At 39.1% G+C, this 288,358-nt stretch overlaps 5 protein-coding genes and 1 long non-coding RNA gene across 10 annotated transcripts; 3 read left to right on the top strand and 3 right to left on the bottom strand.

Moving 5' to 3' along the window:
* Positions 1-1,103: 1,103 nt before the first annotated feature.
* SMIM14 (small integral membrane protein 14) lies at positions 1,104-40,513 on the bottom strand. Its single transcript, XM_036382561.2, has 5 exons — positions 40,408-40,513; positions 24,408-24,518; positions 12,210-12,258; positions 4,901-5,049; positions 1,104-4,242 (listed from the first exon to the last, which is right to left on the bottom strand). Exons 2-5 carry the CDS (start codon positions 24,480-24,482, stop codon positions 4,210-4,212), a joined length of 306 nt encoding a protein of 101 aa, XP_036238454.1. The 5' UTR covers positions 24,483-24,518; positions 40,408-40,513; the 3' UTR covers positions 1,104-4,209.
* Positions 40,514-55,232: 14,719 nt separating this feature from the next.
* Positions 55,233-99,792, top strand: UBE2K (ubiquitin conjugating enzyme E2 K). 2 transcript variants are annotated; one of them, XM_036381662.2, is made up of 8 exons: positions 55,233-55,724; positions 56,346-56,428; positions 72,895-72,988; positions 78,173-78,231; positions 80,656-80,738; positions 89,567-89,666; positions 93,006-93,134; positions 93,498-99,792. In XM_036381662.2, the coding sequence occupies exons 2-8, from the start codon at positions 56,366-56,368 to the stop codon at positions 93,570-93,572; spliced, it is 603 nt and encodes a 200-aa protein (XP_036237555.1). In that variant the 5' UTR covers positions 55,233-55,724; positions 56,346-56,365; the 3' UTR covers positions 93,573-99,792. The 2 variants fall into 2 exon arrangements, with proteins under 2 accessions (XP_036237555.1, XP_036237554.1); XM_036381661.2 differs by lacking the exon at positions 56,346-56,428 and having other exon boundaries at positions 55,507-55,724.
* Positions 99,793-106,578: 6,786 nt separating this feature from the next.
* Positions 106,579-184,542, bottom strand: PDS5A (PDS5 cohesin associated factor A). Of its 2 annotated transcripts, none has more exons than XM_036382070.2 (33): positions 184,359-184,540; positions 183,407-183,577; positions 153,830-154,033; positions 153,321-153,407; positions 152,439-152,536; positions 151,824-151,950; positions 148,409-148,489; positions 146,818-146,958; positions 145,632-145,747; positions 144,743-144,837; positions 143,723-143,868; positions 137,504-137,655; positions 134,193-134,306; positions 133,512-133,593; positions 132,721-132,769; positions 132,452-132,591; positions 131,408-131,523; positions 130,602-130,707; positions 129,513-129,673; positions 126,747-126,870; positions 125,437-125,595; positions 125,102-125,170; positions 124,310-124,446; positions 123,519-123,642; positions 123,053-123,257; positions 122,429-122,543; positions 119,323-119,455; positions 118,617-118,736; positions 117,448-117,510; positions 113,412-113,551; positions 112,304-112,409; positions 109,529-109,881; positions 106,579-107,781 (listed from the first exon to the last, which is right to left on the bottom strand). In XM_036382070.2, the coding sequence occupies exons 1-33, from the start codon at positions 184,383-184,385 to the stop codon at positions 107,778-107,780; spliced, it is 4,065 nt and encodes a 1,354-aa protein (XP_036237963.1). In that variant the 5' UTR covers positions 184,386-184,540; the 3' UTR covers positions 106,579-107,777. The 2 variants fall into 2 exon arrangements, with proteins under 2 accessions (XP_036237963.1, XP_036237964.1); XM_036382071.2 differs by lacking the exon at positions 106,579-107,781 and adding an exon at positions 107,791-108,488 and having other exon boundaries at positions 184,359-184,542.
* Positions 184,543-201,839: 17,297 nt separating this feature from the next.
* Positions 201,840-203,376, bottom strand: LOC118685842 (uncharacterized). The gene is made up of 2 exons (XR_004980053.2): positions 203,289-203,376; positions 201,840-203,109 (listed from the first exon to the last, which is right to left on the bottom strand). It is a non-coding gene; the product is annotated as an uncharacterized LOC118685842 (long non-coding RNA).
* Positions 203,377-203,523: 147 nt separating this feature from the next.
* On the top strand, positions 203,524-239,183 carry N4BP2 (NEDD4 binding protein 2). Its single transcript, XM_036382101.1, has 19 exons — positions 203,524-203,581; positions 207,745-207,859; positions 208,150-208,322; positions 210,636-210,975; positions 212,789-214,016; positions 214,862-214,986; positions 216,149-216,237; positions 217,776-217,852; positions 219,581-219,736; positions 221,046-223,378; positions 224,763-224,848; positions 225,552-225,594; positions 226,576-226,811; positions 228,222-228,340; positions 229,652-229,790; positions 229,893-230,078; positions 232,255-232,423; positions 234,231-234,354; positions 235,124-239,183. Exons 4-19 carry the CDS (start codon positions 210,759-210,761, stop codon positions 235,167-235,169), a joined length of 5,373 nt encoding a protein of 1,790 aa, XP_036237994.1. The 5' UTR covers positions 203,524-203,581; positions 207,745-207,859; positions 208,150-208,322; positions 210,636-210,758; the 3' UTR covers positions 235,170-239,183.
* A 5,842-nt stretch (positions 239,184-245,025) lies between these two features.
* RHOH (ras homolog family member H) lies at positions 245,026-262,996 on the top strand. 3 transcript variants are annotated; one of them, XM_036381450.1, is made up of 4 exons: positions 245,026-245,256; positions 247,732-247,754; positions 248,802-248,906; positions 261,750-262,996. In XM_036381450.1, the coding sequence occupies exon 4, from the start codon at positions 261,969-261,971 to the stop codon at positions 262,542-262,544; it is 576 nt and encodes a 191-aa protein (XP_036237343.1). In that variant the 5' UTR covers positions 245,026-245,256; positions 247,732-247,754; positions 248,802-248,906; positions 261,750-261,968; the 3' UTR covers positions 262,545-262,996. The 3 variants fall into 3 exon arrangements, with proteins under 3 accessions (XP_036237343.1, XP_036237342.1, XP_036237345.1); XM_036381449.1 differs by lacking the exon at positions 245,026-245,256 and having other exon boundaries at positions 247,568-247,754; XM_036381452.1 differs by lacking the exons at positions 245,026-245,256; positions 247,732-247,754; positions 248,802-248,906 and adding an exon at positions 260,260-260,446.
* The last annotated feature ends 25,362 nt before the right edge of the window (positions 262,997-288,358 follow it).

Raw genomic sequence — 288,358 nt, 5'->3', positions numbered from 1 at the left:
AAGGAATTCACTTAATGGGATATTTTGCTGCAATGATTCGGTGTATTTTTCCTAAACATCCTAAATAGGGTAATTTTTTTTCAGGCTTTGGGGCAGAGTAATTTCAAATTACTGGTGATCTTGAACAGCTAGGCTTTGTACAGATCTATTCAACAATGTAAATTTAGATTTGTGGCAATTTTCTTTCTGCAGTCACTTTTCTCAATAGGCATCTGCATCCTTGTCAAACATTTTAACAAGTGTACTTAGAAGTTTAGCTTTAGTTTCAGGGGTTATTTATACTATCATGTTTGAGTAAAAGGGTAAATTTTGATGAGCAGACATTATTGGTATTTGAGTAAGATCTCGTACTGTTTAGATTGACTCAAATACTAAAACATTTGCTATTTGTTGTTGTTATTATTATATTATTCTGATTTTGTTTCTGATTCTCTGGTATTTATTGCCACTATCTGTGGATAGCTATACATTATTTTAAACCCTAATGCTCCCCTGGTTCTCATTTTCTTCCTCAGATTAGCACAGGAATCTTTAATGAGGGATCTGAGTTGCTGTTGAGGCAGTGCTCAGAATTTTGTGCTCTGCTTCCAGAGAAGAGAGCTGCACTTCATGGGAACAGTGAGGAAGCAGCAGGACTCTACTGCTCCTACACACTGCCTTGGAGCTATTGCAGCATCTTCCTTCCTCGAAGTCCAACACTGCCAAGATCTAGAGCTGGAAAACAGATTGCAGTCCCAAAGTAGTAGGATTTGATCTAAAACAAAGTAACACAATCAGCATATTTATCATTACTTTTCTTCCTGTATTATTTCTAACTTCCCAGATTGCATAACTACTTAGAAGAGCAAAAGGCAGAGGTATCCATGTTGGTCATCAAAGTATCTTAAACCTTGCAAACTGCTTTTTATTTGTTCTGACTTGCTTGAGATACATACAGTAGACAAGTGTCCATGAGAAAAGGTAGAATTTACATTTTAAAAGTTACACAGGTGACACACTATTTTTACTGACTCTTATTTTTAGATGATTTCAAATTACCTTAGAAATTGATAGGTTGGTGCAGCCCTATGTCTTATGTAAAAACTAAAAGACAAAGACAAAAGTTTACTAATGATTGCTATTTATTTTGTTAAGTCAATAAAAAGTGCATAGTACAAGCCCTTTATCCCAATCCAAGTACTCAGTAAAAGATTACTAGGAAACTGCAAATGGCACAGACGATTTTTTGTTTGGCATAATTCAGATATTTTAAACCACCGATTTACATTAAGTACATGACATCTTCACTCTTCCTTTTTCAATCATTAACATTACAAGGCTAAGTGATCTGCAGACAGTGCATGGATACATATGATTTCTCATTTCAGAGTATAGTAATTGTGTTAAGCAGACTCTAAAATACTATTGTTTTAACAAAGTTAAGGTATAATTGTAAATTTTCCTTCCATATTTTCCAAGTTGCTACAACTTGCATCTCTGACTAACCAAGGTTAAAACCATCATTACAGAACTGATCATACCCTAGAGCTTTGCATACCACTAATCTCTTCCCAAAATTTACCATAAACATCTGTAACCATGATACAATTATTTAATCACAAATTACAACACTAAAGACCAGATTTCTGCCACCCTTACTAAAGCTGCTACTAGTACATTATCTCAGAGTAGTTCCACAAACTTCAGTGCAACTACTTGATGAGTAAGGCACTATTTAACACAAATAAGAGTGGCAAAATACAGTCCCATGGTTACTTACTTTTATTTTAATTAAGAGTGCTGATCTGAACTTTGTATCTTGGAGAGAGTATCTGAATTTAAAAGGCATACATTTTGATGTGGGATAGTGGCCTGGCTCTTTAGTAAAACATTTTACAATAAAATATTTCCAATGTTCATTTTCTTTTACATAAAAAAATTTAAAATAGCCATTTACATGAGAAAGCATACATGTATAAAATCACTGGGACAATTAGAGGAATTTCAAGCAAAGACATCTCTTTAAAGGTAAACCACAACATTCCTCTGAACAAAAAGTTCATTTGCCAAGACTTTTAGAGCTGGGTGCATGGGGTAAGTTTTACAAATACATAAACAGACATTTAAGTGAGACTGATCCTCACAAGTGAGGAGCATCTCCTGTCAATCTCACCAACTCCCAAGAGGATGAGGAGTAGTGCTCTGAATAGAAGCCTGTTTCAGCTGGCTTTTTAATCAATTGGAAGCTTGTTTTATGCCTCCAATAGTGAAGGATTCTGGCCAAAAATCCTTGGAGGAAAAAGGTCAGTGTGGGAGATTATATAGGTTTTCTTGTGGGTTCAACAAAATGATGCTGTATTACTTGTTCTGAACAGCATCCCAAACATAAATGTACATGGAAGGCAAAAAGTAAGCACTGGCAAGAGTGCTTGTCCCAGTGACATCTTTACACAGTGTTTGTGGCCTGTACATTATTAGACACAATGGGACAAATTCTCTCAGCTTCTCTCCTGCAGTTTCATTGCTTTACATGGCACTGCACTGATGTCACTGAGAGCACCTGGCCCAATCTTCTTCTTCTTCTTTTTTTCTTTTTTTTTTTTTTTTTAACTTGCTCCTATGCTTGGGAGCACAGTATTCCATAGAGGTCAATTACATCAAATTACAGAAGCCCTTCTTCAGCTCTACACTGTACCCTTACAAGGGGGCTTAGCTGGCTCACCCTTTGCCCTGAAGAGCAAAACCCTGCAGCTGTCAACCATGGGATCTGATGTGAGATTTTTGTTAGAGCCTGTTAATACAAACCTTTTTGAAATTTAACAGTTAGTTCCTTCAGCTCCATAACTAAAGTCCTCATGAAATAAAGGTTTGTAGACTAAGGCTTAGAATTCCCATATGTCTGTTCTACTGACCTTTAAGGAAAGAAGTTTCATGTTGGGAACATAAAAATGTTCTTTACATTATTCTGATCACTTTTTCAAATTGAACAAGAAAAATATACAGTGTTGCTTTTCTGTACATCTTTAAAATGTTCTTAAATTAATGTACATAAAAAAAGTCCTTCCCATTTTCCATAATGGGAGATGTGCACAGGTGTGTGCACAGCCACACATACACACACTGAAACATACCACACATACACACATTTATTAGAGGGAAGAGACATGCCATATGTAGTCACCTGCAAGTTTGTTATTCTACAATTACAACTAGTAGATAAGGATGAAATGTTAAGAATTGCTGATGACATACAGGTGAAAAACCTGAATAATCCAGTACATGTTGTATACCAAAAGTTGGTAACCATGGTAACTTCTTGGTATGATTTCATCCTGTCCAATATCTATTACATCATGGCTAAAAACTTGTTAAGGTACCAATTATGAAAAGACTATGCCAGGACAGAAAATTCTACCAAGTTCGTCTTACTAAATTTCTCTTTTGATAAAGTCTGTAAGTAAACACACCTGGGTTTAGAGTATGTTTTTTCACAACATATTGAATAAGACATACAATTTATTAATGAAAATGGCTGAATTAACTTTTTTGGTGGTCTAATCTTTTGTGTAAAGTTTCCAATATATAGATCAAAGCTTCGACAGTGGCAATCCTCACGTTCACTTACGTGTGCCCACACACACGGTATCATTCTAGTGGACAATCCATCCTTTTGCCAGCAACCCTGAAAACTGTGTTAGTGGTCCAAAGACCAGAATAAAAGCTGCTCTGAAACCAGGGCAAATATAAAACAATTTCTATTTTTCAGCACATAACTAAGTACTTCCGACCATAATATAACTCTCAAAAGCATACTGGAGAAGAAATATGAATTAATCTGATGAAAGGTCAGTAACCTTCCATTCTTATAGGTGGACTGGGATTTTCTTTTTCTTTCAATGCATATCAGAAATCACATCAAAGAAATTAGGATCACTGTAACAGAAAGAGATTAAGTGGAATGTCCACAGTAACAACCAAAAAAACCCCTGCAATGCCTTACCTTTATTCAAATTACAATCTTATAGGAATTGTAATAACATACAAAGCAAAAATTAACTTAAAATTGAAGTTGCTAAAAGCAGTTCATGAAGATTACTGCTGAGTGATAACTCTGCTCTATATAAATGAGAAAAGAAAACAGTATTGAGTGCAGGTTAGGAGCAATCTGGTCACTTCGTTCATTTGGTCGTGCAAGGTTTTAGCTGCTGAGCTTTTCCAATACTGAATGCTCTAGTCCACTGGTGGGGCTGGTGGTTCTTGTCCCTTGGGAGAAGAAAGGAAAAAAACCAAAAACCAAAAAAAAACCAAAAACAAAAAACCAAACCAAACAAAACAAAAAACCAAAACAAAACAAAAACACAAACAAAACAACAAAACCCAACAACAAAAACAAAAACACAAACAAAAACAAACAGGTACAGAATTAGACACAGTGTTTCATGAGGATATAGCAACAGAAGAACTCAGAAGCGTTACATTGTGTTTTCTTTCATGGTTTTTCAATAGCTCTTATAATAATTAGAGAAAATGAGCATCAAAAAACTATACTGTTTCCTGTATTAACTGAGATTTTTTCATGATCCCACATCTAGGACAAGGATCACCCTTGTCAAAGTATCATGCTGTAATTTTGTTTACTGGTTTCTCTTAAAGCTGAGCTTGTCCCCTTTCCCCTAAGAAGGCAGGAGGCAGTTTCATCCAGAGACAGACAGTATCCAGAGGACACTGCACCTGCTCCATCCCACACTCAGCCTTCATGATTCCTTTCACTTTGGACTAACTCATTTTAATTTTTAATGGAGTTCCAAGAAAATACAGTGAAAAAAAAGGGGAAAAAATACTTTGAGACAGTGTGTATTAAACCAAAATAGATTTAAGCTATTACAGAATCTCCCTGCAGGACACTTGAAGATGCACTTACATTGTGTTGGCTGGTTGGCTTTCCGACTGTGTTTGACCCTCTTAGATTACTGGGTCTCAGTAAGAACAAGACAAGTGCAATCACCACCCAGGCCATCATTATCATGGCAAAGCTGATGCCATTGTCACTGGAGGAATTTGGTCCTGGCACTACAGACAAAGAAAGGTCAAGTTATAACAGAGTAACAGCAGAGTTCTTTTCCCCAAGTGAAACCAAAAATGCAATCTCAGGAAAAAAATCCCTGAAATATTTTTTAATGGAGTGTTCTGATTAGTCGCTTATTTTGGCTTTGAGACTGTATTTTATCACATTTCTTACCCATCTGAAAAGAGAATAATCTATTTCATAATATTTCACTGGTATTCTTAGAATTATCATGAATATTTCTTAATTCATATTAACTCCTAGTAACTGGGAGATGATAAACATGCTCTTGACATTTAAGAAATCAAACTTGATTTTTAAGAAATCAAACTTGATACAGAATATGTTCATGTAGGAAAAGCCCCATATGTATGTTGGTCTTTGTTTTTTTGCCTCAAACAAATAAAATAATATGACTGAACTGATGAAAGCTTAGGCTCCATTGTTAGGCCTCACACAGAGAACATGCTAATTTTTAGCAGGAAGGGAGCAAATTAATGGTAATAAATTTCTTGAATCTACTCTTAATTTATTTCTTGAGAGTTTGTTTGAAGATGTTTCAGTGTCAATATGCCAGATCTCCATGACTGATCATCCAGGTCATGTCATATTTCTGCTAGCAATGTATCTGGCAGGAGGTGAAAAAATGACGCAGAGATACATTCCAAAATAAAGCCCAGGAACACAATTTAAAAATTTTACACCAAATTTCCATAGAGAATACCTGAAACATCAACACGTGGAAATAAATTTAAGAAAATACCTTCAGGCTGGAAATGGCTGGTTGCAAATACCTGCACATTTTAAAACAACTTTTCTCATCTGAAACATAACTTCAAGTAATCAAGCAGTAACTAGTCTTGTCAGCTAAAGTGTAAACCCATGTACAGATAATTACCTATGGTACTCACATTAATCCATTTATTATAGTATCTGAAGGCCTAACATCTTCATTAATGATCTAGATGATCAACTGATACAGGACAATTAATTCAAAGCTATAATGAATAATAATGATTATGGAGTAAAGTCTGGATTCAGTATTGGTTGGATTGTTCTTATTTAACATTTACTTGATAACTCATACCCTGCTGGAATAATTTCCTTGAAGGTTAATGCTGATACCACAGAACCACCCCCATCACTGCCATCGTAGTAGCATTGCTAACAGAGGCTCTTCCTTGGAAGGGTTTGTTCATAACACAGCAGAGGGGAAGCTTACAGCTATGCCAATCTCCACACTGTTGCTCTGGGAATAAGGCTTCATTGAGTTGGTGCTGTTGGACTTTACTCACATCACATGCACTCAAAAATGTCAAAGAAGAAAAAAACCCATGCACTATAGAAGTTCATGCTTCTCACAGCACAAACAGCACCATTAACATGCATGAGTAAATGAAACCGCTTTTGCCTTTTAAATGTACAAAATATAGACATTTCAAAAGTCAAGATGTTGCTAATGTAGAGGAATTTTATTATTAGAATTATATGCAATTACACGTGAGAGTTCTTTTGAAAATGTGAGTGAATAAAGGGCTTTGTATATGGAGGAGATGGCATAGTGCAAAATATAAATAAGAAAGCTACAGCCTGTAATTCACTAAACTCTTACACAATTGATTTTGAAAGCATATGGAATTGTGAAGGTAAGAGTTTAGACCTTTAGTTTTGTTGACCAAAATATTATTATTATCAGCAGCATATATCAATATTTTAAATCTTGGAAAATCTTATATGCAGTCCAGGAGACGAGCATATAGTTTGGCATGAAAAGAACAACTGCTCTGCTTTATTATGGGGCTTCCAGACAATATTAATAGCCACTCTGAGACTACCTGCAGCAACAAGTAGAAGGCCTTAGGTACTTGCTTTGGCAAATATTTCTCATAGAAGACTGAAAATTCAGATGACTTGTTAGGATTCCCCATACAATGCAGAGAAATGGACTGGTCCAACTGCCTTCTGGAATTTGGCTGAACATTGGTGCACTTAGGGTCTGTGGTGGTTAACCAAAAGTTGGGGTAAGCTAATGATGCCAGATCAGGTCATGCTACAGGTCAGGGAAGGGAGCAGAGGGGACCACAGAGGGAACCCACAGGTGTCCATTGCAAGACACAGTTTCCTCCAACCTGTGCTGTAACGCAGTTAAGGCAGAACCAAATGTGCTGAAACATGTTCTGAACTAAGTTAAGCAAAACAATAGCTGATCTAACTGGCCCTGTACTACCTACTCAAGGCATGCCAGACACAACAATGTTTACATTTTCCAAGGAACTGATAAACCCACATCTCTCACCAATGACCGTGTGCTTTAATAAGGATGTGAGATATTTCAGAATCTGTTACTTTAATCTCTTCCAGGGAAGAGGATAAGCAAAATTTCACATAGTTGGGGTTGAATCCAACTTTTCAAAGCTTTGCATCACAAATCAAGAGAAGAGACAGGAAGCTATTTCAGCTACTGGAAGCAGTTATATGTAGGAGACAACAATCTTGCTACAAAGACCTCCATCCCTGAGATCACAAAATAATCAGATAAAACCAGCTCATGGATAAAAGAACAGTTGAGTGAAGGTGAAACCAAGCAGGACAGAATTTATGGTGATGGGCAGAAAAAAAAAAATCTTCTTTTTAAGAGTTCACAGTCACACTTCCTTTATCTGTAACTGGTATTTTTTTCAAGTAATTTAGAAGTGATGTTTTAATTCCTTGAAGAATAAAGGTTATCCTCTAAGAACACCTGTGAATGGTATTTTCTAATATCTTCAGATGGATAGAAGATTGTCCTGGTCTCAGATGAATGTTCCTGCCACCACCCATTTTGATGGATGGATCTGGTTATTAATCTCCAGTGCTCCAGACACACCAACTAGTACAGAATTTAACAGCACATATTCCCATGTCACTGAGAGACATGACACACAGTCTCTAACCTACCTTTCCATGCAACACTGAATCCAGCCCAAGGTCTTTATTTTCACAGTATCTGGTCCCCTGGGATTGGCATACATGTATATCCACACACTCCTGAATGATGCCTGTGAGCAGTTCTGGCCCTGTGGTTACCTGGAATTTATTTATTTCTTTTTTTTATAGCATGGCTGAATTATCTCTCTGCAGCAGAAAGCTTTATGAGGAGCTGGTGTGAGATTGTGGGATTAACTCCCAAGGGAGTTAGTGACTATGTGGCTCCATGTACAAGATGCAGTTTTTGGACTTGCTTTTTCCTACAGAAGGGGAGACCAGGCCACACAAACTAGTCTTCACCCAGAAAGAAATGGGAAGTAGAAAAAAAATCCTCTGTGACAGATGTTTGCAGATTCATTTGAGGTTCTAGAAGGCAGTAAAAGCTATTAAAATTATGAGTTTGGTAAAAAGAGTTTTTAAAGATTAAAGGTCAACCAATTCCTGATTGTGCAACTGAAATCTCAAGAATACAGTATTAAAACTACTAAGTGCCCAGGTTAAATACCCTTACATGAACTTAGTGCTTTTAAAATGCAGTTTTTCCTTCAGAGTGAGGCTGCACTCTCAAGAAATGAGAAATTTCATTTGTTTTACTGTAAAAGTGTATTCCATGTGGTGCTTTTTGTCTGCCCTCTCATAGTAGAAATATCTTCTTTTGGAGTATAAACAGATTGACCCTGGTAAAAACTGTTAAACTTCTGCATGCAGGAAGGCAAAAGCATGGTCTCTGACTTATGTCTTCTTTTCATGGTGCTTTAAGCCTTGCTTCTTCTGTGAAGGAAAGGTATAAAACTGAATGAAGAGAGGTATTTTAGAAATTAATAATCAGGGAAGACAGAGAGCCCATGGGACCTTCAGGAGATAATTCCTGCAAGCTGACACTTCCAAAGGCAGGGATAAGGAACCCAAAGAAAGCCAAGACGGACTTAAGCAGCAGAGGAAGGGAGAAGGGAATTCCCAGAAAAGGGAGGGAAGAGTTGGCAGACATTTCAAGCTGCTAGGTTAGGCTGCTGTGACTGCCCTAGATGAATACAAATCAAGATGAATCACATGTACGTATTCACTTTAAATTGCATAAAAGTTTGGAAGTAGAGTAGACAACGTTTGAGACAGTCACCTCTGACCACATTACAATGTAGCAGAGCACTGAGAATAGTGCTGAAAATATGAGGTGTCAACGTCTGGGAATTGCTAGAACACAGAAAAAACTCTGGCAGTAGCCCCTCATTTCCTTTGACAGGGAAAGGGAAGGCTGACTGTGAAGGGCCATGAGCCATCAGAGCAGATCAGTACCAGCTGGGACCCTCCCTAGGCTGGATGAGTCGCTGATGTTGCAACTGCCACACGTCAGAGAAGCGCTGTGCTCCACTTGCATTAGACAGAATTCAGAAAGGAATTACCGCTCTTATTGCTCATTTCAAGGGAAACTCTAAGATCTTCTGATCTGCTGAGCATTAACAATCCCAACAGAATATTAAATGTGCTGCCTATTCAAAACTTACAGCCTTTTCTTTTCTGCAAGGCACCCACTGAAATTGAGGGAACAGTCATCAGACTCTGACACATGCTTTAATGCACAGCAGATACTCTGATAGAGAACCAGCCCATGAACAGCCATCAGGCAGAGGGCCCAAATGCTTGTTGAAGTGGTGCTCATATCTTCCTATACCTAAATCCAAAAGCACTGGTCCTGACCCTGGCAGGAAACTCTGCAGGGGAGTCACTATGACATAATGGTGCCAACAACTGCAAGAATTTATAGATAATACAAAAAAGTGAAGGAGGGAAACCTGGTACTACTGCCTTATGGCTCTAAAAAACAACAAAAAAAGAACCTAAATCAAGGGTTGGAAAAACAAAGCATGCTCAGAAGAATCAACAGAGGGTGTTTCTGAGAATTTCCAGTTGGTAGCAGCAGCACAACACACGATGCTGCTGTTACATTGGCTGAACCCCAACCCTGACGTCTCCCAAAACAAAACCACATACATATCATCAGTTATTCCACAACCTTGCAACTTAAGAATCTGTGTATGACAACATTCCCAGCTGTGCTTCCAGAAGGGAGACCAAATTCTGGGAATGAGTGAATTGGTGAGAGTGAAACAAACTTGTTCATAGTGAGATTCTGAAAAGAGAAATCAAAGTCAACAAGTACCAGGAAGTGGAGCTGTGGGACCTAGGGAAGAGGAGACCCACCTCAAATGTAAGCTCATCACTTTACAGCTCATAAAAACAGCATGAAGCAATGGACAGAAGACTGGCCCAGAATTACTTTAATATGTTTCTGAAAACCTCTCTTGAAGCTTCTCCAGGCTCAATCTGTTTATTTTTGCCTTTGACTCTTGGGGTCTTACAGACTGCCACAAGCACAACATCACAGAAGCACCACAAAATAATATGACACATATGCAGACTGTGTCATTGCATCAGCAGAAAAATACCTTTGCTAGAACTAAATTTAAGCATTATAATAACATAGGAAAATTTACTCTGTAATTTTTGCTTTGGTTTTTGAAACAAACCACTGGTTTGGAACAATTGCTGCCAAATTGCTTGCATCTGCACAGACAGTTATTGCAAGAATCTCAGAATGGAAAGCTATTTGTTGCAAACCATTCAAATCCCCACTGTACTATATAGCTTGGTAACATTAAAGCTATAGCACAGGCTTTGTGGCCACACATATCAGAACTTACTCATTTATACAGTCCTTAGCCTAAAAGTTTCATAAATACTAATGATCCAAGACTCCCAAGGCATGAGAACGACCTACCATTGCTTGGTTTTGACCGTGAACAAAAGCTCAGAAAGCTCCATGCCCTGCCTCCTTCTAATATAGAAAATATTCTGTCTCCCATCATCTGCCTCTTTCCTACATGCCTGTGATTAAAAAAAACTACATAGAAGTCTAAGGTGTGGGAGACTAAAAAGTCTGCCCAGGTGCATTTGGAAGAGGAATAGTGATGAAAGCCCAAAAAGAAAGAGTAAGCCAGCAGCACTGTACAGCACATGTGCTCCACACCATCTTTTCTTCAGGGGTTATGTGGGACAGCTCAGTTTCCCCTTCAGCCCAGCATGGCACTGAATCTGGGATTGTTCCACGCTGGCAGAGCCCAGTGCGAGTCTGAGCTGCATGCCCATCTCTAAACAGGTTTTACAGGAGAGTGAAGAGGGAGGAACATGAGGGTCAATGAAGCCATGCACTCTCTCCAAGATGCTGGAAACCTTGCCTGCACTGCTCCTAGACCTATAAAAGATACAGGCACCAGCAGCTCTTGCTTACAAGAGCACTGCTCAGGTGCTTGCTGCTCCCTCAAGGCTTCACAGCAGTCCTGATGCAAGCTGGATGAGTTCACACGCTCAATTGGTAAAGGGATGTAGGAAACACAGACCCACTTCACTTTTATTTACAAACAATTAACAACAATTAACAACAGCATTCACTCTAGCTCATGGAAAGTGTCTCAGGGAGTGTCTCAACGCCTCAGGGCATGCTTACATTACTGCATAACCTCCACACAGCTATGCTTCACTGTCCATTCTGGTAATGTCTGACTGATCTAGGACTGTTCACTGTTTGGGAGAGGTTTTTTGATGCATTTCATAGCAAATTCCAAGGAAGTGTACACATCAGTCCTCTGCTTCATTAACTACACAGGCACCAAATCAACAGAGATGCAGTCATGGTGGATGTCAGCTTATGAGTCAGAGCCTCCTCTTCCTCACAGTGGAGTAGAGGGGTCACAGCACAGACAGTTCATCACCCAGCCCCAGCTGTGAACACGTGTGTGTGTGTGTCTGTGCTCAGGATCTACTCTTTATTGGTTAGGCTGCTCTGAATCTGAGGAGGACAAATAAAGCACTTTACAAATTTTCCCCTCTCATTCCTCAAATTATCCTATTTGGAGGCTAACAATAAGATTCAGTAATGCTTGGGGCCTGATTGATGGTTATGCTTGTTTATTGATACCTCCAGGATTCTCATCAATGCTGCTTCTAATGTACAAATGTTCATCACAGGTTCTCAGAAATTACCACTCCCCAGCATATCAATTTTATTACTGTAGTATTTGATTTACTGTAATATGTTCCCATAACATTAAATCAACTGCTGCATTTTAAAGAACAGTCAGACTGTGTTTTAATTACTGCTGTTCATTTTACTTCCATGAACCTGATATGAACAGTTACTCACATTCCTGAAGGCATTCTGTGTCTGTGCAGTACGACTGGGATTGTCTCAGCTGAAACAGAGAAAAAGAAAAGCATGACACTTAACAATAAGTCTTGGTCAGCTTTTACTGAAATCAGGATTACATATATTGTCAGACTAAAATTCAAGAATAAATGATACTTTACTGGATCACACTTGGCTTATGGTTTGTGAAGAATCCCAGGTATGTAGATAGTTTCTGAACACTATTTACATAAAACCTTTAAATCACCTGACTACAGTGTGATTGCTTCCAATGCAGCCATTTAATACCTTTCAAAAGTCAAAGAAAAGAAATCTGTGGTGATATAGGAGCTATATGTATATATACAGATATACTCTCTACACCTGTCCATTATAAATCCCAGAATACCTGTTCTTACTATTATCTAAATCAAGTAACATTCAAATACTCTGTGATTACATCACAATACATGATCAGACTGTGATAATGGTTATGCACAGAGAAGCTGCATTAATATTTCACATTTAAACTTAGTACTTACTATTTTTTCCCCCGAGACCTTTTTTTTAAAGCAGGTTTTAATATGTGTTTTACTGGTTTTTCTCTTTACTGATGGATAAAATTTAAAACATTTTTAGTGACTGTAATAACTATTTGATTTACAGACTAGGTAAGCTTGCCTACTGCAAGAAAAGTCAACACTGGCTAACCTGCAAATCAGTGCAGCTATTTTACAGATGACAGAGCCAAAAAAGAAAGACAAATATCACATTCTTTATTCAGATCAGAGATGTCAAATGGATGGGATTTAATGTGCAGCACTATAGAATTACATTCTATACTCTGCTTAGGTAAACTACATGGATTATTAGTAAAAGTTTTTAAAAGTACAGAATTGTTACTTGGTTAGAAATAACATTTGCTTTTTCACAGGTTTTATGATACAGTTGTGTCACAAATCCCAACACTTTTTGTCACAACAGGCTAATCTGTTTATTACAAGTGTAAATATACAACTGCTAAATAGATGAAAAGATGGTGCTCTTTATGTAAGAAATAATGAATCATTTCCACAAAACCCATTTCCTCTTGTATTGGCATAATTGACTTAATGTATGTAGTCATATTATGCAAAACACATCAAAGAAACAGATGAAGAACTAAAGAAGGAAGACATCTGGGAAAGTATAAGCTCCTGCTTTTATCATAAAGATTGTCAATGACTGACACATTTGAAAAAGGAAAAAATGCAACTGGAGATTGATCTGTCCAGAACTGGACATTAATTCTTTCATTAATATATTAAGATCTACTAGCAAATTTACTAAGACTACAAAGAAGTCTCTTAGGAAGGAATCTGAAGGCTGGATTTAACCTTCAGCTACTTCTATAGTTAAAAACAGCACTGAGGGAAATTCAGGCAGAATACTTCTCTTTCTTACTAAAGGAAAAGATCTATCAAACTACGCATATTTCCTGCCCTTCTTATATAAAAACTCATTTTTTTTAAAGCTTTGGAAGTAATTTACAAAGGGGAGGTTTTATTTTAGCAATAGTATCCATTTGAAATATTTTAAAGATTTCCGAACTGGGAAAGCTGGATATTTCTATACCCATATTTTAAAGAGCTCAGCAACATAATTATCTTCTGTTTGTATAAGAGTTTAATTCTGAGAGGGGCTTAATTTATAATCTCTACTTAAAACACTGTTTACAGATATTCAACACAGAAGGATGACCAGAATTAAAATGGGCAACAGATACATGGTCAGAAACATTGTATAAGCATCTCATTTATCCCCCTCTGTCCCCAGGATGGCAAGTCCTCATACAGTTTATCTAGTTTTCCTAGATATAGAACACTGCTTGGGAGTGTTCTAGCCACAGTATCAGTTATCTCCCATTCTAAGTGTCACACTCTGTCCAAGTACAACTTTTTTAAAGCTCTAGGATGTCTCCCAGAGCCAGGTAACAAATCTGTTTTTAACAGCTCAGCAAGAGGCTGCACATTGTCACTGTGGGATGAAACACAGCAGATCATGAAAAACAGGCAGCAGTAAAAAGAGGTTTTTCTTAATTCACTCAGGTCAACAAGTACCTTACTGTGTAACCCAATATGAATCTGATTCCTTGTGGTCACTCATTTAGTCAAAGGACAAGAAACTCTTCTGGCACACGTATGAAACGCTTACGTAAATTGAATGGCTGGGAAAGGTAATGCCTTTCCCTGAAAGAAGAATGTTCCTTCTCTCAATTAGCTCTCTTTTGACAAAAAACACCCTTTAAGGAACACAGCAACTGTTGGGAAAAACTCAATGTGCAACATTTCAGTAGCAAGGCAATTGAAAACAGAGCAATTATCAGGCACTGGAAATAAATAGTCCTTTGTATTAAGATTTTAATAGTCCAATGTGGAGGGGAAGTTTGGATGAAAGTTTGTGGAATAATGGTATAAAGCTGAACCAGACTTCACCTGTTCTCAACAAAACCCTCAAAAAGACTTCAAATACACTCAAAGTTTTCAGACTGGGAACACTACAGAGCTGATGAGAAAAATTTGAACAGAGAAGTGATTCTTCAAATACATTAACTCCTAGATACTTAAAAACAATATTATTAACAATGATTTTGATTTTATTAATACTTCTGAGATCCTTGTGTGGCTGAAAGTGTGAATTCAGTGAAAGATTAATAGCTGACTGTCTGATCTAACATCTACTAAAGTCAGCAACAGCCTTTTCATCTTTTTCCAAATATTCTAAAACAGTCCCTTAAGAAGAACACAAAAATTAGGCAAGTGAAACATAAGGGCATATTCAACAAAAGAAGAGAGTTAAAAATGTTGCGAAACTAAACATTTATTCTATTAATAAAAAGGATCAGATCCAAATTTTAACATTGTCTGTGCAGTTTGTCATTCAAATATAATAAATGGCTTAGTGCACATGAGCCAAACAATGAATTACTTTGTTTTTTATTGTCCACAAAGAAGTAAACACAAGTTGTAAATAGCATGAAAGCTAGAAGAGAGCTAAAAAGAATCAAAAATTTACAGTTTTAGTACAGTACAATATTGAAAAAATAAAAGTAAAAATATTAATTACAAATGTATATTATTTAAAATACAACTGTGAACTTTCATTTCCTCCAAGTACATTTAAAGTCTTGAATTGCTTAAGTTAAAGTAATTTAAATTAATAATCCCCAAACCACAAGAACTCTTGGTCAATAGGAATATTTGGTTTCTATGAAAGCCCTGATAAGTTCCTGGAAGAGGCAGGAACGGCAGAATCACAGCAAATCAGTGCCCCCTTAGTGACATGTTGTGAATCTAAACTCAACAAAATACCAAGAAAAAAGAAGCAACCAAGTTACTTCCAGTGGTAAGAGAAAAGGGCTCTTCTTCACTCCTTCCCCATGACGCTCAAATTTTCCATTGCAAAAAAAAAGGTACATTTCAAACAGCTCCTAGCTCCAATTTGAAACTGTTCTTCCTTTGTTTTCCTTTTCCAAATTAGCTTTTGGAAAAAGAAAACAAAGCTAAAAGCTAAACAGCTTTTAGCCCCAGTTCACACTAACACAACAGTGTTTAGATGCTGCTCCTTTGAGAGAAGGACAGTTTTAACATGCCATCTTGTGGATCAACAGCATCCACCCATCAAGCACACCTGAAACCTGTGTCCTGCTGCTCCTCTTTCAGCAGATGCCATGTTATGGTAGGAGTCTGCACAGCTTTCAGCAATGAGAACCTCCACTTTTTACAGTCCCCAGCTGTGAACAAAATGTGAACAGCCATAGTAAAGGGACACTGCTGGTGGCCTCTGAAAACTCTTTTGGGAAGTCACCGTATTAACCAAAGTTTGTTTTGGTTTTTTTTCATGTGCACACAAACATGCCACTGTGTGGTGAAAACAGGGTGTGAAGTTTCACTGCATTTTAGCTGCTCCACAAAATCACTGCAGTCCAAGTGAAATAGTAAGCCCAGTGAAAATAGCTTCATCTAGCTAAACAGAGACCTTGTTTTTCCACCATGGGGACCTCAGCCACCAGGACAATTTCAGTCTTCCTTGAAAGAAGTTAAGCTGCTTTTCATTGCTCATCACAGATACCTGCTGTGGAGAACGAAGTGCACACTTTGTCTATCTATATAGTAAATAGTTCTTGCTTCAATTCCTCTGCTTCCTCTTCAGAGCAGTTTAGTGAAACTCTTCAGGTGAATTTTCAGAGTTTGCTATGCCAGAGTTCGACAGTCTCAAAATCTCTGTGACTGATCCTGCAATCTCTGCTCAGACAATTTTTTAAAATGAAAGTCAATAGCATATACCTGAAAAAAGATTCAGGGTTTCTATCCAGTGTGAACTCTTTTTCTTGAGAGTTAAATGTATTATTAAGAGTTAGAAAACAAAAAGGACAGAGCATACAAATATGAGGGAGATACCAATGATCAGACAGCTCACCAGTTTTTTTCAGGAGAAACAGCAGCATAATCCCTGTCCAAAAGCACTTTCCAACTCCAGAAATGGTGTACTAAAGAGATAATGGAACAAGAACAACAGGACTCATGGCAGGAACAAAGCAGTCTAGTGTGAATGGCAGATGAGGTGAAAATATATTATTAGTATATTCTTTATGTAGGGATAAAATAACTACATTTTAGAAGAACTTTTGAGTCCACTCAAAGCAGAAATAAGTCCTCGGAAAAGACACAAATGAAAAATTAGTAAGTTCATGAGACAGGTCAGGGAAAGACCTCCACACAAGAAATTTTGATGGATGAAAGCCCAGAGAAATGTGTGAAAGAAATAGATGAAACAGGTACAAATATAAGAGAGCAAAAATACATAATGGTGGGAATGAAAAGAATAGTCAAGTAGGAAAGCAAACAACTAAATTGATATGGTCACTTATTCCATGAATACAAGTAAATTTAAAATGGAATCAGAAAGAGTGTTGATAGAAAATTTTACGTGATAATGAGGGCAAAGTATCATCCCTTGTGAAAATACTTTTTTGTTATTTAGACCAGCGGGAAGCTCTGCTTTTGCTCTCCAACAATGCCAGAAGATGAGAAGCAATGGCATTCTCCTGATTGCAATCTCATGCTTCTGGGTAATGAAATCATTGTTTAAGCTTTGTTGGCAGCCACGTCTGTTCTCTCCAAACTACATAAACGATCTAGTAAACAACATGATAAATAAATTGCTATGGTAGGATATGCCAGCCCTGAATACAAGCCAGGCTGCAAATTGAATTGCAGCATTATCTGTAAGAGTTCAGATTTAAAGATGCAAAAAATGACACCTACATGCATTAGTCTGCTACATGCTGGCAAAGAGAAATAAGAGGAAAAGAATGGCATACTGATGGAATTTAATTGTCTCTTAAACTAGACTAGCTTCTCTTAGAGGAACAAACAAGGAAAAATTGAACACTGCCTTCCCCACTTCTTAATTTTCTATGAGTATATGCAGAATTAGAATAAATTATTGTTCATACAAGGACAGAATAACAGTATGAAATAAAAATAAAGAGCCTGGTCCTATGAGATGGCATGTAATTTTCTCCCCAATTGCAAGTGAGAGAGAAGGATGGTTGCTACATTTCAAAATAATATTCCTAGACCACAAACCAACTTTTAAGACCCAGAATAATCAGCCAGTAATGACAGAAGGAGAACATTAACTTTCATATTGAAAGACATTACATTTTATGGAGGAAGATGCATCAGAAGTCCCAGGGACCACTACAATCTGGAGCCCTGATCTGGACACTAACACATTCTTCTCTTCATTTTTTCATTTGTTCTGGGATTGCTGTTTCACCTTGGTGTCATACAGACCTTCCTTTTTCACACTTCCCTCACTTCTCTACAATTGCCTGACTTACTGGTACTTTTTTTTATAATTTTGCTACCTATGATATCAATGACATCCTCCTTTTACTGAATGCAAAGCAGAATGAATTAGCAGTGAAAAGAAGACGAAACAGTGATGATCAGGACCATTACAAGGAGCTCACAGCATCTCTGGCTATGTGAACTACCAGACAACAAACACACAAGCCAGAATATTAAACAGAGGCATCTGAAAATGTGCACAAACAACATACATATCTCCCCAGAGGACATTTGAAAATTTACGTCTAAAATGTAAAACCAAAATACGTATAGGCTTTTTGACCTAATAGTTGAGTATCCTCTCCAAAATTATGCATATTAGCAAAAGAAAAGTGTACTCCCATATAGACAGCCTTGAGGAAAAGGCTTAGAACTCACAGTTCCAAAAGATACAAACTACAGTTTGCTCTAAGTGTTGATTACATGAGGCCTGAGAGAAAAATCATCATTTTCTCGTTTTTCCTCAAAAGAGATTGCCGTAACACATCTCTGGTCATCGTTGTTCAGCCATTCATAGTACAGGTTAGATCTACTAATTATTTCTGGAATATCAAGCTGAAAGAATTTTCAGTGCATGATTTTTTATACTGCTTGCAATACACTATGCATACCTTGAGATGATCATGAGGAGTAACAGAGATTTTTCCTTTTTTTTCCAAATAATTATTGGTTAAGAAGGAGCACTTTCAAGCATACTACAAAGCTCAGGAATGGGAAATGTAAAGAATGACAGACATGTTCAGAAAGTCCTGATTCCTAACCCCTTAGAGACTCAAGTGGACACCACTTTTCACAGCTTTTTTCTTTTCTAATATGTCTAGAAAATAGTCTCCATTTACACTGTTTGAAGTAGAATTCAATTCTAGGTTATGACATGCACTGGCAGTACATGAATTCTGTAATACAGTTTTTGGCCTTAGCCTGTGCAACACCAGTACCTTGAGCACTCACTGAAAGACAGGAAAATGGAAGTCAGTGGAGCAAGAGCACTCAGGTCCAGTCTTACCCTCTGCCACTCCAACCCTGTGTCTTATTCTTTTGGGCTGGTGTCTAAGCAGGTGCATGAAGGCTTCTCCCCTGCACCTCTGAAGAATGACAGCTTCTTTGTCCTAATGAACAACCGAAAGTTCAGCTGCTGGGAAAGGTCCTCCTTGAATCAGCTTCAATGCAGAGGACAAAACGGGCAAGTGAGAGCAAAATGTAGTTTCCTGCTCTTGGGATGTTTGGCTAAAAACTATAGACTAGAAGAAGTAGAACCTGTTATATAAAAAAACAGAAGGCAAACACCATGGAACATGTGTAAGAAGTCTCCAGCGCAACCTTCACATTTAAAGGACATTTTAAAAGTGTATTTGGTATAGCTCTGGTGTGCTTTCAGTAAAAGTCCCCATCAGTAGGGGAAGCCACTTTTGCTGACTTAAGTTGGGCTTAGCTGTGCTAACATCTTGAGAGCCTTTCAACCATCTGCAGCACATATCTATTTTAGTAATCTGTGTTTATTTTGTGCTGTTTACACGAAGTCTCCTTTAGCCAAGACTTGTGGCTGGATATGATGCTGGATACTATCTCAGACTATGCCAGTTTGAAAATGTAAGACTCTAAAATGGCCTGGTCAAAAGAATTATGCGGAAACTTGATTGACAAAAGAGTTTTTGAACCAATTATGTTCAACTAGTTTGAGAATTTGCAACTCTTGCTATAAAAATCTAGTGACAAATCAAAATACAAGAGAGATTAAAATAAAGAATGATTTGCTCTGTATCCCCTGAAGTTTTGATATAGCAACATAACTAAGCATGGACCATTACTTTGCAATTACCTACTGAAGGACAAAACACAAGGTTGTAATTCCCACAGTGGTTTGTAAGTAGAACTGTTGGCAGTTTATCAAAATGGGTCCTTTTACATTATAGAATTAGGAATATTTTGGGTTAAAAAACATACCACTCATTTTTGTAAAAACCAGTATGAGAGAATTCTGAAGCCAGTTTTTGTAAATCAAATAATACTGTACCAGAAGGAGACAGAAAAAGGATGTTTACTTGACACAAAGTCATAGTGTGTTACTGGCTTGCTTGGACATTTCTGGCCACTCTAAGCAGTCATAAGCAGGTTTCAGTCTTCATGAAAGATGCTCTATGTATGATTATTCCTCACCATATAAAACACATAAACTGTATTTAATGAGACTGAACTCATTAAACTGTGTTTAAGTAGACTGAAAACACATAAACTGTGTTTTCAGTCTAGTTTTCAAACTTGAACTGACCCTTGGGCCAAGATCAGCCACACCTACTGAGAGACCATCGATATCCAGAGGAGTAACATAAGGGAATCAGATTTTTGTATTACAAAGTAAGTGAAAAAAGGGGAAATAAAAAGGTTTAAATACAATATCATTCTTATCTAGGGATCTGCTGTCTTTTGCCAAAACTAAGACAGGAACCATTTCCTCTGGGTACACAAAATGTCCTTCATCGTGATTCTTTCAAAAAAGCATTCCCCTTGTCTGACAGATCCTCCCAATAAAACAACTTGCTGTCATTCGTTGTTCCTCATTCTTGAACTCTGGCTCTTTCTGTCAAAGTAAGTTTTGCAGAGGGAGGAGACTGAACTGGAGATAAAGTCATGCAAGCTAACAAACCTGTCATTGTCTTTTGACAATTCTTGTGCATCTGCAGAGGATGGAAAATCTTGTGATATTTTTCTTCTATGCTTACTTCCTCTTATGGAAGTTCCCAATTAACTGCTATATCCATAGAGTAAATAGTGAACCCAACATACAATAGCCAAATTGTTATTACACAACACCACCAAATCATAACAGATGGTGCCATGGGTATTACATACTAGAAATGATATTTTTGAAGTCACAGCCAAAAATTTTAGATTTTTAGTGTTTTCTAGGAATATTTGGAGATCATAATATCTGCTTATTAATTACAATGACCATACAACAGAAACTTACACATGTGAAATGTTCATATTTTGACACCAAGGAGAACCCTGAAAAATTCACTTCAGTTTACTTCCGGAAAATGATGGAGCATTCAGCATAAAATAATTCAATGCCACTTAAGCATGTATATATACATTGTAAGAACTTTGTGTATGAACAATACACAAAGTTAATCTAATAAGCAGCAAAATATCTTTTAAAATATTATGTATATTAGAGATACACAGTTCACTGACTATAAAATCTTCAGGGTATTATGAATTAAGAAGGAAAAAACCCAACAAAACAAAGCCCTGCTTAGTCAAGGAAAATGAAAGACAGATAAATAACCAAGCCACATAACTAAGCAAGAGGTGGACTTTTTAACAGCTTTCTTGTTTGTCATTTTCTGTGGTGTTACTAACAACAGAGAGCAAGAAGAGTTTAAATGACAATAGCTTTTCTTTTTTCATTGTATTATCATTAATTGTACTATGAGATGAACTGAAGTCTGTATTTCAAATAGAGATTTAAACTATATGCTATATAAAACCTCCAAAGTAATGTATTCAACCACAAATTAAACTTTGAATGCCACATACACTTCATAAGAGTGTCAAAGTAAATATACCAATTAAACTAGAAGTTAAAATTATCATGTTGGAAATTAAAACAAGAACTTCAGGTTCTAGAGGCAGACTTCTTGACCTCCTTCTGATTTTGGAATAGCAGTGTCATTCAACTCTCCTGCACAGTTAACTCTAACAGAAATCCTGTGTATTTGAATAAGCTAACTCTACACATAATAGTCACAACTGAATATACTATAACTTATTTATTAGCAGGAGCCTTAATTCTTATCAGTGTTGGTTTAGATACGTATAAACAAATTATTCTGTAAAAATTAGTTTACTTAAACAGAAGTTTAAAATTCTACAATCAGTCATGGGGGTTTTGCACAATGTCATTACTGGTTGAAAGACCTTAAAAGTAACATTTTCACATTTGGGCATCTCCTATAATTACATTTTAATTTTGTTAAATTAGATTCTGTTAAATCTTATCTCTGAACTTCTGCATTTACAATGCTCAGTCTGGAGACAATTGCAAACCCCTTGTTATACAATTTCCTCCAAAATCCTGTCAAGTATTGCCAGCTTTAATACCATTCAAATGTACTCTGGTGTGTTTTATACCTATCTATATTAAAAAGAATCAACAATTAAATACATATAGGGAACCATTCTGGGTACACAGCATGTTTGGATATATTTTTCTCACCCAGACTCTGAACAGATCACTTAGCTTTGTTTATCAAAATGATTTTGAAGTTAGAGTTTCACGGATCCAACTTTTAGAGGTAGTGTGTACCCAGTCTCCATTGAAACTTGTGGGGTTCAGCAATTTTGAGAACCAACATTCACATGTTCTTTTTAGCACAAATAGTAAAACTTCTGTTTGCTTATGTCGTGTAAGACTGAGTGACAAAACAGCAACTTAGAAGGCAAACTCTTACTGAAGCATAAAAGTTACAGACGCAAAAATGGCTTAGCAAGTCTCCTGCTGGGATCACAGCACAGGTTACTTGAGGATAGTCTGGCTGCTGACTGAGACTTCCGAGACTTTTCTTTTCTAGATTCTGCTAAATTATCCTAGCTAGTGATTTGGTCTTATAAATATTTAGCAGCATCTGCTTTGCTTTTTAGAGAGATGAAATCTGGAATTTCCCTTTGCTCCTCACAGTTCCAAGTGCTAATTGGTATGATCTTTTTGGAGGGTGGATACTGAGCAATAAACTCCATTCTTGCAACTACACAGAACACTGTTAGACTGCTCTTGGTGACTGCCCAAGAGCATGCACCTATCATGTGCTCTGTTCACATTCATAACACTGGAACTAGTGTTCCTCCAAATGATCCATTTTTACACACCTCACACTGCCCGCAGCAGCCCAGGAACAAAACCTCACACACATTTGTGGCATTTCTTCTAACTTTGGACACAACTCATTTACACTGCTCATAACTAGAATCCTCCAGCCACAACAAACAGAACTGGCTGACCAGTGTCATTGCCTGTCAGTATCTTCTAGCAAAAAACCAAAAAGATTAAAAAATGCTGAATTTTTTAATTCAGGGGGTGAAAATTCTGAACCGTGCTAGTTTAGATTTGCATCGGACAAGCCTGAGGAAAAAGGGCAGCAAACATGAACCCTCCTTTCTTCCTCCCAACTTTTGAACTTTGTTCTGGGGTTCCTTTCTCATGACTTCAGCCTGTGTTCAGAAGCCTCAAGGTTCAGAACCAACACAACTGTGGGATATGGCACAAACATCATGTTGAGGACGAAAGAAAATCCTTCTTGGGAAAGAACATAGAAGATTTTGAAATTGTGCCTCTAACTGGGAAGCATTAGGATGGCTAGGCCTGATGTAAAGGCTCCACAGAAAGGACAACTATTCTCTACAGAAGTCTCAATTTTCTGCATCTATATGTCAGCAGCACCTTTCCAAAATACTGTTAAGAAACCTCTTGAAGAAGGGCGTGATCCTAGGGAGAATCTTCTTCACACAACTGCCTTGAACAGTTGATGTACTCAGTAACTTAAAAGGATATTAATTTAGGCCCTAAGAAAGAAAATGTGATAAAAACAAATATATGAAAATCAATAAGGGGAAGTACATCAAATGAAGTTGATGTATACTGTAATCTTAAAAAGAATTTATCAAATTAGAGCTGTAATCAAATTCACCTAATTGCTCACAGCTCATAATTGTTAATGTTACTTTAAAAGTATATATACTCAGAAAAAAAAGAAGCACTTTATAGCTTATTTTTCAATAGACATTGAATTAAGTTCAATACAGAAACAAAGAAACAGCTATTTTACAGGTTACAGTTAGAGCAAGGTACATAACTTGCTCAAAGTTGCTCAATCTATCAATGACATGGCAAGAAACAGAACTCAAAACGCAGACTCACTGGACTCTCAACTTCAGTAGTTTTAAGAGAGCAGTTTTAGAAATTTAGACATCATTATCTTGCCATATGAGTATGTGCAACTTCATATGTGTGGAACTACCTTGACCACAAAGACTTTGCTGGGTAGTTTCCTTGGTTTTATGCAGACTGAAAAAAAGGCATATAAAAGAAACATTTCAAGAGAAACAGTGTCAATGGTGTCAAAATGCAGCCCTGGGAAATAAACAGAAAGCTATCATTTGTATTGACTCTTCAAAAGCTCATCAGAAAGTTGGATACACAAATTCTAACTGTACGTGCTACTGAATAAGCAGCATCAAAAGCACCAGTAATTGCAAATCTGCAAGAGCTGAAGTAATGCCTGAATAACCACCCTTCCAAATATCCTCATGTTATCCTTACCAGATTAATCAGTCTTCTCATTGCATGTTCATGTGAGCAAATGCATTCACAGGGATCAAATCCACCTTCTGCCATGGCTCTCTGGATAAACCTGAACTTGTCTGTGAACACCTAAGAAGAATAAGAATAAAAGGACAATGAACTCTTTCTCAACTGACCTTATTTTCCAGAGACTCACACATCAAGTTTCAGTTCATTTAATGCCAGGGTGAAAAAGCAAAACAAAGCAGGGTAATCCTATTATTCCTTTGGCAGTATGAATGAAGAAGTCTGGTATGTGCAGTTACATTTTGATGTTGCTGAAAACACTGTCTCACACAAATTCTTTTTGCAACACTGTGTTTCTCCCCTGGGTTTTCTCACATTCCAAAATGAAATACATCCTATCAAACAAGAGGCACAAAGATTAAATTCTTGTCTCTCATCTGTACAGTGGGACTCTTAAGTGTACATATACAAACTGAAAGGTCAGGGGAACTTGTACTCCTATACCCTAATGAACTGCTGGCATTTTCCCTCCAGATCAATGTACAGGAAAAGAATTTAAACTCAGTAAGTTTTTTGCTAAAGGAAACAATCATCTTTGTTGTATATTGAAAGCAAACAGCAGGGGTACAAAAGTGAATGTACTTGGAAACACTTTAAAAATGGAGTTATGCACACTAATTTTAGATCAAAGAAGTAGGTTAATCACTTAGCAATAGAGAATGTTCAAAGAAGCTGTAATGGACATGGTAGGAAATCAATTCTAGATTATTCATCTGCTAAAACCACTTATACCAGACATGTCAGGAATGTTCAAATGTATGTTTACTATTTACCAATAACTTTTCAGTGACTTAATTGAGGGTCAAACCATGCAGCAGACTGCAAGGCATTTCTACCCTTGTGGTCGAATCTGGGATTGATTTCTCTCAAATGAGGACTCAGGATATGCAGGTAGTTCTGCAAAACCATACTTAAGAAAAATTTTTCACTTGCCACCCATAAAGCTGTATTCAGAATGTCTTAAGTGTTGCATGCACTCAGGCTCTGATGTGACACAACTGGCAAGCTTGCAAAAAAGACAAACACAGCAGTGCAGAGCAGATACAATCTCTCAATTCCTAAAACAGATACTTTATGAAGGTACCAGCCATTTGATAAGGGTGTGCTGAATCAACAGACGTGTTCTGCAGACATTGACTATAAAAACTAACAGCCTCTATCACAAATGAGCATTTTAATGTTTCAGTCTCACTAGTAGGAAGAGGCATAAGCTATATGTCTGTAAGACATCTTCATTCAACAGAATATAACACTGCTACAGTTCTACCCTCTTGGGGGGAGAAAAATGCAAATGCATTTCAGAAGTCCTTCCTTTGTTAATGCCAACTATTCTTCTGAATAAATCTTTACCATGCTGGAGAGACCAGAGAGTAAAAGAAACTGAGAGATATCTGTCTTAATTATGGAGTTTGAACATCAAGGTCCTTAATCTGTTAGGGTATCCACTTAAAATGAAAACTGAAAAAGGAAAAAAAGTTGAAGTGATGGAGGAAATTCTTTTGGCCTCTAAGAAAGCATACTCTGGCTATGTAGTAAGAAGATAACTTGATTATGTAGCCCACAAGTCCCTTTGAAAAGAAAACCAGGCCCAAGTATTGAATTTTTCAATGAAGAGGTAATCAAGGACCAGTAATTGGAAGCTGTAATTAACCAGATTGAAAAGAAAAGCAAGGCATACATTTTTACCATCATAGAAGCTGATCAGTGCAACAAACTGCCCAAGAAGCAATGGGATTTCCCACCCCTCACTGCATTCAGATATGCTTCAGTAAAATACAGGTTACTGAGTAAAGTACAGAAGCACCCAAGTTCAGATATAATGGCCTCCAATACATAGGAGATCATCTGATCTATTAACTATTTTAAATAATTATGGTAAGGCTACTACACTAACTTACATGAAATTATTTCAGAACCACTAGAACCCCATGATAGCAATAGAAGAAATTCTTTAACTACACAGTCTCCCTGAGTACCACACCAAGCACAGGAGCATTTCTAAAACAATCTTAGGATAAGGAACAGATAAAAGCACTGATTACTAAACAGTGAAAAATAGGATATAATACTGACATCCACAAGAAGGGATTTGAACAAGAGATGAACAAGTTGCAGAAAAGTATTTAATTGTAACTTGAAATAATTTAGGGGTCAGTAACACATAATAATGTCACAGAAATTAACAGACAAGTGTTTATATTAAAGGGGACTGAACAAAAAACAAACACCAAGTAAGAGTCACCACTGATAAGACCAGGATAACATTCTCTCTAGAGCACATAAGAGAAAAAAATTAGACAATAAACGGGAAAAGTTAATCTGTCATACAACATCATAAATTTAAGCGGAGGTGAACTAAAAGGAATTTACCCCAAGGCACCTGTACATGACAAATTACCTCAGTGATATCTAAAGAAAGCACAAGACACATCACCAAGTAAAATGCCATCCAAACTTTGAACAAAAGATCTCTTTAAAGCTTTCCCACCTTCACATGATGCTGAAACGAATCATCCTTTCTTCCCTCCAAGCCTATAACAACAAACTCTTTCATTGGCAAAGAACCAATATATTTTGGGAATAGCACTAGGTTTTCCCCTAAAATAAAGATGCTAAAATTGGGTTAGTTTAATATGCTTAAAATCCAGGCAAATAATTCCCCTTTATGCAATTATTTTTGATAGAACTGAAGGAAACGGAGATCTTATATGTCTGCCCAATTACAAAGAAGAGAGAAACACTCTATACTATAAGATGATTTTCATGGCAAGGAACAGAACTCAAAACTCAGACTCACTGGACTCTCAACTTCAGTAGTTTTAAGAGAGCAGTGTTAAAAATTTAGACATCATTATCTTGCCATATGAGTATGTGCAACTTCATATGTGTGGAACTACCTTGATCACAAAGACTTTGCTGGGTAGTTTCCTAGGTTTTATGCAGATTGAAAAGAAAAGCAAGGCATACAATTACTACATGTGCAAAATGACACTCTCATGTCTTTATTTCTCTTTAAAATATTCTTGAATTAACTGTTATTTGTACCACACCTCAAATGCATAAAGTACCAAGCTCTGTAATCAGATCTTAAGCTTTATTAGCATTTTGTGACCCTGTCTAAGAATAAGAGACTAGTATTTTTATACAGCACAAAGCAGGATTTCTTGGCTCCTTAGGCAGCCTGTTTGCATCAAAGTCCTGTTCCAGAACTGCAGCGTGCTTCCTGCCTGCCTCCCGGTACTTGCAATTGTCAGATCTCACGTCAGCAGCTAACTTGTTCTGCTCAGCTCTGACCTCTTTGCTGTGAGTCACACAGCTCTCCACCTTTAGCAAATACAGTCCTTCTACACACAATCTACCACAGAAAATGGGAGTATGTGCTCTATTCCTTTCCTCCTGACTTGGAGAAAGAAATAAAATGCTTGTAGCTTTCCTTTACTTATTATTTCCAGTATGTTTTTCTGTTTATCATCACCTTGTTTTCCTTGGAGTTGACAGAGCTGGTTTGTATCAGCTGGTAGGATCACAGCAATTGGTCAAGGCTATGATGGAAAATACCTGCAATTCCTCTGACTGGCAGTGTCTTTTACACAACTCAAAATTACCATATTTTGGATTGGCCATATTACTGCTAGCACAACATTTAAATCACAGCATTTACAAACAGCTGGAAGACATGGTCAGTAAATATGCCAAAGCTCTCTATGATAGCAGCTGAGAAGATATCTATTATGGCCTCCAAACTAGCAAAGTGATAGAGAGCATAATAAAGGAGAAAATCAGTAAACACTAGCAAATATGATGTACCATCAGAGAGTCAATATGACCATTCCAGTGTAAAGAGGCCCACAGAGGTAATCATAGACAGAACTGCTGAAATTAAAGCACTGTGGTCAGAATTTGAATTACTACAATTCAGGAGTAAAGTGGAGGATGGTCTCTGATGATTTAAGTCAGAAATAAAAGCCCCCCACTACTTTTTGACTTGAGTATCTATTTGAAATTGCAGCCAGTGAAGCCATATGGAAAATATTTCTAGTCTCTCATGATTTAAAAAATAGCATTCTCAGTTATAGTAACTATTGTAAATTGTTTCTTTTATTATCTTCCCTACTCCCAGCCCTACAGCAGTGTGTTATATTTTATACATCCTACTATCAAACCCACAATCTTTATGGCTACAATCTGGCTTGGGGGAGGGTTGTCCCTAGAAATTGTTCTGTATTTTGAATTATTGCAATGACTATACATTATTTCCCTATTCTCCTGAGTAAATAGCATGCAGCTGGTGAGCTCTGGAAGACACAAATTAGGCTCTGCCTTGCTCCACTGTAATAATTACAAAACTGGATTCCTTTCTACTGTGAAGGCAAACAAGAATGTTTGTGCATTTTCCACGTGCTAGATGCCCTCCAATGTGATTCTAAAATGATGCTAATTAGCAAGATGGTCAAAGTGTACACACTGGTCATCTCTACTCCTTGGTATAAAAGACTGTCTAAAAGTATTTATCACACCAGTATTTGAAGAAACAGTAACTTTATATGATACATAGATCAGAGTAACTACAGATTTATCATGGACTAAACCAGGCATCTTCAGATCAAAACATTAAATTCATCAATTCTTTTCTCTCCTGGATCCAGGCACTTAAAATGTAGACTATCACAAACATGATAAATACAATGACTGAAGATTCCCCTGCTAAGAACTATTTTCACTGTGTTGCTATTTTCCTGAAGACAGAAGGTAAGAAATCCTTGGGAGCAAAAATACCTCATAGCACAACAGGCAAATAATATAATCTTGCCACATTACTTTAAAGAGAAACAAAAATCCTATTCAGATCCTTGCTACTGTTTTTCAGCCAACTGCAATAACTTGGAATACAATTGTCAAATACCTCTAAGAAGCCATCAAGTTAATTTTACTTTTGAGTTCAGTTTGGGAGAAGTGTGGCAGAACAAATGAAAATTGATATCAAATTTAAGATAAAATTACAGAAAAAAAGCAAATTAATTGCTCTGCCTCTTGCAGGCATTCTGAAAAATTATAAAGGGCTACAATAGCAAAAGCCATACACAGAGCATGAATGATTCACTGGCCCAAAGACAAAATGCTCATTTTTATCTTACTGTCTGAGGCAGAAATCCTCTCTCTTGTACTCATCCATTATCTTATAAAGTATACATGTTTCCTTAAAAATTATGTGTTCCCTTGCCTTTCCACCTGCATCTAAGCCATACTAGTATCCATGTCTTCTCACAATACCTGACTCTTTTTGTAATTCTTCTATTCACAGCATGCTCCAAGTTTGGTTCTTTTGTATAATCTTTCCCACCTCCAAATATTTTCTTCTAGAATCTAAAACATCCTGTACATTGGCCTCATATAAGATGACATAACACCCTTGCATTCCTGCACATCAAGTCCTGTCCCAGAGAAACTACCAGGCACTGGGACTGTGTGACCACAGTACCCATTAACTCAGGGAGTGAAAATTTGCTTCAAGCAGGAAGAGACTGGTGTGATAAGTTCCTCCTAAAACTCCTGGTCACTGCTTTTATAGGAATCTCTTCTCCTCCTTGGCCATTCTGCCCCCTTAGGTACTGTGAGCACTCAGGGGGTAACTGGGACCCCAGCTGACTTGTTACTGGGCATTTCAAAATGTCTCTGGGTACAACTGGTTGCTCCAAAATCCGTGTCTAATCCTGACTCTTCTAGGGGGTGGACCCACTGAACCTGCCTAGTCATACAGAGTCCAATTCAACATCTGTTAGTTGTACAGTAAAATAACAGATAAAGGTATATGTAGTAGGGCAACACTGTTTACTAGTGACCAACCAAGGGAAGCCAAAATATTCCAAAACAGTGAATCCCAGACAAACTCAGAATTTTCTGTATATTTTTCTATATATATTTCTTATATAATGCATTTTCCTGTTGATTACCACCTTTTCTAGTATTTGTACTTCATGCACATCCCACCCTCCCACAGAATCAGAGTGTTTTGTTACTCTTCTGATGAACTACCTACATCCAAATCACTAGCCTATTATTTAACTTCCCATTATTTCAGTTGTACAGCTAAACTTCCTGAGTAAGACAGGGCAGGGAATTTTATCCACTGATTTCTGCAGCATGTGTTTCTTCAGACCAGATTGTAGCAGAGAGGGGGGGAAACAATATGCATGGATTTTGGGGTTTTCTCTTTAAAAAGTCACACAATGTATGTGTACATAGGACTGGCTGATTTCACCAGCACATAGCTTTGTAAAATTTCTAGTTCAATTGCTACTACCAGAAATGCAACACATTTCCTATCTATCACCAGAGCAGTATAGAGGAGGAACAAGGCAAAAATGGTAGCCGAGACATTAAAAAAGCAAAGGAAGGCAAACTAAACAAAACTACAGGACAGCACAAGGAAACAAAAGCATTACTAGTTGAATAGGGAAGAAACTTCACAGAAGGAAGTATGAGAATAGGGAAAAAACTAAAGAGAAAAATAAGCAGTACTTTGAAATAAAGAAATGCTATTCTGTTTGAAGTTAACAGGGGCATGACTCTAAGGCAATAGAACCCGCAATAAAGACAAAGACACCACACCAAATCAAAATCAATCCAGAAGCCAAGGGCCTGGTATAAGTAACCAGTGGAGGTGGTCTTCATTTTTTGTAAAAATGTTTTAAATTGTTGGGGTTATAAAATTAGCAAAAATAAGCTTGAAGTTTTCTAGGAAAACTTCCTTTACAAAGCAACTTCCTCTGTTCAAACAAGGCTAAAAATAACTTCTGCAAAGAAAAATCTTGTATACAAATCGATACTAATTAAAACATTCCAAGGATATCTTCTGCTCTATTACTGTAATTTAGATAGTTCAAGTAAATATTCCCTCATAGAACTAAAGTCTGAAACATGGCAACATTATACTTGGCTTTTTCATAATGTTGATTTTTAATCCCTTTTATTAATAACCCAAGAGAAGCTCTCGCTCATCTCTTTCACACTTACAGCTGCACCCTATTTTTACTGGAATAAATACTATGACTCTCATCAGATTTAGTGCACCAGGATCTAGTAGTTCTGCATGACCACAGATCTCTAGAGAGCTACTGATGATCTTTTTCTAACAGGCCTCCTCCTGGGCATAAAACTGAATTTTCAGGACAAAAAAACCCCAAAAAAACAACTGGCTAACTGAGCAGCAAAAGCAAACCAGCCAGATATGGATGTGGGTCCTGCCAGAAGGAGAGCTGCCACAGTAAAACATGGCTCTAATTACAGCTTTCTTCAACTAATTGTACCAGTTCAGATCACCCATTTAACTTTTTTAGGGAAAAGAACTGCAATGATTTTGATGGCTGATTCCAAAGTGGGTTCCTAGGCACAGCAACACTTTCATGGTGTAAAGCAACCATCTCCACTCTCCTTATAATTCCAGGGGGTCGGGGAGAGCAGCTGGGTTTGTACTTGAAAGCATCAGCAGGTCTCCCTGGACTTCCAGCTGTAGCCTAATGAATTGGCAAGTATTTTTTTACAACTTTTCTCAGGATAATTAACAAGATCTAAGATGAACTCTTCAATGCAGATTGAGCTAAGCCAGTTCCATTCCCCATGGAAAAGTCAGTGCTTACCCATACACACAGATGGAGGCCGCCAGGGGAGTTCTTGCTGGATTCATCCAAGTTGACTCACACTGGTCAAGTAGGAGCTCGAGACCCCAGCAGGAGCTCCACAAGAGAAATGCTCACCCAGCCACATCCTGCTCAAGGCATACTAGTTGGGTAACTTTGCTACTGTCCCACAAATCACCTCCTAAGTAAACAATGAATTCATTTTCCAGTGTCATTCATCTGATGTTTCTTAAAGATGCAAACATAATACAAAACAACTTAAAAATAGGACAAAGCCAAAGAAACTAAGAAATGCTGGGCCAGCCACTGAAGGATACTACAGTGACATCTGAAATCAGGGAAGGAGCTTTTGAGCAGGGACAGAATTGAAGCTGACAAGTAACTGGTAAAAGTCTGAGGTATTTTCCTGGTGGTCTTACAGGACTTCTACATACATCCCTTGTCTTCACTGTGTTACCACCACGATATTCTGAGCATTGCTGGGTTGCTAACATTTTCACCCTGAAGTGGACATTTGGAGCTGCTCTGTGTGGGGCAGAATATTCTTCTGAGCCCATCTGCCAACAACAGTGCTAGCACCTAGAGCAATGAAGCAGGAATCAGAGCATAAAAACTTCAACTACTTAAAATTATGGTCAAAGCCCTTTCATAGCCAAGCATCACCACCCTTCTCAAACTGAAGTATGTGAAAAAGTTCACACCCCTTCAAAGAGTGGCAGGTTCTAATAAGAACCTGGCAGGAAGCTTACTATTTTTGGGCTGGGCTAACCAAGGTCACAGGTATGCTGAGGTGCATCCGTTCAACACAGAATGGCATATCAGGGAAATACAGATTATACAGATGCTTCTTTCAGCATAGTTAAGTCTTGTCAGTGTCAAGTACAACTCTCAGAGGACAAGAACCCACTCACTGAAACTCCTCACTGTTCCTGTACTGTTTGCCCCCTTCTCTTTCCTGGTCAGACCCCAGTATGTCAGGACAAAAGATTTCAGGCTTTAAAGGCAATAAGGCTGATGTCAGTGACCAAAACTGAACTCCCTAAGGGAGCTAAATAAGATCTACCAAGATTTAAAAAAGCTATTTACTTATTCCCATGCAGGTGGCTCAACATTTCCTCTGGGCAACACTTGAAAAGGAGCTAATTATGTACATACAATCATGGACCAAAAAAGCAGTCCAGCTATTTTAGAATTCATTTAATGATATTTGATACAGAATGTTATTACCAAACTCCAGCTGTCAGCTTTGGTCATCCTTTTGTTAAAATGATGACATTTTTCTGAAAGAAAGCTCTCAGAATATGAAAACCAATTAAGAGAAGATGTCAGTGACACAGAGTATTGTCCAAAAATAATACCCTCTTTCTGATAAGTAAATGCTTCAGCCTCTTCTAGTGTAGGAGACTGACAGTGGTCTAGGACAACAAAGTTATTCCTACTGTGCTGAGTAACTAATGCCTATTAATAATTTTATTTCACATGTTAATGCAAAAATGTGAGCTATCCTCTGTAAAATTACTAACACATATTTCAACCAGTTTACAGAGCAAACTGGGAGCCCTCTCCTGTGGTTTTCAGTAAGGCAAGAACTCTTATTGACTTTCATCGTCCTTCCACCTCAATACTAAGTAGAAAACCTGGGCATATTAGCTCAGGTTTTGGTTAGTGTCTCCAGCATTACAGACTGCCTCACTGCTTGCTGACATTCCTCCCCCCATTCTCAAACAAGTGCCAATCTCCCAAATTCAGCACTCCTGCAGCTGTATGAGTGATGCACTGCTGCAGGAAGCAACACATATTAATCCTGAAAACCCTGCTGGCAGCACTTCTGCACCAGCCCTGCAAGGACACCCATGCTGTGCCAGGCCAAGCAGGGCCAAAGGCTTGTGCTGCTTTGGGAGGCCAGATTCTGAGCAAGGGAACAGGAGCACAGAGAACAGGAGCACACCTTCCAGGGGAGAGACAGCACTTACACAGGGAACAGGAGCACACCTTCCAGGGGACAGACAGCACTTACACAGGGAACAGGAGCTCACCTTCCAGGGGACAGACAGCACTTACACAGGGAACAGGAGCACACCTTCCAGGGGATAGACAGCACTTACACAGGGAACAGGAGCTCACCTTCCAGGGGACAGACAGCACTTACACAGGGAACAGGAGCACACCTTCCAGATGACAGACAGCACTTACACAGGGAACAGGAGCACACCTTCCAGGAGATAGACAGCACTTACACAGGGAACAGGGGCACACCTTCCAGGAGATAGACAGCACTTACACAGGGAACAGGAGCACACCTTCCAGAGGATGGACAGCACTTACACAGGGAACAGGAGCACACCTTCCAGAGGATGGACAGCACTTACACAGGGAACAGGAGCACACCTTCCAGGGGAGAGACAGCACTTACACAGGGAACAGGAGCACACCTTCCAGGGGATAGGCAGCAGCTGCACAGGGAACAGGAGCACACCTTCCAGAGGATGGACAGCACTTACACAGGGAACAGGAGCACACCTTCCAGGGGATGGACAGCACTTAGACAGGGAACAGGAGCACACCTTCCAGGGGAGAGACAGCACTTACACAGGGAACAGGAGCACACCTTCCAGAGGATGGACAGCACTTACACAGGGAACAGGAGCACACCTTCCAGGGGATGGACAGCACTTAGACAGGGAACAGGAGCACACCTTCCAGGGGAGAGACAGCACTTACACAGGGAACAGGAGCACACCTTCCAGGGGACAGACAGCACTTACACAGGGAACAGGAGCACACCTTCCAGTAGATAGACAGCAATTACACAGGGAACAGGAGCACACCTTCCAGGGGAGAGACAGCACTTACACAGGGAACAGGAGCACACCTTCCAGGGGACAGACCTGGTTTTGCAGGGAAGCAAGAATAAAGAGCACCCTTGCAGATGGAGAACTGCAGAGGTGAGGATCTCATACTAGCCCCCCATGGAAGCAGAACAGGGAATCAGACTTTCCTGTTTATTACCCCATCTGAGAGACGCTTTGGGCTTAACTTTTGGGCTTCATAGTACAAAATTAATAATTTACTTTTAAAAGTATTAGAAGAGTAGGCTTCCATAAGAAACTATATAACCTATTGTGCTGGTTTTGGCCGTTGGAACACCACTTTCCTCAGTCGGTAAAAGGAAAAGGTTATGCTGAAACACACCAGAGCTAACCACGAGTAGCCAGGTAGCTACTGCAGCTCAGGTGGCCTGCAGTAATTCATTATTTCAAATGATTCTTTTATAAGTGTTCATCATTCAGAAATTTTTAGACATTTTGTTTCTTTGCAAAATTAAACATGAAAAAAGTCTCTTATTCAGTCCTCTACAAAAAAACATACCGTTTCAAAATAAATAAAAATGAAACTTTTTCCGCCATATTGAGGCAGCAAATGTAGCCTTACCATGAGCTATGAAGCTTTTTTATACTATCATATTAAGAGTACAATTGCTTGCATTAAAAAATACCTTACTAAATCCTTAAAACTATAAAAATACACTATTCCTTAATGTCACTCTGATCTCATACAAATACAAAATTATACTGAAATTCTCTGGAATACTTTCATTATTTTTTTCTCCAGGGATGACATATGTTTCTAATAACTTGCCACTGAGCAAACAGATTTAACAGGGTAGCAGCATGCTGAGAAAGATAGCAGGATTTTCAATTTTCAGATGAAAGAAGCTCTATTCCCTGGCAGCCCTACTCCTAACCCCTTTAGGCCAGATCAAATTTTATCTGAAGCTAGCTGGTGCCTGTCTTCAACTTCAATGGAAGTTGAATCAGCTGTTTTTTTTTACCTGCAGTAAACAATTTGAATCTTATCAATTAGAGTTTTTCAAATCAGTATTTTTACCAGAGGGAACCCATAGCAATTAACAGGATTTCTAGACTTGGTTATTTACATATGTTTAGCTACCAGATGACCCAGTTTCTACCAGAGAATATCATCCATCTAATTCAGCAGACTCCCAGACTAGTTTAGATTATCAAAAGGAAAGTGTTATGCAAATTACACAACACTCCCCTGCACCTTCTAGCAAAAGATTTTAAAATCCATTATATTAATTTGCACAACAAAAATCTAGAGTTCTGTTTCACAAGATCAGGATCAGTTCACAACACACATCTTACCTTTTGCTCCACCATTTTCATACAGAAAATAATGTATTTTTCATCTTTAGAGACTTTTGTTCTACATACTAATTTGAAGCTAAACCATCTGACAATCTCCATGGCTCAAAAATGTCTCTTTTATATAAGAAATATAATATCATAAGAATATTTCTACATTTCACAGAGCTCTCTGATAAAATGTTTACCTAGTATTTTCAAATAGGGGTTCTTAATTATGGGTCCTATTGGATCAGTCTCATCTAGATACCAGGGTGAGGAACCCCTAACAACACTGTAATCACTTGCACTGGAATCCTTGTTAAAGTAAGGTTGCTCACACCAGGAAGCTTGCTTTCACACTTGATTTAGTTCAACTGCTTGAAGAGCTAACCCCAAGTTTTCTTCACACCTTCATGTAATTTCATTCAGACAGCTGTTTTTTTTTCCTAAATAACTTTTTAATGTGTGAAAAAAAACCATAAATTATTTTATCAAGTTGTCTAAAAATATTTCCCTGCTAAAAATAAAGATTTTATGATTAACTAATGGGAAATATACGAACATACGAAGAAAAAAGACCAAAGCTCTAATACTAGAGGTCTGTATTTGACAAAGATTCAACAAATAAAGCAAATGAGCATTGCAGCTGCTTATATAATGTAAACGGTTGCTGCTACATTTTTGTCCAGCTTTTCTGGGTTTTTTTCTGATAAAAATATTTTCTTTCTGAGGAGCGCTTGGTGGTTTGGATCTGACATTTGTTTAGAAGCTTTATAAAGTAAGAATGAAACTATATTTAGTTCCAGAAAGCCATGCTTTTTAATGCATGCAAAACTGCAGAAGAATCAGAAGCAATCTTAATGAGGAAAACTTTTATCAAATGTAATTCAATCTGTTCCCACCCAAATGGGACTAATTTGTTCAATTATCTATAAAAATACCAGTTAGACACTTAAACAAAAGCTTCTGAAGCATATCTGTTCAATTAACAACAATGCAAATGCACAATCACTCAATCATGCCAAGGGCTGCTCCCCTAAGCATCTTCCAATTTTTCATGAAAAGCCCCATCAATCATCACTAAGGGACCTTTTTCTTGCCCCAGCCTCAGCCAGCAGTGTGGAATAGGTGGTGGGAATAGGGAAGAGGAAAGGACCATATTTCTTCTCTTACTGCCAGCAGAACCACTGTTCTGTCAGCACAGTAAGACTAACACAGCTAACACACACTGATCCTTCTCCTATCCCTGACTGCTCCTTCATAATGAGGAGCTAAGGAGTCTTACTTCAAATGAGGCTCATTGGGAACTAGGGATGCTAGATGCTGATGTGTCAAGGCATACAAGCTGAATGAGCTCTTCTGGGAAAATAATTCCTCTTTCTTTTTACCTGTACAAGGACTGCAAGATTCAGCTCTGTGACAGAGCTTTAGAAAGTTTTCTTCACTTCCACTGTACAGAGGGTTTGGGAGTACTTGGATTTTCCAAGAAGTATTAGCATTTTGCAGAATAAGCTGCCTCATTAACAATTAGATCGACCTGTATGCATTCATAAATTGAATCTCTAACCCAGAGAGTTAAGACAGAAAGTGTTTAACATCAAGTTAATTTCTAGGTATGTAAATGCAAACATGCAGAGTGTGTAACAGCATGTAGGCAAAGTAGGGTCACAGGCTCTCTGTGCTGTGTCCCAAACAGAAAATGGCCAGATGACAACAGGCTGTACATGCATAAATCCATCTGCCAAAACTTTTTCATATTTGTTATGATGAGGAATCTGATAAATGTTCAAAACATAGAGAGTAAGAATTTGATACTTGGTATTGTCAGGGCACTGTGACGTTTGCCATTCATATGCATTTATAAGAAGAGAAGATCTTGCTAACTTTCATTGTACTGGCCTGTGAAGTCTCATGATGTTGTAAGGTCAAATTCTGGTACGACAAACCTCAGCAGAGACAAAACTTGGTCTTTAAGAATGTATGTCAAGTACCCATAATACCTAGGAGGGAAAATTCTAAATGTACAAACATAGTTTTATTACACATTTGTTATGCAAATAACATCCACACACCACTTATTCTGAAGTTTAAATATATGAAAGTAGGAAATGAGAAGTTAATAACAAAACCAGAAGTCAGTTAGAAACTAACTTTCTCCAAAACTAAATACCAACTTCTTGAAAGCAGGTAAAATAGTTTAAAAATTATTGAAACACAATGAATTGTTTTAAATGTAAAATATTTCTTTAATAACAATTGTATTATTCTCATTTTTCCCTTAGAATAAAAGAACATGGACTGCAGAATATTGCTCATGTAACTGGACCATGCAGTTTGGAACTTAATGGACTTGATTGTGGTTTATGTAAGGTGTTGCAAAACTATCACAGTGTGCACAATATGAAGAATATCATAGAACCTTGTCAATTATAGTTATTTCTATAGTCAGCAAAATAGTATCCAACTAGGATAAAAAAAGATCCACCCAGAGCTACAAAACTGCTCCTACCATCATCTCAGTTCTACAGCAGACCAGGGCTTTTGGTCCCCAGTGGGTCAGGGATGTCCCTGCCGGCCCGAGAAGCACGTGCAACAACACAGTGTGGAACTACCACTAACACATCCTGTATAACTTTGCCCTTACTTAGCTCCTTATGCAAAACAATCTTAAATTACTTAAAGTACAGAACTCTGTACCACTCAAGAGTTAGGCAAACATTGTAAATCTTGTCTTTTGCAATGGGCAAAAAGAAACAAAGATGTTGGACTCACCCACCACAGTGGCAGGGGAAAGAACAGTGGTTAGAAGTGAATCAACTAATGACTGCTAACATTACAATTAATTTCATTTTGCTAACTGCCTCTACCATTTCAAGCCTCACTATCAGTGACAGGGTCACTTTTTAAAATCAAAGACTGATTTCTTTCATCTCATTGAGTCACAGGAATTGGATGAAATTATCAAGGATATAGGAGGAGATAAAAAAGTAAAACTGATCTCCCACACTTCTGATTTTTTTGAACTTATGTCTGTTTTTGGAATGTAAAATGAATGAGTAAAGGTGGATAGCACACTAATAGCTAAGCATTTAAAGACTTCTAATATATAATCCATTAACACTCACTAAAGATACACACCTTCCCCAGCAGGCACACTAACAACATTAACGCAAAATGCTGTTAAGACCCAAATGTTAGATGTCCCTGCCTCCAAAAACGGGAATTGGTTTTCAAGACTTATCTGCATAGATCTGGATGTTCAGACATTATTAAAACACAAACAGTCTACAATCTAAAAGGCAAACTTGAAGACACTTGACAAGGCAAACAGGTGTTTGTCAGGAAACCAAAGTTTTTGATGTAGGTCTTGCAGCACATTCACGTAGGTTAGCCAAGGCCTCAGAACTGCCGTGGAAGGCAGCAGTTGAGCTGCAGGGCAAGATAGCTGGGGAACCCAGCACAGTGGCAGCAGCAGAGAAATAACCATATCTTGTGCTCTCCAAGGCCAATATACCCCTTCTTCACTGATTCTCTAGGAATCACATATTCGAGCATACATGAAGAGCTCCTGACAGGAACCCTATCTTTAATAAATTAACAGCAGTGTGATACTGTCCTATTCCCGACATTAGCTTTCATATGACATTGTTTCTTCTCTCCCACTTCAGCTGCACCCTGTTCGTAAAGCAGGGAGCAGCCTGGTAGCACACATCCTGGTGGCCGCACGTCACTGCCAGCTTCTTTAAAGAGAGAAACCTATACCTCTTTGGCTCAAAGTATCAGACTGCGATCCTTTAAGGACAAAAAGAAAACCGACAGAAGAGTGCCACTTCGTATTAAAATCCCCAATAACCAGAAAAAACCACAATCCGACCAGCTGATAAGAAGACAAGCCGACGTTTCTCTGGTTTGGAAAAGAAGGAGAGCTGCCTGACACCGAGTGGAGAGGCTCCGGCTCTCCCGGTGTTTACCTTCCCCGGCACCCGGCGAAGCGCCCGGCGGCGGGGACGTTTCTGCACTTCAACAGGCTTGAAGTTACCCCGCAGCCCCCACCGGGGCTCGGCCGCCACTCCCCGGTCCCGGAGGGTCTGGCGGGGATGTCCGCGCAAGCCCTCGGCCGCCGCCAGCCCGCGCCCTCCCCGGCCCCGCCACGGCGGCCCCGCTCACCGTTCTCCGGCCGCCGTCGCGGAGGGCTGGGGGGCGGGGGCAGGGGCAGGGCGGCCGGGCGGGCAGGGGCGGCCCCGCGGCTCGGCCCCGCGGCTCGGGCCGGCTCACACGTCAGCCCGCGCCACGAGACCCGGATCTGCCGGCTCCCGGCGGCGGGGCCGGGGCGGCGCCGCGCGGTCCCGCCCCCCGCTCCCAGCCCTCCGCCCGGCACGGGAGCCTGAGCCCTGCTGCGGGCAGGGGCGGCCGCGGCCCGGGCCGCGCTGTCCGGCAGGGCCCGGCTTGGGGGCCGCGGCAGCGCGGCGTGCCGGGGGGCCGCAGTGCCCAACAACGCGGCGGCCAAAAAATAAAGCTCGGTAGGTCAGCGCGGAGAGGACGCGGGGACAGGACTGCTATAGGGCCAGGTGTGCCTGGGCTCCGCCACAGCCCCCGCGGCCAGGGCTCCGCGCCCCCGGCACAAACACGGGCACTTCGGCCGCTTGGCCCCAGCCATCCCCGCCGAAGTACGAGGCAATTTACAGGCCAGTTTCTCATATTGAAATTTAAAGCCTGTTCAGGAGCTCGTGACTCACGGGCTTCTAAGCAGTTAAAGCATCCATCAAAATAGGTATTTATGTGTGAATGAAGTTAGAAAGGAAAGTCAGATTGTGGCTTCTCAGTCAGCCAAGGAAAGGGAGTGTCATACTCCCAATACAGAAAGATGGACCGTATCCTGTCTTGGAGACACTGATACCACGCAATAATGCAGTGGGGATTATAAAGGGAAGAAAATCTTGTTCTCCAATATTTCCAAGGCTGGCTTACCTCCTCCAAGCCGGGAAACAAGGACAGTACTGCAATCAGAGTGAGAAAGGAGAGTTGGATAGAAGTTGCAAGTGCTCTCAAGTTGGTACCTCTGACCAGTGTTGCATAGTCTCATATGACCCACACATGGCTGTTCTTATTACTATTTGCAGTTGTCATGGGGTTTTCAAGCCTCCTTTAGTGGCAACAGCTTTTTTTCTGAAAGTTTTTTCTTAAATTTGATTGTCTAGCCTATGCTAGTTTGCCAAGTCTTGGATGCACTGCCAGTTGACATCCTTGCATGTCCAGCCATCACTGGTGCACAGAGCCACCTCTCTCTGAAAGATGCAGGTAGACCAACTCTTCCTGGTTAGAGCTGGCCCTGAACATAACCATTCCACTTCTGAGAGTCAGGAGGTAGGCTGCCTTTGTGTAGCAATGCCACACAGTCCTGACTTGCTGTGGATCTTGCCTCTTCCTTCCCATGTTTTAGTCCTTTCTCTTGTCTTAGCACCCAACTAAGCAGTGGCAATACTGAAAAGGGAGGCAAGGCACTGACACAAAGCCAGGCCATCACACAAAAAAGCTAAACTATGCAGAACTGGTTTACCTTGTTTACCTCAATCCAGGGAACTAAGACTCTGGTAAGGTGCTAGGAATGCTAAAACTTACCTTTAATTTGGAAGTATGAAACTATAGCCCTTCAATATTTCCTGGGAGAACAAGTTTCTTTACAGCCTGTTCAGGAGTTTGAACTGCAACAGGAACTATGAAGATTGACAATATCCAGGTATGCTTGCCTTGAAGTTTACTTTGGCTGTCCTGGCCAAACACTAAGCTAATCTAGACAATGGTGTCAGAGGGTAGTCATAGGAAGAATTATCAACTGTTGGCTGTATCCTTCTTTCCAGCTCTCCCTCAGCCATTCTCCTAACCCTTCACCAGGAACAAGCCACCCTTGAAACAAGCAAAGGCAGCTTCTCAATACCATTAACCAGTCTTGCCTGTCTCCCACACCTCATATACAGGGCAGCAAAATAGCAATTTTTTCCCTATTATTTTTCTTTGTTCAACATACATGTTTCCATTCCCATGTTTGGAAGTACGGGAAGCTGATGAGCCTAATGAAGGATGGATTTGTGAAAGGGTTCTCCTCATGTATGAAACTTCAGAGGATGAAATGTCAAGGAAGAGGGGCAGGCAACAGGAACCACAGAAAGTAGGAACCAGGAGCAAGAGAAACAATGTATAAGCTTATTGCTTTCAAATCAGCAAGAACATACAGGTATGCAGAAAGTAGCTGCGTGTTTTAAATAAAACATTCTGCCCGAGCACCCTCAGAATTTGGCCCTCCTGGTTCCCACGGGCAAATGAACAAGGCATAGCAGGCACTGATTCTATCTCAGCTTCCTACTCCCAGACTTCAGCCATCTGCTCCCCCTTACACTCACAAATTTAGTGCACAATACAGCTGTAAAACAAGATCCTGATATGGAGGCTATTTTCAACTCACTCTATGAAGTTTCCATTCTGGCAGTCAAACTATGATGAAAACAGTGATGTAGACTACTTTAGGAACAAAGCCATGAGATGCATTCAAAATCAGGTAGTAACAGGGGTAGAATTGTGAATCTACTGATTTTGGCACACTAAAAGAATTGTGCTGCCCATTGCCAGGCTAAAACTGTGAAGACAACTCTGATTAAAGAGCAAAGGGTGGTAATTGTCCTTTTAACAAAACCCTTTATAATGGCGGAGGGTGGAAGTTGAGCAAAAGTTACTATACATTCTCTACATCCATAATCTGAAAGTAGTGTGGGTTGGGCATTTTGTAAAGCAACAGGCAGGTGTCACATTCCACATCACAGTGCTAGCTTTCAACTTTTCTACCTCAGTAGGCAATGGTAAATTAGGAGTTGTGTTGGTGATCTAACTTGCCAAATAATGAATGAGCTTGTTTACAGACACCCCAGAACATTGCTTTTCCCATTCTCAAGTTCTTTTTCTGCTGATGTTATTTTCATCTTTGCTGCATAAGTCATGTCACTAGGCATTGTATTGCTGACATCCAGATATTCTGTGGAGTGGAAATTGTTCACCTGCAATTCATGCAGTTTCATCAGATCTGAAAAATTACCTAGAAATGGGACAAATCCTCCTAATGTAACTCCTTTTCTGTCTGCTCCCTCTTTTCTTGTATGCAGTTCATAATAAGGAGATAATGCTATTCTAAGGAAATTCTGCTGCAAATTTTGATACCAAAGAGCCATTTGGAAGAGGTCTGCAAAATGGTCTGAAATTGGCACCTAGGAAGCGGAAAGGAAAAGATTATTAAATACCCTTGTAGAATCAAGGTAAGAGAGGCCTTTTGGCAGCAACACTGGGATTTTTGGAAAAGGAAATCCAATTTTGGAAAAAGAAGCCAAGTCCTTAAAAAAGTTGCCTGCAAGCATTCCTAGAATTCAGCTAGACTGGCATCTCACAAAGCTCTGGAGAATTGAAAAGCCCTTTGGGATGTTAGGCAGCAAGCCTGAGAATTGGCTGGCACAGAGACTACATTGTGTACTTATGTTAATTTTACTGATATTTGCTCATGTAATCACCACTGAACCAAATGTATACTGCCAGGTTTTCTGTCAATGTGCAGATCTAAACTTAACAAACAATCAACTGCAATTGTCAGAACTCACAGAAAAAATATGGCTCAGTGGAAACAAGAAACTCCAGTGAAATTGTCAGAGGATCTATGGAGGATCGTTTGAGCTCCTGAAGCATCAACACACCAACACAGACTTTTGGGATCAATTAGCCACAGTCTAGGGAAAATGACCACAAAGGATTGCTGCAATGCTGCCAGACCACAGCTGCCCAGTGAAGTTTTCCAAACTATGAAATGGATGAAGCAAATCTGAAGTTGAGGGGATGACAAGGATTATTTTACACTTAACTAGAATAATGATTAGTAATTTAGAATAACTATGAAATGCAAGCAGGCCAATTGGGATGCTTATAAGGTCAGTCTTGCAAAAAGCAATTTAAAAATAGAGGATTATGTCCTGAGCCACTAAATTGTTAATGATAACACTCACTGGTAAAGATACACCATCTGAATTAGGCTGAAATGGTTCTGTAGTATTAGAATAGTATGTTCTCAGTAACCACATAAGTTAATAGTCCACTAAATTTCATTGATAATTATCCAATCAGTATTGGGAACATTATTTTGCAAAAGCTTAGGCCAATCCCCTCTAAAAATGTGGTCTAAGTGAACCAACACTGCTATAACCTTAAAAAAATTGTTTTTCCTCTGGAACAGAAATCATAATAGTAGCTGTTCAACTGTGGTGGCTTTCTTGCAAAGAAAAGATGAGAAACAGAGTGAACTGCTTCATAAGCAACTGTAGTTCACATAAGCTATCTGCAGCCATAAATTTACCAGCAGCTAACGTTGCTATATTCATCTGAAAACTGCTGCCACTCGGGAAAAACACATCTCATGTCACCCTCTATGTTCAGAGCCATTTCAGCATTTAGTCTCAAAATGCCTTTGAACATGAGTCAGAGCCCTCAACTGTTACAGTTCTCACAGACTTGAAATAAAAATGAATCCCTCTTCATTTCCAAGTGAATGCCTAGTAGAAGAAGCAGTATCTGATAGACAAACCACAAGCTAAAATGCAAGCAAGCAGATTTGATACTAGGTGCAGAAATGAGAAGAGAACATGAAAACAAGATCCTAAAGGATTTTTAAAAACACTTTACTAGATATAACTAAGAAGCAGCAATGAATTAAAATTTTCTGGTCATGAACTGAAAATTACTCTGATCTGAAATTGATATATGCAGTTTGCAGTTAGTATTAAGCACTTGGTATATGATTGAAATTTAAGAGTACTATCCATTAAAAAGCCAAGGCATTATTTACTAATAAAAAAGATATGGCAAGAAGAGAAGACATTTCATGTGTTACTGAGGAGGTGTATCAAAAGGCATAACTCTGTCAGTCAGCACTTGAAGATCAGTATTCTATCACATAAAATGTGGCAGCATCTCTGTATGGACTACAGAGAACTAAATCACATTGTTGAAAAAAAATCTGATCATGGTAAGTGATACTCTGGTTTCTGTAGCACATTCAAACATGATTTTTACTTTGGATATTAGAACATGAGTATTGACAAGTGTACAATAAATGACTGCTCTCTCAACTGGGCAAGATCCCTATAGACATAACGCGAGGTTTTTAACTTGCGCACATTTGCTTTTGAGCAAATTTTGTTTGATGATGTGGTATGATGCAGCTGGATGTTTGCTGTAGGATGTCACACCTTTTGAAGAGGAGCTGTAAACCCTACAAGTGGTTTAGTGTAAGAAAGAAAATTTGACTTTACAGAACTTGACAACACTGTCTGGTCAGGAAAAAAGAATTCTTCTGTAGCATACCCTCAGCAAGTTTGTTGACAACACCAAGCTGAGTGGTGCAAACAAGACACTGGAGGGAGGTGGGTCTGTGTGAAGTTCAACAAGACCAAGTGCAAGGTCCTGCACCTGGGTTAAGGCAAGCCCAAGGACAAATACAGGCTGGGAGGAGAATGGATTGAGAGCAGCCCTGCTGAGGAGGACCTGGAAGTGCTGGTGGATGAGAGCCTGGACATGATCCAGCAATGTGCACTTGCAGCCCAGAAAGCCAGTTGTATCCTGGGCTGCATCAAAAGCGTGGTCTGTAGGTCAAGGAACACGATTCATCCCCTCTACTGTGCTCCTGTGAGACCCCACCTGGAGTACTGTATCCAGCTTTGGGTCCCACAACATAAGAAGGACATGGACCTCTTGGAATGAGCCCACAGCAAAGCCACAAAGATGATCAGAAGGATGGATCCCCTCTCCCATAAGGAACAGCTGAGAGCTGAGGCTGTGGGAGACTTTATGGTGTCCTTCCAGTACCTAAAAGGGTGCAAGAAGTCTGGAGAGACTTTTAACAATGGGTTTATTAGGATGAAATTTCTTACTGTGAGGGTGGTGAGGCACTGGAACAGGTTGTCCAGAGAAGTTGTGGCTGCCACATCCATGGAAGTACTCAAGGCCAGGTTGAATAGGGCCTTGAGTGACCTGGTCTAGTGGAAGGTGTCACCCATGGCAGGGGGTTGAAAGTAGATGGTCTTTAAGGTACTTTCCAACCCAAACCATTATATAATTCAATTCAACTCATACTTCACTGTTCAGAGATTTTGCAAAAACACCACACAGATTGAGGGAAACCTTTTGGGTGTATGAAAGTATGAATTTACATTTTTGGTGTTTAAATGGGTTCTTGTGGTTACCTTTTGTTAAGCTACTGAGGTAATCATTAGACACAGATTACCTCAGTAATTGGCACCTAGGAAGTGGAAAGGAAAAGATGTCTCTAAAACTGAAGATAATTACTGAAAAAAAAAGGATGGAAAGATTGGAAGCTGAAGCTGTATTATAGCAGAAGCCCAACTCCTTTGTAGAGAAAATACTGAGGTAGCCAGTCCTTTCACAATGGTGCCCAGTGACAGGACAAGAGCTAAACAAGAGCTAACACTTCTTTTTTCTGATGCTAACTGAACATTGGTAGTGGTTGCCCAGAAGGGCTGTGCTATCTCATATCCATAGAGATATTCAAATGGACATGGTCCTGGCAAGGCAACTTGCTCTGGCTGACCTCGCTTTGGCAGAAAGGGTGGTCTAGATGATCTGAAGAGGTCCTTTCCAACCTTGTCCCTGCTGTGATTCTGTGACATTATGCCACTCAAGAGGGAAGCCAGGGGTAGATATACCTGCAAAGCACTTTCACTGCAATTTCTGTGGGATTAAAATTAATTGGAATGAGTGATATTGAGATACAGGGATAGTATGGCACCTATAAATAAGTCTGCTAGGAGAGTTAATACCTTTTATATCTGCTCTGTGTTTGGGGAAGGGACCAACAGTGTAATATTACAATATTCCTAGGACAAATGATGCCTTAAGTTTTAGCTTCTGTATTTTTCAGATTCTGTGCTGCTTTAGTGTGTAACTCTGAACTTCATGTAAAGTGTTAGCAAGTTCTCTTCACAAGGTAGGTAGACAAAACAATCCTTTTCCAGCTTGTCCAAGGTCAACTGTTACCAGTTCCAGGCCCAAAAAGTATAAACAAAGGTGGACTGAAGAGAGAAAATAAGGAGGGATGAACTTCATAACCTAAAGCTATAATTGAACAATTAACTCCAATTTAACAATTAACTCCAACAATTTAACAATTAATATGCAAATGGACCAGAACTTATAAAAGTGAGAGACCCTGTGACCAGTCATCCATTTTTGTGACAATTTTGGGTTCATCTTGGCTGTAGCCCTGCCCAGGCTCTCATACTGCCCAAGGTGTATCCATTGAGGCTTTTAATAAATCCCTACTTGATTCTTTAACTCTATCTAGCCTCTGTTCTAGGTCAGCCTTCTCAAGGCATCACTAAGGGTTAGAATCTGCAAAATCAAGAGGCAATCATACAGCATGACTGAATACTTCCCAGTACGACTAAGCCCTGTTTGGGGAAACAAAGATACAGTCCAGAATACTGCCTTTAAAAGCTTGTTCCAATTCACCATGTGATCTTTTTGCACTGTCAGAAAGATGGGAAATCTGTAACAGGGAATTTTATGAGATGGATTATTCTTCAATGAAACTGCTATAATTGCTACCCTTTGTTTGAGAAAAATGTTCAAGACAAGCAACTCCTTACATCTAAACTAGATCTTCCACCTAAACAAAGGCATATGCTATTACTGAAAAGACAGACACACAGAATAGTAGGGATTTTCTAGATACTGCTTTGTGAAACATTGCATGCCTGGCAGAAATCCACAGACCAGAAAAATGGCTTGTATCTGCTGTGTTCAGGGAAACTGTACATTACTCAGTACAGGACACTATTTGAGCCTTGTTTGTTTAACCTGACTTTATCCTCAGTGTTCTCTAATAAATTGCCAGGTGCAGTGTTCTTGCTAGCCATGTGGACAAACTGAAGACAATCAGGTTAGGAAAACAACAAAGATCAGATTGTCCTGGCTTCTATTCTTGAATTGATCCTTACTGGTTTCTATGATTTGCAATCCTATTCAATTAACTTTTTTACAGAACTGTGGTACAAACACTGACTAGTGATTTAGACTTAAGGCTTTAATTCTAAATTATTATTCTATTGTAGTAAGATTAATAGAAAAACTTGGGGTTTTTTCCTAGTACAAAATTGTTCTAGTCTCCAAAATGCAGCTATTTTAGGATGGTATCTACAACAACAGAGCCTGATAAATTACCCATCTGTCAGAGCTGAGCTTTTTCTAGATGATCTGTGACAAACTTCACTATTTTGTCAATTTTTGTTGTAGACAGTTCCAAAAGGCTTCCATCAGTTGTGGATTTGGTGCACATGATAACATGGTGCCCATGTAGTTTAGCAAAATGGCCATCATAAAAGTAAATTCAAATTCTAGATACAATTTTCAAAAAACCTCAAAATCAAAAATTGCTGGATCAAGCAATAATAACTGAATTCAAGAGCTCCAGATTGCTTTTTTTACTATTAGCCCTACCTTTCAGGATCCCTAAAAAGCCCTGTGCTTTACAAAACAGAGAATTCTTAACAATTTATATGCAAAGTATAGTGGAGTCTGTTGTCTCTGTGGCTTGGCTTGTAGTAGTTTTCTGATTTTACTGCACATATTCTTGTATTATACTGTGGTTATTCACACATCTTTAATGCATATTCTCTTATAGCTGGAAACTTTTTTGAGGTGGGACCACCTCATAAAACCATTCTTAAGACTATTGCCTGCAGGAGCATAATACACTCTGCAGCCTGTGTTGATGGCTCTATGTCTCAAATTATGTACATTAGGAGGAAAGGTGTCCACTCTCACCCTTTTCTCTTGAGAAGACACAGTAGTGATGCAGATCAGTTTGCAACATAAACTCCCTGAACAAGTGTTGCCTATCTGCTCAAAGGAAAATACAGATAGCCAGGTGGAACCATCCCAGAGACACAAATTTTTACATATATATGCTGGCAGTTGAACCTCTTTATACAGTGAGCTTCCCAGCACTCAGCTTATCTACATTGTTAGGAATATGAAAATATTTTAGCAGTAAATACCACTACCAAAGAAAGTAGGTTTATTTTTCATTTATTCTGGATTCCCATATTCATTCAATTACTGCTTCACAATTTTTTGCTGCTCCAGTTCTAATTCCAAACTCAAATCTCCTAATGAGAGACTCTAACTCCACCCCCCAAACAATCGCTTCAAAATATCAATGCCATTTTATCTTCCCCCTTACTTACTTGCTGCATTTAGGCACTTCCCTGGCTACCACTACACTGAACAATAAATTTAAGCTTTTAGCTAAAAGGTCAGATATACTTCAGTCCTGATGACTTTTATAAATGGAGGCTTTACTGAGTATCAGTCTGGATCTGATTTTAGCCCTTATAGTCATTAAAATAGCAGCAAATGTTATTCAGTCACAAATCCTACCATGAGGAGAAGATAATGTCCAGTTGGCCAGGAAAAGCTGTCCAGCTGGCCTTTTAAGGCAGCTCTAACTCCCTTTTGTACCTTTCTGTGAACGAAAGATCACAATATTTAATTAAATAAAGTTACACAGATTTGATAACATACTATAAGTTATTACATTAATAGATGATAACACAAAATACTTAAAATGGTACAAATTCTTCACTCAAGGTAGTAAATGTTTTTTGAGTGGACAACAATATACCAGCAACATACCATGGTCACTAAGTTCTTTATAAGATTGGTGAAATCCTCTCTTCCCTTATAACTCTAATATTCATAAAACTACTAATAAAGCTATGTTAGGTTGTGAAATTTATTTCTGTATTCACAGCTTACTTTAATTTTGAAAGGATCCTCAGAAAGACTGCTATCTTCTTTTTGTAATAGGAAGAAAGGAGCACACTATATAAGAAGTGCTTCTATTTCCCTGTAATCAACTTGTCAGTCTTTGACTGCCAAATTTTCAAGGTAGATGCCTGATCATTAAGAATATTAATCAACTTGGGAGCTCCTGCAAAATTACAAGAACTATTTCACAGCTGAACCTAATTCCTCCCCCCTCTTTTTTTTGTTTCTTCATGAAGCCACGAGAATTGGCCTGTGGACCTCAAGGTGTATGTACTGTCAGTTGAAAATCACTCCTCCACAAAAAAGTGGAAACTTAAAACCCCAGTAATTTTGCTCACAGACTCAAAAACTATGGGTGTTTTTGTATCTAGGTTTTCCTACTAGAAACATCATGTTCAGATATAACATTAATTTAGAAGATATAGGCAGACCAATATCAAATTAATGAAAAGTCCAGGGTGTCCTCCCAATTTCTAATAACAGCCCTTAACAAGTGAAGGACAATAGGGTGTTATTAAACTACAAAAAAATTCTGCCCATTCATTATTTAATGAAATTTTTGCTATGCTATAGATTGATGTCTGAGGCAACTCCACTAATTCAGATGAATTGCATCATATGAATTCAACCTGAGTGACTTCACATCACTCTAATATTTAGTTAGAAACCTTATTGCCTTTTAATGCGTATACATTTCACCTGCTAACAACATGAAAAAACATATTTTGGTAAGCGCAGGCATCTCGAGTGAATACCTCCTCTCTCTTCCTGAACACCGAACAATTTCTGTTCTACTGGTTTTGCCATTTCTGCCTACAGAACTCCTACAAGTTCTTCATAAATACTTTTACAGGTAAGGCCGGACAAAGGAAAGCTTCCCAACAGAGGGATCCGTCTCAGCCGAACAAGGCAAGTTGCCCTGTTCCACCCAGGAGAGGGCACTCTTACACCTGGCCACGCAACCGGACATGGACACCTATGGGAGGAACAGGAAAGTTAAGATGACATCTTCAAACTCGGTCAACTTGCACGACCAGTTCGTTATTTTTATGATAATGCTAATCACAGGTAAGTTGAATCATCCAGACGTTGCCACAACAGGAACGCAATATGACAGACAATAAACGTGCGGGCTAAATTTATTCTTAGTCTCTGAAATGTGCTGAATGATATGCAGATAAAAAAGACAATTTCTGCATTTCTCTGGTAAAAGCTGGGATCGTAGAAAGAGAGCTGTAGGTGTACCTTCCGTAGAAAACGAAGGTTAAATTTAAAAATAACCTGTTTCTATGAATATTAATTGTTGCCTTTTTTAAAAATAAAGCACTATTATAAATGAGCATACAAACATCTAAATGCAAAGTGCATATAATCTAGTACTAACACAGCCAGTAAAGTTAATCCTTATATGGATATCTGAAATAAATAAAATAAGAATTTAAAATGCTACAGGTTCAACCCCTGTTTCTAAAGGGGTTGAAATTAATATACATATCTCTTGAGACAGCTTTCCTCTTCAATAAGTAATCCTCCAGCAACAAAGAGAGAAGATCAAGCCTGACATTTTTGATTTTTCTAAACTAAAGAAGCCAAGATGAAGAGGTGGTAGTTTTGTTATGCAAGACATAAAACAGTAAAAGAGAAATAGAATGCTGCATACTGCAAAGTTAATGTTTCAAAAATCTCATTTTCCTCTAATCACAGGGGACTATCTCAATAATTCCAAATTTTCTCTCAGTAATTCTACTATAAAAATGTCCTATTGATATGAAAAGAATAAAATTAGGAAAATATGGAAATGAGAAAAAATCACCAAGAATCTTAACTTGAAGAACAGAAAGCACTTAGTGCTGTCATAAGCATCTTGGAGTCCCCAGGCAGTGCACTGGGGCTGGGGGCATCCATAGTCAGAGGAAAGAGCCATGGCTGGGGGCATCCATAGCCAGAGAGAAGAGCCATGGCTGGGGGCATCCATAGCCAGAGCAAAGAGCCATGGCTGGGGGCATCCATAGCCAGAGAGAGAAGAGCCATGGCTGGGGGCATCCATAGTCAGAGAGAGAAGAGCCATGGCTGGGGGCATCCATAGCCAGAGAGAAGAGCCATGGCTGGGGGCATCCATAGTCAGAGCAAAGAGCCATGGCTGGGGGCATCCATAGTCAGAGAGAGAAGAGCCATGGCTGGGGGCATCCATAGCCAGAGAGAGAAGAGCCATGGCTGGGGGCATCCATAGTCAGAGAGAGAAGAGCCATGGCTGGGGGCATCCATAGTCAGAGCAAAGAGCCATGGCTGGGGGCATCCATAGTCAGAGAGAGAAGAGCCATGGCTGGGGGCATCCATAGTCAGAGAGAGAAGAGCCATGGCTGGGGGCATCCATAGTCAGAGCAAAGAGCCATGGCTGGGGGCATCCATAGTAAGAGCAAAGAGCCATGGCTGGGGGCATCCATAGCCAGAGAGAGAAGAGCCATGGCTGGGGGCATCCATAGTCAGAGCAAAGAGCCATGGCTGGGGGCATCCATAGCCAGAGAGAGAAGAGCCATGGCTGGGGGCATCCATAGTAAGAGCAAAGAGCCATGGCTGGGGGCATCCATAGTCAGAGAGAGAAGAGCCATGCACATGGGGCTATACTGGATGTACAGCGAGTCCATTGTGCACAAACTTTGCATGAGCCACAGCCACTTTTCCATGAAAATGTGGGGGACTCTTTCCTATATATAGGTTACATGATAGACTGTATATTTCCTATATACAGGTTACATTTCACATTACATGGGAAATGACAGTGTTTAGGATGTTTGGTTATCCCAGCACTGGCTAATGAAGATTGTTAGCCTTTCCATATTGAGAGCTTGGGCTGAGGCCTTGCAACCACTGACCCTACCAACCTTCCTCCTGCAATAAGGGAGTCAGACATGGAAGTCCCTGAAATCACACAAAGAGGCTGTTCTCAATTTTTGTCTAGGCATTATCTTTTTTAACAAAGCAAAAATAAAACAACAAACAAACAAAAACCCAACTCCCCCCAAAAAACCAAACCAAACCCCAAAACATCTATTCAAAGTCTATGGTCCTGTTCTACCCTAAACCCCTGTAGAATCTTCTGTAAAATAGTAAATTATAATAAAGTATAAAACAGTATTGGAGGTATAAAGTGATACTTCCAGCATGCTGATTATGTAAGGTACTGATTTTTACATAGATTTTGATCCTGGCAAAACTCACCACTACTCTGTTCTACCATCCAAAAAGCCTTTCCATATCTGTCTTTCAGCAAAGAGAAAATTAACACAGTATTATGGTGAATATGAAACAGTTGTAAGTGAAAAATGCCTACTTAAGGACAAGGGAAAGGAATGGGATATAACAAAGAAAATAGATACAGTAATTCATATTAATTTCATTTTTGCAGCAGCAGACTCCGACATTTGTAATCCAAATGAGCACATGAAAATGAACCTAGGTACAAACCAGACAAAATCATTGCCCTTTACCATGGCTGTTACTGGATGTTCACTACATGTAACATAAAAGCATATTCACAGGAACACAAAGGATTTTGACACTTAATAAAGGTCATGTTTTCCACTCCATTCAGAGCAAAATCTGAATATTGGAAGCTTAGCTTCTTTCTGTGAGCTGTCTGAAAAGACATGAAGGATTTAACCAGGAGATTTTATGTACTACCTTTATTATTTTTGTCTATAGTAGTCATAGTTGCTCAGCACACTACAAACCTAACTTTCATCTAAGAGGCAAAAAAGAGTTATCATCCTTTCTCTACTGGTGACAGAAAAGCCATGGCCTAGCTCCTCGAAAAGAATTTGAGACATATCAGTGGAACTCAGATGTCTAAATTATTCTGAAAATGAAAGTATAAGATCCCACTATTAAAACATTAAAAAGAAACCAGGCCTACTGCAAAACAGTCCTTTTCATAAAGGTATTGAAAACCTTAGCTGAAAAACTAGATTGTATAAAACACTTTAAAATTTTCATCTGAAAATAAAAATTGATGAACTGTTTTTCTGTTTTTACAGAAAAATGAACCTTTTCTGTATGAACAGAAAAATGAACATTTTCTGTTTTTACAGAAAAATGAACTTTTTCCAGTCAAACGACATAGGAAGAGTAAACACATTAAAGGGACTACATGCATCTGTATATAGTTGACAGATTTAAAAAAAAAAAATTTTTGTTGCTTGTATTTTCTTTATAGTGTATATAGTAGTTAAAATGCTGTGTATACTAATGGAGGTGAATGAATGGCACTTGCAGATAACAGCCCTACCAGAAGTCGACATTTGTTGAGATAAATGTCTGTGTTGTACGTTGTCCTGCACTGCACCATTAAAAGGGGGCCTTATAAAATGTTCCTGTAAACCTTAATGTCTGGAAAGCCTCTAGCTCCTGAATAAACAGTTCAAAATACAATCTCATGTTCTCCTCTGAAAATCTATGCTCTTCGATAACATGTTTTATACACCTCAGGTTAGAAGCTATGGTTGCTGTTTCCCTATTTCAGATTTCAGAACAGAAGCAGCATCGTGGGTGCGCACGTTTGCTTCTGCAATAAAATGTCCATTACACAGGGCTGACCTTTGTCTTTCACTCTACTTTTAAAACATTGTAGCAGAATCTGTGAAAAGCAGCAGTTCCTTTCACTGTCCCCATTAAGTAACCTGTTTCTGGGCCTGCAGGTTCTCCTGGTCCCGTGTGAGGAGGCACCAGCGTCTCCAGGGGGAGCGGGGAAGAGGACGAGGAGCAGGTCTGGGGGAGAGACGTGGAAGGAATAACATTTTTCTCTGCCGAGCATAATGGGAAAAAAATAGATGAGAATTGCTGTTATGGCCCCGGGTGAGCAGATTCTCAAGTTACGTGGGAGCCCCCTAGTTCTTTTTGCTCGAGGGCTTCAGCAGCAGACATACCAGCTGCTCCTTGAGCCAGCTGTTTCCTCAGCGACACCTCAGACACTTCTCCGCTGCCGCGGACCGGGCCCGGCCCTCCCAAGGGCGCTCCTTCACCCGTTCGCCGGCCCGCTGCCTCAGGGCTCACCCCGCTGCCGGTGCAGGGCCGGGCGGGAGCCATGACGACACAACGGCCTCAGCTGCGCCCCGAGGCCCGCCCGCGGCGGGGCTCTGCCTGAGGGTTGCCCCCTCACGCTCTCGCCACGGGCCCGCCCGGCCCGTGACAGGGCGAGCGGCTCGGGCAGGTGTCTCCCGGGACGGGCGGGTGGGCGGCCGGCGGGGCGAACCCCCGCTCCTCCGCAGGTGGGCAGCGCACCCTTCCTTCGGGGTCAGCGGGGAGGTGGCGGCCCAGAGCCCACTCGGCGCAGCCGCCCCACCGGCAGCGTCCAGCCACGGCCCCCCCGGCCCCACCGCCGCCCCGGTGCCGCTCCGGCCGCGCTGCCGCGGCCCCTCCTGAGGAGCGGCAGCGGCCCTTTCGCGCATGCTCGGCGCGGGCGCCATTTTGGTAGGGCCGGGAGTTCTCCAGCGGAGCGGCGGCGGAGCTCGCTGGGCCCGGCGCGGAGGGGGCGAGGGGTGCCCGCTGCGGAGATGGCCAACATCGCGGTGCAGAGGATCAAGCGGGAGTTCAAGGAGGTGCTGAAGAGCGAAGAGGTCAGAGCCTCTCCCCCCACCCCCTGCGCGTCCGCCACCACCACCCTCCCCCGTGTGAGCGTGGGCAGCAGTGGACGGTGCGGGTGCCCCGCCGGCCTTCGTGGGGACCCCGCACCCCCCTCGGCCCCACCTCCCCGTCCTGGAGGTGGGCCCGTCCCACGGCATCTGGGAGGGGAATGGCGATTCCTGGGGACACGGGGCCCGCCAGCCGTTGGGAGGAGGAGGAGGGGGCCGCAGGAAGCGCGGCGGCAGGGCCCGAAGAGGCCGGGCGGGCCGGCCCCCGGCCAGGGCTCCCGGCGGTCGGTGCTCGGGAGCGCCGCCAGGCCGGACGCCACGGAGCGGGGCGGGTGGGGCCGGCCCGGCCTCCGCGGGGACCCCCGGCACGCGCCCTCCCGCGTCCGCCCGCGCGGCACCGGCAGGGATGGATGGATGGATAGATGGAGCGGACTGGGGAGGGTGAGCCGGGGTACGTGATCCCACACATCCCCTTCAGCTGACCCCTTTGGCTCGCCAGGGCCAGAGGCTGCAGGGTAGGGGTTTAATGTTTGGGGTTTTTTAGCGTTTGCTATTAAACCTCCATTTAGCTTCCCTTTATACAGAACTTCCTTTATCCCACTGCAGGCTTACTCACCTTCAGAAGGATGCTTTTAAAGCCTCACTCATTTCAGTCATGTTACCTCGTTTCCCGATCAGTATGTTCAGAGGTATGTGGTGGTCAGTAAGAGAGGCTGACTACTTTCAGGGCAGCAGTAAAGAAGTTCTGATCAGTTTGGGGGAATATATAGCAGTGTTTGCAGGCTTGCATCAATACAGCTTTTGCTGTCTCTGTGTCTGAGTTGGTGGACGTCAGCCAGATATGTTTTAATGGTTGTGTCGTCATTATCGTCCTACTTGGGATGATGTTGCAGGTTAGATCCTTGTGAAATATTAATGTGAATATGTAACTCTTGAAGCTGGTGTTTCAGAAATCTGGACATATTCACAGAGAAGAAAATGAGAGGATAATTTTTGAAAGGTACTAATGGCTTTAGGAAAACACGTTTAGGGTAGCAGTAGTTGATGTACTTTTATATTGTATGCTAAAAACATTGTTGCTATGCATCTTGAACTAGCCCTTAGAAAAATGCATGGGCCTTGTTTTACAGCTGTCTTTAGAGCCCAGGCTGATTTTGCCAAGCTATTGCACAGCAAATACAGAATTGCATGGAGACCAAGAGAAATTTCTAGGTGGATACCTTTATACCAGTGCTAGAGAATGTAGACCTCATACCCTGTATAACCAGCTGATACTGTGGAAACAAAGAAGTCTATTTGGAAGTGCTTTCTAAAGGCTTCAAAACCCTTTCCCTTTGCTTTATGTAGAGAAAATAAAAGAAACCTTACCTTACATAGGTTTTGGGGAGGTGAATGGTAAATTTTCTTACTGTAAAGGTTGGATCTAGTGTGCTCATTTTTTATTATTTCTGTTTGTCTAGTCTTTAGGACACAGTTACAGAATTTTGAAAATGGATATTATTTTAAGATAGCCTTTGAGCTGCCTGAAGCTATCCAGAAAAAAGGTCATAATTCTTATGAAATTCAATTAATGGAATTTCAAAATCATAGTATAGCAGACTCTTGATATTTCTTTTTCTTCTGCCATTAGCAAGCTACATAAGGGTCATGATACATGATAACATGATACATGTATGTATAAAATTGCTGTTTACAGACTATACTGACTCCCATGTCTTGAATGCAAAATTTCAGTGTTACTCAATGGTTACCAAAGTTGCAAGCAAAGTTTTTTTTGTGAATGTTTGTACATTCCAGTGCAGTCAAACTATGGTGTCATTATCACTGGGTGTGAAAACATGTGGAGTGGGATGATGAATGAAGATCCAATTAAATACTACAAATCACAAAACAAAATAAAAAGGAGTTTTCCTACTATTTACTAAAATTATTATTAAACATGGTTTCTTCAAAAAGAAATCTTTTTAATGAATGGCAATGTAAAATTTGTTGTTTAGAAGTTTGTTAGTCCCTCTCTGAAAGCAAAGTGGCTCACATCTGTTCTTAAATTATTCCTGATTTAATGCTTCAAACTACTTGAAGAGCAGCCCCTCCTCCCCTTTTCCTTGTAGATGTAAGATGTAATAGGAGCACAAATGCCTGGGAAGGGGGTAGGCACACAGGGAGAAAAGTACATAAGAAGTTTGTTCTCCGTCGTCTTCCACTACTCACCTTTATGCTGAATAGAGTGGTGGAACTAGAAATGTTTATAAAAGGGAGCAGCTGGATGACAGTTAATTCCTTCTGCATTTGAATAATGTGTTGGAAGTGCTAAACTCACTGTAAAGTATGTTTATCCTTGCTATGGATAAGTATCTAGGAATCCTTGCCGCTCAGGACTAAATAGACTTTTCATATTATTTAGCCCTTCCTTTTTCCTTGAATGAAATTTCTGGGAAATAACTAAAATGTGAAATACTACCTTGCTGTCTGGTTTACAAGTAAGAGATGAAGGATCTTCCGTATTTCTAAGCTGAGTCTGGGACTTCTTGAGTGTTTTGTAAAAGTATTTAAGGTCTTATCACACTTGAGGAAGAGAAAAGTGCTTCTGCTCTGCTTGCTTTATTATTTGTAGTTTTCTTATAAACACACATTACATTAAGAAGTAGGGTATTGTTTATATGAGAGGGATACCTGTAACTTTGCATCTCTTAATATTTGAATTAAATAGATAAAAATAATCAAAGTTTCTTTGTCAGGAGTGCTCTCTAAAGTATGATTTTTAAACTTCTTACTTTTGTGTGTGGAGAAAGCTTTACAGTCCTAAGGTGGGCGAGGTATTGTGCATCTGTAACAAGGATAAAGTTGTTAAGTTCATCTAGGTAGTAACTTTACTGGTTAAATATGTGTAGGCAAGGGATCAGATGTTCTACTTTATCTCTCTCCTTCTTCTGTCATTTCATTAATCTGTTTTCTTGTTGGTTTTATGGGCTGAAATTATAAAGGTACAAAATGTATGTTGAACAAAAGTATGAAGCTGCAGCATGATGGAGAAACCAATGAAGAGGTGGAAGGAGAATACTATCCTGCTTTTACTAAGTAGGAGAAAGTTTTAGTGAAGGTTAGCTGGTGTTATTTTTAGATTAAGTTACTGGAATGCTGCATTGGGTAGCCAAATCCTTACCTGCTCTCTGTTTACAAGTAGCTATCTTATGAGAGGGAGAACTTGCCTGGCATTTAATAATTAATATAAACATGAAAGATCTTGTGGTGACTTAAAGACTGATGCTGAGATGTTTTGTAATTGATCAGGTATGTTAAACATTACGTGTAACTTGTTTTTTGTAATTTAATAAAGCATCAGTGTTTACTTTGAAGAAATTAGACTATGCCAGCAGTGAAGGATTCAATGTTTAATTTGCCATCCAATTTCTTTTATCATGTGGAAATGTAAGGTGTTTTCTACTAATTGATACCTTTTGCAGTGAAAACTCTAATCTGGTATTGAAGGTGACACTTTGGGAAACATAGCTTCCTTCTAGCAAGAAGAGAATTGCTGGTATGTCTACCATGAAGTGTTCTTCTCTTACAAATATGAAGAGACTTTTATGGCAGGTAAATCCAGGTAGAGCTGTGAGTAAATTTAACTCAGCTGCAATTATGGAGTGTATCTTCATGAACAGAGATGAAGTAGCAGTGTAAATTTGCAACTTGCTTGAACCCAAAACAGCATTCAAGCAAAGATAGTGGGTTAACAACAAAAACTTCAAGAACTTGATTTCCAAGAAGGAAATGAGTGTTTGTTTTGGAGTCTGCTATGTGTTTCAGTGATTTGCAGGCAAAAGGGAAGGGAAAAATAGCTGTAGTCTGCCATACCTTTCTTGGACTTGTAAAGACCTGGTGAGTAGGCCTTTAGAGATCTTGTGATTTATTTCAGTATATAGCAAGATACTAAGTAACATCTCTGAAAATGTTTTTGCTGTTTGGAAAAGCCATAGATATTTAATCTTCAAGCTCCTAAAAACTTCATTGCTTTAGTTTGCTTATATTTAGGCAGTCTTAGATACTGAATCCATTAATGTGGAAACTTCTGGTTGTAATTGTACTTTAGCATTAGTAGGATTCTTGCTTTTCTTCCTATTTATCATGTAGAAGCAATGCAGGTATTTATAAGAATGAATTTTCTTCTATTATGGTTCCTGAGCCAGCAGCATACATATTTTAAACAGTATCCATTTTACTGTGATACATGTGCTTAACCTTTGACTTGTAAGAATAGTCCCATTGAAGTCAGTAGAAGTTTAGTGAGTGCAGTGGGATTGTTTTCATTGTTTAATCCCAGGGGGCAGCAAGTACTGTGCAGCTGCTCAATCAGATACCCCACTCCCCACAATGGGCTAGGAAGAATTGGAAAATAGATAAAATCCATGAGTTAAGATAAGAGCAGTTTAATAATTTAAATAAAGTAAAATAGAGTAAAAATAATGGAAAGGGAGATTATGAAAAGAGAGAGAAGAATAAAGCTGGATGAAGACAAGGGATGCCCAGTGCAATTGCTCACTACCTCTTCATCTGTTCCCAGCCCATCCCAGCAGCAATCAGCAGCTCCCAGCCAATCCCCCCAGTTTCTATACTGAGTGTGACATTCTATGGGATGGAACATCCCTTTGGCCAGTTTGGCTCAGCTGTCCTGGCCATGCACCCTCCTGGCTTCCTGTTCCTGTGCTTGTTGGCAGAGCATGGGAAACTATAAAGTCCTTGACTTAGAGTAAGCTGTACGCAACAACATCAGTGTGTTATCAACATTATTCACAGACTGAATCCAAAACCCAGCTCTGTATCAGCTACTAGGAAAAAAATTAACTCTGTTTTGGCCAAAACCAGGACAACTGTGAAAAAAGCTTGAGTGTGCTTAGTTGATTGAGAGGCATAAAGGTAAAAAAAGGTGTAAACATAAGAACGCTGAAAGTGTCATTATTATATTGGTACCAGTCTCTCCGAAGGCCTGCATATGATTAAAAAAATGTGTGTGAAGCTTGGGGCTGCTATGCAAAATGGAATCTTAGTGGGCTGGAGAAATGAATGTCCTGGCAGGAACCTTTTGAAGCTCAGCTAAGGTAGGTGCCAAGTGCTACACCTGGGAGGAAGTAACTCCATGCATCCATATGTACAGTCAGGAGACTGACTGGAAAGGAAGCAGTCTAGCAGGAAAAGAACTTCATGACCTAGTGAAAAGCCAGTTGAACGTGATGATGGTGGCAAAGAAGTCCAACCACATACTGGATTGCGTTAGCAAGAATGTAGCCAGTGAGTTGTGAGAAGTGATTCTTCACCTCTGTTCTCTGCTTGAGAGAACACAGTGTGGTGTTCTGTGTTCAGATTCATACACAAATGAACTGAGCATAAAATTGTCAAGGTGGTTAAGAGCACAAGATGTGTGAGAAGACAGTGAGAGAGTTGATGTTGTTGAGAGAACTACTGAGAGGGACATCTTCCTGTTATCTATAAATACCTAATGAGAGACTCCTGAGAAGAGCCAAAGTTGTCTCAGAAGTGCATGGGAATATGGTAAGAGGTGACAGACACAAACTGGAACATGGGAAATTCTGGTCAGACACTGGGGAAAAAAAATACAATGATAGTAGTCAAACATTTAAGCAGTGTGATCAGCAAGCTTGCAGAATCTCTGTGCTTGGAGTTGTTCAAAACACATTCTTAAACAACCTGCTCATATTGGACCTGCTTTGAGCAGGAGATAGGGACTAGAAGCCACCCAGCTGTCTCCACCTGCATGATTACAGAATCTCTAGTATAAGTTTGGTTTTTAATTACTGCTTCTGTTTGTCAAAGAAAACATAAAAGGGTTCCAACTCTGTTGTGACATCTGGTAAAACCTTTCCCTGTAAACAAATAGAAAAATTTTGAAGTAGAACATTTCTTTTAGTTTAAAAGTTTTCACTATTGTATGACAAATTGGAGGCTGGGTTTTTCTGGTAGATTCAATGCTGTCAGGATTTTTATGTTGAACAAGTTCTAGTTTGGAACCCTGAAAGTAGAACAAATACAAGATTTGTACTACTTCTTAAGCTTCATTTCTCTGAAATGTGAAGATTATCTTAACTTTAAAATAGTTGTTTGTGAGATCTTTGGTACATCACCAAAAATAATTTTGTCTGCTGTGTTTTTAGCCATGCCTACAGTTTTAGGCAAGACAAGGTTTAGACCTGTTTCCTCTAACTGCATAAAAAGAATAGTGAAACACCATTACTGTGCATCTTTGGTTTCCTTAATCCTATCTGGGGTGTGTTGGTTATATCTTCTAGTTTTTACTGGGGAATAATGGAGAATGGTTCTGTACATCTTTGCCATCAAACGAGTTTGTCCATAAGTGGTGAAAAAATTGCATGTTATTCTCACATCTGGGATGGTATTTCAGAATTATTAGGTTTATTTATAGTTAACACCCCTTTACCTGAACCATGTAGCTGTTCCTCAAATTCTGTGAATATGATACCAGTGCACTTTTAGGATCAGTATTATGTAGATACTAATCAGTACTAGCATTAAGTCTGTGATTTAAAATATACAATGTCAGTGATCATTTGACCAGACCTATGAGTTTGCCAAGTACCGGTAGAGGAATATTTGTGCAGAGAAGAATAGATTTATTGCTTTTGCCTGTGTCACTTGGTGACTTTTTTATGTTATTGTGTATCCAGTTGGGTCCAGATTTCTAGTGAGTGGTCTACATATCAGTTGGCAGAATCCTAAAGATTTTGGGAGTAAGTGGAAAACAGAAAAACTTAAGTCTGCATTGGAGTCAGACTCATTTGGTTGTTTTTGGTAATGTCATAAAACCCTGAGGAAGGAGAGCAGTCCCTCGTTACAGGAGTGGATTAATCAGTTTAGGACGAGGGGATAGATTGTAGCTGATGATGGTACCCTCTGATCACAACCCTCTGTGAACCTAAAGCAGTGCTAAAAATTAGCCAATCCTTTACCAATTCCAGTCTTGCATTCATTCTTCTGTGCTTGTTTCCAGGAGTTCTTTTAATAGAAAGGAAGTGTACGAGTCCTAAGGTTAGTTCACTTTATGTAGTATGAGAGTTAAATAAAGTTAACATTTTATCATAATAAATTTGTGTAAGTATAAACTGCAAGAAAGTGCTGGTTAACAGTCCAGTGGTCTTTATTTTTCATTCAGCTAGTGCAAGTACTTAGAGTGTTTCTTAAATTATTTACCTATTAAATGGTTTTTAGATTCCTGGATTCTATAATCGTAATAAGGACTGTTGTCATTATACTTCATCACTTTTACACTAATAATTGCCCCTGGTATTAAATTGAGAAAATGCTTTAGGTTACAGTTTATCATTAACAGGCAGGCTATCTCATTGTCCTTGACAAGCTAAGTAAAATTTCTGCAATTTAGATATAGCAAAGGAATCAATTCAGTTATTTTATGGCAAAGAGTAGGAAGTTTGGCAAATAATATTCTATATGGCACTCTAGGGATGTTTCACAGAATCACTGAATATTCTGAGTTGGATGTAGTCCACTTCTGCAGTCTTGATTTATCCTAAACTTTCCTTTGAGATTATATCAGTGTTAATATTTGTAATATTAGAGTTGGGAGCACTTGAATATGCTTGCCCTGAGTATTTAACGAAATAGTATATGCATCATAAGTATCTCTGTGAGTAGCAAAAGTAACTTTGTGTGAGTACCAGATCTGTGTGTGTTAATCATGTATTTTGCAACAGAATTCTGCTAAAGTAATGGATTGCTCCTGTCTATCCTTCAAAGTGTCTGCACAGGAGGGAGATACTGTGAATGTCAATGGCTACAGAGGAAGCTTCATTCGGTGTTATGCTTTATGGACACTGTAAAAGTCAGGCCTGCAGTATAACTCCAGTTTGGCTCTGCCAACATCTGGGAGAGCTGGGCTCATCCTGAGTGTCATTCTTCTGTTGGATGGCTAATAAGGGCTGTCCTGTCTACTTCGTCACAAAATATGTAGGAAACTAATTGAAGTTCATTATTTCATAATTTTTATTCATTATTAGCCAGTATGATCAACAGTTCAGATTGGGAAAGACTAATGAAAGACTGTAAGTCTAATGACTTTTAAAGAAACAAGTTTAAGGTAACATGCCTTCAGATTCTAAATACATCTATGGAATGTTTCAGGAAGGGAGGAAGAAACTCAAACACACAAATACATTAGTCCATATTTTACTTAAACAGGTATTTTAGCTCAAGCTGAAAATATTTTACTTTTTATTTTTAGCTGAAAAGGAACTGTGAGGAAGTATTTTTGAGTTTTTGCTATGTTAGGATGTGTTAAAAGTACTGGAGGCTGTGATGAAATAAGGTAGCATACATGAATGGAAATCATGGTAGCTGTGTTGTTTTTTCTTTGGAGGCTCTTAGAGCCTTCATGGTGTTTAGGTAAGTTCTTCCACTTTGGAATAAGGGTGTCCATGTGGGAAGCTAGCACAGAAAAACTCTTGAGCTATTTTTGCTAGTCTTCAAGCTCTGAGACTGTGATTGAATTAGCATAATCAATTTAAAATGAACTGAATCCTGTGATTCCTTTATATGTAGAATTGCTAACCTAAATAGCGTATATACATGGAATTTACTGCAGAGTCTGCATCAAATGGTTTTGTATGTTCATAAAATGGCTAATTCAAATAATGGTTCAAAATGATTATTAAAGCATGTTTTATCTGCAGGGTATTTCAGTTCTACATCAAAAACAGAACCACGCATAAAAAGATAGGAAAAATGCATCTTTTCTTTCTGCCCTTACTCTTCTGAAGGGAGCAGGAGTCCTTTGCACTATGCCCACACTGATGTCGGTATCTTAGTAGGCTCAGATCACGTTTGGTAACTCTTGCACGCAGTTGATGCTCTGAGGTACTGTCAGTATCTTGCATAGCTCAGCATGGCCTGTGCAGGGGCCCTTAGAGGAGTACGGGAGAGAACATGTGTGGTTACGTACACACCTTTCATGGCTGGCACAGCTTTACCAGTGTGACCACACTGTCCCTCAGCGAGACAAGCAGTGACTGTGTAACTGCACTTGGGGCTTCTCCCACAAGAGCTGGGGCCGTTACACCTCTGGTCTCCCAGACTGATGTGATGGTTTAGTCAGAAATAGCTTGGACAGACACTAGAGCTGAAGTTTCAGAATTCTTTTAACTAGTCCTAAGGCAGTTCCAGGGAGCAGTGTCACATTCCTCATCCAGACTCATCTCTTCTTCTGCTTTTGTGCTTCTTCTCTTACTTGCAGTGTTCAGTGGTGAATCAAATCAGGGGTTGAGTTAAAATGAAAGAACTGTCTTGCTAATATGTGCTTATTTCAGATGTTTGCTATGCAGTTGTGTGAATGCTATTACAAAATCTTACCCCCTCCTTGACATTAATTCTGTGATAAGAAGGGAAATAGGACCTTGGCCACTGTTAGACGGGTTTAAGGCACTGTGGAAGTACAGTGTCTTAAGTGTTTTGGTAGAGTGATGTTTTAACAGCTGAACATTAGCAGGAGTGGCTATTTACCTACCTTAAATTAAAAAAATTCTGCTAAAACTTTGTGGTGCTCCAGGTCTAACTCTTGAAAAATGAAGATGGTTTTAATATTTGAGATGTTTTGTGTTCTGACAGGAAAAGAATATCCCTCAGTATTGTTCTTGTATTTTGTGATAGATATGAAAATTCTACATTGTCTAAGCAACAGTAATACAAAATTCACACAGCATTCATACTTGTAGCTCTTTAGATACATTAAAATACAAGTTACTTATTAGTAACATAGTATTTTTATCAGTAAATGAAACAAATAGTACGCAAAAACAATGTCACCTAGTTTTACTAGAACAGATTTAACCCTAATATATGTTAATATGGGGGGATAAAATAGAATATGAAATTTGGTAGAACTTCCATGACTGAAATTATTGATAGGTTTAAAAAACATGGGAGCATTTTAAGGAAATGTATTTCTTGGTATTGACCCTTTCTTATCTAGAGAACTGCTCTTTAATGTGCTTTTGACAGAAGTATTTCTTCTCTTTGCCCTGCCCCAGCCCTGGATTGTTTCTCTGTGGCGTTCCTCTGTGCTTTGAAGGTCAGCAGGCGCTTGCTCTAGAATGCAGATGTGATCTGCTGAGCTCAGCTGGTAGTGCAGCGTGTGTACTTCATAGCACTGTGGTAATTCTGTGGCATTTCTGCTTCTCTTAATAATAAAAGGCTCAGGATATGCACTTGATTTTGGCTTTTAAGCTGGAGTGAGTCTGAAGGAATATTTTGGAAGTATTGAACTGTTCCCTCTTGCTTTGGTACCTCTTTGAGGGGGTGGCAGTGGGATTATAAAACTGGTGTGGTTTTTTTTTTTGGTAAGTTGAATTTGCTGTTTTTCTGCATGACAGTGCACTGCACTTTGCTTTGTTGAGTGACACCTCCCTTTTTTATGTTTTCCCATTTCTTGTGAAAGAGGGAACTGAGTGGATGCAGTGTACTTTGGCCTACTCTGGGGTAGCAAGGGGGTTAAGAAAGGAAAGTGTTAGTTTGAAAAGAAGGGAGATGAGAGTCTAGTATTGACTCCTTAGACAGCAGCTGAAGACACAAGCCTTTATTAGGAATCTTCCTTTCTAGCATGTCAGTGAAGGAGGGAGACCTGAACCATTTGGAATAAGTTCAGAATGGTGCCTTAGCAAAAGAACATAAGAAAATAACAAGATACATATTGCAAAGCAAAATTCCTTTGAATATTTATCCACAGATTTGCAAAGAGTTGGTAAATAGGATAAGAAGGATGAAGTTGGTTTTTTTTAATTTATTTAAATGATTGTTTTACAGAGTAAATTGCTGCTGAAACATTGGAGTCTTTTGCTCAAAACGAGTCAACTCAGAGTACTTACGGCCTTGTGCAAAAATTGTGTTATAGATTTCACTGGATAGTCAGGTGATCTTTTTCTGTAAATCTGGTGAAATATGTTCATGAGAGGTTTTGATGTAGAATAAGACTGTTGTGTTGGCATGTAAAATGAGTGGGAGGGTAAAAAGAGTTTATAAGGCACTAGTAACTTTATTGTATAACAATTTATTTTTGCTAGCATGGCTTCAGACTAGCGTGAAGGATTTCTCACTTAATTTGGCTTATTAAATATTGAACTTTGTAATGTCAGTATAAAATGTTTGGATGTTCAAAAGTACCTACTTCACATTTGTAAGTCATGGTTGTCATTAAAGAAGTAACTAAATTTTTATTACATTTTAGTAGGTTCAAAAGTGGTTATTGCCAGTTCACCTCATGGATGAATCAAAAATTTTAAAATCTTGTCACAAAGATAAAGAAGTAATTTTATTTTCTTTCTGTGATTAGGGAAGCAATTAGTGATTGAAAACATTTTGCGTATACAAAACCTCCCAAACTTTGTCCTTGGTTGAGAAAGTTCCAGAGAAAGTTTTCAAGTTTATTTCTTAATTTTTGCTGAAATTTTTGCATGTATGTTTTTTAAGATTTTTGTCACTTCCCTAAAACTCTTTCTTAATGTGTAAGGGACTAGTCTTAAAGCCCTGAATGATTACAGAGTTTTAATACATAGCTGATTTTAGTGCAATGTCTATATGCATCATTTATCACATATATGCATATTTTCAGGCTAGTTTTTTCTGGTTTAGTTTTGTTTATATACATACATGCACCTGTTTCTAGAGTTTTCTGAGTTATCTTCTGTAAAACAAAGTAAATTAACAAAAAATAACAGTACTTGATCCAATATAGAGTATGTATAAATAATTTTATAAGACCAGTAAAATCACAGACTGTAGGTAATTAATTCCTGTATGGAATAGCAGGGTTTTGTGATTTTGTTTGGTTTGGTTTTGTTTGTTCTTTTTGTTGTTGTTGTTGGAGGTTTTTTCCCCCACATACAACATAATTCAGAAGTAGCCACTAGGTTTTAAATTCCAGATCTTATTCTGTTTAAGGTGATTTTGTGTCTTGTTTCCTGTTTTTATAAATCATATTTACCACCTTGTCCCTTATACCCAAAGATACTTGATTGGAATTTGCACATGGTGTCTAAATATGTAAGGAGAGGCAGACCTAGAGCATGCAAATAACAGTTTGACACTACTTTATTGTTTTTAAAATAACATGCTGAAGTTACTAATATTGCTAATAAACATAATTTTCTTTTTTAGTTTTGACACCAATAGTTAAAAACATATTATGTTTGCTAATGGATGCATTTATGTTTCTGTAGAGTAATTTATTACACAGGGATTGAGGGTCTAATGTGAATAAATTGTCCTGGGGGGAGTAAGTAGAGCTGACTGGTTCTAGGAAAACTTCACTCAAAACTTTTTTTGTATGTTGCCATCATCCAGTATTAAGTTTATGATGTTTGGTAGCCATGGCTGACATGGAAATATGAGGGATTTATTTGGAGTTTGGGTTTGTTTGGGTTTTTTTGCTTCTACTCAAGAGAGTTCAACACGTGTCAAGACTGCTGGCCATGTAATTAAAGAAAAAATTATTAGAAACATCTTATTCTTTCATTTTTAGTTCAGCCTACCAGTATCTGTCCATATATCACCAGCTCTGATAATGGGCATTTTTATGCAGATTGCTTGAGATTGACTCTCTGGTAGTCTCCTTATCAAAATAACTGAAGAATTTGGAGGCTTTTTAGAAGGCATAAAAAGTTCTGATGTAATTATAATTCCTATTTCTAAAAAGCTATTTGCTCTACTTCAGTCTTTATGAAGTAGACTTACCCAGGATCAAACTTTGAATGTATAATTTTTCTGCTTTTAGTAAATATAGTAAATAGTATTTTGTTTGTGAGAAATAAAATTTAGAAGAACAATGCAGTTTTTATTATCTTAATATGCTCTTTTGTGTTGATATGTAATGGTTTTGTCTGTTTATTTTATGTCAAGGAAAACACTGGATTTTTAAGAGTAGAGGTACTGGACTAGTGAAGAGGATAATAGGCCGTGAAGAAATAAAAGAGGTTTCTAAAGGCAGGTTGAAGAAGAGAGAAGGAAATGGTATTGAAAGCTCAGGAAAAAGGTTGGATTTCCTGCAGAAAGCAGACAGGCCCTCAGAATGGGCAGGCCCTCCTTATTAAGGCCTGTAGACTATGGTGAGTAAGGAGAACAGAAGAGCTCGTTATCTGCTGAGAGTAATATTATAGAGTCCAGAGCTGCTCTCTAAAATGATTTTAGTAGAAATGAAGATGTGTGTTTATGTCTTTACAATGGCAGAACTTACTCTTCAAATTTTCTGGTAGAGTGGATTGTGTGTTCTTTGCAAGGAAGTGACTAAAACATAAAATTGGACAGTATCATTCAGGAATTTTTTTTTAAGAGGAAGCAGGTGAAGACAAAATATTATCAATCAGTGGTTACTGTGATAAATATGATTAAGTGTCCTGTCTTTGGAAGATGCTCACAGAATGACACTTCATGAAGGATTGATTCATTTGGGTTTCTTTTCAGAGATAAAGCTTTTAGTAGTGAATAAAAGGGCATCATATGAATCTTCCCCAACTTGTCTGCATCATACTTTTAGTTTAGTCTCTAAAACTTGGGTTTAGTTTCCACAAGGTTTCCAATAAAATTGGTTAAGCAGCACTATAGCATTGCAAAAAGAATCTTAGCAGTTGAGTTGGTCTAAAAGACAACAAATCTTTTGACTAGACCCTAGTGTGAATTAAAAAGAAAAATGGCTATGCATAATCCATCTAGACTATCAAGAAAAAAAGAGGGAATGGCATCATGCATTCCCTTGCATGATGCAAGAGAAAATTGTTGCATCAATTTTCCTTTCTCTCTGTCTTGTAGTCTGTTTGTTGTTTGGGGTTTTTTCGATCAGTCTTGATCAAAATAATTTTCAGATGTGATAATGGAAAGTTCTGCTAGTGTTGGACTTGTAGATTTCTAGAAAAGGATTTTACTGATGGATTTCTGGGCACTGCATTGTTACAGAATTCAGCTTTGAAATTATGGAAATAAATGCTGTGAGTAATGGCATGGCTCATATTTCAGGAATTGCTAGCCCAGTGATTTAGTCACTAAATTGTTACTGGATCAACGAGAGGTGATGCTGTTTTAGACTTGGTGTGGAAGTGTATTGAGGTCTTTGTAGGACTGCTTCTGGAAAATCAGCTTGGGGTGTGAGATCACAGGCTGAGTCATAAATTCTGTGCTAAGGTTATTGGTGTTAGAAAATTTTTGAAGACCACTGTTGTTGGTAGAGGCGGAGGCAAGGGATTTATTTTGTTAGAACTGCTAAAATTAAGTAATTTTATCCTACATGATCGTCATTAAAGAGAAATGTTGTAGGAAAACACTCCAGATTTAATTTGTTTAATAATCACTTTGGTGCTGTTTCTCCAGGAATGAAGGATAAAGCAATACTTGTCAAGGTGAAGCTGAGCTGAACCTTGAAAAGTGTCAGAATAACATGGAACAAAGGATCTTCAGCTATTTGAAGAAAAAATTAATTTGGTATATGGAGGAGATGGTAGAATTTAAGCATAAATACAAAATTAAATTAATCCCTGCAATAAAACAGTGCAGTATTGCCTGCTGTTTTTCCTTAAGGTGCTGTGCACAGCAAATAAGGGCATGGAGACAGCTACAGCTGTAGTAATAGAAGCAGTCATCTCAAAGTGGGAACCAGGATCACTGACTCGTGAAAGAAACTGATCTTAGTGACAGACTGGGTGTTTTGATTGCTTTTAAACAAATTTATGGAGTTGGAAAGGATTTGTTGTGAAAAACAGCTAGTGTGGTACTAATTGAAACTGAATGTGAAGGAGAACATCCAGGCTACTACAAGAGTGTGCAAGAGGTCACTGAAGAAAAGCAGAATGCTAAGTAGAAAATGAAGCAAGCTGCAGCATGGATTAACCATAGATTGTATCATTGAAATTCATCCTGTTTGCTCTTAGTACAGTCCTCTAAATGAAAAGTTATTTGCAAAGGACAAGAACTCCTGGTGTCAAGGTGGAGCTTGCCAGGTGATGTTGGCTGAGGGAGAGCAGGAGAAGCTCAGCTGAGGTTTGAGTGACTGCAGTAGCCAGTACCTGCACAGAGAGTTACAGTGACTCACCTGTATTGGTTATTTAAACCACTCTGCTGCTTTGGGAATGAAGAGTCCATGCACAGGGGCAGTACCTCTGACAAAGCACTGTGCAGTCACTGGAGAGGACAAAACCTTCTGCAGGAATCCTTGCTGGGACTCTTGTCACTTGATCTGAGCCTCGTGTCATGCTGCCATGAAAAAGACAGATTTCATCTTTCGTAGGTTATGCTGGTTGTGATGTGTCTTCAGTGAGTGCAGCAGGGTGCTCATGGCACAGATTCTGAGACATCGTCTAAATTTGGTTATGCAGGGCTGGTTAGGTGATCATGGGACATCGTAGAGAACCTTTTATAAAAAAATCAGTATGGTGAGATTAGAATGTCATCTTGTTTAAAGCAAAATTAAGGCTGGAAAATCAGTGTAAATGCCATATATTTTACAAGGGGAATAAATACTAGATGTATGAAAAACTTGTTGAAGCTGGGAAACAGTGCTGTCAGAAGTGGGGATAAATAGATTGTAACTTCTAATTGTACTTGAGAAAGCTTTTAAAAATTGTGAGGTGTTGGAACAAGCTGCCAGTTGGAAGCATGAGAGCAAAAAATTAAAAGTGATGTTGGAAGGCTTGCAAGAAGATAGGTCATATAAGATCAAGTTTAAATTCAGAGAGGGAATTTTTTACAGTGCCTTGCTGTTGTGGAGAGCTGCAGGTGCTGCCTCATTTGTGTGAATTGAAGGGATCTCAAGTTCTAAATACAAATGTATGTAACTACAGTTCACTATTGGATTAATTTAGTGAATTAGGATTTTTTACATGGTGAAACTTTTACCTAATATTTGATTTTTCTTTATATCTATGAACATACCTGGTCAGAAGAGCACTCTTTGTTTGGTGGGACTGATTCAATAGAATATTTGCAGGAAAGAAACAAAAGTAATTTCCCAGCTGTTGTCCAGTGAATGGTGTGTGCTTAATGGTTCATATCATTGGTAGATTCAAGAACCAGCTTGTGGCACCCATCAGCTTTATATGACTTAATCCTTCTCTAGTAGCTGCCAGCAACCACGTTTACTCTGAGGGTGAGAAGAAGCACAGCTGTATAGAACTAGTTGGAAAAATTTTAAAAGATCTGAAAAGGTCCTAACAGTTCTTGCAAAAAATAACACAGGAATTAAGAAATCTGTATTGCAGTCAGTGAGCACAGTATGCAGAAGTAGCAGAATGGAAAAGCCTGTAATTCCTTACCTCTGCAAACTTGATGGTACATCATTCTAAATGGAGATTGTGCTTTGCAACTCCCCAATAAAAGTTACTGGCTGGGAGATTCATTGCTTTTGCTAATACTGCTCTCTGGACCTGGAAAGCAAGTTCACTGGAATGAGTAGTTCTAGCTGAACACTTCTGGAGAATCTGTTTCTGGAAAACATATATTTTCTCCAGTATCAAAGTACAGTATTTTTATTTTATAGAGAAGTTCATATGGGGTGTGAAAATGTTGAGGAGGTGACAATAAAATTCAAGTGCATAAAGTAAATTGTATCTTATGCCTAAATATTAAAGATATACATGATTTAAGACTACAATATTCTGTTTAGATCTTTGCAATGTTAAAAATACTACTCTGTTTGGGGAAGTCTTTTTGTGCTCCATTGCAAGTGACAAATGTCTGTTTTGAAATAAATTGGTCTAAATATGAAAAGAACTGATGTGTAATTTGGTCAATTTAATTTTGTAGTTTAGATATGTAGAATTAATAGGTGATTTGAGAGATCATGGTCATTTTAAAATATAGTCAACTTTGAAGTACAATTTTAGATATGATCCTGGATTGCTTTGCCTATTCTAGTGGTAGTATAAATAGTATTGAAGTTTCTAATGCTTCACAAGTAGTCTGTTTTTAATGAAGTAAAATTTCAATTGGAAGATAGCTATTAACTTTAGGTTACTGTATTTTTAAATGTTTACTTACTTTAAAGTACTGTTCTAAAAATTTAAAGCAGCATATTTTGGGGGAAATTTGTATGTGAAATGCTTACTTATGATTCTTTGTTTCTCTGTTTATTTTTAAGACGAGCAAAAATCAAATTAAAGTAGATCTTGTAGATGAGAATTTTACAGAATTAAGAGGAGAAATAGCAGGACCTCCGGACACACCATATGAAGGCAAGTAAAGTTTTTGTGTATGCAATCATTGTACATTTCAAGTCATGTGTCTTGAGATGCTTTGTTTGTAAAAATAATTACAGCATAAAATGTAGAGGTACATGTTTTAAAACAGTCTGATTTTTTTTTTTTAATACAGCTTAAAAAACTATTTCAGTTCAGCTTCTGTGTTGCCTGAGGAGAGATCTATTTGGCAGTAGGATAGACTATCCCCTATCAAGCTTAATTTGCATATATGAGCTGTGTGGTTTAATTAGTATAATTCTGACTTCTAGTTGTTTGTTTACTGTCTTGAGAGTTTGAGCTCCTTAACCATGAAGCATTAAGAAATTTAGCTTTAGACTGTACATGTATTTCTGTGATCTAGAGTGGTGATCATTCATAAACATTGCATTTCTCCTATCTCAAGCAGAGATGCTGTTGCAAGTTAAATTTGGGATTAATTTTGGGCATCTGTATGTCCCAGTACTTAATTTATACTGATGTGGGGGACTCTGTAGTAGAGCGTCATATCTTTAGCTCTCTTCAAAAATTGTACCTTACTGACTTCCTAGTTTATTGAAACTGGTATCACTAATTATACATCTCTTACAGTCTGGTAAAAGCAAGGTAACTTCTATAAAGAAGCTTTAACAGAGGCTAATGTAACACGCTTCTTCAGAAATTACTCAATAGTGTTGGTACCTGTAAACTTTGTGATAATATATATGGAACTGGCAGACATACCTTCTATTGGAAGTTCTTTCGTGATAAGTAAGGATTTTTAATTTTTTAAAACAAATTTTGGATAGCTTTAAAATATAGTTCTACTTGACTTTTCCATGCCAGGTATCTACTTTGATTTGAATTTGTACTTTCAATAAAAAAAGTATCAAGGAGTGTCTCAGGCAAATAAATTATTTTTTTGGAATATGAAACAATTTTGCATGTTCTTCAGGTGCTCTAGTTGCTCTATGCCTTTGAGCTAACACTGAGACTTTAGTATTCCCTTGAGATTGGACACATGCCATTTGTCATTATTTTGAAAAAATAAATTTTCATCAGGTGGGGAAAATACCTGGGAATTGTTTTATAGCTATAGGAAGTGTATGCACTCAAAAGCATTAGTGACTGCTAATGAAAATCTGGTTGTCACATCTTCCCTAATGGAGGACATCCCTTGTGATTTGCTTTTCTGGGTGAGAAGCTGGTGCAGTAGCATTGGACTGAGAGCAGGGAGAGTCTCCCCTCTAGCTTTGGGACCAAGGACAGGAAAAGAAGGAAGAAATAGCCTAACAGTGGTTGACATGGAAGAATACTGGGCAGGGGTGGATGTCAGAAGCTGACAAGAAGGGAAATTAGTCTGGAGGAAAGAAAGTAGAAAAGTGGAAGCAGCTGTAATGGTGGGGGTGCCCTGTGGAACTTTATTTCCAGAGCTCCTCAACAGTCTAGTAAATAATAGTGCTTGTTCCCTCTCCCTAGTAAATAATGGTGGCTTTCCCCTCTCCCAACCTTGTCCCATATGTCTCCATCTCATCAGCTGCAGATGTATAGTTGACAGATGATAATGTCTGGAAACAATTTATTCTGGTTGTAATATGTGCCTTCAATTTCAAAGGAGTACTATGCTGCTTCCCTAAAATACAGACTCATGCCAGTGATCTGTTGGGAAGTGAATCATTCTGTTTAGAATTTAGTATAGTTGTTGTTTTGGAATAGTATAGTTCATCTTGTAAATCCAAGACTTAGTATTGTAATAACTTAATATACGTATATAGGCAATTGAATACTAGGAAACATCTGAATGGTGGTAGAAGGGTGTTGGTTTTGGTGTTTATTTTCCATTCAGAGAGAATTAAACCTTCTTGCGTGAGTTGGTTTGTCAGAGCTTGCCATTTCCCCCCCTCCAGGTCAGTATTACCTTGCTTTATAAAATGGGCCTGTTTTAGAGAATGTATTGAGAGTTATTTGAAATTAAATATGTAACACTCATGTGTAACACTAATGAGTGTTACGTAAGTTAAAAACTGTATAGCAGCTCATGTAGAGCTGAAAACAGATTGAAATATCTGTCTGCAGGACTGGGTTCTGTGTGATGCTGAATGATTCAGGTAGACAAGAATTTCAAAAGCTGGGTACTGTGCTCAGATATTCAGCCTATCCTGCTAGTGAAAAACAGCAATATGTTTAGTGTAGAATTTGTTGATGTGAAATGCATGCATACTTACATAGCTTTGAGTAGATTTAATTATGAGGATATAGTAAATACCCCTTCGTGGGGGGGGTTGAACTTATTTTTTATTCTGATTATGGCAGGAATCTCATGGAAGAGCAATGTGATTGTATTCTTCCTTTAATCTAGAAGTCATATGCTTCGAGGAACAAAATGAGAGTTACTGCCAGCCCAGTTTCTGGTGTTTCCTGACATTAGAATAATTTGCTTTGGAATGTTAATATTTCTGTAATATAGTTATATGCATTTATTCCCTTACATTATTATGGAGGGCGTGCTAGTGGTTTTTGTCTTCATTTTATGACTATAGCAGTTAATGCATGCTACACAATTACTGACTGATGTTTTGTCATCTATAATCTGAACAGTGACACAGCAAGAAGTGCTTTATGAAGAAGTTTTTTGCAGTAGTTCTGGTCAGACAGTCCCTGTGATACAGGAGGGAATTCTAGACCCATTGTGAAGTGAAAGAACAGTTGTTGACCGTAGTTGGTGAGGTATCTGAAACCAAACTGCTGCTGCAAATTCTTTATAGGTAATGTTGGAACATTAGTTAAGAGTGACTGAGAGGAAGAATGCCATCTATTGACAAAATTTACAGCTTTTATTTATCTGTTAGTAGTGTCAACCCATATTGATCAATTACCAGAATATTGCAAGACACAACTTAATTGAAACACGTTTGCATCCAATGTTAAAATGTGTTTGGAGAGAGGACCTTTGAGAGTCTTGATTAGTGGCTGCTGGGTTTTACTTGAATCAAGAGCTTTTCAGTAGATAGGTTGAGGTTTTGTGGGTTTGGATTTTTTGAGGTTTTTTTTTTAAAGCCTGTGTAATATTGTTATTAATTTCAAGCCAAGCTTGCCTGTGAGCCACAGCAACTGCAAAATTTATAATAGGTTATTTCTTCAAGGGAAATAGCTAAAAATTGCTCTAACTCTTGTGAGACCTGTTCCAGTAGGACTACAGAAGGAATATTATGCCATTACTGTTAAATTCAATTTCAAGCATTAAATAGCCACAAAAAAAGCCATACATAGGCATCCTCTTAAAAAAATGCCGAAATATTAGCATGGAGAAATTAATATATTAGTAATTTATACTTTAAATTTAGTATTAAAAAAATCACAGATTTGTTTAGGTTATGTCTTTAAGCCTGTATTTTTAACCTCAAAGTTTAGTGCAAAACAATACTGTATAAATAACACTACCAGCTCTTCAGTCTCTGGTGAAAGATATTGGTGGCTGAATATCCTATTAGGCAGAAGACTGTAATAGTTTGTGGTAAGCAGGAGAAGTGGTAATACCTAAGGATAGATTTCTTATTACCTTACAAAATGACGTGGCAGCAAAATTGTAGAAGGACTGATGAGCGTAGCTGGTTTTTTTTCTTAGAAACAGTTGCTGCTGAATTATGCTTCAGTTCGAAGAAAAGGAAAACCAAACTTCCTTGAGGTCTCTTATTGCTGTATGTCTTCAAAACTGTTTATCCTCTGCTGTCCTGTGAGCAGACAAGCAAACAACTTAGACATTATTGTTATAATTTTGGATTTATTGGTCTTTCTTATATAGTATTATCTGTTAAAATGTCTCAAGTTACTTTAGAGTTAAGTGAGAAAAAGAACAGCTGTAGGCAATAGTGTAAAATACCAAACTGATGCTAACTAGTTTCAGGTGGAGTGTATTAGACTGAAATACATTTTAAAAATGAGAGCTCTTAGGAGCTGCTAATGTGTTTTTTGGCACAGATGAAAAGGTGCCATATACTGTAACTGCTGAGAGGAGTACTTGGAGGCTTTTTTTCCCCTGTGCATCTTGCTGCCAGTATTGTAACTACTTGAGAGCTGGTTCTGTATAGCTTGATTTGCAGAGTAAATCACTGGAAATCTCAAGGAAAATAGATTGCAAATACTTCATCATTAATTCAAGAAATTGTATAAATTGTGACACATTATACTGACAGAGGGAAAAGGTTTCTGAAAGAAGAGCATCAGGTTGAAGAAAAAAATTACAAATGAGAATAAATGCTTTCAATTTTTGTAAAAAATGAAATGTCTAAAAACAGTGTATGTTTTTTAATACCCTGTTCTTTTTGTCATTGAACTGCTGCCTGGCAAATGGCCTTCACTGTGCAGCCAGAGATAGTTTGAGATTGCTCCAGAAGACATGAGCATTGGTAGTGAACTTGAATGTTAACAGAGCTATAATGGAAATAGGATAGGGAATGATACTGTGACAAAGAAATAAAACTGAGAAATGTTTAAAACTGGGCAGTAGGAGGGGGTTCAGTCTTCAAGCTCCTATTATCCTTTATTGTATGCTCTGGCCCTTCCTGTTGTATTAATGATAGTCGTGTGTCAAAGTGTTTGCAGAATTGAAACAGAAGTAACTACTTCAGGTGGTAATGTAGCACATATTAAAAGTTAAACACTGGTACCTCCTTTATTATTTTTTCCCAAAGTGTGGGAACTTTTCTGAAAGAGTTACTTGAATGTATTTGAATTTCGAAAAGTTTAAAATTAAATACAGGTAATTTCAATTATGTAATTTGAAGAAAATTTGTCATGAGGTATCAGAAAAGAGTCAAAATAATGTAATATCCCATGTTCAGCCTGAATATTCCTGTGTCCTCTTTTTTCATCTATTTAGGAGATATTTGGTTCCTATTTTGGTATATTTTACTAAATTAAAGCATGGAAATGATAAGATTGGAAATGAGAATACACAATAAATATACCTAAGAAATATAGGTAGTGATTTGCACAAGCAAACACAGCTTTTCTAACTGACTTTATTGCATTTATTTGTGAAATAGATGAAATCTAAATGAATCTCCTAACTAATACGGCTGGGTAAATTTGAATTAACTTGAAAATCGGCTCATTTAGAAGTGTAAGCTTATTGTCATGAAAGACTTAACTTTGAGTAATGTTCCTTTGGTATAATTTCCAACTTGTTCTTGTCTTTTGCAGGTGGAAGGTATCAGCTAGAGATAAAAATCCCAGAAACATATCCATTTAATCCTCCTAAGGTACTGCAAACACACATTTTTGGGTAATACAATTTGGCTAACAAGTTTGGTTTGAGTATTCTTATATACTTGTTTGTTTGTTGATTTTTTTGTTGATTTTGTTGTTTTGGTTTTTTTTTTTAATTCAGTTGTAGGCAAGGATTGGAACTGTTACATTTAAGTAGAAACAAAGCAGGATGCAAAACTGTGACTAGTCAGAGGTACACTCTGATTGTTCTTCAAAGTACAAACTGGGAAATTTTGGGGGACGAGCTTGGGCCTTATTATTGACCCTAATGTAATATTTTTCTGACAAGATAAATACAGTTTTCAAGTAGTTTTAAATGACGTGGAGGGTACAGCTGTCTTCCCTCCCCCTCAGCATTGTTGAAGAAATGTTGTAATAGGGAGTTATTGGTTCTTTTAATTTCTTGGGCTCCATAAGTTATACTTAAAAGGTTATTGAATCTAACCTACCAAGTTTCTAGTAATAATTAAATAGAGACTTGTAGTGTTGTGTGTCTTGAAGAGCCAACAGAGAAATATAATAGAAATGGATAATATGCACACGGGTGAGAGATGAGAAATGGCTGTGGCAAAGTCATTCATATTTTTCACAACTTACTGGCCTTTTAACTTTACTGCATCTTTCTAGAACTTCAGTTTTGTCATTCCACTCTGAATAATGTTCTTTCCAGCCATGTGCAGCTGTACATTCATGTGCCCTGCTTTAGTCCATTCTTCAGTGGCTTGAATCTGTAGACACTTGAATTGTCTGACTCCACTTCTTGATTGGTTTTCTGTTTGTCTGAAAGATGTCTTTGAACCAAGAACATGTCCTAGATTCTTATTATTTTCACCCTGATATGTAATACTCAGCAGGAACTGGGAAAGAGGAAGGAGGAGAGAGGTGTCAGTTACTCATAGGTTCTTTGAATTACTTCCTTGGGGCTGGAGCAAAGGACCCAGAAAATCTTAAAGAAATGTCTGTTGGTCTTCAGTTCTTTAATCTGCACGCATTGTGGTGGGAGCTAAAATAAGGAGAGCTGAAACAGGTTGCAGATGCTGAAAGATCAGTCTGTATACCATGATTTAGGTGCTGCTTTAGGGCTTGGTGGTCTCCATTTCCAGAGTTCATAGGCAGCAGTTAGAAACTCAGTGCATTGTAGCATAGTACTGCTTATTCTGGAGTCTTGAATTGGAAGCCTTTTTGCTTGTGTCTGGCCCTGCCTTTCATCTGAAAGAATTCTTTAGCTTGTTCAGTATGTGCTTTGACAGCCATTGTTAGCAGTCATTCACTGTGAGAAATTATCCAGTATTTACATCGCTTTTTACATTTTGCAGGTGATTTCTAGAGTGGAGGTAGTAGTAGTAGTAAGTGCCTCAGCTGACATGATAGCTTATTTTTGTCCTGGAAAACAGAACTGTTCTGGTCTTGCCTATTTAGACACCAGGATTGCACCGATTTTATTATAGCCCTGTATGTACGGTCTTTTGCTGTAGTGCCTGGCAGGTAATCTCTTCACTGATTTGCTTGCAGGTCAGGGGCAAAAGTCAAAAGATCTGTGCTATACATAAAATGTTTTTCAGGAGTTTGGGGTGAGGAGGAGATGAGAAACAGATGGGTCAAAATCACTAGAAGGCAATTACAGTGCAACCTGAAGAAAATGAAGGGGGAATTTCCAAAGGTAAAAGCAGCACTTTCCTTTAAGAGAAAGTGCTGCTTTTACCTTTCTTAGTGTCTTAAAATACCCAGAAAACCCAAACCACCAAAACCTGATTTTACTAATGCTTTGTAAACATGAAAACACTTAAGTGTAAAAATATAGACATGATTAATGAATGAATGCTGGGACTAGATCCTTTCAATAGCAAAGAAAAATATTAGTAATCTAATTAAGTTTTGGGTTGGTGAAGCTTTCTGCATATGAGGTAATGAGACAGGATGGTTATAGACGTAGTAGCATCCACTTTCCAACACACCTGTAACCAACAGTTTAGCTCAACAGTGAGTGATATGCAGTTCCTATGTTAAGAGTTTAGGACTTTACTAAAAGTGGGCTTTCTAGATTTCACAATGTTAGAAGTTTTTAGTCTGTATTTGACTATCTACTTGTCAAAACACTTGTATGCTGGAGGATATTTCTAACCAGCTTTGTGTGATGCAGGGATGTGAACACATGACATGTGAGAAAGCAGGGATGAGTTTGGGGAGCTGGAGCAGGCAGTAGTCTGTTTGGAGTAAAGAAAGGCTCTAACAAACAGCCTTACAAACTTGAAGCCTCCTGAAATAAGCAGTATCACATCTTAGTTCCATTTGTAGTACTATATTTTCCAAATTAGTATTTCTTCATACTGTTATTTAAAATGGTGGATTTAAAATATTTGCTTAGTATACTGCGCTTAATTACTGCTTTTGTTTTTTAAAACTGTCTTGTTTTTTAGGTGCGGTTTATCACCAAAATATGGCATCCTAACATTAGCTCTGTCACTGGGGCCATTTGTTTGGATATTCTGAAAGATCAATGGTAAGATTCCAGGGGGGGTTAAATGTGCAAAATCAAGTATACTGGTGTCCTGGACAGGAGGCATCAGCTCACCTTGCTTTTCACCTTGTGCTTGTAATTTGAGATGTGCTTAAAGCACACGTTATGGTATAGTATAGTGAGGTGCAAATATCCAAATGAAATGATTGGGTGGTAATTTTGGAAAGCACTAAGTATTTATTATAGACACAGAGAGTTCTTCCATAAATTTTTGCACTAGAACGCACATTTCATTGTTGACATTTTGGGTGGTTTTATATGAGTTAATTTTTAATTTTAGTTATTTTCTGTTAACAAATACTACCTATTGCCTTCTTTGATCAGTTAATTTTACTGCAGAAGTTTTAATAACCAAAATCTGTGGCATAGACTTCTGTCCAAACTAACAACTGCACTCATTGTTCATTTGTTTTTCAAAGTAATTGATTTAATGTGGTTTGAAATTGTGTACAACAGTTGTATGATAGACATGATGTCTAATACAGATGGTTGTTTTCCTCCATGTCTGCCCCAAAAGAATAATACTGTAATTCCCCAGCAGATCATACCAGTATCTCATCCATACAAACTTCAAATGCTTGTAAAGTCAGCAACTTTGTCAAGAGTGTTGTTGGCCAAGCAGATATCATTTGGGTTTGAAACAGAAACTTTAGAGGCGAATGCTGAAGTCTTGAGGTCTTGCAGGTGACACATCAGGATATTAATTTTTTACAGATGTACGAGGTTATAGAAGTCATCTGGCACAGTATAGTGTAAATTACTGAAATGAAATTGTAATGGTCATAAACTGTTGTTTTTCTAACTTTTGGAATGGCATATGTTTTCTTACCATCTCAGACCACTTGATGTTCTTTCAGGCAATAGAAACTTTCAGTATACATGCTGTGGTACCTAGCAGAGTTTTTCTTATCAGTAAAGCTAGTGCACTTCTGTACTTGTATCTAATTGTCATACCACCCTACAATTTTACTGGAGATTAATGACTCCTCAGCTGTCCATGTACAGTCTCCTGAGAGATCGTACTCTGAAGCAGATTAATGAATGGGCATGAGGTTGTCTGTAAGTATCAAAAGGCAACAAAGATGTAAAAAAACCATGAGCTTCAACTTAATTTATTTACCTTTGGGGTTGTTAGTCAAAACCTTTGATATTTGAGAAGGACAAACAGGTGAGTTGACCTGTGTTCTTGTAATCTTTGAGTTATGTCTAGCACAGATAATTTGATCTGTGTCTTATTTCTGTTATTTCTGCATGATGAAAAAAACCCAAACATTAATATCTTCCTTCTCCAAGATGTATATGGAATAGGAGTATTGGAACAAGAATTTTACTTCTGTATATTTATCCCAGCTGACACAAGAAGCACTAGTATTATTCCAGTTATATAGTTTTAAACTCTTCCTTTGAAACAGTGTCTTCATTTGGAAGCACTAAGGAGAGAATTGCACAGAGCCTGGTGGTGATGGAGGGAGATTTCCTGTATACTATTAATCCCTCTTCAAATGATTCTTAATGTAGTGTGATCTCTTCATTTTCTAGTGGTGCTATTTGTAAGTTTTGTTTATTTTCGAATCATAGAATGGTATGTGGCAATCACTTGAGCATTGTTGAAATGTTTGTCAAAGCCTCTAATCCTTTGATAAGAACAACCTTATAGCTGTCTCCACTGTTTACTGTTTGAAGCATTTCTGTATCGTGGTAGATAAGACTGGTTTTCTCCTGAGTATTTTCCTAAAACTCAATAAGCAATATGAATGGTTAATATTGTTTAAATAAGTTGTTTATTGTTCTTCAATATATGCAGCTTTAGTTAATTAAGAAATGCCCACAGCGTAGAATCATAGAACCATAGAATGGCTTGGGTTGGAAGAGACCTTAAAGATCATCTAGTTCCAACCCCCCTGCCATGGAGAGGAACACCTTCCACTAGACCAGGTTAAATCTGAAGTGGCAACATCCATAATATATGTGCACACAGACAAAAATAAGTATGTACAAAGGCATACTTGAGAAAAATTACCCTTGGGTTCAGTGAAATACTTGCAGGTGCCTTTGGATCTTTTCAGTGGGCAAAGGATTAAACCTTGAGGAATGGTGAGGGAATTAGCCCAGGCTTCATTGGCTTTCCATGGCAATCCTCAAGAGTCTCACAACTTGAGAGTTAGCTGGCTCTGAGAGTCATCCCACTCTGGGAAATGCTGGTCACAGCCTGCTGTGGTCCATGACAGCTCAAAGGGTTTCAGTACCATTGTTCATAGATAGGGTCACAAGATGATTGACTTAATTCATCAGTAAATTTTCATCCATCAGCAAGGATGAGTTGGTATTTGCTGGAATATTCCTTGAAAAGACCAGTAATAAAAATACTATTCCACTTGATCACTTGTTCAGATGGAAGAAGGAACTTAAGGCTATTTGTTGGAAAACAGGAGCTTGCTAGACAACAGAAATTCTGGGAGTAGACAGGGTTTTTGATAAGCTCAAGGAAACCTAACTGTCCAGGTGCCATTAATCCAGGGTGAGGCCTAACAAGCATTCCTGAGACCATAGCTGGCCTAAGGAGGGAGCCAGGGGGAGGATATACCACCACACACCACCAAAAATAAGTTTTCTGCATGTCTAGGTTGAAAAGTGGTTTGAATACAATAGCTTCATTAGAAAGCAAGCAAACAAAGAAAAAATAAGCAATCCCAACCCCCCAGATTAATATTTTAATATTTAATATTTATTCACATTTTAATATTTTTTTCACCAGGGATTCAAAAGTAAATAGGCCAAATGCAATTCTGAAACATACCTGTGGAAGTATCCTAGAAAATATATTAGTTCCACAATCTCTCTTGTCAAATCTTTTAGCAATAAGATTGGTTTTTGAAGTGCCACTTCATTGCCTTGTAATGCTCTTAACTGAATAATGCTCATTTTGTTGCTGTGTTTAAATATGAGTCTCAAATTTCACTGCATATCTGTTTTTCAGTGAGGTTTGAGAGTTAAAGGACTGGAGAAGTTTGGTCTATGTGCCTTAGCAGGATTTCTGAAAGAGTTAATAAGCTGATAAAATACTCATTCATAGATGGTGAATACAAATACAAAGATTTAAATTTGTTTATATAGTTTCAAAAAGTCTCTTCCCTAATCTCTCATCCTGTGCTAATGATTTGCTGTTCTAATGAGCATAGTTGAGATGATATTCTGCATATTGGCAGGAGATTTTATCAGTTTGCAAAGTAATGTCTTTAAATGATTTTTAGTGAGTTTAATGAAATTCTTTTTGACATTGTGGGCTTGATACTGAAATTCTTTGCAGCTGTAGCTTTTCATCATGTTTAGATTTTTAAATACCTGTTATGCCGGTTTGTTTGCAAAGCAGCTACTGTTTGCCACTAGAATTGAAATAGGGGCTTGATTTTGTAAAAGGAATACTGCTTATGCTTATCTGACATAATTTTCATGATGTGGTTTCACTTCCTATGGCCTATATTTATCTTCTGGGCTAGTACTGTCTCAAAGCTTTAATCTTAAATATACATGTATCTAATGCAGTTCATTGAAACCTGAGAACTAAATTACTGGAAAGCTGTTCTGCATAAATCCCTTGAGCAGAGATTATTAAGTGAATGTGTCCTTGCTGCATATATGGCTACAAAAACTCTTGGCTTTTGTGGGTTTGACAGTCAGTGATGAATAATAAGAATATTTTTGTCATAGTGACTACTGGAGGATTTGTGCTTCAGTTTTAGTTGAGATGCAGAAATCATTATAACAGATAATACAGTTTTAATAGATAAACAAGCAGCAGCCAGCTTGTAATCTTCCTGGATACCCAGTACTGCTGGGTTTTTTTCAGGGTGTTTGAGGAGCACTGATGCTTCTTAAAGCTTTGAGAAGAAAGCAGAGAATGCATGGTTTAATATGGTTTTAGGGAACCCTTCAGCAAGCAGGCTGTCTTTCCCCTCTGTGCTGTGTCAAACCTATCCTATTATTCTTTGTTTTTTAAATTTTCTCTAATGGGTGCCTGGTCTTTTAGCTGTCCTGTAAATAGTGACTATGCAACAAGCTTCTACTCAAAGGCCTTATTAATTTCCATCCAGATTCCATAAGCTGTTGGTACAAGGTCCCAGAGATTTTCTCTTGGATTAACAAGCTTATTTATTTCACAAATGGAACAAATATTGCAGATTATTTAGAAAAAAGTGTTCCCATAGCCATGTTTGGATGACAGAGTGGAGTAGCAATCTGCTGGCTGCAGCTGTTCCTGCCATTCTGCTTCATTACCCTCTTGGAATAATGAGAGAGATTGTTTCTTAGAGTGGAATGTAAAGAACATAAGTAAATACTTCCTAAGTGGAGAATTACTTAGCTTTTAAAAATGAAGAAAAAAAATAAAACCTGGCAGTGTTTTGTAATCCTCTTAGGACTCTCTGTGCTCATCAAAAGGTAAAATAGATTTCTTTCCTTGGGCATGCTGGGCACAGCTGGCTTGCTGTGCCTTTTAATGTTAACACTATAGTCACCCAAAGTAGGGGTGCTCTTTTTTAATGCCCTAAGATATTATAAAAAAAAGGAGGAAGAAAGTGTAAGTGAACAAAGTGTATATCAGCTCTCTTTGTTCTGATTCAATCCAGATTTTCCTTGTGGTTTAGCAAATGTAATGCCAATAGAAAGCTGGGCTTTTGGTTTGGATGTCCAGAGTGGAGGCTTTTAGTTTGAGGCTCTCTGAGGGCCAGTGCATCCCTGTAGGGAGCTCTCTGCAGCTCACTGCTGCATGACAGGGGCCTCCTCTCATTTTGCAGATGGCAAACCTGCATGATAGCTAAGCAACATTTTGGGATGGGAGTGGAAGTCAAGGGTTACTATAAACTTTAGGAGCAAACAGGAGTCAGTAATGTCGTGGGACAAAGGCAATGTAAGGTCATGTGCAAGGCAAATAGGAAGTTTTACCTGCTTCATTATACAAGCTGGCTGCTTGTTGCTAGTGATTGGTCAGGCTTCCATTGAAGTAGTGTACCTGCTTAGAGAGTTGTTGTACAAGAAAGATGGGAACCATAGGAAAAATCTAGAGTGAAGTAACAAGAATGATGGTCTAAGCAAAAACAATGTACAGTAAAAGATTGGAACACCATCTCAGTGTGCAGAGTATTATCAAGCATGGTGAAGAATTGAAGTGGATTTTCCAAGAGCCTTCTGAGGCTTCAGTTAAGAACAGATCAGACAGAAGTCTGTCAGGAGCAATACAAAACCTTTTCTTTGGTAGGGAGGAGAGAACAAACCTAGAACACAGCCATGCAGCTAACTTGAGTTACCAAAGAGAATTGCTTGAACTCCATGACCTGTTGCACATAAGTCCATACCTCTAAGTAAACTTCAAATGTAAGAAGAGTTGGAAATACCTGATTTTTTCAGGGTTCTATTCTGGATCAATAAACCTTTGAGGTGCATTGGAAAATTCAGAAGACCTGTATCTTTGCACTGGAAATTCATTTTAAGGAAAATACAATTTTTTTGCTTTTCATTCTTTCCCTGGACATTCTTCTTTGGCTTGGGAAGATGTTGAGGAAGGGGGTGGGGGTGTGTGTTGGGATTTTTAGCTTTGTGCCACTATCAGTATAGATTTTCTTTCAGAACTGATGATGGAAATTGTTTTTGCTTTTTGCTCATGAGGAACAGGTCCTGCCTTACTGATATCTGTAAATATAATTCTAAGCAGTCATCTCCATCCACTGTATTCTCACAAAAGAAGGTAACAGGAAGAAAGAAGAGCTTTTAAGTGCATGGGAAATCAGAATCTATTTTTAGCTGTTCTTTCAATTTCTTCTGTGAATCTTAATATCTATCTGAAAAATTAAGACTAAGCAATGAAAAAATAACAAGCTGTTTTTACTTTCTTTGATCAGGAAAGCTAATTGGTGTTCTGAAGGTAGAAGATTTTAGATGGTTATACAATAGTTACACAAAATATGTCAGTTTTTCTTTACCAATAATCACAAATTCTAATTTCTTCTTTTGTTTAATGCAACTTTAGCTGTAATGGGTTTTCTTTTATGATTTAAGAATACTTCTTTTATGATTTAAGAATACTTCTTTCATGATTTAAGAATACTTCTTTCAATGTTTCTGTCCAATACAGACTGTTTTACTATGCATGAGATGGGAAAGCTGTTTTGAGGCATGAGACTTGAAACTAAGTTGTAAGCTACATTTTTAAACTTTTTTATAAAGGTTAAACCAATCTTGTTATTTTGAAAATGGAATGTCGGATGTTCAAGTGTCAGTATGCTTTGTATAAAAATCTACAAATATAAGGGATGAACAGGGATTGAAAGAACCTGGCAATCTGGAAAGCCAGAGACAGCTGGAGACAGCTGGTGTCCATGGCACCCTTGGTTCTTAGCAATGCCCCCTGCTCAATAAAGTGTACTTTATTCTCCTCTCCTAGAAGGTACAGTGGAAGTGGAAGTAAATTGCATGTAAAAGTGGCACAAAAGGCTGTGATCCTTTTTATGTCATCTTCTCTACATTTTCAGATGTCTGCAGTGTAGAAGGATTTCTGCTAAGGAAAGGGCAGAACAACTTTTATTTGGAGAAAGTAACTATAGCATTAGTTATGGTTGATAGATATTTCATGTTGAGCCAGTCTTTAAAACTCTACAGTAAATAACATAATAAAGTTACTTATTGAGAAAAAGTTACTTACTGAGAAAAAGACTTCAGGTTTTACAGTGGGTGTGGCAGATGTGGTGGTACCTGAAATTGACTGCGTAAAAATAAAAATTATTGCATCCATTTGAGCATAGTATGGCCTGAAAGGCTTAGTATTTCATGACACTTGAATGCTGGAATAGTAAATATGTTCCTCCTCTAATGCTAGGAGATGAGACTGTGAATTATGTCATCAGTGTGTATATTAAATAGGTTAATTTAAAAATTGTATAAACCAGTAGAGATTACAAGCCCAAGGAAATTATAAGAGCAGAATAGCATTAGGTACATGTAAAGAAAAGAAAATTACTAAGGAATAGGTTTGAAAGAGGAGAATTGTATGTATGAATTTTCAGAATTCAAATTTAAAAGCATAAGGATTTTTTTAAGATTTAAGTATACTACGTTCAGCTTAAGGGACTTCAAGCTGGTGTGGCAGTTGGAATGAGACACTATGTGCTAATTAAAATCTCTGTCATTTGGGATGTTTCTCACTTGCATTTTGATGTAGAACACTGCACTGTGAAGGCTTAGCAATAATTATCAAGCTAAAAAAAACTTAGAGAGAAAAATCTTCCAGAATTACAAACAATTAGGGAAGAATGGCATGTTTGAATGGTTAGTGACAGAGCAAGAAAGCATCTAGGAACAAACATAATATTTGGGTGCCACAAATGTGCCTCTGACATCTTACCAGCACCTATGCTTTGTTCATTGGTATACACTGCTAGAGTACCTTAATACAGTGACTCAGTACTGGAAAATACATAAATTTCTGAAACCTGAGCCTGGAAATGCACCTGCACACTGTCTCCTTTGTAGCTGGACTGTCAGGTCAAACTGTTCCCCACCTATTTAACAAAGCCTTTGCACTTATTTGCAATCTTCTGAAAACAAGAAACTGTTTTCTGTTGACTGAAAATTGAGGTTTATTTGTAAGAAATTGGATGCCTGTGTTTCACAACTTTGCTCTGGTATTCATGTGTCATAATCACTGCTCAAATCTAAAATGTCACATCTTCCCCACTCACCTTGCTCCTAGTTCTTAAGCAGAGGAAACAGATTTGTGTATTCGTTTGAACATCTGTCTGTGCCATTGCCACCATGATTCTAAGAATCTAATTAACTGTTCAAATCAGAAATACTCAACTTTCACAGGGTCTGTGGAGTTCTTACTTGGTTTCCAGTGTGTGCCAACTGAAATGGTAATTCAGAGGTGTCATTTATGATCAAAATCTAATGAAACTGTGTAAATGTTACAACTTTACAGACTTCCAGTGTGTAATAATTCCGTGTGGTTACTTTTGAGTAATTGATGTCTCTGACCATACTGTGTTTTCCCTTACTAAATTATTGAAGTGTCTTATTCTAAATACACTTTGACATCAAGATGAATGATAAGAACCTAAAATCTTAGAAGTTCCAACTCTGGGACTGTGCTACCTTCAACAGGGTTCTTCCACAGGGGCAAAGGGTAACTTTACAGGACCATTGTGACTACAGAATGTTTTCCTCCTGCCAACAGTCAGGCTGTAGTGAACTATTTTGATCGCACATTCCATAATTAGCCTAACCATTTTATTATTGTAGTAGTAATTAACTCTGTAAAGGTTCAATTTAATGAAAAATGTAACGTTAAAAGTGGTGCAAAGAGACGTAGTGTATAGAATTCCTTACCTGTTGGGCACGTTTGCGATGTAGGTCACTGCTCCTGCACGCAGAGTGCCGGCAGAGGGAGCATCCCCGGGCTCCGGCCCCGCCCGCACCGGGAGAGAGGTGCTGGTGCTGCAGTGACGGAGGATGGCACAGCCTCGTCTGGCCTTGGCTTTTCTGGGCTTTTTTCTCCAGATGAAATGAATTGCATTAAATGGGCATGGTGAAATGTGTAGGTCAAGGTACTGTCCAAGAACTTCAGACAGCGTTGTTAATAGGAAAGTCCACATTTAAAACCTTATTTAAATATATATATATAAAAGAGTATTTTAATAACTATAACGTGCAGCAGTTTAAAGTTATGTTTCTTGGACTTAAAATCTGTACATGAACTCATATCTTCTATGATAGTACAGGCACAGGATATGGTTAAGGATATTTTGAATTTTCACTTTTAGGGCAGCAGCAATGACTCTAAGAACAGTGTTGTTATCGCTGCAAGCATTGTTGGCAGCTGCAGAGCCAGATGATCCACAAGATGCAGTAGTGGCAAACCAGGTAAGATACTCAGTTGATTGTGATTTTGTAACACTTCTGTCATCTTTACTGACTCAGATTAGGTCCCAAGGCTTACAGAAGTTTAAAGATTTTAGACAATTTATTGTAAAATGGTACATTCTAAATGTGAGCTACTACAGTGTTTTGTGCTCTTTTTGAATTCCAGAGTTGAGTATTAGTTACTCTACAGTGTCAGGAGGATTTGTCCTTTATTTAGATCACCTTGTGAGAAATATCTGGAGATAACAGCATAGTTGAATGAATTCCAGTGTAACTGGCCTTTCAAAATCTAAAGCTTCCAGTATAAGAAAAGCTATATGCTATCGATTTTAAATGAGTTTTAACTTGGTGGTGTTAATTGGATTTGGCTTGGTATGTAGTTCCTTACCAGATTAATATGAATGTTGTGGAGCATTATATTTGTTTAATGTCAAAATTTTATGAATGATGACTTGGGAATAACTGTTTTCATCACTGATTGAATTGCTATCAGTAGAATTTTATAACCAACAAGGTTTGTTGCCTTTCAGATTAGTGATAACTTTTACTACCAAAAAAGTATCAGTTGGATCTTGGGCCATACAAGGACTGGCATGATTTTGTTTAAAGTGTTGCTGAAGGATAGAAACAGTTATTCCTCTGACAACTCTCAACAAAGTGTCCAGTATGTGTGTGTTTTCCTTTTTACTCTGAGGAGAGAGAAGGGCAGCCTGGCTTCCCCACTGACTGACAGTAAGGGTGTATTTCAGTTACAGAAGAACTATGCAAGCTGATGCTGGAAGAGCATTCTATCTCACCTGTATCTTCTCTAAGTCAGAACCTTCCAGGATAGGGTGACAAGGTGTGCACTATTTCCCTTTAAAAGCCAGTGCAGAATGATAAACTTTTTTTTCAAAGCTGTCAGGATTCAGGGGGAAACATGGAGATTAGAGGTAGCCCATGCTGGGTGTGTGAGAGCTGCTTGCTACCACTGTACTCAGTAAGTACAGAAGGTTTGCTTGTGGGATTCTGCACTATGGCTGCTCTGAATAAATTTATTCAGTCTAGCTGAACAGTTCTGTCAGGCTGAATTGCTCTGCCCAGGGAGAAGTGTTGCAAAGGCCAAAAAGGCCACCAGGCATGTCCCTGCACTGGATTTTCTCCCAGATGTACGCTCTTGTTGTCACACTCCTTCATTAAAAAAAAAAACTATATATCCTTTTTTATAAAGAACAAAAATAGTGTTTCCTGTTCTGGCTCTGATGGTAGAATTTTGTGTGGGAATCATAACAGTAGAAGCCCTTGAGCTGGTAAGAGTTTTTACCTCAGGTAAAGAGCTCCATTAATCTTTGTAGATTCCAAAGAGCAGTTTTCCAGGCTGTCCCTTAGGTGCTTGTGGGGGTGTGTCCATGGGACTGTGGCATGGCTGATGTTGGGAGGATTCAGTTTATCCTGTTCCCTGCAAATACCTCCATGAAAACTATGCTGGGATTTGGCCTTGAGTTACAGGCATGTGAATGTAAGTAGAAAGTGATTATAATGGTTTTAAGAGAGATGTGGGTAAACAACTGGTTTTTTCATGTGTTTATTAGGTGTTGGGGTCTCTTTTACTTTGTTTGGGGTTAATTGCTTTTTCCAAGACAAAAATTCATGAGGAATTAGTTATTCTCCACACTTGTGCTATTTTATTAAATTGTGTGCTGTCCAGGTAAATGGTAAAAGCTCTTGAGAGAATCCCAGGGAGAATTCCTGTTTGAGTAAGAGCAGTATTTTCAGACTCCAGCTGTCTGGTGTATTAATTGCTCTGGTTGCTGGGTTTTTTTCAGTACAGCAACATGAACTGCCTCAGATTCCTGATACTGAAACATCAGTGAAAGTTGCCTTTAGGCTTTTCTAAATTCAGTGAGAAACTGGATTATTTACAGATACCTAAGTAAAGTAATTCTATGAATAGAACACTGAAAGCTAGTTCTGAGTGCAATTATGACTAATTTTTTGCACTTCAGCTAGTTGCTTTCCAGGCTTGGCAGTGTTCTCAAAAATATTTTTTAAAAATTAATTGGAGAAGATCTCTTAAGAGCAGAAGAAAATAGTATTTCAGGATGCTACTAGTGTTTAACTTAATCCTTCTTTTTTTTAATTGTTACACCAAAAGACATTTGTTACAGACCACTGCATTTCTAACAGTGGTTTATTTCCAGCAATAGATTGCCTCCCATGTTTGTTTCAATGCCATTAATGTCACCAGATAGTAAATATACAAATTATGACATGTGGATCACATTTATAGGGAGGTGGGCAAGGCACACAAAGCAGTGTAGTTGGTGTGGGTTCTTGTAGGAGAGGCAAGATGAAATGTACAGCATTTTACTGTGCTTTATAGATCTAATTATTTTTTTCATGTAATGATGGAATGTCTAAGAATGATAATCAGCCATGTTTCTGTCCTTAAAATGTACCTAAATATTTGAAAAATGTATTTCCTAATATCTTGTCTTATTAAAGTGATGATCTAAAGGAAGAGGTTTTTTTTAAGACCAACTTGACATTGCATACAAAAGTTGTTAAAATAGGAAAATCATTTAACTTTTCTGAGTATAGTTTATGACAGATGACCCACTTTCTTGGCAGCTGAGTTCTTGGCACTGGCTAAAAATTCTCTGCAATATGGTCCAGTCTGTTGTTCATTGGAAAACTGGTTAGTGGTGAGATTGGTACAAAATAATATAGTTACATACTGGCATGATTTTTTTTCTTTCTGATAAGTAATAGCTTTCATGAAGAGTTGCATCTCCCTAGCTTTTTGTACTTGCTCACCTATTTTCCAGCCCTTCTGTCACCTGTGTGAGTAAGATCCTCATTCTCAGGAAGAAGCCCAGTAGTAGAGTATTGGCCTGGTCTGAAGAACTGCAGGCCTACTTGCAGTGTGTAAAACCATATCTATTTTTAAGTGGTTAGAGAAGTGCATTAGAGTAGTACCATGTTCAGGAGATGTTAACACAGGAATAATTTGTACTCTGTTGCACTGAATATAAATTTTCAGCAGCTGTGCTAAATATAGCTGCTTTACTTTGATCTGTGCAATTGAGAGCAGTACCTGGCTGCACACATCAAATACCAATAGTGCACAATTTAACCTGAAGGCAAACTCATTATATCAAATGCTTGCATAGATTTGCTCTTAGTGTAATCCTCACCTCTAAATTTACTTCAAGAATATCAGCATGATCAGTATGAAACATTGTGGAAGATATCACAGGAAGAATGATGGGTTGCAGTCTGCCATATTGTCTTGCTGTTTGGTTGGATTGCTGAGTTGATTTAACTTTCTGCTTTTCCCCCCCTCTCTCTTTTGTGTAGTACAAACAAAATCCAGAAATGTTTAAACAGACAGCTCGGCTTTGGGCACATGTGTATGCTGGAGCACCAGTTTCTAGTCCAGAATACACCAAAAAAATAGAAAACCTCTGTGCTATGGGCTTTGATAGGGTAAGTACAAATAACTTAAATATTTTTAGTAAGGGCAGGGCAAATTTATGTGTATAAATACAGGGAGTCATCAGTATCATGAGAATCTACTAAAGTAGATTCTCTACTTTCATGATGTTATGTAGGTCCAATTATTCTATTTTGCTAATTATTTTTAAGAATTGGAGTTTTAAAATACTACATTATGGATAACTCTTGTGAGCTCCCCCTGCCCTTTTGAGACAATTTTTCTATCAATTGTTAGCTGGGATTTAAGAAATGGTAAACTAATGTGTTTTGATTTTCTGTGAACTTTTCATTTCACTTCCTGGAGCTGCAGGTTCACACACTGAAAATATTATTGCTTTTGTTTTCTCATTGCAGAATGCAGTAATAGTGGCCTTGTCTTCAAAATCATGGGATGTAGAGACTGCAACAGAATTACTCCTGAGTAACTGAGCCATATAGAGAGAGCTGCTTCTGTAGTCCAGCTTGCCCCTTCTGGAGGAGCATCACCATCTGTTATTCCTAGGATTCTATATAGATTCTCTTTCAAAACTGGCACTCTTGCCTGATGATGCTATCTAGGCACTATTGGAGACTGAAAAAAAAGCGCTCTGTAAATAAAGCTAATTAAACGTCTGTGTAAATTTAAAAAGGGGAAATACTTTAATTTTTTTTCTTACTAAATATTGTAAAAATTCTTTGAGCTCAGCTAAGATAATGGGGGAAAACAATGCCTACTTTAGTGTTTAGCAGTGTGACAAAGACTAGCAGGAACTTGCTTCAGGATTTTGATTTAGTAATTCAGAAAGCAACATTTTGAGTGTTTGTCATCAAAATTGTTGGTGCCACTCATCACAGTTATCTTACTGTTTTTAACATGGATCCTATGTGCCTGTGGATTGACCTATATTTGCATGCTTGTACTTAATAGACATATTAGGTAGGGTTGCTGAAGAGAGCACCATTGAAAAACTGAATTGCTTTTGTAATTTTTCCTGACAGACTTTCAAGACTTACCCAAAGTTCCAAATGGTGACCTATTCAGAACCATTTTCTTTCTAGCTTATTAATTGGGAAACCTGATTCTCCTTTCCCTTACATCATATTGTTGATTATGTTTCATCATCTGTGGGTATTATGTGTGCCATTGCAGTAGTCTAGGCTCCCCTTTAAAAATATATATTTTGAATTATCAGTAGTGATTTTCATCCATCATATTTTCTATACAATCATGTAAGGAGTATGCCTCAATACAGCACAAAAAGATGGAGCTGGTTTCATTTCCTTTTTATTTTGTCTTAAATAGCTGTAAAGTGTTCTTCAGTACACTCTGGATAATATGATTTCACAGGGTTTGAAGGAGGACACAGCTGATTCTCCAGTGTACTGAGGATGGAAAAAAAAAAAATTTTTTGAGTACTTGATATGATGCAATCAGCTGTTTTTTGCAGCAGTTTTCTAGCTTTATTTTGGGCTTCAGTTTAAGGATTGCTTACCAGGTACTTTAAAATTCATCCTTGCTTGCATTTTTCTCTGGTTAACACATGGAGGCTGTGTTGGTGTTTTTACTGTACATACTTCAAATGCACATAGAAGTAGAAGTGTGTTCTCAATTTAGCTTTTTTTTTTTTTTTGATTGATGTTTCTGATAAATGAGAACTGAAATCTTACCTTGGCTTGTACATACAGTCAGTCTTTTTATTTGTATTAAAATGACATTTCATCCTGAGTGCAAAAGCTTGAAAATTATTAGTCTTGCAACTTCAAACACTAGTACATCTATTTAGAGAGAGCTGTAATGTCTTTGTGAATATGATGCTAACTTTTGAGAGTGTATCTGACAAGGAAGTTCAGAGAAATCCTGAGACAAGAAAGTGGGGATTGTGGATAATGGAGTACTGTATCAGTCATCTTTTCTATGACTCTTTTGTTTTGTCCTGGTTTGGTTTTTTTTTTTCCTAGGCTGTGGATTAATGGGGTGGGGAAATCTATGTCTGCTTGGGGTTTTTGTAGAGCTGTGAAGTACAAATTGAAATGGTTTTGCACTTCATGGTCTGTTTATAACTCATACTAGATGAAATCAGGAACATTATGGTATCTGTTAAATACCTGGAGCATAGTAGTAGGGGAACAGAACCAGACAACAGAGCTGTCAAGACCTGGCTAGTTCTGGAGTGTTCCTTGTACTGCTCTGTCTGATGTGTCCAAACTTAGAACAGGGCACAGACAGTAAATACTTTGAACTCATATCAGTGCAATACTAAATGCATTTGCTTAGTCTTTATACTTAACTGCTTTTTAAGGTGTAGTCAGTGATCAGTTTTCTTGGGTTTTCTTGAGTTAGTGTAAATCATTTGCAATGATGCCAAAGGAAATGAGTTGTTTTGACTTTCCTTATATTTATTTATTTTTTTAACAAGAAGCTGCTACTGTTCAGCTGGTTTGCTAAGTGAAAACCAGGGATGGTAGGAAACTGGCAAAATGCTACTTGTGTTAATCTCAAGTTGCTGTCTTTTCTGTTATACAGGCTAAGAACTTCTTGATTACATCAACATCTTTTTTTTTTTACCCTGGTGGTAAATATGAATTGCTGACTACTTTCCCTTGTTCTTCGCTGCTATTTATCAAAAGAAAGAACGTGGAAATCATTGTCGGGGACATAAAGCTTCTCAGTACTGGGCTTCTGAACGTGTCTTTCCATAGACCAGTCTCCTAAGAACAGCAGGCTTCTCCAACAGTATGTAAAGTGATAAAGGAAGCCAGGGAAAGGGGAGAGGGGGAAAAGAGGTTCTTAGGTGAGCACTGTCACCTCTGAAAGAATGCCCTGTTAAGTTTTACTTCTCTCATGAAGTTACCTCATTTTCTTCTCTACTGCAAAACACTTGTCTTCCCCTTCCCCCTCATATATAAATGTTGGATTCTGGATTTTGCCCTCCATCCATGTGCTCGGTAGCTTAATGCTAGCTCGAGTGCTGGCAGGAAGCTACTCAAGAAGTGAGCTGGGAAGGAAACATGACCCAGCATTAAGGACACACCTTTGGTCTGAAGTCCCTCTGAATTTTGACATGTTACTCCTTTATAAGGAATGTTTTTGTATTCTTGGTAATTATCAGAGTTGAATATAGGGATAATGTTGTACAAGGTTAGTTTAACTGCAGCTGGGGCTGAGCCCTAGGAATTTTGCTGTTAGTGTTCAGCTTATCATTGTGAGCCATTGTACATGCCAATGGCAGTTCTGTTCTGTGTGTCACTGAACATCGCTATATTCAGGGCCCTGTGCATTCACAGACGTGGAGTTGCTGTGCAGCCCACTCCAGCTGTGGACTCGGGCTGCACATTGACCACTCCTTGCAACAAGAACATGAAACACGGCTACAGCGGCTAAGTACAAATAAATCATGCTTTGTCTTCCTCTGTTGTGCCAGAAGATGGCTTGAAACAGTCATTTTGAAGTCCAAATGGCCCCATTTTTCTAAACAAGGTATTGGTAATAACATGGATTACCAGAGCATTCATTGGATTTCACTGCTGAACATTTTAACATGCATCCAGCAGAGTGGTTTATCCTATCTTATCCAATTCCTCCAAGAGCAAAGTACAGCTTTGTTCAGAGGTAGAGAAATGCCCTTTCCTGTTGCCAAAAGCCTCCATTTTCCCATGAGTACCAAAATCCCTGACTGTATTCCACCCCCTTGCCAAATTCACAGCTTCCTCCCATTCCTTCTGTGAACAAACTGTGTTCTCAGTGTGACAAATTGGTGCATTTTGGAGACAAAAAAACCTTAGGAACATATCCTGGAAAGGTGCATCATTTAGTGCATTCTGCATACTCCAAACTTTTTTTTACTATTTTGTTGAAAGCTTGCAACAGAGTACATGGGGCCTTGACTATAATTGGTTCGGTAGTATTTATGACCAATTAGGTACTACTGGTGTATGAATATGTCTTAGTTTTTTTCTAATTATCACTGTATTCAACTGTTTTCCATGTGAATTAGTATTGGAACACTGACCTAAGGAATATAAAAACTTTTTTTGTTGTTGTCTGAAAGGAGGAATTAAATAGCCAGAAAGAATCTTACCTTGTAACACCAAATCTGCGTTAGATGGTGTGGGTAACAGAAACGTTTAAACTATGCAAATTTAAGCCTAACAGCTGTGACTCAGACTAGGCACTTCAGAGCTTATGTCATTTGGGAAGGGAGAAGGGGAGTGGGGGGAAATCAAAACACAGATTCAAGTGAGTTCTTGTTTACTGCATTGGTCATGCACTGTGTCGGGAAGTTCTGTTTTTAGTGCAGGGGAAGTCCACTGTGCATGTCCCTTGTTCCCTTCTGATACATCACCAAAAGCTGGCTTAGACTTGGATGCTTGCCTGAAGTGGGAAACGTGAAGTTATTTAGCAAATAAATTTGTTTTACTTAAATGCTGACGAGCAGAGGCACTGAGAAGATGAGGTGTCATCCCCTGCTCTGTTTTGTTGATGGAGCTGATGAGTGGGACATTGATTTGTGACCAGGTGCTTAGTTTTATATGGTTTTGATGAGCAGCTGGCTCAACAAGAGATAGCAAAAGTGCATTTCCTCAGCATCTATTGCATCATGGAACTGAAGCATGTAAGTCAAGATGCTTAAAAGTCAAGCCTCTTCTGGGAAGACAAAATAGGTATTTTCAGTGTTACCATCCTCGTTTTCCAGGCACAGCTTTCTCCTAGGGCTAGGCAAAGGGGCAATCACTTCTTTCTTGCTAGTTTTCTTATCTGTTCCAAACCTATCTGTGAATGATGTAGGCAGCTCTTCCTGCTTGTGGTGTTTGTGTCATCAGCTGATTCATCATCAGACTCACAAGACCAACTGTCCTCAATGCATTTGGCTTCTGGCTTGGTTATTCCAGCTGCAGTGCTCTGTTGGCAGCAACCTGACTTTGGATTTGTTCTCACTGGACAAACCCTTGTGAATCATTTGCCCTGTACTGTGCTGTGATGTTGGAGCTGTGCTGTTTCCTGCTTTGTAGGCATCAAACTGGCTCTGGGATCGCTCGTGGTGCTGAGCCCTTCATGGATAATGGAAGTTCAGATCACGGCTCGACAGCCGAGGAAATGTCCTGTGACAATGCTGTGCTTGTCTGGTGTGTGCAACTGCTGCTGCTCTGGTGCAGTGTCTGAAGAAGGCTGCCATCATAGGAATGCTGATGTCAACTGCTGAAGAGCCCTGCTTTTCACTTACCTTTTCCATCCTCTATTCTGACTTTTCTAGTAAACAAATATTTACCTATAAGTACTGCAGGAGGTTGGTTCCTGAGCACCAGACTTCCTGTGGAGACGGAACAGGGGTGGGGAGGCTGGAATGCAGCATCAGTGTTTTTTTGTCTTGAAAATAAAAGCTACACAAACACTTTTGTAAACAAATGGTTTTTAAAATAAAAACACATTTTAAAAGATGTTGATTTTTCACTGGGAATGCTTAACAATAAATGCATGTTTCCCTGAAAACAGTTTTCATTTTATTTCTGGCAATTCAGATTGTTCTAAGATTACAGGGTCTACTCCTCCATGTCAGTAACAAGAGAGAAAAGAATGATCATTTTCTTGGTGCACGTTAAAAATTTTTGAAGAAGAAAATGTGTAAATAGAAGTTGTGTAATGGAAGCGTGTGATACTTCAACCAGGACTGCCTCACGTGATGGCCTGACCATCCTGCACCACCTCTTGTCTCCTTTCAAAGGCTGCATCTGAAGAAACAGAGCTGGTAACACAGAGGAAAAGTTCTCTCTGGATTTCCCTGCACCGCTTACATTCATGTCATGGTTGTACATTTTAAACTGTGTACCTCAAACTGCAGTTGGTTCACGCACAGGGAGGTGACAGCCTGGTGGCTAATGGCACTGCCCTGTGGCTCAGCTCTAGAAGAATCTAGGAGGGATGATGACTATGGATTTACTACCAGTACAACTTCACTTTTTTGGCATTTGTCAACGTTTGTTAAATGGAGTAAAGCAATTTAAAGCAGCGGCTGCACAGCTGAAGCAACGAGCAGAGAGGTTGCTGTGGAGCTGGTTGTAATACTGTGTTTCAGATCTGCATCCCAGCTGCAGGTGTGTGTCTGTCCCTGGCCAAGGTTTGCAGGTTTCTGGGCAGGCTCTGCCAGCTGGGATAGTGCTGCACTGTTTTATGGTGTAAGATGTTTGGGTTTTCTGTTTAATTTACTGTCATCAGGAGCTGTGTCGTATTGTGGTACCTCATTCTTTAAGAGGGGTGAGGGAGAGGGAGCACTCCCCAGTCCCTCTCCTGCAGGTCTTAGCCTGACATTAATTCAGAGTAAAAAAAAGTACAATTTCCCCAGTTTGTGTAGTTAGACACTGACATGAGTAACTGAGAGCTGCTTTATACTGAAATATTTGTGAAGTTGTCCAACAGCCTTGTCATTTCTTCCAGTGCCCCAAAACTGGAAGCGAGTTCACAGCTGAAATGGACTGATGGTGCTTGCTAGCTTGACTTGTCCTGTACTTAGTTTTCTGTTTCAGTGGCTGTAATTCTGACACATTTGGCTCTCAGACGGGTAACTGATACCTCCAATACAGCAAATCCAGGATTTTAAATTGTTTTTAAGGTCAAGTCTGGATCTGGAGCACCCGTGTCTGATATAATGTCAAATAAATTACATTGCTTCACTTAGTGGCTGCTTTGTGTTGGAATACATTAATTCTTTAGGTGGGTTATGACAGCCTGGTATAAAATAAAGGGTAATAAGCTGGGCTGGTGAGGGAAAATATGGGGGGGCAGGGGGAGATGGGAGAGAATCTGTTTTGTGATGATGATACCTGAACCACCACAAGTCCCTTTAGCACCCCAAGTCCTGCATGTACAGCTGCCTTTCTTGCAAATGGTGTAGGGCACAGGCTTGTGGCCCTTGCACCTGCAGTGGGTGGGGAGAGGGACAGTGCCACGGTCTCTTCCCTTTGTCTTTCACAAAAGCTCTTCTCACAATTGGCAATTTAAAAACATCGTGATGGTGAATAGTTAAAGCTCCTGCTGACCCTGAGAGGCTTGGGAATTTCCCTGCAGCTGAGCCACATTACTGCATCAGGGCAAAGCTGCCTGTCCCCATTTTTATACTTCTGCCTCCTGCCCAGGTGCAGAGGTGGGGAGGAGGGTGCCTTTCTTGGAGGAACATTTTGCTGGTTATAGCCTCCTAAAAGAGGAGCCACCAGTTATGCACCAAGCCAGATTTTGGTTCAAAAGCAGAACTGGTTGGTGCCATTTCACACTGCAGTCAGTCATAACAAAGAGTGGGCACTGGAAATCCTGTCATTGCCACAGCTTTAAATTTCCATCAACACAAGGCTGGAGAACTAACACCAAAGACAAAGTGGGTCCCAGGTGTTTCTGGAAGTGGTGGCCATCACATCTTCACCTTGCTGCAAGAAACTGTTGGGTGTGAGTGGTTTATGTGTGTAGAAAGTGGCTTAAAGGATCCAAAGCTGTCAGTGCAAATGAATGAAAACACCCGATTTAGTTTTTTTTGAGTTAAAGAGCAAGAAATGAATTCCTGTGTATGAACAACCTGGAAGAATGGGGGCTCTCTCACTCTTTGCTTGGCATATGTGTTGCCCACTATAGCTTATTCCACATTCCAGTCCTTTAATGATCTGAACCACATCAAAAATACTGGGATAAAGTGTCTCCAGGCCATGCTTATCAGGAGAGAGAACTATTAGGAAGAAAACATGTATGAACAAAGTAGTTACCAGAAGTTCACTGGGTCAGACAATGCTGAGGTAGAGGGGAAAAAAACAAAGCACAAACCAAGCCCAAACATTTCTTAAAAAACAAAGAGGGAAAGTAATTCTTTGTAATGTTTGTGTGCCATTCTTTTCACCTGTGAATGGTTCTCATCTATGAGGAATTCAGGAAGGGGAGGTGCAGAGTCCTGAACCTGGGGAGGAAAAACCCCAGCACCAGTACAAGCTGGGACAATGGTAAAGCAGCTTGGCAAGAAAACACCTGGGGGTTTGGGGTCTGGACCAAGCTGAACGTGAGCCACCAACCTGTGCTCGTGGCAAGGGCAGCAAACTGGGCACTATCCTGGGCTGCAGGAGGCAGTGTCAGCAGCAGGCTGAGGGAGGGGATCCTGCCTCTGCACGGCCACATCCAGCAGCAATGCCAGGCCCTGCTCCACTGGGGGCCTGGGTCTGTTAGATGGGGCTGAAAAAGAAGCAGAGACACAAAAGGGGCCACATCCTGCAAGTGTGAAATGACAAAGCCCTCTTAATAGCAAAAAGGTTAAAAATCCCACCATCAACCCAGGAGAAGAAACAACCTGTTTTGGTTTAAAGGTGTGTTTTGGAAAGAAAGCAGCTCAGTGATGCAGAATCAAATGACACTCTGCTTTCATCTTGGCCAACTGCTCTGGGCAGCTTCCAAAACCACCCTCCCGAAAGAATGTGTGCAAGAGAAATGCTTAGAGCAGGAACCCTGCTCTGCTCCCCTGGCAATGAGCACCCCGGCACATGCTGCAGCTCCCATGTGGCAGCAGGAAGGGGCTTGGACACAGCAGGGTATGTGGTCTTCTGGAGGAGAAACTCATTACCATTTCAAGGCTGAAGAGTGACCAAATGAAAAATAGACTTGAGCTCTTGAGCTCTGAGGACGTTGGCAAATCTGTCGTAGTAAATTTAACAGAAGGCCCCTATGCCTCTGATTGTAGCTCTGGGGATAGAGGTGCCCTCAAAAATGGCCAAACAGCCCCACATACCTCATGGTTCCATGGGAAAATGGTGTGCTGGTCAGACACAGCATGGTGGAGGAAGTGTGTGAGGAGATGGAGTGAGGCAGTGGGGAAGAAGTGGTGCCACAGCACTGGCAGGGCCCATCCCGCTCTCCACAGGCACAAAAAAGCTCCAGAGAGCAGAAGCCCATGGCCAGCCTAGGGGGGTGATAAGTCAAGGAGTGGATGCAGTGATGGGTGTCTTGCTGTGACCAGTCACCTACTGGTGATGTGATGTGATGTGATCTCAGGCTGGTATTAATTGGTTGGGAAAAAGTTTGGCCTGGAAATAGGAAAATTTTCCAATTTCCATTCATTTCTCCAGGGATGTACCTCTGGCTCTGTTTCCTGTTTAGGTATTTACACACATTGATACACTCTGAAGGATGATCTCACCAGGGAGGTATCTGTAAGAGAGATACCACCACATCTACCTCATGGTCAAACACACCAGGACTGCTGTGAATGCCACCATGATCTTCTGTGTGCTGTCTGTGAGGGTTTGGGGCTTCCTACATGTGTGGGAACTACAAAGTATTAAAAATACACCCAGAAATATAAAAAAAATTCTGTATGGGTCACCTGTCATGTCTTGTAATAGTCCAGAGGAGACTGATGGCTCAGACCTCTGCCATCAGCATAAACCCAGCTTGTTTCTGGTTTGGGGACAGAAACTAGGGCACGCTGTGACTCCCCACTTCCTTGACAGCCACTGGACCCAACACCAAAGAAACAGCCATAATCACCTTCCATCTATTCCTTCAAGAGCTTTGGTGCATCAGTCAACACATCAATTCCTGCTTCCAGGGCAATGAGAGAATTAAATGCCTGAACAGAGAAGCAGAACATGTATTTCTTGTTCTGGAGCATGCCCAGCTTGCAGCATTATGAACACACACCTGAACTCTTGAGGCTGGCAGGGCTACAGGAGGATGCTCAGTATTCCAGAGCTATTTGGTCAGGCTTTTTGCCTGAGCTGGCACATTGCTGAGACTACACAGCTGCCAGCATCACCTAAGTGAGTTACAAATTGGCTTGGATAACCTCTATGCTCCCAGTGAAAAGCAGATGTCTCCTCATGGCTGTCCCTCCTCACCAAGCAACACAAGACTCAACTGCACCATCCACATGTGCTGCCCATGGAGGTCTTGGTTTTGCTGACCATGGATAGAGCTGCACAGTTGGTGAAGACTCCACCAGGTTCAAAGCTGAATGGCTCCTTAGTCACTTCTTGCCAAAGCTGCAGGGGTCACCATGAGCCTGACTTCCTCCAGCTGGCCCAGCCTCTGCAGGCAGAGTCCTGGTTAAGTGTCAGGACCTTCCCCAGGCGGAGAGAAGATGCTCTGCTGCAAGTTAGAAAGGTCCTTCCAAGAGATGAATGGGAAGGATTTGTTCCAAGGGTAGGACTGCCCTTTGCCTGGTGTGACACCAGGGCTCTGAGGCTCACACATCCTCCAGCACGTGTGGTGCTGACCCAGCTGGGCTGCAGAGCTGCTCCCAGCACGGCCCGTGTGCCTGCGGCTTTCTCAGTGAGGGACCAGGAGCTCTGAACTGCAACAAGCCCTTGGCTGTGCTCCACTCATCTCTTTACAAGCAGGTGCACATGCCAAAAACTTGCTCATCTCCTTTCAGACTGCAAAAAATAGGGCTGGGAAGCTCCCCCAAGTCAGAGATGTTCCATTCTGAACCTGAAGTATACTAGGGAGTGATTTGTGGCACTAGTCATCCTGTGGGTCACCACACTGACTTGGTGCTAAGGAATCTCTGATGGAGTACTGGGTCATTCACCTGCTTTGGTCTCTCATTCAGAAATTAAAGGACATCCTGGATCCACTCTCCTGACTCAGGCTGTGCAGCTAGGAAGGGACAGGCTGTCAGCAACCACTTCCAAGTTCTGCTTCTCAGGAAGTTCTGTCTTGTTTTCTGTCTTTGAGGAACTGAGGCAAATCAATCCACAGAATGTGTGGATTAAGAACTCTTCAGGAATGGAAGCTACTGTTGGTCTTTGAAGTTTAAGAGTATTTTATAGTATTGTTTGAGCTTCCTTCTGGCCATCTGAATACCAGGGTACTCATCAGCAGGATGTTCCCTCTGGTCAGAAATGCAAGCAGGGGAAGCCTTCAAGGGACACAAACTGCTGCTGTACAGGACTTTGCTCTCCCTGCTTTTGAACACCTTGCTGCTCCCTGTGCAAATCTGTTCCTGCACCCAGATACAGTGCCCTGGGCTGAGCCCAGCCACTCTGTGACTAATGCCTGGTTATCAGCTCACTGCACCTACAGCCAGGCTGGCAAGCAGACTGCACAGGCCAGCTTCCTTAGTTTGGGCTATTTCCCTGAGCACCAGTTTGAGATTTGATTTTCAGGCACAAACAGAACTATTGCTGCTGCTAAAGACAATAACCAAGCACACAGGCAAGAGAACTAGATCCACATGGATGATTTCTTAAGAAGCAAGTTTCCTGTGTTTTGCAAATGTTTGGTGGTCCTAAATCCTTCTTTATCTTTAGAGGAAACAGTTCAGCTGTTACAGCCCCATCAGCTAACTCGACATTCAAGAGCCAGTCTGATGCTGAACTTTGTCAAACATTGTGAGCTATGTATCTACCAGCTGGAAGTACATTTTAGATAGTATTTTGTTATTTATGAGTTCTAAAACTTACAGGGCTTGTCAGCATGTGCAAAAAAGGTTTGTAGTGCATGCTGTTTCTCCTGTTTAAGATTGCTCTAGACAACATTATTTTTTTATCCAAAACGACTACTCAGTTTTGTTGAGTGGTAGAGGTTTAATTTAGTACATTACAAAGCATGCTCTCAGAACAGCTTCCCTGTCTTACTGTGGCTAAAGCTGTGCATCAGAAGACAGAAAAAAACAGAAATAAATGTGTATCTGCTAAGAAACACAGCCAAACTTTTATGAAGATAAGAACTTAAAAGATGACATGAACTAAGCTCTAAGTATGTAACTGAATGAGAAACCTCAGCACCTTTAAATCCTGCACTGGTAAAAAGCCATAAAGAATGGGTGTTTTCAGGCTTCCTATTAATTGCACATTAACAAGTGAAAAAGACTGAGCATCAGTTTCCTTGTTATAATGGGAGAATCCCCACTGTTATGTACAATATTTGAAAACTGATAGATGGCCAAGCCACACACATACACCCCCACACCACGCCCCTTTCCTTTGAAATACTTTGCCTTCAATTCCAGAGTTTTATACTCATTACTCTTTAATAGCTCTTCCTTTTAAGGGCTCAGCAGCACTGGCAATGCAACAATTACATCTGTGTGAGAGCGGTGCTGTGCTCTCTGCCCTGGCTCTCCAGGCTGCTCCTGTGTGCAGTCAGTGCCACCCAAGGCTGGGGCAGCTCCTGACAGGCCCAAGGCTGCCCTGAGGGCTTTGGGGGGAACAGGGCAGGCAGGGGCACTCTGGGCACAGCCCTGGCTGGGGCAAGCTCTGAAAGAGTCACTGGGGCCACCCCTCTGGTAGTTCTTGTAAGCTGCATTTTGGCTCAGCCTATTGTGCCTAGCATAATTTGCTACATCAATGTACCAACTGACTCTACTGATAATCAGCATATAAAAATAACTCAAATGTCCACACACACACCAAAAAAAAAAACCAAAAAAAAAAAAAAAACCAACAAAAAACAAACAAAAAAAAATATAATTCCATCTGGAGAAAGACAACTGAAAACCATGCTCTGAGCATGGAGTGCACCTCCAGAAACCTCTCCTAACCTGTATCATTCTATTATGACTCACTGAGTAATGTGACATTGTAACTAATTAAACACTGACTAAAGAAGATAAAAAGGAAAAAATCCAATAATTATCCACTTCATAAAAAACAAAGCTTTTGGAAACAAATCTGAAATATTTGCAAGATTTGTCAAGTCCAGATTTCAGATTGTTAAAAGCACACCATTAAGTACCAGAACTCATTTCTAAGAAAAAGCAAGTTTTTTTTTTTTCTGGTGGCACCAGAAAACTTTGAACTAAAACATTTTAAAATTAGTTTAAACTAAAACACTCGAACTTTCATGAAATTGAAGTATTTGACCAGAGCACTAAAAAGAAACTGCATTACAATCAGTAAATCCACCTTGTGAAATTGTTTCAGTTTTAGAAATCAAACCCCTGACAGATGTATAATTAAGCGATTTTATAATCTTTCTGTCAAAAGCATTCCAAATCCTTCAGGTCAAAGCACTGCAGCTTGCTTTAGAGGGGAGCTGTGCACACTGCTTTATGCACAAAGCCTCATTTTTGTTACAGAAGAAAAATAACACGAGCTGTGCACACTTGCTCAGAGAGACTTAAGTCATGCTGAGGAGCACACAACTGCACCCTACCCATTCCAGCAGCACAAGCAATCCCCAACTCATGCCACCAGTACTCAGCTCTTCTACATGAACCAAGGGATTTCAAAACAATTTGCAGAAGAGAAATGGGGAACAGAGGCAGTGGGAAGCAAAGCAGATTCCTCACTGTCACTCTGCACACAACCCAACCCCCTTCACAAGATAAAGCACTGTAACTTCACCTCAAAAAAGTAACTTTTTAACTACACCACTGTCTGCGTTACAGCTCCTTCGCTCTGTACAGCACTTCTGTCAATGTCCAAGCCCATGTACAGACACAGCAGTTAAGTTTTCTGTGAAAGAAAAAAAAATTAGAAAAAGACTGCCACGTGACACCTAGAAGCGTTTATTTTATGCAACAAACTTAAATATGATCGTGTGTACATAAAAGTGTACACTGTATCTATGCTGAACAATGCCAGGAAACATAATATTGATGCAACAATCTTCTAAAATAAACATTAAAAAATGAGCCTGGACAGGAAGACAAAATGCAAAACAGACTTACTTCCAATCAGCACAATGCTTAAAATTGAGAGCAATCCTAAACATTTCCAACTTTCCTTACAAAGCTGCCAAAGTCCAACTATTTTTAAAAACTGATTTTTTTTTTCTTTACATCAATAATAAAAATCTGGTGACAAACATTATAAAATCAAATGCTGGACTGTCTTTACTCCTTTAAAATTTAGAATATTCCAACAGAACCGCAGGAGTAAAAACACTTAAAAGTGATATATGTTTTTATAAAACAAACATCAATATGTACATTTATTGCAAATTATATTAAACTAAAATGGAGGGAAAATTAAAAAATGAAATGTCTACTTGCGAATTAATAACAATTTTAAGTGATTACTTTCCCACTCTGATAAAAATCAGAAAGCAACATTTATAAAATTGCCACCACATGACTTTTCATAGCAGGGAACTGAAATCTGTACATCTTATTTTTGCAGAAAAGTAGGCAGGCAGAAAGAATTATACATAAAACAGTCTCCAAAAGTAAAGCAAAAAAAATTTTTGTGATTTTTTTTTTTCCTCTAGTCTTGTTTAAAATCCATTCAGTAGACTTCTACCTTTTCTGTGAAACATGGGAATACCTGGCTCTAGGATCATGAATTTTCAATGTCAGTGTAAGGACCTTCTCTGACTTCCTTTAAAAAAAAAATGCAGCATGAAAGTTAATGGTGTAAATACACTTTTAAACTCCAGAATGCAGGAACTGGAACCAAGTGTTAAGCAATTTGCTTAATTATTGACTTTTCATAAAAAAAGTCTCTGGGGAAATAAGTACAGATGCTTTTAGCCTCTTTCTCAAGAGTTTCTGCTTTACATTTCCATTGAGAAGGATTAATTTCATGTGAAAGGGAAGCATAGTTTTCCTTCTGGTTTCAGAGCTGAAAGCTGTGTGTTTTGAAGTAATTTCAGTTCCTGTACAGGAAATTTCTGAATCCTAGTTTTTGCAGAAGCTTGGAGCATGCCTTTATTTGGCCTTCATTTCCTCCCTTTTCGAGCAAGTTTTCTTTTTACCTTTATGAGGGGAGAAAAGGAAATGAGTTAATTGTAAGGACATGGAAATCACAAGTGATTCTGACTCAAAATCCTACCAAATATTGTTTAGATTTTAGCTTTTACACTTCTTATACTGTGATTCTTCCAACTCCATCTTGTACCTTAACAATTACATAATTAATTGAATACAACTGAACTTCCTCATTGTACATTCCCGATAAACTTGAAACTACACAACTTGAATTGTGCATTTTATAATTCCATACCAAGTAATGTTTTTCTCAGCATCAATATAAACAGTTATCCACTGCTTTCACTGGAATCAGAGATTAAGAACAGTAACTTGATCTAATTAACTACAATTACCAAGGTTTTTAAAATAGCCCATTTTACTTCAGAATAGGCACTACTTCAAATGTTTTCCCAGTACTTACAGTAACTTGTACAAGTCTACTTAAAAGCAAAAAACCTATCAGAGCATTATTTACACACAAATTTCTTTGAATTCTCACTGTATAAACTACAATAAAGAAATAAAAACAGAGAATTGTCCTATATAAGATGCCTGCTACACCTTAAGGAAGCCTCCCTCTGCTATCTCTGTATCCTCAGTATCTTCCTGGCTGCTCCCACAGGCCTTAAAAAGATCCATTGCATTTTGAGAGTATTCTGAACTTGAGTCTATCTCCAACAGTGAATCTCCATCACTTCCAAGCACCTGGCTTCTGAAAAACGTTAACAATGTTTTGGTATTTTGTCCAAGAAACACTGAGATATTACACATTTTAAAGATGTTATCTGATACAGTAGCTTATTAAAGGCTATGGATAGTGCAATTTGTTCTGAAGACTTTGAAGGAATTTGACATATTAAACAAGCATTGCAAGGCAGTACACAAATATTACACTCTTGACAGACCATTTTACTGCTGTATAAAGCTTACTCTTAGAAGAAAAGGTAAAACTATTTTTGTTCAAGGTTCTCTGCAAGATCTTCAACTTGCAAATCTCAAGAAAGAAACTATTCCAATGATTCTTTCTTCCTTTAGATCATTTTTGTGATTTCTTAGAGCACACTGGTTTGCAGACCTTTGGACACTTTGGCATTAATTATGTACCAGGTCCAGCAAAACAAACCTCATGTTAATGCTTATTATGAATTGCTTGTATTGCAAACCAAGTCAACATGCTTAAACACTAAAGTAGCCCAGATTATCATCCAAAAGCTGTTTTGTGGTTTACAAAGTTCCAAATGTAATTTTCAGTTACTTAAAATAGACATTACAGTACTGCTAACATTAAAACAAGCACAGACCCAAACTACCAGAAAATAGCTACAGCTGGCATTACAAATTTCCCTGTGCATTAAAGAGAGTCAGTTTCCAAGGATTTGCTATCACTGAAGGGAGGCACAGCAGAGTTACCAAATGCCAGCGTGCCTGGCATTAATGAATGCAATGAAACACCATCAACTCTTGGTTCCTTTAGACAGCAATTCTAGGAAGGGGAACCAGGATGCATTAAAATAGCATTTGGTGAAAACAGGTTAAGTTTATCCTGTTCTGACCAAACAAATTAATTTCTCCAATTCCAGCTGCCCAGGTACTTTGAAAAATAGAACTCAATGCAACATATGGTTGCAACATCTGCTGTGGTTTAGTTGTGCCCTAAACTATGCTAGGTCTGTTGTAATTGTAACCTCAGGGTCTGACTTGAGACAGGAAAGGACCACCTCCCACCCCATGTATTTAATTATGTATTTTTACCTCTGTAGATCAATTTGTCTCTGTGCTGCTGCTGGCTTTTTTGCTGTGTCTTGCTGTTTTGGTGCTTTGGCATTACCTGCCTCTAAACTCCCTGGGCCTTCCTGGTTGGCTGCTGCCCTCTTCCTTCCCCTGACAGGTGCTTTGTTTGTTTCCTCGTTTTTTGCAGTGGTGCCCTGAGGTTCTGGTTTGGTTGGTCGCCCTCTTCTGGTTTTTGCTGCAAGTGATGGGCCTGTTTCTTCTACACTTTTTTCTTCTGTTTTTTGATGAATATTCTCAGTTCCAGATGCTGTTGCTGTTCGCTTTTTCCCACGTTCAGTGCTATTTCCTTGTGTTGTCTGATCAGAATTCATCTCCTAGAAAATAAAAATCATGAATGTGAAGAAAAAAAGATTCTTAAAGGCAGACCCAAACTGTTACCTCCTTCTATCAGAAACATGAGCTTTTAAAACTGTATTGTTATGAAAACACATCACATGGTCTTAGAGTTTGGACCTTATCCTTGCAAAAACATTTTCTACATATTGTGTAATGTTACTAACTGAAGCTAATCTATCTTTTAGTGATGTGAGAGAGATTACAGTAAGAATAATTATCTTTATGAGCTCCTCCCATGATCATTTTTCTGGAAAAATTCCTTTTACTGTCTCTTTGTAAAATGACAAGAGAAAACTGAGGACCAAAGAATTATTTCAATACAGCAGTATTTACTGTTTACTTCCATACATGCAAATTTTGAGACCAACATTCAGTAAAGGTGCAGTTTACTGAAGACCTAAGTGCCAGTAAAGAAAAACCCAAGGAATAAAGAAGTAAGATCACACCAAAAATGCAACTTGCTGTGTTTGTTAATTCTTCATCAAGTCTGAATGGGTATGGCCTACATGCATGTTCTTCTCAACATACTGAACAGGGTAATGAAGTGATTGGATACCATGAAGAGGTGTCTGTATATGTGGAACAGAAAGGGTTAGCAATGTCCTTCTCTACAGAGAGCAGTATTCATATGGAATCAAAGAGGAAGCAACTGGATGCTAAGTCTTCATTTGAACACTGACTTCCAAAGCAGCTGGGAGAAGGGCTGGAGAAAAGGATACTGAAGAAGTATGGCTGGGATGATTCTGCAATTTCCAACAAACCAATGCCACTATTCTAAGTGCTGGATCTGAACCAAGGACTGTTTTTGTTAAATATTCTACTAATGTTTCTTATGTGTTCAAATGAGTCAGGCAATCTCTGTAACCTTCACCACTGTTCCAGCAGCTTCATAGGAGACACTTGCAGTTGCTATTCATATATTCATATGAACTTTAAAGATTCTCTGAAATTTCAACTTCAAGAACCTAGAAAGCATTTTTGAAATTTACTTTATATGTGCTTTGCCTAACTTTTCTATGTGATGATACAAATCCAAAACACCTGCTTATTACTCTGATTTAATCTAACAGAAAGAGATTAAGCAGATATATAACTTCTTAAAAAGCCTAAATCATTTATGTATCCCTACATTATTACAAAAATCTACTTTAAATCACAGAATCATCTAGGTTGGAAGTGATCATCGAAAATCATCTTGTCAAACCTGCTCACAGTGGGGCCTCAGTGGTTATCCAGGGCTTTGACAAGTCAAGCCATGAACACTGATAATCCACCACCTTTCTGGACAGTCTGTTCCAGTGTTTCAATTTCTCCACAGTGTTTTGGGGGTTTTTTTGTATTTTCTTTTCCTGCTTGCATCCAGGCAGAATTTCCCCTGAAGCAACTTCTTCCAGCAGCCTTTTATCCTTCCAGCAAGCAGCCTTGAGAACACTTCCTTCCATCCATCTTTTCCATAAATATCTTGTAGATGTTGAAAGACTGATTGATCCCCTCCAAGGCTTCTCTTCTCTAAGCTGAAGAAACTCAACACTTCAAACCTTTCTTCACATAACTTTTCCATGCCTTAATCATCTTGGTCCCCCCTACAAGGCTCCCTCCAGTTTTTGAGTATCTGCATCAAACTGGGGGGGCAGCACAGTATTCCAGGTATGGCCTAATGAATGCCAAATGGGGTGGAATAACCACATCCCTCTGTTGCTGACTACTCAGGACACAGTTGCTGTCCTCACTGCAGCCAAGGCACACAGCCAGCTCATGCTCTGTTGGTTATCCACTGGGGATGGTCCCCCAGGTCCTTCCCAGCCAACCTGCACTCCAGCCAGGCAGATCCCAGCATGCTGAACAGCTGCTTGAGTTACATCTGTCCCAGGTGCAGGACTCAATTGTGTTAAAATTCATGCTATTGTATGTTTTATAAGTTAAAAAATCTTTATGATTTACACATGGTGTTCTCTCTTTAATGAAAGGGGGTGAACTATACCATATATTTTTAATAGTTTAATTAAGATTTTAGTTGTGACAAAATTTCAAAGTTAGATGTCTATTTCATGCTGTAGGACCACTTGACATTTTCTTGGCAGTAACTTCAGTTGAAGCTACTACAGGTGTGAATTTTCACTCTGAATCCCAGGCTCACTGTTACTTATATTGGAAAATACAGAATAAATGTGGCAATATTTTGGAGTTTTAGAGAAGTCCATTCAAATGAGTGCTCTAAATTACTGTGGATAAAATAAATGGCCGTTCTGAAGACATGGGGTCCTCTGTCAGGCTGGGAAACTGACACAACTGTACGAAATGAAACTGGATGTTACCAGCTCCTCAGAGAACTGGTGCACTTAAAAAGCCCCCAATGTCAAACTTATTACAGACATCAGTCCATAAAATTCCTGGACATACCTTGTTTTTCACAGGTTCTGTCTTTGCTGGTGTGACTGAAATAATCCTCACAGGATTTTCATCATTTTCACTGACTCCGGTTTCTGATATATCTGAACTTTGTTCCCTGGGAACATCATGGAAGACATAATAAACCAAAAATATACAGAAAAGAAGAAAAATGTTTGGAATCATTTGGGGTAAAGAAAAGGGGGTGAGGGGAAGGGGAATCAACACAATAGGCTAAATTAGTTTAAAAACAACTGAATTTGCCAGAGTCCACACATGTATTTTCTTTCCCAGAATTGGGAAAGGTCTGAAAGGAATTGGCTGGTCATTGAGCCAAATCCCTCACCACAGACACACCACTGTATAATGACTTCTGCAAACTTAAGACCAGAGCTCTAAAATAGCCTGTGTTCTTTTCCCAGATAGAAAGAGCCAATATTGGAAAATGTAGTGAAGAATAATAAACACCAATAATGCCCCAACTTCACAGAAAACAAAAGAACAAAAAAGAAAAAAAGTAAGATTATTGCAACTTATATCATGCACACTTTACAGAATGAATTCTGAATGCATTTATACTCCTCTTTGGCCTTATGAAATGTAGCAACAAGACTTGACTTTCTCTGCTTTCTTTAATGCTTTATTTTAGTCAGGTAATCAATTCCAAATTGAACAGTATTAAAATCTGAAATTGCAAACTGTTTCTCCAGATTCACAACAAATTTTTAACTTCACATCCATATAAAAATAATGCTTGTTAGAAGAAACACTGAGTATTGCCATCATATGTTGCACCTTTCCACTGAGACCCTGGCCTGCTTCAACAAGCTCTTTTTATCATCCTTAATCTTACACAGATCAGAATATTCCATCTATCTCAAAATAGTTTCTTGTTTCCAATCAGGATTAATTGTAATTTATACATCAAAACATCATAACACAAACTGAACCAAAAAGCAAGTATGGAGATTTTATCTATTGAGAACTAAATTTTCTAAAACTGGACAAAATAAGGACCCTCTTCCAACATGTAAACACACACAACAAATCATCTCCTCCTACAAGCACAGTGGAGACCATTAAGTAAAGAGGCGATGAAAGAAATGTTGGACTCCCATACCTTGATCTGTTTCCTGCAGAAGAGCTCAGCTCAGAGTTTACACTGCTTCCAGTCTCTGATCCTGTAGTCCTAATATATGGTCTCCTTCCAGTTGCAGATAATGGTTTGTTTACTGTGCCTAATACACCGGTTGGTTTTGGCTAGAAAAAAATGTTTAAATATTAAAAAATGCAAACTTCAGATACATATTTAATTTTACAAATATTTGCTTGAATATTTAAAAATACTTTTCCTGGGATAACAGTCTTGATCACAATGCCATCAGTTTAGAGCTACTAACCTTATCTTTACTTTAAAAACATTGTTTATCCTTTTACTTCTCGTGATTTAAAAGCCCTTCATCAACTGCTCTTCTCCCTTGCATGCTTTGAAGACATAGCAGCTGGAGAAGTCTCAACAAAAGCCAAAATGTTGGGCAATATTAGAGTTGAGAGCCTCTGGGTAAGGATGAATGGGAAAGCAAATAAAGCTGATATTGTTGTGGGAGTCTACTACTGACCACCGAGCCAGGACACTACCAGCAATGCATCAGCCTACAAGGAATTAATCACAGGCTCCTTCTGCATCAACTGCCCTTGGCCTTATGGACAACCTTGGCCCTGGATATAGGGGACAGCAGACTTTGGGTGCTGTAAGACTTTTGGGTGCTCTGGGAATCTGCTGTTGAAGCTACTGCCATCTATGAATGCTGGTCCCTTTCTAGGAACCATCTCTTAAAGCATAGAGGCAGGCAACTGCAAAGTTTAAGATGTCAAGCAAGTGAAGCAGACATTCAGCCTGGCTGAGCTAGCTGAGAAGGCATCTTCTTCTGGAAGTACACAGTATTTGGAAGCAATGACAGACAACATGGCAGGATTACAGAAATGCTGCTCACCCCTGTAGGGAGAAAATTCATGCGGCCAAAGCTTGATTAGAGTTCAAGTTGGCCAGCACCATAAAGGTCACAAAAAGGGTTTATTAAGATATGTCAAAAGCAAAAGGAGGATCAGAGATAACACTGGGCCATTACTTGATGAGGCTGGTCACCTCACAAACAGGAGGTGACAAAGCAGAAACATTTAACCCCATCTTTGCCTGTCTTCAACACGAATGATGGGCCCTGGGACCCCAGAGCCCTGTGTTACAACACTATGTCTGGAGGGAATGACAAACAACCCCAGTTCCCTCAGCTGCTCCTCGTAAGACTTGTGCTCCAGACACTTCACTCATTTTGTTTTCCTTCTTTGGACATGCAGTAAACTCAGCCACTCAGCAAATGGAGTAAATAAATTATTATATTAAAAAACAGTATCTTTAAGTAAATACTGTGCAGAATTAGCACTAGGATGATGCAGCCACTGAACACGTGTCCAGTAACAAGCCTTTTCTACAGAGATTGTTGCTTTTTTTGCTAGTCAGTGTTTTCCAGCATCTGTAATATCCTTCTCCCACCTGCTCCATTATAACTTCCACCCATGGAATTATATTTTCTTCTCAGGAATACCTTAATAAATTAACTTGGCCTCTAAGGAAATGTAAAATTACACGAAGAATGTGACATGCCAGTTATGAAAACCTCCTTAACTGCTCTCCAGGGACAAAATATAGAACTTCCTGTTGCCTACTCAGCCTGAGCACATGGGTCAAGTCATCAGCCACGGCAAGATCTAAAACACTGTAACTGTATCACAGAACTCCAAAGAGATAGTGTTTACTTCTAAATCATATTTATATCATTATATGCAGAAAAGTAATATAAAAATATAACACAAATGTATAAATATAGTACTTCAGTTAAAACTCAAGCTGGCCACTGCAATGGAAGATAACAAAAATTTGATAAATACATTAACAAAAGGAGGGCCAAGGAAAACCTCAATGCTTTACTGGACATGGAGGGAAACATTGTAACCAAGGATAAGGAAAAAGCTGAGGGATTTAATGCCTTCTTTGTTTCTTAACAGAAAGGTCAGTTATTCTCAGGCTACCCAGCCCTGAGCTGGTAGTCAGGGACAGGGAGCAGAACAGATCCCCTGCAATCCAGAAGGAATTAGTGGCCTGCTGAGCCATTCTGACACTCACAAGTCTATGAGGATGGATGGGATCCCCTGAGGGTGCTGAGGGAGCTGATGGAAGAGTTCACCAAGCACCTCCATCACTTTTTATCAGTCCTGGTTAACTGAAGAGGTCCCAGATGACTGGAGGTTGGCCACTGTGATGCCAATCTACAGGAAGGCCAGAGGGAGGATCTGGGAGATTTACAGGGCTGCCAGCCTGATCTTGGTGGTCAGTGAAGTTATGGATGATCTGCTGGTTATCTTGAGTGCAATCACATGGTGTGTACAGGGCATCAGGCCTAGCCAGCACAGATTTAGGAAAGATGGGTCCTGCTTGAGCAACTTGATCTCCTTTTATGATCAAATGACCTACCTAGTGGATGAGGAAAGGCTCTGGATGTAATCTACCTGGACTTCACTGAAGCCTTTAATGTGGTGTCCCACAACACAGTCTTGGAGCTGGCAGTGCATGGTTTGGACAGTGGCACTCCTCACTGGGTTAAGAACTGGCTGGGTGGTCAGGCCCAGAGAGTGCTGGTAAAGGTGCTCCATGCAGCAGTGCCTGGTCACTACTGGCATTCCCGAGGGAGCAGCCAGTCCTGTTTACTACCTCTACTGATGATCTGGACTAAGGGATTGAGTGTCCCCTCAGTCAGTTCACAGATGACACCAAATGAGTGGCAGTACTGTCTGCTGGACGCCAAAGGCTCTGCAGAAGGACCTGCACAGGCTGGATCAATGGGCCAAGGCCAACACTATGAAGATCAACAAGGCCCCTGCCAGGTCCTGCACTTGGGTCACAACAAGCCCAGGCAGCGCTACAGGCTGGGCAGAGTGGCTGGAATGTGGCCCAGTGGAAAAGGAGCTGGGAGTGCTGGCTGAGAGCTGCTGAGCATGAGCCAGTGGTGTGCCCAGGTGGTCAAGGAGGCCAATGGCATCCTGGCCAGTGTCAGAAATAGTGTGCCCAGCAGGACCAGGGCAGTGACTGTCCCTCTCTAGTCAGCACTGGCAATGCCACACCTTGAATCCTGTTCCCAATTCAAGGTCCCTCACTGCAAGGACACTGAGGTGCTGGAGTGGGTCCAGAGGAGTGCAATGCAGCTGGTGAAGGGTCTGGAACAAAAGTCTTTTGAAGAGCAGCTGAGGGAGCTGGGAGTGTTTAAAAACTCTACAACTGGCTGAAAGGAGGTTGTAGCCAGGTAGGGAGTGGCCTCTTCTCCCAGGCAGCAAAAGACAGGAAAGAGGCAATGGCTAAAAGCTATGCCATGGGAGGTTGAGGTTGAACATCAGGAAAAATTTCTTCACTGGAAGGACTGTCAGGCATTGGAACAGACTGGCCAAGGATGTAGCGGGTCACCATCACTGGAAGTATTCAAGAAATACTCAATATGGCATTTAGTGCTGTGGTTAGTTGATATGGTGGTGGTGCTGTGGTGTTGATATGGTCAGTGGCTGGAATCAGTGATTTTAGAGGTCTTTTCCAACCTTAACAATTCTGTGGTATCTCCTACTGTTGTATTGAACCTAACTCTGCATTACGTTTTGGAAAGCCTCTCCCAGAGGTGCTTTGCTTTGCAAATATAGGATGTTAGAATCACAGAATATCTCCAGCTGGGACTCCCTGAAATAGATGTTCAAAAGTGCATAGACATTTGCACCTGAATTTAACAGCAATAAAAGCTATATTAAAAATATTACAACTGAAAATTTAAGATTGCCAATGCTAGTGGTATCACAATTCTCTATATGCATCACAACTTTACACCAAGCTTACTTCAGTAATAGAAAAACCTAATCAAGAACCTGTACCCCAGTGCACAGATAACAATCTTGGTGTTGAGTACTCATCTGGTAGTATGTTCAAGGAATTAATTATATGTCATCAAACAGAGTTACAAAATTACTGTCCATGAACTCTTAATATAATTTAAACACAGTCCAAAACATTTTAAAAACCATAAGTAATATTCTAAGGCTTGCAACTTGCCAAAATACAGTACCTTTCCTGTCAAAAGAAGAACCCTTGTCTCTTCTGAAATGTAATTCCTGTCATTGCAGAAATCCTGCATAAAAAAATAAAAATTAGTTCGTATTCGATGTCTCAATCTCACCTCTTTTTTTTATATACACTCAACTAACTTCTCAGATGCAATTATCAAGTGTTACACATATTTCACACCATGCAACCTGCTGACTAATGAATCAATCTAATAAAGACAGGTCAAACTCATATTTTGGTGGTGATTTACAGTGAGCATTACTGAATGACAGTATGCCATACTTGAAATTGGGATGACCATTTTTCCTTCTAAAATGACATTGATTTTTTGAAATTATACAAAACTGCTCTCCCTATTTGTTCACTTGCATGTTTTTAATGGGAAGTCCTAACAGAGGAAAAGAGGTGCCATTTTCTCTAAACAAGCTGAAAGTTGTTACCTTTGTCACGCTGAGTATCAGAGTTTACACAGACCAAAATCCCATAACTGAATAAAGGCACCAGCTCACTGTTACATAGCATCTGCCATTTCACAATTAAATAGGAAATAAATTTTGCTTAAACAGCCTCTGGAAAGGCAGTTAATTAACAGCCTAGGGCACTGAAAAATGTCAGCCAGTACATTCTCCAGGACAACTAAAACATCAGGTCTGGTCCAGAGAATTACTTGTGCTCCCCTAACACTTTTCAGAAGTAGGTCTCTTGGAGAGCAGTAGTGCCACTGCTGACAGCAGAGCTGTACTTGCCAAAGCTAGTAATAAGAGGACCAACTTGTACAGCAAGCAGAATAGCCCAACAGCTACTGAGAGACAGTAACATATCACAGATAACATAATGTTCCCTTTTTTCTGATTTGCATTCTAATTCAGATATACAGTCAGAAAAATACATATACTCTCATATATTCACTTGTAAAACACACTAATGAAATGATTCAGCAATTCATGCCAACATATCAGCATTAATTCCAGTTAGCTCTCACCTGGTTACAAACATTTCTGTCATGTGTTCATAATACAGACAGCACAGCACAGAGCTGACTTTAAAAAATTAATTGCTGATAATAAAATATGCATTTCCCACTCATTATCTTACAGAGATAACCATCCATCAATCATCAAAAAAACCTATTTCCCCTTATTGCTTTGGAAATAAAATTAACAAATTTACCTTTTCAGGTTGTGTAAAAAATTTGGTTGGCAATACAGGATCCTTCGGTGAATCTGCATTGCACAAAGCACTTTTGCTGTTGATTACACATAGTGCTACATCACATACTGTGTAAAGTTTCTGGAGAAAAAAAAAGAAGAAAAGCATGCTTTAGGAATTACTCACTGTTTTTACAGTGTAGAAAGAATGTGGTAGTTCAAAAAATTTAAAATATGTGTTTAAATAACCACCACTAAGGACATTTTTAATAATTACATCATTAACTATACTGCTGGGTCAGATGATACTATTTATAAACCTAGTAATACTTTACATGACTATGCTGTACAACTGAAACTCTTGCTCAATCAAATCACCTTAAATGGTTTCTCATCTCTGCTAAAAATGAATGGGTTTAACAATAACTGTATAATGCAATATTTCCTCCCCCAACAGCAGAAGATACTTATGTGAAGAAACTAGGCAGCTGTTAAAATAAGGCAGGCAGTAGCAGGAATACTTTCAAAAAATGCAGGTATTATGTACTGGCTGAAGTCAGCAAGGTTTTGCAAGAATGAGATTGGAAACATACAGACAGTGCTTGCAATTAGTAGTGTCTTTAAAAAACCATAAAAATGTCAGAGCTAGTTCTTTCAGACTTCCTGCAAATCCTGCTTTTGAAACCCTCAGCTCATCACCCAGCACTAATCTCAACTGCATTTCTTACTTCATTGGCCTTTGGCTCATCAGGAGACTGAGCATCTCGGGTAAGCTTGATGTTTTCTGACATCTTTTTCATGAAGGCATGGCTATTGTTTTCATTCTTTGTCATTAAAACTTCAAGCATGAACCACAGGCACCTAAAAAGTCATAAAACCACAAGCAATTACACTCCAGCTTTTATACTACAGCTCCTACATACAGCAACGCTTCACAAAATTTTGTTAGCTGTACTAGCTTTTTCTTAAGAAACCAAAATCAGTTTGAAGACATAAACAGATAACTTCATATAATGGTGTAAAGAGAGTCTAGACCTTTACCACACACAGTCTTAATTGTACTCCTTTGAGTAAACCTGCCAAACTAGTGTGCTTATTATTACCTCTGTAAATACTGCCCAGCCAATCAACTTTTTTCTCTTCCACATATGAATAGAAACAGGAATTCTGGAGCTATCCTTACCCAAATGAAATTCTGTAATGACTACCTTGAGCACCATGTCCCTATCAACAGTGGACCATGAGCACACTCAAGGCAGTCTTGAACAAATCATGCTGCTGCTAGACAGTTATCCACATGAGGTGGATTAAATACTGCAGTTCAGAGAGGAGATCCAAAAATCAGATCAGATTCTTCCTAATGTTCCATATGGGAGGAGAATTCTCCCAGGTAAAACTTAATGGAATTAGCCTTCCTAGGTTTCTTTCTTTAAATCTTGCTTACTTATAGTGAGACTACATTAAATTTTGACTGAAAGTTTGTTTTAAATTTTTTTCAATTATGATATAAAGCCCAACTGGTCAATGCATGCTATCACTTGCTATCAAGCTCCACCACTGCATATGGTTAGAGGGTCAATAGTCACTGTAAGGTAAAATAGTGCTTGGTTGGGAAAGCCATACAAATTCCTTGCTCACAAAAGCCCCCCATCTTCTTACCTGATACAAACTGTAATGAAAGAGATGAAGGAACATCTCTCTCAAAAGCTCAGAGGCTAATGCTCCATCAAAATACTTACAGAGCTATCTGATGTTCAAGAAACTAAGATGTCTCCAGTCTGACTTGCATCCAAGAGCTACAAAAGCTATAGTAAATCAATCAATCTGTCTTTACATCCATTGTAAATGTCTTTACAATGGATGTAAAGACAGCTTTACATCCATTACTGTTTTCAAGAACTTGAATAGGATGAATACAGGAGCAGTAACATACCACCCTGACCCAGGTTCTGCAAAATCCAGTGTTACCCCAAGATTACTACTGAGAGCACATTACACTCTGGTAATCCCAGTTAACTCATGTCAAATTCAATAGCTTTGAACAAGACCTTTGCAAAATACCAGTGGGATTTTATGTAAAAAAATATCCACCTAGAGGAACACAGTCACATGAAGTCATTCTTTGTATCCATTTCAGTAATTTCATAATATGAATTAGGAAGAGAAAGACGCTTGAGACAATATAAAGATAAAAAACAACCAACCCCAAACATAACCCTACAGGATAAGCTTAAAAAACAACATCAGTAACAGTAAGTATCACAGATAACGGTTCAGGAACTGCTAAGCAGGCATTTACTGTACATCACTGTATCTAGGCCATCTTAACCAAGACAAACTAGGGAGACACCTACAAAACACACTGCAAACCCTGTTTTTCCAACTTTGCAAGCATCTGTGTTAACACTTTCAAGTGAACACTAAGACATTCAGAGCTGTTAAAAGAAACACTGTATCACATTGAATGGGAAACATTTTTCTCATATCTCAGGAGACTCTTCAGAGAAGTATTCCTGCCAAAATTCCCCTACAGAGTATTTCTTTGTTTGGAGCAGTCCCTTCTGGCTAGTTCAGCCAGTCTGTGACAAACATGAGGGAGGAAATTGGACAACAAAGGAAAGCTATACAAGGACTGTCCAAAAAAGCTCTGCGCACTGGAAAGTGCTTCTCAAAGGAAGTATTAACTCAGTGGCTGCCAATCAGAACTTGTTCCCATGCATTCTGGATAAAGTACATACTGGAGGATGCTTTCAGATGGTGCCAGGAACAGGGAGTGCTGGGACAAAATGTAGACTTGTTGGTAAGGTAAAAAAAAATCTTCACTGACTTCAGGTGTGAATCAAGAAACTCAGAAATCAGAACACACCAAGCTTTTCATTTCGAGAAAGAATCAGACTTGGACTGTGAGAAGTGAAGGTGCAAAAACCATTAAGATCTGAACTAGTCTATTGGTGCCAAAACAGAACTGCTTTTTGGATGATGTATATTGTAGTATGTGGTCATACATGCCTAATACAAAACCAACAAAGCTCAGTTTCATCAAAAATCAGTACAACAAAAAACTACAACATTAAAACCAGAGCTGTGTGGTGAGAGAGACAACATGCTTAAACAATTTTAAAGTGTTAACAATTTTCTAAAATTTTAAAATTCATTGCAAGGCATAAAGAGCAAAAGAAGCTATAATTAAGATGTAAAATATTATTTGAGTCACACAAGAAGGTCTGAATGTGGAAAGAGTACAGAACAAGCTCCTGCCAAGTATGATGGTATTGTATACAGTAATCCATGCTGAATACATTAAGAAGTACTAAGCCTGCACTGCTGATTTATAGTGCAAATGTAAGTCAGCAGCAATTACTTAGAATGAATTTTAGTAGGCTTGTATAGGAAGGGGAAAATAAGGTTCCAGTGAGACAGGACCTACCCAGCCTCACTGTTTTCAAGTCTTGGAGAAGCGCCCTATTTTAAAAGTTCCAAAATATTTGATCTAACATTACTTGACATCCTATAAATATTCCTAGGCACCAAGACAAGACTAAAATCATTGCTTACTTTAAAAGAAGCATACACAAATCACTAATTTGGTATACTACAGTGTGACCTACAGGTTACCATTTGGGCTTTCAGAATATACTGCTAAGCAGTTGTTGATGCCTTCTTCCCATGGTTAAAGTGTTCCATATTTCCATTTTCCATTTACTGGCTTAAAAGATACTGTTGATAAAACAAATATTTCTTCTTCCTAATTAGTATTTTCCACTTCCTAATCAGTTTCTTTCCAAGTGCAGAACAATTCTCAGCATAAGAATTCCAGAATCACTTGACACTTACTCTTTGACATCACGAAGCTGATCAACATCCTGAGGTTTTGTGAAATCTGGATCATGTGCCAGTAAGTGAATCATATACGGTACCACATATTCAGGCAGCAAGGACAGCAATTTTTCTACAGTAACAACAATAAAAAATTGCTTCTATATTACACACATACACATGCATCATAAGAAAAACGTTTTCAAAGTACAACTTCTTCAAACATGAAATATAAAATTTTGACTTGCATTTTCTTCCTACTGACTTTACTTTTAATGAATCATTAAAAATAAATCAACATGTTTTACTACTACAAAACTACTTGGTCTTGCTTCAGAAAGGTGGTCATAAAGCCTAAAAATATCAGGACACAAAATTTTGGTTTTTGAGCAAAAACAACTACAACCATAAGAGCACTGTATTTTACATCCATAATTCTCAGCAATGTACAGAGTAGTATTTTATGATTTATGCTAATACTGAACTAGGTAAATTTAGATTTGAATGTGTCTAATATAAAGATGAGGAAACAGATTAAACTTACCTAATGTTTCTTTAGAAAAACCAATTGCTTAAGGTTTAATAATTATTCCTTCCAGTTTACTATTATTGTATTCTTAACAATTTTAGTGAAATACTAACCATTAGCCATAGGGTTCTGCTTAATATATTCTCTTCGTATACTGATGTTTTTGAGCAAGCACTGTCTGGCATGTGCTCTTCTCTCCTTCACGGGGTCTTTGGCACACAAAGCAAAGATTGCCATATATTCCAAAGGGAGCAGTAACTTCACAAGTGCCTTATGCAGCTTCTGGGCAAATATCTGCCTCACTTGGTAGCACTCATCCTATAGCAACACAAACCATAAAAGTGCAACCATCAAAATCCTGGTCTTAAAAAAAAAAAAAAGGCATTCAAGGTGGAATTATGAGGAGGCTTTCTAAAAATACGAACAGAAGCAGCACTATTAACATGTGAAATTAAAACTTCAATAACTTGTGAAAGCTGCAGTGAGGAACAGAATATACTCTGTAGCAGCAACAAAAGCTCAGACGTAAGGACTCAGAACTCAATTAAGGGTCACTTCAATTCTAATGCAATTACTTACATTAATGACGAGTGCACAGAGCTGGAACTGTTCTGGGGTAATTATTTCATGGTAACAGGGTTCCTGTGCAAGCTTCATTATTGCACTACCAGCAGCTAATCTCAGTCGAGACATATCTGATTTACTAAACATGGCAGAGAAAAAACCCAAACAATTAATCACAGCTCACCACAACTATCTGCATGTCTCTAATTTCTTCTTTTTACAAGATCAATGACATCCCAGTAACACAGCTCTAGATCAAGCTAAATTAACCCTACCAAATTTGTAAAAAATAAAGTGCTTTACTTTCCCCACAAAAAAACCTCTACTTTTGAGTAAAATAATGATATTAGATGAGTCAAGTTTCTTGTTTTCCTATCACTGTCTAAATTAAAGCAATGCTTTTGCCAGTTTTTCTCTTTCCTTCCTTCACGCTCAAGATGAAGTTGAGGTGCAGCTACCTCACAGTTGGAATGAAGAAGCTCCACCCAAGATAAAATCTAACATGCTTGGGAGGTGGTTATCACTCAACTGTTTTCAAAGATAGCTCTGCAGGTGTTCTACTCTCTACAATGTCTTTTACTAGGAAAATCATCTAATTTGGAACTCTGTAGGTATTAGCAAATTGCAAGAAAGGGAGTATCTAACATAATTTCATGCTGCCACTCCACTCCTAATATTAATACTCTGATCAAATCTGTAGCCAACATGGTGCTGACCTTAACATTCCACAAACACTCTAAAAGAACCAACATTCTTTGAAATTCTAATACAAAATTTATGGAAGGCAGCAAGGAACAAACTCTGACCTGATTCGCTTCTGTTCTGTCAAGTCTCCTTCGCTGACGAGCATAGCTGACAACAAGCGGAGTGTGGAATTGGCGGATTTTGACTGGTTGTTCTTCATACCCAACAACCAGCGCACCAAAAGTTTAATTGCCTGCACCTATCACGCACAAACAAATCAACAATCAACTTACTTGCCAGAGCTGGTAAGTTACTAAAACCTACTGTTGTCAAACTGAAATTCCCATAGATTCCTGTGTACTAGAGCGGATACACTTTTAAAGGAACAGAATGAAGCAGTAAACATTTAGAGTGAAAAAGAAGAATCAGTATTTCTGACCTCAGGAGAGTACAACTATGATGCACTGTCTTTGCAAATTTGCATCTGCCAAGGATGCAGGATACTTGATATATGATTAAAAGTAAATGCAACTAGATAAAAATTACTAGAAATGGCCATAATTAGATTCCCATTCATCACGGCCTCAATTTATTTCAAATCTGTTTACAGTCAGTAAAGTCAAAGTCATTTTTCTTATAAGGAAAACTACAACTTTTGAATTTCTTGATCTTCTCAATGCTCTGAGTAATTAATATCAGTAAGTGATATTACAGAATGCAATGTTTCAATGAACAGAATGCATAGTTTCTATCAGTTTCATCAGTTTTGTGTATAATCCACAAATACATTAATATTCTAATAGGACTAATACAAAAACACTTGAAGGGATTTCTTCTAATATTCCCCACAGCTTGAAGAAAAGTAAATTTTTAATTGCAGATATACACATTATTGCAGTCAGCAGATAACTCACCTTAGCTAGTACTTCTGGAGAGACTTCTTCATCTGGAGACCACAATTTTCCATTTTTCTCACCTGTTGACTATAGAAATTCATATAAGTATACAAAACTGGTTCAATCCATACAGAAAATCAAGAAGTAAAAATAGAAGAAAGTAATGGATTAGGCTGTCATTTCCAAAAAGTACGTTTTATAATGCAATTATCACTGTACTAACCACTTACAGAACATTACTTTACAGACTCACTTGACAAAAAAAGCTCTATTCCCCACAGAGCTCATAATAGGCTAACAGCATAATAAGCACTTACAAAAAAAAAAAAAAAAAAAAAAAAAGATATTCTTACCCTGTCATTCATTAGGAGATCTTTCACAATGAAATTTGCAACAACAGATTTCATTGGAGAAGCAAACTGGTCTGGAGCCAACATAGAAATGTGACCCAAAGAGACCAAGGGAGTTATAAGCTGTTCTGGTACATCAGCATTCAAACTTCTACTAAGAGGCTGGAGAAGGAAAAATAAAAAAAAATTCAAAATTCAGCTTCAGTTAATAAATTAACATGTCTTAAAAGAGTTTATTTTACTGCTGTATTGCTGATACATTTCACTGCTTTTCCAAAAGAATTAATAAAATTAGCAATCAGAAGTATAAAGAATACAATTTCCTATTCAACAGAGTAAATAAAAATCCCATATAAGGTAAGGGCAAAACAAATTCTATATTCTCTTCTTATTTTAAAGTGAAACACGTTCAAACCTGAGTGACATGGGAAAAAACTTTGACTTAATTTTGTTCAGAAGTTGTGAAAACCTCAATCCCAACTGCCAAGGGTAGAAAACAGTAGCCAAAACCTTGGAAACCACCAGGGACATTTCTACTAGCCATCAGTGTTTACCTTCCAGGTAACAGTCACCAGGACAATTCCTGTATCAACCCACACCATTGCATCAGATTCTGGTATTAGGGAGGGAACAAGCACTCTCACAGAACTCTAAGCAGAAATCGAACTCTGCAAGCTTAATTCAAAGCTTTTCACCTTATAAATTATGCACAGGCTCAAAGACAGCCAAGATTATGAACCTAAAATATTTTACAAGTGCAGATTAATAATGTTATTATTTAAAAGACTACAGTGAGAAGTAATAAACTGCTCTGTATAGAATATCTTTTTGCTTAATAACTTGTCTAAGGAAGCAGTAAGTGAGCAGTAAGCTGATGCTTGAGCTTACAGCCAAACATAGTTTTCTGCACTAACTGCCCTTGTGAGGCAAGGCTGTATGTGTAAAGACCTTAAAGCTGGGTAATTCAATACAGATTGAAAGCAGGGAATGTTATCTCCCATTTAGTATCTGCTAAATGTGTCCCCATGGGATTTGCTGTGGATCGAGCCAGCATATTTAGCTTACTTCCCCCCAAACTTCTCCCATGCAGATAAAAAGAAAAACCTTTACCTATCAGACATGAGAATATTAGTAAATTGTGACTTTAAGAAACAAATATTAATAACTTGCTATTGTAAAATTAATGACTTAACTACCATACATCTGTAGGCTTCCTGACGTCATAAACTGTTACCTGTTAATAAACAGTAGGAATTAATTTTAATTACTAGTATCAATTAATAACAGAAACAAATCTTAAAGGCAACACATACCTCAAAGATCTGTGCAAGTTGTACTTCTTTATTGGAAAATATGGCATGTATACAGTGAACAGCTTGTTTTGCCTGATGAGGAGTGCCTCTTTTTGCTTTCTGATGCAAAATCGGAATTAGTGTTCTGTGTGAACATTAAATAGAATACTTCAAAATGCAATTTGCAATCTACAAAAAAATAAGTATCTTCACACACACAAATCTATTGTCACTGTCTTATAAATCAAGTATTCCTTTGAAGTCTGTTCAGGAAAGATCACAATCATAAAGTAAAAAGCAGGATGGAACTGTATTTAGCAATACTTGAATATCTGACTGTATGTATACAAGAAGGAAACAACCCACAGGGAAAAAAATCAAACATAATAGAAAATAATGATCAAAATAAAGCTATTTAGGATGTAAGGTTGGGGCAACATGACAGTTTCAGCTAGGATGAATTCCTGGACTTATTATCCAAGCCTGGAATGACAGGGCTGAAGAAAAGCTGTGAAAGCTAATAATAACCACTGAACATCAGTGTGCTTACAGGCTTTTATAACCAGAACTTTTAATCACAATGTATACCCAAGCAAACAACTGCTTTGCTGTGAGATTTTGAATCTCCTGCAATCTATCTGCTGATCAGAAGGCACAGAAGGAAAGTGCAGGGCAAAAGCCACTCCCGATACCAGGTGCAGGCTGGTCAGACTGTGCAGTGTCACTCCCCAGATAGTGCTGGAAGGCAGGCCTGTCCCATCAGAGCTCAGCAGCTGAGACACTAACTCAGGAGGTTCACCCTGCAACTCACCCAGCAACTAACATGAAAAAACAAAACCACCTAGAAAGAGTCGGACACAGAAACATCCCCAAAAATCTCCCTGCTTTCTTGAAAAGCTCTTTGATAGTCTTCAGTACATGGATTATTCAGCACCCTGCTGACACATTCTACATAATCAAAATCAGCAACCGAGGCTAAAGAGCAACTTGCTGGGTTGAAAGAATCAAACCTCAGTTTCCTCAAAACCCCCACAAAAACCAAAACCAAACCAAAGACCCTGAGAAACATGTTAACAGTATGCTGAAGTAGAAAATCTCTTCTCAAACCTGCCAAGATTCCACAAATTGGATTAAGAGCCAAAACAGGACAGAATTCAGTAAAACCTACAGTTAAAATAAGTTTCAATGGCTAACCTACATTTTTCATGGTATTAAGTATATTAAAGTGTCTTTGCCAGGCCTTGGTGCAGCAGTTACAAACCACACCTCAGCACACCCCAACTCACACAAATCTGCAAAAGGTGAAATGTTGACATGCACCTTTACATGTTTACATCTACAAGTTTACACATGGTCCACAGGCTCTGTTTGAGCATGGCCAGTGCTTTCATCAGGGTTCAGAGTCATATGGTAGTCTTTGTCCACGAACGGGTACAAAACCCCTTATCCATTTCCTATACAAGGAAGAAGAACTTGAGCTGTGGCTGGTGAACACTGCTTCAAAGGACAGCAAGTAGCCTGCTCACAGAAGCATTTTAAAAACCCCGAAATACAAACAGGTCCCTTGAAAAAAATTATCTTCTTGATTGTATCAGATCGTTCATTTATGATAAAGATTTCTGAATACATGAAGTCTGGAGTATCTCCTTGTCCTCAGATGTCTTTTTCTTTGTGTCAAGTGTAAACACTGACATGGTTTTTCAGAATGCCAACCTGACTTGCCTGGAAACCATGCCAAGGATGCTACCTCCACTTTAACAGTTACATTTTTAAGCTGAGACCTCCCAGACTAAACTTCACCAATACCTGGCTAAGGCACGAAGTCAAAGAAATGTCAGCAATACCAGATCTTTGAGAGAACATGATATAGCCCAGCAATAGAATACTGATCAAATTCTGGTAGGGAACCAAAGACACTTGGGACTATACTGGGAACTGTACTCACAATGGGGACTGCTGGGCCTTTCTTTCTTTTTACCTCTACAAACGTCTTAAAATGTGTCTTATATACCTGTATTTGTAATATTTTCCTTTTGTCCGAAATCTGATCCCCATTCAGAAGAATCACTGAGGTTACAGCTTTAATTTACAGAAAACTTAAAAGTGTACACTGATATGCATTTTAGCATGGCAATATCCAAAATGATATTTCAATATATGAGAACCTGAAACCTGTGATTTATTATTCGGACAAGTTAGTTACTGACAGGTTGATTTTAAGGTTTCAGATGTTATTCACAAGGTATTTAATAGTCAGTGAATACCTAGTAGATTATGCAGCTTTAATCAGCAGTACAGCATGAATTGAACGACAACTTACAGACAGACAATTATTCTTTGCTAGAAATTCATACCTGCTTTTAGATTTTGCTTCCCATTTTGTTTAATAACAAACAGAGCTGTTAACTATATCAGAGATTGCATATGTGCTCCTTACAAAGACAGAAAAAATAGTGAAGGACAAATGAGTAGAAATTATGCCAAGTAATCATATCTTTGCTGTATTTTTGCTGTTGCTTATTTTATAACCTAAAAGATTTACTACACACTGGTTTTAATGTCTCTGTTGTAAGAAGATTTTGAAGAAGTACCTAACACGTTCAATAAACACATAGAAGTGTGAGAGCACAGAATTAAAAAATGAAGGGATAGGGACAGAAAGGTACTGAAGGAAATCAAAATCACAGAAGTTGTTCATATTAACAAGACTAGATAGGGACAACACATTGAATAAACTATCAAGAGGCAGAATTCCAGATAAGAAAAGCAGAATGTAACAATACTCACGATCGTATTTGTGGCAAGTCTGTTTCTATTTTGTGACCCGTGTTTCTGAAAATCTGTATGGCTGCCTCAGCTACCTTATCATCTTCCATCCTGAGGCACTGCAGTAGAGACTCATAGGTCTCTGCAGAGTGGAACGAGGTAGGATGTGTAAAGGACAGAACCTGCAGACACACATTAAAACAAAGGTATATTTATTCATAGTAAATGAATAATCAGAAAAACAAAATTATGGCTGTTTATGGGCATTACCATCATCATAAATAGCTGTTACATGCCCATACAAAACTTTTACATTCATTAAATGTATTGCAGAGAAGATTATATATAAATTTTCAAATAAATTCATCTAGGTTTTGCTTTTCAAGTCCTCCTGTCCTCCAAATAATTTATAAGATACTACATTATTTGAATATATAAAAACACATTTCTTCAAACAAATGCTTATTCAAGAGTATTTGTTTATACTGCAACCTATTTAAGAACACTTCTTTTCAACCTGATTTAGCTGAACTGTCATTTTAATTTCTCCAGAATCTATAGTCCCTGAGCAGAAAAGAAACCAAGAAGGTTAATACATCTACAAACAAAACATGTGCTACTGAAAGGATATTAAAATCCTTTTTCCCCCCCTTTGACTTCTCAGCACCACTGAACACAAGTTCCCTTTTTCTCACTAAATAACGTGGCTCCTGAGCTAACTGCTTGCTCTCCCTTGCTCTCCTTGCTCTCTGTGTCGTACACACTCCAGAGAAGGTGTCTCTCCCAGTTTCCCCGTTTCTCTTCCTCTCACTTTACCTCTACACCTTTTTCTCTACTACTTCCCTAAGTAGTAGAGCAATTCTGCTTCCCTAAGCAGAAACCAATTTCTGCTTTAACATGTACATTTCAATGCTTGGCACCCTTTTCAAAACATACTTCTCCCAACAAACCATCTCTTCCATTATTCTTCTTTCAAGTGAGTATTAATAAGAAGTTTCATACATTAAAAAAGTAGTTATCTAAGTAATAACTACTAACCCCATGCTAACATGGAATTGTTACTCATTCCCCTTTTGCCCCTTCCATTACAGCTGCATTGATGCAGATTACCTTGAGAAGTTCAAGCCCTGCACGAATAGCAGTATCAGGACTTACACCCTCCTCTTCATCATCAGCTGTCCCCTCTATGGATTTATTCATTAGTTTTACTAGTGCACTGAAATGAGAGATAAAAAAAGGAACAAACAAGTAAGTATAACAATGTTAAAGGCTGGAGATACAAGCAAGATTAGTTAGTTTTCACAACATATAAAGGGAAAGCAACAGTCCTTGGGGGTGGTGTTGGCATTGCTGTTTGGTTTTTGCTATTTTTAATTTATTACATTATTCTTTTTCCTTCTAATTTCACTTTCTGCAAAACCAACTCTTTAGGGGGAAAAAAATCCACCCAAAAAAACCCCCTCCATGCTGGTGGCATTAGATCAACACATACTTGCACAAGTTTCAGAACGTAATTAGGTTGCCAGACAAGTCTCAAAAGAAATCAAAACATTCTCTTACACAATCCCACAACAGCTAATTAATTCAGATGCTCTATGGAAGACTGTGCTGCAGTTAACTATGTGAAAATTATATTCACAGTTTTCACCTGAAGCCCCACAAATAGAATTTTCACCATGAACTGCTACATTTTAAAAATCATTTTATGGAGAGCACAGCAAAGCAGCATCAAAAGAAGTTGCATCCTCTAGGTTGCTGGGAATGAATACATCTACATAATTTTGATTTAAAACTCACCCACACACTTAGTGCTAGGACAGACCAATTTAACCACCAGGAAAATAATTTTTTCTTTTGCTATTTCTAGCATATTTTAATCATTCATGAGTCAATTGTTCATGATCTTTCAAACTTACCTAATGGCTTCTGAGTCAATATGTACAGGGGCGATTCTTTCCAAAAGAAATTTGACCATTTCCAGAAAAGGATTTGTTGGCTGCTTAGGATTTGCAAGTTTCCGGGCTATCTCCCTCTACAAGAACGTTAGATACAAACAAGAATTACACTCCTTTTACTTACTTCTTTAACATGTTGAGTAAGCTAAATATAGTTACTTTTTTTTTACCACAGAGATTGTCTATATAATCAGTGAAATGTTTTTACGAGGGGGGCTGTTGGTATCTCCACACCTCTCTTGATCATGTTATATTCAAAGCAGACATACTTAACAAAACTATTTAAACAGGTTTCTAGTTAAGAGTTCTTCAGGAGGTCTTAAGAATTGCAGCCCAGATTCAAAACAGATCTAAAGAAGAGTGAAGTGCAGTACACAGAATGTATATGTCTGTTGTCAAGTGTAATCCAGAAAATTGTGGGTAACCCTGCAGTACTTGAGATTTCATAACAATGAAAAAATTGTCTTGCTCCCTTCCCTGTAAAATTTCTGAGCCATCAGACAAAACCCAAGAAGGCTATGTCTGTTCATAGATGCTCTTTGTGATTTTTGCAATTCCTGTCAATGAAATTGCTTATTTTGCCTTAGACCATTACAAAATAATCTGTGGTGGTTGGCAGAATCTGGAAAAGTACATTTTAATATTAAGGCATGTATTTTTAACAGAAGACTTGCTGGTACTTGAAAGCTGAATCAGTGTGAGAAGACAGTTTGGGAACCCCACCACAAAAGCACTTGAAACAAAATATTTTGAAGAAATAAACTGGTTTTTTAGACATTATGCTTGCTGCTTATAATCCCAAGAAGGAATAAAGCCAATGTTTTCTTAAAATAATGACTGTAATTATCTTTTCCCTAATCTCTACAGGTTAATCAAAAAGGCATTTTTTGAAAATTGGAAACATGTAAAACCCATGTTTAGGTAACTAAGATGACCATTAATGACAGGCAGCACTTTTAAGCACAAATATTTATGGTATAAAAGTTTGCTTTTCCATTTCCTTACCACACAGACATCTGCCTGTTTACAAGAACATGTAGGGCTAATTAACAGTTCAAGCTGGGACCGAAGTTTCTCATCATCACCCAAAACTTGATTGAATTTCTTCACAAAATCTTGTGCTTTCCCAGGATCTGGAAGGTTTTCTGTATGGTTAAAAACAGTTTAATGTGAGATAAATTTGCAACTTCAGCAGGCCAAGATTCACAGAAATACAGTTTCCAGGAATGCTGTAGTCGTTTACAGAATGTTTATAGAAAACTATTAACACTTACTTGCTATGGTCATCAGCTTTCCAAACATGGCAGCACTGTTTGCTTCTGACTGAGGACAACAGCAAAAACAGACAAACAAATCAGCAGTATCTCCTTTATAAAATACACCTTTAAGCTGATCTGTTAGTTCTTCTGCAGCACTACTTTCTACTTCTGAATCTTATGTTTTATGTTTTGTTTTAAGAATAGATACTAGAATAGTGTAACTATCATTAGCAGCTACTACACAGAACGGCGAATAAAAATCTTCTTGTAACATCAAAGAACTGCAAAAATTCATTAATTCACGTAACAGGCCAAAATAATGAAAAAGTCCCCCATACCCCCCAGAACAGAAAATTCCCACAAGCCCATTCTCTCACCAAAACCTCAAAGCAATGCCCTTCTATTTCAAATTTCTACTAGTAAAATTCCAGAACAAATACTTAAAATCTTGTTTTTTCTAACCAATGAAGAAATCACTGCCTTATGTTTCAACATATTCCATTCCATTTTCAAAATCTCTTAGAAAGTGAGAAAGAAAAAAGGTCTGTCAAAAGTGAACAAAAACCTTTGAAACTTTTAAAACTTGTTTCAAAGCTCTTGAGCAGTACTATGAAAAAATGACCAACAGAAGGAGGTCATATACCTTCAAGCATTACAAAAAGCAACTTTACTTCATGAGAGTGGAATGTTGTCTACGTACAGAAATCAACTGAAGTTACATTGAATCATTAATATAGTATAAAACCCTCCAGTAAATCAGTCCCATAGATCTACTGGATAAAGTATAAATATTTTCAAAACCGTACAGTGGGCTGCTTATGCAAATCCAGCAATTCTCGTACATGACTCCTTAGCATGTTCTGGCACTTCCACATCTCATTCAGTGCTCTGCAAAAATGGGAAACAAGAAAAGAAAAGCTTCTTTATGACAAAAACATGCTGTATGTTTTAATAAACAAGATTGTTAATTTATTTATCTTAGAAGTGCAACATAACACCTATTAGGTACAATCAAAACCTAACAAATATTAAAAATAAGTTTTGAAAAAAAGGTAGAACTGATTTTCTCTTTTTACAGAACATCATCTCTTATTCTTCTAGGAGCAATTTAACATGTGCAGGACACCTGTAGTATTTCTTACAACCACTCAAATAAAAAACAGTCCACCATCAACCAGAATTCAGTCACAGACACCTTCATCATGGTTCCTAATACAGAGCAAACCTAAAAGTCATCACTTGCACACTTTTAAGTCTGCATGAAAATGGATGGATAAACTCACTCTTCTCAAATATGATGGGATCCTTTTGTCTAATGGATGTGTCGGGTTTGTATATAAAAGGGAAATGTTTTCAAATACTATGCTACTTGCAAACAATGCTAAGCGTCCATTAGCTGTATTTTTATTATATAATACAAGCAAGATAACAGAGATGTTAGAAAAGCCTAAGAAAGCAAGTATTTGTTGAATAGAAACTATACTCACTTGACAGCATTTGGATCCAAGCTAGCATACAAATAGTACAAGCACTTCATTCGCTCTTCCGTTTCCAAATTGTGTGGAACAAGATACTGAGCAAAGATTTTCTCTACCAGTAATCTGCAGGAAAAGAAGAAAAAAAAGAAGAGAAATCACTACTGTGCATGTCAAACAATACCTTCCAGATAAGCTGAAGAAAACAAGAAATAGCAGAAGTCATTAAAACCAGATTTTTCAACAAAGAAAGAAGACAAAAAAATAGTCGCATTTTTCTCAGCTGTAAAGACTCCTTCCACTACTGATAGAAAGATTAGCAAGAACTGCTCCTTGAGAGCTTTTCCACGTTCTTTCACTTTCACCTCTAAGAGGGAAAAATCTGTCACCATCCAAATTCTCCTTGTCTTTAAGATCTGAGAATCTCCCTTTGTTTATTCTAATATATTGAAGAACACTGACAGTGAAAAGCTCAAATAAAGGAGAAAGAATACAAGAATATAACTCAAAGAGGACGAAAAGTAAAAATGTGAAGTATCCTTGAAAGAATGGTTAAAATTGAACGGCAGTACTTGAGAATCTACTCATTCTAATACAGAAACTAAAAATCAACACTAAAAAGGTGGAGATGAAGGAACACCAAAACATATACAACTAAAGGGGCAAAAGGCAAACTGAGAACAAACCAAACCAGCAAAAACAATCTCCAATTATCTTTTTTAAATACACATTTGAAGTTTTATATTAAATACCAATTTTGAACTACAAAATACAAGTGAGCAGTTCATCTAATTATAGCCCCCCAATAAAAGAACATTCAAATGTTAATTCAATTCATACTTATGAAAGCTGTACACAATGTTCAGCAATACAATTTGATACTTATTGACAAATACTGTGTGTGTTTGAGTTTTAAAACCTTTTCACTACGTACCAGTCCACTGGTACTAGCAAGAACTCTGTGAGTGCCTTGTACAGAGACCACAGCAGCACAGATCAAACACACCTTATTTCTGCTCACACAGCTTATTTTTGTTGAAAGAAAATTCCAGAGACATGATGGCAAGACAGAGGAATAAAAGGATGACCTTGAGTATGGATACAACTATATCAAAACAGCCTATTAGTATTAAAGAAAACTTGGCTTTGTCTCTTTAAATGTACACTTTCCTACTGATGACTCCAAGAACTATATTGTTTGGGGAACAGGATCTTCAGAGCTCAAGGGACTCCATCTGTTTAACATACTAGGAGTTTGGAGGCATCAGAGTTCTTACCAATTTATGAACATTGCTCTAGTCCATCTCTCTATAGATACATGTTCTAGAAAAGCATTCAATACAAATGGAATGACTGCATCATCCCTTCCCTGGTCCCTGCTGGTAAGGGTCAAGATTTACAAAATGGGAATAACTGCAAGACACACTTCTCCCCTGTGAATAAAGTGACTGGCTAGCATAATTATAGCTGGTAATAGGGCACTGTTTCAAATGTGGTTGTTTCACTCCATTCCCTGTATATTTATTGTAAAACAAAGAAGTTCAGAGAATACATGAGAGGCAGCTCTTATGGTCAGAAGTTCTCAGTCTTGAGCAGATGTGCAAATCAACAGCCAAGCAACAACAAAAACATTATAAAAGTGAGCAAGTTATCAATGTGTGGAAAAAAATCTGTTCTATTCCACTTCATGCCTCAACTCTGCGTGATACTTCACTATTATCTCCAGAAAGAAATAGTGTTATCCCTAAGGAAATACTCCAAGGCTCAGAGCTGCCCACTGCTACTTTTTATCCTCTTTGCTGCATTACTGAAGGAAAATAGGCCAGAGCTGGCTAATTTTGGCCCATGCTTGCTTATGTGTTTAAAGGATTGAACAGATCTTTTATGTCTTAAAAGATCATAGCATTTCTACATCTCTTCAGGTGCTAAATTTCTAAAATCCTGACAAGTGCACAACACATTTATCCCTCCGCTAAGATCAGGAAACCAACCCAATGGTGTCACTGAGCAAGAACTTAATTGTCAGCCTTGAAGACTAGTACCATTTGAATTAAAATTTAGAATATCAAACTGACCTAGAAGAACATTAAAAATCAAGCCACCAATCTTTCTGTGTGGACACAGAAAACAAAAAGGATACAATCCATGCCTCCTCATGAAAAAGCTAGTTTCAATAGTGTAATCAGGCTTTCTGAAATCACGTCAGAGAAAGAAACTCAGTTTTGATGACACACTCTTCCCTTAAAATTCCCTGCCTCATTTCCATCAGTGTTCTGCTTTTGATTGAGCAGAAATACAGAACACATCTGCCCCATTCACTATACAACTGATTCATTCTCTGTCCACTATCAAACCTGTGTACTGAAAATGAGATGCAAACACGGTAAAAAACCCAGAAACCTCTCAATGCAAACTAAAGTATATTTTCACATATATGCTGAATTAGCTTTGTATAAACCATGTGAAGACTTCCTGATTTTCAAAAAAGGTGCCAACTAATCAAATATGCAACTATGGCCCACTTACAACCAGCCAGATGAACAAAGCAAGAGCCTTCACCACTGCAGTGCTTAAAAATTTAGTATCATAACTGGCAACTGAAGGAGGCTATTGGCCCATTCAGACTAGTCACCAAGGTAACAAAACATTCTGAAGTACCAGGCTGCATAAGCAAGGCGCTAAGAAACAGGGTAACGAATTTTCTGAGTCCACCATACTAAAAATCTAAGCTGAAATTCTGCCTTTGTGTGGTAATCACAGCTTCCCCCTTCCTGAAAAACTATTGATAATCTTCCAAAACCTTGGCTAAAATACCTTTTTTCGACACCAAAATAGTATTTCAAAAAATCAAAGGGACTGAGTGACAAAACACAGACAAATCAAATGTTAAAGCACCCCTGATGTTTCTTCAGCTTTTGGTCTACCTAAAGGTCCATATGCCAAAAGGAGAGATCTGTGCATGCACTGTGGTGTGGACACACATAACACTCACAGAGGACAGATTTTAACAGCCTGGCCTCTGGAAAGCAGTAAGGCAAACAAGCAAACAACAGCTGGCATAGTAAATGCCAGATTTAACAATGTTTTTCTTACACAGTAGTTAGTTAATGCAAATCACAGTTCCATCAGTATATAAAAATGAATCCATGAACAGATAATGAAACAATTTTGAATATGTGCATACATATCTTAATGATTAATTAAATACACCATACATCAACCCATAAATGCAGAATATAACAGCTTTCACAGGATAAGAACATATTTTCAGAGTATCTCTTATCACTATACAATTAAAATTAGGAAGACTTAGATTGACTCACTTGTCATCAATGCTATTTTGATAATATATGTGCAAAAGTTTATCCTTTATCCAGCTCACTTTCTCTGCAGCATCTTTTCCAGCCTCAGCATGAAGACAGTACTTCTTGTACAGCTGGGCAAGACCCATCATAGCTTCTTTTCTTACTCGCCACTTGAGAGGGAAGAAATTAAAAGAAGTTGGGGAATTGGTTTTGGTAAATGAATGAATAAATAAATAAATAAATAAACCATAGAAATACAGTAAAGATGTAGAAGGAAGAAAGACAAAATAGCCACTTTCTGATCTCTTGTATTTAGACACTTCAAAAGCTGAAAAATGCTGTTTGAAGCCTCTAGATGAAAATTTGCAAAGCCTACATAAGAGTTTTTTTCCCAGTACTGTGCAGATTAAATACTGTCAGTACCCAGGACTTCAGTACTTCTCTGTGTCGAGTGTAAAAGATCTGGGAGCTAGACAGCAGAAAGAAGTACAGCTTAACATGTATGCCTGAGTAAGTGTCTTACTGAGTCAGGATTTGGAAGGCTTATCTATTCAGAGACAGGCACCAGGTAAGTGGCAGACTTCTTTCTTCCCACTGCCTTGCACCATCTCATAGCACCCTTGCCTCGACACGGGAGATCTGGAGCCTAGGCCAAGCCAAACCTGCCTGGCTTGAGCTCTTAGGCCACCTTCCAGGACAGTGGGAGAGGCCCATTTTGCTGAAGCCTTGAAGCAATTGCTCTAAGACTGGAGGGATTGAGGAAAAAAACCCCAGAGTACAACAGCTACAGGAGGAGTTCATGGGTTCTCCATCTTGCTTTTGGTGGCCATACTTTATCCTCTAAAATAAATAACAAGTATCTCATTATTAAACAATTTCACAGACAAGACCCATAAACTATCCTGTGCTGATTCTGTGAGGAATCATACCAAAACTGACTTCAGGATTAATTTAGGCAGCATAGTGTCTCATGCTGAATGATTTACACAGTAAACCTCAGAAGACACTTGTTTTCCCACATCATTTAGAAGAAATGCATTAAATTTGAACTGAAAGAGATAATTTCTTTCAGAACGCACTAGGTATCACTTTAGTCTTGAACTCCCAAGGACTAACAATGCTCAAATCATTTCAGCCTATGAAGCACAAATGTAGATACTATTATTCATACTGTAACCTCCTCAATCTTGTTAAACTGAAGGCTTGACTCAATACCACTGAGGTACTGCACATTTAACTCCTTAATAGTTTTACTGAATGATTTCCTTTTCTTGAAGGGCAAAGGCAAGGCAAATCTTCAAGATAATATGGCTCATGTCACCACAAGACACCATTAGCTGTTGGAGTAGGTTATAGCAATAAGATGGAAAGAATAAACTTGTGTTTTGTTACTTGTTGTATTCTTAAGTGACAGATGAGTCAAGATAGTAATAACTTTACTAGAACATAATACAGTAATTAGTTTTCAGGAAAGAGAAAAACTTTAGCTGTAAATAGATGTTATTATTTAACTTTTCTGCAGGAATTTGTTCACTCCTGTTACAATCTAAAGCACATTTTAAAGAAAATAAAGGCCTGAAAGGGAAACATTTTCAGAAAAGTAGTAATATTTTTCTGCATTCAGATATACCCTTCCTATGCAGGTGATAGCTTCATCAGATCTCCTATATGAGACAGAAATGATGGATGGAAAAACTCGTCAGAAGAAAACAAAAAATTATTTCTATAAATGATTCCAGAAAATTTAAGGCTAAAATGTGGGAGCAAAAAGGAGTTACAAAATAAAGGAGGTTTGGATTGCAAATAGAATTCTGATTAATAGCTGTAAGAGTAGATCTCAGAGCGTGTAGAAAGCCAGTTGCAGTAACAATAGGAGACATTGGACTAAACCACTTAGAGAATGTTTGGAACACCACTGAAGCAAGTCATTGAATAGGAAATATATGTAGGGAGAAAAAAGAGTTAAACACTTTTGAGAATTAAAGCTGAAACAGCAAATAAACATAAAGAGGAATGTAATAATCAGTTTCAAAGACAGCATACATAAACATAGCTAACAGAATTACTACCCTGATTCAATTAAGAGAAGAATTTTGATAACCTTAGCTTCCTTGGCTGACCAACATAATTAAATTCCTCCACTGATGACTGTTGGGCTGAATTTTGAAAAAAAACTGCTACTGAAAATTCAAAATAATCCCTTACCCATTAGAATAACTTTAATAAACATCTTACAATAGTTCTCCTTTCTCTGGAAAAAAGCCACAATGGTTTTCAGTACAGTTAAAACTAATGCACATGCAGAAAAATGCATAGAGAAGAACCAAAAATGGGTGTATGATTCTATGGCTCCTCACTCTATAGCTTTTGACTTCAAGCTGATGATGTGCAAGTCAGTTCTTATGAAGGGCCTGAGTCTCTTCTCTCTAAGGACTGTTGGGAGAAATGCCAACAAAGTCAGATGTCAAAACTCTCTTAACTTCTCACGTTCTTAAGATTATTCCGGTATTATGGACAAGAGTATTTTTGTTATTGTTTTTAAAATGTCTCCTAATTATTCTGAAAAATGAAGATGCTGGAAAGACCTTTGAAACAGTGTTTCAAAGGAGCTTTCCTAAGAACAATTATTACCAAAGACTAGATTTCAGTTTTTGGGGAGCATGTTACCAGAGTTACTTTTCCATGTGGAGCAATAAAAATGGATTTGAAAACTACTGGTGGAAGTGGGGTTTGTTTGTTTGTTTTTAAAATTGTTGTTGTTTTTTAAATAGTTACAATCATCATGCAAATGTCTATACAGATCAAATCAGCTAAGGACATTCCTTTAAAAATTAAGTAGTGTCTTTTAGCCATAAACTTTCACTCTAGGAAGTGTTTACACTATCTTTACCAATACTGTGTCAATTAGAATATGGTCAGGAGAAAAAAAAAACAGATCACTTAAATGGTGTACCAGTTAGCATGATTTAAATTTTTTCCCTGCTTTATAAATATAAGAGGCAGAACTGAAATGACAGGTTGGCACTTTACTTCAGCCTGTTGGACAAGCATTCTTTTCATAGTAATAGCAATACTCATTTGACAGATGACTGCAGACCTATAAAGATGAAGTCAAACTGATGAACCATCATTTAGGAGTTTGCAGTAGATGTATCCAACAGAAACCCAGCTACAAGGGGTAAATGCAGCCAGCAAAATACAGAGCTCTTTAAAGAAAAGGAGTGATTAAAATAGGTATAGTGCACTCAGCCTGGAATTGAGAAAATCTTACACAGAAAATATAAAGATAGTTACATGGACATTAGCAACGCTCCTCTCCCAAGCTGGAGAGAAATCCTAAAAATAATTTTTAAAAAACAGATGAAAGTTTACAAGTCCTTGATCTTCATTCTACAGTAGTAACTATATTTACTAACACATCCTATATTGCTAAGGTCTACTTCGAATGCTAAGTATTTGTTGTAGTAATTTCTAGTCAGCGCTCAATTTTATTTTCCCCTCAGGATATACTTTTATTAAAGCTCTCTCCAGAGATTTTTGTAAGAGAAACATCATGTACAGACGAAGTTATTTTTCACTGATCACCTGAAAAAGCACCTAACCTTGAAATGCAATATATCAAACCAACAACTGGTATGAAATGACTTAGTCTAACGTATGAGGAACATTACATGCCACCACACTGATTTAAAACCACACAAAAAAAGACCTAGCTCTGTAGAAATCAGTATTACAGCTGTGCAGTAATAGCTGACTGCCTCTTACTGACAGCAGCATGCTAAAGGTAACAGAGACACTGGTGAAGACACAGTAACAATCATCCCCTTCTCACTAGGTCCCAGTGCAAAGCGGTGACTCTACTAAAAGTTTTTAGATCTCATAAATGAACTTTTGGACATGTTTAGAGGCTGAAAAAGAAGAAAGGTGATCTTGATCACTTCTGAGAAACATGCAATGTCAAGCTGCAAGTACAGCTAATTGAAGAGCTGCTTTACAACAGTGAACATACTCAAAATCATTATTTCTCCTTGTAAAGATGACATTCTTTTCAAAATCAATCATAGTAACATTCTCACTTTAAAGAACAAAAAAAAGTAAAATTAGAAAAAACAGCTAGAATGACATAGGGGGTATCCTTTCTATAGCCTATCAAAAAACGACAATAATAAGGAAAAAAAAATCGACATAGCTACATTGCAAAGAGAAGTCTGCTATTAGCCATCACTCTCCAAAGAGCATGGAGCCACATCTGAAAAAATGTAAACAGGAAACAGTATAAACTCTGGCAAATTGAAAGTAAATCCTTGATGAAGCATGGGCAATAGTTTCAAAATGAAGTTATTAAAAGCATACTAACTAAACACCTTCACCAAAGACTGCAGAAGCAGGAAGCCTTCCAGACCCTTTATGTATGGCTGAGAGACAAACAGATTTATTCCAGGAGAGCTCTGAAGAGGTTTCTTAACGTATCATTAAGAGACATTTTAAAAAAATTAATAAAGCAAGCAGGAAGAAAATAATTAAGATTTTGTAATCTTAATTACAAAAGGTGGTAACCGATCTATGACTTTTACAAGAATTTAGACATTATATACCAAATACTAATTATTCTATTTTTGCAATCTGTCCATAAGGAGATTGAAGACAGCAAATGTGAAAGAAACCAAAGGGTGTGAAGAGGAACAATGTGCCTCTCAAAAGAACATCTGATTTGGAATGGGCAAACAGGTTGAAATAGAACAGTAACGACAAGAAGGAGCTGACACTACTGAAAAATAAGTTACAGAAATGTGTCTATGAACTTTACATAATGGGAAGTTTTATCTAAGAAAAAATAACTTTTAGCAGATCCAGAAGTCTATCAGTAAAATGCATTAGGATCCCAAAAGATTTCCAACAAAGCCTCGTACCAGAGGGCCTTAAAATAAAAATTCTGTTGTGAATTAATTATCAACTAAAACATAGGGGGAAATAGCTGGAAATAAATGACTGATTTTCACAATGAAAGGAACAAAATAAACCTGTAGATGAAGTCAGAAAGGAATCTCAGACATTTAACATATGAAAACTATTACAAAATGAACTGAACAGTGTGTGTAAAATTTACTGAGGTAGTCAGATGTAACATAATTAAGAATTGCAGAAAAATGTCATGCTACTGAATTGTTACAGTATGAAATGGAAGAAATTCAGATTAAGGATAGGTATTCCCACCAGCATTAACTCTGCATGTACAGTATCTGGCAGTATACCACCGGAAGTTATTAAAGAAAAACACTGACATTAACATGAATGTTTTCCATATCTGTCAGCTCAGTGCTCAGAAATAGCAGAAGAGACAGACAGAACGTTTCAGAGTAAGAAAAAAAATTATCATCAAGTATGTAACACGGTGCAAACTCTGAATGCCATTCAAAATCAGATGTTCTGGTGAGTAGCATGTTGCTCCTAAGTCTGGTCATCTTAGTTCCAACACGACAGAGAACATGCAGACAAGAATGATCAGCAGTATGTAACAATCAATTTGTGTGGAAGTTAATCAGGTGATTCTTTAGAATAGAAAAGAAAGACTTAGAGAAGATATGGCATTCATATTTATTAAATATAAATGAGTCAAAGAATATCCATTATTTTATGTAATCCAAGATCTATGAGATACCAAATCAAATGATCAGTCAAGTTAAAAGCAAACAAGTGAAGTTATTTTTCCCAAACAGGCATTAAACTTTAATTTACTGATGCATATGCCATGGAGGCTTATAAAGTACAAATAAATTCAAGAAAGAACTTGATAAATACATGGAATAAAGTTCTGTTGAAAGTTATTATGAGCATGGGCCAGCAGACTTAAGAAATCCTTAAATCACAATTGTTGGATTTGTGATTTAAGGATTTAAGCCTTAAATCACAAATCCAAAGCTGATGACTGTGAGAATTATAATGGGTTATAGTGACCTTTGGCTTAAACATGTGTGACCATTCTTATGTTCTTGCAATGTAACTGTGTTTATCACAAGTCAATGACCCTATTTGCTTGACAAGACTTGATTGATGCCACCATAATATGGAATTTTTATTAAGATGTTCTTGTAAGAAAATAATTTTTTTTCTGTGAGTACTCCTGTTAATAGTCAACTCTGAAGATTCTCTGATTCCGTGGCTTCAGGTTTTTATTTTACTTTTAGTGAAGTATATTAGAGCAGGTCATTGCTGAAAACACACTCTTAACACACTTACCCGTTTGTCCAGCGTTCTTTCCCTCACAAAGCCAAGCAGCTGGTCATTGACCAAAGAGAGATCTCTCTTGCCCGCAGTGATAATTGTAACAATAACATCATGTCGAATGGCTTCTTCTGGGTCGTGTGATCTAACCTTCAAATATTCTGTCATGAGCAGAAACAATGAGAAGCTTGGCTTTTTTATGTAGGTGTGATGTATTCTGATTTATTACTAATGTTTAATCAATTAAATGTCTCATATATCACAACTACGTTATCTATTAAATATAGAGCCACTGACAGGAAACATCTGTTCCAATGTTTTCTATGTTAAAGTTTTATCAAACAATTAGGTAACTGTAAATATCAGAAGAAAATAGGAGAGATAGCTTTTATGATAACATCATTTGCAAGAAGCAATAAAGTGAAATAAAGTTGACTAGAATGCACTGTAAGTAAAGGGGGGGTGAGGGAATAAGAAGAAACAAAAAGAAACTCTCATTCCCTAAGAGTAAAAAATATGAATAATAAATCAGAAATACTGACAATTGTTGTAGAATAGCTTGCATCAAAAAACAACACTATTTTCAGTTAAGCCTGAAAATCTTTAATGGGATACTGTAGAGAAAGAAGAAAACTTCATAGTTTACATCAGCAAAAAGGCTTTTTTTGAGGTCAGTGGAAAGAGTAGTGGGGAACTAGTTCTGAAAATAAGCCAGGGTGTCAAACCAATATTTGCTTTGCCTTACCCTAAAGTTTCTTTAGAACTTGAAATTACTTTAAAATTCATTCTGCAATGGATAGCTTCTTCACTACTCACTCTTACAAAGGCCCACACAAAGCCACACACTCCTCCTCTATCTAATTACTAGCACTCATCTTCAACAGAAATCAGTTACTCAGCAAATACCTCTTCCATCCCCCCTTATCAAGCATTGGACTTGGTGCATTTCAGAACCAGACTGCTACGTACAAAAATAGTTACACAGTCCCTTGCTCATTTTGTAGATTATTCTAAACCCCTGTATGAGCATCTCACCAGTGAGGTCTTTTGCTAAGTCTGGATGGTTCATTAAGCAATGACTGGCGAATTTCACACTCTCTAATCTCACAGGGACATGGATATCATTGAACCTAGAGGGATAGAAGATAATGAATGTTAATTTTTAATTAGCTTTGCAAATCAGTATTATTCTCTATGTAGTAACATGTGTTGATAATACGTTCTGTTAACTATTAGAATACTTTTATATGGCAAAATTAGAGAATATAAATGTTTTGAATTTCTCTCAATAATGTACCTCATACAAATATTTGTTATTTCTTGTGAAATTCAGTCAGGACTAAAATTAAAGAATGAATATGGTGTATGTAGATAAATTGTTGACCCAATAGATTTTGCCCACTGACTTCTGAACACAGGTCTCCATACAATGTCAATTGTGTGTGTGCATGTACACACACACACACAGAAAATTACAGAAATGTAAACGGGCATCACCAGGAACCATTTGAAAATGTTCTCTTTTTAAAAGATTATGAACTTCTACATTTATGTAAAATAAAGTATCTCTTCACTCAGAAAGGTAAATGCCAAGCAACACAGTGTTGCAGATGCAGCTGAACAGTATGAAATTTCAGACAATGCTGGCATAGCTATTGTGTAAATTCTGCTATGCATACAATGTGCTGTCTGTCTAACTTATATGGCCATAGCTGACAGCAATATAGCAGCGGTCTTTCAGGCTTCTTCCTTCTAAAATATAACTGTATGCAGTTTTCTGCTTTGATGATTTAATAAGGAACTCGTTCAAATATAAATAGTTACATCTTCTAGAAAGAAAATGAAAAATGCAATACTCTAAAAAAACAGAAAAAAGAACATCAAAAAAGAACAGAAATTCAGAACTCTATCCCATTCCTCTTACCGCCCAAGAAAGCACTGCCAAAGAGGTCGATTTTGTGTGGCCAGATCAGAATCTTTGGAGCCAAAGAGTTTAGCCAGAAGTCGAACAACAGCCAAACGTTCTTCTCCGTCATTGCTCTAAAAATCAAAATATGAAAAAGGAACAGTAAATCATTACCTGTAATATCTTAGTAATAATTTTATTTCTGTTTTTTTAACAGTTGGATTAAAAACTATTGAAAGTATTGAATTTGAAAGTATTTCTGATAATCCTCGCTCTCTTTAATTACCTTATAGGATTCATACGAGACAAAATATACAAATATACATATTAAGCTAATGACTTACAGACACTGAATAGATGGCTGGGCTTTTAAAGAACCTTCATTTCACCAATAAAAACCCATACACAGTACTCTAATATACATCTGACAAAATAAACAATTAATTATTTGTTTTAAAACATTTTTAAGACTATTTTATGTGTGTGGAAAAGACACCAATTAAGATGTTATAAACACATATGCACTAATGAAAGCCACATGTAATTTCACCAAATACCTATTTCTTGGTTACTTTTGTTTGTTGCAACCATAGCCTACATGTACATCCACACATGCAAAATTATTTCTGTTGTCCACTTACAATCTCAAGAAAGACAAATGGCTTTTCAATTAAAACCCCCACAGACTTCCAAATCAGGATAAATTAACTGTTTCCAAGGATTCAAATCAGTCAGCTAACTTATTAGCTGACAATAACAAATCTGATAAAATATTAGGAAATACTTCCCCTATTATTAAAGCATTATTTTATAAAAGAAAATTCTGCAAATCGATACTGAAGCTAACACATTTGCATTTCATAAGATAAGCCAACCACAGCCTAATTACTTTATAAATTTTGGGTGCAATCCAAAGATTAAGTACATAAAGCTTTTGCATTAGACTGCATTAATTTATCATTATAATGATTATATATATATTGTGTGCATAATACATGTTTGCAAGCACAATAAGCACCTAATTGCATACTAATTTCCAATATCCTTTCTTTATTATTTACCTTCAAAATAAAGCAATAAATACAGAATTTTTATTCCCCTAGTAGAACACTTATTACATCTACAGTTCTTAATAAAACAAAAATTTTTAACAAAGCATTTTACAAAAATTTTACTGACTGTTCAAAGCTACATTGTAACCCACCTTCAGCTTGAATTCCAGCTGTGGCATGACAGACAGCAGTAAGTGAGGATCTATGGCAAAAAGCTCTTGTATCAAGTCAAACACATGTTCTGATAAGTCACTTACTGAAGACTTTCCCAGTACCAGAACCTGGTTAAAAAACTAAAATACAAACAATATTATGTAGTATATTTTCCTTCATTAATGCAAACATTATTTTAAAAATTCTTTTAATGTAGTATCATTAATGGTTTTATACTTATGGAAGGCATTCAAAGCACAATTTCTTCACTACATCAAAGCATTTTACCCTTACAATTTTGGCTCAAGCAAATTAAAAACATCCTTCCCAGTTCAGTTTTATTAACTCTATCAAGACGAGTTTAATAGATGACAATTTGATAATTTCAAATCTCAGTAACTATCTCCCAAGCAAAATTAACAAGTAATAGAAGAATTGTTAACTTAAAATGCATATTCACTCAGTAGAACACTGAACAAAAAAAACCCAGTGCTTTAAAAAAAATTTCTTATAATTGAAACCCAATCCAACTGAAGATCATCAAATACTGAAAATAAAGGTTCTCTGCTTCAAATCCATTTTAAAGAATGTCAGATGTCTTTATATTATGTCTTGCAATATTTGATGGCTAATGTATCAAGGTCATTAGTGATCTAACAGAAACAAACCAAAGTAGCCTAAATTATGAATTATTTATTTTTGGATTTATATAAAGTATATTAAAATTTAATACTTCCTATTAGATATTGTGGGTTAATATTATCTAAGCAGTGCAAATGCAATAGCAAAAAAAGCTATTACACACTTGAAAAAGAAAGTAAGGAGAATAATATTGACTCAACTCAAAGGTTACTTTATGTACTATCCTGTTTTCACATATGACTAATTATAAAGCTTAAAAAAACAGGGGAATGTGGTAACTGTTAGTCAGATTCCTTGAGCTTTTAAGTACTTATTGATTAATCTTTTATGAATCTGCCTAATTCCTTTTTAAATTACTCTGAATTTTATTAATTCTATTGGCTTCAGCACCAAGGAAAGGCAACAGAATGGATCAGAACACATTCGTCAAAGACTGCAGTAGCTGTATTAATGTGCAGAACATACAACACTTACATTCAACAAGAAGGAATTGTAATTTGAAGGAAGCCTTGTAAAAAGCATACTTCTTTTACTCTTTATGACTACAAGTCAGAGCACGTGTAGGAGGGGAAAGAAAATCTAGCAAAGAGCCGGTAGGTTGAAATGCTTCATCCTAAAGCTTGGTATGAAATAAGGCTGCCTGGTTGCTGCACATATGAACTATTAATAATTCCTTTTCTTGTAACAGAATTTTTAGTGGCCAGCTATTTTCACAGCCTAGATTTAGGCTTAACATTACAATGAGATGGATAAAAATTAATTTCCTCTTTGCTTATTTGAAATACTCCACACACTTTACAACCAAGCCAACAATATCCTATTTGGAAAACTGTAGTAGCTTCTATAAACAATATTTAAAAGAAAAAAAATGCCCATAAAATCTCCAATAAATGAAGACAGTAACAAGAACACTTATTACTTGCAGGTAACATGGATTAATTTACATACATTGGCAATACATGGTTCAATGGTCTGGACGGTCCTTTTCAACAGGACTTTTGCAAGATCAAACGCTTGTTTGTTAAGGTTCTGAAATAAAGAAAATATAATAAAATTTTACAGAGTTTTCACTCACAAAAACAGATTTTGAAGAAACATTATCATTCCTGAATACTCTGAAAATTAACGTGCACCAAATCTGGCACTGAAAAATGAATGAATTTAAATTAATATTTAAATGTGGTTTTGTCTGCCCCTCGCATACTCATTAAAGATACACTCTGTAGCAAGTTCAGCCTTGTCTAGAGAGTAAAACTGTGCACTGACTTCTCCACAAACTGTATCATATGCTCTGAGACAGCCCACAATGAGACTACACAAAGCACCTACACGGGGCAGAGTTAGCAGTTAACTTTCCAAGTAAGCATTTGATTGTAACATGACAAATCTGAACACTGATATATTGCTCTTGAGCAAGAAAAAGAATGTAACTGCATATCTGAAAAATTTTTCTGTCCAAGTCTGTACAAATCCCATACGCAGTATCTCATATCATCTAAGTTTAATGCAGCTTGGACGGGAAAAATGATATGGATGAGCTGATTGCCCTGAAAACTACAAATCACAGCAGACAAAAGGCAGGTAAAGCCTAGGGATGACTGATTCTTGGAAATATGGTATTTGGCAAATCTACACTGAGAACAACTCCCTCACGTTCTTTTAATTAATGAGATGACAAAGACAGTTCATCAACAGATAGTAAAGAGAAACAAGGTGGCCAAAGGCTCAAACAAATATTTCTTCAGTCACCAAAGCACTAAACTGATGTCTTGTTATAGAAGACAGACATATTTGTATGAATCTTCTCAAAAAATATCCCAATACTTTCTTCCCAAACCCAGCCATGATTAAAACCTTGTTGACTGGTATTAAACTAAATGACTGTGAATCTCAAACTTTAAAATACAATTTCTATGGAACTTCCATATGGATTCTTCCACACAACCAAACCAACAACACAAATACACAAGCAAACACAGAACACCACAATACCGAAGAATCAAACACCAAAACAGCCTAGAAAACAAATATGTAACTTAATAAAACAAATCAACTTCTTCAGCTATTAGAAGAAAAGAAACCCTGTCTGGATAACCCATGCTGTAGAACATGCAGAAGAAAATATAGATTTTTAACACATGAAAATGTTTTTAAGGAATAACTTATGTAAAACTGGGAAGAAAAATATTCACTGAATAGCACTACTTTTAAAGTTAATATAAAGAACTACAGTTTGAGGCCACAGGTCAAAATGTGAGCAAAATGTGACATGCTACTGCTACTGAAAACCTGAATTTACTAGATGAGTCACATTAGCACACACAGAGAACAATCACTTTACACCATCACTTTACTAAGAACAGATGTACAAATTAATATAATCTAGATTCAGAGGTACACTGTATATCATGTCTAATTAAAAAAACACCACCTCAGACTTCATTATCCAAACCACATTATTTCAGCTTCTTTACAAGGACAAACTTCCATCTAGTCTTGCCAGACTGATATTTTTCTTATGTCATAGCAGAGAATGACTGGTAATTTGACTGCTCTGCACAGACCTAGAAGTATTGCTATTGCATGCATTCTACAAGAAAATCAACTGTGCTCTTAAGGCTACAGTGCTTCTGATTTACATATCTAAAGGCAAGCAACATAATCACAGAATTTTCTTGCAGATCTGTTCATGAAAGGAGAACATAGTTACATTAGTCAAACTCCCATAGGCAGATCAGACAGAAGAACTTTCTGGTTGTTTTTTTCTTTTTTTGAACTACCATGGTAAAGCAGTCAGTTAAGTGCTGCTGTTACAGGGAACAAAGAAAGTAACAAAGAAAGACACACTGACCAAATTACAATACTGAGCACTGCCTACAGGACATTTTTTGCTCAGTCATGACCAAGAGCTGGTAAGAATGGCACCAATCCTCTAAGTGACACTAAAGTGACCAAGAGCCGTTAAGAATGGCACCAATCCTCTAAGTGACACTAAATTACAACCCAATATTTAAACCAAGTTTGTCTCCTTCTTTATCAGAGCCTCGCTTGAGAATTTTCTTGATTAGGCAAAACTATAACAACGTTAATGTTAAAGGATCATATTCACTTTTACTTTGCCTAAATCAAGTAGTCACAACACAATGTTAAGTTGCACAAGGTTTTACTGGGCCTTTGTACCCTCAGAGCAATGCCCATCATTGTCAACAGCATCACCTCAGATCACCACCCTCTACTTCCACTCCTTATATCTACTTGCCTCTAATTTATTAGAAGCAACTTACAAAGAACAGCGTATTTTCACAAGGACTCTTGTTACAAGAGGCTCTCTGTATTAGCAGTTTCAGTAAGACACTATCTCATTGCTGTCAATAAAAATTACTTGATAGAATGCCATTCCTGTCTCATGATTATGACAGAAGGAATGCAAACTCATCAGGCAATAGATACTTTTATAAGCTTGATGAGATTTCACAGGTAAATGACAATGGCCATACTAATACTGATTTAATTATCTAGTCATGGATGGACATGCCTTAATTTTTGTAATCATTTTAAATTAACAAATGAGCAAACAGAAACATATACTTGGTAATCATATACTTGGCAGTTCATCTCCTCTTACTAATAACTGAAACTTACAGTACTCTATACTATTTTTGTTAAGTACAAGTGTTTTAGCAAGGGAATTTTCTTGGCCAGTGTAAGGCATCACCATCATCAGCTTGCACCTCATTTTCCTTTATTTTACAGCTAAAGGAGTTGTGTTTATTTACTTTTTAACTTTATTAAGGCATTACAGTGAAGGAACTTGAAAAGCTCAAGTGCAGTCCCAGTGATCCCCTCTTCAAGGAACATACAATTCCTCTAGAAGGGCAGTGTTCTGTGTCACTTTGTTCCTTATAAATGAATTAAATGAAGAAAGACAATGGAAGGGGTGGAAAGCACAACTAGGAAGGTGCAGTGAAGTCTGACTGGCAAGCTGGGGAGAACAGAAAGACACCACAGAAATCTTGGGAATATCTTTCCCCCGCCCTCCTTCTTTTAAATTCAAAAATATTTAATATCTTCTCTATTAAAAAGACCCCAACATATCCAAAAAGTGAAACAACCAACTACCTACAATCCTCAAGATACAATGTTTTCCTATTATATTTGCTTGAAAACACTTTATTTATGTGTCAGTGAGGTGGCACAATCTCTCTGTAACAAATAATCTAGACACAGCTAATCAACAGCACCAGGTAATCCCCAAATGAAAGTGAGAAAATAAACAGTCACAATAGCTGAAGTGTATAAAGAGATAAACAATATGCAGAAGGCAGTAAGTATACTGTTATAATAACAATTTTACTTGGCAGACCTTGTGTGCAGGAATGAGGTTAATCAAAATTGAGTCCAGCAGCTCCTGAGTTACTCCATCGCCTTCCATGATGATAGAACTCATCAAATCCAGCATATGCATTTGTACCTTCTGGTTGTGGCTATTACTAAGATCATAAAGAATATTTTCAATATTAAATTCTCAGACTCGGACAAATACTAACAGTACGATCAAGAAACAGCATCAAATGTTGTCTAGTTTGCTCTCCCTTACACTCTCCACATCTCAAAACTATTTTATGTGCCTTTCTTCTCTTATAGAAAGGTTCAAAAATCTAGAACAATCTAGCTCTGCTTTAAGACAATCAAAATTAAAAACAGGACAATAACAACCAATACAAAAATGTAGATAAACTAATAGGAAAGAAATATACTGCTGTAACATGGACAGCAAATTTTAAAACATCTACTTTCAGACACACACCCCTCCATAATGACAGCAGTTCACACCCATTTGCTTTCCTGGTAGCTCCTCATTTAGGGAAATAAAGACTTCTGTTCAGACCTATTTATCTGTAGACTATGCCATGATTCAGTCTACTCCCAAACCTGATGATATTTTGACAATTAATATAATGGAAATTATTCAACTTACTTGATAACTGAAAAAAGAGTCCTAAAAAGCTGAATAAAAATGTCATTGCAATCTTCCAACTCAAAGCAGATGTTGTAAGATTTGACCCAAGCTAAATTCTAAAACAAAAATGAGGATATTTAGGCTAGTACAACTTCACATTAAGTAACAACATAATCATGTTAGCTATGGGGTTTTTTCTGTTTAAGGAAAAATAATATACAATAGATGTAAGGACTTTGGGAAAAGAGACTGGATATTTGCTTTGCATATAAAGAGCTCCTAACACAGGGTTTTGCAAGATATATCCAGAAAACTCTAAATACAGGATGATCTGATTTCTTAAGTATGAAAGCCAATTGACAGAACTTGTTCATATAATAAGACCTTATTTTTTCTTCATGCTATGAAACAATACAATTTTAAACATCATGTTTTAAACATCAAGTATCTTGTTTACAAATGAGATACTATTTCTAAAAGCACATTGAACCCCACCACTCTGTTCTTGTCAAGAGTATGGTTTTGCAATGTTTTTAAAGCAAAAATCTTACATTCCTCCTCCCATCACCAATATAGGCACATTGGCATTTAATCAGCATTTGAGATTTTCTCTCTTGATAAAAAACCCCCAATGCAAGGAATTGTAGATAAAGGCTAAATTTCAATTCATACCAATTGTTTAGATAACTGGTCCTCAACTACAGATTAACAAACTTATTAAACACAAACAGCACTTTAAGTACTAAAATACGTGATTCACTGAACTTTAATGAGACTGCTATGATTTACAGAGTAGAAGAAATTTGCCAGGCATACTGGCACATGAGGAGAACAACTGGTTACACTTCTTAGGTTTACAGATCTAATACCATCTACTGAAAGTTATAACTATTGTGTTACCTCTAACAAGTAAAAGTATCTGTTAAATTGAGGGCTCTTCGTGTCCTCCAAGCCTTTTAATTGTCTTGTAATAAACAAGAATATGTCCTGTCAAAAAACAAAGTTTACAAGCTTGATTCAGCAGAAGATGAAAATACAATCCTTTAGTAGTGATATCTATCCACATTTTCAAATTCATAATGTGAGAACATCAAATTGTCTTTTTTAGGCATTGACAGAAAGCTATCACCAACACAGATACTGGCCATCTAGCATTCCTTTACACATCTCTGGCCCTTAAGTATTACACTGACTTACAGGATTAAAGCAACTTCTCTTTAATAAAACTAAAAATCAGTATACATGGGAATAAAAACATTTTTCTGTTAATTTTTGGGGTTTTTTGTTGGCGGGGGGAGATTGTTTGGTTTGTTTGGGTTTGGTTTGGTTTTTTTTTAAGGGGGCAGTTTATATTTTCTTCAGTAAGAATAAGGTGGGAGAAAAGCCTTTATCTTATGAGGTATTTTTACCTTAAGTTTGTCATGGGAAGTATATGGAGCTTCAGGAGCATAGATACGAAAGATATCAGCCAAGCAACATGCTACAAGGAGGCGCACATCTTTATTGGGATTCCTGAGGAAGAATTCAGATGCAAGGTGCAAGGCTAATGGGAGATACTGCTGCTTCTCATCTTCTGAGTCCTGGTCCATATCCATGAAGGTTTTCACCACCATCTGAAAAACACCGGAAAAAAAACCTGAGTTCTTTCTGCTTTTATTCCTTATTACTAAACAAAACTTTTTAAAAGGATGCAGTGCTATCAATACATCTTCTGCTGAATAATCAAAATTAGTACTTGAATTTTTTTGTTAGGACAAATATCAGAAAAAGGGAAGCATTAACCTGATACTTAGAGGTTTATTGAACTCAATAATTTAGATTAAAACATGTTTAAATTAACCATGTTGCAGTTCTGCTTATTTTGTCAATCTTGGCCTGAGGTACAGCACAGAAACTGCTGCGCACAGATGAGGTTGGAGATGGCAGCATCCCTTCCTCAAGCAGTTCCATTGCACTTCCAAGTGAGGACTCACCTCAGTATGAATGGTGTGAGGGGCAGTAAGCCATCTGGCCTAACACATGGCTACAGTACAATGCAGCTGCCTTAGAGCTGTGCCAGGACTAGAGCAGCCTAAGAGGCCACTCTTAACACTCTGCCTCTACTGAGGCACAGACCTCACAAAGTACTTTACATATGCACAATCTTTTTATCTAGTTTAAACAAACCAGATACTGGATAATTTAATCCCTCATGTTAAATAAATCTTAACACTGCAGATATCTTTCTGCATATTTAGAGCTGCATCTTTAGCCTTATTAACATAATGTAATAAATTAACCACATGGTTTCCTTGTTTCTTCTAGCACAGCTAAGAACTACTAATTCCTATGAAATGCCACCAAATTCGTTTATTTTTAATTATTATACAACCCTGGTTAATTGAAACTTCTCAATGTAATGATTTGGCAAAACTGAAAGTAATAATTTAGTTTGAAGTAATAAAAAGTTGCAGATTTTAATTTTAGAATAGTGTTTGTTAAAATATGAAAATGACTTCAAGGATGTCAGCACAGAACAGGCAGACGTGCTAGAGACTCTAAGAATGACCTTAGTGAAATCAGTCTTTGTGTTCCGTTCCTCCGTGTCACTTGAGCATCATTAAGAGTTAAAACTGTGAAGGACAGCCACACTGTATGCCAACAGGATTTGGTATACCCACTACAGACACAGTATGCACAGTGCACAAAATGAAGAGATACCAGATTTGACCCAAATCTTGATGGGTGAAATTCACCTCTAAAATGATAATAGTAAAACACAAAAGAAGACTGAGCTCACACAGCTAATAAATACATCCCTTACTCTAACCAGAATTTTTTTGTTATGGTGTCATTCAAATGATTCTAGGGTTGCTTCTCCATTATTAAGCACATCCATGCTTCCAACATGAAAGTGCTGTGTTCCAGCTTTCTTTCCTTCCTGAGTTTTGAAATACAGTTTTAAATTCAGATCTTATAAATTAAAATAAATGTTTGACAGCAATCTCTCCTACACTACATTACTTAAAAATCCTCCTCCCTTTCCAGAAATGTACAAGTATAATTTGCCACAATTTGCCACAAAGACTAAAAAGAGGAGATGGGAGAAGAGAAAAACCCTACACAACAATAAACAGAAAAAAAGAGAACTTTAAATCTACAGCCCAGAAAAGCACAAATTCTACCTTATTGGTCTATTTCCTTACAAATATTCTTAGGCTATGTTTTAAAGCCCTAGTTGAAAGCACAAAACCATTCTTCTACTGATTCTTAGGCTATGTTTTAAAGCCCTAGTTGAAAGCACAAAACCATTCTTCTACTGACAACTCAAGTCTGCCTGTTACAGGGCCTTTTGTTGCTGCATCCTGGGGTGCATCAGGCACAGCATCACCAGCTGGTCAAGGGAGGGCTCTGCTCTGGGGTAGCCTCCACTGGAGTCCTGGATATAGCCAGAAATTGATCTGCTAAAATAATCTGCTAATGAAACTGAAAACCTAAAATAAACTCTATAGATACAAATCTAAAAGGCTAAAGTCCAAATAATGTAATGCTTTGAATGTCCAAACTGGAAACCACTCATTAACATGCTAAGACAAAAAATGTGATCAAATTGTAACAGGAATTCACTACTTTTTCAGACTACAGTAGTACTGTCTGATGTCTGGCTATACAGTTGAAACTATTTTGAACACTAACACTCATTTATATAAAAAGCCTACATACTTAGCAGCTTTCACAACAAAAAAATCTGTTACTGTACTCTGTGCAAAAAGCAAGAGACAGAAAAATATTCTTTAATAATAATAATGTAGCATCATCCATTCCTTTCCAAACAATTAAGCAGTCAATTTAAACATTAATTCTAGCAAATGTAAACAGAATACAGCTATGCACATTTATGATTAAATTCATTCTGCATCACTTTTGATTGAATGCATCTCCATTAATTTGTCACATACTAGAACTTTAGTTAGCTTGAAAAAATAAAGTATTAGAACTATTCTGGAAATTCAATTATTGCCACTTTGACCACAGTACCCTGAAATTCTAATTATCTAATTATTCTAATTATTCTAATTATCAAAATTTTACTCTCCAGGCTCTGCAAACCAGTAAGTGAAATCACAGGATTGTAACACTGAAGCAATGCAAATGTCTTCGTTCAAACTTGCAAGAACAGCTAAATGAAGACTGCCAAAGTCACTCTCAGCATGTTAGGAACATACTCGAAAGTTAAAGCTTTCAGGAAGGTGTTCATCTGATTCTATCAACCATGCAGCACACAAGCCAGTCTAGGTTATCCTTTCACCCACTGGAGAGAAATACACAGACCATGAGTTCAAGCACAGATGTCTGATGACATCTACAGATGCTGGCTCAGTTTTGCCCTGGAACGCTGCAGCAGCCATGAAAGCAGCTCTGTGTGCCTTGAGGCCTGAAACGAGGCGAGATGAACAATACCTGCAGCTTCTTGTGAGACTGTCAGCCTTTCAACTGCACTGAAACACACACGGAGGCTGCCCAAGGGCTGATCACACACTGCCCACATCTCACATGCAGCTTACATGTGGCCTGCTTCCAAAGACCAAATCAGCATGGTAGCTTGCCCTGATGTGACTCAGCTGTGGCTCTTGTGCAAGAGCTATGCCTCAGACAGGAATATTAACTTTTGCTGTTCCATCTGCAGGATTTAGGAAAATGATTTGTTGGATCAGGAAGCCCTTCTACTGCTGAAAGATACTGATGATTCCAGCAATACAGGGGAGAGAGGTATATAAACACCAAGAGAGGACAGGGGAATCAAATCAGTACAGATACTGAAAAGACTCAAACCAGCAGCTGCAGGGAAGAAGCAGGCAGATCCAGAAAAGCCTTGCTGCGGTTGGCAGGACAAGCATAAGCCTCCAAGCCAGTCACAGCAGGGGGAAGGCGTGTACATGTTGCATTTGTTTTACTGCTCTTACACCAGCTTATTCACAGGGCTCCAAAGCACTCACATTTAACAACCCTTGGCTTGTAAAAAGACCAAGGAAAAATACTCAGTATTTAAAAAATCCCTTTGCAATCACTGAAAAAAGAAATTCAACAATTTAGAGAATTTGATCCCATTTGTTGTAACTAGGATGGTACTGTAAATTAACTTTAGTACTAGGATTAAATACAAAAGATATTTGAAAGTAAAACTTATCCAAATGGATGTGAATCCAGATGACACTTCAAGAGCTAGGACAATTCAAGGAGAGATGCCAAGAAAAGGCTGAAATCACAGCAGACTCAAATAATGCAACTGTCATCAGAGTGTTTTTACATCTTTCCTCACACAATTTAACCAGTAGTATAGGTGATTGTTAACTTTTAACAATAAATTATATTTTTATCTCAGATCTCACAGCAAAACATAGCAAAATGTTTCACAGACATGTGTCTCTGAAAAAAAATACTTCTGTGCAGTGCAGATTTAGGATGAGAAGCCTTCATCAGCCCCAGATGCAGCTCTATCTGTCAGCCAGAAGCATCAAACAAATGTGGAAGAGACACTAAAGTGTGAAGAAAAAGAAAAGAAAAACACTCAAATCGGGAGGTCCAGATGATTGTTATTTCAAAATCTTTAAATTCCTGACAAATGAAATCACAAATGTAGTACCACATGTTTTGTTGGCTTTTCTTTAAACAGCAAACAAGCAAAATAATCCCAAACAACAAACTATATACACACACTCCACCATCACCCTAAGATAATGCTGGAATAAGGGAGATACCAACTAAGCAGAAAGCACAATATTGATGTAGTAATCTAGAAAGGACTTCTTGCCAATACATCCAACAGGCTGACATCAACAGAATTTTATAATACAAACCAAACCTGGAACAGGTAAATAAACCCAGAAGTTGAGAAAAACAGGATAACACATAAAAAAAAATTACTTTGATGACCCTCATCTCCAAACAGCTCATGCCTTTAATAAAGATAATCAACACTTTACACAAGACTTAGTCTGAGTGTCAAGAACAGCATCACATTGAGCCACACGGAAATTGAGAAACTTAAAAGAGAAGAAAATTTTGCTACTATTGTCTCCTTAGCCCCTTCCCAAAGTGATAAACTGAAAGAATCTTTTGGAACCAAATGTATTGATTGGTGGAGAGTGGTGTTATAACTGACCCTATTACCATAAAAAACTGTGGTATGACAAGTAGGAATTGATGGTGATGACACAGTTACCGAATGGTTAATAGGACAGGATACTATATGAGAAGAAGAGAAATACCAAAAAATCACCATTGGTAAATTGTCATGTGCTTAGTGCTTAAATTCAAGACCTTATTAAAGCTGCCTTATCTGCTGTAAACATAGAAAAGAAAGATGGATATTCAGTAAGTAGTTATAAAGAATTTATGAGCCAACAGCAGGCCATGTACACAAAAACAATGCAAATGCAATTGCAGGATATGACAAAAGAAGGAAAGGAAAAAAAAAAAGCAAGACAACTCATGAAATGTAAAAATACTAAATGCTGATTTGAAGCACATTACTTAGTCCTGATTATCGTCACTAATTAAAAAAAAAATTTAAAATGACACAGGTACAGAATGTATTTGCCAAAGGAGTCTCAATTGCCTTTTCTTGTAAGGAGACATTTACCAGACTGTGCTAATTAAAAACAACAGCTGAAAACCTCTCTTTGGAGCCAGTACTGTTTAATATCTTTATGAATGATCTGGACTAAGGGATTGAGTGCACTCTCAGGAAATTCACAGATGACACTGAGATGGTTGGGAGTGTTGATCTTCTGGAGGGCACAGAGGCTCTGCAGAAGGATCTGGACAGGACAAACTGGTGGGCCAAGGCCAACGCTATGAGGTTCAACAAGGCCCCTGCCAGGTCCTGCACTTGGGTCACAACAAACCCAGGCAGTGCTACAGGCTGGGGCAGAGTGGCTGGAAAACTTCTCAGTGGAAAAGGAGCTGGGAGTGCTGGTCCACAGGCAGCTGACCATGAGCCAGTGTGTGCCCAGGTGGCCAAGGAACCAATGAGATCCTGGCCTGTGTCAGCAACAGTGTGGCCAGCAGGACCAGGGCAGTGACTGTCCTGCTATATTTGGCACTGGTGAAGCCACACCCTGAATCCTGTTTCCAATTCTGGGCCCCTCAGTTCAGGGAAGATTTTAAAGTGCTGGAGCAAGTCCAGAGAAGGGCAATGTCCCATTTTCACTACAAATTCTTTAATCTATACTCTCTGACAAGACATTTAACTGGCTTGGATAACCTGTGGAAGGGAAAAAAGAAAATGAAAAGTTGGACAAAAGATGATATAAAGCATATACACTCTGAGGAGCAAAGACTATTTGCTTTCTTCTTTATATATCCTGCTCACAACCTGAAGCCAATGAACAGAGTTTCCAGATGTGATAACAAATGTATCATATGAGCTGCAAAGTTGATGCAGGAATAGCTGGTAGCCACAGTGATACCCCCTGATTGGACAAACAGTTTAACTGGCTGTTCTTCCCATGGGGACTGACCTACACTAGGCTTTGCTCTGGAGTTCTGGCCAACTGACCAATCACAAGCAAAGAAGTCACAAATTGCTAATTTACCACTATTTCCTCATTGGTGAAACAGCATCTTCTGTATTATTTTACTTACATCAAGCAAGTCAGACTGTTTTCCAAAAACCTAGCTATTAAATTGATCTGACATGTGAAAAAGCAGAAAGATTGATTACTGCCTGTAATAAAAACAGTATACAGAGCAGACAGTTCATGGATTACTTGAAGTAACTTCCTTGATACATATTTTTAAGTAACTACAAAATGAATTCCAATATCACATAAACAGGACAAGAACTGTAACCAAATTGGGAGAGGGATTGTACCCACATATCTCTGTAATCAACACACAGCAGAATTCCAGTTCTGTTGTAAAGCTGTAAGATTCCTCGTACTAACATGAGTGGAACAGAAGGGGGGAAAACAAGGCAAATAAAATGAGAAAAATCAGATGCCTTAATTCAAAACACTTTTCATGGCACAAATTAGAACATGCTTTTTAAATTGTGCTTCAATATTTTGCTCTGCAAAAATCAGTCCTGTATTGATAATCAATCAGACTGACATCTTGGTTACAGCAATTCATATGGACTGCTGCAAGGAAAAGTTCCAAGAAAGTATGCTTCCCAAGAATGCAGTGGTGCAAAAGCAAGTAAAACTATGTCCTTCCTTCCCAGCAGAAGATAATCCTAATGCTGTTACCATTGCACGTATTAATCCTCTACTCTTTGGCCATGAACAAGCCCATGGGAAAAATCACATTCATGATGTGCAAAGAAAATACTACGTGCCTTTTCTTATCTCCACAGCCTTGTCAAAATACATTTTGCTCAGAACTGAGTATTTTAGAAAATATCACTGATTTAAAATTTTTACTAAAGTAGGATTTGGAAGATTCAAAACCACTTTTTGTAGACCCTCAGTTCCTTCACCACTGTTATAGGTAACTACATGCAACAGTAATGTGCTTTTTCCTCCAAGTAAACGCACTTTAAACCCAAGTCAAGTTTTTTTTGGTGTGTTTAACCAGGTACCACTATGCTTTGTGTAAGAACAACCTTCAAGTTCATTTGCATTCACACTATTGCAACAATATGGAATCTTTATAATCTGTCATTTCTTTTGAAATTATGACTATTCGAGTGATCACATGCAAACAAAATCATAGCTATCTGGAGACAGGTTTGAACTTTGTACTGCTAAGACTTGGCAAACAGGTCTGAATTTCTGTCTGGTTTTGGCTTCATGTGACACAGAGATCCCGTTTAACCACTTGCAGCCACCATCTCCTTCTCCCTTTCCTATTACTCACCCTGCCCTGCTTCTGGCCATGCAGTGGCAGCACACTTGTTGAACAACTCCATGACTGAATTTAATTTACTGATGTGTCCAAAAAGCCTCTTGGGAAAAGGCCCAGATAGTTTTCTGACAGGCAGAGTTAGATTCTAGACACATCTGATACATTCCAGAACCAGTAGAAAGAAGGTAGTTGGACTTCAATGGCCAAGACCAGGAAGGGAAGAACTTGAGCCTTTCCAGTGCATAAACTCTTAACAAACAACCCAAGAGAGGCACAAATTCTTAACCTTACTACTGGCAAGCTCAGGAAGCTTGAAATGGGCAGCTATAGATAGCCAAATTCTACTAGATCCCCTGAAAATTTACCTTTACTTCTACCTAGTAAAAACTGACATAAGATGTGATCACCGATCATTTGAAATCGAAGGCCACAGAAATGTGTTGTTACAGTAATTTTCAGAACTTGGATCCAATGTATCAATAAACCTTTTCATTTTAATTTAATAATCTGTTTCCTGGGGTTTTATCATGACCTGAGACAGCAGAGGTTTCCAATTTACTTTTTCAGGCCATCACTTTCTTTGCCTTCCAGGTTCTTATTATTCTCCTCATATCCTCATCTCACAGCTTTGGAGGCAAAGGTTCACTACAACTCCAGTATTGCACAGAGTACATTCCCACAGTATGCAAACCAGCATAGGCATCTGATTCATAGAAGGGAAGCATAAGACAGTATTCACTGTCTGGCTCCTAACCCAGCACTAAAATCCAAAAGGTTTTTCAACAGAAGCTGTTCAGTCAAAGATTTCATTGAGCAGCCTCAACTGATGCATCAGAATTCCCTTATTTAGTCCTTTACAACTTCATGAAGTCATAGTTTTATTTTCTCTCATTATTCCTTACCATGCTTTAATCAACATTAAACCTAACAGCTCCCACTGGATCAATTCCACTCAAATTATCTAACTTAATACACATTCTCCTTGGCTGTGATGAACAAAACCAACCCACCTCTTCACATTTCCCAAACAGCTAAAAGGTTTTCAAGTGTGCAAAGTACTACCTGACATTAGGTCATGGTATGGTTTGTCACCAACCAAAATTATTTCTTGGTACTTTTTATTTACAAGCAGCTTTGGATGCATGACAATACTTTGCTACTCAATCCAAGACCTTTTAAAATTATCTCAATGCAAGAAACATTAAGAAATATTAGTTTGGCTGTATCATATTGCAATCCCTAAGGTATTTTGTTACCCCAGTTTTAAATTGATACACACAATTTTTCTATGACACAAACTACAGTCACAATCAAATCACATATTTTAACCATGCATGTATGTTCTTCTCAAATAGTGAAAAGAGTGCTCATATTTATCAGCACATTATCTTTTCATACTCACACTACTCCCCATCTCTTACACATCTATGACTTCAGCGTGGTGTCACAGCACCAATTTCAATTTTATTTTTTTAAAGTGATTCAGTCCTCAGCAGTACCTAGTCTTTATTACTGGAAAGATTTGTAATGGTATTCTATGCAATTTTCCTGCCAAAGACTAATAATTGTTTAAATACCCTAAGAAGATTCCCGAAGTCACCTAAATTCTCAGAAACTTTGCTTCCACATACATTGGTACATAACAAAAGGGTTTTGTAGAGGGACTAAAAAGAGCCTATTTTTTAAATGTCCTAATGAGAATTCAAGACATCATCAGTTAGCAGCATTTCCTTAAGAAGTCCTCCTCCCCTAGCTATAATGGCAAGTATACATGGCTGGGGCAAAACCAAAAAAATTCTTCAAACCTTATTCCCCACGGCGAAGGAGTTTCATTTCCATACGAAGTTTCATAAATACTTTGATAATAGCCTCCAGATGTGAGAGAGAGGATTCTTCATAACCAGCCCAATGTTGTGTGCTAATTCATTTCCTCTTCCAAAGAAAAGGTGGTGCTAGACAAAACAGCAGCATTTGCATTTCTACTGTGAATTTACTGTAAGGATTCACTTTGAAGTGATTACTTAAGATCAATTCTTACAACCCAGTCATGTGTTAGGGTTTCACATTAAACACACATAGAGAGCTATGCTGCCAACAATACTGATGTTGTAAAGACTCTATCTATATCTATTTCTACACTATGGTGCAGGTGCATCCCATGGTACATCCTACATTCTCCTGACTGTCAACCAGAAGCAGGACATATATAAAGAGCTTTTTCCTGCTTGTGTTTTGTAGTATGTTGTTCCTGGCTGGGTGCCAGACACCCACCAAAGCCTCTCTATCACTCCCCTCCAGAGCTGGACAGGGGAGAGAAAATATAACAAAGGGTTCATGAGTTGAGATATGGACAGAGAGAGATCACTCACCAAATACTGTCACAGGCAAAACAGGCTCAAATTAGAAATACTGCATTTATTACTAACAAAATCAGTGCAAGATAATGAGAAGTAAAACATTAAAAACATGTTCCTTCCTATCCCTCTCTCCTTCCCACCTCTATCTCCTCCCCCAGCAGCAGAGAGAGACAGGGAATGGGGATTATGGTCAAGTTTGTCACATGTTGCTACCCAGGAGAGGAGGAGTTCCCCTGCTCCAAGGTGGGGTCTCTTCCACAGGAGACAGTTCTCCAAGAACTCCTCCAATAGGAGTCCATCTCACAGGCAACAGTTCTCCACAAACTGCTCCAAAACATCACACTTCCACGGGTTGCAGTCTTTCGAGGACAGGTTGTTCCAGTGTGGGTCCCCAAGGGCTCACAAGTCCTACCAGCAAACCTGATCCAGCATGGGCTCCTCTCTCCATGGGTCTGCAGATCCCTGCCAGGACCCTGCTCCAGACAGGCCTCCCACAGGTCACAGCCTCCTCTCAGGCATCCCCCGCTGCAGTGAGGGTCCCCTCCACAGGCTGGAGGTGGAGCTCAGCATCTCCATGGTCCTCTGCAGGCTGCAGGGCAGAGCTGCTTCACATGGTCCTTAACACAGGAGAATCCCTGCACCTCTATGGTCCTCCATGGGCTGCAGGGTCACAGCTGTTTCACCATGGGCTGCACCACAAGCTGCAGGGGAATCCCAGCTCCAATGCCAGGAGCACCTCCTCTGCCATCTTCCTCACTAACCTGGGTGTCTGCAGAGTTGTTCCTCTCACATATTCTCACCCCTCTCTTTTTCTGGCTTCCATCAATACAAATAACTTTTTCTTAAATCTGTTACCACAGATGCATTACCACCATTTCTATTTGCCCCAGCCTTGGAGAGCAGCACATCCATCTTTGGAGCCACCAGGGACCGGCTCTGCCAGACATGGAGGAAGCTTCTAGCAGCTTCTCACAAAGCCACCCCTACAGCCCATCCCCACTATGAAAGGTTGGCCACACAAACCCAATACATGCTTCAACACAATCAATACCTGCGACAAAAAAAAAGTTTCTTCAAGAAAAGCATTTTTCTTTCAGCAATCTTGTAAAATGCGGTGAGCTGAGTATCTCCCAAAGCAGAAAATTATGTGAACTATTTGTATGCTGAACTTTAACTGATTGCACAGTTTATTTCTTTTAAAAGAAAAAAATCTTTTATCTGTGACAGTAAAAGAAGAAATAAATTAGAATTTCTTTCATGCAACTGGTTGAATGGTCAGCAATTGCACACAATGCCATCATACACAGTATCAGAACAATGGTACCATGGGTCAACAAGAAAATACTCTTTAGTTATGACATGAATTTTCTGGTTTGTTTAGGAGCCAGATTCCATTGTGCCTTAGAACTGAAAATCAGGGGGCAAATCATGTGAGAACCTAGCATGACCCATATCTAGTGACAAAACTTCACTGAAGAATTTTGTCTTGTCACCTACTGGAGTCATAGTACAACACTGTCACATTAATGACAATTATACACAATGCAGAAACTGAGATTCTCCATTCCCAATGCAAAAGGCTGGGCAAAAATCATAATTGCAAAATTGTAAAAATCTTTACTCTTTCACAATCAAAACTTACACTACACAACAGTAGCAAGAAAAACAAACCCCTTACAAACCAGCACATCAAACCAGCTCCACAGAAGGCACTGGCTGCCACGGAGAATCTCTGCCAGCAGCTGGTGATGTGCCAGCTACCACGCCTACCAAGCAAGATGCACTGCTGCAAAGAATTTCTGATCAGACAAATTATCCTTCTGCACTGAAGCACTGTTTTACCAGATAATTTTTTTACCTGTTGAGCATTATTACCTGTATCAGAAACACAACAGCCCCCCACAGCTTTGTCTTTAGGCAGGTACCAAGCTCAAAATTAAGGCATTACAAAATGGAATGAATGCAACATGCAAGAATTTTCTTACTTTGTGTGTGTCTGATGGTTTCATTTTATTTTTAACTAGCCCCATCAAAAAAGTTTCTGAAAATTCTTAAAGCACAGGGAAAAACTGATGCAAACAAACTGGACCAAAAACTTATCCAGAATGGCTTTCCTGGCTCTAAGTCTTAATTTTTCAATAAGGAGGAAGAAAATTATTTCAAATAAATGCATGGAAAGTATTGTATTTGCAGAATTCATTTAGCAAGCCTAAATAATTTTTCTATGCCTAATATCAAGTACCTTTAAGTAACAGACTGACTTCTGATACATGTGAAATGAATAGTATTTTAAAGAAATTTTCCATTTAAAAATTGTCATTAGAATGGAGTTGGAGACCAAAGGAAAAATAAAAGGCACTGATATTGCTGATATAAGGACGGAAAAGTCAAATCCACAGCGCTCAGCAAAAGGATGATTCTAAAGACATAATGGTTATGTGTAGGATCTTCAATTTCTGAGAAATAAGCCTGCAAAACCAATATGATACATCTATGTATGTGAGTCTAACATAGATAGCAAAGAATAATATGAAAAGTCTTCAAGGAATTCATATTACCATCATAATTGCCAATATTAAAAGTGTGGAAATATTTCAAATCAAATAAAATCATATTATTTATAGAAAGCATTTTCCTAGACTTTACAGGACAGTATTTAAAATTTTAGTTTTAATGTTTTTACAAAAACATTATTAAAAACATTACTAAAAACATTTACTATCATTTTATGATACTATATGTAGACTTTTCCATTTTGAGCACAGGAGTAATGTCCACTTGTATGTCCAATGAAAAAGTAAAAAATGAAAAGGCAAGGACAGGAGAGCAACAAAAAAAACCCCAACAAACAAACAAACCACAAAAAAAAAGGTTTTCCCATTTGTGTCTCTGTATCATACCTTGTTTTTTTTCACTTGTTTCTAACTTTTTGTTAGAAAATGTTAAACATTTTAATAGTCTTTTCAAGCAATATAGTAAACTTGAGCTGATTGAAAATTATCCCAAATCCAGAATATGTACTCTGTTTATAAAACCATGACTTTTTCTAACTTAATTGAAGTAAAAAAAATCTAATTCCTGCTTTCAGAGAGCTCTAATATACCTTTCTGGACTAGCAATATTGTTTTAGAGGACATTATGCCACATATCTCAGAGCAGTGGTGGCTTTGCTCTGATTTTCTGCAGTTATTTCAAGGTCAGGCTAATAAAGACTCAACTTGGAATTTTTCTCTAGTATTTTGAGAACTTCACTAACTCCTGGTTTCCATCACAAGAGTTCTGTAACTATTTTGCCTATCAGTTCCATCAAATTCCTTCCTTGTAGATAGCTAGAACATGACCGTAACCGCTGTACCTGTCCCTCAACATTCCTCCTGTGTAATCACAGTTTTATGACTACTGATTTTGTGAAGTTTGTTTCTTGCTGCCTATACTGTAAGAAGCAGGCAGTGTATCGGATACAAAGTGCTAATACAAGACTTTGAAGACTTTTTTTTAAAGAACATTTTCAAAAAGTGACTGACATTTTTAACAAGTTCCAGTAAGAAGTGTCTTGTACTAACACTTAATTTTTGAATAATGGAAAGCTCACTGAGGTCCTGAAAATCAGAGAGCACTGCCATTTCCTTGCTCTTCTAGAAAGAGATTTCAGAAAAAGACATTTTTTATTAAAGAATACACTTTATGTATTTAATGCTTAATTTATGTATTTAAATACATCATTCAAGTTCAGTCTCAAAATTGATAATGCTGAATTTAGCTGAAAACAACATTTCACTAAACTAAATTGCTGGAATCAGCAACCTACAAGTACCAAATACAATTTAAGTAGCTTAAATAGCTTTTGTTTATGAGCAATAGCCTCATAAACACGTCTGAAACGGGAATCACACAAAATTTCTGAAGGTCCAGCATACTTTAAAAAACTTAACGCATAGGAGCTCTGTGTTTGCAAAACACTTTGGCATGGTCATCCAGAAAAATCACTTATCCTCACCATGACAAAATTTGAGAAATTTCCATGCCAAAAGTACAAAACCACACAGGAAGCGAGACTTTGGAGGGGTTCTTGAGTTTATACCGCTTAAATTACTTCAACATCTAGTTCAATACTTCATTAGAAAGGTTGTTACCCACTAAATTTTACAGTTTCTGAGTTTTTTTAACTCATTCAGTAAATTCCAGCACAAACAGACGCAGCGTCTCAAGACAACGCCTGTTCTGCAACAGTGAGTAGTAACTTTTGCCTTCATTTGAAAGAGCTGGAAAATTCACCTGATTCCCTTTCTAAGATCAGACAGCTGAAACTATGTACCCCAACCATGAACATAAATTTGGTACCCAGTGGCACAGGATTCAGTCACTTCACAAATATCTGCATCTGTGACACAGTGTCAAAGAGAAATTTGAGAAGCTTACAAAGAATGCACGAAGCTTCAGCACAAAAAATTATGATTGCCCAGAACACAGAAAGCAGCCACTTCATCAATAGTACTGGACTGAAGTGGCCTGAAACCAAAATAACACCTCATTTAAAAATTATCTTTGTTTCTCTGACTCAAAAATTACAGAGATTTCACTTCACTTGCTCAGCTGCAGTGATCTCAGAACAGTAGCCCACATTTCGCAATTCTCTTCATAGTGAGGAAAGTAAACTTCAAAATGCACTTTGGCCTACAAATTGTAGAGGTATGCAATAGTCTTCTACAGCTGCAAGAATTCACTGGACGTGCTAAAAATGCTGTTGGCTAAGATTTATGGTCAGGAAACAAAATCTGTCAACTACAATCTTTAACGCCTAAAACTCAAACATTAAACTGAAGCCACCAAGCACCTTCAAGAAAATGGCTGAGACCTAGTATTTCACTATGAATTTTATGGGAGAATGGTGGAGGTGGAAACAAGCAGATGCTGACCAAGTAACTGATCTTGAGGAAAATGCTTCAGTATTTTTATTCCATAGTCCCAAAATATTGATACATTCATGATGAGATTAATTAACAGAACTCTGCTCCAGATGTAGAGAGCAGAGCGAGTTAACACTAATCCAGATGGGGCTCAAATTCCTAAGCAAGAGAAGAGGCCAAAAGACATTACTCTCAGATTCCACTATTGGCAGTTTCCCCACTGAAGATAAGTACTGCCTGTACTAAGGACCAAAAAGAAGTATCAAAGGGAAACAATCCACCTCCTAAGAAAATTGAAGGACAGAGCGAAATGTTTTCTGCTGCCCACTTGAAACCATTGCCTTGTTTTACTTTAACTTTAGGCATCTTTCTTTTGCCAGAGCTCTGACTGCTAACATATAGAGTTAAAAAATGGTAAAATCATGGGGTAACACTCAAATCAGGTAGTGGCCACCTGCATACTGTTGACAGTATTTGTTTTGAATTTGCCTAGGAGCAGCCTTCAGCGGTCAGAAGACAGCTGATTCTTGTGTGAGTCAGGTACTGAGAACCCAAGCAGCAGGAAAATCGGTTTTCCATCGCTGCATAAACTTAAGCATTTTGTACCTATTTATCACTTCTCTTGGGTGAGAAAGCATATCTCCTAGTCAGCAGCCTTAGAGAAGCCCAGGAAACCCAGAACATCTTTCCTCCTTGTTTTCAGTATGATGGTTTTACAAGCATTCTGGTCAGGATTAAGACAGCACAAAAAAAGTTTAGAGTAAAAATAGGTATTAGCCTCCATCTAGCTTCCCATAAATGTACCCAAATTTCTTTCAGCTGATCAAACCTCTGAACATTTGATCCACTGGTCATGAATGGTATCAGTTACTCACAGATTTTTTTCATATACTATCAAAGACTTGCCAAGTAATTACAGATTTTTGAATCAAGAGTCACTTAAGGTCTCCGGAATTTATATACAAACAAAAAGACTGAACTCCAGGAATCCCAATTTACAACTCAGATGTGAATATATGTAAAGCATGTCCATGCATTCATTTCTTAAGCATTATATTGAAGTTTTCTGAATTGAAGAGTACCAGTAAGGGCTTACTTCAATAATAATATGAAATGAAACAACTAAACCCAACAAGCCACAAACCAAACAATATAAGATGAAATCAAATTATTCCAAAGTAAGGATTTGTATAATCAAAATTATCTACATAACTTCATCCAAAAGTTTCTGGCAACATTCCCACACTATTTTCACAGAACTTTCCATATACAAATAAATTGCTACTAGAAAAGCAGGCAAAATTCAGCTCCAACATTAGCTCAAGTTTGGCAACTACTGATTTTTGATGCATAAGCCACCAAAAAACTGCAAACTCCTTGCAAACACTGACTCCAAGAAGAATAAACAAAATTAAGTTCAAACATATTTCAACAGCAGCTGGATTTTAGGGACTCCTATCAAGGAGTCTCCTTAATATGTTCTGCACAACTCTCAGGACCTGAAGTGTAAAAAATATTAATTAAATGAATTAAAGAAGAAGAGTTCTTACTTTCTACGAATAATTCAGGAAGTGCTTCATGTGCAAGAGTAAGCTTGGAGTCTATTCCTGCTATAAGCCCTGTGGAGTGTAAATAACTGGCTTTGATATGACACACACACAGAAAAAGAAGATTCTACTACTTGCATTTTATCAGTTCATGCTTGGGGGAGAAAGCTATTTATGGTGCCTATCTGCTGGATAGTACAATATTTTTTTTGCATTATGTGTGATTATGTGGAAATAAAAGATTCATCTCTGTCTATGTGTAGGTATGCATGCAGTTACTCCCCTACAGACCGACACATCCTGGAAGTTAGCACATGTCTTTGTTTAAAGAACAACTACAGCAGGCATTAGGAAGGGAAAATCATTAAGAATCGGAGCCAGCATGAAGACAAATCTGTTTGCAAGCACTGGCCTGTACCGCCTACTCTAGTTCAACTCACAGCACAAGACCCAGTAGTTTGGACTACAGAAGAGAAGATCAGTCTAAACATCACAGACTGCATCTCAAAACCATAATACTGGGACAGAACTGAGCCATCATGCTTAGGGAAGCCTGAAAAAACACTGAAACCTCTAATTCCTTCTTTTGTACAAATAGGACAGACAATAAAAGAGAAAACCAAACAATCCTAGAGAAAGAAGAGGTGTTATTTAAGTATTTCTCTCTACTATTACTACATCAATTCTGAATTCAAATATAAAATCAATTAAATTTGAAAGCAATTATGTATTAGGATGAATGGTATCTATTACTGCAGTTACTCAGCTAAACATTAGAAAATTTGTTGAGGATTTCCCAACATTCATGCTTGCTCAAAACTACTGGTGCCAGCAAACTCCACACATCTGTGTATAAACATGGCACTGATCTCAATTGTTTGTAACCAGAGAACATTCCCCTCTGTTGCTTAGCTTCTTTTTTCAGACATGGAAGGCCAGTACATCATTCACTGCACTGAGATTTGCAGCTCCCTGAAACAAGGGACACACTTCATTTTGTTTACAGATACTGCCTCACAAACAGAGGGGGTGGAGGGGTGTTTGTAGAATTTCTTAGGCTGTAGTTTCATGGCTGTGTGAGTCAGCCCAAATCTGCCAGATCTGTCCCTCCATTATGCCAGCATGTAAGTGGCTGATAAGTGACACTACTGAAAAATCCCATTTTCTGCCCAGGTTACTTTTCAGATATATCTGCTTCTTGAACCAGCTCATTACATGGCTGTAAAAATGACAGGAGAGGGTGAGATTACTTCAGCCCAATCTCAGGGTGCAGCTTAATGACTGAGAAGTTGATTTAGTAAGGTTAAACTCAACAAACACAGTGTCCCAAATTCAGCTGTCATTGCTAGTTCACCCCAGTATTATCACAGAGCTTCTGCAAAAGCAAGGAGGGGGTAGTAGGTGACTGCGCCAGTCACGCTGATCCAAATGAAAACTTACTTGGAAAAACTGCTTTTGAATTGGATCAATTCTACAATCCAGCACCCTGCAAGCCACAGATGCACCTGGATAGGCATGGGGAAAAATACAGCCCACAAGTAGCAAGAGTATTTAACAGGCTCAAAGTGCTGGCTTTGGTGTTTGTGCTCCCATACACCAGGGCTTGATTCAGGGCAATCCTCCACCTACTGGCGTAGCAACTCCACCATTTCCAACATCAGTTTTCCCCTCTTTCCCTACGGAACTAGGCACTATGTGCCTCTATTTTTTACTTTTTCTCCTCTCACTCTTCACAAACTTGATTTGTTTCTATGACTTTAGGAGTGCTGGTGACCCAAAATAAAGGAAAATTACTTTGAACCATTGTTCTTCCTGAACAGCAGTGGCAGCAGCAGTGAAAATGAGCAACTGTTTCTTCAGTAGCAGCATCACACTAAAAGTACTCAAAAGTATTCATATACAACAGTGCCAGAATGACAAGCTTCTATAACACAATTCTGGCAGACTATAAAGAGAACTAGCCTTTTAAAATTATTTATTTATTTTTAAGATAAACTAAATTAATTTAGACTATGTTAGTATACCCTCTATGCAGGTCAGCTCAGATCACTAAACTGACTTGGAATACTCTACAAAACCAACCTGTCATTACTTACTCCTCCACATTGTTACATTCTTGATGAAATTTTTTTCCCACAACTTTGTTTCTGAGCAGAACATTGGTAAAGATGATGAAAAATTGGGGGAGAACTCTCAAATAATCTTCTAAAAACACCAACAACTAATATTGTCCTTATTTCTAAAATTTTGAGGTTACTTTTAAAATTAATTTTCTGGGGATGCTGCATGATGCCAGGCTTTTAACGAAGTGTTGAGAGACATCAATTCAGATTCTGTAGAGAAACAAATGCGTGACAGCCCTCACACATACAGACTGGAGTCAGAGTAACTCAGGAGTCTCAAGACAGTGTGAATTAGGGCACAGCTCCACAGTATGAATTCTCAGGAGGCAGAGCCTGTGAGATAGAGTCCCTCAAGGCGTTTCTCAAACCAGCTCTACTGCTACATAAAAATCTAATGGTGAACTCCATCCTCACAGACATACACACGTATCAGAAACCAGTTTTAGCATAAAACATGGAGTGACACACAGATCTCCAATTCTAGGATGAGTATTCTTTAATCTACACAGCATATCTAACTCAGACCAGAATGCTCCAATTTGCTCAAGAACCTAAACTAAGAACAGTATCTAAAAATGTCAAAGTGAAACAAAATTAAATGGCAGCTTTTTAATCTGTAATCTGTCTGAAGGTGATTTAACCTTTGAAGGGAAACACAGGCTAGGACTGAAAGATCCTAACTTTGGAAAACATTACACACCACCCCTGCTTTCCCAGTTGAGATTTAGAAACAGACACTAACTTGCTTTTTAGTCCTATTTCAAAGTGATTTTTTAATTGCTTATTAAGTTTTCTACTGACCTACTTCCAGGTCTATTAATGTGTATGTATTCTACAAAGATATAGTTTTTGTACTTGGTGAACCCTCCATTTCCTAAAGCAAAATTCTCGTGGTTTTACAGCAGTCTAGACTACCAGTTTCAAAAGGAACAAGGCTGAAATCTTATTTCCAGATTTCCCAATTTCCCTTCAGCTACAGTTATGCCTACTTTCATATTCTACATACATTTTCTAAGAAAAAGATGTTACTAACAGGTCACAAATGCAACTACTAGACCTTCATTTAGTGACTTCACATGAGCAAAAATAGTACTTCTTGCCACTGATATTCTACTGGTAATAGCAGAGGAAGGAGCTTTTGAGATGGAGTAGAATTTTTCAGGAATAATGACACATGCCAACCACATTTATAAAGGATGATTGAATTAGGCATTTAAATAAACATGCATTTTCAAGGAAAAATGCTGTAAAGTTGCCTTGCATTTTTCATTTGCCTTCTAGGTGAATGAATGTTAACTCTGCAGCACCTCATTGATGAGAAAGAAACACCTGTTAAAACCCACACATATAGGGCCACTTTTTCCCCCTCTCACAGATCACTGAGTTGTTTTCAACCATCATAACAAAGTACTGAGTTTACCTACTTTATTTTTATTATTGCAACAGCTTAAGAATTAAAATTCCTTTCACATACTCCACAACACATTCTGCCATTGTGCAAACAAAGCAGGCAAATTTCTGAATGATTTCTCTTCACTACTTCATGTAAACAAAGTTTCTAAAAGAAAATTTTTTTCCTTTATGACTGACAGGAATAAGGCCCAGAGAAAAGCACTGAAGCCAAGAGTTAAGTGAGTATCAGGTTTTACTCTCTTAAATCACAAGAAAAGAACAATTTTTATATTCTGCAGAATTTACTTTCAAATAATTCCCTACTAAATTATGAATAGTTTAATTAAATTTCAGTAATGAGTTATTACAGAGAATCATTACTGCATTTGGATAATTAAGTACATGCATATATTTTCCAATGATACCAGAACAAAAGCACAGTTAAAACACAAAATTATATTAAAATAACAGGATTTACTATACTTTGACTACCCTATGGACCAAAAGACAGAGTAAAAATTTTAAGGTGAAATATGCAACCCCATCCTTCCTTACACTGAACTTGTAACAGAAGTCAATCAGCTTATTTTTCTTTTCAAGGAAATGAATTATTATAACCAATTTCTTTTCATATCCACATCACTACTGGCATAATTTGTAACACTCTTTATATTAAGCACTTCCTAAGTGTAACTACATTTTCATTGCACATATTCTTCTTCAGCACTTGTACCACAACCCTGATTCTAAGTAGCCAGAAAAACCAGAAAAAGGTAATTACATAAAAAACCACTATACAAAGCATCAATTAAAGAACTTACTGTTTGTCTTTTGAGATTTTAAACTACCTCTGAGTGACTTGGGTTTTGTTGGGTTTTTAGACTAGCTTTTTTTATTATTACTTTACCCTTTCAGTAATACCATATCATATAAGCAATTTTCATCAAGCTGATCATGGAATACAAGTCTCAGATTCAGTTGTTAAAAACAACCACTTTTAAGTTTAAAAACTAGTAAGTACTTTTGAATACCATGAACCACCCACTACCAGTTTGTGGGTTAAGAGAGTATTAAAAAGTTTTTGTGCTTTATTTTCCTTGTTTATCTCCTGTACTGCTGCTATTTGAAACTGATTTTATCACAGGCAGCAAAATTGCCACTGCCTGGTTTCCAACAGATCTCTTCCCCACCACTCTCCTCTCAGAGAGCTGCTGCATCCCTTGCCTTGCTCTCATCCTTCCTTCATTACCTGCCCACTTTCCTTTGGGTGCCCTGTCCAGAAAGCTGGAGAGGGGGCAGCAGATCCCCTAAAACATTTGAAACACCAATGGAATAATTACTGAATTTATTCCAACTAGCACATGGGCTGCTGCTTTTTGAAATGTTTAACAGTGCTGGTCCATGTTCCTTTGTGTAAACATAATTTGGATATCTCTATTCTGTTCAGCAGCAACTAGACAAGTGTTCCATCTCTGAAACCTTTGTCCAGCTGCCAGCAAGTTTTGAACTAATGTAACTTCAGGGAAGTTCAGTAACAAAGAAATTAGACTTATTTCATTAGAAAAGTGAGGTAAAAACATTTGCCCAGGCAAAGTTCTATCACATATACAAAGTAAACTGAGACACACAAATGTTTTCCACAGTTTTTGAGAGACTGATTTTTGGGTATTTAAAACAACAGTAATAAAATTTCCATAGTAAGCACAAGTTGAGTCCTGGTCTTTTGATGGGCTTTCACACTAGATGCACAGATAAAAACAGTTTTAAGATCAGTAAGTTACATAATATTTTAAAAATATTGTAAAACTGCAGATGTTAAGCTATTTCTTCATGGTCAATCAGGCTATTTCCACAGAGAGCCATAAGTAAGAGAGAGACAACAATTGCAGAGGAAGGGGAATTCTTTAATGACTGCAAGCAAATTCTAATACTACTAACTACTAATCTAGCTACTTCATTTTTAAGCGTGTGCATTTTTCAGGTCTTGTAGACACCAAAGAATAGTGTGTGAGAAAACTCAAGAAATATAAGACTTCTCCAAAATCCTTTAAAAAAATGTTCTTCCTCCTTCTCTTTCATCTTCAATATCTGTTCAAATATTATTGGTAAATAGAAAAGACATGTGTCTAATGCTTATGAATGTATTTTGCCAGTACAAAACCTTTTCTCTGTTTCAATAGTTTAGAAAATTTTGATAAATCTCATGGAGAGATGTCATAATTTCTAGCATTAAAAACTGAAGACATGAGGCCTAAAATGCTAATGACTACCAAACTGTATTCCAGCAGAACATGACAGGTTGTACTCATGGAAGACAATAGAGTACCATTAAGATTAGGTAATATAACTGAACACCAGGAAGAAACAGGAACTCACCTGAGAGTAAGACATTAAAAAGGCTGATCAGCCTTCACAGTAAATTTGAAAGGATTTTTTCCCTGCTGCAAACCTGGTCCTAACACTGAAGCTCTGACACCTCCATCAGCTAAGTATGTACCTTCAGTCTCGTACAAGTAAAATGTATGTTTAGATTATCCCCATGCTATCCAGGTACCAGAAAGTTTTCCATCTTCATTCCTGAGCAGCAAGTATGCTGTGCCAATTTTATCTTTGTTTCTCCTTAGCAGTATTTCATCATGCTTAAGAGATCTTTACAACAGCCAGATTCTGATGTCAGCACAGCAGCCGGGAATACGGTTCATTAGTTTACTGCAGCTGCAAAGCCAGCAAAACACACATTGCTTTGAGTAACACCAATAATAAGCATGTGTTTTACATTTCTAGGTAACAATGGTGATTAACAAGATATTGCAGTCTGGGAAAAAACCCTCAGATACAAACAATGATTAACATAGACTGGGGACTACAGAAAAGTTTGGTTTCTTTAACTACCAAAGTGGCTAAATGGCTGTAGTATATGCTGTGAACCAAAGATCTGCTAATTATTTTGTCTGTTGTGTTTCTTTATCATAGCAGAAGATGCACATTAACATTAAGCAGACAAAACAGTAAGAACTGATTCAAGTAGCCAAGGTAAAAAAGTAATCACATATATATGCCTGATTTCCCTTTCTATCAATCATCTCCATATTACTGTCTGCAAGCCCAGGGATAGTTCTTCTTTCACTTTGTATCACTGGTAAGAGAATAACACTTCCTTTATGAGTCTTTGACCACTACTAAAGCTCCTGCTGTTTTGCAAACTTAGGCAAACGAAGTCCTCAAAGTCCTCAAGTCTCCCACGTTGTACCATAAAAATACATACTGACTTGCATATCCACCTGAGTGATTTCTATGACTAAATCATGTCACTTACACTGAAGACAACATCAGTAGAGCTCTGGTCTGCCACAGGCTTCCACTATGCCCCTAAGTAATATTTGGCATTCAACAGTTTTGCAATTTTAGAAGAGGGGGACAAACTCAGAAGTTTGTAATTTATTATTATCACAACAACCCTTAATCATCTCTTTTCCAAGGTAAATAATCCTGTACTTCTCAAACTTCTAGTCAGTTTTTGTAATACTAATATTAATATAGTACTTGCTAAGTGATTACACACACACACACACACAAAAGGAAATACCACAATCAAAATCCTGAAGCCATTACTTGGTTCCACTTACATTAAAAAACTTGTTCTGGAGTTACTCAAGGTTATTTAGTAGAGAAGTACTAGTCAAAGATCACCTTTCTTATTTATCATAGATGGAATACTGTAACTGAAGGGAAATACTTGAAGAAAATTAATATTCTATACTGTATTTTCAAATGGTAAAGTCTGAAGATTTGCATGCCAGCCTCCCACCTATTACAAAGTTTCTATATAATGCCTGTAAAACAGCCTGTAACAGTTTTCACAGAAAACTTTAGTCATTTTCTGGATTTTTTAGGAGATAAGGCCTGATTTACAGAAGCCCTGGGCACTCAGAAATGTAGCTGAAATCAAAGAAACTTTCAGTCTGAACATATAAAGTGCCACAGAATGCACTTCACTTGAAAAGTCACAATTTAGAAATACCAAATCAGACATATGAAGCCAGCTTGTCTTTCTGATATTAGGATTTGTTTTTTTCCTTTTCAGTAACTCTTCAGTTCCCCATCTTTTAACTGTGATTAACATCATGCCTCACAAACCTCAAGCATTAGCATAAGAATAAGATTTAAAAAATCTCTGAAGTTTCTAACAGAATAAATAAGGACATGAAGACTTCTGAACTAGTCTGTCCATGTCAGTGATCAGACATCAGAAGTTATCATTTCTAATTCAGCAACCTTTTGGGTTTCCCTCCCCCCCTTTCAAATAGGGGCTTTTTTCTTTTTCACAATACATTTATTTTAGTGTTGCTGGGAAACCATTAGAATAATACTGTACATGTGAAATTGCCATTAATTACTGATGCACTTGTAACAAAAGAAAATTATCAGATACAAAAACAAACGGTGTCATCATCAATCAGTTTGAAATTCAGTAACATCTGGGTGAACTTGGTAGGCCCACATGGTCTGCTCCTCTAAGGACTGACAAAACTGGGACATTTACAAAGCAATTGGTTAATATTCCATTTGGAAAAAAAAAATCAGAACACAATTTCTTCTTCTCTGACTAGTGCCTGTCCTAGTTAATGAAAAACTTGATTGTTACAAGACTCAAACTAATTAAAAAGATTAAACTATGGGCAAAATCAAATTAAAAATTTGGCTTTAGGCTTATGTGGCTAGCAATAGCTCAAGAACATTGCAACTGCAGTCTGCAGTTAAATACAATTCATGAAGTTTAAAACTATTAGAATAATTAACTGTGGATCATTTCTGTAACCTGGCTGTATGACCTCCACAAAATTACTTATAATTCTTAAATACATGCAAGTCACCCATGTCATCCAAGACTTGCCAGCAAAGAGCATTTATTAGTTCATATACTATCCAACCCTCTTACTATGTATATACCTTTTCCTCTCAAACATACCAAATTCTTGTGAGTGACACAACAGATGTTCTTCTATGACAAGATGAAATTTTAATTTGTATTTTTTAGTATTGTTTAATGTAACTATCCAGGTCAGATCAAAGGTCCATCTAACTACACAACCTCAGAGAGCAGCCATTAACTTATGCAGAAATATCAGGTTTAGTTAAAAGAAACTTTTTTCCCCCTCTCCTGTAACTACAGCCTATTTCAAAACATTTAAGTAGCATCAAGCAACCTTTCTCAATTTTAACATGATGTAACAGATGCCTAAAACTACCTGTGCATGATATGACACATTGTTAGCATTACCCATTTCTAGTGGTATGAAAGCACAAGAGGCCAAACTACAAAGGGGCCAATACCTGTTAACCAGAGGAACACACAGAAAGGCAATGGAAAGGAGAGGGAGGGGGTTTGTTTCGTTTTCACACAAATACATATAATCACTAAGAAATGCCAAGGGACAAGACAGGCAAGACTTCAAGGCACACCTGAGTGCTAACTTCCCCAGATGATCACAAGCCAGGCCTTGGGGTGGGCATGGCAGGGGGAGAAAGAGGATGAAAAGGTGTGGGGGGACATTGAAATCAAATGCAACTTTCACAGCAAATGCCTTGCCTAACTGTCACCATGGAAAAAAGAACAAGACTACTAGACTGACTGAAAAACAAAAGGACAATCATTCCCCCAAAAAATCCAAACCCCCACATAACAAAAACCAGAATCCTAACCCAGCCATGATAAAGAGCTGTATCTCCCTCACTAAATTCTAACCTATAAAACTTAGTTTCACAGAAATATATTTAAATGCTGGCTTAAACCTGTGTTTAAATTTTCCATGCTGAAATAAATTTATCGCTTCTTTTCCTTTGAAAAGTTCAGAAACTTTTTTTTTACTTGTGTATATTTAGTGTCTGATTAAATGTGCATTTTTACAAATTTCATGAATTTGTGTTTATACTGATATCTCAAGGTAAAAGCAAATGTTGCACTGTAAGTATTTTTTTTGTCTACAGACTTGTCTTACACTTTACCAAACTGTACAGTTCCTAGTACAAAGCTTTATCTGAACTCACCATCCTGCATGCTTTCTTTTACATTAAAAACTCTAGCAGGCATGATGGTTTTCCAGAAACAACACAAATGCCCCCATCCCTAACTCAAAAGAGAACATTTGCTAACTTTAACATTCAAATTGACTCTGAGGCTCCTTCAACACTCTAAGGCAGGACTGCCACAAAAAGAAGTTGGTTTTGCCCTGTGCCAGGCCAAGTATTTGTGAGTTTTCCTGATAAATTACATGAGAAAAGGGTTCAGGTTAAATTTAACTTAGTTGGAGAGGGGTGGGTGTTCTGTTGTTGGCTGGTTTGAGTTTTTTGCCCTGCTAAGTTTCAATCTGGTCAACCCTTCCATTTTGGCGTGCAACAAAACAAAATGCTTGTAAAGAAGGTACAGAACGGAGGTTGGGACAAGCACGTGAGAGCACCACATATTTTGGTGGCAGTTCTGGCTTTGCCTACAAGGGCTGTTTATGTCAGTCACTGAGAAAATCAGTCTCTGCATTTTGGATTGATGAGGCTACTTGTAATGGATCTGGCAATTAAGTACACTACTATTAATCTTACTCATAATGACTAAAAATGTTTTATATCAATGACATTTTATCATTCTCTTGTGATCAAAGTTATAGCTGAGATTTAATAGTTTAAACTGACAACAACTGACAACAATACACAATTCTGCAGTTTAACATGGCAGTAAAACATAGTCAATTCTGAAAAAAATTAAATAGTCATAAAGAAGTTTTGCAGCAAAGCAGATGCCAAGATTCTAAAACTTCTTTCAATCCTCAACTATCTCATGGAAAGAAATATAATATGGCTAACACAATTGCTCTCAAGTTTGATTTAGGTTCTGTTTTGATCTTGGAACTGAAGGAGGGCTTCTTGGGTGCCTTACAATTGTTTGACATAACCAAGTAAGAGAAGGGGAAAGCAAAGTTACCATCCCCCTTTATAAACCTTAACCCAAATTGTCAAGCATCTGACTTGCAGCTCTAAAATCAATCCCTATATAACTTGAACATCTGCCCTGTAAAGAGAAAGACTGACCTAAAAAAAATGATTTTGTGTCAAAAGTACAGTAAACCTCAACACTCTGCTACATGCTAGCTGCCTAGATTGGTTAAACTTACTTGGATCTATTGAATGGACATCTGAGCCCAGCCACAGCACACCAGTTAAAATCACTTCCTCAACAGCTGAAACTATACATCACATACTGTCCCACTCTAAGAAGGCACCAAACCATCCATGTAATCTAACACTCCAGAAACTACCTCTGACTCCATTAAGCACCTGAACTTGTGTTTCATTTGCCATACATAGGCAATCCTGAGGCATTTCCTTTCTACATCCCTCAAAAGATCCATGTCCATTTTAAAATTCTCAATATTTTCATTTTCAGGACAATAATAATGTTATCATACAGATATATCAAAACACTTGGAAAGTATCTGGCCTACATTTTATTACCCACAACGCCAAGCAGAAGGAGGGAATGGATATAAAAACATTCTTTTTAAAAGTCCTTGGCACAAAAGCTGCTGCTCAGGCACTCTGGGACAGGTGCCCAGAATGTCTCAAGTTCCAATAATAAGAAAAGCTTTCATTAGAAGAAGAGGTCTGGACACAAAAATACAGATACAATACCAGAAAACTTGCTAATAAGGACACAGATTTGTAACCAGTTAAGTTGACCATGACTTCAACAAGCTAAAAGAACAAAAATTTGCAGGAACTGGTCCACATCCTGGTGGCCAAAACTCTGAGTTGCACATTTTCTGTAAGAAACACCTTCTGTAAGAGCATCTTTGGCTGACGCATGGCCAAGAAGACAAAAAACCTACAGTTTCAAGAACTGATTCATGCCTGAGTTGGTACATTCTGTTAAAGCTGGCTTTTATCATTAAGTCACATTTAAAGTTCTGGAAAGTTATCTTTTGAAGAAAACTTGAAGAGATTTAACAAAACTTTTTCAAGCATTTCTATCCCAAGCACAGCAACATCATAATATTCCACATACCAAAATTAATTTGCTTTTGTAAATTAAGTTGATATAAAGAAGCTCTGACTTCTTCATAAAGAACATACACATTATACAAAAGCATAAAGAAAATATACTTGTTGGTTTAGTCCTAGAATGTACAGTACTTCCCATTTTCTTGATGTTTCAGTAAAGCCCATACCTGACAAAAAAATTTCTTCTAACTCAGATTAAACAGTACCAATACAGTAAGAAAAATCTTTCTCTGTCATTTCAGACAGAAAAAAAAATGTCAGTAGGTGCAGTAGCAAAGTATTTGTTTACATTTGAAGTTACTCTCAAATTTTTTGGCTGTCTGAATTTTGTAACAATAATTCATTAAAAAACAACAGAAAAAAAGTCTGCTCTTAGCCTGGAAATTATGTCTAATACACACACACACGTGAATTCAGTAAAACATGTATACATGATTTTGAAGTTCCATTATTCCTATTATATAGGAATGACATAGTTCACCAAGTCCACCAACTGGGACAAAATAAAATACCTGTTTCAGGGATCAGCTCAAAACTGCATTCCTCTACATTCCACAGACTTTAATCTGAGGTATCTGTCTAAACAGTCACAACTCTAGCATCCTCTCCTGTAACTGGCAATATTCCACTGCAGTTCTGAAAATACTAGGCCAAACTTGTCCATTCCATAATTTTCAAAACTGTAAATGGACAACAAGGCTCATTTTCGAAAAAAGAACAGTGATAGGTGCCTTGCTGCTTAAAAAACAAAGCACAAAGCCTATGTTCTCCTCACATTTATAGCTAAGAAAACTTTTCAATGTACTAACTGACCAGCCCAGACCATGATTTCTATTTTTCAGTCTTTGTGAAGCCACTGCTGTCATAGGAAACAGATCATCAGATGATAGAGTATTTCCAATCTCTAAAAATTATTACTCCACCCTGGGCATAGGACCAAATCCTAGGTTACAAAAACCTTTGGTCCAAAGACCATGGTGTTAACAAACGAGCTGTGTCAATATTTGATCAATGCTCAACTTAATTCTCTATTTTCAGCATGGACTTAAGAAATAATCCTACTGTAGCACAGTAGCATTTTTTTTCCAGTGGAAGAAGGGATTAATAAAGTAAAAAAGAGGCAAGACTCGCACTCCCTCAGGATGCTGTCAAACAAGCAGAGAAGATGCTTTTCTAACAATCCCTTTTGCTCAAGAAAATTTAGCAATTTTGTCAATTATACTAAATAGGAAAAAAACAGTGTGCATTACACTAAGTTAAAAAATCTGAGGCAGGTTTTACATTTGAAACTATTTCAAAATTCCATCCATAAACTCCAGAAATTAAGCTTTGTTTTTTGCAAACACTGTGATCTTTTCAATCAAAATTACCCTTACGTAGGCCTACTTGCTTCCTCCACTCAACTATACTTTCTTCAAATGCCGGAACCCAAAACACCACCTGGCTTGCCAAAAAATTTTGCGAGCATATCCTGTAATTATTACTTGTGATTCTACTTCAGACCTCTCCTCTAAACTGTGGATATGTTTCATGTACAAATTAGCAGTTAATGTACCAATTCCAGCATTGAGAGAACTCACAAGACAACAGTAGTGAATTACAAAAAAATGGGGAAAATGGGTCCTCCACTTTTAAGGAAAAACAATGAAGTCATATTCCCTTAAAGGTCTGCAGGCAGGAAGGACAACAAAACTCTGGCAGTTCTCCATTCCAGTGATAAAATGTCTACCTTAACAAGTAAAAGTTTCAGGGAGGGGGGTGGTGGTCAGAATTGCTCACCTTTAACCGTTTAACCACCTCATCGTTGGTAATTTTGTCCGTAATCTCCTTCACTCCAGGAGGATAGTAGATGATTTTACCGTCGGCAGCAGGTTTTGGTTGGGTAGCAGGGAAGTCCATCCTGGCGCTGCTGGTTATAAACTTTCCTTCTCCACAGTCCTCTACCGGCCTCTATCGGTCAGAAAACAAAAGTTCAGCAGAATAGAAACGACTTTCTAACCCTCTTTTTCCATTCCTCACCCTCAATTCGCTGAAGGCCCCGGCTATCGCCCCGCCGGCCGCGCCCCCCAGCGCTGTCCCCGCCGCATCCCGGCGGGAGCGAGGCCCGGCCCGCCGCCGCTCCCCGCGACTCGGGCCTCCCCGCTCCCCTCCGGCGCCTCCTTTCATTGCGGGGCTGCTCCAGCCCAACACTGTTAGTTCGCAGCCGACGGTTTTACAATGAAATTTGGGGCCCAATCGAAGGATACCCCGCGGCCGAGGGCCCCTTACGGCCCGGGGGGTGGGCCGGGGACGCCGTTCCGGCCCCAGGGGGTGGTTCGGAGCCGGCACACCGGTCCCGGAGCCGGGAGACGAGGCCTAAACAGTTAGGCCTCAAAACTATCGGGAGGCAGAGAAGCCAACAGGAGAGGGGGAGGGAGGGAAGGAGGCGGCGGCGAGCGCAAACAAAACCCCCCCGCGACCCCCCCATTCCCTCAGAGCCCCCCACCCGCCCTCCCGCGCCCCCAGGAGCCCCCCCGGGGAGGGGGCCCGGCCACTCGCCACTTTCCATTTGTTCCCGCAACTTCATGTCCCCTCAGCCCTCGCCCCGCACCCCCCCCACCCGCCCCGCCGCCCCGCATTCGGCCGGGCCCACAAAGAGCCCCCCGCAGCCCCGGCTCCGCGCACACACCCCCGCGGCCGTGGGGAGCGGGGAGCGAGCACGGGGGGAAGCGGGACCCGGAGCCGCCTTTACCTCATGCAGCTCCGGAAGGTGCAGCATTGAGCAGCCTCCGTGCCGGGTGGTGCTCGCCGCTCCGCCGCCACCCCGCCGGCCGCTGCCCTGGGCGCTCCCGCCGCCTCCTGCTCCGCGGCGCGGTAGCTCCTGCTCGGGAGCGCTGGCTGGGGGAGGGGGAGCGGCTCGGTGGCGGCAGCAGCGGCGGCGGCGGCGGCCGGGAGAGGGGGAGGCTCGGGCGGAGCGTGCGCCGCGGGGACCCAGCGCCGCTCTCCGCCCGCCCAGGGAAGCGCAGCCCGGGAGGAGCCTCCGCGCCGCCCCCGCCCCTTCCCGCCCGCGGCCGGCGGCGACGCCCCGCCAGGAGCCCCCAGCCCCCGCCCCGGGCAGAGGGCGAGGCCGCACAGTGGGTCTGGCACCGCGCGGAGCCCCGCGCAGGGTGCCGGGCAGTGCCGGGCGCGGGCAGCGCAGCGCTGCCTCAGCTTGGCGCCTAAAGCCCCGGAGCGGCCGGGCCGGGCAGGCTCCGCCGGGGCGGCGAGGGCACGGCTGGCGCCGAGCGGCGATGCCCGGCTGCTGGCAGTGTCAGCGAGCGAGGCTGCGGGGTCCTGGCTGCAGGGCGGGAAGGCGAGAGTTACTTTGCTGCTTCCTTACGGAGCCCGGGCCGCTCATGGCTGCGCGGGCTCGTCTGGCCGGTCCCTCAGGCATCTGGGGCCTGGTCAGCGCGATGGAGAAGACAGTGTGCAGAAACGGCGTGCGGGGTGGCACGGAGAGTGCGGTGGCAGGCGAGAGTGAGCAGTCCTTCTTCAGGCAGATGAGGGGAAAGAGAGTATCCACACTTTGGTTATAAATCTTAAGGAGAAACTTGAATATGCAGACCAAAGGAGCCCTCACCAGCCAACTCAGGAAATCCTTCCGTGCAAAATGTCTTTGTAATTTAATATTCATATTGCCAAGGGATGGGGTATGTCTGGAAAGTCAATAGCAAAGTGGGATCAATCTGTCTGTTTTGAATCTGCAGTATGTACCCTGTCTGAAGTGTAGGTGGCTATGAAATGTTTTCTAGATGCCCATACTGTTCAGAGAAGGTATGTGACAGCTGAAAGATGACTTCTAGCTGATCAAGACTAATTTCAGATCTTCAGCTGCTTATTTTTTTTATTCAAACCAGCTAAAAGTATTTTTTTCTTCATTTTGGAAATCTCTAATGCATTTTCTTCAGAGAAAATTGAATGTAGGAGGTCAGGACCATCTCCACAGAGGGATGTTTCGCTCCAGGGGGGTTGTACAGGTATGACAGGAGCCTATCCAGGCACAGCAGGGTGGGCTAGCACGGCCCAGCAGTGGCAAAGGACAGATGCAGGAGGGTGAGGGGGTGGGAGAGGATGGGAAAGGGGTAAGTAAGTAAGAATATAGTGAAGCATGCCAAACTCCAGCTTTACAAGGTGCTGGTGGAAAATGTACAGACTGAGAAGCTTTTTGGAATGTCAGGTGTAATAGCATGTGGGTAGGAAATTGCTCTTCTATATTTGCATTCCTTGTCTTCCTGCAGTGTTGTCCTAGGGGAATTAAAGCCTTGAATGTCCACAGCCTCTATGAAACCAGCTTAGAAGGATTATAGTAAAAGTGACTGAGTTGCAATGAACACTTGGAGAATCTGACACTGATTTTGAAATTTAGAAGGATGTCATGAGACCAGGCATTTAAATCTGGCTATGAATCCAGACTTAAATGAAATTATTCTCTCCAAGCTTAAGGATCAATGGATTTAGACATTCACAATAGACAGGTGACCCTACGGTTGTACTGATTTTAGTAAATAAATAAAGCCAAAGCATGTCATCCTTTTTCTGAATCTAAACTAAAGGGGCCATTTAGATTTGCCTTAACATGTAATGACTCAGACTAGCTATCAACTTTAATTTGTTGTCAATCAAATAAGAGGTACTGTCAGAACTTATATACATTGAACATATTTGGATCTTCTATCCTTAAATTTGTTACATAAGGTACTTCCTTCTCCAATCAAGTTACTAATATAAACCATTTGGTGTAGGTTCCTTATTTTTAATACACCTCTTTTAGCAGAATAAATTAGAAAGAAATCCTAGAAAAATATTCTGTAACTAAATAAAGTATATATGAAAAACCTATATGAGCTTGTTTCAGTTTATATAGAAAAAGACAGAATCTAAGTCAGTAAAAATAATGGAAGAAATAAATTTAAAGAGTCCATTGCTAGGGTTTTTTTTTCATGAACCCAACATAGAGCTAGAAAGACATTAGGCAGACTTCTCCTTGGGCAGAATTGAAGTACTACAGGTTTTGCATTCCAGAAATTATAGCTAGGTCTCTGAACTTCATGGATTTTAATATTTGTTTTCAAATATTCTTTAGCTGATATTGAAAAGCACTGTTTTATGTATATCATTAGTGTGATCTACAATATCATAACTTCTTGTTGTAATCTTGTGGTCACAAGATTTTTTTTCACAAACTGACACCATCTTTATTTAGAATTGTTTATTCAGTGGGTTGTGAAGTAGGACTAAGAACATAATGGTCAAGGGCTATTCTCCCACAACTTGCTTTTAGTCTAAGTTAAAGACAGACACAGTGCAAAGCCTCTAGTGTGCACTTCTAATCGCTTTTATTTTTCATCAAAGAATAAGATAAAGTCTTGCATTGTAAGGAATATGTACATTGAAGGTTGTTGTCATCTTATTGCAAAGCTCCCATACCTTCTTGGTGATTTCTCATGGGCATCTCCTCACAGCACTGACTCCTTCTTCTTCCCAGCACAGCCAACAAACTCCAACTCTCTCCTCACCTACCTAACTCACTCTTTTGTAGCACTTGTCTTCTTATTGGACACAGCTGTGGCCTGTTAAGGGCAGGGCTGTTCCTAATCTTTGGTGATTAGTACAGCTGCAACTCCTCAGGGGTGAGATTACCTTCTGCACTGTCTTATTTTCTTACATTCTCTCCCTCCACAGAAGGTAGCATGTAGTTAGACAAGGCAATTCAAAGATTTGACTAGAGAGTGCCAAGTAAGGTTTGCTCATTCAATTAAAATTCTGTTTCAATTTATGCAAGTTCTTTGTGAATCCCCACACTGAAGTACTCTTGGTTGTGGACCAAGACCTCTCTGTCTTCTTGCAGATTTCAGATAAATAGTGACATTAGAATAACACAGAAAGTCTTGAAAGGCATCAGTGTAAGGTTGACTATCGAGCAGTTCACACAAGATTCCTGCTTTTATGGGTAATGAGTGATTAGTCAGCAGTATGTTAGCCAGATATGTAGTGTTTTGAGTGAGTCTTGAACAAATCATATCAGCAAAGTGGCTGAGAGGAGTAGGTGCAAATTCTGTAATCGTGGGCTTATTAGGCAATGGTTCTATCTTTTCTCAGAAGAGAAGCAGTGGGATTTGTACTTCTGCACCATTTGAAATTCTAAAGGGCTAAAACAGAGCATGTAGTTCTGGTATCACACCCAATTAAGGGACGTATGAATGAACACTTAACTGCCAATTAGCTTGAATATATGCATGGCATTTTCAGAATGTAAAAGCATAAAAGCTTCAGATAATCTGACCTGTGGTACTCCTTAATTTGAATAGTCCTGAAATCTGCTCTTATCAGATACAATTACAGCTGCTAGTGTCTGGTTTGTTGCTTTTGCTTGTTTGACCTTCACCCTTCTAATTTCAGCAAGCAGTTGAGATCTGACTTGGACTGTGCTTGTACAGCTGTAGCCAGGTTCACATGATCCCTTGGGTTTTACTGGATGGCTCTGTCTAATAATATGACTGAGTTCTTTAGTCTTTACCCAGATTTTACTGTTTGCATCAGAATTTTATTACCTTCACTCACTTTACTTTTATTGGAATGTATTTGCTCCGATCTGCTCTCGTTTGTTTTGATTGTATTTTAGACTACGTTTGCAAGTGTTATTCATAAACAAACTGAAATAAAGGGTGCCAAACACCTGTGGGGCAACCTTGTGAGTTGCTTCTTTCTTTGTATTGTGATAGGACAGGTTCAAGGAAAGGATCAAGAAAGGAAAAATGTGCTTTTACTGGTAGGGAAAATAATGCAGCACAGAGTTTTCAGAACAAAACACTTTTTGGGTGAAACAGAAGAGAGTACGGGGTGATTACTTCAAGCACAGAAAATCCTTTAATTCATGTTGATTAAATTAAACTATGCTCACATGTTTCCAGGAACTGCTTAGTGGTTCTCCTCAGGTCTTTATTAATACAGTAAACATGGATAGTAACAATGACTAAGAAGTAAACAGTGACATTAAGACATGACACTGTGTTGTGAACTGCAATAAGTAATATCTGTCATTGCAGTATAACATATCTTTGATAACACCACCTAATTGTTTTAACTACCTATTTTTATTATTGATGTATTTTACATATGCTGTAAATTGAGGTGGGTCAGAGGTGAGTTTCTTAACAATGTGCATTGCTATAATGAAAAAGCTCCAAAAGGTGTTCCATTCCAGGGCGTATTTACAGTGAAATTAGTCTTAGAATAGCCCAGGAAGTGAGCTTTGTTAGAAAACCAGGGACTTGTGTATCTCCCATTTTCTACATTGACAAGATAAAAATCTCTAGAAGGGGGCAGGAGGACTTATGTGTATTATATTATAAAGACAAATCAAATGGAGACACAAAGTGCTCCTGCGGAAGAGTCCCACAGCTCACTGAGTCTTCATTGAGTAGTACCAGTTCTGAATAAAGGGAAGGACCAAATACTGTATGGATGATAAACTCTTTTAAAACTGATCCCTAGCCATGATTTGTCTAAATGTTATTTTTGCTCTGGTTTTGGTAAGGAAGGCTTCTCCATGTGCTGCCTAAAAATGTCTTTATTATGAATCATGCTTGGAAATAGGGCAGTTATCATAGAATTATAGAATAGCTAGGTTAGAAAGGGACTTTAAAGGTCATCTGGTCAGTCCAGCCCTCCTGCAGTAACCAGGGACATCTCCAACTAGATCAGGTTGCTCCAAGCCCTGTCCAGAGTGACCTTGAATGTTACCACGGATGAGACATTCATAACCTTTCTGAGCAACCTGTTCCAGTGTTTCAGCACCCTCCTGGTAAAAAATATTTTCCTTATATCTAGACTAAATCTACACTCTTTTGGTTTAAAACCATCACCCCTTGTCTTATCACAACAGGTTCTGCTAAAAAGTCTGTCACCATCATTCTTTTAAGTCCCCTTTAGGTACTGGAAGGCTGTTACAAGGTTACCCTGGAGTCTTCTTTCAGGCTGACTAACCCCAGCTCTCTCAGCCTTTCTTCCCATGAAAGATGCTCCAGCCCTCTGATCATCATCATGGCCCTTCTCTGGACCAGTTCCAAGAGATCTGTGTCCTTCCTGTGCTGGGCCCCCAGAGCTGGCTGCAGCCCTGCAGGTGGGGTCTCACCAGAGCAGAGCAGAGCAGAGGGGCAGAATCCCCTCCCTCCCCTGCTGCCCACAGGGGCTCTGGATGCAGCCCAGGACACCTTTGGCTCTCTGGGCTGGGAGTGCCCATGGCTGGGTCATGTCCAGCCTCTCACCTGCCAGCATCACCAAATGGTTTTTGCACAGGGCTGCTCTTGATTAATTCGTTCCCCAGCATATACGTACACACACACACGCATGCACAAATATACATATATATATATGATATATATATATCATACATGATGTATATATATATCAAGACTATATATTCATTCAGAAATGGTGAAGATTGTCACTGTACATAACATTTAAGCCATTGTGAAAAAGTATATATTTATTAATACATTTTTAATTTACTAACCACTCTATTGACAGAATGATTGTGCTTCTTTCATTTGCTTGCAAGTAAAGTAAAATCAATTTATTGGCACCTTCAGATTGGTGATTTCACAGGAGAATTTTTAGAAGCCTCCATGATCTATTGCTAGTTTTGAACATTCAGAAACTGAAGTTACAGCAGCCTACTGCATGTCATCTATCCACCTCCTTTCTAGCTGCTCTCAATTATGATGACTTGTCACCATTCACTCCATAATTACATTCTCAAGGTTATTTCCATCTCTGCTCCTGATGTGTCCAAAGCACATACTTTTACACCTATTAATTTCTGACAACCAAGTCTACTGTTCTCCAATAATATATTTAATATGTGCATTTATCATCCTTTCTGTCCAGAAGATGTCTTTGCTTGCACCATATCACAAAAGCTTCAATTTTCTTTGTCACAGTCAATAATTTCTCAAAAGTCACATTGATAAGTTGCTACAGCAAAAAATTAGGCATTTCACCAGTCAAATGTTTCTACTTCCATGGTAATTTTTTTCCAGGCTTTTATAAGGAAAGCCATGGATGGATCAACTATTCTTCAACATTTTCTAGTTTCTATTGGACAGGTTCTGATTGGGTAAATTTGATCCCAGGTAAACTGAATTTATGAACAGTCTCTGTAGCTAGACCACTTATAATGAAGCTAGCTAATACACAATTTTTATTAAGTAAGGTTATTTTATTTATGGCATACTCAAGAATACCCTGTATTTTTCACTAGCCTTTTATTGTCTTTCTAATACTTGGTGGACAACAGATGTGGTTGTGACAGTGCTATGTCATCAGCTGAAGGTCATTTCAAAGAAGTCCATTCAAACTCAACTTTTCCATTCTATGAAGTATTTCTAAGATATCTTTTTTGTCCCAGCCAGGCTACAAGGAAATTTGCAGTTACCTTCATTTTAATAGTAGCACATGGTTCTTTATATTCACTTTAAAATTTTTCAAATAACAAGGCAGATTTAGGGAAATTCTGGGTGTATGAGACTGCTTGCAGGAAATACTACTGGGAAAATTGGGAAAGTTTGGCAGTATATTTAGCCCATGGCAGCTGTTTTCTGGAGGTAAAACAATGAGTTTCTCCCCCTGCCCCATTAAATAAGAACTGTCCTATGATCTATTAAAAACTGAAAACATGTGTGGTACTAGCAAGTTCTGATTAAGAGGTTCTTTTGTGAAAAGCATTGATTGTATTTATGATGGTGCTGTTGCTAATTCTTCCAACAGATATAGCGTCTGCTGCTCGCAGTAAAGAAAAGAATGATATGAAATTTTACAAATGAATATGAACTTGGAATTTACCATTATGGTAAAAGAAAGACGTTTGATGAATGGATGTGCAGCCTCAGAGCTGTGCTCTAATGACTGGGTCATTTCATGTTGATGGATAGGTTATGTGGTGTATTCAGAGGCTTAAAAAAGGGTTGCATTTATCAAACACAGGGAAGCATCAAAGTGTGTGTGTGTATGACTGTGTGAGTAAGAGAATCATTATAGTTTGCCTTTGAACAAAGTCAGGAAATATATTGATCATATAGGTTTATGCACTAGGGGAGCAACTAATGATGATCCAGTCAATGTGTTCTGTGAATGGCTCAAGGGGATAATCATTAAAACATTACACCACTATGCCATTTTGGAACCTGAATATGAAACCTGGAATTTCAAACCCTCATAAAGAACAATTTGCATTTGCATTTATGAAATAGAATTACTTCTTTGGTTTGTGCTGCTCCAGTCACTTCATCCTTACAATTCTACTTCAGTTAATGCACTGTATATTTGCATCCAGATCATCAGCCAGCATGGCAGTAGCAGCACACTGACATCATAGTGATCCAGCAGCAGGGAATACTGAGTAGCAGTGGAAGAAAATTTTCCTAAATTCAGGATATGTGGCAGCAGAGATGCTAAATAAGGTTATTTGAGCCAGTACTTGTGTGGGTGCTTGACAAAGCAGACATTGAATTGGTGTCTGAAGAGAGCACAGAATTTCAAGTATTGAGTAGACAAAGCCAGAAGTAACCTAGACAAGGCATGAGTAAATAGAGAAATGAGAAAAGTATAGTCTTGACAAAAATGCTTAGTAATATAAAAACTGTGTTAATGACATACAGATTTTTAGCCAAAATTCTTGATGGTGCAATATAAAAAAGTCCATGATGATGGAGTGATCAATGAAGGTGATACTAATGCCAGCAGAGGGATTACTGTTTGTAAAGTAGACTGGTATGTATCCACTAAGAATTTCACCAGCATCTAATACCACTATTTATAGGCTATCTGAATTTGACAAGGCAGCTCATGTGTACTCTGTGTAATACACTATAACTACACTGTATCAAGCACATAAACACTTGCTTTCTTAAGTATATCTCTGTACTGTGCTTTTTATCTTCCAGACACTGCATACTTATACCTAATCATTTATATTTTCAGGGAAGCACTTGCTAAAATTTTTAACTTCCTTTATCTAAATCCTTTAATAAGCCAGAAAAAGACTTTTAGCCACCATGTGAAACATTTAAGTCACTATTTTAGATGTAGTTAGGTTTTGTTTATGAAATGCCATTGACCTATATTTAATCAATTTTTAAACCTTCAAGATCTGCTCAGCAGCCACCTCTAATCCAGAAGAAAACTGGAGGGAACCATATTTTTAATCCATTTTCAGTATCATTCAGCTGCCTGGATGCACTATTAGGCATGAATTTTTCTATTTAAATGAAAAAACATGTTGACAAGTCTATCAGATTCTGAATAGAGCAAGAACAGAATAATGTTACTTCTTAGGGAGGAAAGCAATAGATCCTTAAATCCCCTAAAGGAAGCTCCTTCATAGAGCAGGTACAAAATAACACTAAAAGAAGTGCACAAATGCTGACAAAATCTATGAGCAAAAAAAACCCCCAAAGCCTCTATAGTTTCCCAAATTTAAGCAAACTTGCAGTAATATTTTTTTCTGTCTTACCAACGCCTTATTTTGGTGTTTGTCTCTCTGTTCCTTTCTAAGAGATTTGTCCGTTGACCTGCTGCTGGGTGCAGGAAATGGGAACTCAGGAAAAGGTATGAATGAACAGGAGAAATGGAATGAGCAAAGATGAACACATGTAGTAGAAAATCTGCAGCTGGCTGGGCAGTAGGAGTTTCATGTGAGCAAACAAAAAATGCAGAGATAGAAGGTGAAATAAGTAGCACTGAGTGAATTGTAAGTATCTTTTAAATATCATTTATCTGTAAGTACAATTTTGCCAAATTCAAGATGAACGGGAGAAGCCAAATTCTAAGAACAACATAATTAAATGTTCTGTTATATATCTTAAAACCAGTCACACGTACAGTTCTATTTACTTAATATAAAGGCTCCTTTCAATTTTGATTTTGGCTCTCCATATTTAACAGCCACTATAATAATCTCTTTGGAAACTAGCTGAACAAACTTGTGAGAAGATTTTTAAAATCAGAGGATACTATTAAATTTCAAAGTTAAAATGAAGATTGTTGTGGATTTCTTTTGCCCCCTGTTTACATATGAAGGGGAGTTTCAGGTCAACTAGAGAGCTACATCAAAATATATTGGGAGCTTTTATTTCTGTATACAAATGTCCTGCTTGCTGTTCTGATGCTGCAGGGTTAGTCTTCTTGCTGAGACCTGGGAAGAACATATGTATGATAGTGGCTGCAGTCACTAAAGCAGTGAACCTGACAGTGTAAAGTTTTGAAAAATAGATGAAACAAGCTTAAATTATGGAAATATTTGTTTTCTATTTCATCCCATTCATTAAACATAATTCAGATACATTTACTTGTATGTGCCTTTTATAACTGCTGAATTTGAAAAGTACATGTATAATCAGAAATAACTCAGAAAGTCCAAAAACATGTGTCTTTAAGAGTTGTCAGAGTCACAAACTGCATAATGCTGCTGAGGAAAATAATTACCAGCATGTATATGGATGTTTTGGTTTAACCCCAGCCAGCAACAAGTCTCATGCAGCTGCTCAATCATTCTCTCACAGCGAATAGGAAAGAGAATTGGATGGGTAAAAGTGAGAAAACTCATGGGTTGGGATAAAGACAGTTTACTAGGTAAAGCAAAAGCCTCACACATGAGCAAAGAAAAGGAATCCATTTACCACTTCCCATGGGCACGCAGGTGTTCAGCCATCCCTAGGAAATCAAGGCTTCACCACGTGTATTTGGGAAGTACAAACACCATCACTCAAAATGTGCCCCCCTTTCTTGTTCGTCCCCCTGCTTTAAATACTGAGGATGACACTGTATAGTCTGGAAAATCCCTTTAGCCAGGTGGGGTCAGCTGCTCCCCCTGTGTCTTTTCCCAACACCTTGTGCACCTCCAGCCTACTCACAGAAGGTATCTTGACACTGTGTAAGGGCTGCTCAGCAGTAACAAAATCAGCTCTGCTGTATTATCAACCCTGCTTTCAGCACAAATCCGAAACACAGCCCCATACCAGCCACTGTAGAGAAAATTAACTCTACCCCACCCAAACCCAGCACAATGGATGAGGGGGAAATTGGCAATTTGTTCTGCTGAATGTGTAACATACAGTACACCTTTTCCTTTTCTACTCTTCTACTGTGTAGTATATATATATATATTTTTTTTGTACATAGAAAATATGCAAGTCCATAATAAAAACTGAGACAAAGACAAAACTCTCATTGAAGTTTTAAGGTACACATTTTTGTCTCCTAACCATCACCACCGTACAGAAGAAGAAATGCCTAACTCAGAAATTGAAGAACTACACAGAAAATATGAACTACTCCTCTTTCAATGTTCTTTTAAGTTAGCTTGTTCATTCTTCCAGGTCTTGGGGAATGTAATCAGAGGAATAAAGCAGTTGAAAGAGTTCAGTGTTTGATAATCTCTTTGAAAAAAGCTTAAACATGTTTTCATGCTGGTTGTATCCATTGTTTTTGTTTGGGGTTGGTTTGTTTATTTGACTGGGTTTTTAATAAGTTGTCCATTACAGATGGGCCCAGATCCAAATGACACCACTTCTGCTCCATCCTGAATTGTGTGTATCAGGTTGCAGATACCAATCTGAATGTCATAACCTAGAGCAGGGTGGAGTGGAACTTGTCTTAAGATATGATTCCCTCATTCTTTCAACTTGGAATTTTCATGATTTTGACAGGTACAAGCTAACTAATTTTTGCCTAGTCCTTAAATAAACTGGAAACTGTAGACTGTCCTGTTAGAAGGAGCAACTGTCCTTTTATGTCGCTGAAACTGTAAGATAGCCTGTGGCTTTCTAAATTTGAGTTTCTTTTGTTGCTGGTGTTATTCACTGGGAAAGAATGTGGCCCCGTTTCCAGTGAGAGAGGGTATGAAATGTTAAAAAATAGAAGTGATAGGGGGATTTTAAAGGGACTAAAAAAAACCCAAAGAGGTCAGAATTTACAGGAAAGCAAAAGAAGGCCTTCCCCATTCAGCAACACGCAAACAGCTATCTGTTCATTTCCTAGCTAAATAATTAGATTCTATCATGTGACAGTTACAAAGAGGCACATAATAAACAAAGAATTTTCTTTAAAAATGGTAGTCTACACAGCTGTTTTTAAATGCACATCACTGACTTGCTGCTCCCTTCCCCATCTCCTTGGCTTCTTGTTTCAGCATAAGACATCTGGCATACAAGTTATTCAAATTCAGAAACTAGTTACTGAAATCTAATTAATAAATAAGTGCTAGTGGTTTTAGACCATAACAAGTTCCCTAATTCATTTTTACAAGCAGTTGGAGTAATCCACAGATGTTTGTAACAGATGTCAAGCACAAGGATTGCTGTAACTAGCAGCTTTTGTGTAACAAATGGTGAGGTAAACTGACACTAAGCAGGATACCTGCAAGATATTTATATATTGTAGAATTTTGAAGCCATTGGGTTGTGGCATCAGAAAATTTTGTAAAATATTCATGTCTCAATAGGACATGTATTGTACATATCTGTACTTGAGAATAAGGTCTCTATGAAGCTATTTTGGGAGAGAAATAAAATACATTTTTATACTGTTTTAATTTTACATTAATTGAAGGTCAGTCACTGTGAAGAAAACAGGTCCTTAAATCACATGTGATTGGCAAGCAATTAACTTCTGGTAAATGAATTGCATGGGCAATGGAGGACAGTCTGTCTTGACAGGTAAAAGCATTTTTTCATTAGAGTAACATTAGTAAATGATTGGAACTTGCCTAAGATTCAGACTTGTACTGAGTATTAGATCTACTTAGAAATTCCATCCTGCAACAAGGTCCAATATTTTAACATTTAAAATTTCTGAATCAGAGCAAACAAGACACCTCAAAATTTCCAGTAGAATGAAAGTACTAGTTTTTATTTAGAAGAGTTGTAATGACTTTTTTCCCAAAATTTAGTAAGGTGAAATAGACTGATAACTTGATATCAAAAAACCCATAAAATACAAAAATACATCAACTAAATTTTACTTATAGTATTACATAATTGAAAGAAAATCATAACAGATAGGGGTTTTTTTTCCTTTTCTTTCAAATTGACATTTTAAATTGTTTGTTTCCAAGTGTTTATTTCTGCATCTCAGGATGATGTGTACATTAAGTAAACTTGGGAATTAATATATTTGAGGAAATGCATCTCTTTTGCTCTAAGGAAAATATTTAGTTTAGGAGATATAGAGTACCTTAAAGTGATAAAATCCTAATATGAACAAGGTAGTTTGTAGTTATTACATGCTATCTTGATGAAGGTAAACAGGTAGGAGCATAAGATTATTTTAACCATCTAATACATATAATGAGATATTGTTCTAACTAAATGAAACAAGCTTCTTTTCCTTTCTGCCTCTACCCTAAGTTTTCCTTAGTGAAGACAAAGTCCAACATGGAATTGTTTGGATTCAGTTGCTATCACTTATGCTAGGGATTTGGCTCTTAGCAAGATATCCCAGGAGAAGCTCAGCTGCCCAAGAACATAAAATGCTGAAGTGTCACTGCAAATTCTTGAATTATGTTAGTTCTGTCTTAATATAGAATATTTTAGCCCAGTTCAAAATCGGTGACATTTCTTCTGCAACTGTGCCTGTCCTCTTAACAACTGCCTGAAGGCAGACACTTTGTGGATTGGAAACCTGGAGATTTTCTGTTCTGGGGCAGTTTTGTTCTCACAGCTCTGGCTTTAGGAATGAATGGAGGCTGTTAATGATACTGTTCCGTGAAGTGTCCTTTATCTTAATCAGCAGAAAATAATTGTTTTGTAAAAAACAATAAGTAAACTTTCACATCCTGGTCAAATTCCAGTTTAGATAACAGCACCCTACTGACAAAGCTCCTACCATTTCAGATGGATAGTAACTGCTTATTAACTACTCTGTGTTATTGCATGGCATAGTTAAGCAGCTGTTGCATTTTGTTTGATGAAGATGTATTAAGTGAATCCCTCATGGTTTTGTTATTTTGGTTTTTTAACAAAACATTTTGGGAATGGTAGAGGTTGCAGAAGCATCAATGATTATTCATTTTGTTCCTGTTAAGTCTAATTCCTGCAGTGATATACATGAAATCAGTTTAAAAAAATAACACAGAAATGCAATTTTACTGCTAATCTTGTTCTTAAGCCATTTAAATATGCAGATCTCTAAGATATCTGATATTAAATTTACCATAGGATAGGATCAATGCAGTTTTTAAAAATAAAGTGGTATTCAACAAATAAAAATATGACAGTTACAATCAAAGTCAGCTTATTATTTTTTATCATATGCCATGGTGGCATATTAAGGATTGTTTGTTCTCCATTTCTGCAGTTTAAACAGATTAAGGTGGATTTTTGGTATCTATTGAATTTGACATATCAGATTGATAAAAACAGCAGAGCAGAGAACATCCAATACAGGAATCAGATTCACCACAAATCAAATCTGTAGTGTGAGCTTATTCCAAATTCAGAAGGTCCTTGTAGCAGTGAGGATTTTGTCAGCTATACAAGCATGACCTCATTCTCTATGCCTGCAGAGAAGATACAATTAAGTATAATCCTTCAGTTCTTGGATAATAGCTTTTATTGTCATTATCTCTCTGCACCTCCTTTCCCAAAATCCAAGCATCTTTATGGTTCATATATTCTGGAGATGTTTAGCATAACAGGTATAATGAGCAAATTTTATTTCTGTTCTGCAATATATCTGGAGTACCTCATTAAAGTGCAGGTACTTTAAATGAAGACTAGTAATATGCTGCTTTAGCATGTGTTTAAACAAGAATTTGAAAATTTGCAATTATTAACCTTCACTGGTAATGTTATAAATTCCTTTGATAATTTACTGATGGACAGGTGAACCAAAGTCCTGATTTGCTAAGTGATTTCTTTAGTATTCATTCGTGGTAATACTGGAATAGGCGTGACCTGTTTACTTAAAAATGCAATTCTATTGATATCAGCAGAATTTTTGCTATTGTCTTCAGTAGGGCAAAGCCTGCCTTAATGATCTAGATTTCTGCTGCTTCTAAATACTCTTTTTTCCTGTTTAAAATAAAGCTGAAATAGAATCCTGTATAGAGGGAATTGAGGCATTATTTTAATATAGATATAATAAATCTGTGCTATTTGGAGTTAAAAAATGAATGTGTGAAATAACTAACATTACTGCAGTGATACCTCCCTGTTTCTTCAGTTAACTCTGCAAATCGATTGCTATATAGAACAGAAGATCAATATCCTGCAAGTATAGAAGCCAGATAGGGAATTTCTTAATGGAGATAAAACACCAACATTCACTATGTATTTGACTTAAATCTAGAGATGGGTGGAGAACAAGAGACAGGTATGTGAGGTACTCTGCACACATTTCTTTTTATAAAACTTTTCCCTCTTTTTTTTTTCCTTAAGGAATTAAATTTCTACTTTGGAAATCACATTCTGGCAAAGGGGAAGAGTTATCTCTTGTAGGAACACCAAGTCTAAGATCATGGACAAAGGAATATTAACAGGAGACAGAGACATTCCAAGAAGCCAAGTTAAACATCTTAAATCAGCATTAAGGTAAATCGATTTAAAAAAAAACAGGGAAGGATAGCTTTAATTTTAACACTCTTTAGTTTCTGCAATGGTAAATGAAACCTAAAGCTGGCAATGGAATGTGGAAGATTCCTTAGGAAGAAGATTACAGCATTGTGGGACTGGATCAATTTTTATGAAAATGGTTTCTGCAGGAACTAGATGAAGACTCTTTTCATCTCTCCTTTCTGAAGGAAGGAAAAACCTATGATAGTTCAGGGCTTTGATATATTAATGGTCCAAAGCAAAGTTCTGAATAATGATAAAAACTGTACCTTAAGCTCCTGAAAAGATAACTTATTTCAGATTTACTGTAGCAGGCATTAATTTTTAATGCACACTTATTCCTCAGGCCTTTTCCTACAGTATTTTTAATTGTATATTTAACGTGTTACTGTAAGTAATAACAAGTCTTTAAAACTGGCAAAGTTAAACATGTATTTCTTGCCACACCAGTACATTCTTCAAGCCAAAAGTTTAGCTGCAAATTGTTCTTGCAAATCAAAACCTAATTTTTTTTTTTGAGTATAAAGACATTTTGAATGTAGAAGAAAGGAAATCACAATTTGCTGAGTAGATGTAGACAGTACATAATCAGAAACATTATAAGGGACTGACATTTCCTTGTTCTATGGCTCCACTCTGGTAATATTACTACTTTAATGTGATTTATAACAAAAGCAAAAACATACTAAAGTATTTTTACTTTAAGAAGGCAGCACTAAAGAAACTAAAATGGAAATCTATTGCTAAAGTATTCAGTGAAGACTAGACTAAACACTTTAGCCAAACAGCACAGATTACATGCTGTATGTTCAAGCCGCTCCAAGTAAAAACAAGCCAAGTGCAGACATAAGGAGAGGCAAAGGAATGGAAAAAAAAAACCAACCCAAACCAACAGCATATATAACAGGTGATTATGGTGTTGTTTGAAAAAGTTGTGTGAAAATTTGAAGGACACAAAACTTGAAAGAGCCTCTATTACGTGATTATAATTTTCTAATCAAAAATCCTTCCTATTTAAATCAAATCCCTCCTATTTACAGTGTTAACTGTGACAGTGAGAAATCTGCCAGTGCCCAAATTAGTCTGGTATTTTCATGGTGTCAAATACTGTAATATGTACAACTGGCAAAGAACAGCATAGTTTCACGCATCAAGTGCCAGCAGCAACACCCCTCTAGCAGTGCAGTTTAATGGAGGCTATCAGACTAGAGCATACTGAAAACCTCTCTCCCTCTTTTTTTGGCAACCTTAAAAATATAAAGATGCAGTCATTACACTGGAATTTACATGACCTATTTTTCCAAACGTATGATTAACACATTACCAGCATCACGCCCTTGAAGAAAAACGATTTTGTTTCTGATACTTGTCCAGACACTGAACACATGAAGTAAGGAAACAGCTCCCAGGACATGCATGAAACTGTCACTTGACATCACACACACACAAGTTCCAATCAAGGCAAATTTTCCTCCAGATTTTTTGACACGTACAATGGCAGTGTATTGAATAATTATTTATTTTGCTTTTGTGAGTCATGGCAAGAGACAGCCTTTTTGAGATTTACGAGCACATCCTCTGGATGACATAGGCTTTATGTATTGTATTAGAAGTGTAAATGTTTGTCCTTGTTTATTTAAATATTGCACACTACGTATCTACAAGATAAGTACTGAAATGGCAAAGTCACAGGCAAACTAGCAATGCCTAAATCAATTTATTTCCCAAAATATTAAATATTTTGAATATGAATTTCAAATTTTCTTACATTACTTTTATTGAGAAATACATATATTGAGAAATACCACATAAAAAACCTCTGTTGTTGTGCTACTAAATAGCCAGCACTTTGAGATTGTGATCCCTACAAGCTTTAGACAAATTACCCCAAGCAGCCTTCTGCAGTTTTGTTGAGCTACCCATGTGTACATAGTTCACCCTAAAACCAAATATTATCTTTTGCACTTACTTATTCATTATTTGCATTAAAATTAAAAGTTACATCTATAGTGGAAACAGTTGGGTGCTGGTGGCAGAAGGAGGCTCTCCAGCAGGCCATTAAGGAACCAGAACTGGGAGTACCTGTGATGAGACACAAAGCTGGCTGTGACTTCTTGGTCTTTCTTGTGAAGCATCTAAGATTAGGTGCTAAATAAGCAGATCTTTAGTAGTCCTCTGAAGGCCACATCTTCCATGTTTCCCTGTTTGAAGGGAAATAAAGGACAAATGAGGCTCAGGGATGCCACTTTCTTTGAGTGGGATGAATCACACCATGAAGGATCGATCTGCAGCTTGGGAGACGACCTTACTCCCCTCATGGAGAACCAGTCATAAGCACGTAAGCATGTTCTGACTGCTGTGACAGGAAAGTTGTGACTGCAAGAGGGTCCTGCGGGGCTGGGGCAGTGCTGTATGAAGCCAGCTTTCTCTGCTGCCTTGAGACTCATGCTCAGTGCGCCTGCATCAAGGCAGGGGTTGAGTCCCCCATTGCAAGGCACCTCACTACAAGGGGCTCCAGGATCCCCACAGACCTCATTTCCTGGAGGGCTCTAAAGGGCTTAGTATTGCATGCATGGACAAAAGAGTGCAAAAATCTGTTTTATATAACACATGTGCACCAGATAAACTGTAAAAGAAAGTGGATTGGTCTGTCTCTTCCTCCTCTCTTACCCTTGATCCAGACCACTAGGGAACCTGAAATGTTGTTAGTATTGGGAGCATATTAAATTGTGAGCTTGTTAGCCAACACTTCCAAGACTTGAAGTTTGTTGTGTGAGTTGGAAGCTTGTTGAACTTAGTTGTAAAAGTTAAGGGCTTGTTAATCAACACTTTTGAGACTAAATAGCTGGCTTGCTGGAGTTAAGATGATGATACAATAGGACATAAAAGTTCCCTGACACCTGGATTGGTGTATTTGTTCAGCATGATGAGAAGTTCTAAAGAACATCAAGCACCCTACCAAGTGGGTCGTGACACCCAGTCGGGAGGGAAAATGCTTCTCTCCTTTCACAGGAGTGTCCTGTTTCTGTTCCCTAGGAAGATCACAGTGGGACACCTCCAGCAATGTCCTCCTGAGGCATTGCGCCTGACGGGAGGCGGCTGCATGCAGATGGCAGGGAGGTACTTCAAGACAATGGGCACAGGAATCCATCCCCGGAAAACTGGATGTACAAGCACCAAGTAGTGGAGACCCTGCCTATTACCTTGCTGGGATAGGCAGGGAGACAGAGCCGACGAGGATGCCTACGGCAATGTAATGAAGTCCTATTCTCAGACATCAGTAATGGGTAAACTTCATATGTAATTTTCCAACTATATTTTAAAGCCCATTTGGTGACAGTGAAATTTCTCAAATCAATGAACTTCTATAAAAACTACAGAAAAGTTCTCCCAGTAAAATCTTCTCATCTTGAGAGTTGTTTGGCGGTTCTTTTTCGTTTTGTTTTAAAAATAATTTTATTTTAGGAGCTCTGCCCCTAAAACCCTTTTGCACCTTGCGTATGAACACGTGCTGATAAATTCAAAACTCTTGTTCACTTGGTTCCTTTCATGGTGACTTCACAACAGTTCTAATTTAGGGCTACTTATCATCATTTCAGTCCATCAGAGCACATCTCTTTTCTTTCATCCTTCCATAATCCTCCACTGTCCATCTCCATCAAGTGTCCATTGCTTGCTGTAGACAATGAAGCCCTTTCCTCCTAATCAGCTGTTTCTATTCTGTTGCAGCTCGTAGCTTCCACAGCAATCACTGATGTCAGACCCCACCGACACTCCTCAGCTTCCTTAAAAACTCATTCTCCTCTGCCATTTCCCCTTCAGTATGAGCCTGCAGACCCACGGCGTCATTCTAGACTGTGGGAGATATCCTCAACGTTAAAATTTTTAGTAAAACTGGGCAGCAGCAGCAGAAACTAAACACTCACGCTTTTTGTTACAGGTGTGAAAGCTGTCACTACACGGCTGAGAGATGTCACCGCGCTAGCTGCCGGCGATCCCCCGCCGTTGCTGAACTCACCCCCGTAGCACCGTACCTAGCAGCGCGGCTCTCACCGCGCAGCTCTGCCGTCCCTCCCACGCAGGTTTCCCAGCCGGCTTGTGGCGCGGAGCGGCCCTCAGCCTCAGCCGGCCGGGGCGGCACCGCGGGCCCGGGCGGGCAGGGGAAGGGGCGGGGGCGGCGCGGCGCCTCCTCCCGGGCTGCGCTTCCCCGGGCGGCCGGGGAGCGGCGCTGTGTCCCCGCGGCGCACGCCCCGCCCGAGCCTCCCCTTCCCGCGGCCGCAGCCCCGCGCCCGCCGCCGGCGGCAGCGAGCGAGCTGAGCCGAGCGAGGTAACGACCGGCGGGGTCTGGCAGCGGGACCGGGGAGGAGCTTCGCCCTCCCCCCGCTCCCGATAGGGCGTGGAGCTGTTCGCCGCGGTCTCCCGGGGGCGGGAAGCGGGCGGCCCCCGCGACGCGTCCCGTATGGCGGCGGGCCCGGGGGACCCGTCCCCGGCGTCACGGCAGAGGAGTTGCCTGCGGGTGGGAGGGGAGGCAGCGGGGCGGGGGCGGCGCAGCTTGATCGCCCGCCCGCGGCCGGGCTGTGGGCGCGGGTCGTCGCCGCCGAGAAGCGGCCGCGGTAGTGGCAGTGTGGTCGCGGGCGGCCCTTCCGCCGCCGGGCTGGGGCCGCCGCTCGGGCCTGCTCTCCCCGGGGCCTTCGTGCGGCCTCGGCGCTCCCCGCCGCTGTGGTGAGCGCCGCGGTGCCGGCGGCCTGGCCCCCTCCGCCCGTCACCGAATTGCCCGGCCTTCTGCATAATCCCGACTGCTGCTCTGCCGGCAGCTGTGGCCGCTGAAGGAAGGGTCAGGGCCGGCCAGCCGGTGGGAAGGCTTCGGCCGCCCGCCCCGCAGCAAGCAGTGCGGGGTGCCGGTGAACTTCGTGTCGCCAAGATAAATTCACCCCGTTCAAAATGAAATCAAAGGATTCTGAGTACTCTAAGGGCTTGTTCATTCTTACAGTCGAGAACCGCTGAGACGTCTTTATCGTGAGATTGTTTGTGACCTTTGTAGCATAGTGTCTCTCCGTGCTTTGGACAGGATTTGCAGTTTTGCTGGTCAAGTACCATAAGGTCACTGGGACTTTGGAGGAGCCTGGCTTCAAAAGCGAGGAAAAAAAACCCAAACGTATTTACCAGTACTTCTCTTAACTCATGTACTGGAAGACTGAGGACAGCGTGACTGTTAAGAGAGACTTATAGGCTGTTTTATACAATGCATTGAAAAGTTTAGTCTGCCTCTTAGTCCTGTAGGAGAACCTTACAGTGAAAAGTTGAGAGTAACTTCTTTCACTCTTCCAAAAATAGTGAAAGTTTTAGATAACCCGTCTCTAGTTGAGATTTGAGAGCCAAAGGCTTAAAAACAAATGGAGAAAATTAAAGAAAGACAGAAAAAGTTAAGGATGGTATGCGTTTGTAAGGTTGAAAGTTTTAACCCTCGTTCTTCCCAGCACAGTCACCCTGGCTGGGACAGGGCTTGCTTGTGTCACATGTTGCAGCACGTGTGCGCAGTTTGGGTTCCTGTAGACTGCGAAGGAAACTGGTGAGGAAAATTTAACAGCATCAAAGCACGTGTTAAAATCCTGTATTTTATTTTTCAATAAATACAGGCTTTTTCTTACTGTCTCTTGGTTTTTCTTTTGTTTTAGCTATGGAGTTGCTCTCTATTTCTTGTTGCCTTATTTACACTTTTTTTTTTAATCCTCTTCCTCTTTTGTATTAGTGTTAATGCTTTTCATCTGGGGAAGCCACTGATATAGAGGGAATATAAAAATGTTACATATGGGGCTTTGGGAGATTTTAGGTCTCAGGTGTTGTGCAGTCTCTTGTCTTTTACTCCTGCCTGTGTACTTTGTAATCTATGCTAAGTGGCTGACACAGTCAAATTACTATTTCAGGAATGTTTATAGAGCTAAATTTACATGCAGAACAACTCCATTAAAAAAATAATCCTTGACTTTTAAGATGTTGCTGCCTTAGTTTTTCTCACAGAGGCTCTGCTACTGTAAGAATGCCAGTAGGGTATTAATTAGCTGTCAGTTATATTGCCTGTCAGAACTGAGTAAGGCTGAGTTTTGAATAGTCTCTGGAAGCATGATGTGGGCAAGTTGCAGCTCCAGGACTTCTGGAGTTCTCTTTCCAAATACCTCTCTGACTTGTAGTGGGGAGTTGGAATAAAATCTTAAGCAGTAGTACTGATGTCACGTGTGGAATTGCAGAAGCACCAACATTACCACAAGATTCATCTTTGTTTGAGCCTGCAGCATCACTTCAGAGATTGGGCATAGGTCACATAACACAGCTGGGCTGTGTCGAGTGTGTACTGGGGACAGCCCAGGTAGCCCAAGAGCTCAGCATCCTCGAAGGTCTCCCCTCAAAGCCAAATTTGCCATGGGAAACCCTTTCTTCAGCATGCTTTAGAGGGCTGAGAGCTGTATGGGAGAAGGACATAGAAGGGAAGCTATAAAAGGATCAAATATCTCTAAATGTCCCTAGAAGTGGAAAGGACATTTTGCAGATACTCTTTACTATTTTCCACACGAAAAACTCCACAAACTCAAAACCAAAAAAACCCAAGCAACAGCCTTCTCCTCCTAAACAAGGAGAATAACTGGTTGTTTTTGGTTTTTTTTTAGTTTGTCATGCTGCATATCTACACTCTTTGTAATACCAAGGCCACTTGCATTTTTTTGCCCAAATCCAAGTTTTGTCCTTCAGCACACAGCAATAGGAAGTTCCTTTCAAGCAGGCCTGGTGGTGGAGAACACACTCACTGGTGGCTTTCCTCCTCCTACATCACTGCTTTAATCATGTACGTCCACCAGATTTGACTGTCCCTTTCTGGGAGCTCTATGGAAGGGCTCCAGCAAGAGCAGCTTTGTGTCTTGAAAGGAAACTGCACAATGTGGGGCTCCACAGCTTCTGTCACCTGTGAAATACTTGGTGACTTCCACTGCAGGTTGACTTCTCATGACATGGCATGTGCAGAAGAGTTTTTGAGTCCTTCCTAGGAAACATGGCTCTGTTCTTCCTGCAGGTTGTGTTTGCTTCATAAGCATCTACTTCAGATGAGTTTGTGCTGGTTTTGTACTCTTGAACTTTGTGTGTAGTTGGATGAAGCTTTTGTTTTGTTCTCAAAGGAATACTTATTTTTTTGCAGCAGCTTCAAAAGAATCTGTCTGACCTGGGACAGACTTAAAAATCACAAAAGTGGAAAAAAATCCTAGCAGAACAGATTGCATAAAGCAGGTGTGTGTAAGTTAGTTAGGAATTAGACCTATTTGTTGGTGTATTGCACTCTGACAGAACTTGATATGACAAAGGAGGACCTTTGTTAAAACTGTGGAACAGGACCTTGGAACAACCAGTACGAACAACACAGAGTGGAAGAAGGAGAGAGTAGAAAAGATCCTTGAAGTGTTTCCAGAAGCACTGTCTTTAGCTGGGTATAGATTTTCACATTCAATAATGAAGTGGCCTATTCCCTTGCTGACTGCTGGCAGAAATGGAAGACAGCAAAAGGCTCCCAAACCAACTTTGCTACTCCTACACTCACTGAGAAAAATCTGCTGGAAGGCATTTCCTGGTTTTTTCTTTCCTTTTTACCTTCTGGTTTTTAGAGGGGTGGCTTTTGGCCAAAAAAGAAAATCATCTTATTTTATAAATACTAGAAAGCAAAATGAATTGCTGTCAGTTTGATTTCATTGGCTGCTTTTCCTCTTGTGCTTGTATTTAAATACTTAATAGTTTTTCTCCACTCAGGAAACCTCAAAGTGCAAATGAACAAATGTGGAAATTACCTTTGTTGAAAGGGTGTTCTGTAAAATAATTGAATGGCTTTTCAGCTTTTCCTGGTATGGTTTTTCTGAAGCCACTTTGTTGAAGTGAATAACTTTCTATGTCTGCAACATGTCCTTTGTTTTGTAAATTTGGATTCTCATCAAGTTTGTGCTTAAGTGAAGTGCTTTGTGTGTTTTGATAGCAGTTTTTAATTCTTTGGAGCAGTGGAATGAAGTTAGATGTAAAATGTGAGATGGGTATCTCAATTTCTTGTGAAGAGTATTTAGGCCATCAACTTGTCATGTTAGGAATTGACAGAATAGTTGTTTCTAATTCTTTACCTAATTTAGGTGTACATGTTCAGTTTGGTTTTGGTGTTTTCTTGTGTGTTTGCGTTTTTTTGTTGTTGATGTTTATTCTTTATTATATTTTGTTTGGTGGTTTTATTGCTGATTGGGTTTTTTTTTTAAATTTGTTTGGAAGCACAAGAGTTGTGAGGAGTAAGCTCTAGGCTAATATGTAAACTGGAATTGTCAGACTTTGAGTAGACCTAACATCTTTGGTATGTACACAATGGATTAGGAGTTGGCAGATGCTTTGATGAACCGAAGTGCAGTTCTTTAGCATTAGTAAGACTTTACAAATAAGCTGTGTAAGTAACATAATCTTATTTTGATGTGCCAGATTTTACTTGCCTAATTTCCCACATGGTGGAATGAATCTAGTCTTCATCAGCATGGATATGTAAACCTTTTCAAGATGGTTAAGAACTGTGGCGAAGGACCAAGTGGAATGGCAAGTGAGGAAACTTACATTTATTTCTAGCTAATTCTTCTGCTATGTTATTTCATTACCTGATGTAAGTCAGCTTTTTTAAAATAAGAAGTCATCTAAAAACTGAAATCAGGTAGATGTTCTTATCCTTAGGAAAACTTACAGTTTAGCTCAGCTTGAAATGTTGGGTACTTATTTAAGTTATTAGTTGTGCTTAATCTTCTCAAACCTATTAAGTGTATTGCTCAGTGTTAAAACTGCTTAAAGTGAGAAAAATACAAATTTTAATTTGTATTCTGATTATTCCTTTGTCAGGAGGAAGCAGCCACTTCTGCTGACATCTGATTTATATATTAGAAAGTATGGTTTCCTGACAGAAGAGTGCATTATAGTTTTTAACAGCAGATCTTTATTAAATGTGCCATCAGTGGTGGTTTTGGAAAGATGAGAAAGGATCCACTGTGGGGCAACTCAGTGAAGCTAATGATGTAAGTCCTGTGCCATTGCTATTTTGTATGTATTACAAATAGGAATTTTTTTGCAGCCCCAGCTTGTAAGTATATATGTGCATGTGTTTGTTTTTTTAAAAAGCCAGAAGGTCGCATGGACATTGCATGATAAATATTTTATGTAGTTTGAAATTAAGAAATTGTTCAAAAACCCCAAAAGTAAAGCAGACTAAAAAGCTGTCACCACCACCACCCAACCAAAGCCAAACCAACCTCTTTTATATGTATGGAGTTAACTACCCTAAAGTATTCAGAGAAATTTAAAAATATATACAAATTGGGCAGCTTTGTTCATATTGTTTGACTTCTGTGTTGTGTCAAGGAGACAGACTTCCTCTGTCCTTAAAAAATGAAGAGAAGTAATACTGATAAATTATTTGCCATTTGAACTTGGTCATAGTTAAACCAGAAGTTTCTCATGCTGCTTAATGCTTCTAGTAAACCTTCAGTAGTAGTTAGAATACTTCTCTGCTCTGTTTGCTTAAAAAATAAGGCCTTGTAATGACCTCGAAAAACTTTCTTTACTGCTAATGGTTTCCTAATGCAATCTTTGACTGAGGAACAATTACATTTTTTAGCATGGGCAACATTGTTTAAGTTAGGACAACCTTTTCTACTGGCTAGAGGATGAATCAATTAGATACAGAAGTTTGAAAAACAAGACCTGCTGTAACTTTTTTTGTGATTGTTGAATACTTCATGACAGTGAAGAATGGTGTAAGGATGGCTAATCAGAGAGGTGAACCAAAAAAAGCGTGATGAAAAAACCAGCTGCAGTCGTCCCAGCTCAGTCTGGCCAATTAGTATTTTCTATAGTTTCTTCCTTTATTTTTGGAAGTCTGCTTCTTCCTTTTCCTGTGTATTGTTTTCCTTGTGCTGCATTTCAGACTTCCTTGACCTTGTTATTGTTTCAGACATCCATCTGGTTTGTCTGTCTAAAGTCCATATAGACATAATAGAAACTCCTGGGATCCTAGAGTTGTCTGTTTTGCTTTCATAACTTTCTATGACTTGAGAACATAACAGTCAACATTCTGCTAAATGTTCAATCTCTTGGTTGTTGGAAGAGATTGATAGGGGATAATGGATCAGTGCTGTTTGAATTTGGCACTAATTTGGCATTGTCATTTGTGTGCCAGTGATCCAAGGAGGGAAGGACTAAGTGAAAATGGAAGTGCTGTCATCGATTTATCTGCACATGTTGAATTAATTGGTCATCACTGGCAAAATACGTGTTTTATATAAAAACAGGTATTTTATGGCCTACTCAGTAATTGTTATTGGTAAATAGTAAGTCTTTGCCGTAATTTCAGATTTCTGAGCCTTACTAAGGTTTGCTTCTGAATAATTATTTGTAAAAAATATAAATTAGTTTATTATGATCATCACAAGAACTCAACAGAGCTTTGATACTGATATAAATAAAAAAGGGAGACCATGCTGTACTTTGTGCTTGTATTTCTATTAATAATTGCTTTTCTATACAAGATTAATGCAATAATTGCAGTTATTTCAGATCCTGTCATGTAACTAGATGTGTTCAAAGGCTTCATGGCAGAAGTGTGGGGGGTGGACAGAAGCCTCTTCTTGCTTTATGGTTTATACAGTTGTAAAGTGTTTTTAACAATTAAAAAAAAACTCCATCCAGGCTGAGGCACTTCTGGATATCACTTGGTTCAACCCAGTAATCAGATTAAGCAGGAGTGCCTGAAGCACATTACCCAAGCCCTGAAATAGCCTGGTTCAAGCAGGGCTGTTTGGTCAGGTTTTGAGAATATGATGGGGTGGTTGCAGACTCCACAACCTCTCTGCCAGTGTTTGACACTGAAGAATTCCTGTTTTTTCTTAAAGTATATGGGTGGTGGGTAAGTCAAGAAAGACTTGAAAGATTTAGTAACGTTACATCTTCCAGTGCTTTCATAGGAGGAGTAGTTTCTGAATGTTAACTGAATGTAGATGTTCCATAATGTTAACTGATCCTCAGTAGCAGAGGAATATTTGTGAACTGGCCACCTGGCATTGCAAACTTTACTTTTCTGGATTTCTCTTTTAAGCTACATTCTATTTTTTCTTTCTTCCAGATGCAGATTGTGTGTCTAGTTAACTGGAAAATAAGGCTGCTCTAGCTGTCAGCCATTTGAAAAGAAAAAAGGCAGACATCTAGAAAATGCTTTCCTGTGTGCTTATGTATATTTTTAATCTTTTAGCTACTTAAATAGAAGACATGGAAATGTGATTATGTATTTTATTAAAGTTTTTCTGTTTGGTTTTTTTTTTTTTTTTTAATTCCAGGTCTGCAACTTCTGTTCAGTCTATCCCAGTTAGGAGAGCTTTTTTTGTGATTTTTAAGCTTGGTGCTGTCAGCCCTGTGTGAACAAACCAGAACAAAAAGCACGCTGGGTATTAGAAAACAAAATGCCACGGAAGAGGAAAACTGGTGGGAGTCCTTCTCAGAGGAATGGCAATTCTGACAGAGCTGCTGTTGCTGCATCCCAGGGGTACCCAAGCCACTTAGTGGCACAAGCAATGCGTTATGTCAATAAAGAAGAGCTCCTCAACAGCATGTCAGAGATGTTTTCTGACCTAGATCCTAGTGTGGTTTATATGGTTCTGTCTGAATGTGACTTTAAAGGTAAATAATATACAGCTAACATTACAGTTTTGTTTCATGTGCAGATAGCTCTTAAGTGGTGCAACTCCAGAAAAGTTGGTGTGGATGTTGCAATCATTTTTGTGAGTTTAACTTTTTATAAGTAGGTGAGTAATAATGTTTTGAAATTTTACAACCATGTGAGATTCTCCAATTTTAACAGTGTTTCTGTGAGCCTGATAAATGGAGCAGTGTGCTCCTTAAATGGAGGTACTGTTTGGAGTGGATTGTTCTGTGACACAGAGCAGGCACTGGTGGAATTGTGAGGAGAATCTGGTTTTTTCCAATTAGTTTCTGTGCCATATTCTGCAAAATGCTGTTTCTGTACTTGGGGTATTTTATGTTCTAGATCACAATTTTTTGATGGTGTGCCATATGTGGTCCTGGCAGCATTTGCTTTTCCTTAAATACTTGAACTGAGCTTTTGTTTTACATTTATTTTGCACTGTCATCTTGTCGTGTCCACTGGGGATTAGTTTCTGCAGGTTAAATTCTGTTTGCCATGTTTAGTTCTCTGCAGCCTTGCTGGAACTAAAGCCAGGAACTGGTTTCTTTCCCTACATTCTGCTGACCTACATACCCAACTCTCCTGGCAGACTATTTCCATATTTATGCCCAGTCCCTCCCAATCTTCTGTGGTTTTAAAATTCCTCTATATGCAAGGTTGTTTGTTTATGATAAAAGTACTGCATGAGGTGCAGGGGAATCAGCCACATATGGAGCATTTTAATCAATTTGCATTCATATGATCAGATGTGATTAACTGAGATTATTGTAAGAATATGTGCAAAGAAAGCAGATTTGGACATTTTTTTGGATGTATGAAAGCTAGGTAACCATTAAAAGGACTGTTTTTATTACCTAAATTGTACAGAGTTTAAAACTTAAGAACAAATGGGAGAGTGCTGTTATAATTGTTGTTCATTTAAAAATTGAATTCGATGGAATTACGGATTCATGTTTCGAACTCTTAATAAGATTCAACATTTACCATAATACAGTTTTATCTAAAGCTTATTGGAGAATGCAGTAAACATGTAGAATTCATAGCCTTGTACTGTAAACAGTAGTTTAAAAATGGAAAGGTTAGCATATTTGAGTGCTAATAAGTTGTTTTCATACAGTACAGAAGCTGGAAGGATGACAAAGATTTTGTTTAATGAGTGCAGACAGAGTCATACTTAAATGAGCTGAAAGTTTTTGCTGCACTTTTAGGAAAACAGAAGCTTAGCTTTAGGGCTCAGATGATGTTTGTGCCTGCTTTTCATTTTGTTCATGTTGATCACTGGCACCCTCTACTCAATTTAGTGACTTTACAAAGAATTTATGCAGATACTGGATTTTTCAGGGTATATTATATCAGATAAGGCATTTTTAAGTGGGCCATAATGAATGTACTTTGCATACTGCTAGCTCTTTCATCCTTTGTAGAGTTTTTTGTTCATTTTACACTATTTCAGCTATATGAGATAGATTAGAAATAAGTATCCATTTAAACATCCAGCTCTGATATTTTTTCCAGTTGAAATTTGTAATTTTTAGACATATTTCCATAGTAATTTTTAAGTTTATTAGGTTGTTATTTTTCAATATGTCCGTATTGAATTCTGCCTTTACTTCTAATGAGAAATGGGTCAAGGGAATTTCAGAAGCTATGTTTAAAGGTGAATTGCTGAACTGTCTTTTGTTTGTTTCTTTAGTTGTAATAAATGCTTCCTCAGGTAAAAAACTGCATGTGCATCAGCTTGGGTTTGTTTAGTTGACCATGCTTTATTCTGTTTATCTTACCCAACAGTAGAAGATGCTATGGATCATCTTCTAGAGCTGTCCACCCATGCCAAAGGAGTAGCATCCTCAACCTTGAGTTTTGATTTAGCAGCATCATCATTACCTCTTGTTAATCAGCAAAGATCTACTGCAAATGAAGGAATGGGGGAAGGTACTGCAGCACATAGTTCTTCTGGAGCAGCAATAGAAAAGGTCCTGTCACCTGGTGTGCAGCTGACTGGAGAACTGGATTCCCTACTAGAAAATGCCTTTCAGAGTTACAGCTTGAATGAGGAATTGCCTAATTCTGCAAATGACCAAATAGTACACAAGCACCCTATGGAACAGGGGGGTTTTACCAAATTTCCTGAGTGGGAAAAACCTGATTCAGTTTGCAATGTCCTACTTTTTCCAGAGCAAGCAGAGACAAATAATGAGGTTTTAGAAAACCTCTGCTGTTCCCAGCCACCAGTCAGTCAGCTGAGCATCCAGACAAGCTCACCATCTGCATCAGACAGTTTTGCAGAGATACTGGAAGATTCTGATATGTTGGAAATGCATGTTCAACATGCTGTGGCTTCAGAAGTATATAAACTATCAAATGGAGAAATATTGTGTGAAAATTCTGATCAGACACAACATACTGTTTTGGATCAAAGTAGTGTGAGTGCTGCTTCTTGTGGGTCCTCTCAAAGACTTGTGGAACTTGGAGTAGCTGTTTCTGAAGATCCTAATTCAAGATGCCTGGAACAACATGAAGATGCAGTGACTGCCTTTAGCAGCCACCAGAGTGCTTCTCTTCCAGAGGCGTGTATCTCTCCTGAAACATCCAGTTTCAAAACACAAAAACCTGCAGATGCTCAGCAAACTCAGCAGGGTTATAACTTAAATTTTCCTACACCATCAGATCAATCTCAACAACACTGGAATCTCATGGCTCCTGTGTTTTATCCATCCAGTGGAAGTCACAGTTTTGTAATTCCTGTGGCTGCCAGTCCAGGGCACTGGAGACCTATTTCTGACTGTAGAACTTCAGAAAAAGGACCTTTTCTTTCCTCCCCAGTGGTTTCAAATGCCTGGGATGGCAGCTCTTCTCTGAAGGTATGGGGAAATCAAGATAGAAACTCAAAATTGAACCTCCCGCAAGCACAGCAACCACGTGTTTGTCACATGATGAGAAAAAAGATGCAACTAATAGGTCAAGTACTTGTTCTTCTCAGAGGTGTTCCAGGATCAGGAAAATCATATTTGGCAAGGTAGAACATTTATATTGTGAGCTTCTAAAAAAAATTGCTTTATCATGTACAGGATTTGGCATAGGCAGAGACAGTTTTCTGACACTTGTAAATAGTAATGTGTAAACCCTAATTGCAAGCTACACAGTACATGCAGTATGTTAGGTAATAATAATTGCTGAAAGAAGAGTTGCTTGCAGGTCCTTTCCTACTGGAAATTGAAATAGGAATGATAAGCTTTAACTTCTATCACTGAGCAAAGGAGTTTGTCAGCAGAGCATCATTGCTGTAGTGGTAGGTCTGCTGTATTCTTTCAGTCCCATTTTATTTTGAGTGTTTTCATCGAATAACACTGATAGAAATATGCCAGCTCTTTACAGGCAGAAATTCCCCTTTCACTGTGTAACTTTTATTGTATAAGTAGCATATGTTAAGCTTCTTGGGGGGAATTTTTGATTCCTTTTCTTACTTTCTAAAAGCCTAGATTGAACTAAGACTCCTTTTGACTGACACCTGAAACATGTGATGCAATTAAGACAGGATATTTGTCAGTGTGAAAGTATGTCACTACATGTAGATGGAAAAATATCTCCCTTGATGTTTTGAAATGAGAGACATGTAGGGAAACTGTATCAGCTCTCTCCCCTAGATAATCCTCAGCCTTTGGAAAAAACAAGGGAAGGAAATTATTATAGATCATATTTGCTTGGAGGTTGATTTTTTTCCTTCTCTTACCTACATTTGCTGCTTCCATTCCAAATAATTTTAGTTTTGTGCAAGAGTCTAAAAAAAAGTATGTATGGTAGTAGACATTGCAGCTTGGGAGGAGAAGGGGAAAAAGCTGTTTATTTCTTGATCTTTCACAGGAATTTGCTTGAGGATAACCCAGGTGGAATCATTCTTAGTACTGATGATTACTTTTACAAACATGGACAATACCATTATGATCCTGATTGCTTAGGGGAAGCACATGAGTGGAACAGGAAAAGAGGTGAGACATAAATAAGGGATTAGCTTGCTCACAGTTCAGATCTTGTGTGCTGTTTAAAAATCTGCCTGGCTTGTTATGTGACGAGCATTTACCCCATTGTAGAAGTATTTTTTAATATATGTGGAAAAAGAATATGAGCACAAACTCAGAAGTCATCTGCTCATTGTGTGTTTTGCAATTAGAAAGCCACTGTCTTTGTCAAGAGTATGTTTTGTCCTCAGATTTTATAATGGTACATATTTTGGGTGGTGTCCCATTTCTAGAGTGGTTACCTACACCATCTCCCAGAACTATTTCTTCTGAGATGATCTATAATATACATATGCAGTACGTAACGAATGCACAAATAATACACAGATATCTTCCTGCTCTTAGTTATCTTTTTTTTTTCTCTTGTACACAAAATTGTTGTCAAATTTAAACAAAATTATAAGAGCAAGAGAGAATAAATTATTTTTCCCCATTTCATAATTGGATGGGGGTTTTTTGACAGTGACCTGTGCTAAACTCACCATAGAACAAGTCTTTTTAAGCTTTTACTTGGTAAATTTGAACCATGATCCCTTTTCTGCCATCAAATTTCTACTAGTGGAGAAATTAAATAATAAATGTGGGATTCAGCAAGAACTGTGATTGTTCAGACATGTTGTAACATGGCTACAGAAACATGGTGCTGTGTCTCAAAGTGAGTGGTTCTATACATTTCATTAATGTGTATTTAAATTACAATAATTCTTTTGGTTTTTCATATTTTATACAGTTTACAGAGTGGACTAATCTTAAGACTGTTATAAAGCCAAGAATTTTGTATGCAACAAAGAAGTCCACTTTAAGGTGATCATGTAGTTTTTTTAGTTTAATTTACTGATTGATTAGTCATCTTGATGCATTTTACATCTGCATTTTCATTCCTTGATTATCATACATATGTTAATTCAAAAGCTAATGCCATATCTCAGTAGTTTTACATGTGAGGGGGGATTTCTGAAATAAAGGGCCTTGAAACAGATCAAGCTATGGCAAGAGTTCTTTACACAGTGGTTAATCATTATGGATTATCTGCATAAAAATAGAACAAACTTAGAGAATGAGTATTAATATGTTCATCCTCTTGTAATGAAATTAACTGTATTACCTTGTTTTGTACATGTGTATTTTTCAGCCAAAGAAGCGTTTGAAATACGAATCTCTCCTATAATAATTGACAACACAAACATACAAGCATGGGAGATGAAGCCTTATGTTGCTTTGGTTAGTATTACAATATGACCAATGTGAAAAGAGATTATTGTCTAGCATAGCAACAATGTATGTTTTAAAATGGGAGTGTCTTTCACAGTCTAGCTTCTATTCCACAAGGAAGTCTGGAGTGAAAAAGCCAGTGTTGCATGGACTCATATTGCTCAGTGTCATGTTGTGTTGCATGACTCAGTGTCATGTGTCATGTGGTATATGAGCATTAACCTGGCCTAGTTACCAGAGGCCAAAGCCAAGTGCTTTGTTCTTGGGGCCAAAAGCAAATGTTGTTGAAGAAACTGGATTTTGTTCCTCTTTTATATGATCAGTAAAATTAGAAGCTGCTTTAGAAATGCAGTCAACAGTAATGAATGAGTGAGTGATGTGTGATGCTTTGTAAAACTTGAAAACTCAGTTCCATCCTAAATATAACATAGAGGCAGATACCAGTTGGAGGCTAGAGTTACCAAATATTGCTAGCTTGCTTGTAGTTATGCAGATTTACTTAATACTTTTTGTTGAAGTGATCCTACCTTTTCACTTAATAGTTTTTAAATGGATATCAACACTTTTAAAGTCTAGAGTGTATTTTGCTCTTGATCATTAACCATATTGGTTGGTAGTTAGAACAACATTATTTTATCGAATTGGTTCTGATTAACTGAAATAATACAGTGCAAAAAATATTATAATGTGGTCTGGGATTTCTCCTTGCCTGTTACAGAAACACAGCAGAGAGTGTAGTACATATAATTGACAGCTTTTGAGCAGATACCTTACATGTGCTGCATGTGCTAATGGATTAATGAACAGTGAGACTTTGACACACATAATTTTTGTTAATAAAATGTTTATTTTATTATCCTTGCATTTATTAGCAACTGTCAGATAAGCAGTTCTTTTGTAAGCTATGTCTTTCATTTTGCTGTTTGCTGAAATCAAGATGCAGCAAGAGTTCTTGCAGAAGTGCAGTGTTTGGTACAGTGAAAAGAATTTTTTCTGAAAACAGGAATGGGGAGAAACAGCACAGTACTTGCCGTGTTTCTCCTGATTAGACCTTAGGCTCCTTTTCTGTCATGATGAGACTGAACTATATAGAAACCATTTACTTGCAGCTTGGTCAAGTTTCCCATGTGGCAGGAAGGCTGTCCACAATAGCTGTGCTAATATAACTGAATTGCTTGTTTTGGAGCTGGTTCACATCTGGTCAGCTCTGAATGTAAGCTGTGCACTTTCCTCTGTCTTGGAGAGGCTGTGTAGAAATGTGTATGCTGTATCTGGAAAGAGATGATGTTTTGCAGTGTTGTCTCAGAAGACACATCATGGCACACATTTAATTTTATAGCACACATTTAATTTTATGGTAAGAGATACATAAATGTTTTTTTAAAAATCTCAGTTTATATAAACCAAAGTGCAACACTGAACAAAAACGTTTATTCCAAATGTTTTATTCCATAGGTATGCAAGCTATGCATATAGTGTGCTTTGTCATAGAAATAAGAAATGGGTGATGTGGCATGTTCTGTTTTATATTATATATCTTTATTCAGGCTCAGCAGTTCAAATACAAAGTAATGTTCCGAGAACCAGACACTTGGTGGAAGTTTAAACCAAAAGAACTTGAAAGGTAAGAATGTAAAGGAAAATAACATACTGGACAGTACAAGCTATGATTTTGAAAAAGGTGTCGTTTAGTACAATGGCTAGTGAAGTAGCAAGGTATCTGTCAAAATTTTTGTGATAATAAGTAGCTTTTTAATGATATTTTGTGGAATTTTTGATGTAAGTATTATAAGATCTTCTGTCACTTCAGTTACATGCAAAAGGTACTGTTAGCAATAGACACTGTGATGTTTTCATTATTAGAGTTCTTGGCATGTAAGGTATAGTGGCTGTTCCTTTGGGTCAGTGAGGTTGCAAAAATTATGTCAGGTTGGGTCTGTTTTTGCATCCTGGTCTGTTGCTTTAGTTAAAGTGTTTCTGCTGTCATTGAATTTAGGGCAGTCAGCACCTCGTGGCCTAAGAGGGACAAACCTCTTAGGTGCATCATCATTGTTGCTTACCTCTTCTTTAGCAGGACTTTCTATTACTTAGGGCTGAAATCAGCAAGACATAAACCCTATGTAAGTGAATAATAAAACATAAGAAAATATAATGAGAAAATTGGCTAGATGCCAGGTTCAAATGTTGTGTGAGCAAAGTGAAGGCCTATGTCCCTCTGGGGAGGGACTGCAGCTCTTTAATGTCATTTTTATGACTTGGATGCTGGGACAGGGTGCACTCTTAGCAAATTCACAGGTGATATGGAACTGAGCAAGAGTAGTTTATTCAGCCTTAAGCAGAGATAATTGAAGAAGAATAATTGTGTTGTTTTCAGCTACCTTTTGAAACATTATAGAGAAGACTAAAAAGAGTTGTGCAGGGATAGGACAAACGAAACGTCATCAAGTTGGAACTCTAGATTACATTAAAAAAAGCCCAACATTTATTTTAAAGGTGGTTAGGTACTGAAAGAGTTTGCCCATAGAGTTTATAGACTTTCAGTCATTTCGGATATTCAAAATCAGCCAAAAAGCTCTGGGCAACCTGATCTAGCTGTACTTTCTCTGAGTAGGAGACTGAAGTATGGGACTTCCAGAGGTCCCTTCCAACAGAAGTTCTTTTCTGATTTTATAGTATATGTTGTCATCTGAATTTGCATGGTTAGCTTAAGGTTCACTGCTTTTAAAGTGAGGTAAGGTAGATTATTTTCCTTTTTAAAATAAGTTAAACTTTTTCTTCTGTATTTTCTATTTCTCTTTTACTATCCTTGGCAAGATTCACTTGTTCTAGGTGGCACTGCAGCAGAACACAGTGCTAATTGGTGCTTAACAGAGTTAGTGAAAATTTCTGGCCAAAGGGTGTCCAGAATAATAGGTGAATAGGTTTTCTTCAGGGCTCAACGAGTTCTTTGTTTAGCAAAACCAAGGAAAGAAGACTGAATTCAGAAGTCTTCTGTACCCAGTTTGGTATCCTGCATCACTGTCAGGATCTGATATAGTGTGTTTTCTGAAACTTCTTTGAGGAAGATGCATTATTAGTACAGTTTTAGATTTTAGTATTATGCAAAACATCCAACTAACTGCAGTACAGGGAGACCAGATGGGGTGGAAAAGTGGAGCAGCAATTTGTCTGATGTGCCCTGTTTGCAATGCCTTAGTGCACTGATACAGAAAGAGTTGCTGTCTCACAGCTTTTCATCTGGCTCCCTGAATTCTTTGGTTAGTCTTGCTGTAAATCTATTAAATTATTCTCCTTTGTCATTGTAATACAGAAATTTGAAATGGCTTTATATTTGTTTATTTTCAATTCATAGGAGAAACATTCATGGTGTATCTAAAGAAAAGATCAAAAGAATGTTGGAACGGTATGAACGCTGCCTTACTGTTAGATCAATATTGGATTCTTCAGTTCCAGACAAATCAGAAGCTGCTGATTGGAGTGAAGATCCTTGTCAGGAGGAAAGCCAGAGGTTAGATTCTTTCACTAGCTTTATAGCATCAAATAAAAGACTAAAAATGCAGCCTTTTAGCTTCTTAGCAACAAAACCTGGGTAATAATGTCAAATGGTGAATGCATTTAAAAAGACAGTTAAGTAACACAAAAAAATCCCTGCATGGTTTTTTTAATTTTTAAGAATTTCAGGATTGTCAGAAACGAGTAGTCAAGGGATCTAGTCAACTTTCCAATGCTTTTGAAAGCCTCCCATTATGGCAGTGTTACTTTTCAAGAAGCCAATGTTGACTGACTTGCTGTTATCTTAGAAATGTGTTGTTGGATGTATGCTATAGATAAAAAAACACTTAAAATCTCTAAATTGTTTTTTAGAAGAATGTTGTCCCAAATAAGAGCAAATGACAATTTCCAAGTTTGTATGTTGATATTAGATTATATCTTGGTGGTAGAAGGTGTATTCTCTGTGCAGTAGTAACAGGTTTTACTTGCTCTTCAGTATACTTGATTTAAACTTGCCAAGGTTTCCATTGGCTGTATCCAGGACTGTTCTGTAGTTGCCAGTCTGGATTGTGCTGTGGATTGTAGTGCACAGTGTTCTGCTCAGGAATGGCAATCCTCAGCTCAGTGCCCCCACTGAGACTCCCAAACCACACACTCACTGCTCATTTGCTCCCCCTTCCTCTTCCCATTCCTGCTCCAGCAATGACGTGAGGTGGTATAAAATAACCTCCATGTTCTGGCCAAAACTAGGACACACAGGAAATCAGATTTGATTTCAGTTATTATTTCACTTGGGTTTTGCATGTGTGATGTATTTGAAATGATAATTAACGGAATGTAGTTGATTGTAAAAAATTGTTTGACAAGAAATGGCACATTCTCTCCTAGTTAATGTCTAGACTGTCTTTAGCATTAAGCCAAGAGGAGAGAGCAACAGTCACTAGATAAAAGTATATTTACCAGACTTGCTGATCTGAATGAGGAAGTGTCTGGCAGCAAAGTGCTTTGATACAAAACTGAATGCTGGAAATGGGATGGGGGGGAGATTGACTCCTGAGAAAGTGTTCTTAGCCCTGTGCTCTAGTAAGAAGAGCACAAAAGAAAGTTACTTAAGAAAGTACTTACTAAAGAAAGTTCATCTTTGCTTAGCTCCTTTTTTGTTGAGGAGTGTCGGAGTTACAGCTAGTTATAAATTTGTTTTCCTTCTACTAGAAGTCTAACTAGGTTAAACTCTCTATGCTGTCTCTAACTGGAGTTAAAAATGTGGACAAATGTTTTAAGAAGGTTTGAAATGGGTTCATATTTCATTCCAATTTGTCTTTCAGAAAGAGAGAGGCACATTCTGATGTAAAGGAAGAAGAATGTTTTGCTTCTGAGGTGGAGCCTATTGAATTAGCTGAAGTTGATAAAACTTTTCCCAGTATTTCTCTAACATTAGAAAGTAGTTGTGACCCCAAGCAATTTCAGAAAGAGGAAAAAGAAATGGAAAATATCTCAGTGGAACACAGTTCTGAGAACAGCACTGTTCAAGATGACTTGGAAATTAATTTATCAGATTGCATCAAAAGAGAGCTGCCCTTGGAGAAGAAAGAAGAAAAGGGATTAAAAACAGAAGAAAAGCGATTAAAAACAGAAGAAAATACTGAAGCAGAAATGGATGAGGTTGATGTGATTCCAGCTGAAGAGACTGTGAACTTAGACACAGGTGGAGCTGAGGAACACAGTGATAACAACAGTCTCAAAGTTCAAACTGCAGTTGAACAATTGGGCAGAATGTGTATGGAACCAAAATCAACACAAACGAGTAACACAGTGGAACCAAGCAGTTCGGCTTTTGACACATCAGGAAAACCAGAACTACTAAACTTTCTGGGTGACTGGCCCATGGAACAAACAATGGGACAGAGAGTCAAAAGATCTAGAAGACTAGAAAAATCTCCTCTGAAGAGTGATAAGGAAGGTGAAACTCCCAGTCAACAGCATTCTGAGATAGGTAAAGAGCAAGTGGGCCTGCCTGAGACATGTACTGTTGAGAAAGGACATGAGGATGAAAGTCTACCCTGTAGCTGTTACTCTGTTAGTTCAGATAAAGTTACACCAGAATTGCAAATGTTAGAATATTGGCCTGTCTCAGCCTCATTAGAACAGAGACAGCAAAGGTCAAGGAGAATGAGAAAGACAAATTTAAATCAGTGTGATGAAGACAGAAATACTGAAGATGACACTAATATGAATGCTCTTGAAACTGTACATGTGATTCATGGGTCACCTGTGAACACTGAAGAGCAACCAGATACAAGGAGTTTGCCTGTACACCAAGAGGAAATAGTAGGTAGTGGAACAGTAAGTGAGGAAAAATCCCAGCAAAGTAAGAGAACAAGGAAACATCACAAATTAGCCCTCACCTTTACAAACAGCAGCTTGCCACATCCCAAAGAGGACCACTTGTCTAAACTTAACCTGGCAGAAGAGAAACAGGAAACAGACTTGTGTAGGCAAAAAAGTAGCTATTCACAGACTGAATCACAGGACTTTGCTCTCCTGTGGAGATTAGAAAAGAAAATGCTTTTTCCTGAGACAACAAAAATACTGCATGGGAGGTTAGATGGCTTCAAACCCAAAGACATAGATAATGTCTCAGATTCTCAGGAAAAAATACCCTATCGAGTTACGTATGATAAAAGTACTTTTGTGGAGGAAAGTGAGCTTATCAATATTGATGAGTCTGAAAAACTAGATACACTCTGTAAGCTCTTTGAGTCTGTTTCATTTGAAGCTCTGAAAGATCTGTATGAAAGATGTAACAAAGACATAGACTGGGCCACGGGTCTGCTGTTAGACTCTGATGAAAAGTTACGTAAAGCTGTTGATACTGAGAGCTTTCAGGTAAGTGAAGCTGAGCCAGTGGCCACAGACCTTGATTTCAAGGCAAGTATAAACTGTGATGAGAATCTCAAAGACTGCAAGCAAGCCCCACAAGTACTTGGGGCTGGTGATACTTTTGAGACTTCAGAAGGCAAGGACTCACCACTCAGCATTGCAGAAAGTAGGGCTGCCAAGACAGCTGTGACAAGTTCTGATGTTTCTGACTCATTCACTGCTACCTCATTGGATAATTCAGTGGAAGTGAAAAATTCTGTGGATTCAGCTCCTAGAACTAACACAAGCAGCTCAGCAGCAGGTGTCATTGAGCTGTCTGTTTCAGGAAAGCAGAAGGGAGGGAGGGAGAGTCCTCTTGAAGAAACTGTAAATAAGCCATCACTTTTACAACTTGATGCAGTTTTGCCTCATGATCCTAACACAACTTCTACCAATTTGAAATCTGAATTAAACAATGAAAGTGACAGTAACCCTTCAGAAAGCAATGCCAAAAATTCCAAAGGGACTGGTTTGTTACTGGAAATGGATCGTGCGCCTCTGGTTGGTCCTAGCAGCAGTAAAGAACTGGAGAAGGATAAAGAAACTCAGGAGAATTCCAGGGAGATATGTGGTAAAGAAGAGATTGACACTCCAAGCTGGGCTGCAACTAAAGCCAAGAGACAAAGCCCTATACCAGCATCACATGCAGCCTTCAGTATAGATTGCCTAGAACTAACATTGCCTCCTGAATTGGCACTCCAGCTGAAAGAGATATTTGGACCTGTTGGCATTGATGCAGGTATGATGTAATTATATACATGTTTTTATGAAAAAAAAAAAAGGGTAGTAAACCTTTCTTTCTTTGCCTGTGTTTTTTTATCTTCATCCTTGATTTTTAGGGAGTAGATTCCTGTAACTCCTCATGATACTGGCGGTTGATGTTAATGCAGAAATGAAACTTAACTAAGCATGGCATAAAATATAAGTGCAGTAGTGGTACCTTCTGCCTTTGTCTTTTTGTACATGCACATACTTCAAAGTAAAAATATATTTGCTTATTTGCATTCTGAGCAACAGGCCTTTAAGCTTATATTCAAACTCTGAAGAGATATTTAGATGATAAGGAATATGCAAATTGTGGCTGATTAGGAAAGAAGAAAGGGAAAAAAAAACCTTTAGGCATCACATAAGTTGGGGAACAAGAAGATGGATGGTTAAGGGAGATGAAGTTGGCTGTGTCCTTGAAAAGATGACAACAGATCCGTCTGCTGGCAGATTATGGTTAAGGAAGTCATAAGCAGCTTGAACATGCATCTCAGAAGTTAAAGAGTGATAGAAAAAGGAAAAAAGAAAATAGGAGGAATATAAGTTTGATGTTTTTCTCTCTTTTTTCCCCACACTTTATCCTTTTTTTTCTCATTTCCATCTTTCATCTTGAAGATTGCTTTATGTGAAACCCTGGATACCTGATTTATTGGTGGGTTTGATTACTGGCCTCTTTGCCTTATGTGCCTATCTCCTTTAAAAAAAAGTTTGTTTTTTATAGCAGAAAAGTGTTTTATTGTGTCAGAAGTATGCCCAAAATTTTTATTTGACACATACATGCTTCTCGGTTTTTTTATTTTTGAAAGGGTGAGAAATACCGTTTTTAGGAAAAAGAGCTTTTGTTATGATACCATGATAATTTCTGCTGTTTCCTTTAGAGTTTGGGGGGATGCTTGGAGTTTGTCTCTCTGAGTTTATGTGTTGGAAAGGAGGGATGTGACTGCTGTTGGGCTGTGGTGGGTATGTTGTACAGAAAACCAGTTGCCATGTGGATTGCAATGGAACAGGGGGAATCACAGTTTTGTGGATGAAACTGTTTTCAATTAACAATGGCTTTGTAAAAGAAGGGTCTGCTAGACAAATTGAAAAGAGAAGGAAAAATACTGTTGTCCAGGTAGCCATATTTCAACAATATACAGTTAATGTTAACTTGTTTCTTTCCTAGCCTTTCAGAGTTTTTGAACACCTGAAAACAATTTCTGTGGAATGTGCTTTTTTGTTTACAATTTTTTTTAGGCATGACCAGTTTATGTAGAATATCCAAGTTAAAATTAATAAGTCTAGGATACTGCACTTTAATTGCTTACATAAGTTTTTATAGAATGCTTTTAATGAATATATTCTCTTTGTTTTTCAAGGATCACTAACTGTTGAGGATTGTGTGGTTCATATTGATCTGAATTTGGCAAAAGTGATTCATGAAAAATGGAAAGAATCTATTCTGGTCAGTAGATTTCTTGTTTATGGTACATTGTGCATGCCTGTATTTTATCAGACCATTTGTCTGCATATGTCTTGGTCTAAAGGTGTTATCTTTGCAAGAACAATGATAAAATGTAATAGTAGTTTGTAAAATGTGTGGAGTGTATCAATATGTCGTAATCATGGGAGCTGTTGAAAGATGTTTTAAGGGAGGTCATGAGTGCCTCATCATGAAAACAAGATTCTTAAAAAAGAAGGATCATAGTGCACAATTTCACTACAAGATTGATGAAGAATTCCACTGGCCAAAAATCCTTATTGGTTTTTTGACCTGTAAAAACAATTCTTTGATTAATTATTCTCTGTACAAAACATCTCCACATGCAACAATTGAGATGAGTTCTCTAACTTACGTTCCTTTACAGCTCTGTGAAACTTGGAATGCCTTTTGGCTAAATTTTTGCTTGATTTATCTAATTAAGGCTATAAAATCTTAGCAGTGGGGCATGTTTCTCTGGTTTGATGTGTTTTTAGAAAGATAATTTCAGCTTACAAATTTCACTTCAGAATTACTTTTCCTAAATACATTTTTTTAAAATACTGAATCTTTGAGAAATATTGCGAGACCTTATTTTGAAACTGCTTTAATTAGAAGCTAACACTTGCAAAGTTTTCCTGCAAAATTCATAACTTCAAACATTCATGATTTTACTATTTTTCTTTAGAAGCGTCAGAGGAGAGATGAATCATGTAAGTCATCTGCAGAAGGTATGTCACGTATTTCTTTTAATTGTAAAAATACTTAATGTTCATTATAAAAGCATTTAATTATTTGAAACTTAAGGTTGCAAATACTCCATCCATTGAAAAATTATGACTTTATTTATTAGACTAAATTTTATTGCCTTTGGATCCATTTACCAATCTCTTGTGATGTGTGGGGGAGGGGAGAGGAGTTAATTATAAGCAGAATCACTAGTTCCAGATAAAGCCTATAATTTTGTGTCATTCAGAAAACTTGGAGAAGCTCTGGTTGAAGCAGACAGTTGTTTGGTAGGAATTCTCTGTGGCAAGAAAAGGCACAACCTGAGAATTACTAGCAGAGTAAGATTTCTGCAGGGAAGGAAGGGAGGTCAGGAATACATCAGTGACACCTTGTTCATCAGAGGTGATTTTAGCAGGAAGATGGATGCCTTGTTTAAAAAGTGTTAACATCTCTTGCAGTCCAGTTTTCATTCATGTCCCAGAAGCAATGTCCCTCTATGGCAGAACCCCACTGCAGACTTGGACTGCAGTGTGGGTGCAAACTAGTGACCAAACAATGCTGTTGCCATTAACTTGTAGAAGTGGAAAATGAGATTGTTAAGCATCTGTCCTTAAGTTCTAGAAGAAAGGCAGGTAAACATAGGAGTCAGTGATTCATTTATAAAAGCAAACAAGCCCCCACTTAATGTATGTGCAAGGTGATTTACAGCTGTAAGATATGTCTTAGCACTTGAAAATTTGGTGAGGAAGTCTGATGGTTTTCTTTTGTTTCATGAAATAGATAAAGATGATCAGTCTTTTGAAAATGGAAGTGGAGAAGGTGAAAGCAATTTGTTGGTTTTTGTTTTAGCATTAATAATCTTGTTTTAACAAAGCTCAAACTGTATAGGTTGAAAAACTTGTCTTAATTATTTTGGCTTTGCATGTATATATAACCTAATGTGTTTTGTCACCCTACTTTTATTGCTTCTGAATGTCCTACAGTGTTTCAGCAGATAGATACAGATGACTCAGAAGTGCTGTTATCTCAGAATGCAGACAGCAAAATACAGAAGAAGAAATCGAGCTTGGCTGCAGACACATCTAATGATATACAGACAAAAACCCCAGCAACATCAGATGTTTTTCCATTTATGGATCACTGGAATGCTCAGATTCAGAAAGTTTCTCTCAGACAAATAATTTCTGAAGAAATAGCAATGCAGGAGAGAGAGGACCTGGTATGGATAGCACCATTTTTTTAATGTGGTTTAGATTAATTACTTACAGTGAAATAGAGTATGTCTTATTTGGTGACTCATCCCTGTGCTGCTGATTACAGCTTGGATTTATGAGACAAATGCATGCCAATTCGTATTGTTGATAACTGTGATACAGGAGTTTGCTTGAGATAGATGGTTCTGTTTGAAAAATACAGTCTCATTTAGAATATAATATTTTGGTTGTTTCACAAACAGATCATGCTACATATCCAGGCTAGCATTTGTGTTTGGTTGAATTGTTTTTTGGTTGCTCAGCTAAAACCAAAGATCATTATGATCTTCCATGCTTTTCATTGTGACAGCAATATCAAAAAAAAGTTCTTAGTTGGCTCCATGCCTTGTTTAGAAGTGTACTGAATTGGCTGTAATGTTGGGGGTTTTTTGTTAGTTAGGAGAACCCACAGTAATCATCCTAACAGATGAGACATTAAAATAAGTAATTGAGGTTAATCTCCAACAAGTTTCTGTACCCACTTGTAAAGTAACTCTTTAATAGATTTTTACTAGCTCTTTGTTTTCCACACAGAATTCCTGTACCTTGCCTGTTTGGCTTGTGCCTGATACTGCTCTCTACTGCCCCACTGATGTTCAGAACAGGTGTTCTTATTTGTAATGGTCTCTGATAAGCAGCTGTCCTAAAGTAGAGGAGCTCTGAACTGGTGTAGGAAGTTGTATGAATTAGCCTGTACTTGGAAAATGGCTTGTGGATTCTTTCTTTGAACTGCATGTATGTGCCCTCCTGATAACAACAAATGTCACGTTCACAGCTTTACTTTCAGTTTGAATTCACGGAGCTTGGCTTTTGGCTTTATTTTGATCACTTTTTTTCTTTTTTTAAAAAAATCTGAATATTGGAACGATCAGTCCAATTGATTCTAGGTTATAATTAGATGACAAGTAGGAATATTTATTATAGACACAGCTTCAGATACATCAAACCAAAATTGTTTATGCTGCTTAACAATAAGGTATTGTTTCAATCCCAGGCCCTCAGTACAGAGAAAAGAGGTGGACTTTGCACAAGCTTAGCACTGGACTTAATGGACTGGCAGGGAATAAATTCCAAAACCTAAATCCCTCCTAAAAATCCTCATTTTACTTCATCCAAATTATGGGGGACCTCCAGCTGCATTACTTCAAAAGACTGCAGAGTACTGCAGTGGTGTATGATACAACTCACCTGTCCTTACTTTATGCTGATCAGTGTGGCAGGCTGGTATGGCACATTGTCATTGCTGTGGGTGCATACCAACTGAGTAGATGCTTTTTAAATTGTAACAAATAATGGCAAAGTTGGATTGGCTCCACCTTTACTGTACTTTTTTCTAATGAAGAACTTTTAATATATTTCTTTTGTCTTTTGGGTAGAATCGTGTTCCTTCTACAGCCAGAAAAGACTGTGCTGCTAAACTAAAGGAGAAGCAGCTTTTTGAGATGTTTCCAACTATTAATCAAAATTTCTTAATGGATGTCTTCAGGGACAACAAGTAAGAAATCCTATTACTTCTTTGTAAAAATGGTACTCAGTTACAGTCATAAATATTGAGAGTTATGATGCTACTAAAGAATGGCTTTTTGCAAAGTAGTACTTTTTGTTACTCTAAATAAAAGCTAGTTGGTTTAAAGGCAAAAAGGGTATAAAACTCAGTTTAGACACATTTCTTTTTAGGGCAGAATAGACAGTTTCTTTCACTGGGAGTAGAATGTCTCTTGCTGTTGACCACTGCTTGACTGTCAGTGGAACTGCATATTTTCTTGAGAGCTGGGCTTTAAATCTAGTGGGAGAAATGAGTGGGTGTGATAATAGTAGGATTGCAGGAAATGGCAGCTGCCCAAGAGGAAAACACAACCATCACCTGGTGTTACCTGTGAGTACTTTCCTGGTTACTGCAGCTGCTCTGAGGGAATGAACCATCTCTCTATGCCTTCCTGTTGACATTCTCTTTCTCTCTTCTGCATTATGTTTCTGGGATATATGTCTACGTTCTTAAATCCAAGTTTCTGTGAAGGGAACTTTTTTTTCAAGAGAAACATCTTTTTTCATCCTTGGCCATTTGAATGTCTGTCTGTACATATGGTTTGCATACCTACTTGTCAGTCATGCTGCTTGTCCAGGTTGTTATAAAAATCTTTCCTGTTTAAAATATATCCTTCATCCATTTTTATAATTCAAACATTTCACCATCTCATTTTTCACATTCAAAATTGTCCTCATAATGTTGTCTTTCCCAAAATCTGTCTTTACTTTTGATCAGTCTGTTCTTGTTAGCTTACTAAAGAGCAAGAATAAAGAAGAAAAATGGCTTATTAGAAAGTGTTGGCAACTGATGTCTTACTTAATTACATTTGATAACAAAGTTTGACTAAAAATACAAGGATTTTCCCTCATTAGGGTTTCAGAAAACTGAGCTAGTTTTAAATTAGTTTGAACTATCTAACCCTGACCAGAGAAGATTTAAGATGAACTATCTTACTCAGCCCAAAGAGCAGCATTTATTAATATCTCTTTGATTAGGGTAGGATGCAATTTATTTCAGTTATGTAATTTTCCTTTTAATGTTCAAGTGCCCCTCAGTTATGTTTCAGTCAACCAAGACTGCATGTGTGTTGATGCCAGTAATGGCCTACAAGGAGTTTGCAAGCCTTTCTTTAATAAGCTGGAATATTCCATTCCAGTGTTTATTTTCATTGTAATCTAGTTCTGTAACAATATCAATGTTTGTTATAATGAATTTAGATAACTATAGCAGCTATTAATAGATATTTGTAAAGTCACGGACTTCATTTATCCTTTACAGCTACTCTTTAGAACAAACTGAACAGTTTCTGAACTGTGTTCTGGAGGCAGATCCTGTACAAACAGTTATAGCTCAAGAAACTGCTCAGCAAAATGAAATTGTTTCTTCCTACAGTGCTGCAAAGAACCGTGAGAAGAAGGTATTTATATTTTTTTAACCGTAGTTATAAACATAGCCAAAACGATGCTAATGAAAACACCCTACAATGCACCTGTAACTTCAACAATATGAATTCCTACAGGCAAAAAAAAGTAAGGAAGAGGATGATCCTTTATGTGAAATGTTTCAAGACTTTGAGTATCCACAGTATGATGATTTAAGAGCAGAAGCTTTTTGTCACCAGCAAAAGAGACAGGAATGTTTGAAAAAGGCTGGAGAGGCCTATCGCATGGGTATGAAGCCTGTGGCGGCATTTTATGCACATCAGGTAAACAAAAATATTGTGCTTTTTGTCTGAACTTAGGGAGGTATTTAAACCCTGAATTGGAAGTGATAAGGAAAACATCATGCCTGCTAGAGTTGATGAATTTGGTCACTGTTCCTTGTGTATTATATTGACAATCACAAGTAAATTTGCTTCCACTAGTAATGATACTGGCACAGGAAGCTAATGTTACCAAATCTAGTGTGAGACCTCATGAAAGGTGATATCTAGTGCTTAGTCACACATGCTCCTTTGTCTTAGATCTCTTTCACATCCCATCATGTCCTTTTAAACACCAAGATTTGTGTCCAAGTGATCTGGCTGGGTTCACTGGAGTGTGACATGGACTGCAACAAACCTAATTTCTTTGAATCCTCTGTATATGTTGGTGCTGAACTGTTCTTAGACACATCTTCTGTACTTTATAGGAGTCAGACAGGTGTTAAGATGTCATCTTTTGCCACAGAATCTTGTTTGCTTCATCCTCCATAAATCTTGGGCAAGATTGCTGCCTGCTGTCTTCGCTTCTTCATTCTGACTGTCTTTATGGCTACAGTCTGTCTTGGGTTGGGATAAATGAGGTGTGTATGTCATGCTTTTCATGATACATCTGGTTATGGACTGTAGATCTGCTGCTGATCAGTCTTGCATGCTCTGGCCTTGGAGCACAAGCTCTTTGGTCTTGATTCAGGCACATTATTAGTATGTACCAGTTTGAGTACTGCTGATCAGTGCTGTTGATCCTACTCTTGCTTTTAAGTCTCATCACTTCTTGTAATCAAATTTCCTCTACATTGGCTTAGTTCCTTCACAGGTACTAACCATGTCCCTTGACATCATGCTTAAAAAATCTGTTACAAGTATCTTCAAAGGCTGTAGTTTTCCCCTGATCTAATTGTATATAAAAATTCAATAAGAATTCACAGTATAGAAGCATTTAATTCTAAACTTTGAATTGTATTATGACAGAACAAAAATGTAATAATAAATCACTTGAATTTGCTTATTCAAAAAGCTTTCATGCAAGTGGTGTAACTCTAAATGTTTAGATTGTTACTGTGCATGTAGGAAGTACAGATTATCAATTTTTATAATGAACTTTTTATGGTTTTTATGTGTTTTATCCTTTTCATATATTCTTAAAGTTTTGAGACAAAGATGTGCAGGATTTTAAATAGAAATGTAATTTCAAGTCCTTAGTTTGGTTCTTATCCATAAGAACAAATACAATCTATTGTAAATCAATTGAAATTTATTTATTATATACTTTCCTTCAGGTAATAAAAAGGGAAACTAATCTACCTTTATTAATAAAAAATACTTTATTCTTGGTGGCCTTTTCTTGGGAATCCTTTGCAAGTGGGTTACAGAGCTGCTGTCTTGGGTCTGACACTAACACACTTCGGGTGATCCATTTTAAGAAAGTGTAAGACAGGTTTTCACTTTTGTTCTCTTGAGCCTTTGTCAGTCCAATACCTGGAGTTCCTTCCATTCCTTTTAAGACTGTGCCTACAGATCTTCAAGGACATAATTTGATGCTTTGATCTCTCAGATACTACCATTGCAAGGTTCATGGGAAGGAGTTGGTACTTGTTCACTCTGTAGTAAGGTGACTAACTGTACTGCTCCTTGCCCTCATTCCAGAAGAGACTTACTGATATGTCAAAAAGTATTGGGAGAGATGATAGTTTTTTTTTACCTTTGGCTTGTCTGAAATTTTGGGAATGCATTCGGAAGAATTAACCTCAAATACAACAGTCAGCAGGCTTTTCCTAATCTGTTGGGCAGTTTCTCTGACACTGTTTCATCATAATTTCAGCAAAATACTCGCAGGAAATAAAAAATCTATTGTTAGGAAAATAAATTTGCAACTCATTATGGACTGTAATTTGTTAGCTTATGTACAGACCTTATGATTTTGTGCCTTTTCTGCCTTTATTTCCTCCTTTTATAATATCTTCTTTGTGCCAGCTTTGAGTAGTTTCTCACAGATTTAATGAAATCTTCTTGTGAGTAGGTCTCACTGAACATCTTGCAGAAGTTCTGCTAGAGTTATAAATTTTACTAGTTCAAACTTGAACTAAAGCACCCTGCCAGTGCTGTCATTTTGAAACCACTGAGCAGTGTGGAGCTAAAATTATTTCTTGGTGTGTAATAGTCACTGTGCTTGTGAATAAAGGGTCGCCTTCATGAGCAGAAGATGAAAGAAGCTAACCATGCTGCTGCTGTGCAAATCTTTGAGAGAGTAAATACTTCCTTGCTGCCTATGAATGTGTTGGATTTGCATGGTCTCCATGTGGATGAAGCTGTGAATCAATTGTCCAGAGTACTCCAGGAAAAAAGTGAAGGTAGGGTTTAGGCAATAATTCTTACCCCTAAAAATGATTCTCATGATGAGAAGAAATCATGATACATGGCAATATTAGAGGGAATGAATGTGCTTTAATAACATGTATGTTAAAAACAACTAGGCTTTGTGTTGTCTTGTTTTCAAAGTACCCCAGTGGAATTGTTTTTTTTAACATGACAATGATTTTTGTTGCTTTCTGTCTCACCCCCCTCCCCCTGCTTCTTTGTAAATCTTCTTCCTTGTGTTTTATCCCTTTTTATTACTATTATTGAATACTTGGTCTGTCCTTCATGACATTTTTTACTGAGATGATGATGCAACCATATGTGTCCCCATTGCATTGCTTTGTCACAACTATGTTGCTTTTATAATCTTAAAAGAAAAATTACTGTGTTGGAATTGTAACAACAGTGATGATACTGTCTTCAACTTCTACATGAAAGTGTGAGATTTGAGCTACCTTTCAGAAACTTCTGTATCAGTTTGGTGGCAGCATCACTTGAGATCAGAATGCTGCTGCTTCCAGAAATGTCATTTTATGCAGTTTTGCTTGAGAGCTCATTTTTTCTCCTAGTGGAGAGTTCAAGTACTTCATGAGTGTCCATGCTGTAAAAAGATCCATTTTCTGCATTACCAGTTTACCCTCTAAATTTAAGCACACTGGGAATGCATCTGTAACAAATATTTCTTACACAAGGTACTGCCACAAAAATCAGATTTTTTGAAGCAGGTACTCCACAGAGTATAAATAAAAGTGTTCAGTGGGGCTTTAGATAACCCTTGTCTTTCAATATGCACCAGAGATAATTAAATTCCATTATCTGGTGCAATTCCTGCAATGACATTTGTGCAATTTAAACTGTAACCTAATGCTTTTTAGAACTGAATTTCCAGAACTGTACTTGAATCAGCAATGCTGAAATCGATAGTAGGGGCTCTCTGTTCAGTCTATTTAGCTAAATCTGAAAAAAAAAAAAAAAAGAATTTCACTGTATGTACATAGGAAAAGGATCAATACTGGGAACTTTCTTTTGCTGCCAGAATTAACAGTAAATAAATATAAAACCTAAATAAAGTTACTGTGTGGGGGAGAGTAGTTGAAAAAACACGTCATGTCATGTGAACTGATAATTCCAAACTGGCAAATGTAGTTGTGAGAATCCAGTTTCATTTTTTTCCCTCTTTTTCAAACTCTTCATCAATTTAGGTTGCTGTTATCTCTGGGAAGAGAGCAATTTCTTTTGTTATCATGGCTAAGTGCCCTAATAAAACTCATGGAATGTGTTGATCTGTTGAATTTCATCTCCAACATAACAGAAGATAGTCCAAATAATGTGGCATAAGTGTCAAAAGCTGGATTTATATTTTCTTTCTTCTTAATTTCTTTATTCAATAAAATGTTATTTCTTTATTCACATTAAGATAAAACATGAAACAATACAGAAGCACCACTTAAAAATTCAGTGAATGACACCCACCTCTTTTAATTTTGTGATTTAAATTTATATCACAGAATGTAAATTCTAGTTGAATATTAGATGACAGAAACGGTAAAGCTTCTATGAAATTGGAGGGATTTTGCGATGATTACCATATGCATTTTGCAAGCAATCTAGATTTCAAAAGTTTGACTTTTTCAAAATGGGGGAAAATTGCTATTTGTATCTAAAACATGCATATCATCATGGGAAAACAAAGCTCCAAATGAGTAGTGAGAGTTTTCAGAGGAATGCATGGAAGGCTTACGCTGCATGCCAAGTCTCTGCTGAGGAGAACTTTAACTGTTGCAATTCCTGCTGTTGCAGAGTACCAGCAGAGTGGTGGTAAACCATATCTCAGTGTTATCACGGGAAGAGGAAGCCATAGTCAGGGAGGAGTTGCTCGCATCAGACCAGCAGCTATCCGATACCTCACAAGCCACAACTTCAGGTGAGTTTAGATTTTTGTTACTGATAATTTTTTTTTTCTTGAACCACATTTAAATAACTGAAAATTGAAGTTTAGTTTTAGAATGCTGGTAAACTACTGCACAAATTAGGGCAGGTCTGCTGTTTCAGATTAAATTAACTCAGTTGATTCATAAATCTGATGCAGTTGTGTAGTACCTGTTAAATGTTAATTCCTTTCCTCTGAGATAGTTTAATTCCATATTTCCATTCAAGATTGCTAGTTTTACTGTGAAAAGTTGTTAATTCTGCTTTTTATTTGTTGCAATACTTGCATTTGTGTTCAGTTTATGAGGGATAGCAATTTAGTAAGTCTGGGCTGGCACCAATGTGTTGGCTGATTTTTATATAGAGCAGTGTAGGAAGGTGAGATTCAAAACCAGCAATGACTTCCCATTTCTTTCTTGGCTTCTACAAAATAGAAGGATGAAAATCTGTTTCAAAAGAAGAGGGAATGAAAGGGGAACAGGAATAGAGGAACAGAATTAATATAACCAGCAATATTGGGCAGCTTTTTCTTTGCTCAGATCTTCACCTTGTTTCTGCTTTTTCCAGGTCTTCATATCTCCAGACACTGAAAAATCCTTCTTCAGTGTCACATCTGCTGATCACATAATGCTGATTTCCTGACTCTCACATGCACATATACTTGACTGAGGGCCTTAGCACTTTCCATATGTTTGATGAGAATTGAAGGTGATGGCATTGCATATAGTTTACATGTTGAAGCTTCTTTTTTTCTTGTTTCATAGGTTCACAGAAATAAAACCAGGCTGCCTGAAAGTCATGCTGAATTGAGGAGTTGTGGAAAGAGGAATATAGAAACTGAGGTGTCAGATGACCGCTGGGTAACAGAAAAAAACCCCATGTTTTGAACAACTGCACTGGTATTTTTCAGTCTGTTTTAAAGGATGATATTTTATTAAACTGGTCTCAATTTACAGTAAGTGGATTTGTCAGTATGTTTCCAATAATTTTTTTCTGTGGAATAGAACTTTTTTTGAACCTGCAAAAGGAAGATACTTAAAAGGATTTGAGGTCTCAGAAATGCAGATTAAGAATTTTGCTGAGAAATATATGATGTTTTTAACAGAAGTTAAGGTACAATTTTTAATATAACTATCTTCTTAGCATACCTAATCTGCCTTTTGACCCTTGCACGTCTTGATTGCTGTGGCTTCTGTACTTCTAAAACATATTATCTTATACAAAGTTATTTTGTAATTCAGAACTTTGTGCTAAACCCTTCAGAATAGCAAATCCAGTTACATCTGAGTGCTGAGTATTTCCAGGTTTCTTTAAAAATCTTGTGTCTTTTTAGTGGTTATGTTGAGTTCTATTATCCTTACTTCACTCAAAACTTCTCCAAATACTGAAGGAGGTTGCATATAAGGCCTGTGCATTAAGGCCAGCTGTGTGTTTGGTAATTTGGCAGATTTAGTGTGATCTCTTAAAGGAAAACCACAATGCTATTATTCAGTCTCTTTTGGAGATCCACCTACTGGATTAAAATGGTTTCTTTCTTTGTGGCTTTTTAAATTCAGCAAATGCAGTACTGTTTTACTTTATAAGTGTCTAATAATGATGTCTTCATTCTCTGTGTATTGTTTGGTGATTTCCTTTTAGAAAACATGATAATGAGACATTTAAAATGTATTTTTAACATCAAAGTGAATACTAATATTGCAGAAGTAATTGCCTAACTGGAAAATCTGGGAGTACAAAAGTTACTCTGATTTTGATGGCGTTGCATCTAGAAATATCTGTGTAAAAACCAAAACAACATAAAAAGACCCCTAGCAAAACCCTTCAAAAATGAAATATAAACGTCTCCACTTATGCAAGTGTTTCCAGTAAGCAATCAGAACACTTTTTAAATAGAAATATTTTGTAGAATACATCGCTATTTTTATTTATATCTTTGTCTCCTGAAGGGCATATGAATTTTTGTTGTACGTCTTTTTCAGAACAGGTGTGAGTTGTGTATTAGGAATAATATTAATAGATTAAGGATTAATGTGAGGAATTTTTAAATTTTTAACCACTTTGCAGTAAATTTTATCAAGGAACTACATGCACGTAGAGTTTGTATACGAATCCATATGTGTGTGTAAGTTCTGCAATTTGCATACATGAGTACTAATAAACAAAGAACTTCTGTGAGAAAAGCTGTCCACAGAAATAGGTTTCACTTGAAAATGTGTCTGTGTAAGTTGCTGACAGGCTGAAAGACATGATGTTTCCTGAATATATCTGTATTTAATACATACACAGTGACTATGATGCATGGTAGACTTAAAAATGAGTTTGTCGTGCTTCAACAGATACAGTTATCTTTTCCTGGTGATTTCAAGTGGAAGAATAGCTTGAGTAATACTTAATCAAAGGGACTCTTTCTATAATAATAGACTGCCATAATAAGTTTTATATTTTTTGTGGGTACTTAGTTCATCTGAATTATGTCCTTTCTCTGTTTCCTTCTCTCTGCCCTGCTCTGGGAATCAGTGAGTGAAGTACAAAAGATCTGTGGTCCCTGTACAGCACTAACAAAGCTTTTTCTGCCATTGCATGATGTCCTGTGTGAAGTCCACACTCCATCCTCTGTGATAGTGCCTAAAATGGACTGAGATGCTGTTTAGGCACTTGGCCTCAAGACAGCAGTTCAGACTATCAGCTGTACAGAGTTGCAAATGCTAGAATTATCTCAGCAGAATCTTTGTTTTGGACCAAGGGACTTCCTTCTGTTCCTGAACAGGTTTTCCTTAGTGCTGCTGTTTATACCAAATGGAGTTGCAGCTCTCTGGGACAGCTCTTTGCAGTACAGTCCCTGTTGGTTAGCCTGGGTGGCTGCTGTGTATTGAGCTGCTTGGGTGCCCAAACCCTACAGAGATGTGCCTGTAAACAAGGAAGTGCCAACACTTCTGGTTGTTTTGGGAGGCAGCCTGATTCACTCAGCATATTCACACCATTCCTGACATGGACAAAGACAGCTTAGATTTTAGTTCAAAAGACAAGCAGAAAAAGTTGTCGTCTTGCCCATCTGTTCATCATAATCTAGTTGACAACTTTACCCTGGAGATGAGAAACACAGCTTTTTGCCTTCTTCTGGCTTAACAAGTGGATGATAATGATTGCACTTGACTCTCACTTCCCCAGAACATACTCTGACCAACATGCTCAGGAATATTTTTGAAGTTGCTACTTCCTGAGCCTCTTTCAAAATTACCACTGCACGCAAAAAGTGCTAGCTTAAGGGGACAAAAGAGATTAAAGAATTAAAAGTGCATAAACAGTCTCTGGGAGTGGGCTAAGACTTTCAAGAAAGGTATTGTTCCTGGTGAGCTTCAGTGTCCTTTCAGACTATTTTTTCATCCTTTAGTCCTATTTGGATAAATACATTAAAAATGTTCAGGGTAAAATCAGCTCTACCCAGTGCTAGGAGAATTTTTCTTCAGTCTGTCAAAATCAGCAGAGAAATACAGAGCTCAAGAGCAATTTTGAGTGCTCTTCTCTCTTCCTCTCTTCACTGGCTTTCATTGGGTACAGGTCGAGGTCCACGACCATACTCTGAATGCCCTGCCTGGGGTAGATTGGTCATTCACCTAGCTTGTTTGACCATCAGCTGAACTTTGATGGAGATGATGGCTTAAAATCATAACACTGGCAGAACCAATCTTGCCTCTATCAGCTTCAGCAGCTCAAAATGAGGCATTGCAGTTCTGACTCAGAGAAAATTTAATGATCTTTTGAAGGATCTCAAGCACTTGCTCAAAAGCTGTGCTGAGCTGGATAGAGAATAGGTCTGAAGATCAGTGCACGGAGTAAAAGTAAGTAGAGTTCTATCAGTAAGGATCTCCATGCCTTCAGCTACTTGCCAATATTCCAGAAAAACAACACTGAAGTTCTTGTATTTCTCTGAATGATTTTATAATGTATTCTGGGATGAATTCTTGAAATATAATTATTTCAAAATGGTATTTCAAAGTAGGTTATATTTTAGAAGTTCCAACGATTCTGATGTCTCTTGCAGTGAGAATCCATGAGAAACCTGAGATATTGTGTAAATTCTGTATCATCTTAAAATAGCAGTATTGCCACCAGCACTCTGAAATAATGTACAACTGTTTGTGTAGCACTTTCTATTCTATTCTTCAACAGCATGTGATGGTGATGAATGGTAGCCTTTAATATGTGACTTTCTGTGTCTTCTTTTACAAAACATTTTAATAGTTATCCCAAGTTTTAATTTAGGAAAATTACCATTTCTTAATATACAAAATTAATACTTGTGCTAACATTGATGAGTGATCTTAAAGTAAAAAAAAAAGGCCAGAGATGCAATGAATAAAGTTGTCTAAAGTAATGTGACTGTTGAAAACCATTTCAGTTGATTGTGAAAGTAGTAGGGCAAAAATATTTCAGGATACCTTGACAATACTTCATGACTTTGGCTTTTGCTTTTAATATCATGTGGTACATCCCCCTCAAAACCTAACCAAAGCCCAACTGTTCATGCTATTTCAGCTAAATAACCTTTGCAGAGAATTAAATGAGTAGATGTGAATACGCATGTGAAAACACCTAGTATTGCAGCTACCAGTTGTAAAAGCTGTTAGGACCAGTACATTGGAAGATACAAATTTCTATTTTTAAATTAAAACAAAAAATGATTTTTTTATTTGTATAAACTTGTACTTTTGCTGTTAACTATAATTTTGTTTTTTACTGAAATAGTTTTGTAATTTGCATTTAAAATTTCTAATATGAAATGGAATTTACAGAATATAGTTTAATAAAGGATTTTTGTCACAAGTATAGCCTTCTGTCTTTCCTTGGAAAACTATGTTGCAGCTTGTATCAAATTTTTTCAAATAGTAATCTTGGAGTTCTGCATGAAAGCCACTTGCTTGGCTTCAGGATACCATCTGTAGGGAGATGAAGCAACCATCTGCAGGCATAAAAGGAACAGATTTGTGGCCTGAATTTCAGTGCTGTGAGTGCGAGCTGAATGCTCAAATTACTGAGAACGAGGGTCATGGTTTCAGATTTCTTTTTGACCTGAAGTAGCTGAAGAGATGCTATTGCAGGCTGGCTTACTCATGGGAGAGTGAGAGGACAGCAGTGTACACCAAGGGGAGGGGTGGTCTGACTACTGCAGCAGTGGGGCTTTGGGAGAGGGAAGTGTTCTGCAGAGACCTCATTTAGCAGGAGCCCGCAGGTCAGGGGCAGTGAGAGGCCAGATCCTGAGGGAGCCCAGCACTGTACCGTGGTGGATACAGAGCTAGTAAGCCTGGCTTTTCCCAAGCCTGCCCCGTTCTGGTCAGGTGCAGGTATTGTCCTGTGTATTGTCCTGGAAATGTGGAATGACACCAAAGTGCTGACTGGAGTCTAACCTGTTTTATTAGCTCAGTTTGAAGACAACTTGCTGTGACCCCAGATGACTCCTGCAGAATCACTCCTGTGGCTTCATTGCCTTGCAGCTTGGTTGACTGCAAAAACAAGTCAGGCTTGTGCATTTCCACAGCAAAGCCCTAACTCATAAGCTGTTCAAGAGAGCAGGGAAAACAGGTTTTGGGGAGACGTGGAAGCTTGACAGATGCTGGTTTAAATGTGACGTGGCTGATCCTGAGCCACAGTTATTAGACTACAACATTGGTAAATATCTCATTGGTTGTGTACTCTTTACTTACAGGACTCCCTGCTCTGGCAGTGTGGCTGAAGGTCCAGCTTGGGCATTAGTCTCTCAAATTGATGATTTAAAGTGGAGGTACTGCTGCTGGACTTGCCTTCTGTCTTGAGGCAGCTTAACTCCTAACCTTGCTTAAACATTTCATCCTGACTCACCAGTTTCTGTTTCAGTTCATGCCCTTTTCTTCCTGCATGCTGGGATAGTCTTGAGCACCTCTCTGCTTCCAGATCGGAGTTTGTTCTTCCAAAGCAACCCTGTGCACTTCTGAGAGTCTGTCTCCCTATTTAATAAGAGTAATAGGGTATTGTAGTCTGTTCTTACTTAGGAAAATGATTTGAACTTTAGGACTGAAAACTGTACTGTGGTAAAATAAAAATATTGCTAGAGACAAACAGTTTGTCAAATTATTAAAGCATAATTAAATGTGTCTGCTGGTGGAACATGTCAGGTAGCCTGACAATAGGTGGTGCCCTTGCCAATGGCATAGAGTGATGGTGGCAGCAGTTCTTACTGTGCCCCTACCAGAGCAGAGTTGTTTCTCTGTATGACAGGTGCTAAAGGATGTTATTACACATCACGTGCTGTTCATTGCTTCCTCAGAGGGAGATATTGTATTTGGAGTATTATTTTGGTGAATTTTTTTCTTCTTTACAGATGGGTGGGGTAGAGTTGGTTTTCAAAATATACTTGCTGCTCTGGGCTAGAGATGGGTGAGACAAGTTCATTTTTGCACACAGGTTTGAAGATGGTAGTGTCAGGGTTTCTCCATCAGCTGCCCTGGGTTAGTTTTTGTAGGCTGGATGCTTGGACAGATCAGTCTGTTTGGAAACTGACATAAAGGCATTGTGCTGTTTGGTGAAGTTCTGTGCCACTGTGGATATTACAGGTGGCACAGTCTTCTTGAATACCATGATAGGGAAGGTTCCCTTGTTGCTTGACTTTGCATCTTGGGGCCTGGCTGGGCTAGCAGTGGCTTCTTATTAGTTGCCACTAATTGGTAAGCAACTGCATGGATCGGTGTTATTTTTGTATTATCTTGAGAAACAGCACTCTCCTTCATAGACATCTGTGGCTACTCATACACACACGGGCCAGGAGAGCAAGCAGTGGAAATCTTGGAATGGAATCCTCTGCCAGAGCCACAGATGTAATCAGTTTGGTCTGTAAATGGAGAAATGGCAGCCCTGTGAAGTTGATGTGTGCAAGCTCTCCATAATAGTGTTCGCTCCATGTCAGCTAACTCATTGCCTTGGATTCCTGTCTCGAAATTAGAGTAAAAGTAGGCTTCTTCATCTGTGTACCCTTGCCTTTCCAGATTATCTCCTTTTACTGTCTTGCAGTGCCATATAGACAGGTTTGAGCATTTATCACGGTAGCCATGTAAAGTAGCTACTTTGATATGCTGTAGACAGCAGAAGATCCTTGGAGGGATGATGCACTCTGGCTGGCATGGGGGCTTCCCTTTGGGAGCGGGTCAGGGCACCTATGTCAGGCTTCTGTTCTGAGTCTTCTTTTGGGGTAACATCTCCATGTTTATGGACTAGAAAGGAGAAACTAGCTGGTGGGGCAGAGAGCCTGAGACTGAGCAGTGTAACTATCCCTGTCTCTTTCAAAGCAGGAACAAGTGGGAAAAGCACATTCAAAACAAAACCAGCTGCTGCCTTCAGACTGCTGTTTCTCAAGGGGAGCCCCGGTGGCCTCTCCCATAGCTGGGGCAAGAGGCCTGGTTTGTTTTCTTTCCTGACAAGCCGAAAGTAGTCAGCAGCACCAACGGGGCATGGCAAGGCCGCGGGTGTGGGGCTGGGGCTGGAGCAGGGACCAGGGATCAGGGTGTCTGCTCCCTCCGTGGGTGCCGGGCCGTGTGTGCTTGGCGATCACCCGGGCCCTGAGGCGGGAGCCGCCCGGAGCTGCCGCTGCCCGGGGCGCGGAGCCACCGGCGCCGCCCGGGGCTGCGGGAGCAGGGAAGGGGGAGCCCCGGGGCGACTGCAGCGGGGCTGCCGAGGGAAGAGGCTCCCTCCCCCACCTCCCTGCTGTGACCGGCGCAGCCAGGCGTCTCCCGGGCGGAGCCAAAGGAGGAGCCAGCCTTTCCCTCGGCGCTGGCACCCGGCTCCGGCCTCTGCTGGGCCGGAGGGCATTGGCCGCTCTGAGGCCTGGGCCGGGGCAGCCCCAGGTGAGGGGTGGTTTCGCAGAGAAAACAACCGGGGCCTCCTCCATGCTTACAGCAAAGCCACTGGAGTTAGTTTTGCATTAGATCCAGGTGGGGGAAGGAAGTGTGAATGTCCCCCCGGGAGAGAGAAATGGCAGAAGTCGGAGAGTTTACAGAAATAGACGTGGGTTTGTACGTTCTGCACGTTCTCCCTTCGAAAATTTAAGAAAAAAATTTTAAAATTAGGCTCTTTTAAAACAAGCACACATTTTGTGTGTTGTTTATATCTCTGGTGCTAGACATAAGCAGCAATTAGGTTTTTTTATAATGATCATCTAGAACAAGAGAAAGGCTTGTAGGGTTAAATACAGTTGGTATCAAGATTTACTTCCACAGCATTGCATATACCATACCCTCTGAGGCAGACCAAAATCAGAGCTGAGCAAATCTGAGAACAAAAAGGAAATCAGGCAGGGGGGACAGGAGCAGCTTCTGCCGGTCAGAGAGGTCTGCTCTAAGCTCCATGTCTGCTCCATGAGGTGGCAAATGTCCTCCCAGAGTGCCAACAAAAAAAAAACCACAGCCAGGCAAACACAGAAAGAATCTTGTTCCTTCAATAGGGCAGATGGGTATTTTGGAAATAGTACCTGATATGGAGGAAGAAGATTGAATTAGTTATTAGACACTGGAACAGGTTGCCAGGGAGGCTGTTGGACACCCCAAGACTGGCATTGTTCAAAGCCAGGTTGGATAAGGCCTGGGGCAAGCTGGTCTAGTGGGAGGCGTCCCTGTCCATGGCCTGGGAGGCTGGGACTGGATGACCTTTAAAGTCCATTCCAGTCCTTAATTATTCTATGATTATGTGATGTGACTGCTTTTATGCTAGCTTTCTCAGAATGAGAGATGGGGGAGTTAAGTAACCCTCAGTGCAGTTCCTAAGCGCGCTTCACTTTCAAGAAAGGGGATGTAGGTTTTCATGTCACTCTGGAGGAAGTGATCTTCCTGTATATTGCCCACCAGTTCCATGCTGATGTCACAGGAGGAATTGTGCAAGGAAGTTAGGACACCAGATTTTGTGTATTCCAAGAAAACATTCAGTATGTAAATGTTAGTTTTGTCACATAGCCCATGTTGCTGACAACCTGATCTCAAGAGAACTATCCCAGAGAAATAACTAATTAGTAACCTCTACACAGTGGGAAAACATGAAAGTAATAAAGAATAGCTCTGTAGTTGAGATAGCAGAAAGCTGTGGTCTCAGAAAGTGGGGAAATCTCTGCCTGCCTTCCCTCAGAAGTGTATGGGTTTAATGCATGGAGCTGCATCAGTCTTGAAAAGAGGCTGGATGAATGGAGATGACCGCACCCAAGTGCCAAACCCAAGTTTGATCATTGTTTGCACAACTCAGGGTTTTCTGTTTTGGTCCTGAGAGGTCTGTGCTGCTCAGGCATGACCAGGTCTGAGTTGCTTTGCACCTTGTACCTATCTCAGCACTGCACCCAGAAACTGGGAAGCTCAGGGCCAAATCCTGCAGAGCAGGAGTAGCTGGAGGGCTGCTCTGTGGCCCCTGAAGCATAGGGCAAGCCTGTCACTGAAGAGGAAGAGGCAATGAATGGCACGGGAAGGGGCTCAGGAGCTGAGTTGAGTTGAAAGTTGAACTTTGTAACTCAGGAAGGACGCAAGAGAGTCCACAGGGAGGGGGTGGCATTTCAAGCATGTTCCTTCATTTAGGCTTCTCTGGAGGGCTTTGACTCACCTTCTGAAGGCCTCTAGTTCTGCCCACACAATGTATCAGGAGCCTGCCTTATGCTCGATTTTGGGTTCTATTTTATCAGGCTTCAGTTTGTGCCCCTTCACTACCAAAGCTGAGGGGTATCTCACCCACAATGTTAGATTCCTGAGGAGCCAAAGCCTAAGCTCATGAAGGTGTAGTAAATAATGTGTGAGACTTTTACCAAAATCCGCATAGGAAGTGCTTGTGAGACTGCGTTTTCATTTCCTCTTTCAGATTGAGTGCTCTTGCAATGCGTTATGTGGAAGTCACTGTGCCCGCTCTGCTTTAGAGACTCCCTCAGCAATGCTCTCTGCCATGCCGTGAGGAAGCCTCCCTTGTGCTGAGGTGTCTGCTCCTGGGAAGGAATGACTTCTCCCCCAGGCTGAAATGTGTCTGGGTGACCTACCTGATTTCCCCTGTACTGCCCAGGAACTCAGGGGAAAGCAAATAGGCACATCCCAGTTTTCCTAACACACAGCTGGCCACATATATTTTTCCTGCCTCCCTTTGAAAATGATACCAAAAAAGAATTAGGCTCTTTTTTCACAAAATAAGTGTATTTCTTCTTGTGTTTTTTTATATGTCTGTTGCAGTGGCTAGACATAAGCAACAATTAGCTCTCTTTTGTGTAATTTAATGATCATCTGGGACAGGAGAAAGGCTTGTAGGGTTAAAGAGTGTCATGGTTTACTTCCTGAGCATTGCACTTACCACGTATCCATGCAGACCAAAATCTGAGCTGAGTGAATCTGAGAACTAAAAGGAACACAGGTAGGGGGGACAGGAGCAGCATTCTTCCTTAATCTCAACCCCCTTCCTAACACCAGCAGCTTTCTTTTTTCTCCAAGAGGAGCAAAAAGCAGTGGATTAAGAAGAAATGTGACTTTTCTTGTAGACTGATCCATGTCAAGACCCTGGGTAATGTTATTTTACATAACTTCTTATGAACCCTTAGTTACTTGTGGTTTGAGACTTTATTTTTGCTGTCAGCCTACTTCTCAATGCAAGAATAAATTGCAAGCCTTTGCTCCGCCCCTATAAATATTTTCTGCAACAAGATGTTTGTTTCTGAAAGTCACAGATAATGACTCATAATGAGTTTTTTAAAAAGGAGAAGCAATGTATTTTTTAATGTATTCACTATTCTCTCACAGCCAGATGTTCCCCTTCATTGCACAGCATGAAGAGGTGGAAAGGAGCCAAAACACTGTGGTAAGAAAGACAAAAAGACTCCCAAAAGCCAATCCAACAACCAACCAAGGATCAAGAGAAACAGGTCAGGTGTCAATTTTGCATCTAACTTTGGAATTACCTACATGTGCATGGAGCTGAGGCTCTTTTGTTGGAGTTCCAGGTCTCTTAGAAGTTAAATAATGGATCAAATGCATGAAGCATATGTATTACTGAGAAAGGTCTCAAATAAATAAAATTCAACTATTTTTGGGAAGTTATTAGGTCAAGATAGTTCAGGAAATGTAGTGGAGGGAAATGGGTGGAAATCAAGACATGTTAGAACGTGTCTCTTACTCTACAGTTTTGTTTTTTAGCTGAATTCACTCAGTTCAAAAGTTGTTTATGAAGTATTTTACAGATGGATGCACTCTTTCCAAAATGCAAACTACTTAGCCAGATGGCTTCACATCTGGATTAATCTCAGCACGAAATAGAGAAGAGTGGTTGCATTTTTAAGTATCTGCTCTCTGTAGCAGACCTAAAATTGGTGATGATCACTGAAGACATTTATATCAGTATAATTTGCAAATAGTATTTATTTCTCTACTTCTGACAATTCTGAATATTTCTGATGGAAACAGAAATATTCAGTTTAACAGTTAGCGTGTCTGATTTGCTTTATCACAGTTGCAATGGAAACTTACTGCCTGATTGCTTAGGCTGCTATTGGGAAACCCAAACCTAGTTTAAAACAGATGAATAGATGTTTAATGTGAAAATGAGGAAACACAAGTTCTCACATAAACTGGTGAAGCGCTGAAGCCCCTTATTCAAAATCTTGTCTCAAACTAAAAGGAAGATTGAAAATTTTAAGAAGATAGGATTCCCAAAATGCCTTCTGTGAGCCTTCCTTAACTTCATCACTGTTGATAATTGACTGAATTAATTTCATTTTGTAGGGAAAAGAAACAAATTGATTCTCCAGCCTAAGCATGTTTACATAGGCTATATTATTTTTATTTTTTGGCACAAACTGCCTTTCATCTACACATAAATTGTCTTTTTGTTTCCGTTTTGCTTTATCTTGTAAACTATTCTGTTGGTTTTTAATCTTTCTTAGAAGCAGTATGACTTTATCTTGGAATGCATTGTACTGTCATAATGTTAATGTGGACCGATTCATAAGCTGTCTTTAGAAAGTTTCCATCCTGCAATGAACATGAAATGCATGGCGTTAGATCTGGATCAGACAGTCTGTTTCATGGTTAGAGATAATTTCACTGAGCCCAAAATACTTGCTGAAAAGGGCTTGCTTTCCACTTCTGTGCCTCTGGGTTTCAAGGCTGCTTGGGAAGCCAGTGCTTGTCCCTCTGCCTGAGGACCAGACGTTCCTCTGTGCTGGTCATCCGGGCCCTTCACCTTCAGCGCAGGGGCAGCTCTCCTGCTGTGCCAGTGCACCTGGGCTGCTTCAGGAGAATAGGACAGGAGTGCCCTCCCTGCAGTCTTATTGCCTGATCAGACAAAGCGGGCAACCTCTTGTGCTGTTGGATCCTAAAGTGTAGACCATAGACACCTGAAATCCTGAAACTACCATCAGTTTTGCTTTCAGTGTTGTGTAGGTGTGGTGGTAGCTGAAAGTGATGCGGATCTGCCCAGCTCAATTTGTCTGTGCTGGGAAGGGTGGGAGTCTCAATGTCTGTGGTGCCTTCACCTGCTCAGCCTCCTTTTGCTGGTAGAATAGAGGACATATATGCTGATAAAATGATACTACTGATCAATCCTGACCAGAACTTCAGAGGCATCCTCACTGAATTACAACAGAACCATGCACACCAATCAGCCCAAAGTGTTGAATCAGCCCAAAGTGCCTGCCTTGGGTTTTGCACAAAGTTAGTTAATGAAACATGCACACTCTCCTCTGTAAAGGCAGGGCCGTATTCCAGGCAGGGCCATATTCCAGGTTGCAGAAAAATCCCAAATACCATTCTGCTACTGGAGTGTGAATTGCACATAGCCATGCTGGGCAGTTGTTGATCTGCTCCTTTTCTCCTCACACGTATTGAGCTGCTGGGCTGGGCTGTGACATTAGCCCCTGTAGCAGGGAGGAGGCAGCTGCAGGAGCAGCAGAGTACAAAGAGAAAGCTTTCTGCAGCCTGGAGGGTTTGCCTCCCTCCCCCATCTACAAGGTTTTTACATCTGCTCCCATAGTCACCAAAGACAGAAAGATATAGCAACCCACAACAAACCCACAGAGGCAGAGCTGTGAAGCTCTCCCCAGAAAGCTGACTTACGCTAAACCTCTCCACTACTTCTCGTCACTCTGCATCTGGCTCTGCTGTGACTGCTGCCTCCAGATGAACTAGACCCAGTTGCCTGGACTACTTTGGCCTGTAAGCACAGGTGTCTCTGGTTACCTTTAGAGCTTTTGGATTTTTTGTCTTCTCAATTATATAATTGTTCTAATTTGCTAAAAAAGAAGACTATCTGAAAAAGCCAGGAAGACAGAACACCACTCTTCTTTTTTTCTTCCCTTATCTCGTCTAGGATAGTTGACTTCTTTAACGTTCATTTTCAACAGCCTCTTTCAGCTTCCTGCCTCTGGTGAGTTCATTGCAATTTTTTTTTCCTAGGAGTCTTAATGTGAATTGATATTCTGAATCAAATTCCATATATTTTGGTTTACTTTTGTTAATTACTTTTATTAATAAGTTTGTGAAATTGGTTCGCATAATCAGTTTTACTTTTCTGCTAAGTACCATCTGTTAAATGCTTGGTGTTGAGATATACAATTACGCACTGACCTACATCTTGCATTTTCTGTATTTTCATTTGTTCCAGAGTTTTTTTCCACCTCAGCGTAAAAAGGCCTTATATAAAGTAGAAAAAGGGGTGTGAAAAGTTTCCTCCATGTTAACTGATATAATAAAAAAGAAAAAATGGGAGTTACTCTCAAGATGGTGGATTTGATTCTGACACTCTTTTCTGTTGTATGAACTATGAACGCAGGAGTGATAGACATGTATAAATCTGCAATATTTCAAATGATGGTTTTCTTCCCCATTTGTGAAGTACATCATGCTTCTGAGGAAACTGTTCTGCTTCGTCTTAAATATTCCCAAACAAATTTAGATGAATATTTTATTGTGAGAATTTGAGAAACACGTTCTTAGGAGTGGAGGGAGATTCAAAGTATTTTTAATTTGACAGCATATCTATGGTTGGCTCTGGCTCCAGCAGCTGCCTGGCCCTGCTGGGTCTAACAAATGCCTGTGCCACCTTCTGAGATGGAGGATTTCCATCTAAATGGCCACGTCTATAACTCTGTGTTCAGGTCACTCCCATGGCTTCTTCTCTGCTTTCTGATCCAGCTGTGGCATGCTTAGGGTGTGGAGTCCCCTTACAGAACACTATGTGTGTATGTGCATGTGTGCACATCTGTGCACACCCATTTCCAGATTCTCCTCACAAACCCTGCATCTTCTGATGCTCTAGTGTGATGGAATGGTCTTGTCACATTGCCAATGAGATGCAGTTAATCTGAAAGGTGAATGAGGATAAAGCACATTGAGGCTTGAACCATCTCTCTGACACAAGTCCCTGCAAAAAAATCTGAGTGTGGATTTAAGATTTTCTAACTTCTCATTTCAGCTGTGTTTCCACCTTTGGATGGGGCAGGAGTTGAACTGCGGCATCTGGCAGGAGTCAGCTTTATCGTGGGATTTATCCTGAATAAGATACTTGCAGAAGGAAAAGGTAGGGTAAATGAGATAACTTAGTTGTTAACAGTCATAGCTGTCAGCAAATTTTGGTGTCTGTTGTTGTTGGAATAAGGTGGGATTGTGCTGCTTCATATTCCACATTTTCAACCCCACCATTTATGTCAGTGTGGTGGGTTCGTGGTTTTCCAGTAGGAAGAACCATATGTGTATACTTACTTGACTTTAGAATGGGATTTGATATAGTTTTTCTGATATAGTCTGAAGATCTATCATACAAATGGAGTCAGTTCTACGAGAGAAAGTGGGTACAGACTTCATGTGAATACTGTGTTTGAGATTTGGGCAGTAACTGCAAGGTCAAAAAGCCACATGTGCACTTGCTTCTTGCTAAAGTTAGAGTCTTAGTGAGGCATAATACCAAGTTTTACATTCCCCAGACTGGGTGCTGCAAGCCAGGAAAATCTGTAGGTTTGTAGTTACAGAGAATCGGTGTTTTTATAAGTAATCTGTACTTACTAAGTTCCAGAGTAAAGAATTAAATTTAAAAATGGATTTGATTTTCATGTATAGCAAGATTCTTAGGCCATCAGCAGAGAAACATGGCTGTAAGTTACTGTAATTTAATCCCATTTTAAGGTAATTTTACTGTGCCAAAGCAGTGTGAAGTCATCTCATAGCAGAAGAGCATCAGGCCTCAAAATGGAGAGACTGGTGCTAAAGTCACATTGCTGGTAACAACTGCTAGTGCCAGGGATGTTAGGGAAGTAATGTCTTGTACAGTGAGGGGCAAGTCATATAAACCCTGAGAGAAGTGAGGGGGTGATCTGCAGCGCACCCAGAGCACACAGGAAGTGAGCAGCCAGCGTGGTGGCAGTCTCATGGGCTGGCCCGTTTTGTAGAGCAGTGGGTCTGTACCAGCGGAAGCTCCCAAGGAGATTTTCTTGGTGACGCTTTCTGATAACCAGCCAGGAGGACACCCGGGCAGGGAGATGAAATTCTGCTGTTTCTCTTGCTTTCGCTGTGCAGTTCTAGATGTATAACAGCAAGTGAGTTAGGCACTTTAATGTAAAAGATTTTCTGTGAAAATTGCCTCTTAACCCCTCTTTTTCTTTATGAAATTTTGGTGCTGTGATTCTATAGTTTTCCCTAAGAAACAGTAGAATGTTACTGAATGCACCATTCAAATGATTAATTTGATTGACATTGACCATAAAATGAAAAATTGGGGATTTTTCTATAGTGCTTTTGATTATTGTTTGAAAAGAGATAAAATAAGTAACTGTAAAATTTGCCTTTTTCAAAAGTCTTGGTGTAACACTTTAGACATCACACCACACATCTCAACATCATTCCCAAATTAGATTCTTCTGTTTTTGGCTAGTGGTGTGTGGTTTTATTAAATCTTCAGTTTTCAAATGTTTCCATGCTATGACACAACTTACAGCTGAAAAGTATTTTGAGATAACTCCAGCACAACAATTAAGAAAGGAAGTTGGCTGCAGCTGTCTCAAGCCCACTATTACAGCATTATGGCCTTAAGATGCTGGGCAGGATCACACAAACACAACAAAGCAATGTAGCAACAAAATTTGTGGGCTGTAGCCTACCATTAGCTCTTCTCCACAAAACCAAGTAGAGTTTCCTATTTGCTTAGAAGGATTTAGTTGTCCTTCAATTTTTATGTCAGTGAAGAACCGTTCCAATCCACCAGATGGATCAGTGCTCAGTGGAAGGGGAGGTTTTGGAGCCTGCAAAACCTCTGTAATGCAGAGTGTGAGTACTGGAAGTCATGGCTACAAACTTTGGTGTATCAGGTCTAATATGAGCAGCTGGCAAAGTGGCAGGGAGCAATAGTCCCAGCAGTCCCAGTCTGTCACTGCTGACAGGGTGGCTGGAGGATGGGGGGAGCATGGTCTGAGCACTTTGTACGCACATGCATTCCCTGCAGAGCGGGTACGGGAGTGGCTTGTGCCCAACCTGGCCTGTGGCCGTGCCCTGTGTTTATCACTGACCCTTTATCACTCCCCCCCTGCACAGTTGCCTGCTGCTGCGTCTGCACTGTGTTGCTTTTGCACGAGCAATTGCAATTACTCTTTGGTTACAGAAGCCAAGGAGAAGTGTAAATTGCTAAGGGATGAGGGTGGGGCTGAACTTGGCATGCTTCTCTTTACCTGACAAAACATATGAACCTGCTGGAAACCACATGAGGATTCTGCTATGGTTTGGGGATTTCTCTATGGGGAGCCATAGTGACCTGTCACGTAGGAAAGACCCAGCATGTGCTGGAAAAGGAGCAAACACCTCTCCTGGCAGAAGCTGGCACAGTGGGCTGTGGTTACATACTGTGCATGATGCCACTTCTCACACAAAAGCGTGAGTACCAGTAACTGACACTTGCCAGCTTGAGGTTGTTGTACCATCTGGTGATACCACTTCTCCTCATGAGTGACAGTGTGTTGCTTTTGAGGGTTAGACTGATTTATGTCAAAATATAGGTATAACTGGCTCGCCTAATATAAAAGTGTGAGACCAAGACCCCTGTGTAGCTGGGGGTCTCTTTTAGTTGTTTCCTGTGCCATGGTCATTGAAAGACTATGAAACCTTTCAAACTTGCAAGAAAACTGTTCTTTCCTTTCATTGATAGGCATGCCAATGGACACACAGTCTTCAGCTTGCCTCTTTTATTTCCATCAAAAAACTGTGCTTAAAAAACAGTAAAGACTTAGGAGTTTGAAGTTATTGAGCTACTGATATACCCAAATATCTATTAATTAACCTATCTATTAATTATCTATCTAATTGTCTGTGAGCTTTTGTTTTTCTCACTATAAAAATATATTATGAAACAGCTGTCGTAAAACCCCTTCATGTAATTACCTTATTCTCCATCAATTTAAATGGGAGTTTTTAAATTCCCATCTCTTTCAGTGGAGGTTTAATTCTGGATGAAAAGCTGTTGGGTAAAGTATCTCTGAGTTTGAATCAAGTCCATCAGGATTCAAAAATAAAGCATGGGAAATGTTCTCATAATGTGCAAACATCTCTCTCCTAAAATATCTCTCTTTTCATATGTATGATCATTTTCATTCAAAATATGTAAAAATCAAGATAATCAAGGAAAACTTTCTGTGTTTCCCATTGAAGAACTCTGCATTAAGATTTACTGTAGCATGGGGATTTGCATGATCTTTAAACTGACTGAAAGCCAAGTGGATGTCACCTATAAATATACGAATGGCTTCTCAAAATACTCAGCTGAAGAATGAGTGAGAAGGATTTATGTATTACATTTGGTTGTAGAGTCTTTTCTCCTCTTAACCTATTCCATGTGACTGCTGCTGTCTGCAGTATCATATGTTTTATATAAAGGTGGCAAGAGAACAAGATTGTAATGGAATCAGAGGAAAATAAAGGAAAAAACAGGCACTAAAATATATATTCTGCTCTGGCGTATGGTTGGTGTAAGATATAAATCAATATAAAATCTGAGCTACCAGGTATAACTTGTGCTAATTCCAAAAAAAAAAAAAAATTAAAAAGAAAAGAAAGCTTGTTCCTTTGAAGTTGGGCTTTAATCATAACTATGCATGGAATGTAGGCAGTTTGATGAAGGCAAGTATGCATGCCCATTTTTTAAATCTAATTTTATCTGCTTCAATTAAGGAATTCTAGAGAGGCTGCATGGTAAGAAAAAAAAATCCTGTTTGTATAATGGATATGTATTATTTCTTATTTTATCTGTGTGCTGGATACAGTGTGTGAATACTAAGTCATGGCATAGATTGTGGAAGACAACTCCTTTTTAAAAATGTATTGAAAAAATCAAAAATATAAGAATCATAAATCAACAAATGCAGGACAAGTTATGATAATTGTATGTTTTATATCACACCTGATACTTGAGAAGTCATTATTTCAAAGTAAGGTCTTCAAATTTTTAACATTTTTATGCATATGTGTGCACACAAAATTTAATAACGATTTTAAAGATGGCAGTTTCCCCGCTATGTGAAATCTGGACTATGATTTTAAACACTCTGATGTATACAGAGACAAGAAAAAGGTTTTTGTTGCTGGCAGTCCTAAGGGGAAAAAGCTAAAATTATCAGGAATTTTCTGTTTTCTAAAATAAATACCCAACCAAATTATTGTTGCTTCTTTTGCTGGCTTTGCTCATGAATGTCCGAAGTTTGACATTCATCACAGCAAAACGAATGGTGACATGCAGTAAATATGAGTTCTTCCTGAATTAAAAACAAGTCGTTATTTAGCAAGGTCATTATTGTGTATTGTTTGATCAACATTATTACTACTCAAAACCACCTGTATATCCAACATTTTATTCTTCTCACAAAATATACAAAAATAATCTTCCATGGAAGAGTGGCTAATTCTGTTCTAACATTCTCCGTCTTTACCTCCCACTGAAATCAAACCTGTGCAAATACATAACTTAATGAACGCGGAGAACCTCCTTTTTCTCCTGCTTATACCAGGGGGAGAAGATCTAGGCTTGAGAATCTCCTTATTTTGTGCTAGGCATTTTATAAAATCAGAGCAAAGTTAAACTTGAAGAGACTTCCGAAAGTAAAGTCGGAGATCTTGCAAGGGATCCCTTGAGGAAAATGGAGAAATGGTAGGGCAATTTTTAAAGATGTTTTAACATTGAGGAGCATGTTATATCACCTGTAGCATTCATATATTAGCTCTTAGCTATACTGTTACTGTTGATTACTTCGTAGCATTTAAGGGAGCCAGTCAAGAAGATCAAGTAGTGTGGAAACGAGAGAGGAGCGCAGTCCTACCACAGGTTCGAGCCAAAACACACAGAAGTCAGCTTTCTCTACTGCAGTGGGCTTAGCACAGGCTCTGAAAGAGGGGAAGCCCTTTTGACCGCAAATGCAAGCATGTCTATGGAGATGCTAGTTTGTTTTAATGATTTATCGTGTCACTCATCTGCAGGATTTAATATAAATCCATGCGTCTCCTTAACAACTTATTGTAAAGATGTGTCTAATAAATGTAATGGCTGCATACACAGCAGAAATATGACAGTTTACAATCGGTGACTGTGTAATTTTATATGTAAAATTCTATAAACTACATACCTAGGTTATTGCAAATCCCCATTTAGCACAGCAGTAATCTCTGCTCATGGAGATTGTGCATGGAGGTACATGTGCATACAAATACATATGTACCTGTATGTGGACCATGACTATTTTAATAATGCATCCATTTGATGCAAAATATGTATGTAGGTTTTCAAATGATGGTAAGATATCTTGCCCACAGCACGTTGTTTTCTACAGCAATCTGTAGCAATGTCTTTTGCAATGAATTAATATCAAAGTGTCCACATATATATATATGTGTGTGTGTGTGTGTGTGTGTGTGTGAGTGTATATATATATGTATATGGACATACACATATGCATGTACATATGGATGTGATTTTTTGTACATGAATGTATTGATTCATCACTGAAATACTTAGATTTTAAATATGCACAGATTTATTTTCAATATTTTTGTGTCCCTATATATGTGCATATACGCTTCTATACATCCAGTCTAGCAAATAATGCATCATTCTCTGAGAAATTATGAATGATTATTTAAAAGTAAGAAATGTTAGTTGTGTATGAAAGAGAAATGGATACCTGTGTCTGCAGATGGTAAAAATAAAGAACAAGCAGAAATAGGGGTAGGGTCAGGCTCGCTGAAAAGAAAACACAATAATTGTTGAAGGTTGAAAGTAAAAGAGTACTTCAACAGCCAAAGAATACTTCAACAGCCATGAAAATTTGGGGAGATTTTTAAGAGTTAAATCTATTTAAAAAATCCTACAATAATATGTTATCAAAATATGTTGACAAATCAAAAATATGCTTTTTTGATTTGTCTCAAACTTCAAGAAATTTAACTGTGTTGAAAGAGGATGTGGCATGAAAAATTTGAAGTGGTTTGAGGCCCAAACATTTCTACATGTAACTAATTCTACACACACCGTAGTCTGATTAAGGTCAATTACTTAAATATAATGTGTTTTATATTATCAAGGCTTCAGTTTGGCTAAAATGCAGTTAGAGTTTTTGAAAATTTGCTTTTGACCTGTAAGTCATTTAGGTAGAAAAAGTATTCATAGGTATGTGTGATAGCACTGGAGTCAGCAAGTAGCACTTTATCCGTGTTCATCTGCAAGTGTGTCTGTACCCCCATCTGGACCCAGGAGCAGTTCTGTGTCAGTGTGAAGATATATATATATATATATATATAGATATATATAGATAGATAGATAGATAGATAGATAGATAGATAGATAGATAGATAGATACACATATATATATTTATATGTGTGTGTGTACAGAAACAGTGACTGTGAGGGACAGCAGGCAGACAGATGGCTGATGAACTTCTGTGCTCGAATGTACACGTGTGACATTTGCTCACCAGCTGCTCCATGTACAGCTGCATCTGTAGTGAAACTCAAAAATTTCTTCTCTGTTTAAGCACAGAGGAGAAAAATTAACACAGAGGAGGGTGGGAAAGAGAGGTGACATATATCCAGTATCCTGCAGAAGGAGAAGGCTAGGCTTACCTAACCTCAGGCATGACATGCTGCTCCATTTCTGGTGACTTTGAGGATATTGGATCGGACTGAGAATGGTTTATGAGCTGGTCCTCTCTGAAGGGATTACTTTCCTACACTTGATTGACCCCAATTTCACTTTGTAGAGAACATATATACTGAAAATGGATCCGTTTTGAAAATGACCCATAATACCATGAATGCTACATAGTTTGTCATTTACCATGTCATAACCATGGTTTGCCATTTACCATGCCGTAAACATGGAGAAAAATTACTTCAGACTAATGGCTTGAATCTTTAAGTGGGTACTTAGCATTGTCAGATCTCATTGAGTTCTTTTCAGAGATTTAGGATCTCGGATCAGTACATGAGTCTTACAGGCTTTTTGTTAATTTTTGGAGTGGTTCTAATAGTCTGTGTACCTGTGTAATTTGTAAATTGCTGGATCAAGGTGTGATTAGCCACAGAAAGAGGGCTCTTGAAGATAAAAGAAATATTTCCTTTGTCTAATTCTATAATTAGAATGAGAGTTAAATTGTTTTTCTCAGCAACTATAGTGAATTGAATAGATCTCTAGATATGTTGTTATCCATTGCTTATGTATTATTATACGTAGTATTACTAAAGAAATTAAATTAAATTTTATGAAATATAAGATAGCTCATTAAATGGTTTTATATGTATGTGCAATGTGTAAGCATGTGTATCAATACATATATTTTGTTACACAAAAACTTTCATCCCTTTACTAGGACTTCACATCTCATTTAATCTTGTAAATAACATCGGTCTGTGTTCGTTGTTGTTTCATATAAAGATTTCACAGTCTCAATATGAGGAAATTTGCTTTAAATCTGATAACTTGAGTTCCCTTGCTAATAATAAAGTTGACAAGATTACTGAATATTTGATGATAAATCTTTCTCTTCATTTGCAGTGGTTAAAACTGCCAGAGAAAGAAACAGAGGTATTTTCAGGTGTTGTCTTGATCCAGAAGCGATTTTTTGCAAAGGTTTCTAAAAAAGTGGTTCTCTAGTTTCTCGAAATTTCATAAATTAGAAATTAAACCCAAAATTCAGTTTGTTTTTTTTTTTAACAAATAAAATACTGAAATTTGAAAACAGGAACAGATTTCAGTTTCGTGAACAAGGGAGTGAAAGAAAAATTTCCAAGTTTTTATGTCTGCAAATTTTTTTCATTCTGGAAGGAGATTGTTTTTGAGATGACAAGACATCCTGGCTTTGAAAATATGGGGTCATTGCATGTTGCTTGCTTTTCTAACTTTAGAAAGGCATTGAAGAAATTATTGTTCTTAAGGACAAAATATCTGTATAAAAGCTCTCATCCAAGCTTCTAAGTATCCTTTCAATTCTTTAAAATATAAAAGCACCTTGAAAGATAATCTGGCAATTAATCTGTCAGTATTGCAAATATATCAGACAGCTGAATTATTCTGCCAATGAGTGACCTGCCACCTTTCTCTTGGGCCAAAGAATAGTGATGACCCCTGTGGTAGCCACCTTAGGAAGTGAATGAGTTCAATGGAGATTTTTTGGTGTAGTAGTTTGGGGAAAAGATGCAGCAACTTGCAAAGGTACAGGCTGTGAGCCAGTGGTGCTGCCACTGAATGCCACTATGGACTGAAACGCTGACACTCTCTGAGGTGGATGGAGGCTGATTGGCAAGACAGGGCTAGAGATCAAAATTGTCTTGAAAGGAGTTAAGAAAATAGGAGGCAGCTAAAGCAAATGTCAGAGAATCAGCTAAGTGAATGCATGACAGTGCAGCAAGGATTTGTTTACTTGCAGTCTCCAGACAGACTGCAGCTGATGGATTAGTTTTCAGAAGACCTGTGCTGTGGAAGCAATCTGGAGGTTTGTATCTGAATGGAGCAAGTACAGTTCATCCACAGAGCTGAAAAGCAGGCAGTGTGACCTTGACAACCTGGTGATCTAGCAGAGTGTCCAAACTGGAGTCACAACAGCCACAGTTTCTGTGTCACAAGGGGCTGCATCTTCTGGGTGCTCTCACTAACCAGGCAGCAGCGTCTCTGCCCTGTGTTGATTCCTGCCAGCCTTCCTCCTCCTCCTTCTGCTTGCAGGAGTTTTCTCAGGCTCTGTCCATGCCCTGCAGTGCCCACTGTGCCCATGGAGGTGAAGGTGTAAAGCTGGACACTCTTCTGGTCAGTGAGGGTAGTCTTTGTGCCTCCTTCCTCTCATTGAGAGCATTTAGCTAAGGGATTTGAGGAGAGTTTTTACATATCTGTGGTGCAATTGCAAGGAGCAGTGGTTACAGTCAGCCCATTGGAGAAGAACTGTAGGCACTGTTTTGCAGACCCCACCTCTGTGTGAGGTGGGATTTAAAAGAGCAGAGTAGGTAGGCAAAGACAGTATGTACATTCAAGTATTGCACAGCTGGTGGAAGTATCTCCGGTGGTTTCAACCTCTTCTATTAGTCTAAATATTTTAATATCCTTGCCATGTCAAGTCTCTTCAAGAACTAGCATACACAGTGCTCCAACTGAAAAATTAATCTGCTGTTATCCTGACATAAACAGGACCTCTGCTGAGATGTAATTGAGGTAGGGAGTGGATAATGGCAATAATAGTTAGCATGTTAACGGCTTTAACTCTCTGAAGCACTTTGATCCAAAAAGCTGGTTGTTTGCTTGCATGGTTTGTTTATGTATGAGCTAATTCCATTGAAATTCCAGCCTACCTGAGTGTGCACTATCAGGATCTAAGAGAGGTTTTAAAATTGGAGTTCCTGACTGTTTTTATTTTCCCCTGTCATAAGATGCTGTCCATCCCCTGGAGATGTTTAGCCATAGCGAGTCATGCTCACAATGATCTTATAGTAGATACCAGAGATATTCTTGGCATAAATGAAAATCCCATTTGGTCCAGCTGATAAACTTACCCCTTTTGATGTAGTAGTCCTGCTTTCCTTTGTTGGTAGAGCTCTTTCAACAAATACCAGATTCGTTTTTCATGGGATGTGTATTCACTTGAATCCTCTACCTGTGAAGAGCTCGGTGCTGCTGTGCTCTGCTTTTCATCCCATCCCATTGCAGGCTGGCAACCCCACTCACCTTCTCTGTATGGTATTCAGCCATGAGCAAGTATGAGGCATTTTACCTGCTGAGGTGCAACTCAGACACTGCCCAAGAGCAACTGTTGTAGGGCTTCTTGTGCTCACACCCCCAGTGAAGTCCGAGATCTCTGTAACCACACACTAGTGCCAGTATTCCAAAGACAGAGGGAACAAAACCTGAAGTTTACTAAAGATCACTACTCAGCATGACCACGCAAGAATCAGACATAGATTCTTATACCTAGTGATTTTATAAAAGGTCTTATCTTACTATTCAAATAATATCTTCTGTTGTTATGAGTAATGAAAGCATAAACCAAAAAAGCATAAAAGAAGATAGAGGTTTATATATTGAATTCCATATACAAAATGATCTTAGTAAAGTCGGTAAATTTTTGAAAATCAAATTGTCGGATTAAAAAAAAAAGCCTCCACAGCTTAGACTCCATCTCTGATTTGCGATCAGAAGGTTTTCTGCAATCTTGTAATGGTTGTAGCACACTGTGCTGTCGGACCAAGACAGAATATGAGAGAAAGGGACAAAAACTTTTGCAAATATTTATAAAACTGATTGTATACTGAGGCACAGAAGTGTCCAGTACTGTCTTTAAAGGACACTTTGAAGTACTGCTTTTTAAAGGACACTGCTTTTTGTTGATGCTTAATCAAGCATTTTCCTTCCAGTGAGGTGAACTTGTGTAATTATTTTAATACAGTAATGCTGCTCTTACCCTGAGGCTGCAACAAGGACCAACTATGTGCCTAATTACAGATAATGCTTCAATATGCACGTATGTAGTCCCAATTATATATGGAGGCACATGAATTGTTGTTAACAAATGCAAGACCAGGACCATTGAAGGCAATTTGTCCACAGGATCACAATATGGACCTTGTTATATACCAGGGTTTTTTATTATTCACTGATGGAATATAGAACAATATCATTTGCTTTGAAAACAATTCTGCACTGTCACAGTGGAATATTTCAACATCTTGTATTGTCTGTCAACTAGCCATATTCACTAGGCCTTAATATCTCTGTCAATCTTTTATAATTTTTATATTTTCAAAATAATCAGCATAATTTGACCTGGTAATCCACAAGTTGAGTGCCAGAACAATCCTTTTCTCTCTTTCTCTGTTTTGGCATTTATGAAATTGCAAAAGTCATGCTTTGGACATCCTTATTTCCCCCACATTCCAGTGTGCACAAAATAATGCATCTGAAGGCACTGAGGACTCCTCGCACCAAAGAAATGTTTGTTCTGAAAAGGATCCTTGGTACATGGAAACTTTCTCTGAAATATGCAGCTTTGTCTGAATAGGACATTACTGTCCTGTGGTGAAATTGAGGTGTTTTCAAGCTATACTGCTGACCCAATTTTGAAATAGAATACTCTGAAAGAGAGATTATGATTCATATAAGCAATTTGAATGTTTATCCTACAGATGCTTTTTGAATTTTTCATAGATGTGTTTTGTAAAGGTCTTGTTTAGTTCCCTTGAGAGCTTGTTTGGAGAACAGAGAAGACAAGAGGGTGGAGTTAGATCTAATGAATCTTTAAAAGCAAATTTTCATCTGCTGCCACTAAAACTTGAATTCATAGTGCAGCCTGTTTCCCGGCAGCCAGGAATGCCGTGAAGCAGCCTCAGCCTCCATCCCAGTTCCTAGAAGCGAGCGGCAGTCTGAGCCGCGGTGTCGCTGGCAGGCCAGGAAGCGCCGTGTGTTGCAATGGCTCCTGTAGATACGGTAACCCGAGCGCGCACAGGGACAGCCCGCAGGCCTGGGGCCACCTTTATAAAGCAGCGAGCTCCGGCCACACATCTGCCGGCAGCCGGGCCATGAGGTGGGAGATGCAGGTGTGCCAGCAGCACCAGAGGAGGTAGGGCATGGCCTCCGCACAAAACGAAAGCCGGACAATAGCAGTTGTCGGTACCTGTAAAATGTTCTCTTTAAGCTCATTTAGCACTTTCCCTTTGTGTTTCCCCCTTTGTGGAGTAAGCCAAAGCTTGAAGTGTTTTCTAGAAATAAAGGGGGAGGAGGTGGTGGGTTAGGGTACTGAAAGTGGAGAGCGTTACAGTAAAATACAGTATATGCCCTTTGTGGCCATCATTTATATCTGTGCAAATAGCCTTCAGCTGGGATGTCTCTCTACATATATGAAGGAAACAGAAATATATTATTTATATAAAAAACACATGACATTTTGAAATTATGCAGTGATACTTTCTTTTTAATTACTCTTGTTCATCAGAACTAATTTGTCTTCAGTTTTGCTGTTAGTGATTTTCGGAGCATCTTGCGTGTCACCCTGTGTGAGCAGTGAATCTTGCACACAGTTAGTGGGGAAGAAACAAATGCTTTCAAAATAGGAAAATTTGACTGAATGCTGGCAGGAGCTCAAAAGCAATTACATACTCTGAAGAGTACTCTTAATTCAGTTTTACAAGGGAGTAAATGCCAGGACAGTTAAATTCCCTTCAAACGAAATTTTTACTGGGGCAAGCATCGGTAGTGGGGCTTTCTTTGGCTTGTGTTTCTTGATTGTTGAAAGCGATTTGTAAGAAAAAAATTAACCTGTTCTTGGGTTTTTTTTTCTGTGAATCTTTCTTTGCTTTTAAAAATTGTTCAGGTTCATGTGAATTGAGATTCACTCCTGAAGTCTTTGCTTCCTCATTGTCACAAGTGGTTCTGTGTTAGTGTTTCATATGGGATTGTTTAAAAAGTCAAATTGGTTAGCAAAGAGCTTTTTTTTCTCCTGACTACCTCTAGAGATCATGGCTACATTTTCAAGGGAATCTGAACTGATCATTTAGGGATTCAGGATTCTGTCATTCTTGGTGAAAGTCAGAGGCAGGGAATGTCTCACAGCATATTAGTAGCAGTTATATAAAAGTTAAATTAATTTTATTAGTCTCTAGACAATTGGAAGGAAAAAATAGCTTGTGTCAGTGGAAAATGGTAATGCTGCTAAGACTGTTAGCCCCTGTGGAGCAGCGAGAAGGTTATTTATGTGAATGGCTGTTGCACACATAGCTGGCTGGGAAGAAATAGAAAAGTTCATCATCCTCAGTGAGGGATACTTGCCATGCCTGTCCAAAGATGTGTCCAGGCATCTTCATCTTGATGAGGAATGGTTTGTTCTCTGTGGGTTATAAATGTTACATTTTATTTTTGCTTTCCAGAAACGTCATTTGACTCATTGAAGATTTAAAACCAACAGAGTCATGTGGGAGAAAATGAAATTTTAGTCTCAAGTGGCAGAATCGAGTCATAAGAAGTAAAGAGATTTGGATGGTTTCTCACTAAATGGAAATTATATAGAAGGCTTCTAAGACCACTGCATCTCTCCATCCCACTTGTGCTGCACAGAGACTGCACTCTTGGCCTTGGACGTTAATAAAATGCTGGATTCAGTCAAGTGTGTTCTGGTGGGAGACTCTGCCGTTGGGAAAACATCTCTCCTGGTACGTTTCACATCTGAGACTTTTCCAGATGACTACAGACCCACTGTATATGAAAATACTGGCGTGGATGTCTTCATGGATGGCGTACAGATCAGCTTAGGTCTTTGGGACACGTCTGGCAGTGATGCCTTTAAAGGCATTCGCCCCCTCTCCTACCAACAGGCAGATGTGGTATTAATGTGCTACTCGGTGGCAAACCATAATTCCTTTCTGAACCTGAGGAACAAATGGATCAGCGAGATCCGCAGCCATTTGCCCCGCATCCCCGTTTTGGTGGTGGCCACTCAGACGGACCAGCGGGACATGGGTCCCTACAGCTCCTCCTGCATCAGCCCTATAGATGGAAAGCGGCTCGCCCAGGATGTGCGAGCCAAAGGCTACTTGGAGTGCTCTGCCCTCAGCAACAGGGGAGTGCAGCAGGTGTTTGAGTATGCTGTGAGGACAGCGGTCAACCAAGCCAAAAGGCAGAACAGGCGGAAGCTCTTCTCCATTAATGAGTGCAAGATCTTTTGAGGACTGTCAGCAGTGGTTTTGCTCACGTTTGTTCTTTCTGTTTTCTCACAAAGACGCTGCAGCAGAGGGAATGAGAGGTGAATCAAAGGAGGGCTCCTGGCAGGACCACAGTGCAGGTGCCTATTTATGAAACAGGTGTGCTCTTTATCTGAGCCTCTTCCCTCCAAAACACATGTGTGCTATCTTGAAAAATGAAAGGTGCATACCCTTATTCACAAGCCTGTGTTTGGACTTTGCAAGCCTGAACTGCAGCAGGCCTAGCCTGCAGATCAGCAGATAACAGCAGTACTGATTTTGGTTTTGTTTCTGTCAATGTTCCTCAGTTGTTGGTTTGTCTGCATCTGCATTTATTTAATGACAAAATTGTGCCTGGATCAGCCCCCACCTCTGTACTTGTGGATTTTTTTTTACTTAAGAATGTACTATATAAAACCTGACCAATGTTTATTTTATTTAGAGAACTCTTGGATATATTGTTGAAAATTACAAAAGTTTGTTTTAATATTTTGGTGGTTCTCCCTTTAGCTAACCACAGAAATGAATTGTCCTATCCATGTAATAAATGGCCTGCAGGCAAGCCTTAGACTTGCCTGAGTCATTGCATAACAGTCATCAGTATGACCAGCATAGGAATAATCAAAACTTAGTGACATTTGACAGCTGTCTCCTGCAGTTTTGTGAGATTTGCTACCTTAATATTGTTCCTCAACAATGTGGTCAAAGGTGGGAAACTAATCTGATTCTTCCTAGACTTCACTGGCTTACAACCTCAGGGCTTGCAGACAGGGTTGGTTTAGACATATGGTTGGGCTGGCAGGGATGAATCTGTGCTACCATCACCTCTGTTGTCCCTGCTGTAATTCTGGAGACAAAAGATTTCAGTCTCCAGAGATGGAAGATATTTTTTCATGAGCACTTATATTCTTATATATTTTTAGTACACTTTGTTTCAAAGCAGTGGTTTTAGTGGAACCAGTCACCAACATCAGTAAAAGATTGAGTAAAAAGCAAGGTTGACTTTAGAATGGCTAAATGACATTTTTTTTTTAGTTTGCATGCTAAGTATAATTGCCTAGGTTGTATCCAAGTAAGACTGAAACAGGCTTTACATCCTGGGGAACCTGTCAAGTCTGGGAGCCAAGTCCTGATGGATGTAGTGGGGCCAAGTTACCCTTCTACACACAAAGGCAGGCTAAGGAAATGGAAACTTCAGGTGTGTAAGAGAACTCTGCTAGAAGATGAAGTGGGCTCAAGCCACAATGCTGTACATTCCATGTGAATTGTGGTGGTCCCCTCCTCCTCATGTTTTCTGTCCCCTCTGTCCTGGACCCCCTCTCAGGTCTTGCAGATCTGTCTCATCCTAAGAGAATTTCTTACTGCAGCAAGATTTTCTTTGTCCCTTTTCCTGTCCTTCAGCTAGCTAGGAACTGATCTTTGAGGTGGTTATAGCATGATGCCATAAAAGGTAGGATTATCTCACCTGTGATGTAGGTGAGCAAGTGTTTACCCAGTGAGCACCTTGATTACCAGTGGGACAATCACAAACCCAGTGTTGTGATTGTCCCACCAGCTTCTAGACTGTTGAATATTTACCACTCATCAACCTGGTTATAAGGGAGGCTTCTGATCATAAAAACATCCCGTTCTCATCTGAGGTTTTTATATCAGCCTTAAATCTTTACAAACTTCTGCATCTGAGCACACAAGACAGGGACTTCTGTTACCACCCATCTTCCCTAAATTCTTCTCTTTTCTACTTCTCTTTCTTCTCAAGTGTTGATTTGTTACTGAAACACTAAAACTGACATATTTGTAAAAGAATCTGAATGGCATTGTACTTGTGTAGAGTTACACAAGTGGCCAAGTATTTGCGGTCCTTGGTTAAAAATCTTTTAGCTTTTGGGAGAAATACTCCTCTACACGCCAACTCTTGCGACACCTCTCCACTGGAAGTCTTAGGTTTTGTAACTCTAATTTAAAAGTAGCCATTGTTACAGTTTGAATATTAAAGATTGCATGAAAAATGTTGTGTTATGATTTTTCAAATCTGTTACATCTGGGGACATTTTTGTTATGTTCCCTACTCCACACTAATGGATTGAATACCTGGTTTCAACTATTTTTAAGACATGTTTTCATGTTTTTTCCAGAATGCTCTATTCAGTTCTCTTTTTTTTTTGTCCCCTCAGTGGGTTAAAGTCTGTTTACAACAGTTCATGCAGTTGTTGTGTGCTGAAGAGCAGTAATCACCAGGTGAGAATGCTGTGTTGTGGTATCTACCACAAAGTGCCACATTCGGGCACCAAAAGGCTCCACTGAATTGTTATCACAGACTAAGCCAGACAAAGGTGTAACTGAAAATCTCATCTGTATTAGCTTCACAAAACTTGTTATGGTGTGTTACAAAATAAAGAAATTGATGTCTGTTGCAATTCAGTGAAGCCAGGTGGATAGGCTTCTTTGAGATGTCTGAACTGATGATACAGGGTACACAGGAAATGTAGGGATGGCTTGATATGCTCTTGATTGTGCATTCTAGAGCCAGGGCAAAGTGTGAGGCCACTGGAAGCCAACTGATTTTTAAAATCAATTTGGAAAGAGTATAAAGTAATGGGGATTTTAGTTTCATGCTCTGTGAAAAAAACAGTTCAAATTTTCACAGCCTGGTTATTTTCAGATTCTCAAAGCCAAGAGACACTTTTCACTGGGAGCAAACTGTGAAGCACATATATTTTAGTGCCTGTAATGCAGTTTTCCCTGAGCTATAGAACCCATGTACTCAGAAAGTGTGGTAGCTCCGAACAGAGGTTGAAATCTGGACACAGCAGAACTCAGCTGAAGATTTGGCCCAGTGGTATATTGAGGTTTGCACCTTGCACAACTTCAGCCCTGTTCTCTGCGGTGGGAACAATGAGGGACTACTGAGGTCTCCTGTGAAACCCTTCCAGGGTGGTTTTGCTTGTGTTTACTTGGGTAACAGGGTCCCTGGGTACTGTTTAGAGGTTAAAATCTGTCTCTGGTACTTAAAATACATTAAAATGACACATGTGGATTTTCAATTTCTTTTGCTTTGAAAAACAGAAAAACAGAAAAAATGTTCAGCCCTGCCTCAGTTGGGTCAAGCTTTCAGCTGAGAGAAGAGACCTTGCCCAAATATTCTCCTTCTGTCTTCTCAAACAGATCCCTTTCCATTTGTTGTTCTGTTGCCAATCTTCTTTTTGCTTGTTATTAAAACAGGTTAACAGTTTTATTTAAAAAATAATTATTTTGAATACAGATTTCCCAGGCTTTTAAACTTACTTGATATGCAGCACACAATAGAAATATTTTCTACAAGTAAACAGTAAAAATATGTTTCAAATCATCACTCTTGCCCCCCCCCCCACGATTTTTCATGGAGAAAATTATTCAAGCTTGGTAGATATAATTGATACAGTTTTGCCTGATATTTGCAATTAACAGTTTGCAAATTTTTGTGCAATTTTTGTGGGAATTCTGTGTTTACTAAAGTCTGTGAACACAAACTAGCTGATACTTGTGTTAATAAAGAAAATGTGTTTAAGGGACTCTATATATGACACCATTATAAAAGAAATCACCAGAGGGATCAGACATGAAGGAAAAAGAAATGTCAGCACTCTCTACATCTCAGCCTTTCCTGTATTACTATAGCATTTGAGTAAATGCAGCCATTAGAATAATTTCCAATAAATAGGGCAATCAATGTCTTTTTAGCACTTTCTCCTAGTGCTTTGGTTGCACACAGCTCAGGTTAATATAAAAGGAATAAAAAGCTTCATTTCAGAACATCAGAATGCTTGTCTGCTCTTGCCTTTGTGAGCAAGTTAACTACCTTAACTATTACAAGTCAGTTCAGCTTCTTAAACAAGCCAGACATGACCACAACTGGATTAGCCAAGCTCCCTTGCTCTGAAATGACAATAATGAATTTATGTCCCTGAAGATGAGGAAATGTGTTTTACCTCTCAGAGATTTCCTTCACAATGGTAAGAGCTGACCAGTTATCAGCATGTACCTCTCATGGCAGACCTGTGTGCCCTTCACCTTGTGCTCTGAGCAGCCAGTTATTGAAAACAAAATTCAGGGGGAAATGACTGTTTTTGTGTATCTAGGTGTTCATATTATATAGCTGCTTAACTACAGCTGTGGTGGCCTTTCCACTGGCCTGGACCTCTTGCTGCACTGCGATGTGACACTACAGCCTCTGAGTGTCAGCAGGGTCCCTGTCACTTGGGAGGCAGAAGAACATCACGACCAAGCTGCCCTGTGTATTCAGCAGGACAGAGGAGATGCTCCTCAGGACTCCTCTTACCTTCATCGTAGGCAACTGCCCTACTCTGCAAACAGAGCTGGCCCTGCCTCAGTCAGACTTCTGTCACTTGCAGGTGGCCTTGCAGTAACACATTTATTTTGTGTGCCATTTCTAAAATCAGTGTCAGTATCCAAGTCATTGCCAAGGCCTGGCTTCTGCAGCTGCTGTTGTACTGGTAGCTGGACTCCAGCTGCTGCATTTTGGAAGTGGGAGGAGGGGGGATGTCTCAAAGCACTGAGATGTCTCAAAGCACTGATGTCTCAAAGCACTGATGTCTCAAAGCACTAAACCCTGTGGCACATCCCTTCCTGAGTGTGGGAAGCTGGCCTCCAGCCTTGCATGAGCTGTGAGTTATTAGCAAGCAAAAGAATAGTTATTGCTGCCTTTCTGGTTATGAAGTGAATGAGTGACATGTCTGTCTCAGGTCTTTCACAACCACCCTACACAAGGCTGGCAGGGGCATTTCTGTCGTTGCTCCTCTCAGCCTGGTATGATTCATAGAGGGCGGAGCAGCAGGGCACGGGCTATGTGTGGTGCTGTGGTTGTTTCTGTCTCTGGGAAAGAGGAAGGAAACGACGATTGGTGTCTTCACTTGGTGTGAGGTGCTCACTCGCCATGTCTGCAGTGTTTCTGAGAAGTCTCCAGTGGGCACTGGCTCCCACTGGCACCCCAGCAGCTCTGGACAGTGCCTCAGAGGACACAAGCTGAGCTAGGACAACTCTCACGCCAAGACCTGGGTGTCTCCCTTCACTCCCTTGGCTGTCTTCCCAAAATGCTCCATTGCTGTTCAGTTACCACAGAAGGGTGAGACTTTCAAAAGAGATGGCTTTGCTTTGAAAAGCAAGATCCCAGCTGCTCAGGATGTGGCTGTGTCTGCTAGCTGTCTGCTAGCTACAGTCAGGGCAGTGGTGGCCAAAGCTGCACAGCCACTCTCAGGGTGCAAGGGGAGAGATCCAAGGCTGATACTTCTCAGCTTAGCCAATGAATTAAGTAGAAGCAGCTGGAAGGAGAGGTGTCTTATATGCCAAACCTCTTCTAATCCATAAGCACTGCTGATTTTTCTCTTTCTTAGAAAGCTCCATTTTTAAAATATATGAAATGCTAAGTGTCTTTCTGGCTATTGCCTTATCACTTTTATTTATCTTTCACTGTGACACCAGATCTGATGCTTAAAGGCCAGTCATGCAGTGTTCAACACAGCATGTGTCTGAGGAAGCGTTAAAGGTCACAGGATTCCACAAGAGACTAATTTAGAAATTCTTATGTATCTTGAGCATTGAAATGTACACAGGTATTTTAAATTATTCTCTTGTATGTGGAATTAGTGCTGGTATCTGATCCATCATAGAATTATTGATCAACTAAACCAGAGCTGCGACCTTGGCTCATAATTAGGGCATTGGCTTAGACAATGATCTTTGCTGTTCAGTCCCTCCCCCATTGTGCAGAGCTTGGCCCAAGCTCAACCAGGCCAGGTGGGGAGCTTTTGAATTTAACCAGGCTCTGGGCCAGGCCTGTGTAAGCCTGCACAATTAACTTTTAGCTACACAACTCCAAACTGACTGGTGGCATGACTGACCAGTTTAGGATCAGCTTGACCCGAATGAGTTCATTTTGCCTGAGCCTGCTCCCCGTGGCTGGCTGGTGGATGGCAGGAGATGGACTGCAAGCATGAAATGCTACTACACAGACCCACTGGGTGTCTCTGGCCCCACTTCTGCAGCTGGGTGACAGCAGGCAAGCGACGGCTCTAGTGGCCCTCCACATAAGATGGACACGTGGCAGTGACCTTTTTAAAGTACTTTCATTTGGCCATGAAAGATCTTGGTGTTCGTGGGTACTTTTGCATTTGTCTGGCCTGTCCGTTGTTCCTTCTGACAGGTTTGACCTACAGAGTTTGCTCTGAATGGGTCTGTAGCACACATATTGGAATAGGACTTTCCAGAATTTCAACTCACTGAAGCCACAGGGAGTGAGTAAGCATAAGGGACAGAAAGAGAAGGGACAAGATACAACAAAAAATTAATTGCTTTACTACTTTAACAGTTTGTAATTAACATAATGCCCTTTTTGATTTTACAGAACATCAGTATGGATTGAGCTAACATCTCATTCATCAGTGATGTATTTAGAAATCAAATTCTTCCTGAGAGAGTTGTGTTGAATGCTGGGAAGGTAGAGAGAATGTCCCTCTATGGTTACTCCTATCCCTCTTTTTGGAGCATGCTCTTACATTCCCTGTAATGACTGGGCTCTGGGCTAGAGTGATCTCAGTGTGTGCATCGTGAACATTCTTACTGCCCTTTGTGATGGTAAAGATTTATTTTCTGCAGAGGGATCAGTCAAGGGTACTAATTTAAAGTCTCAGGCTCACAATGAGGTACAAGACACAATTTGAGGAGTTTGATTCAAGGGGAGGAGCATCTGACTCTGCTCCACATCCTCCACAACTTTCCACCTGGCTGCCAAGAAAACCAATGCAGTGCCCTTGATTTGGAGCATTCTCAATTTTTTGTCTCCCTGTTGTGCAGGGATATAGCTCTGTTATTTTTCCCTGAATGTCCGGAGACATTTAAAGAAAATGAGGCATCCGTACTGGAGATATTTCCCTCTTTCAAAGCTGACATGTGCTTCTGGCTCCCATTACAGATAGGTCACAATTTAACTTTTAGTTTACAGATGAAAGGAAACCCATGAGTCTTGCTTGGCAAAAAATTGCATCTTCCCAACCACACCCTACAAAGAATAGCTAGTTCTGGTGCAGCTGATCTCTGCAATAGGTGACAGCCAATGCTGGTGGAGTTGAGTCTTTGTGAAACTTCACAGAAGAGAATGGAGGAATACCACCGCATTGTTTATTAAATACATGAGGGATATGGCTTTGAGCTAAGAGCACAAATATCATATGTATAGCATTTGCTATACAAATAGCAAATACACAAATGAGTTTAAGAAAGATCCAAGCCAGAAGGGGTTGGTAAACTGGGTTAAAAGACTAAGTCCTGATTGGGATCTGGGACAAATCACTCAGGGATGCTATTGAAAAATCCAGAATTAACAGGGCATTCACCAAGCATAGAATCTTAGATGTGTGCAGGGTAGTGATCTGGTGTGGTGCCTATGATAGAAGAATCAAAACAATGGGAAAACTGAAAGCTAAGGCAGGGTGAAAAAAAACTGCCTTTAACTTCACAAAATCAGTCTGCTGAGCTGTGTGTACCATGATGAACATGAGAAGCTATAGGAGTGCCAGGCACGATGAGTGAAATATAGAAACAGCAGTGAATCATGTATTTACATCATGAAATTGGATTCTGCAAGCACCAAGAGAGGACACCTGGCATGGGAAGAGGAGAAGGCAAAAGCCTGGGAGCTCAGAGGTGCTCTTCACAAGAGCAGTGAACAAAGCTGCAGCAGGAGATGGGCCAAGTCAGCATGAATGTGAATGGAAATTACATTCATTTCTGTACAGTGCAGAGGTATGAAAGCAACTGTAGTGCTAAGGTAACCCCTGAAAAAATCCCTAGGCTGTGGAAAAAAAGTTATACAGGGCCTCTGAGGACTTGCAGGTGCATAAGAAAATGGGGAAATAAAAGTCTTTGAATGGAGCAGGGGGTCCCAAAGCTGTTAGTGCTCTGTGGGGGTGATGCTGTGATTTTCTGGTGGGAACTATGGACAGTGAGATTCTGAAGCACGAGCCTGTGCTGGTGTTCCCTGGCAGACACAGGTTACAGAGAAATGAGCCACACTTTCTCTGGAGCCCAATGGGAAAGAGGTGAGGAATCAGCCATTTTGCTGGAAAGGTCTCCCAGATGCAGCAGCCTGAGAAACCCAAGCTATGACCAAAACAAAAGAGAAGAGCTTTGTCAATATCCAGGCTGGCAGCAATGGGTCCACAAGGCCCTGTGGACATCCCAGGGCCTGTGGCAGGACCGTGTCTGACAACTGACTGAGTCTAACACATCCCATTCCCTGTCTTGGCTTGGCTGAGGTGGAGGGGTATGGAATAGAGCCCTTTGAGGGACACCTATAGCCCATGCAGGCAGAGGTGCCTGAGCTAAAGCCACTGGTCCCTGAGGCAGGCAGCTTGTGCCTCTGTTGATATGGCACTGAGAGATGGGCTCACCTCAGTAACAGGTCCCACTCAGACCTATTTTTAACAGGGTGCAATGGGCTTTGGGACTGGGCTGAAAGACACTACGTGTGGCTGGAGCACCAAAATTTTCAAGAGAAGCTTGCCAGAATAATACAGCAATCACAATAAGAGGTACAAAAAAAGAAATGAAGTAAAATAATGACAAGTTCATTGTGTACCTCCAGTGTGTGCAGAGCTTTACATGACAGTGAGCAGCTGTGAGGAACTTTGCATCCCTACAAGCATCTTATGATTTGGTGCTCCCATTAGGGTGTGAGTGAAGGAGCCACAGCTGGATCAGGCAGTGACTGTGGTGGACAGAAGTCTGCTCATCCTTGACCTCACAGATATTGTGCAGGACAGAGGGAAAACAGGAGGCAGAATCAGAGACCAGCACGGTTAGACTCAAGTCTGCAAAAACAGACTTGAGTCTGTCAGTACTTTTTATTCACTGGCAATGTAAATGAAGGGATCTGGTAACAGCTTTAAAACATCAGCTAGCTAGAGAGGATTGTCACTTATGGAGGGTAGTGCAGGGACTCCATTTTTCTCCATGGATGGAGGATCAGGGCACGAGGCTGGCGCCAGATGTATTTGTACTCAACTAAGAGGAGATGTGCAAAGTCCAGTTGTCATGTGCCTCATCACACCAGCTGGAGGTGTAAAACACCCATTGTGCTGGACAACACAGTCAGTCCTATTTTCTGCTTCTCTGTGAGAAACAGAGTGTGGCCTGGGGAGCCAGCCTGTAGTACCATGGTCCCATTGACCATGTTAAATGCTTGGAGAGCAAAACTCCCTTGTGAATTCCTTTGCATTCAATTACTGAAGGTTGTTTGGGACAAGATGTACAGGATTGAGCCACATTCTGCTGATATGGTGACCACATTCTTGGGCTTGAACCCATTGGCAACACGATGTCAAAAGAGCAATATGCCTTTCTTCTTGCTCCCTGTGTGGCCAGTTTAGCACAGCAGATTCCCATCTATTTCAGTCCAGAGGCCTCCACTGCTGATCTTCCAACATGTGCAGTACAACCTTTGCAAAAATCTTTTCCCTTCACAGGCTGAATGCATGTGTGAATCACTAAGAGTCAGGCCCGCATCTTGAGTCTACAGGGTGCTCCAGGTCAATGACAAAGTTCCCTCTTCATGTAGCAAATGTTGATCAAATTGCAAAACAAATTAATTCTGTCAGAGGTGCTGCTTGGACACAGCAGTGCAACTCTCTTAAGACAAATATAAAGTCAGACATTTCTACTGTGCAAAGACGGTGAGGGTCACAGAATGAAAAATACCATCAAGCTGAAGGATAGAGATGATGCAGTCTGCAAAAGCTGACACAAGCTGGATTTTGTGATCACTTCTCCATGCCCTTTGTAGGAAAGAACAATTGCTGCTGGTGGTGTGATGAGAATTCAGTCATGTACCTGTGCTTTAGGGAGCTCAAGTCTGAGTAATCCCTGGATGATCCAAGAATTCACAAATTTAGCATCAATGGCCACAAAATTAAGCCCAGAGTAAAGGGCACAAACAGGAATAATCCTTTTTCTTTCACTGAAGTGTCCAGCAGTTTGACACTTGCTGTGTCCAAGCAGCAGTTTGTTTAGCCAACTGTTTTTACTGGACCACAAACCTGCACTGAGTTTCAAATTCATTGACAGCTTGAACTTATTGCAAGGAATAATTTTACAATTTTGAGGTGTATATGGCATTGTTAAGGAGAACATAGTTCAAACATATGTAAAATAAGCTTACTGGGATAGTCTGCACACCTGCAGATGAGAACATCTGAGGAGCACTTAGGTTCATAGCTGTGCTGAGACCACTTTATCAAAAAGTAATGAAGAACCATAACAGCAGCAGAGCTGGAGGCTCTAACAATGAGAAGACTGTAAGGATGTGGTTTGCTCTCAAGAAGGTCTTCAAAGAAGCTAGGAGGGGGAAAGAGAGGAGAGAGGTGGGCTGCTGTAAGCAGAGCAGTAGGAGCTAGAGAGTAGCAAAAGGAAATAGCTGAGGCTGTAAGAACTGAAAAAAGTTGCTGAGAACTGAAGAAAGCTGAGCAGAGACCATGTTGCTGAAGGGATCTTTTTGTCAGCCCTGCACTCCTGTTTTCAAAACTGTTCATTATGTGGTTTGCAGCACAAGAATTCATTTGAACAATTTTTTCTGATGTTCCTACTAGGAGAAAACCAATGTAATATCTCAACTAGGAATTCCTTGGGAAAAAAGAAGGCAACATGAGGAATGACCTGCATTTGGTGGTCCATATGAAGGACTCCTCAGTGAGGTCAGTCTGCCATGCAGGAGAGTGCAGAAGGACATCTAAGGCCACCCCCAACCCAGCACTCTCAGGCAGAGTTAAAGACAATGTTTAATATACCCTTAAAAAAGGCAAATTTGCTTTGTACCTGCACTGCAGCAGGCTGAGACACTCATGCATGGCCCTGTGTTCACCTCCCCACCTGCTCCTCTCCCAGACCTTGTCTAGGCCTCAGGGCACGTGTCCTTGGCTCTGGGGACTGGCAGAGGGAAGGTTCCCCTTGGCCTGTGCAGCTCTGCCCAGGGCCAGGAGCTTGGACCTGTGCCCACAAGAGGAAGTCTGAGCTCAGGAGCAGGTAAGGTGGCTGTTTTGGTGGTGCTGGGTCAGGGGGGCTGTGGAGAAGGGACAGAACAACACCTGTGAATGCCCTGGGGTGTGGAATGGCACAAGAACTATGACAGCCAGTGACACCAAGTGGTAGCAGCCAGGGTGCAGTTGTGTTTGTGGCAGTGAAATTGCTGATATTTTCCTTGGTGCTTTGGAGCCTGAGTATTTAATACAAGCATTATAGAACAGGTAGGGAAACCCAAGGCCTAGTGGCCTTGTGTTGCTAACAGAAAGGTTTCCAAGACACAGCCTCACCCAAAGCAAGTTTTGCATCTTATGTAGAAGCTTTTCACTCTTCTGGGACTGGAGCTATGGGTTTGCTGCCCGGGTTTGCTGACAAGCAGCCTGACAGGCATGCAAAGGTCTCATTTGCCAGCTGAGTGATTGGAGTAAAAATCACCCTGTGCCTAAGGTAAAGGGACACAGAAAGCAAGCCTTCAGAGCATGTGCTGAGGGACTGGCTTTCTCCTATGAAGTCCTGCAGATGTTAGGTGGCTTCTTGTGGCACAGGGTCCCCTTGGAATATGAGCTCTACATACCAATGGTTTTTTGCAGGGTTTGCTTTCAGCACAGCATCACTCTGAGCACAGCTTAGAGCAGAGCTGCTGGCCCAACAGGTGGCATTTCAACATGCTTCAGATCCACATGTCCATCCCTGTAACACTGCAGAAGCATTGTCAGGAAAGAAGCATTTGCAGAATTGAAGAAATGTGGGGTTAGCAATCAACAGCTGTTGGCAGTGTGGTCATGGGCTGTGCTCTGTCCTCTCCTTGCAGAAGTGTTCTCAGGGGCTCCATCAGCACCAGCCGTTTGCAGATGTGCCGCAGTGTGGGCAGGAGTCTGCTTCTGCCTCCCACCCACTCTCCCAAAGAGCAAACCCAGAAGCACAGCAGACATAAATAGGAACCTCTGACATGTGATTCCCTCCATCTGTTCCAGACATTGGTAAGGTGAACCATGCCCCTGAAAAATGTGTTGCTCGGTCTCAACTGTAAAAGGAGTCTAAACAACATGCTCAGCCTTAGGCGTTCATACTGTGACATCTGAAGGTGGGGAGATTCATTCCACCCTTGTCTACAGACACTGCCACAGACCACAGCACAGCTCTGGGACCCTCCCTGCCTTTTCTGACATGGGTCTGGTGAGTCCTGACACAGCTACTGCTGCTGTGGTGCCTCTATGTCACAGCAGAATGGGTGAAGTTGTGTTTCCCAGGGATCTGTGTCTCAAAAGTGGATGAGTCCAACTCAGATGACAGCTTTTTCACATTTCCATGACATTTTTAATACCTGAGAATCTCTGAGGTTTTTGCTTCTCCACTGAATTTAATTGAAATTTGCCAATGCGTGAACAGGTTATTGAAAAGAAAACAAGCAGAAAGCAACCACATCAGCCTTGTTTTCTTAGGAATTAAGGGGAGGGGAGTGATCATCTTATTTTTGTGCTTAGTCTGATCCCTAGGGAAAAATCTTTCCAAACACCATATTCCACAACATAATACACAATTGAGACACTGCTGTTGAAACTGTGAACACACATATAACGGATTTCTACTTGCTTTTACACCTTATTTTATATTACAATGCCACCAAGAAGGATAGAAGCACTTGTCACAGCTATTGTTTGTCTTTCTGAAGTTAATTGAACTTAAGTGTTCTTTTCTCCCCACCAAAAGCAGAACTATAAACTGCCAGGAATGACTGTGCAAGAAAGCAGCATAAAGGTATGATCACGTACATTTGATGTAGGATCAAATAAAACTCAGAGGAATTAGAGACAGAGATAGGTATATGGGACTAAGTCTTTGGGGTTCAAATTCTGCATCAAGATCAAGATGGACATTCTGCCCTGTAGATTTGAGGCGTTTAATCTCACAGCAGCCACTTCAGAGCTTTCCTGTTAGTGGGGCATAAAGTCAGTTGTGATGGCTTGATGTCAGATTTAGGATTTATTGAGACAGGGATGGAGATAGATGGGGTGTGGGGGATGTGCAATGTGAAGGAACAGCCTGATGCTAATACAATGGGTGAGCCCTCCCTCTTTAGCTATCTTTTCTCATAAAAGAGTCCCTGTTAACTTTGCAGGTGGAATTACATCCAGAGAGAAATCCAGAGTTCATTTTAACACTGAGTTAACAGTGAAATTTGTCAGCTCTTGGATTTTTAGCAGATGTGTTATAAGTCTAACCATTTAAATGAAGAATTGTTTACCACTTACTCATTAAGGTTAAGACTTGAAAATCTTTCACACCATGGTGCACAGTGTTTGGGCAATCACCCAGCTCGAGCATGTCCCTCAGTCCTGAAGGGAATGGAAATTATTAAACTTGGCACAGGTTTAGTGATCTGCAGCATGGAGAGAGGTTCTGGCTCATCTACTCTGCAAACAACCACATGAGGCTGCAGTTTTACTTTTTGATGTGGTCTCATTGCAGAAGAGTATGCCAGCTGAATTATCAAAATGAAATACTATTCCTCTTACCTGGCTAAGCACTAGGTAATTTTACTTGAGGTTTTGGGGGAGGAGAGCTGAAACTGCTGGAGTGGGCATCATACCCACAATTCAAGCAATAATTTAGTCCATAGTACCTCATGGAGGAGCTGAGGTCTCACAACTGGTGTCACTCCTGATCCCCTTCATGGGGGAGAAAAGGAGGACAAGACCTAGATCTAGAGGGGATTAGGTCTTGTCCTCTGAGGTCCGCACACATAAGAAACTGCAGTGAAATAGGGAGGCCTCTGCTGCCTGCATGCCAGACAATGTTTGCTGTATAAAATCTTTGGTGAGATTAGGGTGTGCTCCTGTTCTTTTATCAGAAGGCTGTAATGAGACAAGGGGCAGCTCTCAGAATCAGAGTCCCTCCTTTGATAGCAGATGAACTTCCCTCTCTCTTAACTGCATGCACCTGTAGATCACTGTGCTGAGCTGCTGCTTGGATGTGGGAATGGTTTTTATTATAAGCATGCCTGGTATGTACTTATAAATTATACTTATTTTGGCAGCTTTCTTACCTATACCAAGAGTTACTAACAGCAGTCACAGGCTCTGGCTACTGAACACCTTCCCTGTTCTGTGGTCTCCAGCAGATCCTCCTACTGCAAATAGTATTCCCCCACTTTAACATTCACTAATCCTTACATTAATCTTCCCCTGGAGTATTTCCTGGATGATGATTTCAGAACAAAAAGTATTTCACTGAAAAATTTGTCACTGGCATTCTCAGCATTTGTCAACCCTCCTTCAGAGATAAATGCCACTGGGGCAGTGGTGAGATGCCTCTGTATTCAAAGTGATGAAAAATTGTCTGTTTGACATAAAGTGACCTGGAAGTTTCTGACTCAGCCTGATCAATTGCAAGTGTACATCTCCAAGTCTGAAGATAAGATTCTTGACTCAAGATAAGAGCTCATGCCTGTGTAATCTTACTCCTCTTTTGAATTTTAAGTGCTGGTTCTCACCTAGGATGAGAAGACACACCATCACATAGATGAAACCACTGGACAGCTCTGTGAAAGTCTGAGTTCTCTACTAACAAATATTCGGCTGTTTGGCCCTTTTATCTCCCACTTAACAGGAGATGATAGATCCTATTCAATGGGAGCCTGACCATTTAAAAAGGAATTGAAGTATTTTTTATCCTATACCACAGAACAGAAATATGGCACCCCAAAATAGAGACAGATAATTCGATTAGAGGATGTGTGAAAGCTTTAGCTTTGCCAGGGAGCTAATTCCCTCAAAGGACACAATCTGGACTGGATTAGAGGCAAAGCTTACGTGGAGTAAACTGCATGGTTACAAACCTCTGGGTGAATGCTCTTGCTCTTTGATGAAGTGTGAAGTCATTTACACCTTTTTGCCATATGTTTTGCTGAGTAGGAGTGTGTATGCAAGGGTAGTTACCATGGAATAAATGACATGCTGTAAAGTCACACTGTCAATTAAATTTATTTATGTGCCCGTGCTTTTAGCCAGAGGAACACCCTGTTTCTAGATGGTGGGTGAGGAGCAGTGTGAGGAAAATGCACTGTCAAAATAAAGCTGCCTCTCTGCACATGTAGTAGGAAAACCAAGTGTTTTTGAAACATTATGGTGACAAATAGTGTGCCTACAGGCTTCCCCGTGTTCTTGGCTGTCTCAGTCTGACTCACAGGTAGCACATGGGGTCAGCCCTGGAGAGCTGCAAAGGGAAGAGACTGCTGGCAGAAATGGGAGACCGAGTGTTTGAGATGATACCTTCAATTCACGTGCCAATTAAAATTGATGGGCACCCAGATCCCTTCTTCAGGATTTGTAGACACAAAAAGAACAATAAAAATATTATTCCTGGCTTCTGCAGGACAAGGTGGGGAAATTTTGTGAAAAAAAAAAAGAAAAATTCTGGACTTGCATCAGTGCTTACTGTATGGTTAGAGGTGTAGTGGCAGGCATGCTCCTGAATCTTTGGCCCAGGAAGCCTTCCTTTGTTCTCTGCACTCACACTGGGCTTGGCGGCACTCTGCCTGTGGGAGTATTACCATGTGTTGCATCACTGGATTTTTCAGCTTAATTTTGCTGCTTAGTTTTCCTCCAGGAGTCTTTGGAGCTCTTTATTTTTCCTGTCTCCCTGATGGAAAGGCGATAGGTAGCGACACTTCCACTCAGGTTAGGGTGAGCAAGTCCAGCAATGGGGATGTGCTCAAGGGGCTGGGGAAGGCTGGGAAGCTTTTCCTGGCTCATGACAGCTGCTAGCAGCTCTTGATCCACCACTGCCCTTGCCCAGCTTTTGCAGCCACTGTCACAAAAAAATAAGTAAATTAATTGTGGGTTTGGGTTTTTCTCAGCTACCTTCTTTGGGTGATATTAAGTACAGAGGCTAGTGGTGGGTGTTAAAATACTCTCATGGTTCTGGAGCTTTTTCACAGGGGCTCAGATAAGGTGGGGGAGTTTCTTGTGTTCGGTGCCGATTGGAGAATAAACTCAAGTATGCTAGGTGGCTTAACCACAGGGACCTGTTTTCTTTCTCTGCCGGAAACACCTGCCAAAAAAGCTGTGTTCACTTGGGCTCTATAAAGAAAAGCCCCAAATGAAACTTCCAGCCTCATAGCAACAAATCAGGAGGTGATACTCACAGTACACTTGTTTAAATTCAAAGCATCACTGTGCCAACTGGATATGAAAAAATTATGGCTGTTAATTAAAATGGAATGTCAATATAAAGGAACTAACAATGCTTTCCCTGTCATAATTACCAAAGAAATACCTTTTATTCTTACTGAATTGGCTAAATTACAAGAAGAATATGGTTGCACTCAGAAAGAGTCAAACTAAATATGTATGGAGAGTCTCCCTTACATGGGGAGAGTGGTTTATGCTGACAGAAAGAGAAGCTGAGGGTGAGTGAGGACCTGGGGTTTTCTTAACCACAGGAAGTAAAAGCTCCCTGGTCCCTCACCCAAAGAGCCACGTATTGGGCTGTGGGGTTGAGTTCCCCTGGAGACAGGCGATCCAATTGCTGCAGTAACTTCTATGGATCAGTTGACTGAAAGAGTCCAAAAGGCTGCCAGCCCCCAGGTAATGCATCGATGCATACTGGAACCTGAACAGGGCTCCCCGATAAGCATGCCAGGGGATCCAGATTCACACTCACAAATATGAGCAAGATGATTGGGACTACAGCTTGTAGTAAAGCTGCAGAAAGAGAGCTACCTTGTGTGCCAGGGAATTAACAGATTGTTGTCTACTATCACAGCTGTTTCTGCAGAGTGAGCTTCCTCTAACTAAAGATCCTCTTGGAAACTAGCTGCAGGGCTGTGGAGTGCAATATGATGCTGGCTGTTTCCTGAACACCCAGTTGTCACCCTGTTCAGCTGTGCCCTGAACACTCTGATGTGAAGCACTACCCAGGATGCCATTTCTTCAAACACCCTTAGGTGTGAAAGGTGACACTCAACCTTGTTATGATCACGCTTCTCAGACACTACTCGTGTAATCTGTGCTAAAAGTCTAACAAGTGCACCAATTACAGAGTGAGTATTATTTATGTTAGCTATCTCTTTTATGTCCTCTGCTGCTTTTGAACTGAGCAGGGCCAACTTTGATGTGTCAACCAGGCTTCAATTAAAGGCTACTTTTGAACGGCATGTATCCAGGTTTGATACATCCTTTCAAGAGGGATCAGTGAAGGATGCTAAGAATTGTCAAGGGGACGGCTTCTCTAGGTAAGGAGACTGAGACTGCAGCAGCGACAGGTGAGGTTGGGTGCAGCTGTGATGGAACTGCAATTTGGACAATGGAGTAACTTCACTGCTGGTGTCACATTATCACCAGCTCTCAGCTTCACTAAACAGTAAAAAGTGCAGGTTTGTATCAAGTTACATGTCACCACTGCAAGGAATGGCCTTTGACAGGGTGTAAAAAAAAAAAAAAAACAACAACCTAGAGAAGTTCTTTAAAGAAAACACCATTTAATTAAGATTACACAAGGTCAAAGTGCAATTAAAACAAACATGCTGAATACCACGTGCACTGCCCCACAAGTCCCCATTTTAAAACCAAGACACTTCATTCTCAAAACCACCACAGGTGTGAAGTCGCCTTCCACTTGTTCCTCCTGTTCTCTCTAGCTTTACGTAGCACTAAAAATTTAGCCTGTGTGAAGTATAAAATTTGTGCATTGCAGAAGATACCCTCTACTATGAAAGTGCATCAGAGACAGAAGTGTGTCTTTTTCAGAGTCTTCACCATCACCTTGCCATTCTGTTAATCACTTTGTGGGAATACCCATGAGAAACTCGTGTTAGGGTTCCTCAGCCAGAAGGAATGCACTGCATACTGGTTTGGAGGAAGTCCAGCAAACCTAAGGCCAGCGCGGAAGACAGCGAGGAATTCCCTCTTGGTCACAGCCCTGCTGTCTGAGTGCACAAAGAGAGGGCCCTCCCCTGGTGGCCGTGCTCTCACGTAGGTACGGAGAGCCTCAACAGGACAGACCCACATCTCTTTGCGTAGTCTCAGTCGGATCAAACACCTCTGTCGGCCCATATGAGATGGATGCAGAAAAAGGGTTGCACTTCCTTCTGTCAGCTGGAGGTCGCTCAAGTACAAGAGGTCTGGCTGTGCCATATTTTGGTGATTTGCCACCATATCTCCTATATGGAGTACACCAAAATAAGCTACAGTAAAAATGGCACGAAACAACATACACTCATAAGGAGAGCTGCACACAGATTCCAGAGTTCCCAGGAGAGATCTTAACACTTCAATTGTTACAGGAGAGTAGTCATCATTTGAATGGCTAGTCCTCCGTTTCAGCCTTGACATCATGTAACAGACAAGAGGATCTGGAAGAGGATCAGGATGATTTACCATTCTGGAGATGAAGGACAGTCCTTCCATATACGTTATTATTTTCGTGGGAGGCAGATCCTGGGACTCCATGGCGACCAGAAACTTTCTAATTTGTTCAACTGGAATTGGCCAGACTGCAGACAGAGACATGCCTTCTCTAAAGGAAAGAAAGTTTTTCAGGCCTTCATGGTAGACTTGCCATAAGTGCTCCTCTCTTGAGTCCTCCAGTAACAGCAGGGCCTTCAGGGCCCAAGGGCCCAAGGAATTCTTCTCAGGAACGTGGCTGAGCTTATCTGCTGAAAGAAAACCATGTTAGTAATGGTAAACAAAATCTTCAGCCTTTACTTGAACTTTTTTGAAAAAAAAAAAAAAAAAGGCCTGTCCCATGCATTCTTATGACTCTCGTCTGCAGAGTTTTCAACAGCCAGAGCACAGGAGGAGGATTACATTCTCAAAACCCATAAACGCCCACCTATTTGTCTCTTTAAAGCAATATCTCAAGCCTGGTGACAGATCTGACACCCTATTGCAAGGTTTCTGTGACCTCAGACCCCAACTAATGGGCACGAGTGGCCGGGAGTGCCAAAGGCACCACAAAGTAACAATATATTGAGGAGTTCAAAGTCTTCCAACAGTGTGGTCAGACCTCATGGAAGAACCTGGCAGGACTCTACCCACCTCCCCCACCACTCAGCTGCCCCCTGCCCCCCAAGGGCACAGTTACCTGCTCCTTCCTCGCTGCCAGCCTCTAGTCCCCCGGTGCCACCCGATCCGGAGCAGCCATCGGGACCGCACGGCAGCCACTCCATGCCGGGCTCCCGCCGCAGCAGCGCCAGCAGCGACCAGAAGGGTGAAGGGGCAGCCGGCAGCTCAGCTGTTCTCTCCATCACCAACAAAACAGCAGCCTCGCAGCGAGAAGCACGAAACAACTCCTCGATGGTGCCACCGTGCTGCCCTTTTGTACCCTGGCCCTCCAGTGCCAACTGGAACGCCCCCTTTACGCGCCCTTCTGCGGCCCAATCCGAGCCTGTGCCTGAGGGTCCCTGCGGGCTCCCCCATCCTGCCTCCTCCGCCCTCTCCCCACTTCTCTTCCCTCTTCTGCCTCTGCGGGGGAGTTACCTGGAAGGCGACACTTCCAGTGCCCAGGAACTGCTAATGGGCCCATTATCGCCTCCATTGTGCTGCAGCTGAGGGCCAAGAAAGGAGCAGAGAATGTGTCCGCGGGTGGCTTAATCGGTCCCTGGCCCCGTCGTTCTGCCCTGCCACAAACCTGTGCCATTTTGTTAGTAAAAGGAGAGAGCCAGCAGCGGGGGGACTTACAGAGGCAGTACAAGTCTCTAGGACGGCCAGGAATAATAGTCAGATCTTGAGGGGGTGGAATCTCCTAGGGAAGGCGGCCGCCGCCGCCCCTGGACAGCTTTCTTCAAAGGGAGACCAAAAGCTTAAGTTGTCGGCTGAGGAGCCTGGTAGCTTTGGTTTTTTCTTAGGATTTTTCTGGGATAGCTACTGTGGGGAGGCAGCTGTCTCGTTGAACTGTGCAAAAGCATCTCAGCCTGTACTTTACAGAGGAGGAAGGCTGTAGAGTAATTCAGAACAGAGCCAGCTGCCCTCAGCGATTCTCTGCCAAACCTGGAAACCACGTCTTGCAGAGCCCAGGAGAATTACTGGGAGGTAACACAAGTACATTTCTCTCCTTTTTAACCTCATCACCAAATCCAGACTCACATTTCAGACTCTGGCAGAGTCCCGGCCGTTTCACACCTTCCAGTTCTCAGGCCGCGCCCGGCTTCCCATCCTCCACCCAATCACCCAGGGCAGCGCTCGGACCCCACCGGGGCTGTTCCGAGGAGGACTCCCGATAAAAAGGCCCCCAGGGCTCGCCTCCGGCAGTCTCCGTCGGGCGCTCCGGCCGCCGCTGCTCGTCCCGCTGCCCGTCCCGCTGCCATGGCCTGCCCTGCCCGCGCTGCGCCTGCCGCCTCGCCCTTCTGGGACATGCTGGCTCTGCTGGCCCGGGAGCCGGGCATGGAGTGGCTGGAGCCGAGCCTCGCCGGGCACGGAGTCACCTCCCCGCCTCGCAGCCGGGAAGCACCGCGGAGCGGTAAGTGCGGGCCGGGGCCGGGGCCGGGGGCACCGCACCGCTGGCGGCCGCGCCTCCTGCCGGGCAGCGCCTTGGTTCTGCTCGGGTTCTTGTGTGAGGCTGGAGGGTTCGGAGGGATGGGCTGGGAGAGTTCTTCCTCCTGGGCTGGGAAATAATGTTACTTACTGGAGGGAGCGGGCTGTGTGACCTTTGTTGTTGTTACTTCTGTAGCCGTCCCTTGGTTTAAAAATTGCTTTCTATTTGTCTTTCCCATTACCGCTCTGCAACCGGAGTGTTACCACATCCAGTGCCTGAAACGGGCCTGATATGTTGCTTGTTTCTTATTTGAAAAATATCTCCGGTGCTCCTGTGTGAGAGCTGCCTGTCAGATAAACTCACAGCGTTATCTGGAGGTTTAGTGCGCTCAGGAGTGCTGAAGTCTTTATTCCCGCTTAAGCAGTATGCTTATGTCTCTTGTCACCGTGTGCTAATGTGGATCTTCTCTTGCAGGAGGCGAGATCAGTTATCATCAGAAGCATTCCTTGGGACCTTGGCCTCTGAAGACTTTGTCGTTGCTGGAGCACTCAGGGGATAGTAGGCTTTGGCAAGCCTACCTCGAAGGACTGAAGAAATTCCTTGTCTTCAGGGAAAGCATGGGAATGTCTGCAGCCTGGCCAATTCCAGTGAAGCAAATTAGAGGGTTTTTGGCCGTGGAATCTAATTATTCCTCCTCGAAGACACTCATATACATGGCAGCACTTTCTTATTTATCAAAATTGACTGGTAACTCTGATCCTCTGGAAGATCCTATAACCTGTTGCTTGGTGACAGGGTTGAAACGTCGAGCAGGTATCCTGAGGGATAAATACTTGCCTGTAACAATTGAGATGTTGCGGTCTCTCCTAGGAGTCCTGGAGACTGCATGCATAACTCACTATGAATGCTTGTTGTTTCGTGCATTATTTACTGTGGCTTTTTTTGGGGCACTTCGAATAAGAGAGATTGTGGCAAAGCACCGTAATGTACTGCAGCCCGAGCTGCTGTACCTGAGTGATCTCCAGCTGATGGAGAGGAAGGTGCTGCTTTTCCTGCCTTATTCTCCTGTGGATCACGAGAGACATGTCATCAGCCTAGCGCTGTCTGGAGAGCCGTGGGTGTGCCCTGTGCTGGCCCTCCGGAGCTATCTGGCAGCCCGTCCACGGCAGGAAGGGCCGCTCTTCGTGCACTCGGACTCCAGGCCTGTGACGAGGAGGGAGTTCCAGGCGGTTCTCAGGCGTGCCCTGTGCCTGCTGGGGCTCTCTCCGGAGCAGTACGGCGTGCATTCCTTCTGGCTGGGCACTGCCCTCACCGCTGCGCGCTGCGGCTATGCAAGGGAAGATGTCACTCGCCTGGCAAGATGGCCCTGTGTGATGCCAGGAAGATTCTTGCCAAGGAGACCAACAGGAGAATAGAAGCTAAGGAATCATCTTCTTTATGTAGAGTCAAATTTAGCTGTATAGTTTATAGCTTTTGACAGGAATTTAGTATTAATACCTGAAATTAATTTTCTACCTCACGGTGGGGTGATCCTAAATTAACACAGAACTTGTTTGTTCTGTCTGTGTTTTAAGGTAGGGGGAATGTTAAACCCTTGTGCATGGACTGCATTTTTATCTTGTATAGTATCTTTATTATCTTGAGATAATAAATATTGCCTTTTTAAAAACAGTTTCTGCCTACTAGTACTATTGCTGGTATTTACTCAGAAATCATAATCTTGGCTTTGAGAGCAAAGAATGACAAAGTGACTTTTCTCAGTTTGTCATTCTTTGCTCTCAAAGGAAAATGGAGCTTTTAAGGTACTCGTTCAAAAGAGGAAGTTGTTAAATGGTATTACATTTTGGCATAGCTCTACACGTTTTGACACTAACATTTCACTAAGGTCAAAAGGAAAGTATAAGCTACATTATTAGCCAAATAACAGACACCAAAGGATGATCTTCTTAAAATGTTGATCATCATAAAATGTTCACAATGATACCTTTTACTGTTTAAATGGATGATAGTAACTTTTCATCAGACTCTGCCTCTGAAAAGATTTAATTTAATCTTCTAGACTCAATTCCCTGTGAGCATAATTAGCTTAATCAGTATTTTAAATAACAAAAATAGCACATGGTTCACCTAACAGTTAATGATTTCCTTAGGATGTGCTACATGCTGGCCTTAATTTGACCTGCTTTTTTTCCTGAATTTTAAGTTACTTTTTTAAATTGAGTTTTTCAACCATAACCATAAAGTACAATGGCTTGAATATTTCTAATTTTGGTGCTAATAGCATTTGTAGCACTTTGATAGCCTCTGGTGGAAAATATTTTTCATCATATGGCTGGATAGGGATAGGAGTTGGTGAGTCAGACAGTCCTCTGTCAGAGAACTGTGGTGAGCAAACCTTTTAGATCACCCTTATTACTATCACTGCTTCAATCCTGTACTATGATTATAGCTCAACAGGGTGGCTTTGTATCTTGCTCTGCACTACACCCTTCTCTAACAAAATTATGGGGAACAGAAAGATGGTAGCTAGCTGAAATTTAATGCTGGCTTCATCACCATGTGAGTGATCATCCGTGATTTCTGAGACTTTTTGGTTTTAGTTGAAATACACCCTGCCCATGCAGGGCAGCCCCTCCATCTCTACTGTGCACGGTGTTGGGCTCACTGTGGGAGTTACCTACAGCACAACAACACTTCTGTGGGTATGCTGATATCAGAGACAGCAACTAAAAGCTGTCTTTTTCACTTCTTTCCTTTGTTCACCTGAACAAAGCTGCACAGTAATTTCCATTTCTGTGCATGAAATCTTAAGTGTAAATAAAGCTAAGCAAATGTAGCATCTCCCCAGGAATTATTCTGAGGTGCCCACCAGCTGCTGCTGCTGCTCTTTAGGCCGAGCAGATACTTAGAACACACCTGCCTAAGGAAGTGGTTTGTGCTCTGTGGAAGCTTTGGGTTTTTGCTGTCCCCTGTGTATGTGATGTGTCTGCTCACTGGCTGGTGCTCCATCTAGGCAGGCTGGTTTCTGGTATTGTCTGCTCACCTTGCTGTGAAAGGTCTGTGTATTGGCCTTATATTGCACGGCTTTAGTCGTGGTGGGAGGGGGGACTGCAGGGGTGGCTCTGCAGAAATGGTAAAAGGGGCTGCCCCATTCATGCTTTTGTTTCCCAGTACCCAAATATTTTAACAGCCTGACAATTTAACTAACTGCTAGGACTCTTCCATTTAATTGACTTCAGCAATAAATTGTGTTTCCCAAATGGGGATACAGGAGAGTTTTTTGCAAGCATTTTAGGGGTGCAAATAGTTGTCCTAGCAGACAGGAATGGCTGTATTAATGCTCGCACCCTTAATATAGGTGCTGTTATGAAAGCTTTTAGGTAAGTCTGTCTTCTGGGGAACCTGGTATTTGGCAAGCAAATGTCATGATGATTGCTCAGGAATTCTGGGAAAATGGATGTCTGCCTTATCTGTAATTTCTATGTCTCTGATACATGAAGCAGAAAAGAGGATTATCTTTGCTCTTATTTCTGCCTACATTTTATACCTATAGCCAGAATTTTGATCTTGTACCACTCCCAAGTGGAAGCAAAACCCCAGAAGCAGCACCTCCTGCCCCTCCTTCTCCACTGACCTGGGTGTCTGCAGAGTTGTTCCTTTTGCATATTCTCACCCTTCTCTTGCCACACTTATATCTGCACAGTAACTTTCTTTCTTCCTCCTTAGATATGTTATCACAGAGTCACTATCACCATTTCTAACTGGCCCAGGCTTGGCCAGCAGCACGGCTGTCCTGGAGCCATCTGGCATTGGCTCTGCTGGACAAAGGGGAAGCTTCTGGTAGCTTCTCACAGAAGCCACAGCTTTAGCCCCCTGCTACCAAAACCTGGTCATGCAAACCCAATACACTAGTTCTTTTCATTTAGCAGTTCTAAAGTATAGAAAAAGAATAGGCAATAAGAAGGGTATTTACTTCAAGGCGTAAAGTAAGGAACTATTTCAACTCACATTTTTCCCTACCATGTCAATTCATGGTTTCATGCATTTTTATCATGTGCAGGATGAAAAGCTAAGTGTACTGACTCTAGAAAAAAGCTGAAAAACCCTTTGTCTTAGGTTGCAATGCAAGATGTAACCAAAAGTATGCATTCTATCACCATCGGTTAAAACCAGGTAGAGCAGTGTTCTTTATCTCTTCCATGACCCATAACTCCAGGGGGGATGTCCTCTGTGAATAGGCCAGCTATCAAAACCAGGTAGGGTAGTTTTCTTTATCTCTTCCATGACTCATCCTTTGTCTAAGGAAATATCTTCTATTAATAGGCCATTAAGTCTCACTGCATCTACACCACCACTAGACCTTCAGAAGAAAACTACAGCCTTCAACCAGGCCACTGCTTCAACAAAACTACATCTGTCACCCCAAAAACACTGCAGCCACCATTTCAATTGGACTGCTACCAATACCTCGACCAACAGGGTGTCAGGTTGTATGCTGACTCTGTCAGTGTTGTTTTGTATTACTGCATTTTTATTTTAATTTTCCTAATAAAAACCTGTTATTCCTATTCCCATAACTTTGCCTGCAAGCCCCTTAATTTCAAAATTATAATAATTCAGAAAGAGGGGGTTTACATTTTCTATTTCAAGAGAAGCTCCTGCCTTCCTTAATAGACACCTGTCTTTTCAAACCAAGACACTCTTGTATTACTGATGGCTCTTCTGTGGGATTTCACTGTATTATGTGCAGATACTGGTGAATCATTCATGTGAAAGTTCAAACTCTTAAAATTTCTAGAATTTTTAATTGTTAATTTAAGTAGCTAGACTCTTCAAGAATAAAGGAGAAGTAATAGAATAATAGAATCACAGAAAATTTTGTGTTGAGGTCTTTAAGACCATCCAGTTGCAGCCTCCCTGCCATAGACAGGGACACCTTTACTAACTTCACCAAGTTACTCAGAACTCCATCCAGCCTGGCCTCGAATGCCTCCAGGGATGGGGCATCCACAAGTTCTCTGGGGAAACTCTGGGAATACCTTATCCCTCACAAAGAAAAAAAAAAATCCTGATATCTAATCTAAACCTACTGTCTTTTAGTTGGATCAATTTCCCATTGTCCTGCCATGATCCTGTAAAAAATCCCTCTCAATCTTTCTTTTAGGCTCCATCCAATTACATCATCATTAAGCCTTCTCTTTTCCAGGCTGAACAACCCAAATCTTCAGCCTTTCCTCCTAGGAGAGGTGCTCCATCCC

This window comes from Molothrus ater, chromosome 4 (genome assembly GCF_012460135.2).
Source record: "Molothrus ater isolate BHLD 08-10-18 breed brown headed cowbird chromosome 4, BPBGC_Mater_1.1, whole genome shotgun sequence".
NCBI lineage: Eukaryota > Metazoa > Chordata > Aves > Passeriformes > Icteridae > Molothrus > Molothrus ater.
This window is presented reverse-complemented; position numbering and strand designations above follow the sequence as displayed.

Excerpts from the sequence above, each read along its gene's own strand:
- SMIM14 (XM_036382561.2), bottom strand. The coding sequence starts at position 24,482 with ATGGCAGAAGGTGGATTTGATCCCTGTGAATGCATTTGCTCACATGAA. Across the intron at positions 12,259-24,407 it reads TGAGAAGACTGATTAATCTG|CTGAGACAATCCCAGTCGTA; the intron begins GTAAGGATAACA and ends TCTCTGTTTCAG. Across the intron at positions 4,243-4,900 it reads AGCCAACCAGCCAACACAAT|GGACAAGAACCACCAGCCCC; the intron begins GTAAGTGCATCT and ends TCTTCTCCCAAG.
- UBE2K (XM_036381662.2), top strand. The coding sequence starts at position 56,366 with ATGCTTTTAAAGCCTCACTCATTTCAGTCATGTTACCTCGTTTCCCGA. Across the intron at positions 89,667-93,005 it reads ATGCAGTAGTGGCAAACCAG|TACAAACAAAATCCAGAAAT; the intron begins GTAAGATACTCA and ends TCTTTTGTGTAG. Across the intron at positions 93,135-93,497 it reads GTGCTATGGGCTTTGATAGG|AATGCAGTAATAGTGGCCTT; the intron begins GTAAGTACAAAT and ends TTCTCATTGCAG.
- N4BP2 (XM_036382101.1), top strand. The coding sequence starts at position 210,759 with ATGCCACGGAAGAGGAAAACTGGTGGGAGTCCTTCTCAGAGGAATGGC. Across the intron at positions 216,238-217,775 it reads TGAAGCCTTATGTTGCTTTG|GCTCAGCAGTTCAAATACAA; the intron begins GTTAGTATTACA and ends ATCTTTATTCAG. Across the intron at positions 217,853-219,580 it reads AAACCAAAAGAACTTGAAAG|GAGAAACATTCATGGTGTAT; the intron begins GTAAGAATGTAA and ends TTCAATTCATAG.
- PDS5A (XM_036382071.2), bottom strand. The coding sequence starts at position 184,385 with ATGCTGCACCTTCCGGAGCTGCATGAG. Across the intron at positions 123,258-123,518 it reads TCTGTGCACTCGTCATTAAT|GATGAGTGCTACCAAGTGAG; the intron begins GTAAGTAATTGC and ends GTGTTGCTATAG. Across the intron at positions 117,511-118,616 it reads TTTTTACACAACCTGAAAAG|GATTTCTGCAATGACAGGAA; the intron begins GTAAATTTGTTA and ends TTTTTTATGCAG.
- RHOH (XM_036381450.1), top strand. The coding sequence starts at position 261,969 with ATGCTGGATTCAGTCAAGTGTGTTCTGGTGGGAGACTCTGCCGTTGGG.